The sequence below is a fragment of the Anomaloglossus baeobatrachus genome, chromosome 3 (assembly GCF_048569485.1).
Source record: "Anomaloglossus baeobatrachus isolate aAnoBae1 chromosome 3, aAnoBae1.hap1, whole genome shotgun sequence".
In the NCBI taxonomy this organism is placed as follows: domain Eukaryota; kingdom Metazoa; phylum Chordata; class Amphibia; order Anura; family Aromobatidae; genus Anomaloglossus; species Anomaloglossus baeobatrachus.
Window position 1 is genome coordinate 170793221 of NC_134355.1, and position 288358 is coordinate 171081578.

The 288358-nt window shown below is 45.2% G+C and overlaps 2 protein-coding genes across 3 annotated transcripts in view; both read right to left on the reverse strand.

Moving 5' to 3' along the window:
• Positions 1-45742: 45742 nt before the first annotated feature.
• Positions 45743-194477, reverse strand: SLC22A2 (solute carrier family 22 member 2). Of its 2 annotated transcripts, XM_075338170.1 has the most exons (11): positions 194028-194477; positions 170028-170131; positions 165101-165255; positions 163749-163917; positions 150543-150657; positions 133068-133174; positions 116911-117125; positions 101134-101242; positions 85359-85471; positions 75348-75447; positions 45743-45847 (listed from the first exon to the last, which is right to left on the reverse strand). In XM_075338170.1, exons 1-11 carry the CDS (start codon positions 194433-194435, stop codon positions 45790-45792), a joined length of 1653 nt encoding a protein of 550 aa, XP_075194285.1. In that variant the 5' UTR covers positions 194436-194477; the 3' UTR covers positions 45743-45789. The 2 variants fall into 2 exon arrangements, with proteins under 2 accessions (XP_075194285.1, XP_075194286.1); XM_075338171.1 differs by lacking the exons at positions 101134-101242; positions 116911-117125.
• An 8854-nt stretch (positions 194478-203331) lies between these two features.
• IGF2R (insulin like growth factor 2 receptor) overlaps positions 203332-288358 on the reverse strand; it is a 291000-nt gene continuing 205973 nt past the window's right edge. The window contains exons 31-48 of the mRNA XM_075339578.1: positions 287175-287371; positions 286940-287066; positions 286557-286679; positions 282473-282735; positions 281994-282203; positions 275549-275698; positions 275302-275463; positions 259042-259243; positions 253907-254053; positions 253458-253692; positions 253221-253354; positions 250582-250696; positions 236300-236443; positions 228514-228695; positions 226049-226235; positions 221102-221248; positions 207837-207906; positions 203332-204476 (exon numbers count right to left, since the gene is read on the reverse strand). Of these exons, the coding sequence (XP_075195693.1) occupies positions 204090-204476; positions 207837-207906; positions 221102-221248; positions 226049-226235; positions 228514-228695; positions 236300-236443; positions 250582-250696; positions 253221-253354; positions 253458-253692; positions 253907-254053; positions 259042-259243; positions 275302-275463; positions 275549-275698; positions 281994-282203; positions 282473-282735; positions 286557-286679; positions 286940-287066; positions 287175-287371 (3182 nt within the window). The 3' untranslated portion in view covers positions 203332-204089. The remainder of the gene's footprint in view (positions 204477-207836; positions 207907-221101; positions 221249-226048; positions 226236-228513; positions 228696-236299; positions 236444-250581; positions 250697-253220; positions 253355-253457; positions 253693-253906; positions 254054-259041; positions 259244-275301; positions 275464-275548; positions 275699-281993; positions 282204-282472; positions 282736-286556; positions 286680-286939; positions 287067-287174; positions 287372-288358) is intronic.

Here is a 288358-nt window from a genome sequence, read left to right on the forward strand (position 1 = left end):
ATAGCGGTGTGACTCACATTTCCCATACATTTCAAAGTAAAACTTTGACCGCCTGATGGCATTGAGCTCTGCTGCCAGCATAGTAAGGAGGTGTGTGGTAGTCCTTGTGCGCAGTTGCAAGGAAGGGTGGCCTGACCACACAGGGTTTGCGCCAAGGTAGAGGACCCACACGAGGTTGAAGAGGCAGAAGCAGTGTATTAACTTCTACATACAGAACAAGGATTGAAACAACTCGTGGGGACGGCAAGACTTGTACAGCAGACCCTTCTCCATCTCTCACCATAGTTTGCCAGTGCCCAGTCAGTGACATGTAATGACCCTGTCTATGCTTACTGGTCCAAGTATCTGTGTTGAAATGCACCCTGTCGCACACAGATTTTCTCAAGGAAGTGGTGATGTTGTGTGCGACATGCTGGTGTAGCGCGGGCATGCTTTTCTTGGAGAAGCAGTGGTGATTGGGCATCTGGTACTGGGGCACAGCGACAGACATAAGGTCTGTAAAATCCTGTGTGTCCACTACGCGTAAAGGCAGCATTTCGGTAGCCAACAGCTTACAGAGGGATAGAGTCAACCACTTAGCGTTGTCATGGGTCGCAGTAAGTGGCCTTTTATTTGACCACATCTGAGGGACAGAGATCTGGCTGCTGTCTGTAGACGGTGTTGAGTAGGGTGTCCCTGGAAAAATGCAGGTTTGTGAGAAAAGTGCAGGCGGAGACATGATGTTGCCTTCATCTTGCCTTCAGATCTGTTCATCTTGTATCATTTTTAAAAAACACAGCAAGCAAGGGTTACTCCAAGCGGAGTCTACCTTTTTTCCCCAAATTGGGCACACAGACACCCCATCAGTGGCAGGACTTGTGCCCTAGTTGCAAACAGGATGTTTTGATTTGCATCAAGCACATTCCAAATCCACAAGCATTTACTCTCCCCAGGATGACACAGGGGTAGTAAATTCCTTCTGGATCCATGACTTGTTCATTTTGATGAACGTCAGTCTGTCCACATTGTCACTGGACAGACGCGTGCGCTTATCTGTCAGCACACACCCAGCAGCACTGAAGACACGTTCAGAGACAACGCTGGCAGCTGGACACGACAAAATCTTCAAGGCGTAACTGGAGAGCTCTTGACATTTTTCTAGATTTGAAGCACAAAAGGAGCAAGGCTCCATTTGCAAAGTCATTGCATCGATGTTCATTTGGAGATACTCCTGTATCATCCTCTCCATCCGTTGACTATGTGACACACTTGATGTCTCTGGTGGCCTTGCAAAGGAGGGTCTAAAAAAATTATGAAAAGATTCCATAAAATTGCTGTTACCAGCACCAGATACGGTCCTACTGGTACGGGTAGACTGTTGAAGATGACGAGGCCGTCCCATGTTTGTCAAGTTACAACTGGGAGAATCACTCCCTTCACCTGCACGGTTGTTTGGTGGAAAAGCCGAGCTAAGATCGAGTAACAGCTTCTGCTGATACTCCTGCATACGTGCGTCCCTTTCTATGGGTGGAATTATGTCACAAAATTTGGACTTGTCCCGGGGATCTAATAGTGTGGCAAGCCAGTAGTCATCATCACTTCTAATTTTGACAATACGAGGGTCATGTTGGAGGTAGTGCAACAAGAAGGCACTCATGTGTCTTGCGCAGCCATGCGGACCAAGTCCACGCTGTGTTTGTGGCATAGAGGTGCTAACCGTTCTTTCTTCCTCTGTCATCTCCCCCCAACCTCTTTCAACTTAAATTTGACCAAGGTCCCCCTCATCTGCTGAGTCTTCCATGTCCATGGACAGTTCGTCCTCCATATCTTCATGTCCTCCTGCACCTTCCTCAACATCTCGCCTGCTACCATGCGCCCTTGTTGATCCCTGTCCCCCATGGTCCCATGCCTGCCGCGTTGGTGATGATGAACGTCTGGACCTTGGTGATGTTGTTGTGTCTTGCGCATATGAATCCTCCTGTAGTTCCTCCCCTTCCTGTTGTCCCACCCCCTGACTCCGAATAGTGTTTAGCGTGTGCTCCAGCATGTAAATGACTGTAATCGTCATGCTGATAATGGCATTGTCAGCGCTAAACATATTCGTCGCCATGTCGAAACTGTGCAGAAGGGTGCATAGGTCCTTGATCTGAGATCACTCCATCAGGGTGATCTGCCCCACCTCTGCATCTCGTTGGCCCAGGCTATACGTCATGACGTATTGCACCAGGGCTCTGCGGTGCTGCCACAGTCGCTGTAACATGTGGAGAGTTGAATTCCAGCGTGTCGCCACATCGCATTTCAGGCGATGAACCGGCAGGCCGAAAGACTTCTGGAGCGATGCAAGTCGCTCAGCTGCGGCGGTTGAACGGCGGAAGTGAGCACTGCAGACAGTTTCCGTGCCCTGGTCAGAAGGCCATCTAGGCCGGGATAGTGTGTTAAAAATTGCTGGACAACAAGGTTCAACACGTGAGCCATACAAGGCACGTGTGTCACCTTGCCCAGGCGAAGGGCCGCACCCAGGTTTGCAGCATTGTCGCACACGGCCTTACCAGGCTGCAGGTTGAGTGGAGACAACCATTTATTAAACTCGGACCGCAGAGCTGACCACAACTCCTCAGCTGTGTGACTCTTATTCCCAAGACATGTCAAGCTAAAGACCGCCTGATGCCGTTGCGCTCTGCTGCCAGCATAGTAATAAGGGGTGCGTCATTCCTTCTGCGCAGTGAGAACGCTGGTGGCCTGACCAGGCAGGCTTGGGGCGGAGGTGGAGGACCCAGATGAGGTGGAGGATGCAGAAGCAGTGGCGGAACTTGGACAGACAGAGGATTGACACACAAGTCGTGGGGACGGCAAGACTTGTGCAGCAGACCCTTCACCATCTATCACCATAGTTACCCAGTGCCCAGTCAGCGACATGTAACGTCCCTGTCCATGCTTACTGGTCCAAGTATCGGTGGTGAAATTCACCCGTTCACACACAGAGTTTCTCAAGGAAGCGGTGATATTGTGTGCGACATGCTGGTGTAGCGCGGGCACACCTTTCTTAGAGAAGTAGTGGCGACTAAGCATCTGGTACTGGGGCACAGCGACAGATATAAGGTCTCTAAAATCCTGTGTGTCCACTAGGCGGAAAGGCAGCATTTCTGTAGCCAACAGCTTACAGAGGGATAGAGTCAACCTCTTCGCTTTGTCATGGGTCGAAGGAAGTGGCCTTTTATTTGACCACATCTGAGGGACAGAGATCTGGCTGCTGTGTGTAGACGGTGTTGAGTAGGGTGTCCCTGGAAAAATGCAGCTTTGGGAGGAAAGTGCAGGCGGAGACATGATGTTGCCTTCATCCAAAGTTGGTGCTATCGATGTCTGAGAGAGCTGTACACACTCACTTGTTTCCCCTTCCAAACCAACTGACGACCTACCAAGCAAACTGCCTGTTGCGGTTACAGTGGTGGAAGTTGTGGGTGGAAATACAGGTGTGACAGCTGTCCCCACAGTCCTAGAAGATGACGAGCGCGCGGATGCCCTGGAAGGGGCAGGCGGTGGATGGTTGGCTCCACTAGGCCGCATTGCAGCACGGTGAGCTTCCCACCAGGCCATATGATATTTATTCATGTGACGATTCATGGAAGAAGTTGTCAAACTGCTGAGGTTTTGACCTCTACTAAGATAACCATGGCAAATGTTACAGATCACATAATTTGGCCGATCTTTTTTTATGTCAAAAAAGGACCAGGCTAGGCAAGGCTTAGAGGCCATGCGACCTGTTGATCCACCCCGAATAATGCTCAGAGGCAGAGTGGTGGCTGAGGATGCAGTTGTAGACGTGCTACCAGTGCTCCGACTGTGTCCAGGAAGGCGCCAGGTTACTTCGACGTCGGTTGCATCCTCCTCCACCGCCTCTATTGACCTCCTCGAGTGTCTGACTGTGGGTTGACAGTAGGTGGGATCTAGAACTTCATCATCAATTGTTGTGTTTGCACTCCCCTCCCCCTCAGACCGAGTTTCTTCTTGCCCTGACCGAATATTTAAGTTGTCATCCCAATCGGGTATCTGCGTCTCATCTTCATCAGTATGTTCCTCATTGCCTATAACCACAGTTGTTGGAAAGGCAGCATTTTGGTAGCCAACAGTTTGCATTTTATGAAAGTCAACCTCCAAGCCATGTCATGCCCTTCTAAAAGCATGTATAACACAGCGAGGGGACTCCAACCACAGTCTCCCTCGTTGCCACTCTCTGGGCCACACACACCCCACTTGACTGGCATCGGTTGAGCCCCCTTTTGAAAAAGAAAAAGATGCTTTGCATGAAGCACTCTCAAAAATACGCGTGCCTTTCCCGTCCCCTGGCTGACCCCGGGGAAGAAAAGTCCTCTGAGAGCCATGACTTGTTCATCTTGGTTCTTTTAGAAACACAGCGAGGGGACTCCAACCACAGTCTCCCTCGTTGCCACTCACTGGGCCACACACACCTCACTTGACTGGCATCGGTTGAGCCCCCTTTTGAAAAAGAAAAAGATGCTTTGCATGAAGCACTCTCAAAAATACGCGTGCCTTTCCCGTCCCCTGGCTGACCCCGGGGAAGAAAAGTCCTCTGAGAGCCATGACTTGTTCATCTTGGTTCTTTTAGAAACACAGCGAGGGGACTCCAACCACAGTCTCCCTCGTTGCCACTCACTGGGCCACACACACCCCACTTGACTGGCATCGGTTGAGCCCCCTTTTGAAAAAGAAAAAGATGCTTTGCATGAAGCACTCTCAAAAATACGCGTGCCTTTCCCGTCCCCTGGCTGACCCCGGGGAAGAAAAGTCCTCTGAGAGCCATGACTTGTTCATCTTGGTTCTTTTAGAAACACAGCGAGGGGACTCCAACCACAGTCTCCCTCGTTGCCACTCACTGGGCCACACACACCCCACTTGACTGGCATCGGTTGAGCCCCCTTTTGAAAAAGAAAAAGATGCTTTGCATGAAGCACTCTCAAAAATACGCGTGCCTTTCCCGTCCCCTGGCTGACCCCGGGGAAGAAAAGTCCTCTGAGAGCCATGACTTGTTCATCTTGGTTCTTTTAGAAACACAGCGAGGGGACTCCAACCACAGTCTCCCTCGTTGCCACTCACTGGGCCACACACACCCCACTTGATTGGCATCGGTTGAGCCCCCTTTTGAAAAAGAAAAAGATGCTTTGCATGAAGCACTCTCAAAAATACGCGTGCCTTTCCCGTCCCCTGGCTGACCCCGGGGAAGAAAAGTCCTCTGAGAGCCATGACTTGTTCATCTTGGTTCTTTTAGAAACACAGCGAGGGGACTCCAACCACAGTCTCCCTCATTGCCACTCACTGGGCCACACACACCCCACTTGACTGGCATCGGTTGAGCCCCCTTTTGAAAAAGAAAAAGATGCTTTGCATGAAGCACTCTCAAAAATACGCGTGCCTTTCCCGTCCCCTGGCTGACCCCGGGGAAGAAAAGTCCTCTGAGAGCCATGACTTGTTCATCTTGGTTCTTTTAGAAACACAGCGAGGGGACTCCAACCACAGTCTCCCTCGTTGCCACTCACTGGGCCACACACACCCCACTTGACTGGCATCGGTTGAGCCCCCTTTTGAAAAAGAAAAAGATGCTTTGCATGAAGCACTCTCAAAAATACGCGTGCCTTTCCCGTCCCCTGGCTGACCCCGGGGAAGAAAAGTCCTCTGAGAGCCATGACTTGTTCATCTTGGTTCTTTTAGAAACACAGCGAGGGGACTCCAACCACAGTCTCCCTCGTTGCCACTCACTGGGCCACACACACCCCACTTGACTGGCATCGGTTGAGCCCCCTTCTGAAAAAGAAAAAGATGCTTTGCATGAAGCACTCTCAAAAATACGCGTGCCTTTCCCGTCCCCTGGCTGACCCCGGGGAAGAAAAGTCCTCTGAGAGCCATGACTTGTTCATCTTGGTTCTTTTAGAAACACAGCGAGGGGACTCCAACCACAGTCTCCCTCGTTGCCACTCACTGGGCCACACACACCCCACTTGACTGGCATCGGTTGAGCCCCCTTTTGAAAAAGAAAAAGATGCTTTGCATGAAGCACTCTCAAAAATACGCGTGCCTTTCCCGTCCCCTGGCTGACCCCGGGGAAGAAAAGTCCTCTGAGAGCCATGACTTGTTCATCTTGGTTCTTTTAGAAACACAGCGAGGGGACTCCAACCACAGTCTCCCTCGTTGCCACTCACTGGGCCACACACACCCCACTTGACTGGCATCGGTTGAGCCCCCTTTTGAAAAAGAAAAAGATGCTTTGCATGAAGCACTCTCAAAAATACGCGTGCCTTTCCCGTCCCCTGGCTGACCCCGGGGAAGAAAAGTCCTCTGAGAGCCATGACTTGTTCATCTTGGTTCTTTTAGAAACACAGCGAGGGGACTCCAACCACAGTCTCCCTCGTTGCCACTCACTGGGCCACACACACCCCACTTGACTGGCATCGGTTGAGCCCCCTTTTGAAAAAGAAAAAGATGCTTTGCATGAAGCACTCTCAAAAATACGCGTGCCTTTCCCGTCCCCTGGCTGACCCCGGGGAAGAAAAGTCCTCTGAGAGCCATGACTTGTTCATCTTGGTTCTTTTAGAAACACAGCGAGGGGACTCCAACCACAGTCTCCCTCGTTGCCACTCACTGGGCCACACACACCCCACTTGACTGGCATCGGTTGAGCCCCCTTTTGAAAAAGAAAAAGATGCTTTGCATGAAGCACTCTCAAAAATACGCGTGCCTTTCCCGTCCCCTGGCTGACCCCGGGGAAGAAAAGTCCTCTGAGAGCCATGACTTGTTCATCTTGGTTCTTTTAGAAACACAGCGAGGGGACTCCAACCACAGTCTCCCTCGTTGCCACTCACTGGGCCACACACACCCCACTTGACTGGCATCGGTTGAGCCCCCTTTTGAAAAAGAAAAAGATGCTTTGCATGAAGCACTCTCAAAAATACGCGTGCCTTTCCCGTCCCCTGGCTGACCCCGGGGAAGAAAAGTCCTCTGAGAGCCATGACTTGTTCATCTTGGTTCTTTTAGAAACACAGCGAGGGGACTCCAACCACAGTCTCCCTCGTTGCCACTCACTGGGCCACACACACCCCACTTGACTGGCATCGGTTGAGCCCCCTTTTGAAAAAGAAAAAGATGCTTTGCATGAAGCACTCTCAAAAATACGCGTGCCTTTCCCGTCCCCTGGCTGACCCCGGGGAAGAAAAGTCCTCTGAGAGCCATGACTTGTTCATCTTGGTTCTTTTAGAAACACAGCGAGGGGACTCCAACCACAGTCTCCCTCGTTGCCACTCACTGGGCCACACACACCCCACTTGACTGGCATCGGTTGAGCCCCCTTTTGAAAAAGAAAAAGATGCTTTGCATGAAGCACTCTCAAAAATACGCGTGCCTTTCCCGTCCCCTGGCTGACCCCGGGGAAGAAAAGTCCTCTGAGAGCCATGACTTGTTCATCTTGGTTCTTTTAGAAACACAGCGAGGGGACTCCAACCACAGTCTCCCTCGTTGCCACTCACTGGGCCACACACACCCCACTTGACTGGCATCGGTTGAGCCCCCTTTTGAAAAAGAAAAAGATGCTTTGCATGAAGCACTCTCAAAAATACGCGTGCCTTTCCCGTCCCCTGGCTGACCCCGGGGAAGAAAAGTCCTCTGAGAGCCATGACTTGTTCATCTTGGTTCTTTTAGAAACACAGCGAGGGGACTCCAACCACAGTCTCCCTCGTTGCCACTCACTGGGCCACACACACCCCACTTGACTGGCATCGGTTGAGCCCCCTTTTGAAAAAGAAAAAGATGCTTTGCATGAAGCACTCTCAAAAATACGCGTGCCTTTCCCGTCCCCTGGCTGACCCAGGGGAAGAAAAGTCCTCTGAGAGCCATGACTTGTTCATCTTGGTTCTTTTAGAAACACAGCGAGGGGACTCCAACCACAGTCTCCCTCGTTGCCACTCACTGGGCCACACACACCCCACTTGCTTGGCATCGGTTGAGCCCCCTTTTGAAAAAGAAAAAGATGCTTTGCATGAAGCACTCTCAAAAATACGCGTGCCTTTCCCGTCCCCTGGCTGACCCCGGGGAAGAAAAGTCCTCTGAGAGCCATGACTTGTTCATCTTGGTTCTTTTAGAAACACAGCGAGGGGACTCCAACCACAGTCTCCCTCGTTGCCACTCACTGGGCCACACACACCCCACTTGACTGGCATCGGTTGAGCCCCCTTTTGAAAAAGAAAAAGATGCTTTGCATGAAGCACTCTCAAAAATACGCGTGCCTTTCCCGTCCCCTGGCTGACCCCGGGGAAGAAAAGTCCTCTGAGAGCCATGACTTGTTCATCTTGGTTCTTTTAGAAACACAGCGAGGGGACTCCAACCACAGTCTCCCTCGTTGCCACTCACTGGGCCACACACACCCCACTTGACTGGCATCGGTTGAGCCCCCTTTTGAAAAAGAAAAAGATGCTTTGCATGAAGCACTCTCAAAAATACGCGTGCCTTTCCCGTCCCCTGGCTGACCCCGGGGAAGAAAAGTCCTCTGAGAGCCATGACTTGTTCATCTTGGTTCTTTTAGAAACACAGCGAGGGGACTCCAACCACAGTCTCCCTCGTTGCCACTCACTGGGCCACACACACCCCACTTGACTGGCATCGGTTGAGCCCCCTTTTGAAAAAGAAAAAGATGCTTTGCATGAAGCACTCTCAAAAATACGCGTGCCTTTCCCGTCCCCTGGCTGACCCCAGGGAAGAAAAGTCCTCTGAGAGCCATGACTTGTTCATCTTGGTTCTTTTAGAAACACAGCGAGGGGACTCCAACCACAGTCTCCCTCGTTGCCACTCACTGGGCCACACACACCCCACTTGACTGGCATCGGTTGAGCCCCCTTTTGAAAAAGAAAAAGATGCTTTGCATGAAGCACTCTCAAAAATACGCGTGCCTTTCCCGTCCCCTGGCTGACCCCGGGGAAGAAAAGTCCTCTGAGAGCCATGACTTGTTCATCTTGGTTCTTTTAGAAACACAGCGAGGGGACTCCAACCACAGTCTCCCTCGTTGCCACTCACTGGGCCACACACACCCCACTTGACTGGCATCGGTTGAGCCCCCTTTTGAAAAAGAAAAAGATGCTTTGCATGAAGCACTCTCAAAAATACGCGTGCCTTTCCCGTCCCCTGGCTGACCCCGGGGAAGAAAAGTCCTCTGAGAGCCATGACTTGTTCATCTTGGTTCTTTTAGAAACACAGCGAGGGGACTCCAACCACAGTCTCCCTCGTTGCCACTCACTGGGCCACACACACCCCACTTGACTGGCATCGGTTGAGCCCCCTTTTGAAAAAGAAAAAGATGCTTTGCATGAAGCACTCTCAAAAATACGCGTGCCTTTCCCGTCCCCTGGCTGACCCCGGGGAAGAAAAGTCCTCTGAGAGCCATGACTTGTTCATCTTGGTTCTTTTAGAAACACAGCGAGGGGACTCCAACCACAGTCTCCCTCGTTGCCACTCACTGGGCCACACACACCCCACTTGACTGGCATCGGTTGAGCCCCCTTTTGAAAAAGAAAAAGATGCTTTGCATGAAGCACTCTCAAAAATACGCGTGCCTTTCCCGTCCCCTGGCTGACCCCGGGGAAGAAAAGTCCTCTGAGAGCCATGACTTGTTCATCTTGGTTCTTTTAGAAACACAGCGAGGGGACTCCAACCACAGTCTCCCTCGTTGCCACTCACTGGGCCACACACACCCCACTTGACTGGCATCGGTTGAGCCCCCTTTTGAAAAAGAAAAAGATGCTTTGCATGAAGCACTCTCAAAAATACGCGTGCCTTTCCCGTCCCCTGGCTGACCCCGGGGAAGAAAAGTCCTCTGAGAGCCATGACTTGTTCATCTTGGTTCTTTTAGAAACACAGCGAGGGGACTCCAACCACAGTCTCCCTCGTTGCCACTCACTGGGCCACACACACCCCACTTGACTGGCATCGGTTGAGCCCCCTTTTGAAAAAGAAAAAGATGCTTTGCATGAAGCACTCTCAAAAATACGCGTGCCTTTCCCGTCCCCTGGCTGACCCCGGGGAAGAAAAGTCCTCTGAGAGCCATGACTTGTTCATCTTGGTTCTTTTAGAAACACAGCGAGGGGACTCCAACCACAGTCTCCCTCGTTGCCACTCACTGGGCCACACACACCCCACTTGACTGGCATCGGTTGAGCCCCCTTTTGAAAAAGAAAAAGATGCTTTGCATGAAGCACTCTCAAAAATACGCGTGCCTTTCCCGTCCCCTGGCTGACCCCGGGGAAGAAAAGTCCTCTGAGAGCCATGACTTGTTCATCTTGGTTCTTTTAGAAACACAGCGAGGGGACTCCAACCACAGTCTCCCTCGTTGCCACTCACTGGGCCACACACACCCCACTTGACTGGCATCGGTTGAGCCCCCTTTTGAAAAAGAAAAAGATGCTTTGCATGAAGCACTCTCAAAAATACGCGTGCCTTTCCCGTCCCCTGGCTGACCCCGGGGAAGAAAAGTCCTCTGAGAGCCATGACTTGTTCATCTTGGTTCTTTTAGAAACACAGCGAGGGGACTCCAACCACAGTCTCCCTCGTTGCCACTCACTGGGCCACACACACCCCACTTGACTGGCATCGGTTGAGCCCCCTTTTGAAAAAGAAAAAGATGCTTTGCATGAAGCACTCTCAAAAATACGCGTGCCTTTCCCGTCCCCTGGCTGACCCCGGGGAAGAAAAGTCCTCTGAGAGCCATGACTTGTTCATCTTGGTTCTTTTAGAAACACAGCGAGGGGACTCCAACCACAGTCTCCCTCGTTGCCACTCACTGGGCCACACACACCCCACTTGACTGGCATCGGTTGAGCCCCCTTTTGAAAAAGAAAAAGATGCTTTGCATGAAGCACTCTCAAAAATACGCGTGCCTTTCCCGTCCCCTGGCTGACCCCGGGGAAGAAAAGTCCTCTGAGAGCCATGACTTGTTCATCTTGGTTCTTTTAGAAACACAGCGAGGGGACTCCAACCACAGTCTCCCTCGTTGCCACTCACTGGGCCACACACACCCCACTTGACTTGCATCGGTTGAGCCCCCTTTTGAAAAAGAAAAAGATGCTTTGCATGAAGCACTCTCAAAAATACGCGTGCCTTTCCCGTCCCCTGGCTGACCCCGGGGAAGAAAAGTCCTCTGAGAGCCATGACTTGTTCATCTTGGTTCTTTTAGAAACACAGCGAGGGGACTCCAACCACAGTCTCCCTCGTTGCCACTCACTGGGCCACACACACCCCACTTGACTGGCATCGGTTGAGCCCCCTTTTGAAAAAGAAAAAGATGCTTTGCATGAAGCACTCTCAAAAATACGCGTGCCTTTCCCGTCCCCTGGCTGACCCCGGGGAAGAAAAGTCCTCTGAGAGCCATGACTTGTTCATCTTGGTTCTTTTAGAAACACAGCGAGGGGACTCCAACCACAGTCTCCCTCGTTGCCACTCACTGGGCCACACACACCCCACTTGACTGGCATCGGTTGAGCCCCCTTTTGAAAAAGAAAAAGATGCTTTGCATGAAGCACTCTCAAAAATACGCGTGCCTTTCCCGTCCCCTGGCTGACCCAGGGGAAGAAAAGTCCTCTGAGAGCCATGTCCACATTGTCAGTGGACAGACACGTGTGCTTATCTGCCAGCAGACCCACAGCAGCACTGAAGACAGGTTCCGAGAGAACGCTGGCTGCAGGACACGACAAGATCCCCAAGACGTACGTGGCGAGCTCAGGCAATTTATCAAGATTGGAAGCCAAGAATGAGCAGGGCTCAAGTTGCACAATAATGGAATCGATGTTTCCTTGCATATACTCATATATCTGTGTGTCCTCCTCTTTTTCCTTGTCCAGCTCTTTTGTTTTCGCATGAGTATATGTCCTTGTCACTTTCCCATGTGTTGTGAGTTGTTTGTGACCTTTTGGACACCTTTGAGGGTGTTTTCTAGGTGTTTTTCTGTGTTTGTGATTGCCTGCCATTGTTTCCTATGCAGTTCGAGTTCGGTTCGTCGAACGTTCGACGAACCGAACTCGAACGGGAGGTCCGTTCGGCGAACCAACCTCGAGCCGAACCGCGACCGGTTCGCTCATCTCTAATATTCACTACTTGTGCGTTATATCAAAGTTTGTGGAAATTGCACACAAGTGCACCTGTACGCTGCCACCGACAGGCACACACGTGCGGTTTTAAAAACCAAGCATTTGCTTGGACCTGTCCCGCCCACAGCCATGACTCAGTCATGGTTACGGGACTGCAATAGACCAGGTGAGTGCTGCTGAGAGCAGTTCTGCTATTTATATGTGAGGCCGCATGGCACATTTTATAAAAATATTTTAGTGTAGGACTGCTTCAAATGAGATTTGCCGTGACGTGGCGAAGCAGCTCAAGAAATTGCAATTTTTTGCCAAAAATCTCAAAAAAAAAAATTTTTATAATGCAGTTTGGAATATTTGATGCCTTAGTGCACACTGGTGCTGGCTCTTTGTTGTTTCTTTGTTGAATTGGTCGGTGGTTGACCTCCACCTTGCTATGCACCCCAATTTGGGATGTATTCCATCTGTATAGATTTTGGCGTTTGGTGACTGTTCACATTGGGTCATCAGGCTTTGTCCACAGGCTATATATATACTTCATGCAGCATTTGCTTGGACCTGTCCCGCCCACAGCCATGACTCAGTCATGGGTACGGGACTGCAATAGACCAGGTGAGTGCTGCTGAGAGCAGTTCTGCTATTTATATGTGAGGCCGCATGGCACATTTTATAAAAATATTTTAGTGTAGGACTGCTTCAAATGAGATTTGCCGTGACGTGGCGAAGCAGCTCAAGAAATTGCAATTTTTTGCCAAAAATCTCAAAAAAAAAATTTTTATAATGCAGTTTGGAATATTTGATGCCTTAGTGCACACTGGTGCTGGCTCTTTGTTGTTTCTTTGTTGAATTGGTCGGTGGTTGACCTCCACCTTGCTATGCACCCCAATTTGGGATGTATTCCATCTGTATAGATTTTGGCGTTTGGTGACTGTTCACATTGGGTCATCAGGCTTTGTCCACAGGCTATATATATACTTCATGCAGCATTTGCTTGGACCTGTCCCGCCCACAGCCATGACTCAGTCATGGGTACGGGACTGCAATAGACCAGGTGAGTGCTGCTGAGAGCAGTTCTGCTATTTATATGTGAGGCCGCATGGCACATTTTATAAAAATATTTTAGTGTAGGACTGCTTCAAATGAGATTTGCCGTGACGTGGCGAAGCAGCTCAAGAAATTGCAATTTTTTGCCAAAAATCTCAAAAAAAAAAAAAAAAATTTTTATAATGCAGTTTGGAATATTTGATGCCTTAGTGCACACTGGTGCTGGCTCTTTGTTGTTTCTTTGTTGAATTGGTCGGTGGTTGACCTCCACCTTGCTATGCACCCCAATTTGGGATGTATTCCATCTGTATAGATTTTGGCGTTTGGTGACTGTTCACATTGGGTCATCAGGCTTTGTCCACAGGCTATATATATACTTCATGCAGCATTTGCTTGGACCTGTCCCGCCCACAGCCATGACTCAGTCATGGGTACGGGACTGCAATAGACCAGGTGAGTGCTGCTGAGAGCAGTTCTGCTATTTATATGTGAGGCCGCATGGCACATTTTATAAAAATATTTTAGTGTAGGACTGCTTCAAATGAGATTTGCCGTGACGTGGCGAAGCAGCTCAAGAAATTGCAATTTTTTGCCAAAAATCTCAAAAAAAAAAAAATTTTTATAATGCAGTTTGTAATATTTGATGCCTTAGTGCACACTGGTGCTGGCTCTTTGTTGTTTCTTTGTTGAATTGGTCGGTGGTTGACCTCCACCTTGCTATGCACCCCAATTTGGGATGTATTCCATCTGTATAGATTTTGGCGTTTGGTGACTGTTCACATTGGGTCATCAGGCTTTGTCCACAGGCTATATATATACTTCATGCAGCATTTGCTTGGACCTGTCCCGCCCACAGCCATGACTCAGTCATGGGTACGGGACTGCAATAGACCAGGTGAGTGCTGCTGAGAGCAGTTCTGCTATTTATATGTGAGGCCGCATGGCACATTTTATAAAAATATTTTAGTGTAGGACTGCTTCAAATGAGATTTGCCGTGACGTGGCGAAGCAGCTCAAGAAATTGCAATTTTTTGCCAAAAATCTCAAAAAAAAAAAAAAAAATTTTTATAATGCAGTTTGGAATATTTGATGCCTTAGTGCACACTGGTGCTGGCTCTTTGTTGTTTCTTTGTTGAATTGGTCGGTGGTTGACCTCCACCTTGCTATGCACCCCAATTTGGGATGTATTCCATCTGTATAGATTTTGGCGTTTGGTGACTGTTCACATTGGGTCATCAGGCTTTGTCCACAGGCTATATATATACTTCATGCAGCATTTGCTTGGACCTGTCCCGCCCACAGCCATGACTCAGTCATGGGTACGGGACTGCAATAGACCAGGTGAGTGCTGCTGAGAGCAGTTCTGCTATTTATATGTGAGGCCGCATGGCACATTTTATAAAAATATTTTAGTGTAGGACTGCTTCAAATGAGATTTGCCGTGACGTGGCGAAGCAGCTCAAGAAATTGCAATTTTTTGCCAAAAATCTCAAAAAAAAAAATTTTTATAATGCAGTTTGGAATATTTGATGCCTTAGTGCACACTGGTGCTGGCTCTTTGTTGTTTCTTTGTGAATTGGTCGGTGGTTGACCTCCACCTTGCTATGCACCCCAATTTGGGATGTATTCCATCTGTATAGATTTTGGCGTTTGGTGACTGTTCACATTGGGTCATCAGGCTTTGTCCACAGGCTATATATATACTTCATGCAGCATTTGCTTGGACCTGTCCCGCCCACAGCCATGACTCAGTCATGGGTACGGGACTGCAATAGACCAGGTGAGTGCTGCTGAGAGCAGTTCTGCTATTTATATGTGAGGCCGCATGGCACATTTTATAAAAATATTTTAGTGTAGGACTGCTTCAAATGAGATTTGCCGTGACGTGGCGAAGCAGCTCAAGAAATTGCAATTTTTTGCCAAAAATCTCAAAAAAAATTTTTTATAATGCAGTTTGGAATATTTGATGCCTTAGTGCACACTGGTGCTGGCTCTTTGTTGTTTCTTTGTTGAATTGGTCGGTGGTTGACCTCCACCTTGCTATGCACCCCAATTTGGGATGTATTCCATCTGTATAGATTTTGGCGTTTGGTGACTGTTCACATTGGGTCATCAGGCTTTGTCCACAGGCTATATATATATACTTCATGCAGCATTTGCTTGGACCTGTCCCGCCCACAGCCATGACTCAGTCATGGGTACGGGACTGCAATAGACCAGGTGAGTGCTGCTGAGAGCAGTTCTGCTATTTATATGTGAGGCCGCATGGCACATTTTATAAAAATATTTTAGTGTAGGACTGCTTCAAATGAGATTTGCCGTGACGTGGCGAAGCAGCTCAATAAATTGCAATTTTTTGCCAAAAATCTCAAAAAAAAAAAAATTTTTATAATGCAGTTTGGAATATTTGATGCCTTAGTGCACACTGGTGCTGGCTCTTTGTTGTTTCTTTGTTGAATTGGTCGGTGGTTGACCTCCACCTTGCTATGCACCCCAATTTGGGATGTATTCCATCTGTATAGATTTTGGCGTTTGGTGACTGTTCACATTGGGTCATCAGGCTTTGTCCACAGGCTATATATATACTTCATGCAGCATTTGCTTGGACCTGTCCCGCCCACAGCCATGACTCAGTCATGGGTACGGGACTGCAATAGACCAGGTGAGTGCTGCTGAGAGCAGTTCTGCTATTTATATGTGAGGCCGCATGGCACATTTTATAAAAATATTTTAGTGTAGGACTGCTTCAAATGAGATTTGCCGTGACGTGGCGAAGCAGCTCAAGAAATTGCAATTTTTTGCCAAAAATCTCAAAAAAAAAATTTTTATAATGCAGTTTGGAATATTTGATGCCTTAGTGCACACTGGTGCTGGCTCTTTGTTGTTTCTTTGTTGAATTGGTCGGTGGTTGACCTCCACCTTGCTATGCACCCCAATTTGGGATGTATTCCATCTGTATAGATTTTGGCGTTTGGTGACTGTTCACATTGGGTCATCAGGCTTTGTCCACAGGCTATATATATACTTCATGCAGCATTTGCTTGGACCTGTCCCGCCCACAGCCATGACTCAGTCATGGGTACGGGACTGCAATAGACCAGGTGAGTGCTGCTGAGAGCAGTTCTGCTATTTATATGTGAGGTCGCATGGCACATTTTATAAAAATATTTTAGTGTAGGACTGCTTCAAATGAGATTTGCCGTGACGTGGCGAAGCAGCTCAAGAAATTGCAATTTTTTGCCAAAAATCTCAAAAAAAAATTTTTATAATGCAGTTTGGAATATTTGATGCCTTAGTGCACACTGGTGCTGGCTCTTTGTTGTTTCTTTGTTGAATTGGTCGGTGGTTGACCTCCACCTTGCTATGCACCCCAATTTGGGATGTATTCCATCTGTATAGATTTTGGCGTTTGGTGACTGTTCACATTGGGTCATCAGGCTTTGTCCACAGGCTATATATATACTTCATGCAGCATTTGCTTGGACCTGTCCCGCCCACAGCCATGACTCAGTCATGGGTACGGGACTGCAATAGACCAGGTGAGTGCTGCTGAGAGCAGTTCTGCTATTTATATGTGAGGCCGCATGGCACATTTTATAAAAATATTTTAGTGTAGGACTGCTTCAAATGAGATTTGCCGTGACGTGGCGAAGCAGCTCAAGAAATTGCAATTTTTTGCCAAAAATCTCAAAAAAAAAAAAATTTTTATAATGCAGTTTGGAATATTTGATGCCTTAGTGCACACTGGTGCTGGCTCTTTGTTGTTTCTTTGCAATAAGAACCTAACAGGTTTTTTTGGGGAGCGACAATTACAGACAAGTCAGACACTATCTGGACTGTTTTACACTGTGTACACCAGCCCCAGATATGATGAAGGCTGGTATACGGTCACCACTACCCTGCCTGCCTGCCTGCCTGTATACTGGTACAATAGTCCTGACAAGGACTCTTCTGGTCACTAGCCTGTATTCAGACCTGGCTATACCCTGCCTGTATATAGCAACAATAGTCCTGAGAAAGACTCTGCTACTGTACTCCGACCTGGCTATACCCTGCCTGCCTGTATACAACTAGAATAGTCCTGAGAAGGACTTTTGGTCACACTGTTTGCAGCCCTGCAACTGAAAAAGCTATAAAGGGCCGCAAAGCTTTCCCTGAATCAGCGACACTCTCCCTGCACTGACTGTCTGGATAGCTGTGAGCAGAGCACAGCGCGCCGGCCGGTATAAAGGCTCGGTCACGCTGTGCAGGCCGGCCAATCACTGCAATTCCACAACTAACAGGGCTGTGGCATTGCAGTGGTCTGCCAGCCAATCCCTGCATGAGGGCTGGCTCTCAAAAGAGCGCCAACATGCAGAAATGAAGACCACGAGTACAGCACGAGTATCGCGAGATTACTCGGTCCCCGCCGAGAAGCCCGAGTACAGCGATACTCGTGCGAGTACCGAGTAGTTACAAGCATGCTCACTCATCACTAGCTGCTGCCATTAGCTTTTTATTACCCCGATTGCCACCGCACCAGGGCAATTCAGGATGAGCTGAGTAGAGTCCTGGGACTGTCGCATCTAATGGATGCGGCAATTCCGGGCGGCTGCTGGCTGATATTGTTAGGCTGGGGGCTCCCCATAACATGGAGCTCCCCATCCTGAGAATACCAGCCTTTAGCCATGTGGCTTTACACTGGCTGGTATCAAAATTGGGGGGGTCGGCACGTCATTTTTTTTTTATTATTTATTTATTTATTTTACAACACGATATAGACACGCCCACCGACGGCTGTGATTGGTTGCAGTGAGACAGCTGTCACTCAGCGTGGGGACATGTCTGACTGCAACCAATTATAGGCGCCGGTGGGTGGGGAAAGCAGGGAATACGAGTTTGAATAATGAGCAGCCGGCATTTTCAAAAGAGGAAAAGCCGCCGGAGCTTTGTGACAGCCGTGCAGCGCCGCGCTGGTGATCGGGGATCGGTGAGTATGAGAGAGGGGAGAGACCGACCGACGGACAGAGAGAGGGACAGACAGAGTGAAACCGACGGACAGAGAGAGAGACCGAGTGACCAACTGACAGAGAAAGAGACCAACCGACAGACAGAGGGAGATTGACCGACACCCATAGACAGAGATTGACCGATATCGACAGAGAGAGAGACTGAAAAGACTTGCGTTTTGCTTGTCAAAAAAGCATGTGGAACGCAACAAAAATGCAGTCCAAGTGCATTTTGGTTGTGTTTTGACCTACATCATTGATTTCAATGGGTGGAGAATGCAGCTACAACGCACAAAAGAAGTGACATGCTGCTTTTTTTCCGCAGTGATTTTTGGCATTCAAAACGCTGCATTTAAAAACGCAGCGTGCGCATTGAATTTTTGGACTTCTCATAGACTTTGCTGGGGAATCAGAACGCATGCAATATGGCACTGAAATGCTGCAGTTCAAAATGCAGCGTTAACGCTGGAAAAAACACAACGTGCGCACATAGCCTAAGGGTCTCGGACGGTAATCTGATTCAATTCCTGAAAATACAAACAAAGGTGGACCCTGAGAAAAACTTGCCACCAAGAGGTAGGTTTGATATGTCCCTGCTCCACACTCTTAGCAATGTAATCTTTCATAGTCTGTCTCTCTGGGCCGGAAAGATTATACAGTCTGGATTTGGGAAGATTTGCTCCAGAAAGCAGATTAATGGGACAGTCATATACACGATGGGGAGGCAAATCTTGACACACTCTCTCTGAAAACACATCCTCAAACCCAGACAAAAATGCAGGTAAAAACTCCGTGGAAACTGTAGAGAGACAATTGTTCAAACAATTATCAATACAGTAGTTTCCCCACTCCATAATTTCCCTGGATTGCCTATCCACTACTGGATTATGTGTCATCAACCAGGGTAGAACCAGTACAACGGGAGTGGAAAGGGCCTCCAGGACATAGCAAGAAATTACTTCAAAATACAGGAATCCTACCCTCAGTTTTATATCATGTACTGTTTGTATCAGGCATCCCTGAGCAAGGGGTGCTGAGTGAATGGCATAGATGGAAATGGGGTTAGTTAACATATTACAGGTGACCTCATGAGTCCTTACAAATAGAGCATCCGCCATGCTCACTCCTGCTCCACTATCCACAAACACAGAAACTCTTTTAGTCCTGTTCTCTAGCACAACCTCTGCTGTCAGGACAAAGCAAGAATTACATATGGAAGACAAACATACACCCTGATTGTCCATTCCCACACCACCAAGGGTAAGCAGAGTACCAATTTGTTTGTTTTTTTGCTTAGGAATAGAGGGACAGGCTCCAATAAAATGACCCTCCTTAGCAGAAAAAATCTCCTCCTTCTCTTTGTTGATTTTAGTGGGAACATGCGGAGTAGTAGCTGCCCCTAGCTGCATGGGCTCATTCAAACCCATGAGTGATGGTTCAACCCCAGATCGCCCCACCCTCGAAAAAGGGGTACCGCCCCGAGACAGGGTTTCCAGGGAGAATGGTCTAACCAGTCTATCTCAGAGGCATCTGTCCACAAGTATAGCCAAGGACATCACAGCCTCCAAGGACTCGAGGAGTTTCGTAAATTATTAAGGCATCTTTTGTTTTTTCTGAAAGGCCTTGACAGAATTGGCTTCTGAGAGCAGGGTAATTCATTTTAGTATTTGTTGCTCATCTACAAAATTCCGAAGAATAATGTAACACCTGCCTGGATCCACAGACTCAGAAAGGCTGTAATGGACAGGCTAAAGGGAACCCACTCACCAAGCAGGACTCCTAGAACTCTGAAACCCTTTAACCCCTATACAGGGATTTGGAATTACACAGGTGTTGTGAATGTTAGTTATGTTTTGGCTGCTGGGAGGCTCCCTCTGGTGGCCAGGAATGGTTTGGACTTGTACCAGGTGTGTTGTGCAGTGGGTGTTTCCTTTGCTATTTAAATCCTGGTCTGATTGCAGGCTGTTGCCGGATGTCAGTTGTTCTTTGTATCTCCAGCCTGCTTAATCCTGCTCTACACCACATCTTCCCCAGATAAGTGCTTGCTCTTTATTTATTGTCTGGTTCTTGTGTTTATCTGGGTTTGTCATTTGCTGTGGTTGGTTTCAGTTTATTTGCTTGCAGGGATTTTCCCCCTTAGTGGATTGTTGAGGAACTCCCTGCAGTTCTGTGTGGAGTATAGATCCTTTGGGTCCATGTGTTTGTGGCTTGTTGACTTTATGATTCTTGTTTTCTGTTCATTGGTATGACAAGGGCACCTGGTATAGGACGGAGTTCAGATCGTGCGATCTGAGGGCCTTTTTGTACTATCAGGAAGTTGGTATTTTGCAGGGTTTTTCTCTGGCCACCATCAGTCCCTTTCCTGTCCTTTCCTATTTTAGTCAGCGGGGGCCTCACCTTTTGCTAATCCTGTCATCTACCTGTGTATTGTATTTTTCCTATATCACCGCAGTCTTTGAATGTGGGGGGCTAGCTATTCTTGTCTATTTTCTGAGGCAGAGAGTTATTCATCTTTCCTACCTTTAGGATAGTTAGTTCTCCGGCTGGGTTCACGGTGCACAGGATGTTAGTTTACCCCTCGGCTACTTCTAGTTGTGATGGTTAGTAAGGGGATGGCGGCCAGATTAGCTGCCAATGCTCTTGTCACCTTTTGCCAATGATTTGTGGTGGTCTTCCATGGTTCCGGATCATAACACACAGGGCCTCGGTGATCACTACCTGTGGAAGGCTACAGTCCGATGAGAGTAGTAGTCAGGCAGGGTTGATCCGGGAAATGCAAAACAGGGACAGAATCACGCAGGCAAGGAAACAAAGCAGAGGTCAAATCCGGATTGGGCAGCGAGGTACATAAACAGCAGGCAGGAGGGTAGTCAGGAAACAAGCAGAAGTCATAACACCAGAATCATTAAACAGAACAGGGTGGGACAGGAACCAGGAATACAGAACTATCTCTGGCAGTGGTCAGCAGACAGGAGGGGATATAAAAAGGGTGTGGTGTCTTCCCATTGGTTGTAGCTGAATGATAGTAACTTCAGCTGGAAGACACACGCCACCTACAGTCAGCCAGTGGTATTGCAGATACCAAGGGAACCCAGCCTAGTGGATGAGTGGAGCTTGCGCCCACTAGTGCCACTAGGATCAACTCCTCTCCAAGCACTAGCACTATCCATGGCAGGAACACGGCGTCGCCTGGTGATCGAAGCAGAAGTCGCTGGAGCGGACTCCGGTGGGGACATAACAAATAAGTCTCCATTGACTGATCTCCCTGCTGGTGGTGACGCAGCCTGGACTCAGCCATGGAGACTCGGTAGGGATCATCATAGATGAGACCCAAGGCCTCAAAAAATTCATCCACCAACCGTAGAGAAATGGAGCCATTTGGCAACGAGAAAGCCCAGGATTGATTGCGGATCCCTTTGCAAAAGTGAGATCACAATCCCCCCCCCCCGCTGGTCCTCATCTTTAGAGGAGTAAGGCTAAAATACAGTTTACAAGTCTACTTAAAGACAAAAAAATTGTCTCTACTCCCTTAAACCTGTCTGGTTTCATTGGCAGGAACAGCAGCCACTACTGGCTCACACGCTGTGCTGTGTGAGAACGACGGCAGATAACTGCAATGACCTAATGAGGGCACCGGACGTCACAGCATGTGGATCACACAGTACCATGGGCAACGACTCGGGCAGTGATGAGTAGTGACATCATGAGTTCACTGCAGTTCACTACCTGCGGTGATTCTCACACAAAAAAGCACAAGAGCAGGCGGCTGTGATGAGTGGTGACGTCATGAGTTCACTGCAGTTCTTTACTCATGAATTCACCGCAGTTCATTGCTGACAGTTCTCTCGCTACTTTGTGTGAGAATTGTCATGGGAAGTGCACTGTGGTGAACTCATGTCATCACATCTTGTCACTGCCCGCAGTGGTTCACATGCAACTGTGTGACCCACATGCTGTGACCTACAGTGACCTCATGAGGTCTTCGCAGTTCACTGCTATGGTTCTCAAACAGCACAGCGTGTGAACTAGCAGTGGCTGCTGTTCCAGCCAATAAAGAATGTTCTTCATAGGCTGGAACATTGAGTCTGTGAACATTGTAGGACCTTCAAATGGATTACGGTGGACCAGATTTAGATTTTGCTGGGAAATAAATTAGTGAATGAGGGTGTCTCTTGTCTTTATTTCTCTACTAATGCTCTCTTTTTATGTCTTTTAGGTTCACTTTTGTAGAACATCGTAGGACCTCAATATGGATTACGGAGGACATTTTTTTTAAATTAAATTGTCGAATGAAGGCTCTAGTCAGGTGGTGGTTTTTCAAATATTTTTTTCTATTTGCAACTACTGGATTAGTAATGGAGGCGTCTGCTAGACCCATGACTAATTCCAGGGCATGATGACAGCTGTCAATTCACAGCTGGCATAAACCCCATTTTCCACCGTACCAAAACGAGCAACAAAAAAAGCTGAACACAGCACTAATAGATGCGCCACTTCAGCTGTGCCTGTGGGTGGCTAATTTTATGCTTGGAAGGGCCAAATATCCATGGCCCCTTCCCACCCCATTAATATAAGCCCTCAGTTGTCTGCTGTCCCTTGGTTGGTTTTGACAAAATGGGGGAGATCCCACGCCTTTTTTTTAATTATTTTTTAAAATGATTAAAAAAATCTGCTTGGGATACCCTCTATTTTAAATAACCAGCAAGGGTAGAGCTGACAACTGAGAGCTGGGTTGCAGCTCGCAGCTGCTGCTGTACCTGTACTGGTTATTAACATTAGGGGGTACCTAAGTCATTTTTTTTTAATTATTTATTAAGTCTGCTAAATAGCTGTACAAGCTATCTCTCTACCTATCTATCTCTCTCTATCACTCTATTATCTACTTATCTATCTCTTTAGTTATATCTCTCTTTATCTATGTAGCATATAAAAACATATTCATTTCAGTATCATGCATTTTTTTTCCATCACACGGATGTCACATGGACGTGTCACATGGACAGCCAACGATGACACACATAGACACACAGATGGCCATCCGGATGTCCCAAAACAGACCATGCAACACATACGTTTTTTACATGGATGTGTGAAGGAGGTCTAAAGCAGTATACTGACTGACAGCTGCAAACAGTCAACTTAAAGGGGCTTTACATGCTGCAATATCGTTAATGAATAATCATTGGGGTCATGGTGTTTGTGACGCACATCTGGCGTCATTAACGATATCGCAGTGTGTGACACTTATGATCGACCTTAAACGATCGCAAAAGCGGTCAAAATTGTTTGCCGCAGAGAGGTTGTCCTGAAACAAAAAATCGTTCTCTGATTATTAGCGATGTTGTTCCTCGTTCTTGTGGCACCACAGATCGCTGTGTGTGACACCGCAGGAGCGACGAACATCTCCTTACCTGCCTCCACTGGCAATGCGGAAGGAAGGAGGTGGGCGGGATGTTACGTCCCGCTCATCTCCGCCCCTCCGCTTCTATTGAACGCCTGCATTGTGACGTCGCCCTAAGAAAGGAGGCGGTTCGCCAGCCAGAGCGACATCGCAGGGCAGGTAAGTCCATGTGACGGGCGTAAGCGAGGTTGTGCGCCACGGCAGCAATTTGCCCGTGTCGCACAACAGACGGGGCGGGTACGATCGCTTGCGAACTCGCTAGCAAGATCGCAGCATGTAAATCCCGCTTTAGAAGTGTCTGACTGAGTTTTGATTAACCATCTTTAAAAGTTGCATCTAACAATTTGTGCCACATTCATCAACCCATATGGAACATTTTGTTTAATTTCGCACAAATTCTGACAACAAAAATAGCTAGTCTGAAAGGCAAAGTCTCTCTAAAACAAACCTAAAACTTAAAGTGAACCTGTCATGTGCAATATGCACCCAGACCCACGAGCAGTTCTGGGTGCATATTGCTAATCCCTGCCTAACTGTCCCTGTATACTGTTAGGGTGAAGTCTTAACCAGAGATCACTTGTTGCCTATGGCCTGGCCTAATTGGTGTGGATCAAGTGCATGCATAAGGAATCACGTCAGACACAGTCGGATTTGAAATCTCTTCTTGATCACAATAAAATTGGCAGCCAAGAGCCCAGGAAAGATCATGCGGCCTCTGATATAGGCTAGGGCGTACACAAGTTCGAATATGCCCATTTAGTGGGACAGTTCATGGGCTAGCCAATGGGCAGTTCCGTGTTGATGCTGATGGGCGGGTCTAACGTCAGTGGATGAATCCATGGTGTCAGCTGATCTGTGGGTTTGTCCCCTAGCTTGGCCAGTGGGTCTTTTCCTTATACGGTGGTCTTCTTACATCTGGACATTCCTTGCATTTCAGGCAAGGTGTGGAGAACAGGAGAAGGTGGTCATCTTCAAATCTGTGTTATGTATGTGATCTGAAACCTGAATTATGTAAGGCAAATCGACATATTTCTTACAATCCCTTGTCAAGAGGTTAATCAAGTATTTGATCTAATGGCTCTCCTCAATAGTCCCCCCTAAATACTTTATTAACCTTCTGACCCTACCGTGGTCCCCTTACACATCAGGTCTAATGCTTTAACTGCAACTTTTTTCATTTTTCTATCCGCTATACAAGCAATGCTAAGCCTTTTCCCCCATTGGTACAGACTGTTGATCAGAGAGTCTGATGTACTTGCCCTACTCTGACTGCCTAGTTGGGGACTGTGAAAGACCGAAGGGCACCTAGTTGTTCTATATCTACAGAATAACTAAACTCCTGAGCTAGGAAAGTGGGAACTGACGTTTCTACTCCTTTCTCGATCATTTTCCATCGACAGGGAAAGACACAACAAACAATAATAGCTGTTCAAACTTACACTACTTTCCTACCTGACTACACCTGATTGTATCACAACACTAATGGATCTCTTCTTGTCTCAGGTCCATAATCTACCACCAGGAGGCCTTAGCAAGATTTCCCTTACACATGGATCCGATTACCTTCAGTTATACAGAGTAGCACTTTTACGGCTTCAAATACCAACAAATAAGACAATACCCGTTACCTACAGGTGTGTGTTACCCTTAAAACGTCACTTCCACCCTTAAACTAATAAGCTGGTTCAGGTCAAATAATGTTTTTCCCACCAGTCCTTATTTGTGTAATGTTCTTGTACCCATTGTTCCCTTATCTTGGTTATTTCCCGTATATTCTCCCCAATCTAGAAATTCTCCATAAGGTTCTTTGTGAGATAATCCATATAATACAGCACTATGTGTGTTGTAACGCTCATTCTGCCAGTACGATGGACTCTTTACAGCGGTTGTTGTCTTCAGATGGGTTTTCTCCCAAGCTTCATGGAAGTTGCTGTGGTCAGGAGAAGCTGGATCAGCCCATCTGATTTTGACTCCTGGCTCTTTCTAACTTGTCTTTTAGGATCACCCAGTCTCCTGGCTTGAGACCACATGCTCCTGATACTGATTTAGGATCTGGAATTGGAGGATACACATGTTTAACACACTGTATAGGCAGTTGTATAAGGCTCGTACATCACTGGTCAGGATATCACACTGTATCTGAAGTATCTATGAGAAATATAATCACGTTCTAGGTGCTAAACCAAAAATATCTTATATAAAGCGTCCACCATTATCTTGTGGATCGTTACATTTTTATGTTATTATAATCATTAAAATTCCAAACAACATACACCCATGTGAGTAACTATAGACACAATTAAATATTCCAATAAAGGAGGGGACGGGGATTGGGGCAATAGTTCTAAGCATAGGAGTGCACGGGAGGGGGTGCGATGACGCGTCCAAAGTCCGCCCCCACACGTATACAGCACCGCCCAGAAGACACCGCCGAGCACACCGGGGAAGGCCGCAGGCCGCACATGCGCACACATTAGCTGCTGGAACTTAGAAGAAAAAGCCCCGTACATAGAGGTAAAAACATCAGAACAAGTAATCATATCACAATAGTAGCAATGGTTCATATTTATAATCTATGCAGAGAGTCCGATGAACAATAAGTCGGGGAAACCTTCATTAAGTTGCAGTCAGACTGTGAGATGTGTCCAGGCAATCAACATGATGAGGAAAGGGACCATGACAACAGGAGAAGTAGACTGTAAACAAAAAGTAGAAGCATAAAAATGCAGCAAACCAAAAAAGAAAAACAGTGACAAAGGAGAGTCACATAATATAAAAACATTGTTTAACCCCTTAACGACCGTGGGCCGTAAAATTATGTCCTAGTGGTCATAATGTTACTGCCCACGGTCTGCCGGCGGCAGCATGCCGCGATCGGCGCACATCTCAGCTGATTTTCAAAGCTGAGATGTGTGCCTGCTAGGCACGAGCAGAATCGTTATCTGCTCGTGCCGTTTAACCCATTATATGGCGCTGTCAATATGTGACAGCGCCATTATAAGAGCGATCGCGGTAAACTTTTACTTACCGCCCGATACCGGAAGTCACGTGACGCGATCACGTGACTTCCGATAGTTGTCATGGTAGCACAGGGTCATGTGATGACTCCTGTACTACACCTGACTTGCTTTCACTTTCGCTGTGCCAGCGGCACAGCAAAAGAGAAAGAGGGCATATCTGCTGTTTACAGCTGTATAGCTGTGATCAGCAGATACTGCAGAGCGATCGGATTGCTGATCGCAATAGCCCCCTAGGGGGACTAGTAAAATAAAAAAAAAAAGTTAAAAAAAAAGTTTTAAAAAATTAAAAAAAAAACCTAAAAGTTCAAATCACCCCCCATTCGCCCTATTGAAAATTAAAGAGTTAAAAAAATAAAAAATATACACACATTTGGTATCGCCGCGTTCAGAAACGACCGATCTATCAAAATATAAAATCAATTAATCTGATCAGTATACGGCGTAGCGGCAAAAAAATTCCAACCGCCAAAATGACTTTTTTTGTCGCCACAACTTATGCGCAAAATGCAATAAGAGGCGATCGAAGCGTAGCATCTGCGCAAAAATGGTACCGTTAAAAACGTCAGCTCAAGACGCAAAAAATAAGCCGTCACTGAGCCATAGATCCCGAAAAGTGAGAACGCTACGGGTCACGGAATATGGCGTAAAACGTGCGCCACTTTTTTTTTAACCCCTTATATAAAAGTAAACCTATACATGTTTGGTGTCTACGAACTCGCACTGACCTGAGGCATCACACCCACACATCAGTTTTACCATATAGTGAACACAGTGAATAAAATATCTCAAAAACCATAGTGCTATCGCACTTTTTTTGCAATTTTTCTGCATTTGGAATTTTTTGCCGCTTTCCAGTACACTAAATGAAAACTGATGGTTTCATTTAAAAGTACAGCTCATTCCTCAAAAAAGGAGCCCTCACATGACCATATTGACTGAAAAATAAAAAAGTTACGTCTCTCAGAAAAAGAATGGCGAAAAAAAAACGGAAAGCGAAAAATCGGCCGGTCGTGAAGGGGTTAAATAGTATTACGTAAACGTTAGGTAAAACCCACATCAAATAAGAAAAAGATGTGGGGAAAAAAGAAAAAGGGGGGGTATCTACAGGAAGGGGGTGAAGCTCAGGGACTCATTCAAACCAGGCGTTTCTTTTTACAGGAGTGCGGCACTGCGATGGGCGCGGCGTGCACGCATTCGTACGCAAACCTCTTTCTGGGGTATTGGGAGAGGGAGGTTTTCGGCGAGGGCGTGCCCTCCGTGTCCCAGGCGCAGTGCTGGCTCCGTTTCATTGATGATATTTTGATTTTTTGGAAGGGCACTTTTTCTGATTTCTCAACCTTTATTCATGATTTAAATTCTAATAATTTTAATATCAAACTTACCTTTAAGTGTGATAAGAGTTCGTTTGATTTTTTAGATATTCGTATCTTGGTGCATCCTGACTGCTCGATTCAAACAACAATTTTTCACAAGGAGACATCTGTCTGCTGCACGCCTCATCGGCGCACACTACCTCCACGATCTCGGCAATCCCGATTGGCCAATATGTGAGGGCTAGGAGAGTATGCTCCACTGAGACCCTCTTTGAACAACAGGCCAAGGACCTTCGGGAGAGATTCTTGGTGAGGGGATATAGTGGGAGAAGTGTGCGCCGTGGATATGGACGTGCTCAGAGTACGGTGCGAACCGACCTTCTGATACCTAAACAAAAAGAAAGGGAGGAATCTTTTCCGCCTGTTCGTTTCATTTCCACTTTTAATGATCAGTGGCAGGAGATGTGCACAATATTGAAACGTCATTGGGGTGTTCTGAAAACTGATCCATCCATTGGGGCATTAACCCCTTCACGACCATGGATGGAAAGATCCGTCATGGTGCCCTGGGCCTTAACGACCAAGGACGGATCTTTCCGTCATGGCGTAATCGCGGCACCGGAGCCTCCGGTGACTGCGATCGGTTAACATAAACCGCAGATTCGGGGAGGAGGGGACCTGTTCCTGACCTCAGGAGGGGTGGTGCCTCCTCCCCGGACCTACGGAGGCTGTGATTGGCTGACGAACGCCGCTCAACCAATCACAGCCACTGTAATGTTCCAGCCACTTAAAGTGACTGAAACATTGAAATCCAGCCCTGGCCAGTGCAGCTATAGCACTGGCCATTGGCTGGAGCTGGGTGACCTCACTGGATCACCCTCCCCAGCTCCAGTAGCTCTGATTGGAGAGATTGGCCTTGTGACCGCTGTCTCCAATCACAGTGGACCTGTTGCCGGTGACCACCCCCGTCATCGTCCCTGCAGCACGCCAGCACAGTGAGTGTACACAGTGCAATGGCAGGGCGACAAGCTCCGGTCCCATGCTGTTATGAGACCGGAGCATGGGACCCGGAAGTTGCCGCGCCGCCATTGCACTGTATGAAACCGGCCTCCCGATCCGCCGCCACCGCTGCCCTCCGCGATCTGCCACCCGCACCCCCACCCCTCGTATCTGCTGCCCGCACCCTCACCCCCACACCTCCCGATCCGCCGCTGCCTTCCGCGATCTTCCACCCGCACCCCCACCCCTCGTATCTGCTGCCCGCACCCCCACACCTCCCGATCCGCCTCTGCCCTCCGCGATCTGCCACCCGATCTGCTGCCCGCACCCCCACCCCTCGTATCTTCTGCCCGCACCCTCACCCCCACACCTCCCGATCCGCCGCCCTCCATCTGCCACAGTGCCACCGGTCCCCATCGATCTGCTGCCCGGTCCCTTTCCCTCGTGATCGGCTGCTCGTCCCCTCACCTCCGTGATGTGCTGCCAGCCCACTCCACTCGAGATCGGCTGCCCGCTTCCTCCTCCGTTATGTGCTGTCCGGCCCCGCCCCCTCTCCGTTATGTGCTGCCCGGCCCCACCCCCTCCCCCTCTCCTCCGTTATGTGCTGCGCGCCCTCTCTCCGTTATGTGCTGCCCGTCCCCTCCCCTCCACTCCGTTATATGCTGCGTGCCCCCTCTCCTTAGTTATGTGCTGCCCGCTCTCCCCCACCTCTCCCCCCCCGTGATCGGCTACTCGCCCCCTACTTGTCACCCCCATGATGTGCACTCCCTCCCCTGTCACCGCCGTGATGTGCGCTCCCTCCCCTGTCACCGCCATGATGTGCGCTCCCTCCCCTGTCACCGCCGTGATGTGCGCTCCCTCCCCTGTCACCGCCGTGATGTGCGCTCCCTCCCCTGTCACCGCCGTGATGTGCGCTCCCTCCCCTGTCACCACCGTGATGTGCGCTCCCTCCCCTGTCACCGCCGTGATGTGCGCTCCCTCCCCTGTCACCGCCGTGATGTGCGCTCCCTCCCCTGTCACCGCCGTGATGTTCGCTCCCTCCCCTGTCACCGCCGTGATGTGCGCTCCCTCACCTGGCACCGCCGTGATGTGCGCTCCCTCACCTGTCACCGCCGTGATGTGCGCTCCCTCCCCTGTCACCCCGTGATGTGCGCTCCCTCCCCTGTCACCCCGTGATGTGCGCTCCCTCCCCTGTCACCCCGTGATCTGTGCTCCCTCACCTGTCACCCCGTGATCTGTGCTCCCTCACCTGTCACCCCGTGATCTGTGCTCCCTCACCTGTCACCCCGTGATCTGTGCTCCCTCACCTGTCACCCCATGATCTGTGCTCCCTCACCTGTCACCCCGTGATCTGTGCTCCCTCACCTGTCACCCCGTGATCTGTGCTCCCTCACCTGTCACCCCCGTGATCTGCTGTCCGTTCTCCCTCACCTCTCACCCCCGTGATCTGTGCTCTGCTCACCTGTCTCCTCCGTGATCTGCGCTGCGCTCCCTCCCCCACCTCTCACCCTCCCCGATCTGCTGCCTCCTTCATCTCCTGTGATCCAGCTGCCTAGATCCATCCTGTAGGGTAACTATCCCCAATCTCACCTCCCACTCCCCTTCCCACCCATCCCCCCCACCCCCCCTCACCCCCATCCCCCCCTCACCCCATCCTCTGCCGCTCCTGCATCCACTGTACCCTCTCCCATCCGCCCCCACCCTATCCCAGCCGCCGTCTCACAATCACAGATGCTCCCTTTATATGCCGCTGCCCGCCCATCTGCCGCCGCCCCATCTGCCGCCCCCCCCCCCCATCTGCCGCTGTTTTTTTTTTCTATGCCATGGGGGTCTAGTTTCCAAAATGGGGTCACATGTGGGGGAGCTCCACTGTTTCGGCACCTCAGGGGGTCTCCAAACGCAACATGGAATACGCTATTTATCCCAGACAATTTTGCATTTGAAACGTCAAATGACGCTCCTTGCCTTCCGAGCCCTGCTGTGCGCACAAACATTTTATTTCCACCACATATGAGGTGTCTGTGTACTCAGGAGAAATTGCACAATATATTTTATGGTGCAATTTTTCCTGATACCCTTGTGAAAAAAAAGCTACCTGGTTGAAGTAACAATTTTGTGGTAAAAAAAAATTTTTTTATTTTCACAGCTCAACTCTATTAACTTTTGTGAAGCCCCCAGAGGTTCAAAGTGCTCAATAAACATCTAGATAAATTCCATGAGGGGTCTAGTTTCCAAAATGGGGTCACATGTGGGGGAGCTCCACTGTTTCGGCACCTCAGGGGCTCTCCAAACGCAACATGGTGCGGCTAACGATTCCAGCTAATTTTCTGTTCAAAAAAGTCAAATGGCGCTCCTTCCCTTCCGAGTCCTGCCGTGCGCCCAAACAGTGGTTTTTCGCCACATATGAGGTATCTGCGTGTTCAGTAGAAATTGCCCAACAAATTTTGGGGGTTCATTTAATCCTGCTACCCTTGTGAATATGCAATATTTGAGGCTAAATTAACATTTTTGTTGCAAAAAGTAAAATGTTCATTTTTTCCTTCCACATTGCTTTAGTTACTGTGAAGCACCTGAAGGGTTAATAACCTTCTTTAATGTGGTTTTGAGTAGCCTGAGGGGTGCTGTTTTTGGAATGGTGTCACTTTTGGGTGTTTTGTGTCATGTAGACCTTTCAAAATCGCTTCAAATGTGATGTGGTCCCTAAAAAAAGTGGCTTTGTAAATTTTGTTGTAAAAATGAGAAATTGCTCATAAACTTTGAACCGCTATAACTTCCTTAAATTTTTTTTTTTTTTCCCAAAATTGTTCTGATGTAAAGTAGACATGTGGGAAATGTTATTTATTAATTATTTTGTGTCATATGTCTCGTTGGTTTTAGAGCATAAAAATTCAAAGTTTGAAAATTACAAAATTTTCAAAATTTTTGCAAAATTTCCGTTTTTTTCACAAAGAAACGCAAAAAATATCGGCCTAAATTTACCACTAACATGAAGCCGAATATGTCATGAAAAAACAATCTCAGAATCACCGGGATCCGCTGAAGCGTTCCAGAGTTATAACCTCATAAAGTGACACTGGTCAGAATTGCAAAAAATGGCCTGGTATTTAGGGTCAAAATAGGCTTGGGGCTGAAGGGGTTAATACCCCCCGAGTCCCCTGATGACATCTCGACGTGCGTCCAATTTGCATGATAAATTGGTTCAAAGTCATTACGTGGCCAGAGTGCCCCGTATTTTTGGTGGGGGAGAGCCTGTCAAAGGATTTTTCCAGTGTGGGTCCTGCATTGCGTGTCGCAACATGGTTAGGGCAACGTCATTTGTGTCGGCAGATGGTAAATCCGAATTTCGGATTCATCATCATATTACCTGCCGCACAAATAACGTTATATATTATGCCACATGTGGTTGCGGCAAAATATATATTGGTCTCACTACACGTGAATTGAGGTTCCGTACACGGGAACATGTGAGGGGTATTCTGGCGGCGGTAAACATCGACCTCGATGATCCCCAAATGAAAACTCTACCCAGACATCACAAATTAGAGCATGGATGTGATCCTAAAACCTTTAAAGTAAGGGGCATAGATGTTGCTCATTTGGGGACGAGAGGTGGTGACTATGGCAAAATTCCTTCCCAACGTGAGTGCACATGGATTGTGCACCTTGGTGCTATGGCTCCCATCGGCCTAAATGAAAAAATGAGCTTCTCTTCATTTCTGTGATATCGGTATCTGCACCTCTGGGGAAGGGGTACTTTTTGTGCTCCCTCTGTTTTGTGTTTTTAATTGATTTTAATTTCTTTCCCTTCTTCCTTTTATTCTAAGATGTGACCTGTGTTTTGGATCCCCATTAATCTAACATCTTGGATATATATGTGGATGTTGACAAGTACCAACCTTGGAAGTATGCTATATACATCGATAAAATATCATCATGATGAAGTTGTCTGGACCATCTTAATGACACGATGTGTTTTGTAATGTAATGTAATATATATATATATATATATATATATATATATATATATATATAATTTTTGAATAAATTCTAGTATACATCTGAGCATACTATGCAATAGCTACATATGGTGGCGTGTATATGGACATCTCTATCTATTTATGAACAGTCCTGTTTTATCATCCTTTTTTATACGGGTAAAATGTATTTGCTCATGTCATGTCTCTATTGGGCTAGGGTGGATGTGGGTTTTTTTCCCTTGCGGCTTTCTATGGATGGGGTTTTTTGGAACATTTTCTCAGTATTTTTCCTCCTTGGAATTTGATTGAAGGAATCATGTACTTGTTTTCTGTAATTGTATTTATTATTTGGGTTGCCCTGTGACTTTACCTTTTTTTGATGTCAGGGTCTAAAATGTTTATATACTCCCTTATATCCATTTTTAGATCTATGTATATATATATATATATATATATATATATATATATATATATATATATATATGTGTATAATACCGCAATGGGAACCTATATATCCCGACACTGTTCCACCCATCAATTCACCACCTGCATCCTTATGTCCCCTGGAGATGCGATATATATAAATTTCTATTTTTGACTGAGGACTTGATGTATTGGACGCTTCTTCTATTTGCCTACAAACTTACCCACATCCAAGATGGCAGCGCGTGCTCTCGCATGCCCAGTGCTGTCCGCGATCTTGTGAGCACTGAGGAGCTCCGTTCCGACGTGAGGTGTAGTCCACCTTGTGGACGTCACTTCCGCCGGGGAGACACGGAAGTGACGCGCGGGCCGCGGACTTTGTCACTGCGCATGCGGCGCTTAAACGGCGGTAATTATGAAATAATTTCTGGGACTAAATATAGTGGGGATCACCACACAGTGCCACACGGCCCCCCGAGGAAGCATTTGCGAAACGCGTCGGGGCTTTCTTCTTTCTCCACAGGACTCTCAATCCAGCAACTGCACCTGCACTTTATTCATGGGTAAGCGTTGTCCCTTGTTATTTCACAGGGCTGGGATTTTTTCCTAAGTGCATGCCCTCTTGGGGCTTTTCATAATAGGCCTCCCTGTGTGTTTATTTGGTTATTGACTAATACAAGGGGCCACTATGCATACCGATACATTTATATGCTGCTGAGGTCCTAGGTAGGGAATTCTCTGATTCCTATATCTCCACTCACTTGTGTGTTTTTTTTTACCAACTTTATATATGTAATATGATAGTGATTCTTATTGTAATTTTGTAATTATCAATAAAATAATTTATATACAACACAGTTGCACCCTCTGTCCTTTTATTATGTGTGGCCATATAAAGCTCAGTTTCCTCTTCTCCTCATGTAACATCTATCCCTATGACTCGTAGTGATTTAGCATTACACCCATGATGACTCCTGAAATGTCGTGGGAGCGTTTTAAGAGTTGATATGTCAGTCACTGTCCTGGCTGCACTAATGTCTCTCACATGTTCGCACACTCTGATCCGCAGTTCCCTAGATGTCAAACCGATATAAATCTTAGCATGTGGCGTAATAGACAACATTAGAGGTAGCGCATGAGATATAAGATCTAATGTCAAACTTCCGACTACCGTCAGCAGTAAAGAAAACTTTGCTGCAAGAAACATTAGTGCAGGCAACACAGTGACCACATTGGAAACAACCGCGTATGGGATTGGTGGGGCCAAAAGGATGAGAAATCACGGGTGTGTAATGGCTGTGTAGCAGATAGTCTCTGAGATTTTTTTGACCGTCGTGCTGTCATAAGGGGGTGATTAGGGAGGAGATCCTTCAAGGTGGGATCAGATTTCAAAATGGGCCAATATTTGCCCAAAATGGACCGCGTATTGTGCCATGATCCCTTCTCCCCCCTTTTTCTTCCCGCATCCTTTTTGTATTTGATGTGGGTTTTAACTAACTTTTAAGTAATACTATTTAAACAATGTTTTTATATTATGTGACTCTCCTTTGTCACTGTTTTTTTTTTTAGTTTGCTGCATTTTTATGCTTCTACTTTTTGTTTACAGTCTTCTCCTGTTGTCATGGTTCCTTTCCTCATCATGTTGATTGCCTGGACACATCTTACAGTCTGACTGCTACTTAATGAAGATTTCTCCATCTTATTGTTCATCGGACTCTCTGCATGGATTATAACTATGAACCATTGCTACTATTGTGATATGATTACTTGTTCTGATGTTTTTACCTCTATGTACGGGGCTGTCTGCTGTGGATCCCGCCATCTTCCGTCAGCCTGAACCCATCACCGATCCCCGATTCCACCTGGTAACTTCAGCCTGCACGTCTCACTGGATCAGGACCCCGTCTGCTATTCCTACCCGGCACCTGAACCCAGTTCCAGTCATCCGTCCTGCCTACGGTTCCCTTTGGACTAATAGACATTTCCTGTGCAGACCTCTGAAGGACTCAGACTCCATACCCCTAGTGTTCTGGCTACCGTCCATCTAGGCTCTCTGGTGGGGTGATCGGACAGTCCCTGTATAGGGGTTTGCTCCAAGTTTCCTCTCTGGGGGAGTCCGGTGCACGGTCCCATGAATCCACCTCCAGGACGTAACAACTGTTCACCCCTCCCTGGTCTGATGAAGCATAAAGACAGATAACATGTGAAATGCGCGTTACCTTTCCCCCGGGGGGGACTTCTGTCCAGGCACTATTGGCACTTTATTTGTGGGTGATACCTTACATCCCTGTCTTTTTGTTATGTAGCACTGATTTTGAGTGGTGACAACCTCTTGTGCTGATTGTCACTCTTACCACTTTATCTGTGATTCTATATGGCTGCTACCAGTATATATTAATGTGCCAATACCCCCTTTGTCCTTTGTATGTTTATTTATTGTACATCTTGAATTTTGATGTAATAAAATTTTCACTATATTTGCATATTACCCACTTCTCTTTCTCCTGTTTTTTAATAAAAATAAACGCATATTTGTCAAACACTTAGCTTGAAAGAAGCCCAACGCATTTCTCTCCTCTTCACAGTGGCAGACAGGCATTCATCAGGGGCATCCCCAGGTGAGGACCATTAGTGTAGCCAGTTTCCTAGCCTGTTCAAAATGGCTGCTAATCCCCGGATACTGTAAGATCTCTATAATAACCTCTGCCAGAGAATATGTACTTTTCCTACTTTTAGAAACTCCATTTTTATATACCCCCAGCATCATGAGTTTTTTAGCAGTAACGTTTTCCATACTGGATATGTTTCAGAGCAGACCTGAAGAAATTCACACAACACGCACAATCTCATATAAACCCTGTGTAGGTTTATATGACTAATCTGCAATCACTGGAGCAGTAGAACGGATGAGGGGGTGTTGCTACGAGGTCTTTACAGTTTTTCTACCTTATATTAAGCATACGTCTTACAAGACTGGATGTGTCTGGCCACCTGGGTACTGAGCAGTGGTGCCGCCCATATCTTGTCCACCACCACACTTATAATGGTCTTTGTCACATGTGTTACGTGGGCCATTATTGAGTAGAGCGCTCATGGCAGAAAAAGCTTATCGCCCTTTATCCACAGATCTTCCTCAATCAGCTGGCTCCCTGCATCTCACACTCCGTTCCTTGCTGAATTGCTTGTTCCTGTAGGGATTTAAGAGTAAACAATTATCACGGACGTGACAGGTGCCACCGAGGTATGGTACTGGTCTGCATTGGTAAAGGACTCTCAACTCTAGGTGCATTCACTGCTTCTTTGTTGTCTGCACCTGTGCGAGCATCTCCTCTGGCTCCATCAGTCACTGGCTCCTTTGATAACAGGAGAGCCCCCACCTGGGCTCAACGCACCGTACGATCTTTATAGGTTTATCAAGTCACACTAGAAAATATCTTCTGCCTATAGCCACATTTGATTATCTTACCCTCCTCCGCTCTACGAGCCACAATGATTGCAAATCTTCATCTCGTTCTCCTATTCCAATAGGAGAGGAGCGAGAGGTTCGATTATTATTTCCTCATGTTGCGTAACATCAGCATATCCAGTGTAAAATCAACCAGCATCTTGGTATCTGGATCCCTCTACGGAAAAACTCAAAATCTGCATTAGCAATCGGCTCATCGGAGACATGTTCAAAACCCAATAATTCTTATTACATCACAGCAATCATGAGATATATGTATGTCTGCTGTATACTCCATTACAGATAAAAATATAAAGAAAAAACTCAATTAGTGAACACATTAAAACCTTAAAAATATCATCTTTCCCCCCCTTTTTGAATCTGTTATCCAAAACATAATTAGATTCAAAAAGTGTGTGGCACCGGAGCTCTACATTTAGGCATAAAACTCACGTTGTGTAGATTGTACATAACCAAGAACACCATAAATATTGTTTTTATCTGTAACTTAATAATGAAGAACTATTTCAATGGCTTTTTAACCTTTGCTTGAACCACAGAAATCTGCATAACAATCTTTCTTTCTATAAAAAGAAAACAGATGATTCAAGACATTAAATATCAAACACAGAATGCCATAAATCACCCACATACTTTAAACCAAATTATTATAATTATTAATAAATTATATTATTAATAAAGATTATTATTATAACTAACGTAACACAACCTCTGGATATAGAAACGTCCATATTTGCAAAACTGAGGACATTATCAGCGAATTGTCAGCATCTCTGTGATACTGTATAATATAACTTCTGTATGTCCATGAAGGGATAAAAGAATCTAGAACAAATAAATACTGGCCATCTGTGATCAAATTATGAAAATACAAATTAATTTTCAAAACAAATCACCATAAAATGCTGATTTGCCACAGAAAATGATCTGATTAAACAGACTCCTATGCTCCAGTATCTACAAATAAATCTAAAACATGTCCACAATTATTTATTCTTTCGGGATAAAATTAGTAAAGTAAAAAACTATTTTCAATTACTTTTTCCACTATAATTTATAATGAATTGCTATCCCCCCTGTAAAACTGGAAAAACCTCTATTCATGAAACCAAAACCAAACAAGCCTTCTCCTTTTTTTTTTTTCTTCTTTGGATCCAAGTTTGCAAGCCAAAATCTCTCTTCCCTTGGATATATATTTTTTATTGATTTATTTTTATTTTTTTAAACATGCAACTCTCTCTCAGGATCCATTTAACCCATCCATAACTGGAATATTTATTTTTCATCAGATCTGTTTTTAAGGTACGCTTATTTTAAGGTTTTTCTCTTATTCTTTTATTGCTTACTAATTAATAAGATATTCTTCCTTTTGACTGTCCTGACTCAATCCAACCTGCACACTGGATCTATCTTAAGTGTCTTCCACAGCCACCTCCAGCACAACTACTCAATGATTCAATATTCAATCTTTTAGTACTATAAACCTTTACTAACACTTCATATGTTATTCAGTGAGAGCAGTTTTGTCAACTTCACTGAGGGCTCCACACAGATTTACTAACAAAATGGCCACTGCCAGAATAGAACATGGCTTCTTTGTGTAAGGGTGGTTCAACCATGTGGGAGGGGGAAGGGAGAAACTGATTTTACTTCTGCTAAACTTACAAGTTTAAATAATTATCCTTCCTGCCTATATTCCATAATCTGTACCTTATACATACACACACACATTATATTATATTATATTTGATTCCTAATATGTCAATATGATTGACTCCTGGCTCAGCTGGAGCTTAGCCTTTTTTTTAGTTTCACTTCTGATGCAAGTCACGTTAGGGGTTAATCCTTTCTGCCTCATTCTGGAGGTCAGGCTGCTTTATTAGGGCACTGTTTCTCTTGGACTTCGCCAGTGATACTTCTGGCTCTGCTGTGTTCTGCTCTTGAGTGACCTGTTGTCTGCCCTGCCCCCTCCTGACCTCCGTGTTCACCTGACCTGTTAACCTCCTCTGTTGTCTGTTTCCATCAGTGTCTCTCCCACTGTCTCCCTGTTCGTTCCTTATCTGTTTACCTTTATTCTGTCTTGTCTTCCCACTCCCCCTCGCTTCTAGGCTCTGATTTCCCGGCTACTGACTATTTGCTTCCCTCTGACTACGTTTAGACTTTTCCCTTGTGTACTTACAAGACCTCATGTTGTGACACGGCTTTCTGACGATTCTACTGCCATCTGGTGGGCTTGACTAGTATTACCTCTGCTAGGGAATTCCCTACTCATACGTTTCCTCCACTTTTACGCCCCCTAGTGGTTTACCAGCTAACTACCTTCTCAGATAGTTTCAGGAATCCTCTCAGTCCCATATTACTGCGCTGTACTGCTATTGTACGTCTTAGAGTACAGCGTGACATATATATATATATATATATATATATATATATATATACACGTATATATATATATATATATATATATATATATATATATATATACACGTATATATATATATATAATCCCTGATCTTAATCTAATTATAGATAAAAACACTTATTTTTCTGTCTTAAGTATGTAGTAGTCCACCCAGTCTATTGTTCAAACATTTACACAGCACATGGTCTTCTTCACATCCCCCACTCACTTTTTTTTTTTCTTTGTTTAAACCATGCATGCCTCGGCCACCATGTGCTTCGTCCACCATTTTAAAATCTGACCTAAAATGGCTGCCATCAGGAATAGCACATGGTTTATCACAGTATTGCGGCCTAGAGTCCCGACTCCCCACATCCACAACAAAGTTCACTCTCATCAGGATTTTTCCGGTCACAACTAGACACAACTTCATCAATTTCTCCATCTTTCTCTCAAGATAAACAACACCAAACAATAATCTTTCTCTATGTAGACAAAGATAAAAACAACAGACAAACAAAAAGATGAGGGAGATGACTCACAACTGAAACACTAAAGAAAACTAAGGGTTTGCAGCATACACTTCCAAATCAGACCTTGTTCTGCCACGTGGTCCCTATCTAATTTCTGTGTTCTGTAATATACAAAAACACCTCTAGTATCACCCCTGGTGACAAGGTGTCTATACCAGCCAATTCATGTCTAAGATAACACTTTGTGAATAAAAAGAGAAAGCGCATATGAGAAGCACCCGTGGATTAGATGTTAGATTTATACAAAAAAAACTGCTCACCTGAAGAGGTTGTGTGCCCCCGCACAACCCCAGTGTTATGTGTAAGAGTCCTCCAGATGAGGGAACCTCCTCTACTTCTGTTACCGTTGATGTGGTTGCTGTGTCCGGGCGTGGTATCGCTCCTAGCTTCTTCAATTCACCGGCACCATGGATCTCAGAGTACCTTTGCGATCATCCGTCCTCCAGCTGAAATCTTTGATTGAACTTGGAAGGTCCTTTGCTTTTAGCGGCTACTACCGAATTTCCCTTTTGGGTGTGGGCATATATAAAGATGAGTGCTTCGGTCTATTAGAGCGCTAATAAAGCGGCTGCCAGAGGTTTATCTGAATAAACTTAATTGTTGGGCTCCTGTTAACACACTATGCGTTTCAGCAATCCACTGTTGCTTTCATCAGGTAAAAAGATAACACTTTTAAATGAGTCAGATTTACGTCCAGCGCCTCGTTCTGAACTCTGCAATACACTTCCTCTACCCGCGCTCACATTGCCTCAATCTAGCCATGTACTCGGCTTCTATGTAGCCCTATACCCGGCTTCTATATAGCACTGTACCCGGCCTCTATAACTCCCAGGCTCCTGTAATAAGCCCCATTTGGATGTCTTTTACCCAGCCTTTTTAACCAAGGCTCCTGTTAACAAGCCTCTCTTGGAGGTCTTGTAACTAGCCTCTCTAACACAGGCTCCCGTTAACAAGCTTCACTTGGAGGTCTTGTAACTAGCCTCTCTAATATAGTCTCCTGTTAACAAGCCTCACTTGGAGGTCTTGTAACTAGCCTCTCTAACACAGGCTCCCGTTAACAAGCTTCACTTGGAGGTCTTGTAACTAGCCTCTCTAATGTAGGCTCTCATTAACAAGCCTCACTTGGAGGTCTTGTAACTAGCCTCTCTAATACAGGCTCCCGTTAACAAGCCTCACTTGAAGGTTTTGCAACTAGCCTCTTTAACCAACTTTGAGAGCCCGTGGAAAACACATGCCTAAGCTGACCAATTAAAATTGCACAATATCTCTAGGCTTCGTGCTGACTCATTCACTCTAGGCCTGGAGCCAAGAACTCAATTTACTAGGCCCTGTATCGAGTCATTCACTCTATGTCTCGAACCAAGAATTCAATTTACTAGGCCCCGTGTCGAGTCATTCACTCTAGACCACGTGCCAACAACTCAATGTACTAGGCCGAGTCACTCACTCTAGGCCTTGTACCAAACCTTATTAGCTACTTAAGTTTCCACTAGAACCACAAACCGTATAACAGGCAACAACTACATACCATACCACATGGAGCGTCCTGCACATTCCAAACACCGCTCAAAAACTCACTTGCTATTCTAACTACCAGTCAATATCCCCTCAAGACAAACACACAACAGGCAGCAGGCAACTGAATGTATGACGGTTCTTCTGCAAATAATATGGCCAATAGCCGTGAAACCCGTCTGCCGTCACCAAATACCCCAAAAAAATGGGCATGGTCAGGTAATCAGTGCAACACACCCCCTGAGACTACGGGAAGACTACAGATTATGAAAAATTAGCAGACTTAACGTGCTCTCGTTAGGAGGTGATCAAATTCCTGGGGTGTCCAGCACGTCATGCCATTCCAGTTGCCGGTTCATCAGGATTTCGGGTGTCTCGTCTATTGGCCCCCGTTGGGTGCCATTAATGTTAGGGTGAACTCTTAACCAGAGATCACTTGTTGCCTACTGCCTGGCCTAATTGGTGTGGATCAAGTGCATGAGTAAGGAATCACATCAGACACAGTCGGATGTGAATTCTCTTATTGATCACAATAAAAATGGCAGCCAAGAGCCCTAGGAAAGATCATGCGGCCTCTGATATAGGCTAGGGGCGTACACAAGTTCGGATATGCCCATTTAGTGGGACAGTTCATGGGCTAGCCAATGGAGAGATCCGTGTTGATGCTCATGGGCGGGTCTGACGTCAGTGGAGGAATCCATGGTGTCATCTGATCTGTGGGTTGGTCCCCTAGTTTGGCCAGTGGGTCTTTTCCTTATATGGTGGTCTTCTTACATCTGGACATTCCTTGCATTCCAGGTAAGGTGTGGAGAACAGAAGAAGGTGGTCATCTTCAAATCTGTGTTATATGTATGATCTGAAACCTGAATTATGTAAGGCAAATCGACATATTTCCCACAATCCTTGTCAAGAGGTTAATCAAGTATTTGATCTAATGGCTCTCCTCAACATTACATTAGCAGAGATAAATGGATCTTAAGAAAAAGTATTTGTAAAGATCTTTTATCTTATGCTAATGAGTGTGGGGACTAGTCCCAAAGGCATTATATCCCCCGACTAGTCCACCCTCTTAGCACGCCCATATGCGAACCTGTGTTCATTTTGACCGTACTTCTGAATGCCGGGCACTTCCGGTCATGCGCAGTATGAAGCCAAGTGTATGCGAGTGTATGCATCCCAGCTTCAGAGAGGTCTACTGAGCATGAGTGGAAGTGCCGGACATTCAGAAGCGTGGTCACAGTGAACACAGCTATGCGCGGCACCGCTCATGACGCTGCATTGAATAGCATGTTAGTATGCTCCTGTGGGTGGGCTAACATGCAAAGAGGGCGGACTAGTCAGAGGATATAACACCCTTGGGACTAGTCACTGCACTCATTAGCATAAGATAAAAGATCTTTATAAATACTTTTTCTAAAGATCTTTTTATCTAAGCTAGTGTATACAGCAGGGGTTGGGAACCTTCTGCCCGCAGGCTGCCCGTGATGACTTTTTATGCAGCCCCTGGGCACATTTTCAGGGAGTGCAATACTCAGGCGGCAGCCTTGGTTGTTGGCTGCGGGCCCTTTAAATCACAATGTGTGGCCTGTGCCAGTGTGCTAAGGACGTACTTTGTGGGCCGGGTAAGCATGAGATGTGCTGCGTTCCCGTCTCACAGTAGAAGAGAAGCGTAAGGTTAACTGGCCTTCCAGCTGAACATGCTATCTGACTCCTGCCTCCCTGATGTGAGACTCCTGCTGTGCGTGCCTTCCATGCTTTGAGCCTCCTGCCTCCCTGCTGAGAGCCTCCTGCCTTCCTGCTATGCAAGCTGAACCTTACCTCCAGCTGCTGGGAGCCTCCTGCCTCTCTGCTGTCAGCCTCCCGCCTCCCTGCTGTGCATGCCTGCCTGTTGTGAGCCTCCTGCCTCTCTGCTGTACCTTCCTCCCACTGCTGTGAATGCCTCCCAGTGCTGTGTATGCCTCCCAGTGCTGTGTGCGACCCTCCCAGTGCTGTATTGTCTGTGCCACCGCCAGTGATGTCTGAGTCCCAGCCCCTCCTGTGATGTGTATATGCCCCCAGTCCCTCCTGTGAGATATATATATATATATATATATATATATATATATATATATATATATATATATATATATATCCTTAGCCCTTCCTGTGATGTATATACAGTGCCTACAAGTAGTATTCAACCCCCTGCAGATTTAGCAGGTTTGATAAGATGCAAATAAGTTAGAGCCTGCAAACTTCAAACAAGAGCAGGATTTATTAACAGATGCATAAATCTTACAAACCAACAAGTTATGTTGCTCAGTTAAATTTTAATACATTTTCAACATAAAAGTGTGGGTCAATTATTATTCAACCCCTAGGTTTAATATTTTATGGAATAACCCTTGTTTGCAATTACAGCTAATAATCGTCTTTTATAAGACCTGATCAGGCCGGCACAGGTCTCTGGAGTTATCTTGGCCCACTCCTCCATGCAGATCTTCTCCAAGTTATCTAGGTTCTTTGGGTGTCTCATGTGGACTTTAATCTTGAGCTCCTTCCACAAGTTTTCAATTGGGTTAATGTCAGGAGACTGACTAGGCCACTGCAACACCTTGATCTTTTCCCTCTTGAACCAGGCCTTGGTTTTCTTGGCTGTGTGCTTTGGGTCGTTGTCTTGTTGGAAGATGAAATGACGACCCATCTTAAGATCCTTGATGGAGGAGCGGAGGTTCTTGGCCAAAATCTCCAGGTAGGCCGTGCTATCCATCTTCCCATGGATGCGGACCAGATGACCAGGCCCCTTGGCTGAGAAACAGCCCCACAGCATGATGCTGCCACCACCATGCTTGACTGTAGGGATGGTATTCTTGGAGTCGTATGCAGTGCCATCCAGTCTCCAAACGTCACGTGTGTGGTTGGCCCCAAAGATCTCGATCTTGGTCTCATCAGACCAGAGAACCTTGAACCAGTCTCTCTCAGAGTCCTCCAAGTGATCATGAGCAAACTGTAGACGAGCCTTGACATGACGCTTTGAAAGTAAAGGTACCTTACGGGCTCGTCTGGAACGGAGACCATTGCGGTGGAGTACGTTACTTATGGTATTGACTGAAACCAATGTCCCCACTGCCATGAAATCTTCCCGGAGCTCCTTCGTTGTTGTCCTTGGGTTAGCCTTGACTCTTCGGACAAGCCTGGCCTCGGCACGGGAGGAAACTTTCAAAGGCTGTCCAGGCCGTGGAAGGCTAACAGTAGTTCCATAAGCCTTCCACTTCCGGATGATGCTCCCAACAGTGGAGACAGGTAGGCCCAACTCCTTGGAAAGGGCTTTGTACCCCTTGCCAGCCTTGTGACCCTCCACGATCTTGTCTCTGATGGCCTTGGAATGCTCCTTTGTCTTTCCCATGTTGACCAAGTATGAGTGCTGTTCACAAGTTTGGGGAGGGTGTTAATTAGTCAGAAAAGGCTGGAAAAAGAGATAATTAATCCAAACATGTGAAGCTCATTGTTCTTTGTGCCTGAAATACTTCTTAATACTTTAGGGGAACCAAACAGAATTCTGGTGGTTTGAGGGGTTGAATAATAAATGACCCTCTGAATAAACTTTTCACAATTTAAAAAAAAAAAAAAAAAAAGAAATAACATTCTTTTTTGCTGCAGTGCATTTCACACTTCCAGGCTGATCTACAGTCCAAATGTCACAATGCCAAGTTAATTCCGAATGTGTAAACCTGCTAAATCTGCAGGGGGTTGAATACTACTTGTAGGCACTGTATGTCCGCATCCCCTCCTGTGATGTATATATATATGTCCTCAGCACCTCTTGTGATATATATATATATATATATATATATATATATATGTATCCAGCCCCTCCTGTGATGTATATATATGTGCCTCCAGCGTTTCCTACGTGATGTACAGTATGTGCCTCCAGCATCCCCTATATGATGTCTATGATTTACTGATCTGTTGACTGTGCTCCAGACCGAGACAAACCTGGAAAAGCAGTTGTGAGAAGCCACATAATATCACTGAACATTGCAGTTGCACCAGAGAGAAGCAGCTCCAGCCACCACAGTAGGGGTGAATTAATTAATTGTTTGCCCAAATATATTACAGTAATTTTCAAGCTGATAATTTTTTGCAGCTCCCAAAGGTTGGCAGAAGTTTCCAAATGGCCCCCAGCAGAAAAAAGGTTCCCTACCCCTGGTATACTGGGACGGTTAGGCAGGGATTAGCAATATGCACCCAGAACTGCTCGTGCTTCTGGATGCATATTGCACCTGACAGGTTCACATTAATTGATGAATTAGTTTCATTTATATTGGGTTCAAGAGACACAAAAAAAAGGAAAATTATATTTCAATTTTATTATCAATTGTATTAACTTGGTGTGTCTCAGAGCCCCCAGTGGAGAAATTATGAGAAACCCTGCTTTAAATGACCACATTGCGAGCTCCCCATAGGGACAAGGAACGTACTGTTTGTGGTGCATTAAAGCATATTGAAACATTTTTCTTTTCCATTAAAAGAAAAGATCTTAAAAAAAAAGTGCTTCAAGACTTGGTATTTTATATATTTTTATTTTGATTTCATGAAAGAGTCCATTTTTCCTATGCATCAATCTTTAGACTTTACTTCCAGATATGTAATATTGAATTTGGTTGACTCTTCTTTTCTGAAATTAGAAGGGAAAAAAGATAAGCAATTAGAGCTTCATCATCATGAACACATACAGCAGGGTACGTTTCCACGGGCCAGGTCCACAGATGAAAATCCCCTGTGTATCACAGTTGCAGCACATGCTGCAAAGAAAATCCACAGAGCAACTTGACCAGCACTGGTGATTGGAAATGTGCAACATGTTTATTTATACTGCGTGTAGATATAACCATTTAATCCTATGCAGTGCAAAGGGAAAATGAGTGGAAATCCTGCTGCATTTCCACAGCGAAATCTGCTTTCTGGCCATGGGAACTTACTCGAACATGAGAAGAAAATTAAAATTAGTCATTAACCCCTTCACGACCATGGACGGATATATCCGTCATGGAGCGTGTCCCGTTAAGCCCCGCCCCCTGCCGCGGGCAGGCGGCGGTTGGCAAACATATTAGCTGTTTTCAACAGCTGACATGTGTGCCTGCATGTTGCGAGTGGAATCGCTTCCACTCGCAACATTTAACCCCTTAAATCTCGCTGCCAAAGTCTGGCAGCGAGATCTATATGCGCGCAGCCATGATTTTTACTTACCGCCGCCCCCACCGGAAGTCACATGTGTGATCACGTGACTTTCAGTGGTTGCCATCGTAGCACAGGGTCATGTGATGACGCCTGCAGCTATGAAGTTTCACTTTCGTTTTCCCTCAGCCGAGAGAAACAGGAAGTGACTGAATCTGCTGTTTATAGCTGTGATCAGCAGATAGATAAGAGCGATCGGATTGCTGATCGCTATAGTGCCCTAGGGGGACTAGTAAAATAAAAAAAAAGTAAAAAAAAAGTTTAAAAAAAAAAACAAACCCTAAAAGTTCAAATCACCCCCCTTTCCCCCATTGACAATTAAAGGGTTAAAAAATAAATAAATATACACATATTTGGTATCGCCGCGTTCAGAAATGCCCGATCTATCAAAATATAAAATCAGTTAATCTGATTGGTAAACGGCGTAGTGGCAAAAAAATTCCAAACGCCAAAATTACGTTTTTTGGTCGCCGCAAGTTTTACGCAAAATGCAATAACAGGCGATCAAAACGTAGTATCTGCGTAAAAATGGCACCATTAGAAATGACATCTCGAGACGCAAAAAATAAGCCATCACTGAGCCATAGATCCCAAAAAATGAAACCTCTACGGTTTTCGGAAAATGGCGCAAAACGTGCGCCACTTTTATTGGACAAGCTTGGGAATTATTTTTAACCCCTTAGATACAAGTAAACCTATACATGTTTGGTGTCTACAAACTCGCACCGACCTCAGGCATCATACCCACACATCAGTGTTACCATATAGTGGGATAAGGCTGCACATCAAACTTAGAAAATGGTATAATGCCTCAAGCATATGGAAAAATATTGGAAGATACAATGAAAAATGCTACTTGCTAACTTGAACATGTGAATAATGAATTGCATACCTGCCATGAATATTAGGAAAAAGGAGATATTTAGCAATCGCATTGATCAATGTAACTGAGCCCCAAAACCTCGTCAAGGTATATCTCTATATTGGGGTCCCTAGCTCTGTGACCCTAACTGTGTGTCATCTCATTGCAATTAAAAACTGCTGTGGGTGGAGAGGGGTAACCAAGGACTGTCTTATATAGGAGATGGAAAAAACATGGCCGAAAGGAGCGGAGCTGTGTTCACATTCAGAAAAAAAACTGCATATAACTGAATAGGATAACTGAAGTGAGCACTAATATATATATTCTGAGTGCAAGCCAAAAAAATTTTTTTTGGCTTGCACTCAGAATATATATATTAGTGCTCACTTCAGTTATCCTATTCAGTTACCATATAGTGAACACTGTGAATAAAACATCCCAAAAACTATTGTGCCATGACACTTTTTTTGCAGTTTTCCAGTACACCATATGGTAAAACTTATGGTTTCATTTAAAAGTACAACTTGTCCCGCAAAAAACAAGCCCTCATATGGCAAGATTGACGGAAAAATAAAAAAGTTACGGCTTTCGGAAGAAGGGGAGCAAAAAACAAAAACGCAAAAAACGGAAAGTGCTCAGGGGCTGAAGGGGTTAAAAAGGTGGTTCACACATATTTTTTATTTTCTAGATCGATATTATATTGAGAAACAAATACCTTATGTTGGCAATAGTGCCTGTGAGCGGCGCTATTGTAGACCGCTGTTCCCCATGCCCGACTCCTCTGGGATCCGGTGACGTCACATCAAGTTCCTGACACCGCAGCCGGCCGCAGTGTCCGTGAGTGATGGGCTGTGTGTGGTGTTTCACCGCTTGTCACAGCCTATTTGCTCCCTCCTCCCTCACAGCAGAGCGCTGCAAGCAGGAGACATACTGAGCTGTGATAAGCGGTGAAACATCACCCACAGCCCAGTGACTCAGGAAGACTGGGGCCGGCCGCAGTGTCCGTAAGTGATGGGCTGTGGGCTGTGTTTCACCGCTCGTCACAGCCCATCTGCTCCCTCCTCCCTCACAGCAGAGCACTGCAAGCAAGAGACACTCCGGGCTGTGATAAGCGGTGAAACACCACCCACAGCCCAGTGAGTCACTTGATACGGAACTTGACGTGACGTCACCGGATCCCCGAGGTAACGGAGCCCGGGGGTCAGGTGAGGGGAACAGCGGTCTGCAATAGCGCCTCTCACAGGCACTAATGCCAACAAAAGGTATTTGAGAGAAACTTTGCTTCTCAATATAATATCAATCTAGAAAATAAAAAATATGGGTGAACGACCCCTTTAAAGAGTATCTTTGTTTTTTAAATATCTTTTCTACTATGTCATGAGACCCCCAAAAAAACAGCTCTGAAGCATTTTGTTCAGTCAGAAGATGCTGAGTTCTAGCATAACACTGGGCTCAAAGTGGTGTACAAGCTCAATAGAAAGTATAATGACTCGTAAACTGTATTGTGCACACAGTGGTGTGGGAACTTTTTTCTCCACCTGCTAAGCAGCGTGCTTCAGAGTAGTATTTTGAGTATTAGGGGAGGGACTCAAGACTTGGATCCCCACTGGTCTGTTGGACATGTAAAAAAAAATAGTTTGAAGTTTAAATCACCACACTAGTGTTTTTGTTTATTTCACCGCTGGAGTGGTTCTGTAATGAAAATTTCCTTGCCCCCTGCCTTATACTCTCCAGCCGCCATCTTCATCTGTGTCCAGTGTTGCACTAGTCAGTGTGCGACGATTTGTGACCTGCCGCCGTGTTTCATGGAGCGTGCCGGAGGTCACACAACTCAATACAAGTGTATGACAGCTTTGTTATGGCCTCGTTCTAGATTTTATACAGTTGCATTGACCACTTTTGACGAAACTTCTGTCTAACAGTCAGGCAGAAGATGACCCCGAGTTATAGCAAAAAAGGATGAAAACACCGGAGGGTAAGTATAAGACTACGGGCAGGAGACTAAAGGCCGCTTTACACGCTGCGACATCGCTAGCATCGGCTAGCGATGTCGCATGCGATAGCACCCGCCCCCGTAGGTGGCGCGATATGTGGTGATCGCTGTGGTGATGCACATACCTGTGCAGTGACGTCGCTGTGACCGGCGAACCGCCTCCTTTCTGAGGGGGCTGTTCGTTCAGCGTCACAGCGATGTCACAGCAGCGTCACTGAACCGCCGCCCAATAGAAAAGGAGGAGGGAAGGAGATGAGCGGCCGGAACATGCCGCCCACCTCCTTCCTTCCTCCTTTTCCGGTGGACGCAGGTAAGGAGATGTTTGTCGTTCCAGCGGCATCACACATAGCGATGTGTGCTGCCGCAGGAACGACAAACAACATTGTTACTGCAGCAGCAACGATAATTGGAAAGAGGGGGGCATGTCACTGATAAGCGATTTTGAACGTTTTTGCAACGATTCAAAATCGCTCATAGGTGTCACACACAACGACATCGCTAAAGCGGCCAGATGTGCGTCACAAATTCCATGACCCCAACGAGATCGCTTTAGCGATCTCGTAGCATGTAAAGCCACCTTTAGATTGAAAGCACCATTCTAGCACTGAAAAAAACCACTGGAGTGGTGATTTAAACATTTATCTCAATTTCAGTTTAAAATTGCTTTGCTTCTATTGTATGTATATATCACAACAGGACTAAAGTTCTAATTCACTCATAGGAAACCAAACTGTTCTGTGCCTCAGCTGCATATCCAGCCAAAGATGCTAAAACTAAATAGCAGTTATTTTGTGAGGTAAAGTTTGGACAACTTGACAGAGACCTGATGAACTTCATTATAGTCAATGTGGTCCACTGAGTAACGCTGGCTGTCAGGTTATGTTGATCACACAATTGTCACGGACTTTCATCTGTTGCAGATCCTCGTGACATGTACTGGAACAGAGTCTCACTTTGTTGTGTGGGACTCTGCAGATTAAATGCATTCCCTTTCTTTGGGGAGGAGCAGGTTAATGCTAGCTTTCCTTCCAGCAACTCCTAGGGGGAGGGGGAGGGGACTCAGAAGTGCTTTGGCTGCTGCATTGGTGTCTGCAGCAGCAATCTCAGGTGTGTTTGTGGTGGTTTGTAAGTTCCCCAATTGACTGTTTATTTCCCTCTTTTTATGTTGTCTCCTCTCGTGCACTTTTTGTGGCTCCTTTGTGTGTGGTTGCTGTGTCTGTGGCGCCCTGGACAAGCCAGGGGACACAGAGAACAACACCAACACACCCCACACTCCCGGTCAGGCACATCAAAGTCAGACAAAACCCGTTGCCTTCCTCCAGGGGCTGATGTTCACACCAGGGGGTGGGCCAGGAGGTTGGCCCCACCCACCGAGGAGTTCACAGTCCTGGAGGCGGGAAAAGCAGTTAGTTCAGTTCAGTTAGGGAAGTGGAAGGAGGAAAGTAGCAATTGAGCAGACTGAAGTTGGTCCGGGTGTGTGGCCCGGATGGATCAGCAAGGTTGGCAGACGGTGGTGACCGTCTGCAGGAGTGGCCTATCAGAGTTTACCGTAAGGACCGTGGACGGGCGGTGGCCCGGCGGTACCGGACCGGTACGCGAAGAGAAGTCAGCACCATCTGGCAGGGGCTTACAGACCCCGGCAAGGCTAGGAGTCGCCGTGAATTTACCAAATCCGTTAGCGAAGGGAACCTCCTGGGTTTCCCAGCAGCCAAGTCCCGAAAGAAGGCAACCGTCCAACCGAGAGAGGGAAACACAGTCACCGCCAAGGCTAAAGTTCCCAGGGCCAGAGCCTGCGGGCAAAAGGGGGCTCCTCCAGCCCATATACAAGCTGGGGAGCGGGTTACCGGTGGGAACCCATCGGAACCGTTTTCACTACAAAGGTGCAGGGAAAGGCAGTCACCATCAACCTGCCGGGAGAATCAACACCGCAGCCGTCTGTGGGACCTGTCCATCCAGCCGTGTGTTTTACCGAGAACTGTGTCCTCATCATTGGCTGAGTGAGTACCACCGTGCCGTGCGGCACAGCGCTGCCCCCCGCGACCCAGCACCTCACCAGGCCCCGTAACCCGCCTGCCGTCCATCCCTACCCCATCACCGGGACAACCAACCCCCTACCCACGGAGGGGAAAACTAACATCCAGGCTGCTCCCTGTCATCGCTCCCGGGATCCCCGTCCAGAGCAGCGGTGGTGTCACCAATATCACCACAACCGTGGGTGGCGTCACAGACAATAACCAAATCCCCACAATCAAAAACCACCCTTTTCACTCACGGGCGAGGAGCGCCGCTCGAGTCCCCGGGATCCGGCCCACCACTCGAGCCACCACCGAGCAGCAGCAGCCGCAGCAGCAGCGGCCGGACCCGAGCAGTGGGAGAGCGCAGCGTCCCCTCCTCCGCCCGCGACAACTTGGCCTCACGAACAGAATCCTACCGCTCTGCCGTCGGGTAGAGGTGCGCCTTGTTATTGCTGGAGGTGTCCGGCTGAAAATTTGCCGAAGCCGCCATCTTGGGCGCGAAAAATTCCCGCTCAAGCGTCTCCTCGAGTAGTGGAGGCGCGAAGGCCAAAACCCCGCCCCTATAGAGGAGCCGGAAAGAGACTAAGGGGGACGGAAACAAGATGTCTGCGCGTGACGGAGCCGCTGGAGATGCAGTCGCGGGGGCACCCGTAGATGGGAATGGGCCTGCTCAAGTCCCGGCTGCGCTGGCGGGGGGCGCCGCGGCCCCAGCTCTCGCTCAGGTGATGCCGTTCTCCTTGCCCTATGTGCCCGGAGCTGCCTGGCTACCGCAGTACGATGGGAAACCTGATGCCTTGCAGGTTTTCCGGAAGAAGCTTAGTCCGCTACTGGAACTGTACCCCCTGACTGATAAGCAACGTGCAGCGCTAGTGCTGGGGCAGCTAACCGGCGCGGCTGAGCAGGAGGCAGAGACCTGGGCCGAGGGGGACCGGTCCTCTGTAGCCACCATCTTTGAGAAGCTGCAGACTACGTTTGAGACCCGTACCGAGGCGGAGTTGCGGATGCAGTTTTATCAATGCCGGCAACGGCCCGCAGATAGCATTCGGGACTATGCCCTGCGCCTGCAAACCGCACTCCGCACATTGAAGTGGGTGGACACCATCAACAGTGTGGACAGTAACAAAATGTTAAGCGAGCAGTTTGTGCAGGGGATGAGGTCCTCCGAGGACCGCAAACAGCTTCGGCTGTGGGCCCTAGAACATCCTGATGTGGACTTTGCCGTACTAAAGGAACGGGCCATCAAAGCTTTGCAACCCCCCGCATTTGAAGCTCCTGAGCCAGCCCCGTGGCCGGTTGAAACTGCTCCCGTCATGGTGGCCCCTACCCCATCAGCACCTCCAGTGCCTGCAACCCCAAGCGGAACGATGGAAGAGCTTGCTGCTCAAGTTCAAGTTCGCCACATGGATGGGGACCTCGCTAAGATCCTCGCCGCCCTCCAGCCTCCGACCAGATCCCAGGCCCCGGTGAAGATGCAGCTCGCCGAGAGCCCTGAGGACGTCCCCTGGATGCAGCGGAGAAGGGCTAATGATTCGCAGAATGGACCCCCGATCTGTTACAGGTGCAGCAAACCCGGCCATTACTTCCGACAGTGTCCGTTAAACGAGCAACCCCTGGGGCCACGGGCCAATCCTCAGGAGTAGAACCCCATGGCCCCCCAGACTGGCGGGACCGGTATATCGGGGCCCGGCCCATCATCCCCGTGGCTGTGGACGGCATACCGGTGATGGCTCTCCTGGACACTGGAACGCAGGTAACCACCATACCATACACACTGTATCAACGGTATTGGGGAAAAGACAAGCTGGCTCCCCCAGATGCCAGTCTGACACTGATTGCTGCTGATGGACTCCCATTGACCCAAGTGGGATACAAACAAGTGGCCATGACCGTGGGGCGAGCTGAACTGCAACACCAGGGTATGATTGTGATAATGAATGAACCCAGTGATCATAACCTGAAGGTAGTGCTAGGGACCAACGTGATGGAGCACTGTATGAGTGACATGCTGACCCTACTGCAGCAGCTGGCCGCCACGGCGGCGGGGAGCCGACAGAGAGCTGTGCAGCGGGAGATCCGAGCCTTAATGTACTGCCAACATGTGAACTCGACAGGAGGAGAGATTGGTGGGGTGAGAGTGATGGATGTTGCCCCTTTGATTGTGCCTCCCAGGAGCGAGATGATGATTTGGTGTAGGGCAGCGGTAGGGCCCCAGGGGTGTGACTACCCCGCCATGATAGAGCCTATGCCCTCTGAACACTGGCCCACAGTAATGGCCGCCCGAGGGGTGGTGGATGTAAAGAAGAGGAAAGTGCCCGTGAGGGTGCTGAATTGCGGGGAGGAAGAAGTCAGGCTTCCCCGGTACGCTACCCTTGCCAAGTTGTTCACCTTGGATCCCCACACCATCCACGAGGCCATTCCCCCGACCTCACCACCTGCTGCCAGCACTCACCCATCCCAAGGGGAGTTAGACGAGTGGTGTCGACAACTACACGTAGGCACGGACGATACCCCCACACATCACAAAGAAGGGGTATACCGGGTGGTAATGGAGTATGAGCGGGTTTTTAGCAACATCCCCTAGACTTCGGGCAGATTAAAGGGGTCCAACACCATATCCCCACCGGTGAGCATCCCCCTATCAAAGAGAGGTACAGGCCTATTTCCCCTGCACACTACAAATGTGCCAAGGACATGTTGAGGAACATGAAGGAGGCAGGGGTTATTAGGGACAGCTGTAGTCCCTGGGCAGCTCCGTTAGTACTGGTTAAGAAGAAGGATGGCACCATGCGGAAGTGTGTGGATTACCGGAAAATTAACCAGATAACACATAAGGACGCTTACCCTCTACCCCGCATTGAAGAATCTCTAGCTGCGCTGAGAACCGCTAATTATTTTTCCACCCTTGACCTCACCAGTGGATACTGGCAGGTAGCTGTGGCACCAGAAGACCGGGAGAAGACTGCATTTGCTACCCCTATGGGACTCTGTGAGTTTAAAAGCATGCCGTTTGGGCTGTGCAATGCCCCTGGAACCTTCCAACGGCTGATGGAGTGCTGTCTGGGGCATCTAAACTTTGAGACCGTCCTGCTGTACTTGGATGATGTGATTGTGTACTCCCAAACATATGAAGCCCACCTGGAGCACCTAGCCGAGGTGTTCGCTTCCCTTGCCAAATATGGGATGAAGTTGAAGCCCTCAAAGTGTCATCTGCTGAAACTCAAAGTGCAGTATCTAGGGCACGTGGTCGGTGCAGAGGGTGTCGCCCCTGACCGTGATAAAATCACCGCCATTCAGGACTGGCCGAGGCCGACCACGGTGAAGGAGGTGAGGCAGTTTCTGGGCCTGGTGGGGTATTACCGTCGCTTCATCAAGGGGTACACGAAGATGGCTGCCCCCATGCAAGACCTCCTCGTGGGACAGACCAAAGGTGGTAGACCCCTATGAGCCCCATTGGTGTGGGAAGAAAGGCATGAGGAGTCCTTTCGCCAGCTGAGAGCGGCCCTGACTGGAGAAGAAATCCTAGCATACCCTGATTACAACCACCCCTTCATCCTTTACACCGATGCCAGCAATGTAGGCTTAGGGGCAGTCCTGTCCCAGGTCCAGGACGGAAAAGAAAAAGTGATTGCTTATGCTAGCCGAAGGCTTCGACCGACTGAGAGGAACCCCGAGAACTACAGCTCTTTCAAGCTTGAACTCCTGGCACTGGTGTGGGCTATCACCGAGCGGTTCCGCCATTACCTGGCAGCGGCTAAGTTCACCGCTTTCACGGAAAATAAACCACTGACCCACCTGGACACTGCCAACCTGGGCGCGTTGGAACAGCGGTGGGTGGCTAGGCTAGCCAACTACGATTTCACCATCAAGTACAGGGCCGGCCGTGCCAACGTTAATGCCGATGCACTCTCACGAATGCCCCACTTGTCGGAAGAAGGGCCCGAGGATGACGACCTCGAAGAGATTGAGCTGCCCGCATTTCATCAACCACCAACTGAGAAGGTGCATGTCTATCAACAACGGGTAAATCTGGACCCGCTGCCCAGCCAGGAGTAGCAAGAAGCTCAGGACCAGGCACCCGCTGTTCGCTTAGTCAAGATCTTGGTGGAACAAGGTGCTGCTGGAATAGACCCTGCTGCCCCAGCTGAAGCCCAACGCCTGTGGCGAGAATGGACCCGGCTGTATCTACACGAGGGGAAGTTGTACCGTGAGCTGATTAACCCGAAGACTCATGAGAAAATCCGTCAGTTGGTGATTCCCCAAGCTAACGTGCCCACCGTCCTACAAGCGTACCATGATGGTGCTGGACACTTCGGATGGAAGAAATTGGAAATGCTGTTGAGAGAGCGGTTTTATTGGAGTGGAATGCGGGAATCTGTAGAGGCCTGGTGCCGAGAGTGTGGCCCTTGCACGTTGAGAAGGAAGGACGAGGCCAGCCAGAAGGCGCCCCTACACCCGATCGTTACACACCAACCGCTGGAGCTGGTCGCCCTGGACCATGTAAAGCTCACCCCCCAGCCGAAGTGGGTACATCTACGCTCTAACCATTGTAGACCACTATTCAAGATTCATGGTGGTTGTCCCAGTCAAAGACCTAACTGGCCGTACCGCCGCTAGAGCATTCCAGGCTTATTTCTGCTGACCACATGGATACCCTGAGAAGGTGCTTACTGACCAAGGCCCAGCCTTTGAAGCGGATGTGTTCCATGAATTCTGTCAGTTGTACGGCTGCAAGAAGATCCGGACCACGCCTTACCATGCCCAAACCAACGGCATGTGTGAAAAGATGAACCACTTGGTCCTGGGCCTCCTCAAGACGTTGCCGCTAGAAGAGCGGAACCTGTGGCCTGAGAAGCTACCTGACTTGGTCGATATGTACAACAATATCCCTTCCAGTTCGACGAATGCACCCCAGCATACCTGATGAGGGCTCGCCCCGGCCGGTTACCGGTGGATATGGACATGGGATTGGAAGCCCCAGAAGCACCCCCTTCGACAGCTGAATGGGACACTCGGCGGAGGATGCAGTACCGACAGATTCAGGAATATGTTGAGAAGAACTTGAGTCAGAGTCGGGAACAACAGGAGCAGCGCTTCAAACAGAAGGCGTCTGCTGGCCCTTTCCAGCCTGGAGATGTAGTGCTGAAGCGAAAGAGGAGGACCCACAAGCTGGATGATCAATGGGAGCAAACCCCATATGTCATACAGCCTACAGGATGGGAAGATGGGAAGGCCTACCACATCAGTTGTGACTAAGGGGGCACTTTGGCCACAGTTTCCCGGGACCACCTAAAGAGGTGCCCAACAGCATTGAGGGCAGCGGCTGAAGTTCCGGTTCCTAAACCGGCGGAGAAGGCAAAAGAGGTAATCCACACCGTGATGGGTGACTTCACAGCGGACTGGCCCACACAGAATGGCGCAGTGATTCTTCCAGTAATACTGTTCCCACAACCCGTGGATGAGGAAGTGATGGAAGTGGTCAACCATGAGCCAGTGCCAAGGGATGAACCTGTACCCAGCTCCCCTATGCCTCCGCCTGCCCCACATGATAGCAGGGAAGAGGAACTGATTGTTCCCTCTGTCCCACTGCCTGCCCCCACTAGTACCGGACCCCGGAGGTCCACTCGTCCCAACCTAGGTAGACCCCCACTTAGGTACAGGGAAACTGTTCTTTAAAGGGGGGAAAAACTGTGTGTGTGTGTGTGTGTGTGTGTGTGTGTGTGTGTGTGTTAAGAAAGTACCGTTTAAAGTTTTAAAAGTTGAATGATAAGTGAATAATTAACCAAGATGTCACCTGATTGAAACCTTGATTGAACCGGTCGTTGCCGGCACCGTTGTCCCCGTGGGGACTGTTTACAAGTTGCATAAGGAACTCCTTATGGACAAGCCTGGGAACTTGCAGGGCAACCACAAACTTAGTGGCATGTAAATAAAATTGTTCATGGCTTCCACCGTTACCGCCTCCGGAGAGGCAGATTGGAGGAAGGGCCCGCAGTGGAGCAGGCTGGGGCCCAGCCACCACCGGAACCGGTGGCAATCCTCTGTGGGTTTCAGGGGTTCCCCATGGACGTGGGTCCCCTGAAAAGGACAGAACCCGCTCGGGCAACTTGTGTTGGACTGGGGTCAAGGGGTGCTGCCTGTTTGCTTAGGGGCAGCATCAGGGCCAGGTTGCTTGGGTGGGAGAGAGCGGAAGCCGTAACCGTTATGCAACGTTTAAGTAAGAGTACCTCCCGATGTGGGAAGATGTTATTTTAATTGTAATGTGTTTACCGTTTTTCTTATTTTTCAGTTTGTGAAAATAAAACCGGTGATGGACGGGCAGCCCGCGGACGGTCTGCATTTAACTAAGGGGGAATGTGGCGCCCTGGACAAGCCAGGGGCCACAGAGAACAACACCAACACACCCCACACTCCCGGTCAGGCACATCAAAGTCAGACAAAACCCTTGTTGCCTTCCTCCAGGGGCTGATGTTCACACCAGGGGGTGGGCCAGGCGGTTGGCCCCGCCCACCGAGGAGTTCACAGTCCTGGAGGCGGGAAAAGCAGTTAGTTCAGTTAGGGAAGTGAAAGTGGAAGGAGGAAAGTAGCAGTTGAGCAGACTGAAGTTGGTCCGGGTGTGTGGCCCGGACGGATCAGCAAGGTTGGCAGACGGTGGTGATCGTCTGCAGGAGTGGCCTATCCGAGTTTACCGTAAGGACCGTGGACGGGCGGTGGCCCGGCGGTACCGGACCAGTATGCGAAGAGAAGTCAGCACCATCTGGCAGGTGCTTACGGACCCCGGCAAGGCTAGGAGTCGCCGTGAATTTGCCAAATCCGTTAGCGAAGGGAACCTCCTGGGTTTCCCAGCAGCCAAGTCCCGAAAGAAGGCAACCGTCCAACCGAGAGAGGGAAACACAGTCACCGCCAAGGCTAAAGTTCCCAGGGCCAGAGCCTGTGGGCAAAAGGGGGCTCCTCCAGCCCATATCCAAGCTGGGGAGCGGGTTACCAGTGGGAACCCATCGGAACCGTTTTCACTACAAAGGTGCAGGGAAAGGCAGTCACCATCAACCTCACCATCATCATGCAGCAGAAGGACAAACTAATCAAGGATACTAGATGCCGTAAAGAGGACCCAAGACAGGGTACTAAGAAGGAAGCTAAGAAAAGGGGAGCAAAACTTCTTTCCTGCATGCTGACCAATGTAAGAAGCCTGACCAATAAGATGGAAGAACTGGAGCTGGTAATGTATGAGGAAAAATACGACATAGTAGGAATAACTGAGACATGGTTAGATGACAGTTATGACTGGGCGGCTAACCTGCAAGGATATGAATTGTTTAGGTCATAAAAAAAGGAAGGGGGGTGGAGTCTGTCTATATATAAAGTCCAGTTTAAAGCCCAGACTAAGAGAAGATATTCAAGAGGGAAATGAAGAGGTGGAGTCTCTATGGGTGGAGATACAAGGAGGGAAAACTAATAAAATCCTCATAGGGGTTTGTTATAAGCCACCAAATATAACAGAAACCACTGAAAATGTATTATTGAAACAAATAGACAAAGCAGCAAATCACAATGAGGTGATTATTATGGGGGACTTCAACTACCCTGATATAGACTGGGAAACTGAGACCTGCGTATCTCAGAAAGGAAACCGGCTTCTGTCAGTAACTAAGGATAATTATCTGTCCCAACTTGTGCCGGGCCCAACTAGAGGGACAGCCCTTCTCGACTTAATTTTAAGCAACAGGCCAGATAGAATAACAGACGTACGAGTGGATGGGCACCTAGGGAATAGTGACCACAATATAATACAATTCCACTTGTCCTTCAGTAAGGTGCCTTGGAGGGGGGGGTTACAAAAATGCTGAATTTCAGGAAAGCAAACTTTGATCAGCTTAGAGAAGACCTTCGCCAAATTGATTGTGACAATGTCCTCAAAAATGGGAGCACAGAAAATAAGTGGGAAATTTTTAAATCGGTATTAAACACCCACTGCGAGCGAGCCATACCATACGGAAATAAAAGGGCTAGGAACAGGAGAAAACCAATGTGTCTAAATAAGGATGTAAAAGGGGCAATGAAAAATAAGAAAAAGGCATTTAAAAAGCTAAAACAAGAAGGCAGCGAAGAAGCATTAAAAATATATAGAGAAAAAAATAAAATGTGTAAAAAACAAATACATTTAGCAAAAGTAGAAACTGAGAGACTCATTGCTAATGAAAGCAAAACAAATCCCAAACTATTCTTTAATTATATAAACAGAAAAAAGATTAAAATTGATGGTGTTGGCCCTTTAAAGAATAATGAGGGTAAAATCATAGAAAGCGATGTGGGAAAAGCAAATGTTTTAAATACTTTTTTCTCAACTGTGTTCACACAGGAGAAGCATATGCCACGGGAAATGCAGAGTGATTATGTAAACGCTTCATTAAGTATGACCTGCCTAACCCAGGAAGAAGTGCAGAACCGACTTAGTAACATTAAAAGTGACAAATCACCAGGCCCTGATGGCATTCACCCTCGGGTATTAAGGGAGTTAAGTGATGTGATAGACAGGCCTCTATTCCTTATATTTAAAGAGTCTATAGAAACTGGGTTTGTTCCACTGGATTGGCGGCTAGCAAATGTGGTACCAATATTCAAAAAAGGGTGTAAAAGGGAACCTAGAAACTATAGGCCGGTAAGCTTAACATCTGTTGTGGGTAAAATGTTTGAAGGGTTTTTAAGGGATACTATAATGGAATGTCTCAATGTTAATAATTGTTTAACTCCATATCAACATGGATTTATGAGGGATCGCTCCTGTCAAACTAACATGATCAACTTCTATGAGGATGTAAGCTCTCACATGGACCGAGTAGAATCATTGGATGTCATTTATCTCGACTTCGGTAAAGCATTTGACACTGTCCCACATAAAAGACTGCTAAGTAAAATGAGAAAGCTTGGGCTCGAGGAAAATGTGTGTAGATGGGTAGGTAGCTGGCTTAGTGGTAGAAAACAAAGAGTGGTTATTAATGGCACATACAGGGGTCTGTATTGGGCCCCCTACTATTTAATATATTTATTAATGATCTGGTGGATGGTTTACAGAGTAAAATATCAGTATTTGCAGATGATACAAAACTATGTAAGGTAGTTAACACAAAGGAGGACAGTTTGCAACTACAGATGGATTTGAGTAAATTGGAGAATTGGGCTGAAAAATGGCAAATGAGGTTTAACACAGATAAGTGTAAGGTTATGAACATGGGAAGGAGAAACAGATGCTATGATTACTTACTAAATGGGAAACCGCTGGGGAAATCAGACATGGAAAAAGACTTAGGCATCTTAGTCAATAAGAATCTAAATTGGAGTGCCCAGTGTCAGGCAGCAGCCACCAAAGCAAATAGGGTGATGGGATGCATTAGAAGAGGTCTGGGGGCACGAGATGAAAACATCATTCTCCCTCTGTACAAATCACTCGTAAGACCACACTTGGAGTATTGTGTGCAATTTTGGGCACCGGTGCTCAAGAAAGACATTACTGAACTTGAAAGGGTTCAGAGGCGGGCTACTAAATTAATAAATGGAGTGGGTGCATTACAATACACGGAAAGGTTATCAAAATTAGGTCTATTTACTCTAGAAAAGAGAAGACTTAGGGGAGACCTAATAAATATGTACAAATATATCAGAGGGCCATATAGAGATCTCTCCCATGATCTGTTTGTACCAAGGACTATGACAAGAACAAAGGGGCATTCTCTTTGATTGGAGGAAAGAAAATTCCTACATCAGCATAGAAGAGGGTTCTTCACGGTAAGAGCAGTGAGGCTCTGGAACTCTCTTCCTGAGGAAGTGGTGATGGCCAACTCACTGAATGAATTTAAGAGAGGAATAGATGCTTTTCTTGATAGCAAAAGTATAGAAGGTTATAAATAGCATAATCTTACAGGTAGATAGAAGAGCGACCTAGATTATTAGAGGAATGGGTGGGCTGCAACACCAAGACAGGTTATTAAACTTGGGGTTATTTAGTTTGGAAAAACAAGGCTTAGGACGGCTTTGCACGTTGCGACATCGCACGTGCGATGTCGATTGGGTCAAATCGAAAGTGACGCACATCCGGCATCGCAGTCGATATCGCAACGTGTAAAACCTTTTTGATACGATGAACGAGCGCAAAAGCGTCGTTATCGTATCATCGCTGCAGCCTCCGACATTTCCATAATGCCGGTGCAGCGACAGGTGCGATGTTGTTCCTCGCTCCTGCGGCAGCACACATCGCTGTGTGTGAAGCCGCAGGAGCGAGGATCATCACCTACCTGCCTCCCGGCTGCAATGAGAAGGATGGAGGTGGGCGGGATGTTTACATCCTGCTCATCTCCGCCCCTCCGCTTCAATTGGCCGCCTGCCGTGTGACGTCGCTGTGACGCCACACGACCCGCCCCCTTAGGAAGGAGGCGGGTCGCCGGCCAGAGGGACGTCGCACGGCAGGTATGTGCGTGTGAAGCTGCCGTAGCCATAATAATCGCTACGGCAGCTTTCACTAGATATCGCACGTGCGACAGGGGCGGGACTATCGCTGCAGCATCGGTAACACATTGTTACCGATGTCGCAGCGTGCAAAGCCCGCCTTAGGGGGGATCTAATCACAATGTATAAACATATGAGGGGACAGTACAGAGACCTTTCCAAAGATCTCTTTACACCTAGGCCTGCGACTGGAACACGGGAGCATCCACTACGTCTCGAGGAAAGAAGGTTTAATCATAACCACAGACGAGGATTCTTTACTGTACGAGCAGTGAGACTATGGAACTCTCTACCGCATGGTGTTGTAATGAGTGATTCACTACTAACATTTAAGCAGAGCCTGGACGCCTTTCTTGAAAAAATACAATATTACCAGTTATGTATATTAGATTTTATGACAGGGTGTTGATCCAGGGAACTAGTCTGATTGCCGTATGTGGAGTCAGGAAGGAATTTTTTTCCCCATTGGAGCTTATTTGACACATTGGGGTTTTTTTGCCTTCCTCTGGATCAACATGTTAGGCTACGGGTTGAACTAGATGGACTTAGAGTCTCCCTTCAACCTTAAAAACTATGAAACTATGAAACCTGCCGGGAGAATCAACACCGCAGCCGTCTGTGGGACCCGTCCATCCAGCCGTGTGTTTTACCGAGAACTGTGTCCTCATCATTGGCTGAGTGAGTACCACCGTGCCGTGCGGCACAGCGCTGCCCCCGCGACCCTGCACCTCACCAGGCCCCGTAACCCGCCTGCCGTCCATCCCTACCCCATCACCGGGCCCCGGGACAACCAACCCCCTACCCACGGAGGGGAAAACTAACATCCAGGCTGCTCCCTGTCATCGCTCCCGGGATCCCCGTCCAGAGCAGCGGTGGTGTCACCAATATCACCACAACCGTGGGTGGTGTAACGGACAATAACCAAATCCCCACAATCAAAGCCCACCCTTTTCACTCACGGGCGAGGAGTGCCGCTCAAGTCCCCGGGATCCGGCCCACCGCTCGAGCCACCACCGAGCAGCAGCAGCCGCAGCGGCCGGACCCGAGCAGTGGGAGAGCGCAGCGTCCCCTCCTCCGCCCGCGACATATCCATGAGTAGGATTTTGTTACTGTTGTTACCCGTGTCTGTCCTTAGGTGTTGGTGGGGTATTGACTCCTGTTCTTGCACATTCCCCCCGGGTGGTGGGGGGGGGCTCTAACATGAGGGACAAGGGCATGAGAAAGGGCCTAGGCTGGTGACCTGGACCTCCCTACCATTAATAGTACCTCAGGGTTAGGGTGAGCACAGGGGCCCCCAGCTTTAGGGTCAGTATATGCTCCCCTGGGTTCACCTTCGGTCACACGCAATCAATTCAGTTCTATGTTACAGCTTCAGCTATAGAAAAAATGAGGCACATGTTAAAAAAAACACATATAATGCTCACTCACAAGAGGCCAACATTTCATTGATGCAGCCAAGAGGTAAGGGGTTCATTACAACCTCCAAGGGCCCAAGAGGAAAAGTGGTTCACTACCACCTCCAAAGCAGGGGAAATTGTATAATATGATCAGCTGTTGGACTGCGAAGGGCCCATATACTGTTCTTGCACAGGGGTCTTTTTCTGTCTGTGTCCGTCAGTGTTACTCACCATTAATATTCTAACAGTTTAATTTATTTATCCCACCTCATTTACATCTATAAATTCGCACACCTCTATTATAGGAAATTGATTCATGTGATCTCCAGTTTGACAACTAAAAGTGTATGTGTTTTAAAGGAGTTATCCACCACTTGGACAACCCTTTCTCATTCCCATGGTTTGACCCAATAAAAATAAAAAAGCTTTTACTGACCTCCCGTTCTGGAACCATTCTATACGTCTGAAGGCGGGGAAAGAGAAGCCGGCAGTCATTGGTTGTGGGGCTCGCATTGCCTAACAACCTCACGTTAGCCCCGATAACACAAGTGCCGACATTGGCAGTGTATATGTTCAATCTTAGGTTTTGTGTGTTAAAAGGTCACAGTGTGAACATGATTCTATGCAGGTCATGTATACCAACTTATACTCCAGCTCATGTTTTTTTTTTCCTTCTAGTTGTGTTATGCACAAACAGTGGTATGGTCAGCTATCCTTGAGATTAATATTTTATTTATGTAGCTTCCTATGGCATTGTGTCTGTAAAGTCAAGCCCTGGCCCTTCTCTGTCCCATCTACATTAATATCGTTTGACCCAAGATAGGGTTCTCATAATAGATCAGGGACTATCCCAATTGAGGTACATCTTGTTGCAGTGGGATGGTTTTAAGATTTTTTTTTTTTTAAATAAAAAACAACTATTAGTTTTTACAATTTTTTTAAAGCTGGGATGTGCTCATTTTGTTTCTATCTTAGGTTTTGTTTGCTAAATGGCCACAGTGCGAAAATACTTCTATGCACGGCATGTATACCAACTTATACTTCTTCTCATGTTTTTGATTTTACACTGGGACTATGTATACCTCAGGGAATTATAGCAGCTCATATATTTTTAACTATTTTTGCCTTTTTTTCAGTATAGTAAACTACACATGCAAGGCACATAGTTATCCATTCAATATATTAGTGCTTTGTGTCTTTAGTTTACTGTACTTGTTATGTTAGTAAATGAATTAAAAAAATGACATGAGGTCCTCCCTATTATTGATAGCCAGTCAAGGTAAAGCAAACAGCAGCGGTCTGATATTATCAGACTGGGAAGGTCCATGGTTATTGGGCCCTTCCCAGCCTATAAAAAGCAGCCCACAGCCGCCCCAGAAGTGGCGCATCACATTAGATGCACCAGTTCTGGTGCTTTGCCTTTGGTCTTCCCTATTGCCATGATGTGGTGAAAATCAAGGTAATATTAGTTGGGGTTGCTGTCAGCTATGTAGCTGGCATCAAGCCCTTGTGTTAACAATGAATGGAGAGGGGTCTATGAGACACCCCCATTACTAACCCAGTAAGTAAAAAGAAAAAAAAACACAACAAAAATATTGTATTTTAAAACCCACACTTTGACTATAGCCCTGGTTCACCAATGTATTAAAAAACAAGACATGCAGATCCAAAGTAGTCCACCAAATACAATGTAGTCCACAAATCCACAAATAGAAACCTGGACCACATACAAAGAGAGTGATAAAAACAGGAAACTGTCCCTCATTCACCATTTTATTATTAAAATAATAATCTCCACAGCTCCAATGTACCCTATGGCATTCCCACAACGTACACCGATTCAATAGTACAATCAATGGAATCTCATTCTGAGAACAAAAGTTCATAGGTTACTCCCAGCGAGGCTGCGCTCCGGTCTTGCCAGGTCACAAAGATGGCAGCGCGAGACCTGGAATGTATGACGAGATGTGGCGTTATTGAGTTACTGCCGTCACCGCTTGTGAGATATTCTGGGTCTTGCACTGTCCTCTGCGTGACCTGGTGAGAGTGGTGATGAGAGGTACCATTACTGACATCATCCCCGCTCGTCACAGTAGCCAGGTATCGCAGAACATTGCCTGACCAGGAGTAACCTATGAAGTATCGTTCTCAGAATGAGGCTCCATAAATTGTACTACAGAATTGGTGGGTGTCATGGGAATGCCATGGACTACATTGAAGCTGCAGGGATTATTTTTTTTTAATAAAAAAATTTGTGAACGAAGGAGAGTATCTTGTCTTTCTTTCTCTTTTTTATGTCTTTCAGGTTTTCATTTGTGGGCTACGTTGGATTCTGTGGACTACTTCGGATCTGCTGGCTATTTTTTCCTTTTAATAAATTGGTGAACCAGGGCTAGAATCTGGGTGTGTTTTTTAAAATACAATATTTGTGTGTGTGTGTTTTTCGTTTAACTTACTGGGTTAGTAATGGGGGTGTCTGATAGACACCTCTCCATTACTAACACTAGTGCCTGATGCCACCTGAAACTATACAGATGACATGAACCCCACCTACCATTACCCTGATTGCCGCCACACCAGGGCAATCAGGAAGAGCCATGCAAATCACCAGAATTCGCACATCTAATGTGATGCACCACTTCTGGGGCAGCGACAGGCTGCTATTTTTAGCCTGGGAAGGGCCAAATAACCTTGGACATTCCGAGCCTGATAATATTAGCCTGCAGCTGTCTGCTTAAACTTTACTGGTTTTCAAATATAGCAGGGAATTCTGCACAATTGTTTTCATTTATTTACTAACAAGTACAGTAAACTACACATGCAAGATATCCATCAGATATATAATTAGTGCCTTGCATGTGTAAATTACTATACTTGTTAATAAATAAAATGAAGTGGCGTCCCCCCTATTTTTAATAACCAGCCAAGGTAAAGCAGACAGATACATGGTTATTTGGCCCTTCCCAACCTAAAAAAAATGAGGATGGGGCCATGATGGTAACATACTGTATATATACCAGTATGTGGCCAAATAAACCAGGATATAGCCATGACGGGCTCATACACTAGGATGGGGGCAATGATAGGGACATATACCAGAATTGGGCCATGATGGGGGGCATATACCAGGATGGAGGTCATATTTATCTAGGATGGGAGACGTATTTACCAAGAAGTGGCTCAGGATGGGGGACATTAGTACAGGATGGAGGTCATTGCTACACAAGGGGGAGGGGGGGCAACTCATATGCTATTATAGGATTTAGACTGCTACAATGACCCATATATCTGACCAACCCCGGAGGAACCCAGGCTCAAACTTTGCACTACGGAACATCAAACTCTAGTTATGCCACTGCCCATTACACTGTTTACGATCAGATTATTTTACTTTAATAATTTGATAGATCAGACTTTTACAAATGCAGGGATACCAAATACAAGTGCATCTCAATAAATTAGAATATCATCAAAAAGTTAATTTATTTCAGTAATTTAATACAAAAAGGGAAACACATATTTATATAAAGTCATTACAGAGTGATCTATTTCAAGTATTTATTTCTGTTAATGTTGATGATTAAGGCTTACAGCCAATTAAAACCCAAAAGTCAATATCTCAGAAAATTAGAATAATTACCACAAAACACAAGCAAAGGCTTCCTAAGCATTTAAAATAGTCCCTTAGACTGGTTCAGTAGGCTAAACAATCATGGGGAAGACTGCTGACTTGACAGATGTCCAGAAGGCAGTCATTGACATAAGGAGAGTAAGCCACAAAAGGTCATTGCTAAAAAAGCTGACTGTTCAGAGAGTGCTGTATCCAAGCAAATTAATGGAAAGTTGAGTGGAAGGAAAAATTGTGGTAGAAAAGGTGCACAAGCAACCGGGATAACCGCAGCCTTGATAGGATTGTTAAGAAAAGGCCATTCAAAAATTTTGGGGAGATTCAAAAGTAGTGGACCGCTGCTGGAGTCAGTGCTTCCATAGCCACCACACACAGATGTATCCAGGACATGGGCTGCAACTGTCACATTCCTTGTGTCAGGCCACTCATGACCAAGCATCTTACCAGGGCCAAGGAGAAAAAGAACTGAACTTTTTCTCAGTGGTCTAAAGTGTTTTTTCAGATTAAAGTAAATGTTGTATTTCATTTGGAAATAAAGGTCCCAGAGTCTGGAGGAAGAGTAGAGAGGCCACAATCCAAGCTGCTTTAGGTCTAGTGTGAAGTTTCCACAGTCAGTGATGGTTTGGGGAGCCATGTCATCTGCTGGTGTAGGTCCACTGTGTTTTATCAAGACCAAAGTTAGCGTGGCCGTCTACCAGGAAATTTTAGAGCATTTCAGGCTTCCCTCTGACGACAAGCTTTTTAGAGATGGAAATTTCCTTTTCCAGCAGGACTTGGCACCTGTCCACACTGAAAATAGTACCAATACCTGGTTTAATAACCACAGTATCACTGTGCTTGATTGGCCAGCAAACTTGCCTGACCTAACCCCCAGAGAAAATCTATGGAGCGAGACACACCAGATCCAACAATTTAGATGAGCTGAAGGCTGCTATCAAAGCAACCTGGGCTTCCATAACACCTCAGCAGTGCCTCAGGCTGATCGACTCCAAGCCATGCCGCATTGATGCAGTAATTCATGCAAAAGGAACCCCGACCAAGTATTGAGGCATTTACTGTACAAACTTTTCAGTAGGTGTCAACATTTTTGAGTTTAAAATCATTTTTTCAGTTGGTCTTATATAATAGTCTAATTTTATGACCTTATGACTTTTGGGTTTTCATTGGCTGTAAGCCATAATCATCAACATTAATAAAAATAAACACTTGAAATAGATCACTCTGTTTGTAATGACTCTATATAATATATGCGTTTCCCTTTTTGTATTGAATTACTGAAATAAATTTACTTTTTGATGATATTATTCTTATTTATTGAGATGCACTTGAATGTGTATTTTTTATTAATTTTTAAGGTGGTAAAATGGGAGTAATTAACACTTTCTATTGTTTTTATATATTTTTTTTCATATTTCTTTTTAAGACATTTTATTTCTACTTTTTTACTGTAGTTAGTAGTCCTCTTAAGGCACTTGAACCTGCAATAGTCTGATCCCTTCTTCTATATAGGGCAATACAACAGCATTGCTGTATGTAGAATAAATCACAGTCTCCTATGAACACCGGCCAGGGGATGGCTTTCTTAGGAGTACTGAGATGCTGAGATGACACACAGAAAGGTCCTCAGCTGACCCCTGTCTTTTATGACAACACATCGTCCCAGGAACACCAATGAGAAGACAGAAAAGTGCACCACTCTACCAGTGCATTGTCAGAGATAGTCAGCTGCATTAAATAGGTTAATAACCAAGAGCAAAGTGCCGCTCCTCCCGATACTGTTACAGGGACATGACTGCTGATTAAAAATACGGGCTTGACGTGCAGGCCCACATGAAAGGCAGGGAGATTGACCCAAAATATACATAGCACATCATGGGTCGTTAAAGAAGTTGTCCAGTTACCAAAACTGATTTTTTTTCTCATATATCTTGCTAATTTGTGCCTCTCCACACATCTATTATGTTATTTCAGCAATATTACCTTTTATCGTGCTCTAGCAGCACATCCTCATTTCTGGCTCCAGCTCTGATGGGGTTAATCTCTCCTGACTTCCTGGGTTCAGTTTCTACATCTCCCATAATTCTTTGCAGCTGTAGGACTGTATCTAACATACCCACTCAGCTCTCCACTCCAAGACTCCTTCCTGCCTTCTTCACTGTGTGGAAGCACTGAGAGAAATCACAACAGAGACAGCAGAAGCTCCCAGCTCTGCAAAACCAGGGGAAGAAAGCGTCTATCTTCTGCTTGTTCTAATTTAGTTTATAGTGTGTGTACACTGTGTGCAGAATTATTAGGCAAATGAGTATTTTGATCACATGATACTTTTTATACATGTTGTCCTACTCCAAGCTGTATAGGCTTGGTAGCCAACTACCAATTAAGTAAATCAGGTGATGTGCATCTCTGTAATGAGGAGGGGTGGGGTGTAATGATATCAACATAAATATAAGGTGTGCTTAATTATTAGGCAACTTCCTTTCCTTTGGAAAAATGGGTCAGAAGAGAGATTTGACAGGCTATGAAAACTCCAAAATTGTGAGATGTCTTGCAGAGGGATGCAGCAGTCTTGAAATTTCCAAACTTTTGAAGCGTGATCCCCGAACAATCAAGCGTTTCATGGCAAATAGCCAACAGGGTCGCAAGAAGCGTGTTGGGTAAAAAAAAGCGCAAAATAACTACCCATGAATTGAAGAAAATCAAGCGTGAAGCTGCCAAGATGCCATTTGCCACCAGTTTGGCCATATTTGAGAGCTGCAACGTTACTGGAGTATCAAAATGCACAAGGTGTGCCATACTCAGGGACATGGCTAAGGTTAGGAAGGCTGAAAAATGACCACCTTTGAACATGAAACATAAGATAAAATGTCAAGCCTGGGCCAAGAAGTATCTTAAGACTGCTTTTTCAAAGGTTTTATGGACTGATGAAATGAGAGTGACTCTTGATGGCCCAGATGGATGGGCCAGAGAGCTCTACTCCAACTCAGACACCAGTAAGGTGAAGGTGGGGTACCAGTATGGGCTGATATCATCAAAGATGAACTTGTGGGACATTTTCGGGTTGAGGATGGAATGAAGCTCAACTCCCAGACCTACTGCCAGTTTCTGGAAGACAACGTCTTCAAGCAGTGGTACAGGAAGAAGTCAGTATTGTTCAAGAAAAACATGATTTTCATGCAGGACAATGCTCCATCACATGCATCCAACTACTCTACAGCGTGGCTGGCCAGTAAAGGTCTAAAAGATGAAAAAATAATGACATGGCCCCCTCGTTCACCTGATCTGAACCCCATTGAGAACTTGTGGTCCCTTATAAAATGTGAGATCTACAGGGAGGGAAAACGGTACACCTCTCGTAACAGTGTCTGGGAGGCTGTGGTGGCTGCTGCACGCAATGTTGATCGTAAACAGATCAAGCAACTGACAGAATCTATGGATGGTAGGCTGTTGAGTGTCATCATAAAGAAAGGTGGCTATATTGGTCACTAATTTTTTGGGGGTTTTGTTTTTGCATGTCAGAAATGTTTATTTCTAAATTTTACCTTGTAAAAATAAACAAGTGAGATGGGAATATATTTGGTTGTTATTAAGTTGCCTAATAATTATGCACAGTAATAGTTACCTGCACAAACAGATATCCTCCTAGGATAGCCAAATCTAAAAAAAACCCACTCCAACTTCCAAAAATATTAAGCTTTGATATGTATGAGTCACTTGGGTTGATTAAGAACATAGTTGTTGATCAATAATAAAAAAAATCCTCTAAAATACAACTTGCCTAATAATGCTGCATTTGTGTGTGTGTGTGTGTGTGTGTGTGTGTGTGTGTGTGTACAGAACTTATAATTAGGCAACTTTCACACAGTTTTTTGGCATCAGGCACAATCCGATGTAAGAACTGATGCAATGGATCAGGCGAAAAAACGGATCCGTTGCATTAGTTTTTTCCATCAGTTCCTTCAGTTTTTGGATGGATCCGTTGTGCTACTGAGCATGCGCTGTAGAAAAAAATGGAATCAGTCGCTGTAATGTGTTGTATGCCGCATCACGACGGATCCGGCGCCCATAGGTTTTCATTGTACATGACGCCGGTCAGCGTGGTCCTTTTTTTGCCGCTGCCAAAAAACATTGCATGCTGCGTCCTTTCCGGCAGCTGGACACATAAATTTCACCGGATCCGTGCACAACGGATGCAACGCAAGGGCATCGGGTACAATCCAGCGCTAACACAATTCAATGCGGGAAAAAAACGGATCCAGCTTTATCCGTTTTTTGCTGGATTTTGCCTGATGGCAAAAAACTGATGTATGAAAGCAGCCTTAGCTGGCGCAACATGTGAAAAAAATAAATAATTGGGGGGAAAAAATGATGGGGTCATGAGATTGCTTTTTCCCCTCTTGCTTAGTCTCTGTGTGTCGTCCGTATCATGTGTGTGGCATGCATTTTGTAGGCTACTTTCACATCAGCATTTTTTTGCCTGTAGGCAAAAAAACGCAAACCGCATATGACCGGATCCTGTGGATTAAATGTGCAAAGCATGCAACCACAATTGTTATTTTACCGGATCCTGGATGCAGCAGGACACAGAATTTATCGTCCGGCACTGGAGCCAGCTTATCGGGAGTCAGCTGACTCCTGACCTCACAACCTGCACACGCTGCGATGGATGCAGGTTAACAGCAGTCACTGCCTGCTGCCGATCACGTGTGACGGTGTGCGGGCTATGGGGTCAGGAGTTCAGCTGAGTTCAGATCAGCTGACTCCAGTGTCGGCCGATTACTTATTCTGTGTCCCGCTGCATCCATCGCAGCGTGTGCGGGCAGGAGTTCAGCTGAGTTCAGATCAGCTGACTCCAGTGTTGGACTGAACTCAGCTGACCTCACAGTCCACACACGCTGGAGTCATCTGATTACTTGTTCTGCTGGCTGTGTAATCAGGAGTAGGGATGAATTAGCAGCAAAATGCTCGGGTGCTCGATGGGCGAAGCCCATGTCCATTTCTTCTTTTAAAAATTCATTAAAAATAAAAAAAACCAAACACATAACCCTAAAGGCTGCTTTACGTGTGTCGATTTCTCGTGCCTTCGCATTTGCAATCGCACCCACCCCCATCGTTTGTGCGGCACGGGCAATTTCTTGCCCGTGTCGCACAATGTTGTAACCCCCCATCATACATACCTTCCAAACGACCTCACCGTCGGCGGCGAACATCCACTTCCTGAAGGGGGAGGGACGTTCGGCGTCACAGCGACGTCACATGGCAGTCGGCCAATAGAAGCGGAGGGGCGGAGATGAGCGGGACGTAACATCCCGCCCACCTCTTTCCTTCCGCATTGCCGGCTGGACGCAGGTAAGCTGCAGTTCATCGTCCCCGGGGTGTCACACGGAGCGATGTGTGCTGCCTCGGGAACAATGAACAACCGGACTTTCGATTTTTTGAAAATGAGCAACGTGTCAACGATGAACGAGAAGGTGAATATTTCTGCTCGTTCACCGTCGCACATAGCTGTCACACGCTACGATATCACTAACGATGCCGGATGTGCATCATTTACGACGTGAACCCGCCGACATCTCGTTAGATATATCGTAGCGTGTAAAGCCCGCTTAACCCTAGCGTTAAGGGTAAAAAAAAAATGTGTGGGCTCCCGCTGCATTTTCTATTGCTATGGGTAGCCCAAGCAGCTACTGGCTGCTAACCCCCACTGCTTGGTGTTACCTTCACTGGCAATGGAAAAACCAGGGAAGACCTTTTTAAGTTTTTTGCCTAAAAACGAAAAAAAAAAAAAAAATGACGTGGGCTTCGCCATATTTTTTGTATGCTAGCCAAGTACAGCAGACAGGTACAGGCTGCCCCCAGCTGCCTATTTGTACCCGGCTGGGAATAAAAAATATAGAGAAGCCTTTTTTTTTTAATTATTTCATGAAATAATTAAAAAAAAAAGGTGGGCTTCGCCCATAATTTGTGTCCAGCCAGGTACAACCAGGAAGCTGGGGATTGGAATCCGCAGCGCAGGGTGGCCAAACCTTTCTGCCCCCCCCACCCCCCCGCTGCGAATTGCAGTCCACAGCCGCCCCAGAAAATGGCGCTTTCATCGAAGCGCCATCTTCTGGCGCTGTATCCAACTTTTCCAATGGCCCTGGTGCCAGGTGGCATTCTGCGTAATAAGGGGTTAATACCAGCATTGTTTTACCAGCTGGTATAAAGCCCGAGATTCTTAATGTCAGGCCAAGTTTGACCCGGCCATTAAGAATCTCCAATAAAGGGTTAAAAAAAGACATCACACAGAGAAAAAATGCTTTATTAGAAATAAATACACAGACACATTAGGAACTCCATCTTTATTACTCCCTCTCACCCCTCCACGATAGAGAAATTTCTGTACTGACCATGCCAGGAGAGAGAGAGGGAAAAGAGAGAGAGAGTGAGAGGGAAGAGGGAGAGGGAAGAGAGAGAGAGGGAAGAGAGAGAGGGAGGGAAGAGAGAGAGAGGGAAGAGAGAGGGAGGGAAGAGAGAGAGGGAAGAGAGAGAGAGGGAAGAGAGGTGCTCTGTCACATGCTGTGCTGCATGTCACCAACTTGCTCTACTCTGTGACTTGTTGTGCAGGTGACAGAGTGGAGACAGTTAGTCCCATGCAGCACAAGTCACAGTGTGCAGTAACTTAGTCCCATGCAGCATGATAGGTGACAAAGCAGAGCAAGTTGGTGACATGCTCTGCTCTGACACATAGTGTGCTACATGTCACCAACTTGTCAGTCTCTTTCTGCGTCTGGTCACCTGTGCTGCTGGTGGGTACAAGATCACACTGTCTGACACCACACGCTCTCCTGCCAGCTGAGCAGAGCGGGTGGCTGGATAGTGAGATCAGATACTTACATGACAGGGGGGTTTCAGCTGAAGAAACCCCCCCTGTACTCCATACTAGCGCCCTGTACCTCACAAATCTGCCAGATGCTAAGCGCTCTTCACCGCTCCACACTGGCGCCCTCCGGATCTTCCCCTCGATGCTGGGCTGTGACGTGCGGTAGTCACCACCCACAGCCCAGTCAATCAGTGTGAGTGGCGCTGACAAAACCCTGATGTCACATCAAGTCTGAGAGCCCGGAACTTGACGTGATGTCAGAGGATACTAGCGGCCACAGCACCAGGGTGTCATATGACCGGCCATTGAGCGAGGAGAATACCACCACTCAGTGCCAGAACTTGAAACAGAGGCCAATTAAGAAGAGACCTAAAATTATAACTTAGACGCAAAGAAAAAATACAAAAAATGGGTGATCCACCCCTTTAAGGAGTTAAACAAATATGGCTGAAATCATGCAAAGAGTTTTTTAAACAGTGTCTTGAAAAAGTACTTTTCCACATTTTTTCATCTTACAACCAAAAATCCTATATGTATTTTATTAGGATTTATGAGCTATACCAACATGAAAGTAGAAAGTGTTTGTGAAGTGTAAAGTAATTAATACATTGCTTTCTAAATTGTTTGAAAATATAAATCGCAAAATTGTGACGTACATTTGTATCAGCCCCCCTGAGTCAATACTTTGTAGGACCACCTTTTGCTGCAATTAATGCTGCAAGTCTTTTCTAGAAGCTGATTTTTGTTTTTTACCTTTCTGCTTTACAAAATAATTCTAGCTCTGTGAGATTGAATGGAGATCATCGGTGAACAGCAATGTTCAAGTCTTACCACAGATTTTCAATGGGATTTAAGTCTAGACTTTGGCTTGACCATTCTGACACATGAATATGCTCTGATCTAAATCATTCTATTGTATGTCTGGCAGTATGTTTAAGGCCGTTGTCCTGCTGAAAGGTGAACCTACACCCCAGTCTTTTCCAGCTTATTACAGGTTAATTTGAATGATTACCATGTATTTAGATCCACACATCTTCCCATCAACTCTTGACCAGCTTCCCTATCCACGCTGAAGACATTTTTTCCCACAGCTGATGCTGTCACCACCATGTTTGACAGTGGGGATGGTGTTTTCAGGGTCATATGCAGAGATCGTTTTTTCTGCCAGACATAGCATTTTGCATTTATTTAGCCCAAAAAGTTCTACTTTGGTGTCATCTGTCCAGGACACCTTTTTCCACATGATGTTCATAATGCTGTTTGATACCTAATGTTCTCAAACAAAACTATGAGGCCTTCACAAAACAGCTTTAAATATACTGGAAAATTAAAGGCTAGTGGCAGACATGATCCTAACCAAAAAACTATCTTTGTGGTGCCTGTTTTCTCTCAATAGTTACATAGGTTTGTTTCATAAACTGTTTTAAGCTATGTTATTACAGAGTACTTTGAGGTATTCAAAAATGGATTTTCAAGCAAAAACAATTTTAGCTCTAACAAGTTTTCAAAAGACCTTGTGTGAGCACAGGCTACCTACTACAACTACAATGCAAGTTTTTATTTGTATTCCATAAGTGAAATTAAAATATAAGAATCACTTCCACTAAGTGAATGAATGAATGAATGAATGAATGAATTGATTAATTAATTGAATAAACAATACACATATTAGGTAACACTTAAACTTACCTATGTAAATTCTCTGCATCTTCAATGGTTTCTGGGAGAGCACGGCCTTTGGTTTCAGGCAGGAACAACACCAATATCCCAGAAATTATTCCTATAACAGCTGTGTATCAAAATGACAAAAAGCAGATAAATTAAAAGACTCAGATAGAAAGACTATTCATTTAGGAGACCACCTGTACATTGTAGAAAGCGAGGGTTACACGGACATTTTGGACGCAACACCTGTTGTGTGCCCAAAGTTCACGAGGTGGCACTGCTACATGAGAACACAAGACAAGTGAATGGAGTAAAGGCCCCGTTACACGCAGCGATATCGCTAGCGAGCGCACCCGCCCCCGTCGTTTGTGCGTCACAGGCAAATTGCTGCCCATGGTGCACAATATCTTTCGGAGCAGTCATACGGACTTACCTGCCTAGCGACGTCGCTGTGGCCGGCGAACCGCTTCCTTTCTAAGGGGGCTGTTCGTGCAGCGTCACTAAGCGGCCGCCCAATAGAAGCGGAGGGGCGGAGATGAGCGGCAGTAATATCCCACCCACCTCCTTCCTTCCTCATAGCCGGCGGCCACAGGTAAGCTGTAGTTCGTCGTTCCCGAGGTGTCACACATAGCAATGTGTGCTGCCACGGGAACGACTAACAACCTGCGTCCTCAACAATCAACGATTTTTTGAAAATGAACGACGTGTCATTGGTGTCACACGCAACGACGTCGCTAACGATGCCATATGTGTGTCAGGGAATCTGTGACCCTGGCGATATATCGTTAGATTTAGATTTAGATTTACCTTTAGATTGCGATGACAAGTTTCCTACCACTGCAATAAGCAAGTTTCAAAAAGTCCAACCACAGTGGATTTTTGTGTCTTTATTGAGGCAGTTGTAGAAACCATAGGGGTCACAATGTGGCCCCATTCACTTTAATTTGTGATGTAGCAGTGAGACCTAATGAACTTTAGTCACATGACAGTTATTAAGCAAAAGTTGCCATGTAATCCCAACCTAAAGGAAGTCTGTCACCTCGATTTTACTCTCTAAAGCTGCAGTACATTTTATTACATTATGTATAAACAACACACCAGGCCTGTTTTCTGTTTCTAAAATGTTTCCTGTATATCCCAATTTTCACTGTCATGAACAAATCTAATATATAAAGCTGAATGTGTGTGTGTGTGTGTGTGTGTGTGTGTGTGTGTGTGTGTATATGTATGTATGTCCGGGATTGGCATCTGCATCGTCGTAGCTACAGCCACAAAATTTTGCACACTCACACGTCTGGACCCCGAGAGCATCATAGGCTATGTTGTGAGGCGAAATTTTAACCCTGCGTGTTCCAATTTACCAATCAATTTTGCCCCTATCTACATAATGGGGAAAAAGTGAAATGAAAAGTGTATCCGCACCGTCGCATTTACAATCACAAAATTTTGCACACTCACACGTCTGGACCCCGAGAGCATCATAGACTATGTTGTGAGGCGAAATTTTAACCCAGCGTGTTCCAATTTACCAATCAATTTTGCCCCTATCTACATAATGGGGAAAAAGTGAAACGAAAAGTGTATCCGCACCGTCGCATTTACAATCACAAAATTTTGCACAGACACCTCATGTGACCCAGGGAACGTCATAGACTATGTTTTGACAGGAAAATTTAACCCCGCGCTTTACAGTTACTGTCCAAAAAAATATGCCTTTATTAAAGCAAATGGAGCCTGGAACTACAGGTTATTATTAGTAGGAGCTGTGAGTGGTTGCTATAGGAACAAAAGACATTCATAGTATAAGAAGCTTATATGTGAGGTAAAAAGATGTTGGTGGGGAGACGGATAGAGAGAGACAGACAGAGACAGACAGGGAAAGAGACAGAGAGATAGAGACAGACAGGGAAAGAGACAGACAGAGACAAATGGTGAAAGAGACAGACAGAGACAGACGGTGAAAAAAAGAGACAGACCTGGAAAGAGACAGACCTGGAAAGAGAAAGATGGGGAAAGAGACAGACAGACATGCAGACAGGGACAGAGACAGGCAGACAGGGAAGGAGGAGACAGCCAGAGAGACAGACAAAGATAGATGGGGAAGACACAGACCTTGATAAAAACAGACGGGGAAAGAGTCAGAGAAATAGAGACAGACAAAGACAGGCAGACAGGGAAAGAGACAGACAGGAAAAGACAGACAAAGAGACGGGGAGACAGACGGGGAAAGAGACAGACCTGGGAAAGAGACAGCCGTGGGAAGAGACAGATGGGGAAAGAAACAGAGATAGAGATAGACAAAGAAAGAGACAGAGACAGGCAGACCTGGAAAGAGACAGACGGGGAAAGAGACAGACAGAGACAGGCAGGGAAAGAGACAGATCTGGAAGGAGATAGACGGAGCACATTACTTGGCCAATTTAGTTAAATCTGTGTGGAATATCTGTGGTGTTGAAATATATGTTGTGAAATGCTTCTATTAGCTTTGTTTTTGCCTTTTAATAATTACATTTCTATCTAATTGTTTTGTGGTTTTTGTGTGCAGAATAAATTTTTGTTAATACATTCTATTTTGCTAACAGCAGTTATTAACCTGGACGAAGCCGGGTAGTACACCTAGTTATGCATATAAGCCATTGAATGCCATAATGTTGTTTGTAAACAATTGACAGGTTATCTAGCCCAACGCAGCCACCAAATCATGTGTTTACTTCTGTTAGCAGGTTTTTCCTTGTAATATGAAGATAGCAGGACATAGAGGCCCCCTGTGTGGCCCTGGTAATAGAAGGACACTGAGTGATCAGTTATGGGTGAGTGGAATTGGTCGCGTATTTAGACATGTACGTGATTTTCTACTGATGCATATGGGTTATAATCATTATAGAGTTGACTCATAGTTCCATTTTGTCTGGCACCATCATTAATAATGTTTTGTATATTCCCTTGCACTATTTTTTGTATATTTTCCTTGCACCCTTTTACTGCAATAAAATGTATCTGTCTCAATATACCAGGGACACGTGGGGTTCTTTCCCCTTCTTGCACTGTACCCCATCATTTGTTATGTATGTATGTAATTCTATGTATCCTGGAACACGGTTTAGAATAAAATAATAAATTGCATATATCCTGTTCATTGGGTATTATGTTTAATTTTGGCAAAATTCAAAGACTCCTTTCATTTTGGGTATTTAAAATAAATAAATCTAGTTTGGAACTAAACTTGAACCCGAACATCTGCCCAGACACTGAACCCCATGTAAGTCGTATACAGGGATCCAAACATTGTGCTGCAAATTGGTGGTAGAAAGGGCTAGGGCGATTAGAGCAGGACTGTCATACTTACTGAGTCTCAAGCACGGCTGTCACACTACTTCTGAGTCCACTCATTAACTCTCCTACATACTCACTGCTTCCCCCATCCAGTGTCAGTGATTGATTGCAGCCAGACCGCACCCCCACCCTGTGTGACAGCGTCTGTGATAGGTTGGAATCACACATTCTGTCTGCATCCTTATAGCGGTGTACAAATAAATAAAAATTGGTGTAGGGTCCCCCATATATTTTGATACTTAGCATAGATAAAGCATACAACTAGATGCTGCAGCCCCCAGTCGTGTGCTTATCTTGACTGTTTATCAAAATATGGGTGACCCTATGTGGCTTTTTTAAAAATTATTTAAATAAATAATTTTAAAAAATGGCGTGCGGTGTTGATACCCAGCCAAGATAAAGCCTACAGCTGGGGGCTGGTATTCTCAGGCTGGGGAGACCCATGGCTATTGGGCTCCCCAGTCTAAAAATAGCAGCCGCCCATTATATGCAGCATTCTTGACACTTTACCCGGCTCATCCCAATTGCCATGGTGCGGTGGAAATTGAGGTAATATAAGGGGTTAATGACAGCTCACAGCGGCCACTAAGACCTAGATTAGTAATGGAGAGGGTCTATCAGACCCCCATCACTATTCCTGTAGGTGAAAAGAATTAAACACAAACACTCAATGAATCCTTTTATTTGCAATAAAATACAAAAAAACCCACCCTCTTTCTCGACTTTATTAAATCACCAAAAACCAAAGTGCTACATAATCCACACGAGGTCCTACGACGATCCTGACTCTGCTACATACTGAAGTCACAGCGCACGGGCACATTACAGAACATAACCGCCCACTGTGGCTTCAGGCAGGCACTGACTGAGCCACAGTTGTGAATGGTGACGTCACTGAGTTTATGTGCGGTCACAGCTGGAGGTTCCCATGGTACCCCACATGTGACTGCAGGTAAACTCACCTCAGGTGAACTGATTGAACTCAGTGACCTCACTTCAGGTGAACTGAATTCAATCAGACTTGTGTCTTCTGGCAGAATACTGCATTTTTTTGGCAAGAGATGCAGATTTGGTGCTGAAATTTATTCACCAAATTCCAGCACCTAATCTTCATCTTCTGGCAAAAAAAGCATCAAAATGAGATGTGATTTTGATGCGGTATTGATGCGACTTTTTTGCCAGGAGATGAAGATTTGGTGCAGAAATATGGTGTATAAATTTCAGCACCAAATCTGTATCTCTTGGCAGAAAACTGTACAAAAACGGTTTTGATGCTATTTTGGTGCGGTTTTCTGCCAGGGGTTACAAATTTAATTAATTTCTTTTTGCACCACTATAAGGATGCAGACAGTGTGTGTGATTCCAACCAATCACAGATGCTGTCACACAGGGTAGGGGCGGTCTGACTTCAAACAATCACAGACGCTAGGTCTGATGGTGGGCAGGGGAAGCAGTAAATATGTATGAGAGGTAATGAGTGGATCTGAAAACAGTGTTACAGCCATGGGGAAGGTCAGTAAGTATAACAGTCCTACTTTATTCTTTCTTTTCTTTTCCTTTTTTTAAATTTCTATCATCATCCTGGAGGCTGAACCTGAACAGTTACATGGATTTCCTTGAGAAGTCCTTGTTTTCGGTCCGTGTGTGGCGCCCCTAAGGCTCTGGTCGCCACAGGGTACTGCACCTCAATTAAGGTGCAGTATCCATCTCAGGAAAGGGGGGTTTAATCACTGTTGTTCCACACTTTACATACAGCTTAGAAGCCTTCACACAGGTTGGGATGGCTCAGGGTAGGCAGGAGGGTTGCCATCACGATGCATGGGACTTCCCCGGTCACCGAAGCCAGCCACCTGGGAGGCGAGTTCCACTGGGGGTAGAAGGAGGCGCAACACACTCACACAACTCAGACAAATCGGGACCATCATTCTGAAAAGACACCTCTGGAGCTCTTGGACTTTTCTAGGCCCGGGGCTTGGAGTGGGAGCTCAGCCAGGGTACCTAACTGCTGAGGGGGACATCCTAGGAATAGAACACTCTCTCTATTTTTCTCTCTTCAAACACCGGTGGTGGCCCCTTACTTGCTTGGGATTGACCGGAGCCCACGATGGCAGAGAACAGCACCTGGGTGCAGCTCTAAATCAGTGAATAAAAGAACCTGTACCCGCAGTTGGCGACTCCGACTCTGTTTAGCTACACTGTGATTGCGCGCTTCTAAGGGACTACCATTTGCCCGTCATCTACCCGGGGCCCGCTCTGCCTGTGTGAAGCGACACCATCCTGGTTGCCATAACACCTTCCCTGGAGAGGAATTCTGCAGCAGCAGCTAATCCCTGGCCGCATACCACAGGTGGCGTCACGACAAACTTTCCCAACCATCCCACTTTCCCTTCATTTTCTGTACGCCTCGGGACAACGGAACCAGGCAAGGCCACCCGTGACATCGCCTGACCCGACCCGCAACGGCCCGGCAACGAGTAGGTTATTCACCTGCCCCGTGGGGCGCTACATGTGCATGGTATGGACCCCAAACTTAACAGCTCGAGTGTGCCCCTCGCTAGTGGTAATGTAGCAGTAGTGAACTAGACTTTGGGGACGGCCTTGAGGAGACGGTGCATTTGGCCAGACCAGTGGTGCATTTAGGAGGGTAGTAGCTCCCCTATATTAGTTTTATTAAACAATGGAGTAACCCCTATTGTCATGCTCTTCATCTGAAATGTTCACAAGTATTGTGCCACAATCCAGAACCAGTATGCATGGGCCTTTGTATTACACAGAAGAAAACTACTATGTGTAATACCTGCCACCCTTTGTACGTAAGTTTATTCCTCAGTAAAAAATGACTGTTTGTGTAAACTTGTCTGGCTTCCTCATCTTGGGGATAAAGGGATCTGACACCACACAGAGAATGGCATTGCTGAACTTGAAGGTGTCCACAGCACCAACAGACCACAAACACACATCCAGGACCCCCATTTTTTTTGTGGCATGCTGGAACATGGAAAGCAAGTACCTCGCCCTTGGCTACCGCCTCATGCCACAGTACATTGTTTACTTATAATGAATATTTTATTACCTGTAATTAACATTGCTGGAGTACATGAGTCCAACCATACCCACTGTTCCTCTGATCAGTACATCTCTGTCAATATAAATGTACATGCAGAGCCTGGTGTCGTCAGGTTAACTTTCTCAGCTGCATGGCTAAACCTAAAAGTTCTGATTGTGTGCCAACTGCTGCGCCCAGTAAACTAAGTAAACTAAGTAGTACATCATTGGATTCAGTGTCTCTTTGCATACATTATACTGTTGTCAGATGAAGTAGCAAAAACCTGCTAACAGATTCCTTTTAATCTCTTGAGTTTCAAGGCAGCTTCGTAATGACAAGCACGAAGGTCTTCAATAGACTTCGGCTGTCATAGCTATCCAACAACGATTCGCTATCATGTCATGGGCAAGCCGATGGGTGCATAGAATAATGTGCCCTTATGCTGGTATGCTGTTAACCCCTTTACGACCAAGAACGTACCGGTACGTCCTTGGTCATGGATTATCACCGCCGGTTCCTGCTGTGAGCTGGCGGTGATCTCTTCACATGTCTGCTGATTCAAATCAGCAGACATCTGTGGCTAACAGGTGCGGATGGTTCCGCGATCTACCTGCGCCTGCTTGACACTTAGATTGTGCTGTCAAAATGTTACACCACAATTTAAATTGAAGGCCCCGTAACGTGATCATGGGGAGTCGACGGTGCCATGGTAACAACAAGACATATGATGACGCCTGTCGCTATCATGATGTATTTCCTGTTAGAGCTGACAGAGCGCCGGCTCACACAGGAACAATGCATTTCTGTTGATCAAAGCTGTGCAGCTCTGATCAACAGAAATGAAGACGCGATCAGACTGATGATCCTTAAAGTCCCGTGGGAGACTAATGAAATAAGTAAAAAATGTAAAAAAAAGTTTTTATACAGTCATGGCCAAAAGTTTTGAGAATGCTACAAATATTAATTTTTACAAAGTCTACTACTTAAGTTTTTCTAATGGCAATTTGCATATACTCCAGAATGTCATAAAGAGGGATCAGCTTAACAGCAATTACTTGCAAAGTCAATATTGGCTAAGAAAATGAACTTTAACCCCCAAAACACATTTCAACATCATTGCATTCCTGCCTTAAAAGGAGCAGCTAACATTGTTTTAGTGATTATTCCATTAACACAGGTGTGGGTGTTGATGAGGACAGGGCTGGCGATCAATCAGTCATGATTAAGTAAGAATGACACCACTGGACACTTTAAAAGGAGGCTGGTGCTTGGTATCATTGTTTCTCTTCAGTTAACCATGGTTATCTCTAAAGAAACACGTGCAGCCATCATTGCTCTGCACAAAAATGGCCTAACAGGGAAGAGTATTGCAGCTACAAAGATTGCACCTCAGTCAACAATCTATCGCATCATCAAGAACTTCAAGGAGAGAGCTTCCATTGTTGCCAAAAAGGCTCCAGGGCACCCAAGAAGGACCAGCAAACGCCAGGACCATATCTTAAAACTGTTTTAGCTGCGGGATCGGACTACCAGCAGTGCCGAGCTAGCTCACCAATGGCAGCAGGCTGGTGTGAGTGCTTCTGCATGCACTGTGAGGCGGAGACTGCTTGAGCAAGGCCTGGTTTCAAGGAGGGCAGCAAAGAAGCCACTTCTCTTCAGAGAAAACATCAGGGACCGACTGATATTCTGCAAAAGGTACAGGGAGTGGACTGCTGAGGACTGGGGTAAAGTCATTTTCTCAGATGAATCCCCTTTTCGATTGTTTGGGACATCTGGAAAACAGCTTATTAGGAGAAGAAGAGGTGAGCGCTACCACCAGTCTTGTCTCATGCCAACTGTTAAGCATCCTGAAACGATTCATGTGTGGGGTTGCTTCTCAGCCAAGGGAATCGGCTCACTCACAGTCTTGCCTAAAAACACAGCCATGAATAAAGAATGGTACCAGAATGTCCTCCAATAGCAACTTCTCCCAACTGTCCAAGAGCAGTTTGGCGCCCAACAATGCCTTTTCCAGCATGATGGAGCACCTTGCCATAAAGTAAAGGTGATCACTAAATGGCTCATGGAACAAAACATAGAGATTTTGGGTCCATGGCCTGGAAACTCCCCAGATCTTAATCCCATTGAGAACTTGTGGGAATCATCAAGAGACGGGTGGACAAACAAAAACCAACAAATTCTGGCAAAATGCAAGCATTGCTTATGCAAGAATGGACAGCTATCAGTCAAGATTTGATCCAGAAGTTGATTGAGAGCATGCCAGGGAGAATTGCAGAGGTCCTGAAGAAGATGTGTCAACACTGCAAATATTGACTTGCTGCATTAACTCATTCTAACTGTCAATATACCCTTTTGGTACTCATAATATGATTGGAATTATATTTCTGTATGTGATGTAAACATCAGACAAACACAATTAAAAACCAGAGGGCAACAGATCATGTGAAAATATAATTTTGGTGTCATTCTCAAAACTTTTGGCCATGACTGTACATTTGAAAAAATAAAACCTAAAAGTTTAAATCACACCCCCCATTGAAAATAAAACAGTTAAAAAATATACACATATTTGGTATTGCTGCATTCAGAAATGCCCAATCAAAATATAAAATCAATTAGTTTGATTGGTACACGGCGTGGCAGAAAAAAAAATCCAAACACCAAAGTTATGCTTTTTGGTCACCGCAAAAAATATTAAAAATGCAATAACAAGCAATCAAAAAGTAGCATCTGCACAAAAATGGTATCCTTAGAAATGCCAGCTCAAGAATCAAAAATAAGCCATCACTGAGCCCCTGATCCCAAAAACTGGCGCAAAAAAACTCCATTTTTTTTTTTTTACAAATGTCTGAATTTTTTTTAACCCCTTAGATAAAAGTAAAAGTATACATGTTTGGTATCTCCGAACTTGTACCGACCTCAGGCATCACACTGACACATTAGGTGTACCATATAGGGAACACAGTTAATAACATTTCCCCAAAACAATTGCGCAATCGCACTTTTTTGCAATTTCACCTCACTTGGAATTTTTTTTTCCATTTTCCAATACACTACATGGTAAAACTAATGGCTTCATTCAAAAGTACAACTCCTGCAAAAAATAAGCTTTCATATGGCAAGATTGACGGAAAAATAAAAATGGCCCAGCTCTCGTAAGAAGGGGAGCCAAAAACGAAAACGAAAAACAGAAAGTCACCGGGGTAAAAGGGTTAATGCCGATATTAGAATTTGAAAGCGGCATTAAACATGTGCGAAGCCTCATTGCTACTCCAACTATTAGATGCTATAGCACAAAGCCATTACCTGCCAAGTATGGGGCGAGCTCACACCGTCATTCTACTAGATATGGTACACCTGCTTCAGTCTTGCGCCGTATGTGTACAGTGGATGTTAAAGGAGCTGTGGTATCACTTGAGGCAGCAGAAACACCAGACTTATCTCCAGAGTTGAATGCTCAGTGGACTTATCTATATTTATTAACCTACAATGCAGGAAATGTTTGCATACACATTGCTGAGGTACTGGAGCACTTCATTTAAAATATTAGGAACATAGGGGCATTATTTTAAAGTAACATTTGGTTTTATATTTAGAATGAATTTACAGATTCCATTTAACTGCTGAAATGCCCTTTTTAGTTGTGGGTTACTTACCAAATACTATTAGTGGTAATTCTTTCCAAATATTTGCCAGTCTGTAAACAAGGAATGGTGTGATGGTTCCACCAAGATCACAAAAGGATGAGCAGACCATTATGCCCAGGTTCCTGAAAATGTTACATAGATAAATAAGCTAGGTGACAATAGTTGTAGAGAAAAAATGGGAAAAAAAGTTATGTATGTTGCTTAAATTTACAAAGTTTGGACTATTTTGCAAATGAAGTGTACAGTTAAGTTCCCAAAGCAAGAATCTGTTACATCTTTAATATGATGCCCCTTTAATTGGGGCATCATATTGTTTATAGGAAGCTGTGGGCCCCATTATACTGTTTAAAGGGATCTGTGCAGGATATCATGGTGTGTTAGGAGATATGAGCCTATTATACTGTTTATAGGAAAACTGTTGAACCATCATACTGTGTATAGAAATCTGTGGGTCCATCATTCTGTATATAGGGAAGCTGTGGGCCCTTCATACTTTCAATAGAGGACCTGTGGAAGCACCTTACTGTGACTGGGAAAGCTATGGGACATCACACTTTGTATAGGGGAGCTGTGGGGCCATCATATTGTGCATAAGGGATCTCTACATAGGGGCACTCAAGGGAAATTATCACTGTACTTGGGGTTGACTCAAGGAACATTATTATGGTAAATGGAGGGACTCCAGGGACATTATTAAATGTTAACTGGGTACATAACAAATTGTTATAGAAGCATTCCAGGTATTGTGCCAAAGGTGCATACATGGCACATTATTACTTTGTAGGGGTGAAATGTGTGCACTTCTTTCTAGTGCACTTACGCGGGACCTTAATCCCATCCCCCTAGCCTGTTTTCACCTTCCTGGCCAGGCTGCATTTTTCAACTCTGACCAGTGTCGTTTTAACTCTTGAATGCTTCATCAGTCATCATATCACAGTGATTCTGAGATTGTTTTTACAAGACAGATTGTAGTCATATTAGTGGTAAACTTGAGTTAATATGACTTGCTCTTACTTATGAAAACATTGGAAGTCTGACAAAAAAAGTTTACATTTTCGCAATTTTCAAACTTTGAACTTTTATGCTCTTAAACCACATAGATATATAACACAAAATTGTCAATAACTAACATTTACCATATATCTACTTTACATCAGCATAGTTTTTGAAATTTTTTTATAGTTAGAAAGTTAAAAGGGTTACAAATTTATCAGCAATTTTTCATTTTTCCAACAAAATTTACAAAACCATTATTTTAGGTATCACATACAAAATTGAAATAATGTTGAGTGGTCTCTGAGACAGATAATACCTAAAGGTGACAATATTTTACAAAGTGCAAGCCTCAAAGTGCTCAAAACCATTCAAGAAGATTATTAACCCTTTAGGTACTCAACAGGAACTATATCAATGTTCAAAAAAATGAACATTTTCATTTTACCACAAAAATGTTGCTTTAGTCCTCGATATTTTTTTATTTTCACAAGGGTAACAGGAGAAAATGAACCATACAATTTGTTGTACAATTTCTCCTGAATACACTGATAGCTCATATGTGGTGGAAAACCACTGTTTGGGTACACAGCAGGGCATGAGCAAAATGTGACTTTTGGAGTCCAAAATTGACTGGAATAGATAGCGCACGCCATGTTGTGTTTGCAGAGCCCTGTATGTGCCTAAACAGTAGAAACCTAGAGGAATGAAGAACACAGTGAACCCACAGGAGCTTCAAAGAATTTTATAACATTGAGCCATTAAAATAAAAATTACATTTTTCCCACAAAAATGTTGCTTCAGCCTAAATTTTTGTTTTCACAAGGGTAAAAGGAGAAAATGGACCCCAAAATGTGAGGCCGCGCTTATCTAGAAGGCATGTGATCACATCTATGCAAATCGCATGCTTGTGGTTACATGACCACCTGCTCCTGGTGCTGGAGAATCCTCACAGAGGGCAGAACCCTTGGCTGCATTCATTACTACATTTCCCATCACTCTTTGTGTTAGGCCGGCTTCTCACTTGTGATTTTCTCGCAGTAGTGCAATGCGAGAAATTCTCGCATTGCACTCGGACACATGTTAATCAATGAGGCAGCTCCCATCTGCTATTTCTTTCTCAGTCCAAATCGGACTGAGAAAAAAATCGCAGCATGCTGCGTTTTGGAGAGTTTCTCGCGCGAGTCTCTCCAATGCAACTCTATGGGAGCGGATAAATAAAAGGATGTCACACGGACCGGCACTCACACCATCCTAGTGACATTCGTTTTTCTAAATACATTTATCGCATGTTTCACAAAGCACTGGAAATGAGTGAGTTCTGACAATGTCGGTCTATCTCTGTCAGTCGGTCTCTCCCTCTCTGTCTCTATTCTTTCTCTGTCGGTTGGTCTGTCGATCGGTCTCTCTGTCTCTATCTCTCTCTCTGTCCATGTCGGTCTATCCCTCTCCCCCCCTCTCTCATTCTCACCGATCCACGATCACCGGCGCGGTGCTGCACGGCGTTCACATTGCTCCAGTGGCTTCTCCTCTTTTGAAAAAGCCGGCCGCTCATTATTCCATCTGGTATTCACTGCTTTTCCTGCCCACCGGTGCCTATGATTGGTTGCAGTCAGACACGCCCCCACGATGAGTGACAGCTGTCTCACTGCAACCAATCACAGCTGCCGGTGGGCGGGTCTATATCATGCAGAAAATAAATAAATAAATGATTTAAAAAAAACGGTGTGCGGTCCCCCCCCAATTTTAATACCAGCCAGGGTAAAGCCACACGGCTGAAGGCTAGTATTGTCAGGATGGGGAGCCCTACGCTATGGGGAGCCAACTACCCTAACAATATCAGCCAGCAGCCGCCCGGAATAGCCGCATTCATTAGATGCGACAGTCCTGGGACTGTACCCGGCCATCCCGAATTGCCCTGGTGCGGTGGCAATCGCGGTAATAAGGAGTTAATGGCAGCAGCCCATAGCTGCCACTAAGTCCAAGGTTAATCATGGCAGATGTCTCCCCAAGATATCTTCCATGATTAACCTGTTAGTTAAAAAAATAAACACACACATCCAAAAAATCCTTTATTTGTAATAAATGACAAAAACAGCAACCTCTTTCACTATTTTAATAAAGTCCCCAAATACCCCTCCATGTCCGACGTAATCCACAGAGGTCCCACAACGCTTTCAGCTCTGCTACATCGGAAGCTGACAGAAAGCGGTCACAGACCACGACCGCTCTCTGTGAGCTCCCCGCAGCGACTGAAGTGAGTCGCGCTATCAGCGGTGCCGTCACTCAGGTTACCCGTGGCCACAGGTCTCAGTGGGAGGACTTATGCTGTGGCCGCGGGTAACCTCAGTGACGGCACTGCTGATAGCACGGCTCACTGCGGTCACTCAGGGGATTTGCGGTCACCGGTGAGACCTTCACCGGTGACCGAAAATCAGGCCATGGCACACAGACAAAGCTGCGGGATGACAATGAAGTCGGGTGAAGTTCATCCGACTTCATTCTGATCGTGAGGCTCTGTCTGTGTCTGCTGTCAGCGGCCATTCAGCTCTGCTACATGGCTCTGTCTGTGTCTGCTGTCAGCGGCCATGTAGCAGAGCTGAATGGCAGATGACATAGTAAAAACGGATCCCATACGCATCAAACACGCATTGCACACGGAATGCAATCATGAGAAAAATCTCAGGATCGCATTACAGTTGCATTGCACACTGATCATAACGTGAACTAAAATCGTCCGACTTTTTATCATGCAACTCGGACCGATTTTACACGCATAAGTGTGTTTCCAGCCTTAGGCTGCAAGCCAGCAGTGAGCACAGAGGTGTAACTCCACCTTAACCTCTCCTACTCTTACCCCAGAGTCACACACAGGCCGAGCACAATCTCCTGTATGGGATATTACAGAATAAAGATTATTCCCTACTCCCCTTCATTGACATGGATGATGAGATGGATAGGATGGGGACAGGGCCGTATTTGCCACTAGGCACCCGTGGTCCCGTGCCTAGGGCGGCACGTTGCGGGGGGGCGGCACTTTCTGGCAGCAAAAAAAAAAAAAAAAAAATATATAAATTTTTTTTTTTTTTTTTTTTTTTTTTACATCCCCGCCCCCCGCCCCTCCCTCCGTTGCACTTCGCTGTGTTCTCGGGGGGGGGGGGGTTGAGAGGGAGAGGAAAGGCGCACTTCTGCCTCTTTAAATACACGGAGGGCGCCAGGCATAGTGAGCTGATTAACCCCGGAAGTTCCAGCGCCTGCACTTCCGGGTCAGAGGCGCGCGGGCGCGCCAATCAGCTCACTGCCCCGTGCTGCAGCGTCCAATTCTGCAGCTGACACACGCCGCGGAGGAGGACGCGACTGGAGCTGGAGCCAGCCAGAAGAGGATAATAGCAGAGCAGGGCAGCAGGCACCGGAGCAGGTATACGTAAGGCAGAGCCTAGAATGTATGGGCACCTTACAGGTTAGTTAATGATCGTTGCGATGCCTCTTTTTGGCTGGGGGGAGGCTGGGAAAAGAGAGAGGCTGGGGGGAGGCTGGGAAAAGAGAGAGGCTGGGGGGAGGCTGGGAAAAGAGAGAGGCTGGGGGGAGGCTGGGAAAAGAGAGAGGCTGGGGGGAGGCTGGGAAAAGAGAGAGGCTGGGAAGAGAGAGGCTGAGGCTGGGGGGGAGGCTGGGATGAGAGAGAGGCTGGGGGGAGGCTGGGAAAAGAGAGGCTGGGAAAAGAGAGGCTGGGGGGAGGCTGGGAAAAGAGAGAGGCTGGGGGGAGGCTGGGAAAAGAGAGAGGCTGGGGGGAGGCTGGGAAAAGAGAGAGGCTGGGGGGAGGCTGGGAAAAGAGAGAGGCTGGGGGAGGCTGGGAAAAGAGAGAGGCTGGGGGGAGGCTGGGAAAAGAGAGAGGCTGGGGGGAGGCTGGGAAAAGAGAGAGGCTGGGGGGAGGCTGGGAAAAGAGAGAGGCTGGGGGGAGGATGGGAAAAGAGAGAGGCTGGGGGGAGGCTGGGAAAAGAGAGAGGCTGGGGGGAGGCTGGGAAAAGAGAGAGAGGCTGGGGGGAGGCTGGGAAAAGAGAGAGGCTGGGAAGAGAGAGGCTGAGGCTGGGGGGAGGCTGGGAAGAGAGAGGCTGAGGCTGGGGGGAGAGGCTGAGGCTGGGGGGGAGGCTGGGGGGGAGAGAGGCTGAGGCTGGGGGGGAGGCTGGAGGAGAGAGAGGCTGAGGCTGGGGGGGAGGCTGGGGGGAGAGAGAGGCTGAGGCTGGGGGGGAGGCTGGGGGGAGAGAGAGGCTGAGGCTGGGGGGGAGGCTGGGGGGAGAGAGAGGCTGAGGCTGGGGGGGAGGCTGGGGGGAGAGAGAGGCTGAGGCTGGGGGGGAGGCTGGGGGAGAGAGAGGCTGAGGCTGGGGGGAGAGAGAGGCTGAGGCTGGGGGGGAGGCTGGGGGGAGAGAGAGGCTGAGGCTGGGGGGGAGGCTGGGGGGAGAGAGAGGCTGAGGCTGGGGGGGAGGCTGGGGGGAGAGAAAGGCTGAGGCTGGGGGGGAGGCTGGGGGGGAGAGAGGCTGAGGCTGGGGGGGAGGCTGGGGGGGGGAGAGAGGCTGGGGGGGAGGCTGGGGGGGAGAGAGGCTGAGGCTGGGGGGGAGGCTGGGGGGGAGGCTGGGGGGGGAGAGAGGCTGAGGCTGGGGGGAGGCTGGGGGGGAGAGAGGCTGAGGCTGGGGGGGAGAGAGGCTGAGGCTGGGGGGGAGGCTGGGGGGGAGAGAGGCTGAGGCTGGGGGGGAGGCTGGGGGGGGAGAGAGGCTGAGGCTGGGGGGGAGGCTGGGGGGGAGAGAGGCTGAGGCTGGGGGGGAGGCTGGGGGGGGAGAGAGGCTGAGGCTGGGGGGGAGGCTGGGGTGGAGAGAGGCTGAGGCTGGGGGGGGAGGCTGGGGGGGGAGAGAGGCTGAGGCTGGGGGGGAGGCTGGGGGGGGAGAGAGGCTGAGGCTGGGGGGGAGAGAGGCTGAGGGGGAGGCTGGGGGGGAGAGAGGCTGGGGGGGAGGCTGGGGGGGAGAGAGGCTGGGGGGAGGCTGGGATGAGAGAGAGGCTGGGGGGAGGCTGGGAAAAGAGAGAGGCTGGGGGGAGGCTGGGAAAAGAGAGAGGCTGGGGGGAGGCTGGGAAAAGAGAGAGGCTGGGGGGAGGCTGGGAAAAGAGAGAGGCTGGGGGGAGGCTGGGATGAGAGAGAGGCTGGGGGGGAGGCTGGGATGAGAGAGAGGCTGGGGGGAGGCTGGGAAAAGAGAGAGGCTGGGGGGAGGCTGGGAAAAGAGAGAGGCTGGGGGGAGGCTGGGAAAAGAGAGAGGCTGAGGCTGGGGGAGGCTGGGAAGAGAGAGGCTGAGGCTGGGGGGAGGCTGGGAAGAGAGAGGCTGAGGCTGGGGGGAGAGGCTGAGGCTGGGGGGGAGGCTGGGGGGAGAGAGAGGCTGAGGCTGGGGGGGAGGCTGGGGGGGAGAGAGGCTGAGGCTGGGGGGGAAGCTGGGGGGAGAGAGGCTGAGGCTGGGGGGGAGGCTGGGGGGGAGAGAGGCTGGGGGGGGAGAGAGGCTGGGGGGAGGCTGGGAAAAGAGAGAGTCTGGGGGAGGCTGGGAAAAGAGAGAGGCTGGGGGGAGGCTGGGAAAAGAGAAAGGCTGGGGGGGAGGCTGAGATGAGAGAGAGGCTGGGGGGGAGGCTGGGATGAGAGAGAGGCTGGGGGGGAGGCTGGGATGAGAGAGAGGCTGGGGGGAGGCTGGGAAAAGAGAGAGGCTGGGGGGAGGCTGGGAAAAGAGAGAGGCTGGGGGGAGGCTGGGAAAAGAGAGAGGCTGAGGCTGGGGGGAGGCTGGGAAGAGAGAGGCTGAGGCTGGGGGGAGGCTGGGAAGAGAGGCTGAGGCTGGGGGGAGGCTGGGAAGAGAGAGGCTGAGGCTGGGGGGGAGGCTGGGAAGAGAGAGGCTGAGGCTGGGGGGGGAGGCTTGGAGGAGAGAGAGGCTGAGGCTGGGGGGAGAGGCTGAGGCTGGGGGGGAGGCTGGGGGGAGAGAGAGGCTGAGGCTGGGGGGGAGGCTGGGGGGAGAGAGAGGCTGGGGGGGAGGCTGGGATGAGAGAGAGGCTGGGGGGAGGCTGGGAAAAGAGAGAGGCTGGGGGGAGGCTGGGAAAAGAGAGAGGCTGGGGGGAGGCTGGGAAAAGAGAGAGGCTGAGGCTGGGGGGAGGCTGGGAAGAGAGAGGCTGAGGCTGGGGGGAGGCTGGGAAGAGAGAGGCTGAGGCTGGGGGGAGGCTGGGAAGAGAGAGGCTGAGGCTGGGGGGGAGGCTGGGAAGAGAGAGGCTGAGGCTGGGGGGGGAGGCTTGGAGGAGAGAGAGGCTGAGGCTGGGGGGAGAGGCTGAGGCTGGGGGGGAGGCTGGGGGGAGAGAGAGGCTGAGGCTGGGGGGGAGGCTGGGGGGAGAGAGAGGCTGCGGCTGGGGGGAGGCTGGGGGGAGAGAGAGGCTGAGGCTGGGGGGGAGGCTGGGGGGAGAGAGAGGCTGAGGCTGGGGGGGAGGCTGGGGGGAGAGAGAGGCTGAGGCTGGGGGGAGGCTGGGGGGAGAGAGAGGCTGAGGCTGGGGGGAAGGCTGGGGGGAGAGAGAGGCTGAGGCTGGGAAGGAGGCTGGGGGGAGAGAGAGGCTGAGGCTGGGGGGGAGGCTGGGGGGAGAGAGAGGCTGAGGCTGGGGGGAGAGAGAGGCTGGGGGGGAGGCTGGGGGGAGAGGCTGAGGCTGGGGGAGGCTGGGGACAGAGGCTGATGCTGAAGGCGGGGGAGAGAGGCTGCTGCTGGGGGAATGGGAGAGAGGGGCTAATGCTAGAGACAGAGGACAAGGGTTGAGGGATAGTGCAATGACAAAATCGATGGGGGGAGTGTAAGGACTCAGAATGAGAGGGGGGCAGCATTGGGAGCTCATTATGGAGAAGGGGCAGCATGTGTGGGATCAGTATGGAGTGGAGCAATGTAGGGGAGTCAATATCAAGAGTGGGGTAGTGTGTGTGTGGGGGGTGGGGTCTCAGCATAAGCGTTAGTGTGGTGGTCTTAGTATGATGAATGGGGCAGCATGGAGGTGTCATTATGGAAAAGAGTAAGGCAGCATTAGGAGCTCATGGAGAGGGGCAGCACGCATGGGACACTGAGGAGGGAGCAGCATGCATGGGACACTGTGAGGAGGGGGCAGCATGCATGGGACACTGTGAGGAGGGGGCAGCATGCATGGGACACTGTGAGGAGGGGGCAGCATGCATGGGACACTGTGAGGAGGGGGCAGCATGCATGGGACACTGAGGAGGGGGCAGCATGCATGGGACATTGTGAGGAGGGGGCAGCATGCATGGGACATTGTGAGGAGGGGGCAGCATGCATGGGACACTGAGGAGGGGGCAGCATGCATGGGACATTGTGAGGAGGGGGCAGCATGCATGGGACATTGTGAGGAGGGGGAAGCATGCATGGGACACTGTGAGGAGGTGGCAGCATGCATGGAACACTGTGAGGAGGGGGCAGCATGCATGGGACACTGTGAGGAGGGGGCAGCATGCATGGGACATTGTGAGGAGGGGGCAGCATGCATGGGACATTGTGAGGAGGGGGTAGCATGCATGGGACATTGTGAGGAGGGGGCAGCATGCATGGGACATTGTGAGGAGGGGGCAGCATGCATGGGACATTGTGAGGAGGGGGTAGCATGCATGGGACATTGTGAGGATGGAGCAGCATGCATGGGACACTGTGAGGAGGGGGCAGCATGCATGGGACACTGTGAGGAGGGGGCAGCATGCATGGGACACTGTGAGGAGGGGGCAGCATGCATGGGACATTGTGAGGAGGGGGCAGCATGCATGGGACATTGTGAGGAGGGGGTAGCATGCATGGGACACTGTGAGGATGGAGCAGCATGCATGGGACACTGTGAGGAGGGGGCAGCATGCATGGGACACTGTGAGGAGGGGGCAGCATGCATGGGACACTGTGAGGAGGGGGCAGCATGCATGGGACACTGAGGAGGGGGCAGCATGCATGGGACATTGTGAGGAGGGGGCAGCATGCATGGGACATTGTGAGGAGGGGGCAGCATGCATGGGACACTGAGGAGGGGGCAGCATGCATGGGACATTGTGAGGAGGGGGCAGCATGCATGGGACATTGTGAGGAGGGGGAAGCATGCATGGGACACTGAGGAGGGGGCAGCATGCATGGGACACTGTGAGGAGGGGGCAGCATGCATGGGACACTGTGAGGAGGGGGCAGCATGCATGGGACATTGTGAGGAGGGGGCAGCATGCATGGGACATTGTGAGGAGGGGGTAGCATGCATGGGACATTGTGAGGAGGGGGCAGCATGCATGGGACATTGTGAGGAGGGGGCAGCATGCATGGGACATTGTGAGGAGGGGGTAGCATGCATGGGACATTGTGAGGATGGAGCAGCATGCATGGGACACTGTGAGGAGGGGGCAGCATGCATGGGACACTGTGAGGAGGGGGCAGCATGCATGGGACATTGTGAGGAGGGGGCAGCATGCATGGGACATTGTGAGGAGGGGGTAGCATGCATGGGACACTGTGAGGATGGAGCAGCATGCATGGGACACTGTGAGGAGGGGGCAGCATGCATGGGACATTGTGAGGAGGGGGCAGCATGCATGGGACATTGTGAGGAGGGGGCAGCATGCATGGGACATTGTGAGGAGGGGGCAGCATGCATGGGACACTGTGAGGAGGGGGCAGCATGCATGGGACATTGTGAGGAGGGGGCAGCATGCATGGGACATTGTGAGGAGGGGGCAGCATGCATGGGACATTGTGAGGAGGGGGCAGCATGCATGGGACATTGTGAGGAGGGGGCAGCATGCATGGGACATTGTGAGGAGGGGGCAGCATGCATGGGACATTGTGAGGAGGGGGCAGCATGCATGGGACATTGTGAGGAGGGGGCAGCACGCATGGACATTGTGAGGAGGGAGCAGCATGCATGGGACATTGTGAGGAGGGGGCAGCATGCATGGGACATTGTGAGGAGGGGGCAGCATGCATGGGACATTGTGAGGAGGGGCAGCATGCATGGGACATTGTGAGGAGGGGGTAGCATGCATGGGACATTGTGAGGAGGGGGCAGCATGCATGGGACATTGTGAGGAGGGGGTAGCATGCATGGGACATTGTGAGGAGGGGGTAGCATGCATGGGACATTTTGAGGAGGGGGCAGCATGCATGGGGCATTGTGAGGAGGGGGTAGCATGCATGGGACATTGTGAGGATGGAGCAGCATGCATGGGACACTGTGAGGAGGGGGTAGCATGCATGGGACATTGTGAGGAGGGGGCAGCATGCATGGGACATTGTGAGGAGGGGGTAGCATGCATGGGACATTGTGAGGAGGGGGCAGCATGCATGGGGCATTGTGAGGAGGGGGTAGCATGCATGGGACATTGTGAGGATGGAGCAGCATGCATGGGACACTGTGAGGAGGGGGCAGCATGCATGGGACATTGTGAGGATGGAGCAGCATGCATGGGACATTGTGAGGAGGGGGCAGCATGCATGGGACACTGTGAGGAGGGGGCAGCATGCATGGGACATTGTGAGGAGGGGGCAGCATGCATGGGACACTGTGAGGAGGGGGCAGCATGCATGGGACATTGTGAGGAGGGAGCAGCATGCATGGGACACTGTGAGGAGGGGGCAGCATGCATGGGACACTGTGAGGAGGGGGCAGCATGCATGGGACATTGTGAGGAGGGGGCAGCATGCATGGGACATTGTGAGGAGGGGGCAGCATGCATGGGACATTGTGAGGAGGGGGCAGCATGATGTGAGGACAGTACAGATCATATTTCATTGAGGAAGGTGTGGTGGGTATAATTTATAAGGGAGGGCAGTGTGTAGTATATTAGGGGCAGTGTGACAGTCACAGTATATAAGTGGGGACGGTGGGAATATTTTATACTCATGCTATGTTTTGATGTGCCTGTGGTGATCCCCATTGGGGGGGGGGGGGGGGTAGTGCCCTTCGTTTCTCATTTATACTTTTTAAAGTGTTTTACAGAGTAGATCTGCCTTAAACAGATGTCGAGTGCGAAAACTCAGTTTTACGTTGTCACTAAGGGGCGCGACCACTTAAAGTGCCTAGGGCAGCACGAAGGCAAAATACAGCCCTGGATGGGGAGAGATCTGAATGTATTCATATGATAAAAGAAATGCAGCAGTGTGTATGCATATATCACACATGGGATACAGCAACATGGGTACATGTGTATATACACCCTGCTGTGAACAAACTAATAGGAGATATAGCTGGCAGCATTCTCAGAGACCGAGTGATCTGCAGCCCCGCTCACCCAGGCAGCAAACCCGCTCACTCATCAGTTTCCAGATTCCAGGGGAATCTGCAGTGACATCACAGGAATCAGGATATACTTTGCCGGAGATCATGTGATCAGGCGAGTAGCTGAGGTTAGAGCACGATTTGATGAAGAAAGTTAATTAGTGAAGTGCTCATCTATAACAATTAGTTCGTATGAAAGATCTATGTAAAATAGTGTCCAACCTCTTTAATGCCTATGTAGCATCTGTAGGATTAACATTTTTCCTAACAGCAGTTTAGAATAATTTAAGGGGTACTATTTTTAAAATAGTATCAATTCTGGAGAGTTTCCAATATATAGACACTTCAAAGCCCCCTCAAAACTGAATAGGTGCGTAAAAACTTGGAATTGGAAATTTCCTTGGAAAAAAAAATTGTTGATAAATTGTAATCCTTCTAACATGCTAACAAAAAAACTTGGATCTTGATATTGCTATACAAACTGTCTTCAGATTCACTGTATATTCAATATGACTAAGGGCAAACATGCCTGAAACAAGTAAACATACGTTTTATGGATTTAAATTATTTAATAAATATCATGTTTTAACACAAAATTCTCCTAGCCTGCATTTTTTTGTTACAGAAGCTGGATACGTCTTTAGTATTCAACTAACATAAAGTATTACTTACAGCAAGATGGGCTGCAGTGTGTACATCGCCCAGGCCAAAAACTAGTACTCTACCAGGATACAGCTAAACCCCCACTAAAGTGGAAGCATCGCAGGTGCAGGAGGAGCAAATCACACACACACCTCCATGGAATGGAGGGGCGCGATTGCTAAATGATAAAACTGCACACTAGTGGCTTGCATAGAGCGCTGTTCACACATGCAGATAACAAAGTACAATGTGTCACAAAAATAATTCTAAATCACTAGGATATGTTTAAGCGTTCCAGAATAAGGAGTGTAATAGAGACAACACATAAGTATACAGATACTGTAAATAGTAAAACATCTGGATACAAATATACACTGAAATGTCAAAGTCAACCACAAGATGGCACTGCATAACCACAAATGAAAAATTGCACGGCCATTTGTGCATACTAACAATATAGCAATTGGGGTAATAATGAAACGGCAAGGGATATTAGGCGATAATCAACTCTACAATTGTGTGAATGCCAAAATAAGTTTCCCAAAGTGCGTTGGGTGTGATGTCACCCTTCTGTTCTATTTTATTTTACTGTTTTTTACAGTAGTAACATTCTTCATATTCCTGCTTCAATGAGTCTGTGCTACATTTTTTTCATATACAAGTGCTTCTCAATAAATTATAATATAATCAAAAAGTAAATTTATTTCAGTAATTCAATACAAAAAGGGAAACGCATATATATTATAGAGTCATTACACACAGAGTGATCTATTTCAAGTGTTTATTTCTGTTAATGTTGATGATTATGGCTTACAGCCAATGAAAACCCAAAAGTCATTATCTCAGAAAATCAGAATATTATATAAGACCAACTGAAAAAATGATTTTAAACTCAGAAATGTTGGCGCCTCCTGAAAAGTCTGTACAGTAAATGCCTCAATACTTGGTCGGGGCTCCTTTTGCATGAATTACTGCATCAATGTGGCATGGCATTGAGGTGATCAGCCTGTGGCACTGCTGAGGTGTTATGGAAGCTCAGGTTTCTGTGATAGCAGCCTTCAGCTCGTCTGCATCGTTGGGTCTGGTGCCTCCCATCTTTGTCTTAACAATACCCCATAGATTCTCTAGGGGGTTTAGGTCTGCTGGGGTTTGCTGGCCAATCAAGCACAGTGATACTGTGGTTATTAAACCAGGTATTGGTACTTTTGGCAGTGTGAACAGGTGCCAAGTCCTGCTGGAAAATGAAATTTCCATCTCCAAAAAGCTTGTCGGCAGAGGGAAGCATGAAGTGCTCTAAAATTTCCTGGTAGACGGCTGCGCTGACTTTGGTCTTGATAAAATACAGTGGATCTACACCAGCAGATGACATGACTCCCCAAACCACCACTGATTGTGGAAACTTCACACTAGACCTCAAGCAGCTTGGATTGTGGCCTCTCCACTCTTCCTCCAGACTCTGGGACCGCGATTTCCAAATGAAATGCAGAATTTACTTTCATCTGAAAACAACACCTTGGACCACTGAGCAACAGTCCAGTTCTTTTTCTCCTTGGCCCAGGTAAGACGCTTCTGGCGTTGTCTATTGGTCATGAGTGGCTTGACACAAGGAATACGACAGTTGTAGCCCATGTCCTGGATACGTCAGTGTGTGATGGCTCTTGAAGCACTAACTCCAGCAGCAGTCCACTCCTTGAGAATCTCCCCCAAATTTTTGAATGGTCTTTTCTTAAGAATCCTATCAAGGCTGCAGTTATCCCGGTTGCTTGTGCACCTTTTTCTATCAAACTTTTTCCTTCCACTCAACTTTCCATTAATATGCATGGATGCAGCGCTCTGTGAACAGCCAGCTTATTTAGCAATGACCTTTTTGTGGCTTACCCTCTTTGTTGAGTGTGTCAATGACTGCTTTCTAGTCACCTGTCAAGTCAGCAGTCTTCCCCATGATTTTGATACCTACTAAACCAGATTAAGGGACCATTTTAAACGCTTAGGAAACTTTTGCAGGTGTTTTGTAGTAAATATTCTAATTTTCTGAGATAATGACTTTTGGGTTTTCATTGGCTGTAAGCCATAATCATCAACATTAACAAAAATAAACACTTGAAATAGATCACTGTGTGTAATGACTCTATATAATATACAGTATGTGTTTCCCTTTTTGTATTGAATTACTGAATTAAATTAACTTTTTGATGATATTCTAATTTATTGACATGCACTTGTATACATCCTTGGTTGTGAAGAGGTTTTAAAGAGACTTGCAAACTTTACATAATTTGTTTAAAAATAATGTTTTAGAAATTTTCTTGAAAATTTAAGAAATTGCTGCTAAACATACAAGTCAATTCCTGTCCATAATAAGAAAGGTTAAACGATGCTGCCAACATAAAGTAAACATAATTATTTTAAAATGTTAATTATTTTATGTAGTATCACGGTCGTGCAAGCAAAGATAACATTTTGAAAACTTCTAATTTTTTACATTTCATATAACGTTCATTTCTTTTATAACCTATATACAAAGCATTTGGACTAAAATTTACTACCAAAATGAGGAACAATATGGAAAAAAAATCTCAAAAATGGCTCCTGGAATGTGACAATGGAAAATCGAAAAATAACAAAATCATCTGGCATAGAAGCCAAAATTGTCTGTGACGCAACGGGGTTCAAAGCTATTTTCTTTTGAGCTTGTAAACACTACTTGGATGCTGTCTAGATGACTGAAGCACACTGCTACCTCCTATTCCTGTCCAGCTTCAGTGCAGTGTTTACAAGCTACACTGCATCCGTGGTCGGTCTCCTAGGCAACAAGCTGTATACAAAAGAAAAGTGTCTCTCAAAAACAACTGCAAATTTTAACAGGCAGTAAATTGCAAAAGTGCTTGTTTTTATAAAAACTATCTGAAAATATCCAACTGTAAAGATGGGAATAACTTTTAAGGGGTTAAAAAAATGCATAACATTTTTCATTTTGCTTGTTCTGGATGACTACTCAGCATAAGTCTACTATTATTTTCTACAGATTTCAAAACTAATACAATGTAGCATATTTGAACTTGGCATATACCTTTATTTAAATCTTAAGGCCCTGTGTGCGCACGCTGCATTTTTACCCGCGGTTTTTTTGTGTTTCTGCTGCAGAAATTTCTTGAGACAATGGTTGTAACCTTTCTGCAGACATTTCCCAGCAAAACCTATGGAAAAAAATAGCTGTGCGCACACTGCATTTTTTTCTGAAGAACATTTATTCTGCAGAATTTCTTGAGAAAAAGAATGAGCATGTCTCTTCTTTTCTGCAGGTACCTGCGTTTTTTTGCCATAGACAATGGTAAAAAAAACGCATGCACCAACCTGCGGAAAAAAACGCATCAAAAATGCACAAAAACGCGGTAAAAACGTATGCGTTTTCGGTGCGTTATTTGTGCGTTTTTTTAACGCAAGTGCGCTAACCTTTTAGACTCTCAAGAAAGTTTTTGAGAAAAATCCTTTTTCTACTGCGCACAGGGCCTAAAGCTATTAGCCTTCGTTCTGCCCTAAGGTGAGCTTTGTCAAGAAGCAAATGTCTCCACAAACATTTTATCAACAAATAGATGAATCACTTGTGCTAATATTATAAATATATATTCTTAGGGCATGGTGTGACCGACATGCGTCCCTGATGCAGCATTTTTTTCTGCAAATCAGTGTGGTTTTTAAATTAATTGTTAATCAGTGTAATTACCGTTTACAAATGCTGTTAAAATATATCAGAATGAAAAACATAAACTAACATTTATATCTCATTATACATTTTCCCTTCCATAAATGCTGTATAATAAGTTCTATCCATTCACACCTAACTCCACACCTGATAAACGTTGGATATAATTCAGCATTGACCAAACAAATCATCTCGTACGATAATGTAATGCCCATTCTGCTCACACATCCCAGTGCTATCTGTAGACCAGGATATCCTACAAAGAAAAAATAAATACTTTTCAACACTAAATATTCAACAAAATCATGAAAACTACTTCTAATCACTGCTTCCTCTTCTCTTGAGACACTTTTGAGTGTAAACATTGAGTAAAAGAAAATTTGGAACATGTTTAGTTTTTTTGAGGGTTTTTTTTAATACCGTGTTGTTCCAAAAATACGACACTATCTTGAACTTTTTTTGCTTCCCAAAAAGTGCTAGGACTTATTTTTGGAGTAGATCTTATTCTTGAAGAAATATGGTTGAGGGTAAGTTTACCCCCCCAAAAAAGCATACTTTACCAGACCCCAGACGTCTGTGTGGTTCCCAGGTCCTCCCTGTGATCTCCGGCGGGCCCTCTCAGAAGGTATGCTGCACGCCGTCCTACCCTGCTTCTGGCCGATACACTCAGATACATCATATCATGCACACACACATCAGATAGTACACACACTCACCAATCAGATCATACAGCCACACCCAGTAGTCACTAACCAAATCTGGCAGTACAGAATGCTTTTCAGCTGCAGGGAAAGATGGGAGGAAGTTACGCATTTCAGGTCCTGCAAGCATTCCATCTGCAGCCGCAGGTCCTTGCGTTCCACTGCACTGCATCTCAGGATTCTGCCGGCCAGAAGAAATATGTATCCCCGAATGTGGTGAGTGGGTGTCTGTGGGTGTGAGATTCACTGCAGGTCCTCCCCCTTGGCGTCTGGTAAGAATGATTGTAGTGTGTCTGCTGTCTATAATGAAGTGTCCTGCAGTATCTTTAACTTTTTTAGCTGCACAGACACTTCATTATTGAACCGTGACTAGAGCTCATTTAAGCATAAAATTGAAAATACGACTGAGTGCTCAGCATAGAGACCCAACACGTATCACTGCGCTCAGCAGCTTCGTCAGGGACCCAGATAAAGCTGCTGAGCGCAGCGATACGCGTTAGGTCTCTATGCTGAGCACGCAGTCGTATTTTCAACTTTATGCTTAATTGAGCTTCTAGCTTCCCTTGCCTCCTATAGTCATGTGCTCCAGTGCACATTTTTTGCATGCTAGTTATTCTTTCTAGTGTGGCCTCTTTTTAGGGTTTTAACCCTTTCAATCATACCATGCTGGATCTCCATTGTATTGGTGAGACCCTCGAATGAGGGAGCCTGCTATTTAGCTGCCTTGCATTTGGGTTTAACTTACTTTGCTTTTGTTGTATGGGCCCCTCTGCCTATTGTGGTGTGTATACATTATGTATACTGCTGACTAATGCATCTCTGCAGGTGCACTACAATACTTTGATCTGCCCTACTCAGGGCAGATCAAAGTGCGCTTGCGCAGGACCTCAATGTCGGCTAGTGTAGATGACGCAGATTGCGTCATCCACACTAGCTTCAGAAGAAGGACAAAAATGGTCAGAAGAGGAGGCGCGGAACCGGAGAACGGAGACGCCCATCCAACCAGTCTGCTCTGCACCGACCGTTAGGTGAGTATTATAAACATCCGGTGACAGGTTCCCTTTAATCTGATCGGTAAACGACGTAGCGGCAAAAAATTCCAAATGCCAAAATTACATTTTTTTGGTTGCCACATATTCTGCGCAAAATGCAATAACAGGTGATCAAAACGTTGTATTTCTGCAAAAATGGTAGTTAAAAACGTCAGCCCGACACACAAAAAATAAGCAGTCACTGAGACATAGATCACGAAAAATGAGAACGCTATGGGTCGTGGAAAATGGCGCAAAACGTACGCCACGTTGTCCGGTCAAACTTCTGATATTTTTTTTAACCCCTTAGATAAAAGTAAACCTATACATGTTTGGTGTCTACAAACTCATACCGACCTAAGGTAACAAACTAACACATCAGTTATACATATAGTGAACACAGTGAATAAAATATCTCAAAAACAATACTGCAATCGCACTTTTTTTGCAATTTTTCTGCATTTGGATTTTTTTACCATCTTCCAGTAAATTACAGTTAGGTCCAGAAATATTTGGACAGTGACACAAGTTTTGTTATTTTAGCTGTTTACAAAAACATGTTCAGAAATACAATTATATATATAATATGGGCTGAAAGTGCACACTCCCAGCTGCAATATGAGAGTTTTCACATCCAAATCGGAGAAAGGGTTTAGGAATCATAGCTCTGTAATGCATAGCCTCCTCTTTTTAAAGGGACCAAAAGTAATTGGACAAGGGACTCTAAGGGCTGCAATTAACTCTGAAGGCGTCTCCCTCGTTAACCTGTAATCAATGAAGTACTTAAAAGGTCTGGGGTTGATTACAGGTGTGTGGTTTTGCATTTGGAAGCTGTTGCTGTGACCAAACAACATGCGGTCTAAGGAACTCTCAATTGAGGTGAAGCAGAACATCCTGAGGCTGAAAAAAAAGAAAAAATCCATCAGAGAGATAGCAGACATGCTTGGAGTAGCAAAATCAACAGTCGGGTACATTCTGAGAAAAAAGGAATTGACTGGTGAGCTTTGGAACTCAAAAAGGCCTGGGCGTCCACGGATGACAACAGTGGTGGATGATCGCCGCATACTTTCTTTGGTGAAGAAGAACCCATTCACAACATCAACTGAAGTCCAGAACACTCTCAGTGAAGTAGGTGTATCTGTCTCTAAGTCAACAGTAAAGAGAAGACTCCATGAAAGTAAATACAAAGGGTTCACATCTAGATGCAAACCATTCATCAATTCCAAAAATAGACAGGCCAGAGTTAAATTTGCTGAAAAACACCTCATGAAGCCAGCTCAGTTCTGCAAAAGTATTCTATGGACAGATGAGACAAAGATCAACCTGTACCAGAATGATGGGAAGAAAAAAGTTTGGAGAAGAAAGGGAACGGCACATGATCCAAGGCACACCACATCCTCTGTAAAACATGGTGGAGGCAACGTGATGGCATGGGCATGCATGGCTTTCAATGGCACTGGGTCACTTGTGTTTATTGATGACATAACAGCAGACAAGAGTAGCCGGATGAATTCTGAAGTGTACCGGGATATACTTTCAGCCCAGATTCAGCCAAATGCCGCAAAGTTGATCGGACGGCGCTTCATAGTACAGATGGACAATGATCCCGAGCATACAGCCAAAGCTACCCAGGAGTTCATGAGTGCAAAAAAGTGGAACATTCTGCAATGGCCAAGTCAATCACCAGATCTTAACCCAATTGAGCATGCATTTCACTTGCTCAAATCCAGACTTAAGACGGAAAGACCCACAAACAAGCAAGACCTGAAGGCTGCGGCTGTAAAGGCCTGGCAAAGCATTAAGAAGGAGGAAACCCAGCGTTTGGTGATGTCCATGGGTTCCAGACTTAAGGCAGTGATTGCCTCCAAAGGATTCGCAGCAAAATATTGAACATAAAAATATTTTGTTTGGGTTTGGTTTATTTGTCCAATTACTTTTGACCTCCTAAAATGTGGAGTGTTTGTAAAGAAATGTGTACAATTCCTACAATTTCTATCAGATATTTTTGTTCAAACCTTCAAATTAAATGTTACAATCTGCACTTGAATTCTGTTGTAGAGGTTTCATTTCAAATCCAATGTGGGGGCATGCAGAGCCCAACTTGCGAAAATTGTGTCACTGTCCAAATATTTCTGGACCTAACTGTATATGGTAAAACTCATGGTTTCATTTCCAAGTACAGCTTGTTCCACAGAAATCGAGCCTTCACATAACCAGATTGACTGAAAAATAAAAAAGTTACGCCCCTCAAAAGAAGAATGGCGAAAAAAAAACCCAGAAAGAGCAAAATCTGCCGGTCATGAAGGGGTTAAAATATGGGCATCAAATAACTACAAATAGAAGAAAGAAGGAACTTCCAGCTCTTCAGGCGAGGAAAGCCATGGTCTTTATTTTAGCATGCAGACAACGGATGACATGACCAGCACAGCACTACGCGTTTCAGGTGAAACAATCACCCTTAATCATGATGCTGGGAAGGCGGCACTACAAGGTTTATATACAAATACTGATTGACAACACAAGTGTTTAAATTACTTGAGCACCAGACATACAGATTAAGAATGAATATTCTCAAATTAAATACCATTTTATATGCACATACGATTAATTAACCATATTTTTCCAAGAATATTTCTAAAAACAGATAAACCCAATTCATCCATTTTTATACAAATTCTCTATTATAGTGAATTTATATATATTCAAAAAAGGCCAATTTTCGTGATTTTAGACTGTGTCAACATAAGTAAAGTATAAGTTGCGATTTATACTAAGCAAAAGCTACTTTAGTTTTATTTCAGTTCATATATATCAGATCAGATCGCATGCTATATTGCAAGCACTGGGAATCAAGCCCATAAACGTTTTAGGAGCAAAATCACACCCTGCAGATAGTGACCTCCCTAGTTGGCACACAGGAGAAATTTATATGCTATGGATAAAACAACTAAATTCTCAAACATAGCCACACATGTGCACCGCATAAGAGTCGCACACATTGCAGGTAATGTGAATCAAGTTTGTAAATCCCACATTTAGAGGCAAATTCCCATGCTGCAGATAGTTGCTTACTAAGTCAGCACTTGGGAGTAAATTCAGATATTGCAGATGAAACAATTAAATTCTCAATATGAGTGTATATATACAGCAAATAACAACCGCACATGTGCAAGCAGTGTGAATTTACTCAAAGAAAAAAAAAATATTAAAATGTGTTGCTCACACCCTGAGTTAATTTTAGCAAAATTAGTGGTTGGCAGCTAATTTATGTATTGCGGAAGAATAAATAAACCGCAATATAACAGCATGAAAAGGCTTATTTATTGTGTGACGCTTCATTTGAGGGTGGTGATAGAAGCTGTAGGGCGGTACTGCTGTCACTTACTCTCCTTTTTTCACCACCCTCACACAAATCATCATCAGGAGGGGGGCTTGTGTCACTCACACCAGGATCAGAAAATCTCTAACATCCTGAATATTTATTACGCACCTGTCAGGGCCGACTACTTCCCATATGGCTATCACCCTTTTCCATACTCCAAGTTGGGTCTTAGAAGTGACCCGGTGTTCGTAAGTGACATCATCTCACTTAGGCCTTATAAGGTCCACTGAAACACTTCTCTGTGTTTGAGTATTGAGTCAGTGATGTGTTCAGTTGGATTTTGCTCCCATCCAGTTTCATTTGTTGCTATAGTATCCTCAGACTCTCGTGGTTCTACAACATGTTTCTACTTCACCACAGACGTGCTGATTATCCTACCATCTGCTGCCTTCTGATCAGGGCCACCACTAGGAATTTCAGAGCCACATACTGGCAAAATTTTGGCGCCCCCTTGAGACTCTGCCTAGGCTCCACCCCAGCTCCTCCTCCACCCTTCAAACCTTCCACAGCATCACCGCCACTCTTGGAAAAACGCGCGTGTGTGTATATATATATGTATATACACATACACACATTTAGGCTGGGGACACACGGGTTTTATTGCAAATCAATCACATAACACTTGACTCCCGCTCTGCTGGAATGTAAGCTGAGTGTTATATGAGTGTCATGATCCTGCAATCACAGCACAGTCGCGGAGGACAGGGCGGGCGCTACGGAGGAGAGGGAGGGAGTAATCCATGATTAAGACTGCAAGGTTGAAACGCGTAGGACAAGGACCATCTCCGCGTCTCTCACTGTGTGCCCCAATGCCCTCGTGTGTGATATTCTGCTTTTAATGTACTAAATAAACGTCTTAAGTTTTAATACATCCCTCCGTCTCTCCGATGCTGGAAATCTCTTTTTTCTATGCACGAATCTCCCTATCTCCTCCATTGTCAGCTGATGCGATTCTCGCACTGCACTCCCATTACACCGGTGTAATACGAGTGCAGTGCGATGCTTCTCTCGCACCCATAGACTTGAATGGGTGTGAGTGAAAATTAATCGGATTTCACCCGCAGCATACTGCTAATTTTTTCTCGGTTTGATTAAGGTTCAGAAAAAAATTGCTCATGGGAGCGGCTCCATAGAGTAACATTGGTCCGAGTGGAATGCGATTTTTTTTTATTGCATTCCACTCGCTCCATTTTACTTGCCGTGAGTGCTCCAACTTACACACAAACACACACACACAGTCAAAAGTATTAGCACCCTTGAAGTTGTTCCAGAGAATGAAGTATTTCCCTCAGAAAGTTAAAAATGCACCCCCTACTCCACCCCTCTCCATAATACACCCTCTACACCGCTCCTCTCCATAATAAAATAATACACTCCCTATACCACCCCTCTCCAAAATACAATAATACACCCCTACACTGCCTCTCTCCATGATATCTCTCCCACTCTGCCCCCTGTATAATATCCCCTCACACACTACCCATCTGTACAATATATTCCAACACAATGCCCCTGTGTATAATATCCCCCCACACTGCCCCTCTGTATAATATCTACCCAACACACTGCTCCTCTGTATAATATCCTCCCAGCCAGTGCCCCTCAGTATAATATCCCTCACACAAGCTGACCCTCTGTATACTATCCCCCACACAAGCTGACCCTCTTTATATATATCCTTCCACACACACTGCCCCTCTGTATAACGCCTTACACACTACCACTCTGTATACCATCCCCCCACACACACACACACACACACACTGTCCCTCTGTATAATATCCTCCTGGTATATATGTCACCCTTCTTTTATATATATATATATATATATATACTCCTCCTGGGCCCTTCCTGGAATGTATGTCCCCATCCTGGTTTATTTGTCCTTTTCCTAGCATATATGTCCTCCTCCTGGTATATATGTATATAATAATATACACAACTCAGACCCCCCCCAGCCCCTTATAAAAAAATATACACAGCTCAGACTCCCCCACCCCTTTATAATAAACACAGCTCAGATCACCCCAGCCCTTTATAATAATATACACAGTTCAGACCCCCCCCCAGCCACTTATAATAATATACACAGGTCAGGCCACCCAGCCCCATATAAAAAATATACACAGCTTAGGCGCCCCAGCCCCATATTATCATATACACAGCTCAGGCCCCCAGCCCCATATAATAATATAACAAGACCAAAAACAAAAACCCTCTAAAACCAATGATACTTTATTTGTATGCAGCCAAAATCCCCAGCAAACATACCACAAACAACAGGCAAGACAGTGGTGTGTAGAGTCTACACCAGGGTAAATCGTGGACCAAAAGTAATAGGGGTGACAGGGAGTGATAGCTTTAGCTAATCAGAGCATGGGGAGTTGATATATTTAAAAGAACAAGGACCTTGCTTTAAACTTAACTCCTGCCTGACAATGGAGGTATAGTCACCCTAAATTATATGGCGCCCCCATTCCTCGGCGGCTATCCCTATTACACCCTAAACTACCACTAGTTGACTACCCTCCATCAGGCCTCACAAAGTGCAGGTACAAGCACATTCATTTAGACACACTCAAAGCAAAGGTACATAAGAAAATAACAAAGCTGCCACTAAATTGTGTGTACATGCATAGTACTTATCCACCATATATGTTGATCGGGCAGAACCAGATCATAAATTGAGTAATAGAGGAAAATAATGGTGACTCCAATAAATCTGGACATAAACTGAACAATAACAGACAAGGCAGTATGCGTCAATAAATATTCATAGCTCAGCTTAATGAAATTGATTAGTCCATCCAGGACCAATTCTATAAAATCCATCAATCATATAAATAAGAAAAAGCTTGGTCCTTCAGGGGATACTAAACATGCCACTATTGCTTCATCAATCATATAAATAGAAATAAGCTTAGCCCTTAAAGGGATACTTAACATGCCGATGTTGCTTCAGAATATGTCTGCCAAGACCAGGGTCCCCCTATATTCAACACAGACCTGACGTGTTTGCCCCCATTACCGGGGTTCCTGAGGGGTCAAAGGACTAAAAAAGTCCCACAAGATAGGCCACCTAGGAAGAGATAAATAAAGATAAGAAATACCTGCTTACCCCTATCTGGAGCACCAGAAGGGGTAAGGAATTGAAACTACCTATTACCTGCATAAGATCCTCTTGTAATCCAAATAGAGTGCCCGAGATATCAATAAATCCAATCCTCGTGGGGCATACAGCAAGATACTGGCATCTCGCTGTGATTCAAATATGAATAATGGTGCTCTGGTGCAACACTGTTACAAAGCCTAGCGTGGACTTGCATATCCAGTCAGGTGACAGAAGCCACCTGACCATGGGAGGCATATCCAGATGCGAAAGCGTTCCAGCATGACGCTATTGAAAAGATCTGTATGTATTAACTAGCAAGTCCAGTGACAAATGTCACCTGAATGGAAGAAGCGTACCCGGTGGAACGCAAATGCGCTCCAATTACCAGAACGCCACTTTTTATTGTTCCACATACCAGAAGCCTGGGACTGCTCATGCGTCAGGTGGGACGCAAATGTGTTCCACCTGAAAAAAACTCAATGCGCATGCGTCTACTGCGTCCCTATCATGGACCAGTAGATAACACAACAACCAAAATAATGTCTAGTGACCAGACATAACCTGACAAGAAGAATATATCGCGTGACTGGAGATGACATGGCAAATTATATCATGTGGAACAACAACGTGCAACATTCCAAAAAAAGGGATGGAACTGCGCCTGCGTCAGGTAGAATGCAAAAGCGTTCCACCTGGAGAACACTAAATGCGCATGTGTCTACTGTGTCCCTGTTCTAGAGTGATAGAAAATAACAAAAAACAAATAACATCTAGTGCTCAAACAAAATCTGACAGGAAGGGTATATCATGTAGGCACCTATAAACTTACGTATGCATAAGGATGGAACGCAAATGCGTTCCACCTGAAAAATACTTAATGTACATGCACCTAGAATCAAAGCCCAAAATGCAAAAAAAAAACGGACAATCGGTGTGACGGGGTCCTTCTCCCATATCACACAATCAACAGAGCGAGAGAGGGCTGTACAATCCAAAGAGCAAGCAAATCAAATGGTCCATAACATAATCCACAAAACAGGGGGTAAAATTAGTCCAGTAACACAAATATAGTCCGATAAGCGATAAATGTCCAGGTCTCTCTGAGAAGCCACAGTTTCTCCCAGAGGATCAATCATTCTCTCTTCAAGTTCTCCAAACAGACTGCCTTATTCCCTCAGGTAAGCAAAGAGGTTAGGTGGATTCCAGGCCCACCTCCCCCCGCACCTAGGGACAGGAACACTACAGGGGGTAATTACCTACAGACAATACAATGTACACACAAGCAATACAAATAATGGACAGTGAACCAAGCTTAAGGCTATGTGCGCACGTGTGCGCTCTGCACCGCACCGAAAAGGTGCGCTTCAGAGCGCAGCTGAAAAGCTGCGTTCTGAAGCGCATGGTGCCGGCGAGAACGTGCGCTCTGCCTGCAGCTCCTGCCATAGACAGAGCAGGGGCTGCCGGCAAAGCGCACGGAAGAAGTGACATGTCACTTCTTAGAACGCAGCGATTCGGGCAGCAGCCGAAGCGCTGCGTTCTAATATGCCACGTGCGCACGGCTCCTGCACAATCTCCATAGACTGTGCAGGGGACGCAGGACGCATGCAGTTACGCTGCGCTACAAAGCGCAGCGTAACTGCATGAATTACGCACACGTGCGCACATAGCCTAAAATACGAACCTACACAACATAATACACAGTACACCATATCCCACCATTACAATCGGGATCACACGCTGTGTTGTACACATTAGGGGGTCAAAAATAGTCACCCCCCAACAAGAAACCTATATGCGTCTATGAGCATTCTCAGTGCTAAATAAAGGAACAAACTTAGCATACTGATCACCTAAAAACATGTTACACATTATGACCAAGTATAGGTCCACAATGAGAATTTATGCAAACATGCTCAAATCACCATGACCAATGGTGTACCCGATGGTATAGCAAGGATTCAAGGTATATACATAGCTGAAATTGAGGTAACCGTGGCAGCCATTTGGTTCCACTTAAAAAACAGATATATAAAGATGTGGCTAAAAAGCCGTAACATCAAGGCTAGAAGGAAACTTTCCTAAAGGACCACTACAACTGGCTGACGATGGAGCGCATTATACGCTAGATAAAGCATGTGAAATTAAGAGTTTCATTCAAACCGTGCGGAGTAACGGTATCTAACAGATAAATCCAGCGAGTTTCCCTCTGTATAATCCGTTTGTTCCAATCTCCCCATCTAATCGGTTTCGGAATCACCTCTATTACTTGAAAAGATATTTGCTTAAAATCACCCCTGTGCTTACTCAGGATGTGTCGCCCTGGGTAAGCCAGGGGACACAAGTCACACACCACCACACTCTACATCCCAGTTAGGAACACCAAAGCTAACCAAAAATCCTTGTTGCCTTCCTCCAGAGGCTGATGATTCACACCAGGGGGTGGGCCAGGCAGTTGGCTCCGCCCACCGAGGATAATACAGCTCTAGAGGCGGGAGAAACCAGGCAGTTGAGAGTGGAGTCCAGTGAGGGACATGAAGGAGTAAACAACAGAGTTTAGCCCAGGCAGGGCTTGAGTGAGGAGTAAACAAGTAGAAGTGAAGGAAGTAAAGTGGTAAAGGAGGACAGCAAGAGTGGTGACAGGAAAGAAAGAGAGTGGAAAGCCTGAAGTGAGTCCAGCTGTGTGCAGGACAGGTCAGCAAGGTCAGCAACGACGGTGACTGTCCAGAGGGGTGACTGTTCGGGAGTTCCTGGAAGGACCGCGGACGGGTGGTGACCCGGCGGTCTGGAGCAGCGTGCAAAGGACAGTCAGCACCAGGGCAGGGGCCTCTCGGACCCCGGCAAGGCTAGGAGTCGCTATAATTTGCCGAATCCGTCAGTGAAGGGGACGTAGATCCCCCAACAACCAAGTCCCGATTGAAGGCAACAGTCCAACCATTAAGGAGGAACACCGCCACCGCCAAGGCACCAGTTCCTCAGGGCCAGCGTCTGCGGGCAAAGTAGAGCTCCTCCGGTCCAGCTTGAAGCCGGGGAGCGGGTTACCGGTGGGGACCCATCGCTACCAACTTAGAAACATCAGGTGCAGGTCAGAGGGACATCACCGTCACCTACTGGGAGAGCAAGTGCAGCCGTCCGTGGGAACCGTCTTTCCAGCCGTGTGGTTTACCGTAAAACTGTGTCAACGTCTCAGGCTGAGTGAGTACCACAGTGCCGCAAGGCACAGCGCTGCCCCCGCGTCCCTGCGCCCACCAGGCCCTGCATCTCCCATCTCATCACCGGGCCCCGGGATCACCAACCCCTACCCACGGAGGGGCAACACAACACCTGGCTGCTCCGCATCACCATCCCCGGGACCCCCATATTGAGCAGCGGTGGTGAAATCACCACAACCATGGGTGGCGTCACGGACAATAAACTATTCCCACACCCAACAACCCCCTTTCACTCACGCGCGAGGAGTGCCGCTCAAGAACCCCCGGGATCCGGCTCACAGCTCGAGCCACCACTGAGCAGCAGCCGCCGGACCCGAGCAGAAGGGGTGAGCGTAGTGTGCTGACACCCTCCTCCCCGCCCGCGACAACTTGGCGTCACGAACAGGATCTTACCGCTCTGCCGTCTGGTAGAGGTGCGCCTTGTTACCGCCGGAGGTATCCGGCAGAAAAATTTCAGAAGCCGCCATCTTTGGCGCGAAAAGTTCCCGCTCGAGCGTCTTCTCGAGTAGTAGAGGCGCGAAGGCCAAGACCCCGCCCCGAGAGAGGAGGGGCCGAAAAGAGCTAAGGGGGACGCGATGGCGGCTGGACGCATGTAGCTGCAGCTATAAAAGCAGGGACGCCAGGACTCTGCAGACATACCGTTCCTGGAAGAAGAAGCCATCATGTGGATGCCGTACCGCGACACCGTAGCCCCCGCGCCTGGAACCGCGGCGTGGGTGGAAATCCGAACCGCGCAGCTCTACCAAAGGCTGCAGGTCAGGATGCAGCTCCTCATGGAGGAGTGGGAGACCGACATGGCGGACGTCATAGCCACCGTGCGGAGACGCGAGGAGGAAGCGGAGAAAGGGAGGGTGAGTGACCCACGTCCCGATGCCCTGGAAGGGCCGGTCATTGCGGCTGCGGGGCCCGGTCCAAGCCCTCTCCCCCCGTTGCCTCCCTCGCCACCCGTCTCGGAGGCCGTGACCCCGCCACTAGGCCTGCTACCACCGCAACCGGTAGCAATACCCGGGTCCCCGCCCAGGCGGACCGACCTGTAGCCGGAGCCCGCAGTAAACCGGAGGTGTTACCGTGGAAGATTCCGAAGGTTGAACCGGAGGCATCCCCTGAAAAATCCCCCGAGCCGGAGCCGATGACCCGCTCCGAGCCGAAGGCCCAGCAGCGGAAAGCCCCTATGCCCATCCTCCACACCTCGGCTGAGGTAGCGCCGGGTTGTTGCTGCAAGGCAGCGCCCAAGGCCAAGACACCGCGGGACATGCCGCCCAGATTCCTGACAGTGGGCAACGTCCAGGATGTCCCGCGGGGCCCGACCCGTGCGCCGGCGCTGGCAGCATCGCCGTATTGGGATAGGGAGCCGGTACCGCTGGGCCTGGAGATCGCCGAGAGGGAATGAAAGAAGGCCGAGTTGGTGGCCCGAGCTATCAAAGAAAAAGAGAATCTCCGACAGGCCACGTTCCGTGTCCGGGGTCCGTTGTACGAGGGGCAGGTGAGGCGGTTTGATGTCCGCCGGGGCTACGGGTTCATCTACGAGCCGGGCCTGGAGGCCGAAGTGTTTGTAGCCCGGCGGGATGTGAATGCCCACCTGCCTGAGGAGCATCCCGGCCGCAACCTAATGCCGGGAGACATCGTGCAATACACCCGGCACTGTGGGGAGCGGGGGTGGTTCGCGCTGGACGCTAAGTTAAGGGGCAGCCAAGAGTCCCGAGTGAGCGCCGCGCCCCCTCCCTTGGAAGGAGCGCCTGAGCCTGAAAGTCTGGAGTAGGGCAGCGGATGCCCGTTGCACCGTCCCCGTTGGGACCACCAGAGTGTTGTTTAAAAGTTTGAAAAGTTTACTGAGAATGATGAAAAATGATGATACCGAGTACTTCACCTGATTGTCAAAAAGTGATTTGCAACCGGCCGGAGCCGGCACCGTTGTCCCCGTGGGGACCGTTTAAAAGTTTTGCATGGAGGACTTTCCATGGACAAGCCCGTGAACTTGCAGGGCAACCACAAACGTTAAGTGGCTTGTAAATATGTTGTTTGCCGTTACCGTTTCCGCAATGCCGCCTCCGGAGAGGCAGGTTGGAGGGAGGGCCCTCAGCAGAGCAGGCTGGGGCCCAGCCACCAAAGGAACTGGTGGCTACCCTCTGGAGGGAAGGACAGATCCCGCTCGGGTACCGTGTGCTGGACTGTGGGTCAAGGGGTGCTGCCTGGGCTTTAGGGGCAGCATCAGGGCCAGGTTGCTTGGGTGGGAGAGAGCGGAAACCGTAACCGTAAACCGTTTGCAACGTTTAAGAAATGTGCCTCCCGTTATGGGAAGAGTTATTAAAAATGTACATATGTTATTTTGCCATGTTATCTTTTACAGAAAAATAAATCCGGTGTTGGACGGCAGCCCGTGGACGGTCTGCATTTTGCTAAGGGGGAATGTGTCGCCCTGGGCAAGCCAGGGGACACAAGTCACACACCACCACACCCTACATCCCAGTTAGGAACACCAAAGCTAACCAAAAATCCTTGTTGCCTTCCTCCAGAGGCTGATGATTCACACCAGGGGGTGGGCCAGGCGGTTGGCTCCGCCCACCGAGGAGAACACAGCTCTAGAGGCGGGAGAAACCAGGCAGTTGAGAGTGGAGTCCAGTGAGGGACATGAAGGAGTAAACAACAGAGTTTAGCCCAGGCAGGGCTTGAGTGAGGAGTAAACAAGTAGAAGTGAAGGAAGTAAAGTGGTAAAGGAGGACAGCAAGAGTGGTGACAGGAAAGAAAGAGAATGGAAAGCCTGAAGTGAGTCCAGCTGTGTGCAGGACAGGTCAGCAAGGTCAGCAACGACGGTGACTGTCCAGAGGGGTGACTGTTCGGGAGTTCCTGGAAGGACCGCGGACGGGTGGTGACCCGGCGGTCTGGAGCAGCGTGCAAAGGACAGTCAGCACCAGGGCAGGGGCCTCTCGGACCCCGGCAAGGCTAGGAGTCGCCATAATTTGCCGAATCCGTCAGTGAAGGGGACGTAGATCCCCCAACAAACAAGTCCCGATTGAAGGCAACAGTCCAACCATTAAGGAGGAACACCGCCACCGCCAAGGCACCAGTTCCTCAGGGCCAACGTCTGCGGGCAAAGTAGAGCTCCTCCGGTCCAGCTTGAAGTCGGGGAGCGGGTGACCGGTGGGGACCCATCGCTACCAACTTAGAAACATCAGGTGCAGGTCAGAGGGACATCACCGTCACCTACTGAGAGAGCAAGTGCAGCCGTCCGTGGGAACCGTCTTTCCAGCCGTGTGGTTTACCGTAAAACTGTGTCAACGTCTCAGGCTGAGTGAGTACCACAGTGCCGCAAGGCACAGCGCTGCCCCCGCGTCCCTGCGCCCACCAGGCCCTGCATCTCCCATCTCATCACCGGGCCCCGGGATCACCAACCCCTACCCACGGAGGGGCAACACAACACCTGGCTGCTCCGCATCACCATCCCCGGGACCCCCATATTGAGCAGCGGTGGTGAAATCACCACAACCGTGGGTGGCGTCACAGACAATAAACTATTCCCACACCCAACAACCCCCTTTCACTCACGCGCGAGGAGTGCCGCTCGAGAACCCCCGGGATCCGGCCCACAGCTCGAGCCACCACTGAGCAGCAGCCGCCGGACCCGAGCAGAAGGGGTGAGCGTAGTGTGCTGACACCCTCCTCCCCGCCCGCGACAAGGACATGGCAGGCTAATGGGGTGTCGCATTTATGTGTGATGTCCCAAAGATGTTCACTAATGCGAACTCTGAGTTGTCTTTTGGTTTTCCCAACATAACTGAAGGGGCAACCACAGGTACACACATATACCACTCCCTTTGTGTTACAGTTGGCAAATCCTAGGATGTTAAACATTCTGCCCGTTTGAAAAATGATGCACGATTTAGACTGGTTGATATATGATTCATATATATATATATATATATATATATATATATATATATATCATATGAACAAAAAGAACATGATCCACATCTAAATGTGACACGGGGTTTACGATCTAACCAAGTGTCCACAGATCTAGGGGGGACAGTGACTATGTACAATACTATCATGGATGGGTTTGCCCCTCCTATATGTGATGCTTGGATATGATTAAATAAAATCGCAGATGTCAGGGTCTGATCTTAGAATGTCCCAATACTGTCTAAAGATATTCAAGACTTGATGATTGTGATCATTGAATGTGCCAATCAAGCGGGTGATAATGTCTGTTTCCTATTTAGGATGTGACAGAAGGAGTTCAGCCCTATTCCTATCGCGTGCACATTTAAATGCTGGATCTATAACATTCTTGGGGTATCCTCTCCTCTTAAACCTACTCTTTAAGTCATGTGGCTGCTGGTGAATGTCAGAAATGAATTGAATTGTGATATTCTGTAATGTCTGAAATTGTCTGTACATGTCTCCTCTGAATTGAAAAGTGCTGCGGAATGTATTGGCTCTATAACAATACAAATTATTATTATCTTAAAGAGGTCAAGGTTTGATTTACCTTCAGGAATAAAAGCATTAACAAGACACGTCAATCCTGTTATTATACATGCCACTGCCCATGGGTACCTCCGTCCGATACGTTCCACTGTAAGAATAATTATTAGGGCTGCTGGAAATTCAACCATGGCAGAGATGAAAAAGTCAAAGTAAATGTTATCGCTAGTGCTTCCCATGTGCATGATCTGTCCCTGGTAAATGACAGCACATGCAAACCTAAAGGCAAAAAAAACCCAGAGTTTAACACTGTACAATCAATAAAATACTTGTCCAAAACCTTAACACTAATTGCCTATCTTTAGGAATTAGGACATCAAATTTTAACCGCTTCAGCCACGGGGCACTTTCCGTTTTTGCGTTTTTTTGTTTTTTGCTCCCCTTCTTCCGAGAGCCGTAACTTTTTCAGTTTTCCGTCAATCTTGCCATATGAGAGCTTGTTTTTTGCGGGACAAGTTGTACTTTTAAATGAAACCATAAGTTTTACCATATGGTGTACTGGAAAACAGCAAAAAAAATTCCAAGTGTGGAAAAACTGCAAAAAAAGTGTGATGGCACAATAGTTTTTGGGATGTTTTATTCACGGTGTTTACTATATGGTAAAACTGATGTGTGGGTATGATGCCTGAGGTCGGTGCGAGTTTATAGACACAAAACATGTATAGGTTTACTTGTATCTAAGGGGGTAACAAAAATTCACAAGCTTGTCCAATAAAAGTGGCGCACGTTTTGCGCCATTTTCCGAAAACCGTAGAGTTCTCATTTTTTGGCATCTATTGCTCAATGATGGCTTATTTTTTGCGTCTCGAGCTGTCGTTTCTAATGGTACCATTTTTGCGCAGATGCTACGTTTTGATCGCCTGTTATTGCATTTTGCGTAAAACTTGCGGTGACCAAAAAACTTAATTTTGGCATTTGGAATTTTTTTTGCCACTACGCCGTTTACCAATCAGATTAATTGATTTTATATTTTGATAGATCGGGCATTTCTGAATGCAGCGATACCAAATATGTGTATATTTATTTATTTATTAACCCTTTAATTTTCAATGGGGGGAAAGGGGGGTGATTTGAACTTTTAGGTTTTTTGTTTTTTTTTTATTTTTTAAAACTTTTTTTTTACTTTTTTTGTTATTTTACTAGTCCCCCTAGGGGGCTATAGCGATCAGCAATCCGATCGCTCTTATCTATCTGCTGATCAAAGCTATACAGCTGTAAACAGCAGATTCAGTCACTTCCGGTTTCTCTCTGCTCTCGGCCGAGGGAAAACGAAAGTGAAATTTCATAGCTGCAGGTGTCATCACATGACCCTGTGCTATGATGGAAACCACCGAAAGTCCCGTGATCACACACGTGACTTCCGGTGGGGGCGGCGGTAAGTAAAAATCATGGCCGCGTGCATATAGATCCCGCTGCCAGACTTTGGCAGCGAGATATAAGGGGTTATATGTTGCGAGTGGAAGCGATTCCACTCGCAACATGCAGGCACACATGTCAGCTGTTGAAAACAGCTGATATGTGTGCCGACCGCCGCCGCCTGCCCGCGGCAGGGGGCGGGGCTTAACGGGACACGCTCCGTGACGGATATATCCGTCCATGGTCGTGAAGGGGTTAAGTGTTGAGTGTCCAAACTACTTGCCCATTGCCAAGCAGTACATTATATGGGTCACAGTGCACATTCATCGTTGAGGTCAGGCTCCTAAAAATCACACAGTTATCTAAGGAGAGGCCATCAATCAGTTTTCTGAGATTAAACACTTGCAGACTTTGAAACTTTTTTAGCTTTTTTAAGTCAGCCCTTTTTTCTTTTTTTTTTTTTTTAAGTGGGTGTAGCCTGTCACGGCAGAACAAACCTACTATTATGAACGGCAAAAGGTAAACTGACCTGCTTTGTAGCTGAAATCTACAGTGCTGGCCAAAAGTATTGGCACCCCTGCAATTCTGTAAGAGAATACTCAGTTTCTTCTTGAAAATGATTGCAATCACAAATTCTTTGGTATTAGTATCTTCATTTAATTTGTCTTCAATGAAAAAAAAAATTGTCATAAAGCCAAATTGGATATAATTCCACACCAAACATAAAAAAGGGGGTGGACAAAAGTATTGGCACTGTTTGAAAAATCATGTTGTGATGCTTCACTAATTTGTGTAATTAACAGCACCTGTAACTTACCTGTCAACCTAACAGGTGTTGGCAATGGCAATAACTAAATCACACTTGCAGCCAGTTGACATGGATTAAAGTTGACTAAATCTCTGTCCTGTGTCCTTGTGTGTACCACATTGAGCATGGAGAAAAGAAAGAAGACCAAACAACTGTCTGAGGACTTGAGAATCCAAATTGTGAGGAAGCATGAGCAATCTCAAGGCTACAAGTCCATCTCCAAAGACCTGAAAGTTCCCGTGTCTATGGTGCGCAGTTTAAAGCCCATGGCACTGTGGCTAACCTCCCTAGATGTGGAAGGAATTGAAAAAATGATGAGAGATTTCAACGCAAGATTGTGCGGATGGTGAATAAAGAACCTCGACTAACATCCAAACAAGTTCAAGATGCCCTGCAGTCCGAGGGTACAACAGTGTCAACCCGTACTATCCGTCGGCGTCTGAATGAAAAGGAACTGTATGGTAGGATACCCAGGAAGACTACATCTTAGCCCGAGACATAAAAATGTCAGGCTGGAGTTTGCCAAAACTTACCCGAGAAAGCCTAAAACGTTTTAGAAGAATGTTCTCTGGTCAGATGAGACAAAAGTAGAGCTTTTTGGGAAAAGCCATCAACATAGAGTTTACAGGAAAAAAAACAGGCATTCAAAGAAAAGAACACGGTCCCTACAGTCAAACATGGCGGAGGTTCCCTGATGTTTTGGGGTTGCTTTGCTGCCTCTGGCACTGGACTGCTTGAAATTGTGCATGGCATTATGAAGTCTGAAGACTACCATCAAATTTTGCAGCATAATGTAGGGCCCAGTGTGAGAAAGCTGGGTCTCCCTCAGAGGTCATGGGTCTTCCATCAGGACAATGACCCAAAACACACATCAAAAAGCACTAGAAAATGGTTTGAGAGAAAGCACTGGAGACTACTAAAGTGGCCAGCAATGAGTCCAGACCTGAATCCCATAGAACACCTGTGGAGAGATCTCAAAATGGCAGTTTGGAGAAGGCACCCTTCAAATCTCAGGGACCTGGAGCAGTTTGCCAAAGAAGAATGGTCTAAAATTCCTGCAGAGTATTGTAAGAAACTCATTGATGGTTACCGGAAGCAGTTGTTCGCAGTTATTTTGGCCAAAGGTTGTGCAACCAAGTATTAGGCTAAGGGTGCCAATACTTTTGTCTAGCCCATTTTTGGAGTTTTGTGTGAAATGATCAATGATTTGATTTTTGTTTCATTGTCTTTTGTATTTTTTCATTGCAAGCAAAATAAATGAAGATAATAATACCAAAGAATTTGTGATTGCAATAATTTTCAAGAAGAAACTGAGTATTATCTGACAGAATTGCAGGGGTGCCAATACTTTTGGCCAGCACTGTATGACAGCTCAACTGGTGTAGGTTTTATTTTTTTGGGTGCATAAACAGCCTAAAGATGTTTCTGTATTTTGTTAAAAGTTATGTTTTTCAACTGTATGTGTTCCATTTTTGTTAAAGTAAAACCTATTTTTATTGTTTTTGTAAATTTGATTAATATTTTTAAAAAACTATTATAGGTGCTGCACAATGTTGCTGATCGGTTGGGGTACATTGCCTGTGATCACCACCGATCACTAAAAAGGGTGCTCTGAAGTTCGCAGCTCCTTCCTGAACTGAGCACACGGATCACGGTATGGACTCAGTAGTAAGGCTTGGTACACATATACAAGTGCATCTGAATAAATGACAATATTATCAAAAAGTTAAATTTATTTCAGTAATTCAATACAAAAAGGGAAAGGTATATATTATATAGAATGCGACAGTGGTAGCCCATATCCTGGATATGTCTGTGTGTGGTGGCTCTGGAAGCACTGACTCCAGCAGCAGTCCACTCCTTGTGAATCTCCCCCAAATTTTTGAATGACCTTTTCTTAACAATCCTATCAAGGCTGCGGTTATCTCGGTTGCTTGCGCACCTTTTTCTACCATACTTTTTCCTTCCACCAAACTTTCCATTAAAATGCTTGGATACAGCACTCTGTGAACAGCCGGCATTTTTAGCAATTACTTTTGTGGCTTACCCTCCTTGTGGAGTGTGTCAATGACTGCCTCCTGGACATCTGTCAAGTCAGCATCATTATTGTGTAGCCTACTGGCCTACTTAACCAGACTAAGGGACCAGTTTAAACACTTAGGAAGGCTTTGTGGGTGTTTTGTGGTAATTATTCTAATTTTCTGAGATAATGACTTTTGGGTTTTCACAGGCTGTAAGCTATAATTATCAACATTAACAGAAATAAACACTTGAAATAGATCACTCTGTTTGTAATGACTCTATATAATATATGTGTTTCCCTTTTTGTATTGCATTACTGAAATAAATTAACTTTTGGATGATATTCTATTTTGTTGAGATGCACCTGTACTGCTCTGTGTGAGTGTATAGACCCATAGACTAAAGGCACATTTACACACAGCGACACCGCTAGCGATGTCACTGCCGATCGTATCCGCCCCCGTCGTTTGTGCATCACGGGTAAATCACTGCCCATGGCGCACGATATCGTTAGTCCCCATCACACATACTTACCTGCCTAGCAACGTCGCTGTGGCCGGCGAACTGCCTCTTTTCTAAGGGGGCGGTTCGTGCGGCGTCACAGCGACGTCACACGGCAGGTGGTCAATAGAAGCGGAGGGGCGGAGAGCAGCCGAAGGAAAGACACGCCCACCTTGTTGCCAGAGGACGCAGGTACGATGTTGTTCGTCATTCACGCGTAGCGATGTGTGCTGACTCAGGAATGACGAACAACCTGCGTCCAGCACGAGCAACGATATTATGAAAATGAACGACGTGTCAACGATCAGCGATTAGGTGAGTAATTTTGATAGTTAGCGGTCGTTCGTACGTTTCACACGCAACGACGTCGCTAACGAGGCCGGATGTGCATCACGAATTCCGTGACCCCAACGACATCTCGTTAGCGATGTCGTTGCGTGTAAATGGGCCTTTACTATTGAGACCATACATTGCTCTGTACATACAGCTCATGTAGGAGCTGCTTGCTTCAAAATCATATACTGACCGATGGATGGGGTCTAAGGACTTGTTCCTTCACTTATCAGCAACATTATGCAGCACCCATCATACATAAAAGTTTTTTTCAAATGATAGTTTCCTTTAATTATGAACGTTAAAACACTCGATGAGTATACATGGTATTGATGCAAAAAATGGAAATTTTTTAAAAATATCCCAGTTGTTGGAACATGCTGCATATAAGCAAAATAAAAACACCAAGGACATTTAAAATTTAAATTTATTTAAACTACATAGAGTTGCACTTTAAAAAAATATTCAACCCCTAATGCAAATTAGGTTTATTAGCAAATTTTACACACTTTCTAATGTTTTCAATAAAATTAGCTCGACACAACTAATGTAACAAGTGAAAAAACCTATAAAGGCCACAAAATTATTTGGAATGGCTTTATTCAAAATAATGAATGCCTACAAAGAGAGCAGTATTAAGCCAATGATAAAGGCAAATGTATGTATAAAGCACAACTTTATTGAGAATAAAAAAAATAAAATAGATGTCATTCAAACAGACCCAAAGGGGAATTTGTCTACATGATAAATTACATATATGGAAAATGCAAGAAAGTGCAAAATTATTGCTCTGTGTAGATGAATGCAAGAATTCAAAAAAACATTGGTTGGATACACAAAGAGGAACAAAATAAAACAGTTCAGGTCTAAATATGTAGTAACAAAGAATATCTACTAGATGGTAGTCGTGTGCTGGTAAATGAACTGAATGAAATCCTAGTGACAAGCGTGGAATAATGAAGTCAAGGGCAATAACTAGAAACTTGACATAACCACTAGGGAAAATGCAGATATGGCAAAAAATGAGATGCAAAAACGGATGCAAAGAAGAAAACATATCAACCACAATAGAGTGTTGAAATACTGCACCAAAGGGAATCTAGAGATCACTAATACTGCATGGAACCACTAGACGTTCAAGTGAATTAGGTCCATAAAGGTGCAGATGTAATAAGACACAACTTTGAATGAGTGTCATGGCAAGCCAACGCCCATTCCACTCAGTGCTTCTTCCAGGGGGAAGGCGTTAGCATGTCATCAGACTCATTCAGGTGTTTGTTCCACCTCTGCTCTTGAGCCACCTTTTCACATTTTAGAGAACTAACTTTTGCTTTACATCCCATGCAAAAATAATCTTTTTGGATGCATTTACACACTGTGTCTTATTACATTTTCACCTTTATCTACCTAATTATCTTGAACTACTAGTGCTTCCATGCAGTATTACTGATCCCCAATAATAGGTTCATTTGGGTGCAATTTTTCCGACAGTATGTTCGGGATGATATATTTTCTTCCTTGCATCTTTTTGTTACATCTCATTTTTAGGGATTTTTGCATTTGCCCTAGGGGTTATGTCAAGTTTCTAGTTATTCCCCTTTACTTCATTATTCCAATATTTCCACCTAGGATTTTATTCAGGTCATTTACCAGCACATTAGTGCTATCTAGTGGATCTTATTTGGTACTACAAAGGTACTACTATTGCCCGTGCCCATGATCCGGCTTTAGGCTGCTGCGGACTTTAGGTCTATTCTGCCTGCTGAAAACACTGTCATCTCCACAGCATAAATTGACATGCTGAGGCTCAGGAAGCCACGCCGCAAGTCACTTTATGCTGCGGAGAAAAGAAGCAGAGTGAGAAGGAGATTTCTAAAAATCCTTCTACTTTATGACGCAGCATTTTGGACGCAGCGACAACACTCTGCGTCCAAAATGCTGCAAACCCTGATCGTGGGCATACAGCCTAAAAAGCTAGAATGGATGGATGGATGCATAGATAGATGTCAAACACATATACTGTATAATGTCCCACCCACTTACATATTCTAAGCTTGCACCCTTTTGTGATTTCATGTGGCACTAAAGGGTGTTTAGCCTTGTATTTAGCCCAAAAAAAAAATTAAAAAAACACGATGTGGGATCCCCCCCATTTTTGATAGCCAGCTAGGGTAAAGCAGATGGCTGCAGCCTGTAGACCACAGCTGCCAGCTGCACCTTTGCTGGTAATCTAAAACGCAGGACATCCCATGCTGTTTTTTTTAACTATTTATAAATACTTTTTTTTTTTTTTTTTTTAAAAAAGTGGGGTTTCCCCCATAAATTGGATTACCAGCCAAGGTAAAGCGGAATCCATTTTGGAGGTCCGACGATAACGCTGGACCTTGCAGAATATCGGGGGCATGCTCAGGGAACATATCCCCCATTTTCTGGAAATGCAGGCACTCCATGTGAGGAGAGTGGGTGCAGTGAGAATACTGCATCCACCCTCCCCAAGTCCAACCGAGGGCAGTGTGAACTGTACTAACCTCAGTCTCACTGCGCTCAGGGAGCTGGCTGAGAGCCGCTTTCTGCACATGCAGCGTCATCTTTTGAAAAGGATAAGGACAGATCACAGGGGATCGGCGTTGCAGGCGGTACCGGGGGTACCAGGGGAAACTGGGGGTGACAGGGGGTGACCTGACTGGACTTGGGGAGGACTTTTCTGTCTCATCTGACATGTCAGATGAGACACAAATCAGAAGAAGAGGATGAATGCAGCCGGCATGCCACTGGTGCGGCCACCATTTTAGATGATTGACAGGGGGAGGGGGAGGCACTTTAGCCTTTCTGGGGGACAAAGGCGACTGGGGGAGGACATTTATGTCCAATCTTACATGTTTGATCATGTCAGGCGACATATACCCTGTGTGCAGAATTATTAGGCAAATGAGTATTTTGATCACATGATACTTTTTATACATGTTGTCCTACTCCAAGATGTATAGGCTTGAGAGCCAACTACCAACTAAGTAAATCAGGTGATGTGCATCTCTGTAATGAGGGGTGTGGTGTAATGACATCAACACCCTATATAAGGTGTGCTTAATTATTAAATTATTAGACAACTTCCTTTCCTTTGGCAAAATGGGTCAGAAGAGAGATTTGATGGGCTCTGAAAGGTTCAAAATTGTGAGATGTCTTGCAGAGGGATGCAGCAGTCTTGAAATTGCCAAACTTTTGAAGCGTGATCACTAAACAATCAAGTGTTTCATGGCAAATAGCCAACAGGGTCGCAAGAAGCATGTTGGGCAAAAAAGGCGCAAAATAACTGCCCATTAATTGAGGAAAATCAAGCGTGAAGCTGCCAAGATGTCATTTGCCACCAGTTTGGCCATATTTCAGAGCTACAACGTTACTGGAGTATCAAAAAGAACAAGGTGTGCCATACTCAGGGACATGGTCAAGGTAAGGAAGGCATAAGATAAAATGTCAAGACTGGGCCAAGAAATATCTTAAGACTGATTTTTCAAAGGTTTTATGGACTGATGACATGAGAGTGACTCTTGATGGGCCAGATGGATGGGCCAGAGGCTGGATCAGTAAAGGGCACAGAGCTCCACTCCGACTCAGACGCCAGCAAAGTGGAGGTGGAGTACTGGTATGGGCTGGTATCATCAAAGATGAACTTGTGGGACCTTTTCGGGTTGAGGATGGAGTGAAGCTCAACTCCCAGACCTACTGCCAGTTTCTAGAAGTCAACTTCTTCAAGCAGTGGTACAGGAAGAAGTCGGTATCGTTCAAGAAAAACATGATTTTCATGCAGGACAATGCTCCATCACATGCATCTGACACGCCCACCCCAGGGCCGGGGGCACTCGGAACCGGGCCGGACTAGTCTGGGGATGTCAGCAGTGGCAGGGGTCCAGCTCCGTGACCCTGGCGGTGTCTTTTAATAATAAGGGGAGATGATGATGATGATGGGAGTTATAGTTAATATTAAGTAAAATTCGTGACGCCACCTGGGAATTGCAGCTTTGAAGCGGCGGCTGCTGGATGGGACCTCCGGGGATGGTGTTATGGCAGCTGAGGTGTTTCTTGCTCCCCACAGGTGGAGCGGGTAACCCCGAGGCAACTGTTTGGAAAGTCTATGATGGAAGTGGATGGGGCGCAGGAAGAAGCAGATGACACGAAGCTTTGCAGTCAAGATGTTTTACTCACAGTCTGTTCCACAACTGAAGCTGACCGGTTTCCCCGTGGTGTGCCAGGATTCACTGATGTGGGCCTCCGCTGATCCCGAACAGGTCAAGACTCAGTCACCCCTCTATGTTTCTCTCCTGGCCGTCTCTCTCTAGCGCTGACCTTCGCTGAACTGTCCTGCGCCTCCGCCACTGAGCCCTGACTAAAGGATGGCTGACTGTGGTCCTTTTGACACCTCCCTTGCAGAGGATGGGTGGCAGATTGTGGCCTCAGGTGCCTACAGCAATCACCCGGGCCGTTGGATTGCTAAAAGAAATGTCTTTCTTTCTTTTGCCTGGGGACCGCCCCGTTATTGCAGCCAGATTCCTCCACCCCGGTATTCTTGGTGGAACAAGCCCATGGAGGCCTCTCACACTTCTGTGGCACTCTGGAACCACTTCTCTTGGTGTCACCCGGGTCTAGCCAGACCCCAGGGTTTTCACCATGAACCACAGCCTCTTCTTACTCCTTCTGACTGGACTCCTTCTGACTGACTCCTGTCAACTGTCACTTAATTCTCAATAAAAAAACTCACACTAACCAGACCCGGCTGATTCTCACCGGTTCGCCAACTAGCTCACTGACTCCTCCCACACTCCCTCTGCCAGGCTCCACCCCTCCAGGACAGTGAATGGGACTTAAGGCTCCATAAGCAGGTATACTGGTCGCTGCTTCTCAGCATTAATGGAGTACCTGCCTTAAACCCTGACCCAGTGTGTGACTTAACAATTGGTGTGTGCAGGTTTTGTCTGTGAACCTGTAGATAACCCCTTTCTTACCCAGGATGGGATACCACACCTCTGGCTGAGGTGCAGTACCTCTGTGGTGACGGAAGCCTCAGGGGCGCCACACATTAAAATACTCCACAGCATGGCTGGCCAGTAAAGGTCTAAAAGATGAAAAAATAGTGACATGGCCTCTTGTTCACCTGATCTGAACCCCACAGAGAACCTGTGGTCCCTCATAAAATGTAAGATCTACAGGGAGGGAAACAGTACACCTCTCGGAACAGTGTCTGGGAGGCTGTGGTGGCTGCTGCTTGCAATGTTGATCGTACACAGATCAAGCAACTGACAGAATCTATGGATAGTAGGCTGATAAAGAAAGGTGGCTATATTGGTCACTAATTTTTGGGGGTTTGTTTTTGCATGTCACAAATGTTTATTTCTATATTTTGTGCAGTTATATTGGTTTACCTGGTGAAAATAAACAAGTGAGATGGGAATATATTTGGTTTTTATTAAGTTGTCTAATAATTCTGCACAGTAATGGTTACCTGCACAAACAGGTATCCTCCTAAGATAGCCAAATCTAAAAAAAAAACACTCCAACTTCCAAAAATATTAAGTTTTGGTATTTATGAGTCTTTTTGGTTGATTGAGAACATAGTTGTTGATCAATAATAAAAAAAATCCTCTAAAATACAACTTACCTAATAATTCTGCACACAGTGTACTGTAAATATTTTTTTACCGGCGCTGCCATTTACTGTAACGTCATCACGGTTATATGGTGTATAACGGTGGCCACATGATTGCTGCCTGGAAAAAATGGCCCGAATCATGATCTCCAGGGTCTCAGCTAATGCTGGTAGCTGAAACCCCAGAGATTTTCCGACGCTGGGGGGGCGCGATTCACTTTTTCCTTGCCGTCGGTTTAAAACAACAGATCAGAATAAGTGCCTTTCTTGCTGCTGTTGTAATCCGTAAGGCCGTCGAAAAGAAGTTAAATGTGTTTTTGAGCACTTTGAGGAGTTAGGCCCCTCAATGTCATTTCAAATGTGATGTGGTCCCGAAAAAATTGGTTTATAATTTTGTTGGAAAAATTTTAAATTGCTGATAAACTGTAAACTCTTATAACTTCATACCAAAAAACATGTGTAAATGTAATTTATTAATGATTGTGTGTGATATAACTATCATGTTTAGAAGCATAAAAATTCAAAGTTCAAAAAAAAATTCAAAGTTCAAAATTTGCGAAATTTTCAAATTTGTTTTGTAAAATGTTTGATATTTTCATAAATAAATCCAAATCATATCGACCAAAATTTACCACTAACGTGAAGTACAATGTGTCACAAAAACAAACTCAGAATCACTGGGAAATATTGATATGTTCCAGAGTTATTACTTTATAAAGTGACACTGGTCAGAATTGTAAAATTTGGCCTGGTCAGAAAGCTCAAAACAGGCTGAGGGAATGGATTAATTCACACCAGTAACATTCTGCTACAGTCAGGTGGCTAATTATCTATTCAGCTGTTCCTGAGTGCAATCTACTGTAGCATCAAGCTTCTACTATCAACTTTTCTTTGCAATTGGTGCTCAAGTTACTGTGTTATCTGCCAGCTTTCTTGTCTCTGCTGTTCTAATGAAAGAACATATCCACAGCTTTGCTGAATCAAGATAACAACCATTCTTTCTGATCTCTGCTATTGTAAAGTGCTGTATGCACTGTCAACTCTTTTGCAACTTTGTTGTTCCTTTGTGCTGTCTGCACATTTGGTTCTGCTACATCTGGTACTTCTAACTTTGCTGATCCATTTGCCATCCTGCATATCCAGCTGTTCTGGTCCTGTTTCATGTACCATCCATTTGACAGGTTCTGCTGTATCAGCACCTCTGGTCTTTTCTGACATATGGTTTAGCAAATCCACCTCCCAAAGAGAACCAAAATCAACACTATATTGCAATGCGCTAAACTTGTCAGTTTTACAGATAGTCCTAGAAGAAAATTGTTTGGTGACAAAGCTGAATTTTGGCTGTTAATGAACCTTCCAACAGAACACTGTATACCTCAAGGTCCAACAGGGCTGGATTCACAAAAAGTCCTGCAAGATGTTAGAGTTGCAGTAGGACCTGAATTGAACCCTGCAGAAAATCTTTACTGGGATGTAAAGAATGCAGTTGCAGTATACATGCCCGTGAATACTAGTAAATTGGAGAATATTGCTCATGCGCAATAGAATGATATTCCTAAAAAATGCTAACAGAAGCTGGTGTCTGACTATGCATCAGATCATAACACCTAAAGCATGGTGTACTATGGTAAGTACTGTAGCGGGGTGGGGGTGCCCCAGGACGACAAAGAGGCAGTGACCCAAAAAGTCCAATCAACATAAGTTTATATACCGCTGCTGCACAGGATATACGTCCTCCAGGATACAGCCAGGCTATATACAGTCCACACGGGTCTGAACTCCTCTCAGCTTCTTGCTCTGCAGCTTACAAAACAACTCTGCCCCACCCAGGCCTTTACAAGGAGCTTTTAAATGAGAACTGTGGCCATGAGCCACCTGCATAACCCGGACCGGAGGTTAGTGGACTGACCACTATGTAGGGCTCTAATATGTTTCTGTACGCATTCTGGGAGATACGTACCGTCCGTCACATATGAATGTCCCCACTATCTCACAGTACTAAAGACACATGAAGAGGTTAAATCATTCTGATACAGATGATATAAGGGAAAATAAATCCTAGCTCCAAGCAATTGCACCTGCCCCAACTGGTTCTTGTACAGACTAGTATCTGTAGCTGAACAGTCCCTAGTAGCTCCTCTGCAGGCTAGAATATCCCTAGCTGCCACACTAGGAAACCATAACTCGGACCTGGCCATAGAATTGTTCCTTGTACCACCTTAGCAACCAGTGGGACGATAGCTGTAAAATATAATCCAGGATAAGGAAAGTGTGCAGAGATAGTTAAAGGGAACCTGTAAGGTCCCATATGAGTTCTAACCTAGAAGCAGGGTGAAGTGTGGCCTAGTAACCCCTTCCTACCCATCCCTGTGTTGTAATAGTGTGTAATATGAATGTATAAAAATATGTTTTATTACTTACGTGTTCCATATGTAAATGAGCAAAAGCTCTAGTCACTAGGACGTCGCATCGCGCCATGGGCGTTTGCATGGTTTCCGTGGTATCACGCCCCTGTGGGCGTGATACCATGGATTTAAATGAGCGACGTCCCCGTTGCTTCTTGAGATCCCGCGTGTGCATGCTTACCATTCCCACAGCCTTGTTATCCGGGTGCTTGCTTCTCAGCTTCAGACGCGCTCTGCGCATGGTCGGTACCGCAGGAATCTTCTGTGCGCGTAAGAAGCCGCCAAGCAAGCACCTGGATAATACGGCTGCGGGAATGGTAAGCACACACGCATGGGATCTCAAGGAGCGACGGCGACGTCGCTCAGGTAAATCCATTTTATCACGCCCACAGCGGCGTAATACCACAGAAACCATGCAAACGCCCACAGAGCAATGCGACGCCTAAGGGACTAGAGCCTCTGATCATTTACATAGGGAACATGTAAGGCCCCACTCACACTTGCGCTATTTTGCCGCAAACGGAATCCGTCAGTAATGTAGTACAGTTCATTTATTTACAGTGGAAGTGCGACACCATGTGGACCCAAGCGGGTACTGCATGACACACACACGCGCCATAGTAACACGCTTCCAATGTAAATAAATGAACTGTACTACATTACTGACAGATTCCGTTTGCGTCAAAATAGCGCAAGTATGAAACTAGCCTAAGTAATAAAACATTTTTATACAGTCATAGTACACACTATTACAACACAGGGATGGGTAGGAAGGGGTTACTAGGCCACACATCACCCTGCTTGTAAGTCAGAACGTCAGAGGTCTGGTTCCCTTTAAGGACCCAAAGTGTGGAAATCTTAAACACATGCACAAGTGGAAAAGGTTAGTAGCAACTGCAAGATAAAAAATAGTCTCCTACAACCTAACAGGAGAAATGAGTAGGTAAGAAAGGAAGACAGATACCAGCCTGGTATTTGCTTTTTGCTGTCTGGCAGACAAGAACCCTTCCCAGTGGGGCTGTAACTCCTGAGCAGGATCCACAAGGGAATATAACCAGCAGAGAATTCCAGCATAAGAAGGGTAGAAATAGCCACATTCAAAATGTGATAAGGAAAAGTAAATGAAAACCCCTGTTGACCAAAAAGAATAGAAGCAAAGAGAAAAAAAAATCAGCACTTGGATAAAGATTGGCTGGGGCTCAGAACAAGATCATTGGATAGAATTCAGGACAATTATAGGGTACTAGAAGGTGGCCCGATTCTAATGCATCGAGTATTCTCTATATATATATGTTGTTGTGTATAGTTACCAAGTGTTTGTGTAGGGCGCTGTAAATGTTCTGGGTGTGGGGTGTGTGGGGGTGTGTGAGAGCGGTGTTGTATGTGTGTTGCGTTGTGTGTTGCATTGTTTGTGGAGCGCTGTGTGTCTGTAGCGTTGTATGTGTGTGGTGCTGTGTGTGTTGCGCGGTTTGTGTGGGTGTGTGTGGGGTGCGTGTGTGTGTTTTGGGGGGAGGTATGTTTTGTGCAATGTGTGTGTTGCGCGGTATGTGCATATATTTGTGTGTGCCGCGGTGTTTGTGTGTTCTGTGTGTGCAGCATTGTCTGTGTGTGTGTGGGTGTCTGTGTAGGGTGGTGTTTGTGGTTCCCAGTGTGTGTGTGGTGTGTTGTGCGGTGCGTTTGTGGTGGTGTGTGTGTGTTTTGGGGGGAGGTGTGCACCCCCCATCGTGCTACACCCCCCATGCTGCACCCCCCATCGTGCTCCTTCCCCCATGCTGCACTCCCCATCGTGCTCCATCCCCCATGCTGCACCCCCCATCGTGCTCCATCCCCCATGCTGCGCACCCCCCATCGTGTTTCATCCCCCCATTCTGGGCAACTTCCATCGTGGTCCACCCCCCATGCTGCACTCCCCATCGTGCTCCATCCCCCATGCTGCACTCCCCATCGTGCTCCATCCCCCATGCTGCACTCCCCATCGTGCTCCATCCCCCATGCTGCACCCCCCATCGTGCTCCATCACCCATGCTGCACTCCCTATCGTGCTCCATCCCCCATGCTGCGCACCCCCCATCGTGCTCCATCCCCCATGCTGCGCACCCCCCATCGTGCTCCGTCCCCCATGCTGCACCCCCCATCGTGCTCCATCCCTCATGCTGCGCACCCCCCATTGTGTTTCATCCCCCCATTCTGGGCACCCACCATCATGGTCCACCCCCATGCTGCACCCCCCATCGTGCTCCATCCCCCATGCTGCACTCCCCATCGTGCTCCATCCCCCATGCTGCACTCCCCATCGTGCTCCATCCCCCATGCTGCGAACCCCTCAGAGAGGACTATAATAGGAGGATTATAATAGGAGGCGTATAATGGGAGGAGTAGTCCTGGGGGGGAGGTGTACAGGTGCCCGTGTGCGGGGGGCATGGCCGAGCGGGCATAGTGTGAGGGGGGCGTGGCCAAGCGGGCATAGTAAGAGGGGGAGTGGCCTAGCGGGCATAGTGTGAGGGGGCGTGGCTTAGCGGGCATAGTGTGAGGGGCCATGGCCTAGCCGGCATAGTGTGAGGGGGCGTGGCCTAGCGGGCATCATGTGAGGGGGCGTGGCCTAGCGGGCATCGCGTGCGGGGGGTGTGGCCTAGCGGGCATTGCGTGTGGGGGATGTGGCCTAGCGGGCATCGCGTGCGGGGGCGTGGCCTAGCGGGCATCGCGTGCGGGGGGCGTGGCCTAGCGGACATCGCGTGCGGGGGTGTGGCCTAGCGGACATCGTGTGCAGGGGGCGTGGCCTAGCGGGAATCGTGTGCGGAGGGTGAGCCTGGCCAAACAATCCATGCGGGGGGCGGGGCCAGGCCGAGCCGAGCGGACAATCCGTGTGGAGGGGCGGGGCCAGGCCGAGCCCAGCGGCCAATCCGACGGTTGTCACTGTAACAACACAATTTTGGAGCAAGACAGACAGAATAAGGCAATTATAGGGTATTTTGCTTGTTTCATTGTTTTATTGCAAACAGCAGAAATTTTGAACACTTTTCTACTACTCCTAAATTTAAAATGGTGGTTGAATACTTTACTTAAGATATATATAGTAAATAGAATAAAATGATCCTTACCAGATGTACATAAGAATAAATGTGTATTTCCTAATCTGAGGTGTTCTTACAAGGTCTGCAAAAGATGGAACTCTCTTTTCACCCATTTCTTCTTTTTCCATCAGACTCTGTACATAACATTATAAAGATAAAAATAAGTCTTTATTAAACTAAAATAGTTGCTAATCAGGAATGATGCTATACACTTACATCGGAGCCTGAGCCCCATGTGTACTGTCCCAGATCTCTAGTTAGCTTTTTTTATTTTATAATTCTTTTTTTATTTTACTTAAACTTTATCACTGCTATACGTTTATTTTGCTGACTACAAGATAGGTGATGTTTATGAATTTTAATGTGCTAAATCCAAAAATCACATTCATTTCCTCAAGTCACATCCATTTTTTCCGCAAAATTCTGTTTACTAGGGAACTCTTACAGTAATAAAGTAACATTATATATAATTTTCAGTATATTATTCAGATATTCTGAATATGCAATCGTTATAATTAATAGGAGGACAATTTAATAAGCAGTTAAAACTGCTAGCATTGGAATTTTAGGGGTATATAAGCAGTGTGAAAACCGACAGCACCATTCATTTATTCAAGATGCGAGTTAAGAAGTAGCAGTAACTTTAACTTTGTTAAAAAAGGGTTTTATTGAATATGTTGTCCACATGAACAGTTCATGACAGTGCAGAAATGGACCTGAAATATTCTGTTACATTTGTAGTTGTTTTATATCAACCAAACAATAGACAAATATGCAGTGGTATGCAAATGTTTGGGCACCCCTGGTCAAAATTACTGTTATTGTGAACAGTTAAACAAGTTGGAGATTAATTTTCTCTAAAAGGCATTAAGTTAAAGATGAAACATTTCCTTTGTATTTTAGGCAAAAAAAATATTTTCATCTTTTACATTTAGAAATAAAAAAAGACAATGTGCTAATGCAAAAGTTTTGATATCCTGCATGGTTAGTACCTAGTAGCACTCACTTTGACAAGTATCACCGCTTGTAAATGATTTTTGTAGCCAACCAAGAGTCTTTTAATTCTTGTTTGACACATTTTCATCCATTCTTCCATGGAAAAGTCTTCAAGTTCTATGAGATTCCTGGGTCGTCTTCCATGCACTGCTCTTTTGAGATCTAGCCACTGATTTTTAATGATGTTCAGAGCAGGGGACTGTGAGAGCTTAAGCATTTTGTGCACTGTGAATTTTGACATGTGTTGAGGATCATCCTCTTTTCAACGTTTTTGACAGATGCTGTTATGTTTGCATCAAGAATTTGTTGATATTTCATTGAATCCATTTTTTCCTTTATCGGTGAAATGTTCCCCATGCCATTGAATGCAGCGCAACCCCAAAGCAATATTGATAACACCTCTATGCTTAATGATTGACGAGATGTTCTTTTCCTGAAATTCTGTGCCTTTTTTCTCCACACATAGTATATGTAAACTTCTGGTTCTGGTTTTTTATCTAAAAAGACACACATGCATGTTTTTGTCACTATCTGACATGAAATTAGAATAAACCTTTCCCGTGTTAGGTCACTTAGAAACCAACATTATTTATATGTGCCAAATGCCAGAATAATGAGAGAGAGAGAATGTTTAAGGCATTTTTATTAGTTTCTGCAAAGTCAAAAGTTTACATACACTAAAGGCCGCTTTACACACAACAATATCGCTAGCAATCTCGTTAGCGATGTGACACGCCCAGATCATTGCTAAGATTTGCCGAGATCGCTCATAGGTCATTTTGTAGCGGTCACACGTACCCATCTCACAAACGAAGCTACATCGTTCAGCAATATATTGTTTGACCAAGGCGGTCATATGGACACCGTCACACAGCATTCCTCCCAACGATTCCGGCAACGACATAGGCATATAATTGTCCATAGCATACACCCTGGCGTGACACCAATCAGAGTGGAGGAGATGTGGTGCATTGCTCGTAACGACCAGTCCGCGTCGCTGATGACGGACGCACTAACGATGTTGTTCATCGTTGGCAGGGTGTCAAATGTAGCAATATGTCTGCTGCATTGGAAACGACAAACAATATTTTGAAAATTAACAACGTGTCAAGGATCAACGATTTTTGCTAGTTTTATGATCGTTCGGAGTCGCTCATAGGTGTCACACGCAACAACGTCGCTAACGGCGACGGAAGTGCGTCACGAAAACCGTGACCCCAACAACATATTGTCAAATAAATCGTAGCGTGTAAAGTGGCCTTAAGAGTACTATACCTATAAACAATGTGGGACAGCCACGTGTTGATGTCATGTCTTTGAAAGCTTCTGATAGGTTTATTGGCAACTTCTGAGTTATAGTCATATGAAAATGTTTGGGCACCCCTATTAATGTTAACCTTTTTTCTTTATAATAATTTGGGTTTTTGCGACAGCTATTTCAGTTTCATATATCTAATAACTGATGGACTGAGTAATATTTCTGGATTGAAATGAGGTTTATTGTACTAACAGAAAATGTGCAATCCGCATTTAAACAAAATTTGACCGGTGCAAAAGTATGGGCACCCTTATCAATTTCTTGTTTTGAACACTCCTAACTACTTTTTACTGACTTATTAAAGCACTAAATTAGTTTTGTAACCTCATTGAGCTTTGAACTTCATAGGCAGGTGTATCCAATCATGAGAAAAGGTATTTAAGGTGGCCACTTGCAAGTTGTTCTCCTACTTGAATCTCCTATGAAGAGTGGCATCATGGGCTCCTCAAAACAACTCTCAAATGATCTGAAAACAAAGATTATTCAACATAGTTGTTCAGGGGAAGGATACAAAAAGTTGTCTCAGAGATTTAAACTGTCAGTTTCCATGTGAGGAACATTGTAAGGAAATGGAAGAACACAGGTACAGTTCTTGTTAAGTCCAGAAGTGACAGGCCAAGAAAAATATCAGAAAAGCAGAGAAGAAGGATGGTGAGAACATTCAAGGACAATCCACAGACCACTTCCAAAGACCTGCAGCTTCATATTGCTGCAGATGGTGTCAATGTACATTGGTCAACAATACAGCGCACGTTGCACAAGGAGAAGCTGTATGGGAGAGTGATGCGAAAGAAGCCGTTTCTGCAAGCACGCCACAAACTGAGTCACCTGAGGTATGCAAAAGCACATCTGGACAAGCCAGTTACATTTTGGAAGAAGGTCCTGTGGACTGATGAAACAAAGATTGAGTTGTTTGGTCATACAAAAAGATGTTATGCATGGAGGCAAAAAAACACAGCATTCCAAGAAAAGCACTTGCTACCCACAGTAAAATTTGGTGGCGGTTCCATCATGCTTTGGGGCTGTGTGGCCAATGCCGGCACCGGGAATCTTGTTAAAGTTGAGGGTCGCATGGATTCAACTCAGTATCAGCAGATTCTTGACAATAATGTGTAAGAATCAGTGACGAAGTTGAAGTTACGCAGGGGATGGATATTTCAGCAAGACAATGATCCAAAACACCGCTCCAAATCTACTCAGGCATTCATGCAGAGGAACAATTACAATGTTCTGGAATGGCCATCCCAGTCTCCAGACCTGAATATCATTGAAAATCTGTGGGATGATTTTAAGCATGCTGTCCATGCTCGGCGACCATCAAACTTAACTGAACTGGAATTGTTTTGTAAACAGGAATGGTCAAATATACCTTCATCCAGGATCCAGGAACTCATTAAAAGCTACAGGAAGCGACTAGAGGCTGTTATTTTTGCAAAAGGAATGTCTACAAAATATTAATGTCACTTTTATGTTGGGGTGCCCATACTTTTGCACTGGTCAAATTTTGTTTAAATGAGGATTGTACATTTTCTGTTAGTACAATAAACCTCATTTCAATCCAGAAATATTACTCAGTCCATCAGTTATTAGATATATGAAACGGAAATAGCTGTTGCAAAAACCCAAATTGTTATAAAGAAAAAAGGTTAACATTAATAGGGGTGCCCAAACTTTTTCATATGACTGTAATTAGAGACACACCTGTGTATATATTTTAATGCCCACTTGAAACACACTGTTTCTTTGTATAGCATCATGGGAAAGTGAAATGAAATCAGCAAAGATCTCAGGAAGAGAATTCTAGACTTGAACAAGTCTGGTTCATCCTTGGGTGCAATTTTCAGATACTTGAAGGTGCCTTGTTCATCTGTACAAACAATTATATGCAAGTACAAACAAAATGGGAATCTCCAGTCATCATACCACAAAGGAAGGAAACGGGTTCTGTGTACCAGAGATGAACATGCTTTGGTCAGACATGTGGATATCAACCCAATAACAAAAGCAAAAGACCTTATGAAGATGCTGGCGAAAGCTGGTAAGATTGTTTTATTATCCACATTGAAATCAGTTCTGTATCAAAATGGGCTGAAAGGACACTCTGCCAGGAAGAAGCCATTGCTTCAAAAGAAACATAAAAAAAGGCAGATTAATGTTTTCAAATGCACACAGGAACAAAGACCTTAATATTTGGAGACATGTCCTGTAGTCTTACAAAACTAAAATTGAACTGTTTGACCATGATCATCGTATTGTTCGGAGGAAAAAGGGAGAAGCTTTGAAGCCTAAAAACACCATCCCAACTGTGAAACACGGGGGTAGCAGCATCATGTTGTGGGGTTGTTTTGCTGCAGGAGTGACTGGTGTACTTCACAAAATAGATGGCATCATGAGGAAAGAAGAATATGTGGAAATACTGAAGCAACATCTCGAGACATCAGCCAGAAACTTAAAGCTTGGGCGGAAATGGGTCTTCCAAATGACCTAAAGCATACTGCCAAACTGATTACAAAGTTGCTTAAGGATAACAAAGTCTATGTTTTGGAGTGGCTATCACAAAACTCTGATTACAATCCTATTGAAAGTTTACAGGCAACGCTGAAAAGGCAGGTGCAAGCAAGGTGACCTACAACCGTGGCTCAGTTACACCGGTTTTGTTAGGAGGAATGGGCCCAAATTCCTGATACAGTGGACCAGGGGTCAGACGAAAAATTCTCAGCTTTAGAATTCCAATGGTGTGGCGAGAGCCTCAAAACCACGGTGATAACTGCTACTTCTGCATAGTTAAAAGGTATGAACACAAAGACAAAATCTTCAATCCAGTATCCAAATCTTCCCTCAGCTCTAAGTTTGGTTGCTCACTGCAATGTAGTTCCTGTACCTATCTACACTACTTTGGAAATTTACAACTACTGTACTAAATTCTGAATTCTGTCAGTATAGTTTTTAAAATAAAAAAATCTATGATGAATATTTCGTGCCTTCAGAAGTTGATGCCATAATATGCAGCCATTTACTCAAGCTAGGTTGATTGACTTGGTATGATATCTTGCTCTGCTGAAGTCATCAGCAGAGTTACTTGGTTCAAGGGTAAAGGAAAAGAACTTTCTAGTTTCCGGTACCACATATATGTATTGTAATAGAGAAAAAGATTTTCTGAAATATTTCCATATAGACGAGGAGCTTGTATACTGACTGCACTGATGTCTACGGACTTCTTTAGTGAATGCAATGTGAGTTAGCTGAAGAATGGAGGGTTTTTATTGACAACTCAAAGAGAAGTCTAAAGTATACATTGCTTCACATTGGCAATAAACTCAAGTACAAAGAGTAGCAGACCTAAACGGCCTGTCTATGTAGATGTTTGGGGGTAAGTTAGACAATGAACACAAAGTCTACAGGAGGGAATTCTATATATCCAGACAGACCAAAACTCATATATGCAAAATAATTTGAGCTTTATTAACATAATAATACTATTAAAAACATATTAAAAACCAAGGAAAAAACATACAGTAACAGAAGAGTGGTCTACGACTGGAAAAATGATTTACATAATACTATATTGAACAAAATATTATTTGTGGGTCAAAAATAATATTTTTATGCATTTACAGCTAAAGGTCCATATGAATAAATTCAGTGTCTTCCAATAAGTCAGTGCATATGAATAAATTGACCAGCAATACTTCAATGTGTTAAGCTGCGAACCCTGAACCCAGATTACTGGCTATGATCCTTTACAAGGGTCACTCCTAGAGCTGCTTCCCTCTTCCTGTGTTATCAGTTGGCAGATCTTTTTACCTTCCTAAGTTCCCCCTTGACTGGCCAACACTGGACTCGCTCCCATTAAGGTCTCTTTTTAGCAGCTATCCCCTACATGCCTGTATGGTAGATTTCTGTCGCAGGACATATCATTGGGGCAACCTGTGAGGCCGCACAGAGGCCCAAGAGATAAGGAGGCTGTAACGCCCGTAATGCCCTTACCAGTGGCTGACCCATCCCCAGACACTGCCGCAGCCTCCCAGGGCCTGCGCACACTACACATGCCTCCTGGGAGTGCTCTTAGGGTACATGCAACTTGTCATAAGGCCCAGTATGCCCTTACCCGGAAGTGCCTCTGAGCTTATTGCTGAAAGGCATCAGGTACTTAAGGCACCTTCCCCTTAAGTGAGGTGCCTGGGCAATGTGGTGTATACATTGCCAGTTGACAGGTCCCAGTTGTGTAGTTAATGTCCTGTTGTATTTCTGATACTTATCTGTATTCCAGTGCATTATATATCCGCTGCTGCTGCTGCACGTGTCCATCCTGGCTGCATCTACGATGCCAGCCGCTGATGCTGCATCTCCTATCAGAGACTGTTTGTGCCCATTCCACTGGCACCAGCTGTTGAGGTACTAAGATACCCTGGTTCTACCCTTGGTGGCTATCTACCAGCACTATCCTATTTCTACCACCTGTGGCTTTAGTGAAGATTTGGTAGCCATACAAAAACACTTCTCCAGGTCAGAGATCGGTGTCTAATTCCCCTTCAATTGACTCATCAGGCGTTACAGGGGCCCATTTTTATTTCCAAACCAGGCAGAATTGTGCATTATGATGAGCTCTTGGATTGCAAAGGGCCCATTTATTGTTCTTGCACAAATGCTCTTTCCTGTCTGTGCCCGCTAGTGCTCTGTCACCACTAAAGTTTTCCTGCTGGACATGTTCACTTGTCCTTACACACACACATCCACCCAAAACTTGTCTTCTCTCTGAAGGTGACTTACATATCTGACTTGAACCAGGAACCTTCTCACATTGGTTTCTATCACTCCTCCCTCTCCCTGGATGACTAGGCATTAACCTTCTCCTTTCCAAACAACAGTCTATATAAGAGTAAAAAGGAAGAAAGTGACCTCTTATGGCCTGTGGTTAGTATGGTGGTCCACAAGGAAATTAACTCTTGATGCCATAGGAAAACATTAAAGAAATAAAAACGTTACAGAAATACAATTAGTGTCTACAGAGGGAATGCGACAACCTGTCCATCTCCTTACATTCACACACATATTTACACAGATTTCATTAATAAAACCATTTATAGCCTATAAAACCCATGGTGCTATTTACTGTACATGTCTGTGATTTTTGCATATGGGTCTGTAAAAAAAAACACTGGCAGAACTTGTATGCCATTCCCCTGCCATATGTATTTTGTCAGTTTTTAACATTTAAGGGCGGCTTCTCACTTGCGAGTTTCTCGCAGTAGTGCAATGCGAGAAATTCTCGCATTGCACTCGGACACATGTTATTCAATGATTCAGCTCTCATCTGCGATTTTTTTCTCAGTCCAAATTGGACTGAGAAAAAAATCGCAGCAAGCTGCTTTTTGGCGAGTTTCTCGCAGAGTCTCTCCAATGCAACTCTATGGGAGCATGAAAAAAATGCATGTCACACGGACCGGCACTCACACCATCCTAGTGACATTCGTTTTTCTAAATACATTAATCATGTTTCTCAAAACACTGGAAATGAGGGAAGTCTCACAATGTCGGTCAATTATAGAGATTGACCGACATTGTGAGACCTCACTCATTTCCAGTGTTTTGAGAAACATGCGATTAATGTCGGTCGGTCTCTCCCTCTCAGTCTCTATTCTCTCTCTGTCGGTCGGTCTGTCGGTCGGTCTCTCTCTCTGTCGGTCGGTCTGTCGGTCTCTCTCTCTGTTGGTCTCTCTCTCTCTGTCCATGTCGGTCTATTGTAACGGCGGCAGGGGGCGCCTCGGGGGTTGTAGTCGCGGTCTCCCGCCTAGGGGGCGGCAGGCTGACCCCCGGCACGGCCGTCACTGTTAAAACAGAGGTGTTGTTTGTGGGGCAGAGTGTAGGTGGCAGGGACGCTTCCATGTGGGCAATTTGCTTCTCGGTAACACCTTTTTCTCTCGGCTCACAGGCCTCTTCACCACTCCCAGTAAAGAGCCACAGACAGGCAGTTGATGAACCAAGAAACATTTTATTGATCACAACTTCCACTCTTCTCTACACCTTTCAGCATCAAGTCACTTTGGTTTACAGGTTAAACTTCTTGCTGACGGTTTCCTCTTTCCCCGGTAACTTTCCCTTGCCTGCAGGGGACATGCGTTAACCCCCTAGTAGCTGCACACTGAACCCTGTTTCACTGTAGGGCAGATCTAGCACAGACTACCGGCTCCGGATAAGTTCTCACCTCTCCACTTCCTTGCCGGGGAACAGCTTCACTTGTTTTCTACGGGCGTCCCCATTTACCTTCACTTCTTTGTCAGGGCACTACCCTTCGCCTGCAGGGGCCTCTTGTTATCCCCCTGATAGCTGCACTGCACTGTAGTACACACTACCGGCTTTGGGACTAGTCTTGACTCTTCCACTTCTTCTGCCACTGCACCACTTCCACACTCTGCCCCGTCACCTCAGACTCCTTTCTCCAGTCACATCTCACTGCACACTGGACTCTGCATTCAGAACCCTTCCTTCCCCTCCTAGGCTGCCCTCCCCTCCTTCCCTGCCACTGTTACCAGGGGAACCACTGCTCTACACTGGCAGCTAGTGGAGAAACCGTTTATATCAAGTAACATTTTACCATCAACATTTACAATTTGCCACCACACTACTGTGGCATCTTCAGGGGGGGAAAAACTGTTCCTTCACTGCCAGGGGTCCGACTACCCCTTACATTCCTCCCCTCTTTAACCTCAGCCTCCTGGCGAGGTTCGTACCTGTAAAACAACACATGTAGGAAAACACAATACTTAAAACACACAGATTGGCACACAAGTTTGGTGCCCAGAGTCCCTCCAGGGAAGCTCCCGGTCTTAGTCGCACATCTGCCCGGAGGCCCTCCTCAGGCGCTCCTGGTCTTAGCTGACCTTCTGCCCGGAGGCTATTTCCAAGCGCTCCCGGTCTTTGGGTGGGCAGAAAACAACAGGACAACAAGATTCCTTCTTAACAGTCACGGAAGGAGTCCACGCACAGTTCTGCATTAAGCTCCTCCCGGGCTCAGTACTTTTAACGTTACTGTAACTGGAAACATTCACCGGCTTTCAACAGTACTGGTTTTCAACGGCAAACAAATCACTCTCTTCCGGACGATTACCTCTGGTTCTGGGATATCTTGCCAGTACGGGGCCTTAACTCCTGAGGGGGGCAGAGGGCCTACCTTAACAGACGCGGGCGCCTCCGGAATCTGTACGGATGCTCCTGGTGGCCCGCTCCCCAGAGTCAGCCGGGACTTGTAGGTGGCCCGGACTTCCGTCGTCGTTTCCCCGGTAACGGCATCCCATGAGGTAAAAAACGTGACCTTTGCTGGTTTCTCCGAGACTCCAGTCACGGCCGGTATCATGCTTGCCAGCAACGTGATGGTGGGTAACTCTCCCACCGAGCTCTCCATCGGACGTTCTCTTCTGCGTCCTACGGACACCAATTGCGCCCGCTACGGCTTGCTTGTCTGTCCTGGCCTCCATTTTGTGTAGCACAGGTAACTGGAACTGTTGATTCTGCTGCTGTGATTGCAATGGCACCGGGGAAGGTGGAGGCGGTTCTTCTTTTCCCGCTTTAGCACACACTCCACCCCCGGCTTCACCCACCAGGTCTGCATAGCATTGGCGACGCCTTTTCTTTCTTGCGGCGCCGCCCACGTCTCTAGACCTCTGCAGCTTCTTGGGGCAAGTACCTCCCCTCTTTGGGCGGCGCACTCCGGGCTTCTTCCTCCCAGGCCAGCCCAGCATTTTTCGTTTGGCGCCAACTTTTCGCGCCTCTGCTGAGTCCATGAGGACGGCCGCCATCTTGCCGCCATCTTGTGGCCTGTTCAGCACGTCAGGCACCACTTGATCTTCCTCACAGTTTCTGGTTGGGGTTTCTTGCATGCAGGCTTGATCCTGCCGACTACGCCAGTTTGTAACGGGGGCAGGGGGCTCCTCGGGGGTTGTAGTCGCGGTCTCCCGCCTAGGGGGCGGCAGGCTGACCCCCGGCCGTCACTGTTAAAACAGAGGTGTTGTTTGTGGGGCAGAGTGTAGGTGGCAAGGACGCTTCCATGTGGGCAATTTGCTTCTCGGTAACACCTTTTTCTCTCGGCTCACAGGCCTCTTCACCACTCCCAGTAAAGAGCCACAGACAGGCAGTTGATGAACCAAGAAACATTTTATTGATCACAACTTCCACTCTTCTCTACACCTTTCAGCATCAAGTCACTTTGGTTTACAGGTTAAACTTCTTGCTGACGGTTTCCTCTTTCCCCGATAACTTTCCCTTGCCTGCAGGGGACATGCGTTAACCCCCTAGTAGCTGCACACTGAACCCTGTTTCACTGTAGGGCAGATCTAGCACAGACTGCCGGCTCCGGATAAGTTCTCACCTCTCCACTTCCTTGCCGGGGAACAGCTTCACTTGTTTTCTACGGGCATCCCCATTTACCTTCACTTTTTTGTCAGGGCACTACCCTTCGCCTGCAGGGGCCTCTTGTTATCCCCCTGATAGCTGCACTGCACTGTAGTACACACTACCGGCTTTGGGACTAGTCTTGACTCTTCCACTTCTTCTGCCACTGCACCACTTCCACACTCTGCCCCGTCACCTCAGACTCCTTTCTCCAGTCACATCTCACTGCACACTGGACTCTGCATTCAGAACTCTTCCTTCCCCTCCTAGGCTGCCCTCCCCTCCTTCCCTGCCACTGTTACCAGGGGAACCACTGCTCTACACTGGCAGCTAGTGGAGAAACCGTTTATATCAAGTAACATTTTACCATCAACATTTACAATTTGCCACCACACTACTGTGGCATCTTCAGGGGGGGGAAAAACTGTTCCTTCACTACCAGGGGTCCGACTACCCCTTACACTATTCCTTTCCCCCCCTCTCTCATACTCACCGATCCCCGATCACCAGCGCGGCGCTGCACGGCGTTCATACTGCTCCAGCGGCTTCTCCTCTTTTGAAAACGCCGGCCGCTCATTATTCAATCTCGTATTCCCTGCTTTTCCCGCCCACCGGCGCCTATGATTGGTTGCAGTCAGACACCTCCCCACGATGAGTGACAGCTGTCTCACTGCAACCAATCACAGCTGCCGGTGGGCGGGTCTATATCATGCAGTTAAAAAAAAAAAAAAATTAAAAAAAACAGAGTGTGGTCCCCCCAATTTTAATACCAGCCAGGGTAAAGCCACATGGCTGCAGGCTGGTATTCTCAGGATGGAGAGCCCCACGTTATGGGGAGCCTCCCACCCTAACAATATCAGCCAGCAGCCGGCCGGAATAGCCGCATCCATGAGATGCGACAGTCCCGGGACTGTCCCCGGCCATCCCGAATTGCCCTGGTGTGTTGGCAATCAAGTTAATAAGAAGTTAATGGCAGCAGCCCATAGCTGCCACTAAGTCCTAGATTAATCATGGCAGGCGTCTCCCCAAGATACCTTCCATGATTAACCTGTAAGATAAAGTAAATGAAGACATACACCAAAAAATTCTTTATTTGAAATAAATAACAAAAAAAAACAAACTCTTTCACCACTTTATTCAAGTCCCCAAATACCCTTCCATGTCCGACGTAATCCACAGAGGTCCCTCGACGCTGTCAGCTCTGCTACATCGGAAGCTGACAGAGAGCGGTCACAGACCACGACCGCTCTCTGTGAGCTCCCCGCAGCGACTGAAGTGAGTTGCGCTATCAGCGATGACGTCACTCAGGTTACCCGCGGCCACTGCTCTCAGCGGGAGGACTTCTGTTGTGGCCGCGGGTAACCTCAGTGACGGCACCGCTGATAGCGCGGCTCACTGCGGTCACTCATGGGATTTGCGGTCACCGGTGAGATCTTCACCGGTGACCGAAAATCAGGCCATGCCACACAGACAGAGCCGCAGGATGACAATGAAGTCAGGTAACGTTCATCAGACTTCATTCTGATCGTGCGGCTCTGTCTGTGTCTGCTGTCAGCGGCTATTCAGCTCTGCTACATGGCTCTGTCTGTGGCTGCTGTCAGCGGTCATGGAGCAGAGCTGAATGGCAGATGACAGTTGCTGAGAGAAAAAGGATCACACACGGATCACACACGCTCTGCTACCCTGGAAACAATTAAAAAAAAGCATCGCACTTGCATTGCACACTGACCTAACGTGAACTAAAATCGGCCGAGTTTTTTTCAGGCAACTCGGACCGATTTTACACGCATAGGTGTGTTTCCAGCCTAACAGTTTAACTTCTTTTTGCATACTAGATAATATCTGATGGTATAAACAAACACACTAATTACTGTTGAAAATCTGATCTGATCGAGTGCACTGATGATGAGGAGGTCGAACTTCTGAAATGCTGCTTTGAAGTGAGCCAGTGACATTTAAAGAGGACTTTTCACCAGTTTAAGCAGGTGAAACTGGCCACGTCATGGAATAGTAGCTGAAGAGCTAAGTAAATTGTAGTTTTAGTTTTTTAATTTTTCCTCCAAGTTGCAGATATATTAGCTTGTAAAGTTTAAGTTAGAATTATGTATACTGTCTTTATTTATAACAGGGAAAAGGGAAAGGGGAAACATAAAATGAGGTGTAGCAAGCATTGAAATTACTTATTTTACAATTTTTGTCATTTTTTAACAAACAATAGGCTTTAGATATAATTTGAAAGGCAACATTAAAAAAATAAATAAATAAATAAAAATATACAACTCCAGGATTCCTAGCAACTATTACTATGCAAAAGAAACATACTGCAAATATAAGGCAAATTTTGCAAACAGTAAGAAAATTCACACAACTAATATATGTAGAAAAAAAACCACAAGAGAATAACATCAAAGGTCATATATCTTAAGGGTTGGGTTAAATTTAAGAGACCACAAATACCACCTCTCAGCATATCTAGAAAAGTTACCTTCCTTCAGGGCTATGTTGTACTCATATATGTTGTGTAAGGAAACCCTATCTATAACTTCTTGTATTGAGGGGACATCTATTTCCTTCCATTTGGACGCTAGTAAAGATTTAATGACCAAAAGAATATGGCAAGTAATTTGTTTACACCGCTTTTTCAACTCCTCCAAACCAATAGATAGGAGAACTAGCTCAGAGGTCAAATGAATTCTAACTGAGGTCACCGTATATATAAGATGTTCTGTGTCTTTCCATAGGGTACCCAACAAAGGACAACTCCAAAACAATATGGAAAAAAGAGCCAGTACAGCCACCACCCCTCCAACAAAGACTTGAATTAGAGGATGAGATGACATTCAATCTTTGAGGCGTATAATACCATCTACTAAGTCATTTATAGTGTGTTTCCTGCAAATTAGCACAAGCACAATTCGTATATGTGTGTTTCAAGGACGTTTGCCATCGTTTAAATGAGAATGAGCAATCCAGATCTCTTTCCCAAGATTTCATATACTGTAATTTAGTCAATTGGAGATCATCATTGAATATTCTGTAAATGTTACTAGTTTTCCAGAAGATCTCATTAGTCGGATTGTGCAAAAGAACATTCAGTAATCTTGGAATCTTGAAGGCAGAAGTTGTTGTATCAAGAATTCACTTATCCTAACCCAATTAATCTTTTCTGTATCAGGCAGATGGTATACCTCAGCAAGAGCCTCAAATCCTAAAAGAGAATTATTTCTTAATAAATTACACATGTTTAAAATTCCCTTCTTTTTCCAACCATCTAGTTTAATACGTGGGATTAATAATTCTAATAGATCTAACGAGACCTCTCTAATCTCGCTGAGGGGTTCGCCCTGGCGTAATAAAATATCTTGCAGTAATCTCCACGTTCTTATTTCTGCCTTGGTAGTTGGATTATCCACTAAACGTTTGTTTCTTTTTATTAAATATGACAAGATCACATCCTGTTTATGATGATTATGGCACAGGCCTTTCTCAATGTACATCCAACTATTGTTGAAATGATCCAGTAATGTGTTTTGGGTTTGCTTGACCAAATTCATCAAATAATAGGCTTGGATATTAGGCAATCCAATACCTCAATTTTTCTTATGCTTAAATAAGGTATAGGTTAGAATTATAACACACTATGAAGAAAAAGACATGGATCGCACATCCCAAAAATACATTGATCTAAAAGCCGCTAGGCAAAATATTAAATAGAACATGAGGTTCTTTTGTTACCATTCTGATCAGATTGTATTAAGCCCACTGCCACGTCACGGCAAACCTCTTGAGTGGGTCCCTAACCTGACCTTTTTGTGTGGCACCGTGCACCGACCACCGCCGTAGCGACAAAGCGCCAGCAGGGCGGGCGACCTGGCGCCTCACAGCACCCATGCTGCAAGGCAAAGCCCCCAAGGCTCCAGGCCGCGCCGCCCCACCGACACCACACCACCACAACAGCAGCCACCACACAGCACCAGCACACAGTGAGAGGAGCTGTGCACTCACCTCCCACATGTGAACTGGGAGCAAAAAGAAGGCTGACCCCTCTTGCAGTTTCCTGCTGATTAAAATCACCTGTGCCAAATGGGGAGAGTGCAGATCCAAGCAAAAAAAAGAGGGGGATAGAATGTTGTATAACACACTATGAAGAAAAAGACATGGATCGCACATCCCAAAAATACATTGATCTAAAAGCCGCTAGGCAAAATATTAAATAGAACATGAGGTTCTTTTGTTACCATTCTGATCAGATTGTATTAAGCCCACTGCCACGTCACGGCAAACCTCTTGAGTGGGTCCCTAACCTGACCTTTTTGTGTGGCACCGTGCTGGCGCTTTGTCGCTACGGCGGTGGTCGGTGCACGGTGCCACACAAAAAGGTCAGGTTAGGGACCCACTCAAGAGGTTTGCCGTGACGTGGCAGTGGGCTTAATACAATCTGATCAGAATGGTAACAAAAGAACCTCATGTTCTATTTAATATTTTGCCTAGCGGCTTTTAGATCAATGTATTTTTGGGATGTGCGATCCATGTCTTTTTCTTCATAGTGTGTTATACAACATTCTATCCCCCTCTTTTTTTTGCTTGGATCTGCACTCTCCCCATTTGGCACAGGTGATTTTAATCAGCAGGAAACTGCAAGAGGGGTCAGCCTTCTTTTTGCTCCCAGTTCACATATGGGAGCCAGTGGGAGGTGAGTGCACAGCTCCTCTCACTGTGTGCTGGTGCTGTGTGGTGGCTGCTGTTGTGGTGGTGTGGTGTCGGTGGGGCGGCGCGGCCTGGAGCCTTGGGGGCTTTGCCTTGCAGCATGGGTGCTGTGAGGCGCCAGGTCGCCCGCCCTGCTGGCGCTTTGTCGCTACGGCGGTGGTCGGTGCACGGTGCCACACAAAAAGGTCAGGTTAGGGACCCACTCAAGAGGTTTGCCGTGACGTGGCAGTGGGCTTAATACAATCTGATCAGAATGGTAACAAAAGAACCTCATGTTCTATTTAATATTTTGCCTAGCGGCTTTTAGATCAATGTATTTTTGGGATGTGCGATCCATGTCTTTTTCTTCATAGTGTGTTATACAACATTCTATCCCCCTCTTTTTTTTGCTTGGATCTGCACTCTCCCCATTTGGCACAGGTGATTTTAATCAGCAGGAAACTGCAAGAGGGGTCAGCCTTCTTTTTGCTCCCAGTTCACATATGGGAGCCAGTGGGAGGTGAGTGCACAGCTCCTCTCACTGTGTGCTGGTGCTGTGTGGTGGCTGCTGTTGTGGTGGTGTGGTGTCGGTGGGGCGGCGCGGCCTGGAGCCTTGGGGGCTTTGCCTTGCAGCATGGGTGCTGTGAGGCGCCAGGTCGCCCGCCCTGCTGGCGCTTTGTCGCTACGGCGGTGGTCGGTGCACGGTGCCACACAAAAAGGTCAGGTTAGGGACCCACTCAAGAGGTTTGCCGTGACGTGGCAGTGGGCTTAATACAATCTGATCAGAATGGTAACAAAAGAACCTCATGTTCTATTTAATATTTTGCCTAGCGGCTTTTAGATCAATGTATTTTTGGGATGTGCGATCCATGTCTTTTTCTTCATAGTGTGTTATACAACATTCTATCCCCCTCTTTTTTTTGCTTGGATCTGCACTCTCCCCATTTGGCACAGGTGATTTTAATCAGCAGGAAACTGCAAGAGGGGTCAGCCTTCTTTTTGCTCCCAGTTCACATATGGGAGCCAGTGGGAGGTGAGTGCACAGCTCCTCTCACTGTGTGCTGGTGCTGTGTGGTGGCTGCTGTTGTGGTGGTGTGGTGTCGGTGGGGCGGCGCGGCCTGGAGCCTTGGGGGCTTTGCCTTGCAGCATGGGTGCTGTGAGGCGCCAGGTCGCCCGCCCTGCTGGCGCTTTGTCGCTACGGCGGTGGTCGGTGCACGGTGCCACACAAAAAGGTCAGGTTAGGGACCCACTCAAGAGGTTTGCCGTGACGTGGCAGTGGGCTTAATACAATCTGATCAGAATGGTAACAAAAGAACCTCATGTTCTATTTAATATTTTGCCTAGCGGCTTTTAGATCAATGTATTTTTGGGATGTGCGATCCATGTCTTTTTCTTCATAGTGTGTTATACAACATTCTATCCCCCTCTTTTTTTTGCTTGGATCTGCACTCTCCCCATTTGGCACAGGTGATTTTAATCAGCAGGAAACTGCAAGAGGGGTCAGCCTTCTTTTTGCTCCCAGTTCACATATGGGAGCCAGTGGGAGGTGAGTGCACAGCTCCTCTCACTGTGTGCTGGTGCTGTGTGGTGGCTGCTGTTGTGGTGGTGTGGTGTCGGTGGGGCGGCGCGGCCTGGAGCCTTGGGGGCTTTGCCTTGCAGCATGGGTGCTGTGAGGCGCCAGGTCGCCCGCCCTGCTGGCGCTTTGTCGCTACGGCGGTGGTCGGTGCACGGTGCCACACAAAAAGGTCAGGTTAGGGACCCACTCAAGAGGTTTGCCGTGACGTGGCAGTGGGCTTAATACAATCTGATCAGAATGGTAACAAAAGAACCTCATGTTCTATTTAATATTTTGCCTAGCGGCTTTTAGATCAATGTATTTTTGGGATGTGCGATCCATGTCTTTTTCTTCATAGTGTGTTATAGGTTAGAATTATGTAGGATCAACAGGGTGTTATCAGAGTTTTGTTTCTGTGGATGTGTATTTCTTCCTCTAAATGAGGTTGGCCAATGAAAATACAAACAGCGTCATGCAGGGGTAAAATGATAGTGACAATTATTATGGTAACATAAAATACATTGTTTTTTCAATAAACAGAATAGATTGTGATATTTACTTGTATCGTATAGGGAACCACTTTCTTATTTCTCTTCGCAATTTTATTAATAATTGCATTAGCTTCAGTTTTACGATTTTGAGAGATAAGCCATCGAGGTGATTCTGGCACCCACCTATAAAACAAAATATGCATCTGTCAAGGAATAAAGTTCAATAAACGGATATAATCTATAACACATAACATTATCAACCTTGTGCTATTAAAATGGTTTTCAGATCTAAGAGAAAATGTCTGCAGTAGAGCTTGTCGAACTCACAGAAAACCAGGACCGGCGGTTCCCTGCTGAATTTCTTGAAAAACCCAGATCCGCTACAGCATCTGGTAGCCATATAAGTCTAGGGGACTTGGGCATCTTAGGCATTACATTACTGCTTTGGAAATATTGACAAAAAGAGATTCTTAGCTGATGTATTGGCCAATCTACGTGAGCCCGAGCACCAGCGGTAAGGTGAGGTCACTATATTGGGAACCTAACTGTAAATGCCACTATCTGCGATTAAAAATCTACATGTCTGGGCAGATACACACACCCTGGCTATGGGGCAAAGTGCTTGGCCAGAACAAATACACTACAACTATATCAGAAAACTGACCAGTAGCTTCCACAAATGTGAACAGGTACCAACCGTAAAACAACATAACTACAAAAGCATTTCCTGTGGCACTCAATTGCTGAGCACATATATAACATTAGTATTAAAAACAAAAGCTATTCAGGTGTCTCCAGGCATTTTTTTGGAGCAACAAGCAGGCGATATTACAAGCCTTCTAGTTTTTGGAAATCAGCCAAGAGGAGGGGAAGCTGGCAAAAGAAACTGTTCATGAGAGAGGCTTTCTGGATTATATAAGTTGATACTTAGTCACCAAAGGGGTTTGAATAGCAGAAAAGATACAATGTTTGTATACTAGCCAAGGTGGTGTTTTTTTCACTTCATTGTTGGGTGTGTTTTTTGGTATCCACATGGTTCATTAAGCAATTGATTAACGTATGTGCATAGTCAGCATTTTTTTTGTATAAAGCTATGTCTATGTTTTGTATGGTTTAAACTATGACTAAGAGCGCATTGTGCACCAGAAACGCGAAATATGCTGTCTCCACCAGGGCTGTGGAGTTGGAGTCGTGGAGTCTGAATCGGAGCTCATTTTGGTGGAGTCATAGTCGGTCTAAAATGTACCGACTCCGACTCCTAAAATATATAATAAATTGGGGACAGTAGTGCAATGCAGAATGTGCTGAATATTTTTTCATAGGAATTTGGGAAAGTTATGAAATGTCCTATAAATGGCTGCTCTATTCCTGATCTAAGGCTACATTCACACAGCGTTTTTGCTGCGTTTTTTGAGGATACATTTTTCAGCTGCAAAAGACGATCAGCTTTTGAAAAAACAGCATCACCTGAAAGGTTGTTGAGCTCATAAATAATGCTTTCAATAGCAAAAGCAGATTAGAAAACCGCCACAAACTGACATGCTCATTCTTTGTGAGGATCTGCTTTTGAGCACAAAAACGGATACTCACAAAACAATGTGTCTGAATGTCCTATCTTTTCACCCATTGCCTTTGCTGGGATGCCCAGAGTCACTGCATTTCACTGAATTATTTTGCAATCAATGTTCGATATGTTTGTGACAAGAAAGAAATTGTTACCAAGACGCTGGCAGTAAAAGATACTAAAGCTCATCACACTAGGCAGTTTCACCAGGCCTTAGTGGAAAAAGTTCTGCAAGATTACAAACTCCAAAAAGAACAGGTTCTTGCTATTGTAGCGGACAATGCTTCAAACATGATAAGTACAATTAAACTGATGAATGAGAGTAATGAACAACAGCTAGAAGAATATTTAGGATTTAGTATGTGTGAGATGGAAGGCCACAGTGTTGTTCATGTAACTAAGGAACAAACCGCTATTACAACAGAAGAACAGCAAAATTATACTTTAGGATTAGATGATCTTGTTGAAGCTGCTTCAAAACACTTTCATATTCATCACATGCGCTGTGTTGTGCACACACTGCAGCTGGCAATAAGAGATAGTCTGGAAGAGGGACCCCGATTTCACACATCCGGCTTTTCGCCGGTTTGGCAGATGCGGCGCACTCCAGTACAGTGTATACAGTATAGTGGCAGCGCAACAAACGCCGGTCACATGCTGTCATGTGACCCGGAAGTTGTGGCGCTGCCACTGTACTGTATCATACTGTACTGGCGTGTGCCACATCCGCCAAACTGGCGAAAAGCCAAATGTGTGATACTGGGCGGACATGCTGGAAATCTGATTGGAAAAGTGAGGAAATTGGTTATTGCCACCAGAACCCCTAAAATTGATTCCATCTTGAAGAGACATGCGGGGAAAGGGGCAATTGTTGATCAAGCCACTCGGTGAGGCAGCACTTATTTAATGAAGGTCTATGGACACAGGTGGCTGAATTGAAGGAATTGCTTAATCACCCATTTACCGTGACTAAAAAATTACAAGCTGAGGATTTAACTCCTGGCATTTTCATTATGGAGTGAAAGAACTTGCTATGTTGCCTGTCCCAAAGAGGAGATTTAATCCCAGATGGCATTTCTGCTTCAATGAAATGGAGAGAGACACAGCTATTGGAAAATAAAATTCTTCTGGCAGCTGTTTATGTGGACCCAAGTCATCGTATACTGCTTGATGATCAACAGCTTACTAAAGGAAAAGAAGCTTTGAGTGAGGTAGCAGTTAGGATGAGCGGCTACAGGGCTGCCAGGCGGAAGAGGACTGCTGCCATATCTTCATCCTCATCAGATGAGGAGTTTAACTTTAACAAGCATGTGGATGACATGGAGCAGGCAAAGCGTTGCCGCAAGGAAAAAGAATTCACTCCGTCTCCTATAGCAAGCAGATTTACCAGATTTCAGTAAAATATTTCACTTGCTCTCAAAGAAATAGAAAAATTCAACCATTCATCAAAACTGACTGTGCATGAGGCAATTCCTCTATACCTGGAAATTGTTAGAAATGTTGCCCATGTGGTTACGGCTTTGCCTCCAACCCAAGTTACTGTAGAGAGGTTGTTCTCTAGCCTTAAAATTATTAGGTCAGATTTGAGGTGATCTGCGAAGGAGGATCTGATGGAAGCAATTCTATTTCTTAGAACAAATTCATAGACTGCACAAATGTTATTTAGTATGTTTTTGTTGAAAACTGTTTTTTGCCACTTACATAATGTATTACATAGTGTTATGTATAACACTATGTAATACACTATGTAAGTGGCAAAGAAACAGTTTTCAACAAAAACATACTAAATAATAACATTTAGTATATTGCTTATATTTAAGTGAAAAATTTATTGTAGTACAATGTAAACATCAGACATTTAATGATTTTTATGATACAATAATCAAGATATTTAGATAGAACATAAAATATATTTATTGGAATACAACTTTAGAACACAAAAAGCTGTAATACATTGTAAATATGTAATACAATATGTAATGTATATATATATATATATATATATATATACACAAGATATATATGTAATCTACTGTATATCACATAGTGTATTACATACCGTATTTACAATTTATTACAGTTTTTTGTGTTCTAGAGTTGTATTCCAATAAATATATTTTATGTTCTATATAAATATCTTGATTATGGTATCATAGAAATTATTAAATGTCTGATGTTCACATTGTACTACAATAAATTTTGCACTTAACTATAAGCAATATATGTGGGAGTCGGAGTCTGAGTCGGTGCAAGGGAAATTGAGGAGTCGGAGTCGAAGGTTTGCCTTACCGACTCCACAGCCCTAGTTTCCACTTTCATGGTTTTACATTTTTTGGACTGTAATAAAGATTGAAGATAAGTATTTTTTATACAACGTTGATTGTTGCCAACTTCCTTTTTCTTTTGTTTCCGATTATTACTTTGGGTCAGCAGGTGGACAGACACTTCAGGATACATGGACAGAATTTCATCACTTCAATTCGGTAAGCAAACATTGTTTTGTTTTTCTGACCCTTACGTGTTCTGAAAGCAGTTTTCCACTAATCACCTTGCCGAATACATATGAGGTTATACACCCCCATTAGATCAAGTTTAGAAAAGCATTTAGCTCTAGCTAGTGGATTACACAGGTCAGGAATAAGGGGTAAAGGATAAGGATTACGGACCGTGACCTTATTAATCTTTCTACAATCCAAGCATGGACACAAACCTCCATCCTTTTTGTTGACAAAGAAAAAAACCACTGCTATTGGAGAGGCGGATGGCTGTATATACACTGTGTGCATGCAGAATTATTAGGCAAATGAGTATTTTGATCACATGATAATTTGTATACATGTTGTCCTACTCCAAGCTGTATAGGCTTGAGAGCCAACTACCAATCAAGTAAATCAGGTGATGTGCATCTCTGTAATGAGGGGTGTGGTGTAATGACATCAACACCCTAGGATATAAGGTGTGCTTAATTTTTATTATTATTATTATTATTATTTTTCCTTTGGCAAAATGGGTCAGAAGAGAGATTTGACGGCCTCAAAAAGTGCAAAATTGTGAGATATCTTGCAGAGGGATGTAGCAGTCTTGAAATTGCCAAACCTTTGAAGCGTGATCACCGAACAATCAAGCGTTTCATGTCAAAAAGCCAACAAGGTCGCAAGAAGTGTGTTGGGCAAAAAGGCGCAAAATAACTGCCCATAAATTGAGGAAAATTAAGCGTGAAGCTGCCAAGATGCCATTTGCCACCAATTTTGCCAGAGTTCAGAGCTGCAACATTACTAGAGTATCAAAAAGAACAAGGTGTGCCATACTCAGCGACATGGCCAAGTTAAAGAAGGCTGAAAAACGACCACCTTTGAACAAGAAGCATAAGATAAAATGTCAAGACCGGGCTAAGAAATATCTTAAGACTGATTTTTCATAGGTTTTATGGACTGATGAAATGAGAGTGACTCTTGATGGGCCAAATGAATGGGCCAGAGGCTGGATCAGTAAAGGGAAGAGAGCTCCACTCCGACTCAGACACCAGAAAGGTGGAGGTGGGATACTGGTATGGGCTGGTATCATCAAATATGAACTTGTGGGACCTTTTCGGGTTGAGGATGGAGTGAAGCTCAACTCCCAGACCTACTGCCAGTTTCTGGAAGACAACTTCTTCAAGTAATGGTACAGGAAGAAGTCGGTATTGTTCAAGAAAAATATGGTTTTCATGCAGGACAATGCTCCATCACACCACACCCCTTTACAGAGATGCACATCACCTGATTTACTTAATTGGTAGTTGGCTCTCAAGCCTTTACAGCTTGGAGTAGGACAACATGTATAAAAAGTATCATGCGATCAAAATGCAAATTTTCCTAATAATTCTGCACACAGTGTACACTTGTAGGAAACACCCAGATGTATGTGTGACGACATGGACACCCAATGCCTAGCATGGGTTAAAGTTTCTTAAAATTCAGCCAGACATATTTTTCTTCTGTGTGTTAACTCATGTTTGCTAAACTATTGTTTGGGACCAGACCCTCTGAGCATTCATTGTAATGTAGTTGTGTATTGTTAATCTAATGTAAATTACCTTAGTAGCCATTGTCTAGTCTGTGACTTGCAGATATCCTCAGTCTTTCTATCCACATGATTTAAATGAACATTATCCATGCAGCTTGAAATTCATCCAATAAGAGAAGCAACCTTGTACAACCAATCTGATAAGGGCACAGTATATACTAAGGGAAGGCTATGGCTATAAAAGGTGACTTCTTGGAGTCACCAGGTTGTTGATGGATTTTGCATGATCCAGTCTAAGCTCTTAGGAGCTGGCTAGAGGATCAGGATACCTTGTGGACTCGGTCTAGGGACTTGGGCTCCGACTAGAGGATCACTTGGCTACATGACCTCAAACCAGAGACTACTTAAGAAGGCAACCTAGGTTGGGACAATTCAGTCACCTGGTACAGACTTTGCAGACCTCAGCCAGCTTCCTAAATCTGGCGTTATTCCAGTCTCGGTGGGTGCCCGCCAAAAGCGGGGTGCTGCTGGATTGGAGTAAATAGCCCTGGAACCTCTGAGGCATGGACATTCTAAATCCCTGGTGCTCCAGCGGAAGGGTGAGACTCTGTTGCCTGTTACATTTGTGTGTTTTACTGGATATGTGTTATGTGCCGTTAATATTTTGGGGATCCAATAAAGTCTTAATATTGTGATTCCCTCACCCTGTGTTGTCTGAGTAGTGTTCCGCCCACGGTTAAGGAGGTTGTGCATTCAGTTGGGATGAGCCCTGAGCCCCGCTGTCTTTCTAAAGGCGGCTGGGCCAGCGGACAAGAGCACCCACTGAGCCCCGTGTCTCCACAGTATGTATGAGTGATCATTTGAGACTTTTCAGACCTTAAAGTCACTTTCGTTTTTCTGTTTGGTGAAAGCGATAAGACAGCTTTATTCTTCAATATAAAATTTATATCATTTTTTTTGCCTCTTTCACACAATAATAACAGTTTTATAGTAAAAATTGCTTTTGCATTGCACTATTCTAGGAGCTATAGCTTTTGTTAGTTCTCCACTCACAGAACTGTATCACAGCTTGTTTTGGGGGGACAAGATAACGTTTTCAGTGATACCATTCCTATTTACATGTGACTTTTTGATCACATTTTATTCCACTTTTTTAGGGCAGTATGATGAAAAAAATTTTTGAACTTTTTTTATTTTTTTACAGTGCTCACTGAAGGGGTTAATTATGTAACAAATTTATAAATTAGGATGTCCAGGACACGGCGATGCCAAACTTTTTTTAGTTATGGTTTTTCATAAATATACATATTTATTGGTATATTTTTTTAAATTGTTTTTGTTCATTATATTGTGATTATTTTAAAATATTTTTACTTTTAGTATTTATTTTTTCACTTTTTTTTACTTAATGCTCTATGGGACATTTATTACACTGATCACTGGTATAATACATTGCAATTCACTTGCATTGCAATGCATTACACCTGTCAGTGTTATACTGACAAAATGCCTTTTAGACTATGCTCCTGGCATGGTCTGACAGGCAACCGGAGCTGGCAGACCCAGAGTTCAGCTATCACTTGAGTCAAGCTCCAGGTAGCAATCATGCCAGGATAGCTCCTGTGCCAACACGATCGCCATGACTTACCAGTACAACCATTTGCTGAAAATATCCACAAGGTACCAGTACGTCATATGTCAGGAAGGGGTTAAAAGAGGCACAGGAGGATTTTTACTGTACAAAGCAGAGCGAGCATTATTACTGTTTAGTGTACTGGTTATAGCACTTTATTATTTGTGTGGATGTGGAAGGATGTGAAGAGGTTACTCGAAAATAAGTAAGCTAAATATGTCTCTTTTGCAGGGATAAGTGATGGGTGGAATAATTGGCCAATGAGAAAGGTAAAATGAATGGCTATAATCAGTTAAAAAGTCACCAGTGAGTATCAGTACAGTATACAAATATATGGTCTGCAGAGCACTGGTGTAGAACTGATATTATCATTATACAGTCATGGTATGGTGTTAATATCAGCCCTAGAGGTTTTGATTAATCAGTATGGTTATTACTACTATACATGCTGGTAATATTATTTCTCTAAGGGTATGTGCGCACGATGTGTTCTGTGAAGTGCAGAAAAAAATTCACCCTCTGGCAGCCTGGACAACTGTAAACACTGCATTTGACAAAAAAAATGCATCCAAAAACGCATGCATTTTGGATGTATTTTTGACAGTGCAGTCCCACTCGGCTCTGCTACAACCCCATAGAGCATGGCTGGCTGTGAGACAGAGCCGCGCAATCAGAATGAACTCTGATGAACTTCACCCAGCTTCATTGTCATCACGGGCTCTGTCTGATTGCCGCGGCCTGATTTGTGGTCACTGGTGAAGGAATCCCCTGAGTGACTGAAGGGAGCTGCGCAATCAACGGTGCTGTTACTTAGGTTACCCGCGGCCAGCTAAAGTCTTCCACCCGAGACCGCAAATCACCTGAGTGAGGGCACCGCTGATCGCGCACTTCAGTCACTCAGGCGACTTGCTGTTGCAGTTGAAGGATCCAGCGGTGGCCGCGGGTAACCTGAGTGACGTCATCGCTGATAGCGTGACTCACTTCAGTTGCTGCGTGGAGCTGACAGAGAGCGGTCGTGGTCTGTGGCCGCTCCTGTTAGCTTCCGATGTAGCAGAGCTGGACGCATCGTGGGACCTCATGTGGATTACGACGGACCTGGAGAGCTGTTTGGGGATTAATAAAGTTGTGAAGGAGGGTGCTTTTTTTGTCTTTTATTCCAAATAAGGAAAATAAACACATACATCCCAAAAATCCTTTAACTTACAGGTTAATCATGGGGGGTGTCTCATAGACGCCTGCCATGATTAACCTAGGACTTCGTAGCAGCTATGGGCTGCCATTAACTTCTTGTTAGCCCGATTGCCACTGCACCAGGGCAATTCGGGATGAGAGGGTAGAGTCCCAGGACTGTCGCATCTAATGGATGCGGCAATTCCGGGCAGCTGCTGGCTGATACTTTTAGGCTGGGGGGCTCCCCATAATGTGAGGCTCCCCATCCTGAGAATACCAGCCTTGAGCAGTGTGGCTTTACCTGGGCTGGTATTTGGGTGGACCTCACATCATTTTTTTTTAAATTATTTATTTATTTATTTTACTGAACAATATAGACCCATCCACCAGCGGCTGTGATTGGTTGTAGTGAGACAACTGTCACTCAGCGTGGGGGCTCGTCTGAATGCAACCAATTATAGGCACCGGTGGGCGGGGGAAGCAGTGAATATGAGATGGAATAATGAGTGGCCGGCATTTTCAAAACCTGGAGAAGCTGCCGGAGCTTTGTGACAGTTGTGCAGCGCTGCGCTGGTGATCGGGGAGTATGAAAGAGAGAGGGAGAGACTAACCGACATAGAGAGAGAGACCGACTGACAGAGAGAGAGAAACCAACATCGACAGAGATAGACCGAAAGACCTGGGTTTTGTTTGTCAAAAAAGCATGCAGAATGCAACAAAAATGCAGTGCAAGCGCACAGCTAAACATTTTGGTTGCGTTTTAACACACCTCATTGATTTCAATGGGAGGAAAATGAAACCAAGACGCACAAAAGAAGTGAAATGCTGCTTTTTTAAACGCATCGATTTTGTCAAATATTTGGCATCCAAAACGCTGCATTTAAAAAAGCAACGTGCGCATGGAATTTGCGGTTTTCTCATAGACTTTGCTGGGGAAGCACAACGCATGCATTTTGACAATAACACGCTGCAGTTTTAAACGCAGCCAAAACGCAGAAAAAAAACACAATTTGCGCACATAGTCTAATATATTGATGCTAATATTGATCTTGGCACAGTCACGTTTGTTAAAAGGGATATACTCCCACACAGTAATTTTATGGTACACACTGTTATGATTTGGATTTGCAGGCCAGTCGTCACGTGTTTCCAAGTATGCAACATGAATTGAGCAAAGCGTCTGAGCCTCTAGTCTGCACACTTGCATACAGTGATGTAATGATTGCTGGTACCAGAAAGCAGTGCTGATTGTAATACTATGTTAGGATTCATCACATTGCGCTTCTTCTTACTGGGAACCTACTCCGGGATGTACAACACCTTTAATGATCTGAATGATCCTATTATTCTGTGATGATATTATGTGACGGTATTATGGGTATCATGTAGTCATGGTGTTGGGGTATTATTAAATTTATTTTATTTTAGACCTTGCCAGCCTGATATCAGGCCCCAGCTGTCTGCTTTACATTGGCTGGTTATCAAAAAGAGGGGGGACCTCATGTCATTTTTAAATTTATTTATTTGTTTATTAGTTTAAACAAGGCTAAAAACACCCTTTAGTGCCACATGAAAGGCAGTAAATGGTGCAAGTATACGAAATGTAGGGGGCGGCACATTACTTTGCTTTGATCAACTTCCTGTTTCTTCTGGTTATTGTCTTTCAACCAACTTTATTGAGACAAAAATGCCTGCATCAAAAACGTGGAAAAACCCATGCAGCTAATATGCATAAAAAAGTGAGTGGAGTTGCGGGATTTACGCAGAAATTCAGCTGCATGAAACAAACAAATTATGTGCTTATACCTTTAAGGGGTGGACTAGGCAATATTTTTTCTCTTTTTAATTTTTCCTTACATACAAGTCATTATACGGAAAAGAATGTGTCCTAACATTTTCTCCTGTAAAATCCATTTTATCTTCAGTTTTGCATGTTTTAGGGTATGTACACATGATCAATGTTTGTTCAGGCTTTCCTGCAGCTGAATTTATTCATGAATCCTACACCTCCACTCACTTGTGGGGTTTTTATGCTTTCTTGCATACTTTTTACTCCATAGATTTTTCAGTCAATATATTGGTTGAAAGGCAAAGACAGCAAGTTGAACTAAGCAAACTCCAGCCCCCTACATATGGTACACTTGCACCCTTTAGTGTCATTCATGTGGCACCAAATGGAGTTTTTAGCCTTGTTTACCGTAATAATAAATAAATAATTTAAAAAAACAATGTGGGGTCCCCCCATTTTTGATAGCCAGCCAAAGTAAATCAGACGACTACCGGCTGATATTATCATGCTGAGAAGGTTATTGGGATCTTCCTAGCCTAAAAATACCAGCCCACAGCAGCTAAAGAGTGGTGCATCACATAAGATGCTCTAATTCTAGCTCTTCACCTCAATCTCTTGCGACTGGTATGATGCTTTGACAATCGAGGTAATGGTTGGTAATGAGTTGATGTCAGCTGTGTAGTGTCAGATGACATCAAGCCTTGCTGTTAGTAATGGAGAATTGTCTATCAGACACCCCCATTATTAAGCCAATACGTTAAAAGTAAAATAGACACACACAAATATCTTATTTTAACAAATACCCCCAGACTCTTGCCTTGGATCATCAATTTATTTAGCCATGATGATCCAAAGCAGTCCATTGAATCCAACGTAGTCCACATATAGAAGCCTGAAAGACTTAAAAAGAGAGAGTTAAAGTCTGTCCCTCGCACACCAATTTATTATTTTTAAAAAATCCCCGCATCTCCAACATAGTGCTTGGAGATCCCACGATGTCCACCAATTCTGTAGCACAACCTATGGAGCCTCATTCTGAGAATGACACTTCATAGGTCACTCCTGGTCAGACTGCGCTCTGCAATAACCAGCGACTGTGAAAAGTGGTGATGATATCAGTAACATTAACGCTCTGCACCGCTCTTGCTCAGTCACATACAGGGCAGGGCGAGACCCGAAATTTCTCACTTTTGATTATGTCAGTACTTCAGTGACATCACTATGCATCAGATATTCAGGGACCCATGCTGCCCTATGTGTGAAACAGTGACAGCAGTGATGAGCATTAACGTTAATGACATCATCACCGCTCATCACTGATTTGGGGGACATCGTGGGAATGCCATGGACTACATCGGTGCTGCGGGGATTTTTTTTAAATAAATTGGTGATTGAGAGACAGTCTCTTGTTTTTATTTCTTTATCTCTCTCCTTTTATGTCTTTCAAATTCCTATTTGTGGACTTCATTGGATTTGGTGTACTATTTCGGAGCTGCATAGCTTTTTTTTCTTTAATAAATTGGTGAACCAAGGCAAGAGTTTGGGAGTGTATTTTAAAATAAAATATTTTTGTGTGTTTTTTTTTACTTACTGGGTTAGTAATGGGTATGTCTGATAGATGTCTCTAAATTACTAACACCAGGGCGTGATGCCAGCTGACACTACACAGCTGACATCAACCCATAAACCATTATCCCGATTGCCACCACACCAGGGCAATTGAGAAAATCCAAGGAGAAGTGCTAGAATTAGCGCATCTAATTTGATGCGCCACATCTGGGGGAGCTGCTGGCTGGTATATTTAGTCTGGGAAGAGCCCAATAACCATAGATTACTATCATAGCCTGATAATACCAGCCAGCAGGAGTCTTATTTATCTTTGACGGTTATCAAAAAATAGGGGGACCCCATGTTGTTTTTTTAATTATTTATTTATTAGGTTAAACAAGGTTAAAAACACCCTTTAGTGCCACATGAATGGTACTAAGGGTGCAAGTGTACAAAACCTGATCTAATCCAAACTCTGCATCCTAGATCAACATTCCCTGAACTGCTTCTAGAGGAGAGTGTACCTAGCATCACATCACCAAATCTCATATAAGACTCGATGACACGATGCGGCCAGCCAATCACAGTAATCAACAAGGCTACGGCATTAACATGTATGACAGGCAATACCCGCATGTTGATTCGCTGTCTAACAGCCACAGAACATATGGGGTGGGGACTTGAGTATGGCACACGAGCACCCGCAATACGTGATAGAGTAACGAGCAGACCCGAGCATCACGATGCTCGATTGAGTATTAAGTAGTGGCAAGCATGCTCATTCATCACTAGTGTTTTAGCTTGATTAACTTAATAATAAATTAAAAACAACTGTGTGGCGTCACCCCTAATTTTGATAACTAGGAAAGGTAAAGCAGACAGCTGCAGACTGATATTATCAGGCAGAGAAGGTCCATAGTTATTGGTCTCTTCCCAGCCTAAAAATACCAGCCCTCAGCCACCACAGAAGTGGCGTATTACATTAGATGCGTGAATTCTGGCACTTATATATCTGGGAAGTTTTGTACCTGTATCATATCTATCATATATTCTATCTAGTTTTCTATATAGCTAGTTATTATCCATCTATTATATATCTAATGTCTTTCTATCATTTATCTTTTATATATGATTGCTTTATTATTTTTTAAGTTTACATACAGTAAGTATGTAAAAGATTATGTTAAAAACATATTTCAAACAGATTGCATATGCATGTCATACACATATTATATGGATGGTTGGAGAGAAAAAAAATTGTACAATCGCATAGCACTCCCATGACGTACTTACTGAATAACATACGCATGATACTCACCAACTTTTCTGGCTGAGAATCGCAGCAATTTTATATTCGCAAATCTGAATGGACCCTAAAATGTATTAAATCACTTAACTGCTCAATGCTGAGAACTTATTGATATTTTCATGTATTAACTCTGTTGGTCAAAATATAACCTACTAATGTGAAGGAATTAAAACAAATAATTATAAAAATGTATATGAACATAAATGACCACCAATGCTAATGACATTAGTTTTTTAAGTACTGTGCAAGAACTTACCAATAATATGTTAAAAACAGAAAGTTTGGCAAAGTGACAGCCAGTTGTAACCATCTCCAGTTAGTAATGACGTAAGCCATTCCAGCAAGTGCAAGAAGTCCAACAGTGAATGCTACTTGGTACACAATTCCTACCGTTCTTCTGTGGTCTAGGCCAACAAATTCTGCAACTAAAATAGTTGCAAAACATTGTTAAATTTGTAGAATTATGCATGGGACAGATTATTCACTGGAATTATGTCAATTGTTCTTCTTGAATATAAAGCATTTAAACTTTCTAATGTGTCCTCCTATAGAGAGTTTATAGAACAAAAAGAGAAAAATATGTGCTGGGGAAAAAAATTACGAAATCAGTCAATTCAGAATAAATAATGTAAATCTTAATTAATTGTATTTATATTAAAAAGGGGAAGAATGGGAAAGCAAAAATCCGACATAGCAGTGATGCATACACAGATGACCTTCGATGACCTCACTGCTTCACCACCGTGCGGAGCTGCCGCCCGACCACCATGCGGAGCTGCCGCCCGACCCCCCCCACCCCACCTACTGTCTCCTCCCCAAAATCCTTTAGAATGTAAGCCTGCAAGGGCAGGGCCCTCTTCCCTCTGTACTAGTCTGTCTATTGTAACTTGGATATGTATTCTATATGTAACCCCTTGTCATGTACAGCAGCATGGAATCAATGGTGCTCTATAAATAAATAATATTAATAATAATAATAATAATAAAAATGGTGGGTGAGCAACAAATATAATCCAAAAATATTAGAGACTACTTGTAAGATAAAACACAAAGAAAAATTCTTTATACATGACAAATGAGAAGATAAAAAGTGATAGTGAATAACAATGATCAAGGAAGATTGGTATATAAGAAAAGGCATATTACATAGTTACACAGATACTCCAAAATTAAATGTAGAGGGGTATAAATAGGGTTTAAGGTGCCAACAATGATTGTACATCCTAAAAAGTACAAGAACATGTAAAGTGCATAGAGCAGATAACATTCAGGACATGTACTAAGAATAATGCCTGGAGGCTCACCCGTCGCATCCGACGCAACTGTCCAGAGTTATAAGTAATTATAAAGTTGTCGGTTTCACAGATAATATTTGAGTCTTTACTACGGTAATTACTAAATTACAGCCTATACCAAAATTTCATTTTCACTTGAACTTAAATATTTACTGTTTGCCCACTGTACACATACATGTGTGGAATTCCACACCTACTGTATACATATATAGATGTCAAAATAAATTGCAGCAACAGAAGGGAAAGTGCTGTGATTAGGGTTGTGTAGTAAAATAACCAGTGTCATTCATTCGACTTTCAAGCTTCAACTTACCTAGAACATATGCAGACAGCCAAGTGCCTTTACTAACTAAACCTTGAATGAAGCGAAATGTAACCAGCCATGGATATGTAGGAGCAAATGCCACTAGGACCCCAAATATCGCAGAGATGAATAGTGATATAAATAGACATGGTTTACGACCAAATCTAAAAAATAAAAAATAAAATGAAATATAATTTTAATTATTAATTTTATGGTTTATATCTTCCTAAAAATACTTAGTTCTACCAGAATTTCATTCTGTATTTATATTCAAAGAACAAAATAATGTAAACTCTATGGCCCCAAATCATGAAGTTGTTGCAAAAAAATGTGTTTTCATGCCAATTTCAGCAAGCTTTGCAAAACTGGGCAGAGCTTGGGAGGAGCTGGGGCAGGATACGGCTTTTTAAACACCCACCCCACAAATTCATTAAAAGTTACAACATATCTTATGTCAGAAATATTACTCCAATCTTTCATTTCATTTTTAGCGAGGTATATACCTGTGATAATGTGCCAAATTCATTAAAGGGAATCTGTCACCGTTTTTGCCATGTGAGCAGTATAATGTAGAGCTAGAGACCCTGAATTTAGTGGTATCACTTACTAGGCTGCTTTCTGTAGTTTTGATAAAATTATTGATTTATCGGTAGGAGATTATCATTAGAAGACTAGAAACCTGCTATCTGGTAGTCAAACATATTTACAAGTTCTGTTTAACCCCGCCCATACCACTGATTGACAACTTTCACTGTGTACACTGTACATGGGCAGAAAGTTGCCAAACAGTGGTGTGGGTGGGGTTATGCAGAGCTCTACAGTCAGATAGCTGCTAGATCTGCAGCAGATAAAATAGCAGCTAGGTAAGTGACACATCACTGGAATCAGGGTCTCTGTCTCTATGCTGCATGAAGTAGCAAAAACTGGTGGCAGATTCCCTTTAAGTGGCATTCACCTCTTACTGAATTAGGTAAATCTTATTCCTGCACACCCATCATAAAGAATTGCAATCAAAATACACGCAACATGAATTTGGACCTATGAGTTTTCGCTGTTTTTATACAAAGATAATGAAATAATACACATTGGGGCTTATTTATCAACACAAACTAATTCTTAGATAATGCAAAGATAGACTAGACCAGTTGTGGCTAACCTTTGACATGCATGTCAGTGGTGACACGCCGAGCCATTTTTGCTGATACGTGCAGCAGGGGCAGGCGGCCGCATCCCGATCTATAAGACAAGCCACGGCTGCCGTTGATTTAACTAGAACTGCATGTGCAGCTAAACTGTTCTGAAATGACCGGCCTGGGAGGCCGCACATGCAGTTCTAGTTAAATCTCCGGCGGCCGTGGTTGTCTTACAGATCTGGATGCGGCTGCCAGAAAATTGTGTTCTGTACCTTTGATCAATTATCAATATGAGAAGGGCACCACCCGTTGGGATCTCCTGGTATACAAATTGGAAACGTTTGTAAAGAAAAAGAGGTATACCATACAGGGCTCACCAAACAATTTTGAAAAAGTTACAAGCTTTATTGAAATAACAATGTGGACAAGTCCTGGCTCAAGGAGCAGCAGGAGCACACAAACAGACAACTTTAAAACCAATTAAAAAGCCAGAGAGGCATAAATCCCCAACCCACCAGCCTCCACTAGGGTATTACAACAATATAGAGTACCTCACACTTATAAGTACAAGTACAAAATTGTCCTTCCCTTGGACTAATGTAAACAATTATAGGTATGACCAGTTGATATACAATATCAGGTTACATAAGGAGATAAACCAAATCAGATAAATGAGGGTATCAACAGTTAATATACAATATCGAGCATGTAATATTATATAGGAATGTGCTCAGATACACACGTGTCTCATTTCCATAAAGCTAATATGTTACTCATACAGATATGAGGAATAGATTAGGCTTGAATGACACTCCTAGAAGCATAAGATAAGTGTTACGTCACCACCGGAGTCCGCTCCATCGACTTCTACTTCGATCGCCAGGCGACGCCGTGGATAGTGCTGGTGATGGGAGAGGAGTCGATGCCAGCGGCGCCGGTGGACGCAGGCTCTGCTCATCCACTGGTCTGGGTTTCCTGGGATCTGCAGTGCCACTGGCTGACTGTAGGTGGCGGGTGTCTCCCAGCTGACGTACCATCATTCAGCTACAGCCTATGGGAGGACACCACACCCTTTTTAATGCCCCTCCTGTCTACTGACCTCTGCCAGAGATAGTTCTGATTTCCTGGCTCCTGGTCCGCCCTGTTCTGTTTAGTGATTCCTGTGTGCTGACTTCTGCTTGTTTCCTGACTACCCTCCTGCCTGCTGTTTTGTACCTCGCTGCCCGATCCGGATTTGACCTCTGTTTTGTGTTCTGTTTACGTCCTTGCCTGCCGATTCTGTCCCTGTTTTTCAATTCCTGGTTTGACCCTGCCTGACGACTACTCTCTTGGACTGTAGCCTTCCACAGGTAGTGATCTCCGGGGCCCTGGGTAATTCCAAATTCCTGTATAGGGGTTAAAGGGTTTCAGGGTTCTAGGGGTCCTGCTTGGTGAGTGGCTTCCCTCTAGCCTGTCCATTACATCCCATCTGAGTCTGTGGATCCAGGCAGGCGTTACAATAAGGTACCAACTATTTAGTGCAAAGATGTTGTTATCTAATATTCCCACAGGGTTAATCAAACAAATATATTTAGGAGCAGGGTCACACCATCTATATCGGAATGTTCAGTCAATATGCTGGTAATGAACCAACTAGTTAATACAAAGATGTTAATACCGGACATTCCCACAAAATTAATCAAACATATATGTTTAGGAGCAGGGTCACATCATCCATGTCAGAATATTCAATCAACATGCTGTATGACAAAAATAGGTATAAATTCTGTGCCCCCCCAGCCCTAAATGGTTAATGCAAATGACTAAATTTGTCCGGGCAATTCGGGGTACAGAAACAGGGACAGTGGCAGCCTAAGTAGTGGGAGAGGAGTCAGGCCCATACTCACACCAGGTGTGATGGCAGGTATACCAAGGGGAGGGAGGGGAGAGAGGGGTACGAGGAGGAGGCAAACAGTGTGAAAGACCCCACGCGTATCGCCACTACATGTGTGGCTTCCTCAGGGGAAAGATGAATTTGATCAGGTTCGTGAGTGAGGCATGCTTATGTACCATGCAGTATGTAACATGCCTCTCTCTAACCCAAGGCTCTCAAACACGCGTCTTGCCTTACGGGTCGCATGTGGCCCCTGAGCTTCTTCTGGCCCGCAGGCTCCCTGATGATCGTGGCCTTATGCCGGGGGCTGCAGCCATCTGTATGACATCACCTGCTGGCCTCTGATCGGCCAGCGGCTGCCATTGGTGAAGCTCTGCAGAGAGTTCCTGTGTGCGGCGGTGGCGGAAATAAATATGTGAAGTAAAGCGCAGATGGCTGTGGCCCCTGGCATATGGCCGCTATCGTCAGGGGGCATGCGTGCCGCAAGAAGCAGGACGGAGGACACCGATGTAACAAGATGGGCACATTACTACAGAGGACAAGGATGGGCACATTACTACAGGATGTGGACATGGATGGGGCACATTACTAAAGGATAGGGACAAGGATGGGTACATTACTACAGGATAAGGACAAGATGGACACATTACTACAGAGGACAAGGATGGGCACATTACTAAAGGAGACAAGAGGGCACATTACTACAGAGGACATGACTGCTGGGGGGAGGAGGAGAGGAGATAATCATCATCTTGTCTCCCCCCCCAGTAGTCAGTATCATCTCTCCCCAGGGGCTGGCTGGCACATTTTAGCCTGGGGGGGGCAATCATAAGACAGTGGCCCTCAAGTTGCGGCTGCCAACCTTTGGTCTGTTTAGCAGCAGTGGTAACAGGTTTGATGAACAGACCGGTACATATATATTGGAGCAAAACAAGGCTTACTGCTTACATAGGTACTGCAACAGAACCAAGATGACTACATAGATATGGGAACTGCAAGGAGCTTACTACAGAGATATGGGAACACAACCGAGCTTACTGCAGATATAAGGGTGCAGAACTGAGCTTACTACAGAGATAAGGGTGCAGAACCGAGCTTACTACATAGATATGGAAGCAGAACTGATCTTACTACAGAGATAATGGAGCAGAACCGAGCTTACTACAGAGATATGGGACAAAAACATATAGTAACCCTTAAAATAATCAACTTTATTCTATCATTCTTAAAAAAATCCAAAAAACACACAATAAATATGCAATAAACAATAAAGATCAAGATCTGAAACAGACATTACATTAGAGTTTGTGAAGACCGGACTCATAGATGAATATCAAAGAAGGAAGGAGCAAACAAATGATTGAAAAAGATGGTGTAAATGCTCTTAAAGCTACAGAATCAAAGAGACCCTATAATAAAGAGACAAGAGAATGTTTCAGATGTAAGAAAAAGGGACATTTAAAGAAAGACTACTATATGGAAAGTAGAACAACAGAAATTACACCATACAGAGAATACACAGAAGGTGAAAAACACAATCTCTTATTCATGTGTAAATAATTGGAATGGCACATTTAAATCAAATTTTTGAAAGTGGATCATCTTGTTTGAATAATCTGTCAAATTTGAATACTGTTTAGTCTGTTTATGCGACGTAATTCTTGGCTCACTTGTGGCAGGGAGTTACACATTTTTTGGACCGTAGTTTCCCACTTTCAATGGGGCCATGCCGCATTGTCAGATAAGGTACAGAAAGTGTCTTCAATGCATAATAAACATGACAGAAGTCATTAAGGACAGTTTTTAAAGCAAATTGCACTAGAATAATGGCCCATTTAGCTTGATAAATAGGCTTGTGTTATAAAAACAGAAAATACTGTATAATAAATAAATTAATTGCACAATTAAACATATAATACTAGTACACTACCTGTCTGCAATGTATCCAATAAATATAGATCCAAGAAAGAATCCAAGGTTCACAAATGATTGAAACAGATCCAGCTTCCAAGCATCATCACATACAAGATTAAACTGAAAGAAATGATTATTGTCGTTATTTGAAATCTCTGTAATTATGGTATATACAGTTGTACTAATTTTCCCAAATGCGTGAAGGGGTTGTTCTATTTGATTTCTTAAAAGGTCAAAATGATATTAGAAGATTAACTTTACCATTCCCATACAGTTTCCCACCGACACTCTGATCTCTACCTTCTGCTGCAATGACATCTTTAACCCCTTCACCCCCGGGCCATTTTCTGTTTTTCGTTTTTTCCTCCCCTACTTCCAAGAACCATAACCTTTTCTTATTTTTCTGTCAATACAGCCATATAAGGACTTGTTTTTTCCGGGACAAGTTTCACTTCTGAATGACACCATTCATTCTGCCCCATACTGTACTGGAAGACGGGGAAAAAATTCCAAGTGCAGTGAAATTGCAAAAAAGTGCAATTACACGATTGTTTTGGGGAGTTTTTTCTACCATGTTCACTATATGGTAAATCTGACCCTGAAATATGATTCCCCAGGTCATTACGAGTTAGAAGATACTAAACATAAATAGTTTACATTTTAACTCTGTGGTGGCAAAAAGTTCAGACATTTGACCAAAAAAATTGCACTTTTGTCGCCATTTTCCGAGACCCATAGCGTTGTAATTTTTCGGGATGTGGGGCTCAGTGATGGATTATTTTTTGCCGTTTGACCTGACATTTTTAATGATACAATTTTTGTGCAGTTATGGTGTGTTAATCGCCTACTATTGCATTTTATTGCAGTGTTGTGGCGACCAAAAAAATCCGTAATTCTGGTGTTTTTATTTTTTCTTGCTACATCGTTTATAAATTTATATTATTTATTGATAAATCAGGCATTTCTGAACACGGCGATATCAAATATACGTGTTTGTTTTTTAATCTTTTTATTTTGAATAGGGCAAAAGGGAAGTGATTGAACTTTTAGTTTTTTTTCTTTTTTCATATTTGTAAAAACTTTTTTTTTTTACTTTTTATAGATTTTACTAGTCCCCTTAGGGAACTTGAAGCCTACACTGTCTGATTGCTTCTGCTTTTCAGAGGGATGCTGCAGCATCCCTCTGAACATCAGAAATGCTGATATGTGAATACCGACGCTCTGCTGGCATTCACAGTAACTTCATTGTGACAGGGGTAATCAACTGTCATGACAACCCATCAGTGTCTTGTCATTGTGTCACGGTTTACCGAACGGCGTGCTCCCCACCGGAGTGTGTTCAATCCCGCTATCAGAGATTGACACTGACCACGGAGGTTCAATACTTCTTGTAATTGACTAAAAACTTATTTCTCGTTTGTCGAGTGTGTCCAGGGGATTACTAAGGTGAGTGTAACTTCTTTTTTCATTCCATTCTTATGATTAAGAAAGTACCTGAAGTGGTCAAACTGATAGTGATGATGATGATGATGATGATAATAATAATAATAATAATAATAATAATAATAATAATGTCAACACTTTATTGAGCATATTGACTATAGAAATAAATTTGACTTTTTAGACTCTAATGCGGGCGTCACACGAGACGATCTATCGTGCAATGCATCGTCGGGGTCACGGTTTTCGTAACACACATCCGGCATCGCTTGCAACGTCATTTCGTGTGACACCTCCGAACGACGCAGAATCGCTCAAAAATCGTGAGTCGTGTACTCGTCGCTTATTTTTAAAAAATTGTTTATTTTTAATGGCGCTGGTTGTTCATCGTACCCGGGGGGGCAGCACACATCGCTCTGTGTGACACCCCGGGAACGATGAACACAGCTTACCTGCGTTCCATGTCTCCCGCCGGCAATGCGGAAGGAGGTGGGCGGGATGTTTATGTCCCGCTCATCTCCGCCCCTCCACTTATATTGGCCGGCTGCTGTGTGACGTCGCTGTGACACCGAACGTCCCTCCCCCTTCAGGAAGTGGATGTTCGCCGCCCACAGCGAGGTCGCTCAGCAGGTAAGTACGTGTGATGGGGGTTTAACGACTTTGTGCGCCACGGACAACTAATTGCCCGTGACACACAAACGACGGGGGCCAGTACGATCGCTTGTGCAATCGCACGATAGATCGTACCGTGTGAAGCCCGCATAAGACTTTACAAGAAAAATGGGTATATCTGTGTTTTTATTGTGACAGTAAGGTCAGCAGACAATGATGGGATCTTCTAAATTCCTATCCTAATTGGATTAGGGCTGGGTGTTTCTTCCATTTTAGCCTATAGTTTTAGCCTGTAGTTTACTTCTTTCTCTTCTTTTGTCTCTTAACCCCTTCAGCCCCAGGGTGTTTTCCGTTTTTGCGTTGTTTCTTTTTGCTCACCTTCTTCCAAGAGCCGTAACTTTTTTATTTTTCTGTCAATCTTGCCATGTGAGGGCTTGTTTTTGGCGGGACGAGTTGTAATTTTAAATAAAATCATAAGTTTTACCATATAGTGTACTGGAAAACAGCAAAAAAAATTCCAAGTGTGGAAAAACTGCAAAAAAAAGTGTCATAAGAAAATGCTTAGCCTCCCTATAATATTTTGAGCTGTTTTACAAAACAGTGGTGTAGTTATTTGATGTCCATATTTTAACACCTTCACGACCGGCAGATTTTGCGCTTTCCGTTTTTTTGTTTTCGCCCTTCTTCTTTCGAGAGACATAACTTTTTTATTTTTCAGTCAATCTGCTCATGTGAAAGCTCGTTTTCTGTGGAACAAGCTGTACTTTGAAATGAAACCATGAGTTTTACCATACAGTTTACTGGAAAATGGCAAAAAAATCCAAATGCAGAAAAATTGCAAAAAAAAAGTGCTATTGCACAATAGTTTTTGGGATATTTTATTCACCGTGTTCACTATATGGTAAAACTGATATGTCATTGTGATGCCTGAGGTCAGTGCGCGTTTGTAGACACCAAACATGTATAGGTTTACTTGTATCTAAGGGGTTAAAAAAATCACAAGTTTTTCTAATAAACGTGGTGCACGTTTTGCGCCATTTTCCAAAACCCATAGCGTTCTCATTTTCCGGGATCTATGGCTCAGTGATGGCTTATTTTTTGCGTCTCGAGGTGACGTTTCTGATGGTACAACGTTTATGCAGATGCTACGTTTTGATCGCCTGTTATTGTGTGGCGCCCTGGACAAGCCAGGGGCCACAGGTAACAACACACACACACACCCCCACCCCCAGCAGTTCACACAGACATCCCCAGTGAGACCTGATTTCTTCCTCGGGTTCAGACAGAGACACCAGGTGGGCGGAGTCAGGCAGATGGAGACGCCCGCCCAGGAGTCTGGCTGGTCTGAGGCAGGAAACAGGTCCAGACAAGTCCAGGCAGAGGAAGAGAGAGGAGGTCTGCAGAGAGCCAGACGCAGACTGGGGCCTAGGTTGGAGCCTAGGGCCCTCGTGTAGCAGTGAGGCAGACGGTAGTGGCCGTCTGCGAGAGCCGGGAAGACAGTCTGGTGGAACCGTAGGTGGCCCACCGGTACCGAACCGGGGAGCCAGCTGGAAACCGGAGCACAGGAGGAGTGTACGGAAGGTGCAGGAAAGGACTTACATTACCAACCTGGGGTCAGGGGAAAACACCGCAGCCGTCTGTGGGACCCGTCCATCCAGCCGTTTGTTTCATCAGAGACTCTGTGTGTGTTACTGGCTGAGTGAGTACCACCGTGCCGTGCGGCACAGCGCTGCCCCTGCGACCCTGCACCTCGCCAGGCCCCGTAACCCGCCTGTCATCCATCCTTACCCCTCACCGGGCCCTGGTACAACCAACCCCCTACCCACGGAGGGGAGAAAACAACATCCAAGCTGCTCCCTGTCACCACTCCCGGGATCCCCGTCCAGAGCAGCGGTGGTGTCACAACTTCACCACAACAGTGGGTGGCGTCACGGACAATAAATCCCCAAAACCATCCCCCTTTCACTCACAGGCGAGGAGCGCCGCTCGAGTCCCCGGGATCCGGCCCACCGCTCGAGCCACCACCGAGCAGCAGCAGCCGGACCCGAGCAGTGGGAGAGCGCAGCGTCCCCTCCTCCGCCCGGGACAATTGCATTTTGCGCAAAACTTGCAGCGACCAAAAAATGTAATTTTGGCGTTTGGAATTTTTTTGCCGCTACACCGTTTACTGATCAGATTAATTGATTTTACAGTTTGATAGATCAGGCGTTTCTGAACACAGCAATACCAAATAGGTATATATTTTTTATTTTTTTAACCCTTAAATTTTCAATGGGGCGAAAGGGGGGTGATTTGAACTTTTAGGTTTTTTTTATTTTACTAGTCCTCCTAGGGGGCTATGGCGATCAGCAATCCGATCGCTCTGCCCTATCTGTAGATCTCAACCACAGAGCTGAGAACTGCAGATACGTTGCTTTACTCTCTGTGTTGGCACTATGGCGGCACTGAGAGGAAGTGACTCATGTTAGCTACAGGCGTCATTACATGACTCTGTGCTACCATGGCAACCACGGAAAGTCACGTGATCATGCACGTGACTTCCGGTGGGGGCGGCGGTAAGTGAAAATAATGGCCACTCGCATATATATCTCCAGACTTTGGCAGCGAGATGTAAGGAGTTAAATGTTGCAGGTGGAATGCAATTCCACTCATAACATGCAGGCACACATGTCAGCTGTTGAAAACAGCTGATATGTGCGCGGATCGCCGCTACCTACCCACGGCAGGGGGCGGGGATTAACCTCACACGATCCATGATGGATATATCTGTCATTGGTCGTGAAGGGGTTAAACCACTTTGGCACAGGAAGTATTAAGAGCCATAGGTGCACCCAAGGAAGGGAGGTATCTATTGTTCAGGTGATACTGGGTCTGGGATACATGGGTAAATGTAAGTGCAAACAAATGGTGGGTACTCACCTGACTACAATTATTGCAGTACTATACTTGATTATGTATTCCTATACCAGTGATAGTTGAGGTGCTGTACTAATGATGGTTCTGATGCTATATTTATTTACTAATGTAGGTTTTGGTAATGGAGTAATGTAATGATAATGGCTCTAGTATTGTGTTCAAGTATTGATCATGGTTCTGTAATGATATACTAATGTTAGTTTATTCACATACTTATGTTGGTTCTGGAGATGTTTCAAGCACTGATGTTTTTTGTGCTATATTTATGTACTGATTATGGATGTGGTGCTGTATTCATGCAGTGATGATTGTTTTGGTACTTTATTCATGTACTGATTTTGGTTCTAATGTTGTATTCTTGTACTGATGGTGCTTTTGGTGGTGTGTTCATATACTGATAATCGTTCTGATGCTGTTTTCATGCATTGGTTGTTCTGGTGATTTATTTTTATACAGATGATTGTTCTGGTGATGTATTCATGTATTGATGATGGTTCTACACCGTGTGCAGAATTATTAGGCAAGTTGTATTTTAGAGGATTTTTTTTATTATTGATCAACAACTGTGTTCTCAATCAAACCAAAAGACTCATAAATATCAAAGCTTAATATTTTTGTAAGTTAGAGTGTTTTTTTTTTAAATTTGGCTATCTTAGGAGAATATCTGTTTGTGCAGGTAACTATTACTGTGCAGAATTATTAGGCAACTTAATAAAAAACCAAATATATTCCCATCTCACTTGTTTATTTTCACCAGGTAAACCAATATAACTGCACAAAATTTAGAAATAAACATTTCTGACATGGAAAAACAAAACCCCCAAAAATTAGTGACCAATATAGCCACCTTTCTTTCTGATGACACTCAACAGCTTACCATCCATAGATTCTTTCAGTTGTTTGATCTGTTTATCATCAGCATTCCATGCAGCAGCCAGCACAGCCTCCCAGACTCTGTTCCGAGAGGTGTACTGTTTTTCCTCCCTATAAATCTAATATTTTATGAGGGACCACAGGTTCTCTATGGGGTTCAGATCAGGTGAACAAGGGGGCCATGTCATTATTTTTTCATCTTTTAGACCTTTAACAGCCAGCCACGCTGTAGAGTAGTTGGATGCATGTGATGGAGCATTGTCCTGTATGAGAATCATGGTTTTCTTGAACAATGCCGACTTCTTCCTGTACCACTGCTTGAAGAAGTTGTCTTCCAGAAACTGGCAGTAGGTCTGGGAGTTGAGCTTCACTCCATCCTCAACCCGAAAAGGTCCCACAAGTTCATCTTTGATGATACCAACCCATACCAGTACCCCACCTCCACCATGCTGGCGTCTGAGTCGGAGTGGATCTCTGTGCCCTTTACTGATCCAGCCTCTGGCCCATCCATCTGGCCCATCAAGAGTCACTCTTATTTCATCTCATTAAAACCTTTGACAAAGCAGCCTTAAGATATTTCTTGGCCCAATCTTGACGTTTTATCATATGTTTCTTGTTCAAACGTGGTTGTTTTTCAGCTTTCCTTACCTTAGCCATGTCCTTGAGAATGGCACACCTTGTGCTTTTTGATACTCCAGTAATGTTGCAGCTCTGAAATATGGCCAAATTGGTGGCAAATGGCATCTTGGCAGCTTCACGTTTGATTTTCCTCAATTCATGGGCAGTTATTTTGTGCCGTTTGTGCCCAACACGCTTCTTGGGACCCTGTTGGCTATCTGCCATGAAACGCTTGATTGTTCAGTGATCACGCTTCAAACGTTTGGTAATTTCAAGACTGCTGCATCTCTCTGCAAGACATCTCAGAATTTTGGACTTTTCAGAGCCTGTCAAATCTCTCTTCTGACCCATTTTGCCAAAGAAAAGGAAGTTACCTAATAATTAAGCACACCTTATATAGGCTGTTGATGTCATTACACCACACCCTTCCTCATTACAGAGATGCACATCACCTGATTTAGTTAATTGGTAGTTGGCTCTCAAGCCTATACAGCTTGGAGTAGGACATGTATAAAAAAGCATCATGTGATCAAAATACTCATTTGCCTAATAATTCTGCACATGGTGTAGTGCTCTAGTTATGTAGACTGTATTCATGTACTGATGTTAGTTCTGGTAATATACCATGTACTAATGATCGTTCTGGAGCTGCCAAAAGTCAATGTGCTGGGGACGTTCTGCCAGTAAATAATGTACCATTCACAGGGCATTAGCATGTCAATGTTGCTTCCCGGGCTTATGCTCATTCTGAAAGTTAACGTCTTGCACGGCAAAGAACCACTCTCTCACCTGGGCATTGTTTCCCTTTTTTTCCACATACAGTGGGGAAAAAACATATTTAGTCAGCCACCAATTGTGCAAGTTCTCTCACTTCAAAAGATGAGAGAGGCCTGTAATTGACATAACAGGTAGACCACAACTATGAGAGACAAAATGAGAAAACAAATCCAGAAAATTACCTTGTCTGATTTGGCAAGATTTTTTAAAAAATTTATGGTGAAAAATAAGTATTTGGTCAATAGCAAAAGTTCATCTCAATATTTTGTTATATATCCTTTTTGGCAATAACAAAGGTCAAACATTTTCCGTAAGTCTTCACAAGGTTGGCACACACTGTTGGTGGTATGTTGGCCTATAGGGCAACATGGACGTTCAACTCCCTGCAAAGGTTTTCAATTGGGTGAAGCCCGGGAAGCAACATTGAAATTGCTAATGCCCTGTGAAGAGTTCATTGTTAGCTGGGAGAAAGTTCCCAGCACCTTGGCTTCTGGCAGAGGAGGCGAGAAAAGGGAGTTATGTAAGAGGTCAACAGTGTATGTGCCATCGTGGTGGGTAGCTTCAGTGATATTAAACCCGGAGAACAAGCTACAGAACAATCATTAGTACATGGTACATTACCAGAACTAACATCAGTACATGAATACAGTCTTCATAAATAGAGCACAAGAACCATCATCAGTACATGAATATATCACCAGAACAATCATCTGTATAAGAATAAATCACCAGAACAACCAATACATGAACACAGCATCAGAACAATTTTCAGTATATGAACACACCACTAAAAGCACCATCAATACAAGAATACAACATCTGAGCCAAAATCAGTACATAAATAAAGTACCAAAACAATCACTGCATGAATACAGCACCATATCCATAATCAAAAAATAAATATAGCACCAAAACCAACATCAGCGCTTGAAACATCTTCAGATCCAACATAAGTATGTGAATAAACTACCAGAGCCAACATTAGTATATCATTACAGAACCATCATTAATACTTGAATACAATACTTGAGCCGTCATCATTACATGACTCCATTACCAAAACCTACATTAGTAAATGAATATAGCATCAGAACCATCATTAGTACATTAATACAGCACCTCAACTATCATTAGCATAGGAATATAGAACTTGCACAATTGGTGGCTGACTAAATACTTTTTTTCCCTACTGTATCCATCTCAGTAGGGCATGGTCTGAGACTAGCTTAAAAGGAAGTTTAACACTTGAAAACAGATTCACAAAAGGTAGTATTTTATTTACTTACACCCAGGATGCTACCTCAATTAGTATACATAAAACCGTTTTTATTTCGATTTATTAAAATTACTGAAAATTCCACCTGTGAAAATTGACACACACAAAAATCCCAAGACCATGGGACAGCCCCAATAGTTCCTCCTTAGGGGAACAGAAACTATTGATTACTCCAAATCACACATTGGTGACACTGCCAAGGGAATAATCTCTAGATGACCCTTATTCTCTCTTTCCTCTACCTGCCAATGGAGATATGACTTACATCACACGCACCCCAAAGGTGAAAAGGTGCCCCCATTCCTTGGCAGCTTTCCTCCTATATCATCCCTGATCTCCCTTCTGGTTAGGTAGAATCTATAGGATTATATTATTAAATAGTAGAGGGAAATAGAGAACAACACTTATCTGAGGTTTGTTCGGGTCATAGGTCCCTTAGCAGTCTTATTTTATGAAGAGGTCCGGGCTTTCCATGGTCCTTAACCCAATAAAATCAATTGACAAAGCCTCGACGCGTTTCTCCCCATTTAATTATTTGGGGTTCATCAGGAGACGATATTAATGGATGGCACAATCGCCAAGAACTTTCAGGGGGCTACTCCTTCAGCAGCACACACCTCTCCACATGGATGTATATCATGGAACTATTGGGGCTGTCCCATGGTCTTGGGATTTTTGTGTGTGTCAATTTTCACAGGTGGAATTTTCAGTAATTTTAATAAATCAAAATAAAAACTGTTTTATGTATACTAATTGAGGTAGCATCCTGGGTGTAACTAGCTTAAAAGGAAACACTATTTCCAGGTAGAGTGTGGTACACATGGTGTCTCTGGGTCTTATATAGATGCTATGCGGCCAGCCAATCACAGTAATACTAGTAGCCAAGATGATATGATTGGCAGAAAATGTCTGCATGTTTACTGGCTGATAAAAAGCGGGGAAACATGCTGGGAGTGGTTTTGAGCATGGAGCCCGAGCATTATCGATCAAGTGTCTCGAGCACAGAAATGCTCTATCGAATGCCATGCACTTTGGCCCATCACAAGTCAGGGCAATTCCATGGTCAGCCAGGGCCTAGGTATGTGATCGTCTCTGGGGGAAGAACCTGTCTATGGACCTTAAGGAGCTCAGGAATCAACAACAGGTGAATTAGGTAGTGACCTCTCTCCCTAGTGTCAGGGCCTACTTTACATCTTCCCTGGCTTACCCCTCCTTTTGCACCCAGGGCTGGTTTTAAAAAAGTGACGACCTGAGCAAAAGTTTAAAGGTGGGGCCATAAATGCGCACCATGACACTCAAATATTTAGGCTATGTCCGCACGTTGCTTTTTACCTGCTTTTTCAACTGCAGCGTTTAATGCCAAAATGGTTGTGTTCTGCTTTTCAAGCATAGTCTATGGGAATTTGGGTTTCTTGTCCGCACTATGCAGTTCAAACTGCAGCCATTTTGTTGCAGAACTTTGGTCAAAAACTCAGCTTTGCAGTGCAAAACCCAAATGGCAAAAACAATTGACATGTCAAGAAACCCAAATGCCCATAGACTTTGCTTGAAAAGCAGAACACAACCATTTTGGCATTAAACGCTGCAGTTGAAAAAGCAGCAAAAAAGCAGGTAAAAAGCAACGTGCGGACATAGCCTTAGGCTGTATTTACATATACTGTGTTCAAACTGGTAAATGAGAGCGATTGACAATATTATGTCCTTTAATGCTTATTTTCGGTCTCTTTACACAGAATGAGGAAGACTGGTGGGCACAGAAAAATCTCTAGTCAATCTGTCCCCATATAGTATCAAGTTATCGACAGCACTTCTGCAGTTTGCATCTGGTGATGTGCTGCTGAGAACAATGATTTTTATTCCACCAAAAATAATCTAATCACCCAATGAATGAGCAGCATTTTGCTCATTCATTGGGTGATTGCCGACATGTTTACACCTATGAACTCTGGTCTGCGGTGCCCCCATTCCTCGGCAGATGGCCCTGCAAATGCCCTAGTTCCCTTGTTGATAATCAGCCGCTGAGGAATGGGGGCACCGGAAAAATGAAAAATAAGGGTGTACTCCATTGCCAGGTAGGAGAAAGAGTATTGAGAGATAGAAAAAGGGAAAAAAAAAATACTATTTTTGAATACTATTGTAATTTTGCATTTTTCACATGTAATTGGGTGCTGGAAACGTAGGTGTTCTTTATCACTAAAGAGGCCCTTGATTATAGTCTGAGAGGGAGAGATAGGGGAAGAAAAAGGGAGAGCCGCTGAGGAATGGGGGCATTGGTCAAGTAAGGATGCACTCCTAGTAGGCAGGAAAAGACCTGGATAGGGGAAGATTAAGGAAATGGCCATTTTCCTACCTGTTCCCCTTTAGTATTGACATATATTGTTTTGGGATATTGTTGTGACCAATAAGGTCACCCACCCTCTACCTCTCAAGTGCCTCAAGCAAAGTGAGTAAGACACTTCTTTAACTTTCACTGAAAAGTAATTGTTGTTTGTTTGTTTTGGTTTTGAAAAATGTTTTAATGCATATAAATGAAAAGTAAATTTTAATATAGATCAATATTTGGAAAAGGGTATATTCTAACATAACGTTAAGATCGTATACCAGTTAAAAAGATTTTTTCTGAGAGATCCTTTTTTTTCCCAGCAAAAATATCCTGTTGTTCAGTTTGTTACTAAAGACTAAGGCTGGACTCACACGAGCGTATGGCATCCGATGCGATATGCTAATGTCCCCCAGCTCAGGCTCTGCTGCGAGCGTGAGCCGGGTGTCATGCGACTGTAACCCGATCTTGCGATCAGGTCACAGCTGTGAAGCTGAGGGCGGGCGCTGCGGAGGAGAGGGAGGGGTTAATCCTCCCATCTCCTCCACTGTCAGCCTGTGCGTAGATCGCACTGCACTGGGATAACATCCGAGTGCAGTTCGATGTATCTCTCGCATCCATTCACTTGAATGGGTGCGAGTGATACGGCGGTAGCAGCAAAACGCAGCATGCTGCCGCTTTTCTCGCATCCAGAATCTGGATGCGAGAAAAGCTGACCAACAGCTCAACCTCATTGACTAACATTGGTCAGAGTGCAATGCGAGAATTTCTCGCATTGCACTCGTCCGATTTTCACGCTCGTGTGAGCGTACCCTAATAGTCAAGAATGACATTTATGGCTCTTTGTGTTTTTCCCAGTAAAGATATCCTGTTATTCATTTAGGATTTCATCTTTCATTAGTTTTTTGACTGTTTGTTACTAAAGACTTTTCCAATCTGGGCATTATATCAGACTTTAACCTAAGCAGTTCTTGTCATTCTTTATAATACCTAGACATTTTATGTAATGCCTAGGAAAAGTATAGAACACGCAGATATTTCATACCTTGCCTGAAAATGACAGGGATTGTATACATTGCCTAAGTATTCTATAGAATGCCGGGTTTTCATACATTGCCTGTAACATATACACCAAACACACACACATATCTATCTATATATATAATTGCCTTATTCTGTCTGTCTGTCTGTCTTGCTCCAAAATTGTGTCCTTACGGTGACACAAAGCTGATTGGCCGCTGGGCTCGCCATGGCCCCGCCCCCCACACGGATTGGCCGCTCGCCTCGCCTCGGCTCCTCCCCCGCATGTATTGGCCGCTCGCCTCGCCTCGGATCTGCCCCCCCCCGCACGGATTGGCTGCCACTCAGACTCACACTCACACGCACACAGACTCAGACTCACACTCAGACTCACACTCAGACTCACACTCAGACTCACACTCAGACTCACACGCACACAGACTCAGACTCACACTCAGACTCACACTCAGACTCACACTCAGACTCACACTCAGACTCACACTCAGACTCACACTCAGACTCACACGCACACAGACTCAGACTCACACTCAGACTCACACTCAGACTCACACTCAGACTCACGCACACTCAGACTCAGCCAGACTCAGACTCAGACTCACACTCAGACTCAGACTCACACTCAGACTCACGCACACTCAGACTCAGACTCAGACTCACACTCACACTCACACTCACACTCACACTCACACTCACACTCAGACTCACACTCAGACTCACTCACACGCACACTCACACGCACACTCACACGCACACTCACACGCACACTCACACGCACACTCACACTCACTCACTCAGACTCACACGCACACTCAGACAAACGCACACGCACACTCACACTCACACTCACATGCACACTCAGACTCAGACTCACACTCAGACTCAGACTCACACTCACTCACACGCACACTCAGACTCACACTCACTCACCCTCAGATTCACACTCAGACTCACACGCACACGCACACTCAGACGCACACTCAGACTCACACGCACACTCAGACTCACACGCACACTCAACGCCACAGACACACAACACCCAACACACAAACACCGCGGCACACACAAATATACGCACATACCGCACAACACACACATTGCACAAAACATACCTCCCCCCAAAACACACACACACACCCACACAAACCACGCAACACACATACACAACGATACAGACACACAGCGCTCCACAAAAAATGACACACAACGCAACACACAAACAACACCGCTCTCACCCCCCGCTACACCCAGAACATGTACAGCCCCTACACAAACACTTGGTAACTACACACAACAACATCTATATATATATATATATATATATATATATATATAAAACAAAAATCATACATTAACTACACAATACGTAAATTCTAGAATACCCGATGCGTAGAATCGGGCCACCTTCTAGTATATATATAATTGCCTTATTCTGTCTGTCTGTCTTGCTCCAAAATTGTGTCACGGTGACAGTGTCACCGTGACAGTGTCGTTAGCGTGACAACTGTCGTATTGGCCGTTGGGCTCGGCCTGGCCCCGCGCCCCCACGGATTGGCCGCTCGCCTCGGCCTGGCCCCGCCCCCGCATGGATTAGCCGCTCGCCCCGGCCCTCCGCACGCATCGCCCGCTCCAGCGTACACCGGCTCCCGGTACACCTGTGCAGGGAGCCAGCATACGCTGACGCCTCGCCCGCTCGCCCCCGCCACACGTTGGCACACTCGGCCCCGCCCCCGGCGGACATAACCTTGCGATGCTGGGATCGTTACGGAGCCGGTGTACGCTGGTAACCATCCTTAGTTACCCGATGTGTATCATAGTTACCAGCAAACACCGGCTCCCGGTACACATGTGCAGGGAGCCGGCATACGCTGCGGTCAATAATGAAGTGTCATGCAGCGGTGAAAGAGTTAAAGACACTGCAAGACACTTCATTATAGGCAGCGGGCACCCCCAGAAGAGAGAAGACAGAAGAAAGAAGACCCCGCAGTCATACTCACCAGACGCCGACCGGGAGCAGGTGAGCGCATCAAGGTCCTGCAGCGGCGGAACACACACATACACACACACATAAGAACAGACACACATCAGATCACACTCACTCTCACACACACACCTCACACACACATCAGATCGCATCCACACACTCACAACATCCAGTGATATCGCTTACTTCTCGGCGGCGATACTGTGCGTGCAGTGACCTTCCAGGACCTGCCGGAGGATCATATGGCCGGAAGCATGTGGTATCTCCGGATGTTGTGAGTGTGTGAGCGCGTATGTGCGATATCGTCAGTGTGTGTGTGCGTGTATGCGATCGGATGTGTGCGTGTATGCGATCGGATGTGTGCGTGTATGCGATCGGATGTGTGAGTGTCGGTAGAAGGCAGAGGAGCATGGCGTGCAGCACAGCTGCTGGGACCGCCCACCGGAGGGCACAGGGAGAAGTGGGGTGTGAGTGTATGCGATCAGATGTGTGTGTGTATACTGTCCGATGTGTGACTGTGGAGCACGATGGGGAGTGCGCAGCATGTGGGATGGAGCACGATGGGGAGTGCGCAGCATGGGGGATGGAGAACGATGGGGGGTGCGCAGCATGGGGGATGGAGCACGATGGGGGGTGCGCAGCATGGGCGGTGCACAGCATGGGGGATGGAGCACGATGGGGGGTGCGCAGCATGGGGGATGGAGCACGATGGGGGTGCGCAGCATGGGGGATGGAGCACGATGGGGGGTGCGCAACATGGGGGATGGAGCACGATGGGGAGTGCGCAGCATGGGGGATGGAGCACGATGGGGAGTGCGCAGCATGGGGGATGGAGCACAATGGGGAGTGCGGAGCATGGGGGATGAAGCACGATGGGGGGTGCGCAGCATGGGGGATGGAGCACGATGGGGGGTGCACAGCATGGGGGATGGAGCACGATGGGGGGTGCGCAGCATGGGGGATGGAGCACGATGGGGGGTGCGCAGCATGGGGGATGGAGCACGATGGGGGGTGCGCAGCATGGGGGATGGAGCACAATGGGGGGTGCGCAGCATGGGGGATGGAGCACGATGGGGGGTGCGCAGCATGGGGGATGGAGCACGATGGGGAGTGCGCAGCATGGAGGATGGAGCACGATGGGGGTGCGCAGCATGGAGGATGGAGCACGATGGGGGTGCGCAGCATGGGGGATGGAGCACGATGGGGGGTGCGCAGCATTGGGGATGGAGCACGATGGGGGTGCGCAGCATGGGGGATGGAGCACGATGGGGAGTGCGCAGCATGGAGGATGGAGCACGATGGGGGTGCGCAGCATGGGGGATGGAGCACGATGGGGGGTGCGCAGCATGGGGGATGGAGCACGATGGGGGGTGCGCAGCATGGGGGATGGAGCACGATGGGGAGTGCGCAGCATGGAGGATGGAGCATGATGGGGGTGCGCAGCATGGGGGATGGAGCACGATGGGGGGTGCGCAGCATGGGGGATGGAGCACGATGGGGGGTGCGCAGCATGGGGGATGGAGCATGATGGGGGGGCGCAGCATGGGGGATGGAGCACGATGGGGGTGCACACCTCCCCCCAAAACACACACACACCGCGCCACACGCGCACCGCACAACACACCACACACACACTGGGAACCACAAACACCGCCCTACACAGACACCCACACACACAGACAACGCCGCACACACACAACACCCAACACACAAACACTGCGGCATACACAAATATACGCACATACCGCGCAACACACACTGCACAAAACATACCTCCCCCCAAAACACACACACGCACTCCACACCCACACAAACCGCGCAACACACACAGCACCACACACACAGAACGCTGTAGACACACAGCGCTCCCCCAAACAACGCAACACACACAACGCAACACACATACAACACCGCTCTCACACACCCCCACACCCAGACAACACCCAGAACATTTACAGCGCCCTACACAAATACTGGCAACTACACACAACAACATCGATATATATAACAAAAAACATACATTAACTACACAATAAATTCTAGAATACCCGATGCGTTAGGATCGGGCCACCTTCTAGTATATATATAAACACATAGCACATACATATGTATACAGAGCACATACAAGCTCTGTAGATACACATATACAGTGTTGGAAAAAAAAAGTATTTAGTCACTCACCAATTGTGCGAGTTCTCCCACTTAAAAAGAAGAGAGAGGCCTATAATTGACATCATAGGTAGACCACAACTATGTGAGACAAAATGAGAAAACAAATCTAGAAAATCACCTTGTCTGATCTGGCAAGAGTTTTTTTTGAAAATTATGGTGGAAAATAAGTATTTGGTCAATAACAAAAGTTCATCTCAATATTTTGTTTCCAAAAATAGGGCTAGGGCCTATTTATGGGGGAGGGCTTATTTTTTTCCATGAACAACAATCACACATTTATGCTTCAATTTACCTTGAGGGTGTATGGCCAGCTTTAGAGTTAATAACTTTAACCCTAACTTACATTCACAATTGCTGGTTCAGTATCATTGTCTCTTATGGTAACATCTATTAGTACTCTCAAAACACTTTGTGTGGCAGTGTCACTCTTCTTCTCTATGCGGCCGGGTGGGGTCAGAAGGCGGGAGTCTGTAGTGGGACTCGGGAAGGGTGGTTGTGACGTCACACGTGGCTGCTTCTGCAGGAGCAAGCAGGGTTGGCCAGGAGGCGGGATCTAAGAGGCAACACTCGGGAGGCAGGAGGTGGGACCCTGGAGCAACAGCCAAGCCCACACTATAGCGCAGTTGTGGCCAGGAGGTGGGACCCAGGTGGCAACACTCAGGAGGTGGGACTTGGGAGAGGGTGAGCAGGATTTACCCTGCCATGGTGGGAGGAAGCAGCAGGACAATTTAGCAGCTACATTGCCTATTCCAGTGCCTCCAGCTGTAGGTTATGCCTCCATGATGTTAGTGACATAATCTAACATCACATGACAATCTAGCACTGGAGCGCTAACTGGGGCTTATTTTTGGAGTAGGGCTTATATTCAAAGCCTACTCCAAAAATCCCTAAAAATCATGCTAGGGCTTATTTTTTGGGGAGTGCTTAATTTTGGTAAAATGGGGTATATATCCTTTGTTGGCAACCTCAGAGGTCAAACGTTTTCTGTAAGTCTTTATAAGGTTGGCACACACTGCTGGTGGTACGTTGGCCCATTCCTCCATGCAGATCTCCTCTAGAGCAGTGATGTTTTGGGCCTGTCGCTGGGCAACACAGACTTGAACTCCCTCCGAAGGTTTTCTATGGGGTTGAGATCTGGATACTGGCTAGGCCACTTCAAGACCTTCATATGCTTCTTACGAAACCACTTCTTTGCTGCCCTGGTGGTGTGCTTAGGCTCATTATCATGCTGAAAGACCCAGCCATGTTTCATCGTCAATGCCCTTGCTGATTAAAGGAAGTTTGCACTCAAAATCATGGCCCCATTTATTCTTTCATGTACACGGATCAGTCGTCCTGGTCCCTTTGCAGAGAAACAGCCCCAAAGCATGATGTTGCCACCCCCATGCTTCATAGTAGGTATGGTGTTCATTGGATGCAACTCAGCATTCTGTCACCTCCAAACACAACGTGTTGTGTTTCAACCAAACAGTTCTACTTTGGATTCATTAGAACATATGACATTTTCCCAATGCTCTTCTGGATAATTCAAATGCTCTCTAGCAAACTTCAGATGGGCCCAGACAGGTACTGGCTTAAGCAGGGGAACACGTGTATATCTTCCATTTTTTATTATTGCTCCCACAGTTTATTTCATCACACCAAGCTGCTTGCCTATTGCAAATTCAGACTTCTCAGCCTGGTGCAGGGCTAGTTCTGGTGTCCTTCACAGCTCTATGGTCTTCACCATAGTGAAGTTTGGACTGTGACTGTTTGAGGCTGTGGACAGGTGTCTTTTATACTGGAATGTCCAGCCATCATACCACTCAGGAAGGTGAGGAGTTCTGTGTACCAGGGATGAATGTGCTTTGATCAGACGTGTATATCAACCCAAGAAAAAAAGCAAAAGACCCTGTGAAGATGCTCGTGGAAGCTGGTAAAAGTGTGTCATTATCCACAGAGAAACGAGTTCTATATCAACATGAGCTGAAAGGCAGCTCTGCCAGGAAGCCATTACTCCAAAAGTAACATAAAAAAAGTCAAATTAATGTTTGCAAATGCACACAGGAACAAAACCTTAATTTCTGGAAACATGTCCTGTGGGTCTGACGAAACAAAAATTTAACTGTTTTACCATAATGACAATCATTACGTTTGGGGGGGGAAAGGAAGAAGCTTTGAAACCTAAGAACACTATCCCAAATGTGAAACACATGGGTGGCAGCATCACGTTGTTGGGTTGTTTTGCTGCAGGAGGGACTGGTACACTGATGGCAACATGAGAAAAGAAGATTGTGGCAATACTGAAGAAACATCTCAAGACACCAGTCAGGAACTTAAAGTTTCAGTGGAAATGGGTATTCCAAACGGACAATGACCCAAAGCATACTGCCAAACTAGTTACAAAATGGCTTAAGGATAACAAAGTTAATGTTTTGGCGTGGCCATCCCAAAGCCCTGATCTCAATCCTATTGAAAATTTATGGGCAAAGCTAAAAAAAGAAGGTGCGAGTAAGGCTGCTGCCGCCCGACCACCGTGCGGAGCTGCCGCCTGACCTACACCCCACCTATTGTCTCCTCCCCATAATCCTATAGAATGTAAGCCCGCAAGTGTAGGGCCCTCTTCCCTCTGTACTAGTCTGTCTATTGTAACTTGTATATGTATTTTGTATGTAACCCCCTTCTCATGTACAGCACCATGGAATTAATGGTGCTCTATAAATAAATAATAATAATAATAAGGCAACTTACAAACACAGCTCAATTACAGTACTCCAGTTCTGTCAGGAGGAATGGGCCAAACTTCCTACCAACTATTTTGAGAAGCTTGTTTAAGACATAAATGTTTCTCCCAAGTCATACAGTTTAAGGGCAATGGTACCAAATACTAATGAAATGTATGTAAACTTTTGATTTTGCAGAAAGTAATTAAAATGTCTTAAAACATTCTCTCTCTCATTTTTCTGGCATTCGGCAAATATAAATAACTTTGGTAATCCTAATTGACGTAAAATGGGAGAGGATTATTCTGATTTCATGTCAGATAGTGAGAAAAATCTTAATTACTCACCGGTAATGGGATTTTCAATAGCCCATGACAGCACCACATGAGAGATAGGTTCCGCCCACATCAGGACAGGAAACCCACTGATAAAAAGGCGGTACCTCTCCTCCACATCAGTAGGTTTTCAGAGCCAGAGAGGACCAACAAAACACAAGAAACAGATTAATCACACCACCACCCACGGAAAAACACCCAGAACTAACAATCCCCGAAGGGTGCCCACAACCAGTGAATAGGGGGGGAACTAAGGGTGCTGTCATGGGCTATTGAAAATCCCATTACCGGTGAGTAATTAAGATTTTTCCCTGCCGCCCATGACAGCACCACATGAGAGATTGATATAGACCATCCACCTTAGGGAGGGACCACCGCTTGTAAGACCCGTCTCCCAAAGGAAAGGTCAGTTGTGGAGGACAAGTCCAGCCTATAGTGCCGAAAGAAAGTCCCAGGAGACGACCAAGTAGCCGCCCGACAGATCTGGTCAAGAGAGGCATCCGCCCTCTCCGCCCAAGAGGTAGAGACAGCTCTAGTGGAGTGCGCCCTAATGCCTGGAGGAGGAGTGGCGTCCTTAGCTGAGTACGCTAAACCGATGGCATCCCTGACCCATCTAGCCAAGGTAGCCTTAGAAGCCCCAAGCCCCCTGGACCGCCCCTGAAAGGTGACAAACAGGACCTGAGACTTCCTCCAGTCCCTAGTCCTATCTAGGTACGTGACTAAGGCCCTCCGGACATCCAACGTGTGTAACCTAGCCTCCTTCTCGTTCCGAGGGGGGTCACAGAGGGAAGGGAGCACGATCTCTTGGGACCTATGAAAAGGGGTAGAAACCTTGGGCAAGTAGAAGGGATCAGTCCGCAACACTACCCTATCATCCAGAATCTGGGTATAAGGGTGAACCACAGACAAGGCTTGGAGATCCCCCACCCGCCTGGCCGAGGTGAGCGCGACGAGGAGAAAAACCTTGAGGGACAGCAGTTTGAGAGGGACTTCCCCTAAGGGCTCAAACGGAGGCCCCGTGAGGGCATCCAACACTAAATTAAGGTCCCAAGGGGGAACCCTGGGAGCCGGAACAGGTACAGACCGGGACTTAGATTTAATGAACCTGCAAACCCATTCATTCTGCGCCAGACTACAATGAAACAGAGCCCCTAAGGCTGATACCTGCTCCTTGAGCGTACTGGTGGAGAGCCCCAATTCCAACCCCTTCTGGAGGAATTCTAGAATAGCCGGGATAGGAGGGGGGCCCTCCGCCCGAGCCCCCGACTGAAGGAGAAAGCGCTTCCAGACCCTACCGTAAATGGCTGTGGTGACCGCTTTCCTACTGCGAAGAAGAGTATCGATTAAGCAAGAGGAAAACCCACGTCGAGCTAGCAGCCGCCGCTCAAACGCCAAGCCGTCAAATGGAGAGCCGGGTCGGGGGGGTGACGGACTGGGCCCTGGGACAGGAGATGAGGGGCTTCCGGGAGAACCCAAGGATCCCCCAGAGATAGTGTCCGCAGCCAGTAATATCACGCCCGTTTTGGCCAGAAGGGGGCGATGAGAATAACCTCCGCCCCGTCGGTCCGGATTTTCCGGAGAACCGAAGGCAACAGGATCAGGGGAGGAAATGCGTACAGGAGGCCCTGAGACCAAGACATCTGGAAGGCATCGAGGGCAACAGGATCGTCTCGGGGGTTGAGAGAGCAGAACCTGTCCACTTTCCGATTCGCCTTGGTAGCGAACAGGTCTAGAACAGGGACACCCCGTCACCCTGTTGTCCGAAAGGATCCGAACATGGCGACCTCTCAAGAAGGGGAGGAACCCCTCTAGCGCCTTGAGAACCGCCATGAGCTCCCTGAAGTTGGAGGACTGTCTGACCAACTGAGCGTCCCAGGGACCCTGAAGCACCAGTTGGCGCAGATGGGCACCCCACCCCCAATGGCTGGTCAATGGGTTGTCCATACCAGGACAGGAAACCAAACTGATGTGGAGGAGAGGTACCGCCTTTTTATCAGTGGGTTTCCTGTCCTGATGTGGGCGGAACCTATCTCTCATGTGGTGCTGTCATGGGCGGCAGGGAAAAACATGCATTTGTGTCTTTTTCGATAGTATATATAAATTCTGGTTTCAACCGTGCATATACATCGTATTTTTCTGATTATGAAACGCACTTTTCCTCCCAAAAATTTGGGCGGAAAATGAAGGGTGTGTCTTATAATGGAGAATGTGGCTTACCAGGAGGTGGAGAATGGGCGCTGTGCTTAATGCGGGGGGCTGTGCTGGCTGCGGTGGGTGCTGTGTGGAGCAGGGCGGTGCAGCGGGTGAGATGCTCTGTCGGTGGTGCAGGGTTGTGATGGCTGTGGTGGGGGCTGTGTGGAACAGGGCGGTGCGGTGGGTGATATGCCCTGTCAGGAGCGCAGGCTTCAAATAGTGGCGCCCAGAGTCGGCGCATGTGCAGATGGAATCGCACTCGGAGATAGTGCGTGCACAGATGAGATCTTGGCTCTCCATGTATAGCAACTAGTAAACATCCGTAAAAACCTTGCACATCTAGGCATTCACATACTTGCTGTCTCTTTTTTTATCACTGTCCTCAATATCAACTCCACGACACAGACAGCGCCACTGTTTTCTACAAGACCACTTTTGCATCAGCTATTGACTCGGTTGCTCCTCTCGTGCATGGCAGAGCATGATGAATCAATAGACAACCATGGAACCTCACTAAAAAGCTTCAGCAAGTGTATAGGGTTGCTGAGCGATGCTGGAAGAAAACACTCGCAAGACCACTTCACCACATATAAAAAAAAAAAGTCACATTCCGATTGGCCTTCACCTCTACTAAACAGGATTGCTTCAAAACCTTCTTATTGTTTTTATCCAACCATTCCACCAGTTATCGAATATGTTTTACTCCCTCCTCCGCCCACCACATAAGATCACTCAAACAAGGCAAGTCTTTTCTGCTCAATCATCACGTATAACAGACCATTGCCCTTCCCCCATAACCTTCCTCCCCACCATCACTGAAAGAGAGCTAACTCATTTCCTCTCCAAATCACACTTCACTACTTGTGCACTTGACCTGATCCCATCCCACCTCCTCCTATACCTCACAACCACACTTATTCCAGCATTAATGCATCTTTTCAACCTATCATTAACCTCTGGGACCATCTCTTCTGCTTTCAAACATGCCCCAATCACGCCTATCCTAAAAAAAAAAAAAAAAAACATCCTTCAACTAAGCCTGTACTACCCATATCGCTGCTACCGTTCCCTTTCAAACTCCTCAAACAGCCCGCCCATGCTGAACTTTCCTCCCACCTCTCAGCCAACATTCTTCGACAACCTACAATCTGGCTTCAGTCCCCACCATTCCAACAAAACTGCCTTGACCAGAATTTCTAATGACTTACTGCCAAAGCTAACAGAAAATTCTCAATACTCCTCTTTCTACAACTGTCATCTGCCTTTGACACTATAAACCACTCCTTCCTGCTACAGATCCTCTCTTCCTTTGGTATCAGAGACCATGCCCTCTCCTGGATCTTTTTTTCATACCTTTCCAACTGCACTTTAGCGTCTGCCACTCCCACACTCCCTCCTTATTCCACCCTTGCTATATTGGTGTCGTGCAAAGCTCTGTCCTGGGACCCTTACTCATTCTGAATCTATACCTTTGGCTTGGGAAAACTCATAAGGTATCATTGCTTCTAGTACCATCTATATGTTAATGACACCTCTCTGGCCCAGACATCACCTCCCTACTGTCCAAAATCCTGGCATGTCTACCATATCCTTTTTCTCATCGTGCTTCCTAAAGCTCAAGGGGGACAAAACTGAATTTGTAATCTTTCCTTGATCTCACTTATCTCCACTACTTGATATCTTACAATAAATGACATGTTCTCCGCAGTACCCAGAGTCTGCTGCTTCGAAGTAACCTTCAACTTGTCTTGCCTTCAAACTGCACATTCAAGCTCTCACCACCTCCTGCCACTTACAACTCAAAATATTTACAGAATCCATCCTTTTTTTTAACTCTCAATTTATGAAAATACTAGTCCATGCCTTGATTATCTCCTGCCTTGATTACTGCAACATTCTCCTCTGTTGCCTCACTGATAATACTCCCGCACATATCCAGTCCATCCTTAACTCTGCTGCCCGACTAATCCACCTCTCCCTTCGGTAGTCTTCTGCTGATTCGCTCTGCAAATCCCTTCACTGGCTCCAAATTTACTAACATATTAAATTCAAACTACTAACACTGACCTACAAAGCCATTCATAATCGGTCTCCTCCGAATGTCTCTGAATTAATTTCCCAATATAGTCAAACACGTAATTTCCGGTCTACCCAAGACTTTCTTCTCTCATCCATACTGATCCATTCATCATCCAACTGCCTCCAAGACTCCCAAGTATCTCCCATCTTCCAGAATTCTGTGTCACAACATGTCAGATTACCAGTTACATTCAGAAATTTTAAATGGAACTTGAAAACCCATCTCTTCAAGAAAGCTTACAGTCTGCAATGACCCCACTGCCACCTCACCAACACTTGCACTGCCGCAAACCCCGACAACCTACTTTCTCCTCCCCAGTATCCTGTAGAGTGTAGAAGGGTCCTCTCCCATCTGTACCAGTCTGTCATTGTTAGTTTGTTTACTGTAACTTATATCTGTATTTTGTATGAAACCCTTTCTCATATACAGCACCATGGAATCAATGGTGATCTATAAATACATATTATTATTATTATTATTAATAATCATACATACACTCCAGTCAGAGCAGATTTGTGACACCTGAGAGTCCTGAAAAATGCACTAGTCTTCATGAACTGCCCCCTTACATGTACGAGACAGTAAAGGAGGTGACATTGTGCAAGAGATCAGTGTAGCAGAGTATGATGTTACAAATATATAAGAATGTAAAACTAATGTAATAGATGGTTGTTACTTACCTCAGTCACAATGGATGACCCAGTAGTATCATAAACCCAACCATTAGTACAGCTGGTAAGAGAAATGTTCCTATCACCAGATTTTGTAAGGTTCCTTAGAGGATCAGCACAAATCAGAGACGTCTTGTTCCAATCAATATCATACTGATGACACTGGCTGTTCTGTGTTGACTCATTTAACCATAGAACAGTAAAGTTTAACTCCTCCTCAAAGCTCCAGCCACATTTGTTCTTCAACTCCTCAACCACAGGATTACTGCATCTGAATTGAGGCACAAAGCCTAGAAACACAATGCCCACATATATTGGAGTGAACACTGCAGAAACAAAGCACATGGAAAAGAACAACTGTTTTTGGAACAAGCCAAACTGTCCTATGTCTTCTAAAATATCGTCAAAAGTCGTCATTGTTTCAGAGTATTACAAGATGTCTTTGGGTGGTAGAGAGCCCAATCTTATCAAATGGAGAAGAAACTTCTGAAAAATATCTTGTATATGTAGATCAGTCATTAATGTATAATTTTTAGAATGACAAGTTATCTAATGTTTTGCCTTTTGTTATTACATGACAAACCAGCTTAACCAGTTAGGAGATGCTTGGCAAAGTTAAAATATTTTAGTATGTATAATTTACTAAAATGGGGAATTTAGCCAAGTGACAGGATACATAAATCTCTTCTTCAGAATCAAGTTCCAGTAAGCTGTCATGTTTTGTATTTTTAGTTTTTCTGAAGTGAAAATACAGTGCCTTGCAAAAGTGTTCACCCCCTTGACATTTTTCGTGTTTTGCTACCTCACAACTTGCAATTTCACTGGGTTTTTTGAGGGTTTGCATTAGTTCAGGTAAAGCAATTGCCTACACTTAACATTTGCTTCAGTTTTTATTGTGAAGCAACAAAAAAATAGGACAAAATAAATACAAACTTCAGTGTGCATAACTATTCACCCCCTAAAGTCAATACTTTGTAGGGCCTACTTTTGCGACAATTACAGCTCCAAGTCGCTTTAGATAAGTCTCTATGAGTTTTCCACATCTTGCCATTGGGATTTTTGCCCATTCCTCAAGGCAAAACTGCTCCAGCTCCTTAAAGTTAAATGGTTTCCTCTAGTAAACTGCGCTCTTTAAATCTGACCACAGATTCTCAATTTGATTTAGGTCTGGGCTTTGACTAGGCCACTCCAATACATTTACACTTTTCCCCTTAAAACAGTGTTGCTTTAGCTGTATGCTTTGGGTCATTGCCTTGTTGGAAGTTGAACCTCTGCCCCAGTCTCAAATCACAGATAGACCAAAACAGGTTTTGAATATCCCTGTTTATCGCACCACCCATCTTCCCCTCAATTCATACCATTTTGCTCGTCCTTCCTGCTGAAAAACAGTCATCACCATGTTTTACTGTGGGGATGCGGTGTTGGTTTGGCGCCAGGCATAGTCTTTAACTTGATGGCCAAAAAGTTCAATTTTGGTCTCATCTGACCACAGCACCCTACTCCATACATTTGGGGACTCTCCCAGGTCTTTTGGCAAGCTCAAAACATGCCTTCCAATATTTGTCTGTAAGTAAAGGTTTTTTTCATTGCCATTCTTCCATAAAGGCCAGCTCTATGGAGTGTACAGTTATTGTGATCATATGGGCAGGTACTCCAGGCTCTGTATGACAACTCTGCAGCTCCTTCAGAGTTACCTTTGGTCTCTGTGCTGCCTTTTTTGCTAATGCCCTCCTTGTCCAGGCTGATAGATTTTGGTGGATGATCCTCTCGACGGGTTTGTTGTGATACCATGGTTCTTTCCATTTGATAATGGATTTGATGGTGCTCTCAGGAATCATCAGAGATTGGGATTTTTTTTTAAGAACCCAACCCCGACTTGTACTTCTCAACAACTTGCTCTCTGACTTGTTTGAAGATCTCTTTGGTCTTCGTGGTGTTGTTTGTTTAGTGGCGTCTCTTAATGGTGTTGCAGCTTCTGTGGCCTTTCAGAAAAGGTGTGTATATATTGACTGACCATGGGACACTTAGGCTATGTGCGCACTAGACCGTTTTACCCGCGGATTTGCCGCGGAAATTTCTTGAGAAAGATTAGAAATCTTTCTGCAGACATTTCCCAGCAAAACCTATGTGTAAAAAAAATAGCTGTGCGCATGCTGCGGATTTTTCTCGAGAAACTTTCTTGAGAAAATGAGCATGTCCATTATTACCTGCGGAATACCCCCGGAATTTCTATACTTGCATGTGTCAGGAACAACCTGCGGAAAATCCGCGGTGAATCGCGGTAAAATCACAGCTAATCCGCGGTAAAAATGCATGCGTTTTTACAGCGGATTTGGTGCGTTTTTTTCCCGCAGGTGCGGGAATCTTCAACTCCCAGAATGTCTCTCAAGAAAGTTTCTTGAGAAAAAGTACATTTCTAGTGCGCACATAGCCTTATATTGCTCACAGGTGGACTTCCTTTCACTAAGCATATGACTTATGAAGGTAATTGCTTGCAGCAGATATTTTTAGGTGTTTCATAGCAAAGAGAGTGAATAAATATGCACATAGCAATCTTTATTTATTTTAAACCACATATGTAATTTTTGTCTATTTTTTTTTCACTTCACTTCCCCAACATAGACTATATAGTTCTGAGGCATCACACACAAATCAATTACGAAAATATTTAAACACAGGTTGCAATGTAAAATAGGTAAAAAACCAAGGGTAGTGAATACTTTCACAAGGCGCTGTAGTTTTTTCCAATATTATTTTGCATTTGCACAGCTTTTCTGAGCCCAACTTTGACCTGTTCAAGATTCTCTGCAGACTCAGTATTGCAGCCATGATATCCAAGTAGTCGCAGGAAAAAGCCCCAAAATGCTCTGAATTAACATTTTTCATGTTAAAGCCAGGCCGATTCTAAAAAAAACAGCCATTCATTGCAAAGACCATGAACAAATAGACCATATCCTAAGTTCTTGGACCATTGTGACGGTGGATTTTTTTTTACTATGATGTTACCAGTCACCTCACTAAGCAACACACTTCAGTCTAAAAGACTGGACACTTTTGATCATTACACAATATAAACAAGAGTACTTTTAATTTTATGTAGCATGTCTGTAAGTGAATGGGTGAAGGCGGGGGTCACATGAAAAATGACAGCAAACATTCAGATCTTCTAAAATTAGTTTTTGGGTGGCAGAGTCTGATAGGTTGATACATTCATGTGAACAGATGTCCACCATAAGGACTCATCTGAACTGGCCATCTTGCATCATAAATTTAGAAAGTCTTTAGGAAGGTTTGAACAACGTTCAGTTATTCTTGTGTAACTTAAGGTGATGACATTTATTGTTACTATTTCTTGATGTAGGAAGAACTGTAAAAGTTGTTGAATATACAAGAAACAAACCAAGCAAATAATCCTTGAATTAAATTTTTATTTAGTCAATGCTGGTCAAAGTTAATGTTTGCGCGAGGGTAACATTAGATATTCTATGTCTCTAATAGCAAGAATTGCAACAGAGTAAATCTTTCAACTTATATATACTGAATATACTGTATACACAAGGACGGACACGGTTTGAGAAAAAAACAACAGATTAAGGCTATGTGCGCACGTTGCGTAATTACATGCAGTTAGGCTGCGCTTTGTAGCGCAGCGTAACTGCATGCGTCCTGCGTCCCCTGCATAATCTATGAAGATTATGCAGGGGCCGTGCACACGTGGCGTCTTAGAACGCAGCGCTTCGGCTGCTGCCTGAAGCGCATGTTCTAAGAAGTGACATGTCACTTCTTCCGTGCTCTTTGCCTGCAGCCCCTGCACTGTCTATGGCAGGAGCTGCAGGCAGAGCGCATGGAATCGGCTTTTTTTTTCACTACGGACATTTTCTGCAGCGATTTGAAGCGCACGTGTGCTCTTCAGATTGCTGCAGAGATTTCTGCTGTGACTGTACGCAACGTGCGCACATAGCCTTAGGGATTTTTGAGAATTCCTCCCAAAAAATTTGGGATGCAAGATATTTTGTAATATTCTAGAAAAATGTGCAACTTTTGCTATATGTTTATGAGCACGTGTTTTTTTCCTGTATTTTCCAGTGTGTATGAACGTGCATGTGTATGTTTCGGTCTGTATTTTCCTGTCTTTGAGCTTGTGTGTGTATTTTCCTGTGTGAGTGTCTTTGTTTTTTTTCCTGTGTGTTCATTTTTCTATGTGTATGAACATTTTGGATGCATTTTAGTGTGTGTATTTTTCTGTGTGTATGTACAGTAAATCACAAAAGTGAGAACACTCCTCATTTTTGTAAATTTTTATTTTCGTGAGACAAATGGGAGATATGACACTTTGATACAATGTACAGTACTTAGTGACCAGTTTGTATAACCGTGTAAATTTGGTGTGTCCTCTAAATAACTCAACAACACACAGCTGTTAATGTCTAAACTGCTGACAACAGAAGTGAGAACACTCTAAAGATACGCCTTGTTGCTGGCTGCTGGACTCATAAATTGGCCACTTTATCCGCTATATATCTATTTTTTTTCTATTTTCAAAAGCAGTAAAAATAGGTCCATAATTCATTTACAGAGGTTATCCACTACTTTTACATTGATGCCCTATAAATTAATGTCTGATCGGCCGAGGTCCAACACCCAACATCCCTGGCAAATCAGCTGGTGCTGCCAGTGGCGGCAAACAGACGGAAATGCTCAGTTCCAGAGTTGCACCATCAACGAATTGTGGCCGCTGCTGGGTACTGCTCATACGCCTCCCATATCAATAGGATGCGGATGTTCAGTAACCGGCTGTGGCCGCTAGTAGAAGACAGATCAGCTCCGGAACAGAGCATTTCTGGCTGCCTGCTGCTGCTATCTGCACTAAAAACAGTGCAGGGTGTCGGACCCCAGCCGATCAGACATTGATGACCTACCTAAATGTGGTAGTCCCTATTCACAGCAGCATCTGAGTAGTTAAACGGCCATTTTCACAAGAAAAAAAGCCATGGAATAAATTGCACTAGAATAATAATAGTCGGGGCCAACACCAATCGCGACTGATGTAGCAGGATGTCAGCTATAGTGTACTGCTGCTGCATTTTCACCTGTCAGGGGAAGCTATTCACTTATATCTCAGGTCAGTAAGATGGCGTATTTGTGGTCACTGAAGGGATATTATGCCGGTCTTCAGACAACAGTTATCTTTCTTGTAACTTATATCCTTTTGTGGTAATGTACTGAAAATATCTCAGTTCTGGGAAAACATTACAAACCTCCATGTATTTTGATATGGGTCAGACAAGCTTTGCACAGACAGACTCCTGTGTATGTTCTGGTCTCTGATGCATCATTCCTAATTTGACCATCATTGGCAGACATGGAGGCGCCTCGTGTCCCCCAAATTAGCTCGACCAGGAAAGATGTTTCCATGACAAAGGCAATGTCAGTAAAAACAATTACTGAACGTCCACAACTAACTGATGGTCACGGATTTTCTATATATCAATTAAAAATTATAGCATAATCTAAGAACTAGAGTACATTTTATTATGATTATAGTTTCCCCATATATAGTATTATTAACTAATCTAAAGTTGTAGAATTTTTTATTTTTTTTTAATAGCCTTTAACACAATTTTAACTCAATCAGTGATGTGCAATACTGATCAGAGCACTGCGGCTGAAAGTTGGACTCCTGGAGATAGGGAGGATTCAATGTAAAAAATATACTGTATATGCACAGTGCACAGTGTGCACAGAAAGCTGTCAATCAGTGGTGTGGGTGGGGTTGTAGAGCTCAGCCTTCAGAGACCTGGTAGATCTGCAGCAGATAACATTTTTATGAAATCTACACATGTAAGCAACACATAGCTGGAAGCTGTGTCTCTACCACCGGATCATGCTACTGTCAGATAGGATAGTGAAAACCTGGTGACGTATTTCCTTTAATGGAGTTCCTATGAAGTACACAAGGAACTTAAAATGCATATTAAAATAAGTACAGCAGTTCTGCAGCTCTGGGTGAAACGTTATGTGAAGGGCGATACTAGTTTGCTTTGGGGTAAAATAGTTTTCTCATGAGACTGTGATTGAAGTTATCTGCACTGTAATCAGCTCGACGTACAACAAGATAGTATGGAAACTACACACCCCAAAAAAAATAAAATAAATCACAAATCCTTTATTTTTGGTTTAAATGTTTTAATTAATTTCCTCAATACTTTTATATTACATGTTGATCAAAAATGGAAAAAAGTCCATTATACCAATCACCCCAAAGAAATAAGAAGATACAAAACTGGGCAGCAGATTAGACAAATGTGATGTACCTGTAGTTAATGTTACACAATGGTCAATGCGAAGTATTGGCTTCTATATACTCCACACTGTAATGTCCATGGTAATTATTATTGAGCATTGTCAATCATGTGTACCTCACATTACCTTTGCATCAAAGGAAGCTTTGAATTTCAATTAGCATGTTACCTAAATTGTACAGTGTTATAACAAAGCATAGTACCATTTCTTTACATGAAATAAACACTGTATTATGTGCATCATTAAATAATTATTTTCTGGTTGTCTATAAATTAACATGATTAACTTAAAAAGCTGCAGAGACATGGACTGTAGCATCCTCATTATTACAGTGCGCACAGCACACAGTCGGGATTCTTTGGCGTTACTGGTGAGCATGTGCGAACACATGACTGCAAGTATGCGATTTGCCTACATGCAGTCACATGCAGACTAGACGTGCTGCAGCCTTGTTCACTAAAAGAAAACAAAGCACGTCTAGTCAGAATGCAATTTGCATAATTCCAGACACATACTTGTGATCATGTGACCACAGCTCTCGTCAGCAACACCAGTGCGCACACTGTAAGGATTCAAAAACATCACAAAACCAGAGAACCTCTTTAATATAAAAGCCTATGGAATAACTTTTTAATATACTATGTGTTTTTCAGCATGTCTGCTTGTTGTCAATGAGTGAAAATATTCTTGATTACAATTAGGCCTCATTTAGATATTTGTTCTTTTTCCTCAGGTGTGGAAATAAACAGCCATTTTCAAGTGTTGGATCATATTTTCATTAATTTTTGGGAAAATATGTATTTTTCTGGGGTTTATTTTTACCATCAGTTGTGTTTTTTGTATGCAAAAAAAAAAAAAAATAAAAATTGCAAGGTCAAAATGGTCTTAACAGATTCAAGTGTAATGACAGCTTAGCCACTATGCACATGACAGGAGCAGTGTGTATTCATGTACTGTCCACGAATTTCATCCATGGCTCAAATTAATAACGGACATGCTCTTTTTTGGGTACATGTTGCATCCGTGAATAACATGGGTAGCACACCTAAGGAAAAAATATATGTCTGAATGAGGCTTTGGACCTATCCTGATCATTTCCCTTTAATGACAAGCTTGTTATTAGAAAATTACCTATTGTTAAACGCAGATTTTTGACATCTGTTTTTTTTTTTTTAAAAAAAAAAAAAAAAATAAAAAAAAATTCCTTCATATCTCTTATATAATCTTAATTAAAAAAAAACTAAATTAGAATCTTCCAATTTTAACACTGGCCACTGGGGCTTTTTTTAGACCCGTACGTACTTCCTATCTTTTCAGGAAGAAATTTACAGCAGTTTGCTTATCAACAGAGGAGGGATTACAATGACAGGTAACATTTCTATAAAACACTGATAACAGAGCATTCACAAAAAGTCACAGCTGATTCTGCTCCCCCTCTCATCATAATCACCTTTGCACATGTTCATTATAAACGTCAATACAAAAGATTTGATCGGAGTCTGTTTATTGTAGCTATGTACATTTGTTGTTTCTTTAAACAACGGGAAGCTGGAGTCTAAAAGAAGCCCCAGTGACCAGATTATGATATAGAAAAAAAACCTGTTAAAATTAAAAATAAAAAAAATTAGAAAAAAAATCTGATTTAAACAATAAGTCGTTTTTCGTTTTCATGAAGGAAATCTGATGTGCTGGATCCTTCTCTCTGATAACATAATTGTCAGCAGCCAATCACTTAATTATCTGGGAAATAAGCCCCTGTCAGAGGAGTTTGTCAACAGCTCATGTTTAAAATAGTCGCATTACATTATGGAATTCTCCATTAAATTCTGGATTTGAGCCTGAAAATATCATATTATTGCCCATGTTCAATGAGAGATGGTAGGAATAACTGATGCATACAGTATGGTATTTCAATACAAGACTACACTTAGCCTTACACACAAAAAAAAAACCAAAAACACAAACACAAGGTGCCTCTTTATATATTAGACTTGACTAAAGAGGGTGGGCAAAAGAACAGATAAAACAAAAAAAACAATCTGTATAGAAATCTGTAGGCAATACCTGAAAAGAAAGTGCAAAATGAGAAAAAACCCGAAACTTTAAAATGTTTTTGCAATGGGGAAAAGGAATGTTCTTTACATAGGTATTTAGCTAATAAGTATAATGAGACAGCCATGCATAAGATGTGTTGTCATTTTCTCTATTTAAGAATGTCTATAAAGGGGGAGATCCCTCATCTAAGAGAGTAACTACAAGTTTCTCCCTCTGGAGGACCCACATTTATTTCAGTGTGTAATAGGTTATTGGTACTACAGGGGTATTGAATAATTGCTCTGATCACCAGGGTCACAACTGCAGAACATTGTGTGATAACCTTATCATCCGGAGAAACATCTCAACCATAAAACATGCCTAATGTGGATATTTTCTTTAACGGTAACGTGTGCAAAATAAGGCTAATATTGGGCATTATAATTATGAACGTTCTTCTATTGGGCATTATAGCTATGAATGTTCTTCTATCGGGTATTATAGCTATGAATGTTCTTCTATTGGGCATTATAGCTATGAATGTTCTTCTATCGGGTATTATAGCTATGAATGTTCTTCTATTGGGCATTATAGCTATGAATGTTCTTCTATCGGGTATTATAGCTATGAATGTTCTTCTATTGGACATTATAGCTATGAATGTTCTTCTATTGGGCATTATAGCTATGAATGTTCTGTTGGGCATTATAGATATGAATGCTCTTCTATTGGGCATTTATGCCTATGAATGTTTTTTTATTGGTCATTATAGTTATGAACGTTCATCTATTGGCTATTATAGCTATGAATGTTCTTCTACTGGGCATTATAGTTCTGAATGCTCTTCTGTTGGGCATTAGTTTATAGTTCTGAATGGATTCATTGATTGTCATGAAAAAAAAAAAAATATATATATATATATTGTAAGTTAAAACCACAAATACAACTGTTCTTATGCCACAAACAGGCCTTATAATTCTGCTTCAAGTTTAATGATTGTTTCCGACACATTGTAATAACTTAGTTTTTCTATTGGACACCGTGCACAGGACAGCAGCAGATATGTACATATATTTATATAAGAAATACTTCTTCAGGATGGATCACTAAAACAAAAAGTGGATATTCCTAACACAATAAATCATAGTCTGAATTTAATGCAATGGTACCTGTAAATATTACCAGATAGGAGTGCATTACTTGTTCTGTCCCTTCATTATTTTAACACCCTGCCGGCAGGACTAGTATAATTGCTTCATACAGCCAACCTGAGTTGTAATTCAAGTGAATAAATAAGTCACACTTGATTTGTGTTGCCAGAGACAGAGGATCCAATAAGAAAGGAATTAGCACGTATCTTCTGACTTTCATTGATTGCGAAGAGCAATTTACGTAATACAAGAAGGTACCAGCTCCCGTAGTAAGAAAGGAAGTTACAATGATTATATCTACCATTTAGTGCAGGGATTCTTAAAACAAAATACTGCACATAAAGCTTCCTTTAAGTCTCCAGTGCAGAAATTCCATACAATTCCATCACCGCTGTAAGCCGAGAATGGAAAAAATTCCCTGTCTTCCCATGTACCAATTTTATTTCAACCTATAAAAGGTTATTAAAAAAAAAACGAAACAAAGAAAAACTTGCGCATATTTGGTTGCGGTAGCATTGTCCATTTAAACAAAAAAAAATTTTTAGGCACAATTAGGAGGAGGGGTTAATAATGCAGCATTGCACTAGACATTAAGCATGTCCTCATCACTGTCATCATGAAAGGAAGCTACAGGAAGCTTGTCCTCCTTTTTACGCTCAACAGATCTGGATTTTCCAGTCTGTTCTCGTCCTCCGTTAGCTATTCCGATCAAGTTCTCATCACTGCCAGAAGCGTACTGGCCTACAGACCGGTTAGCATTTCTCTGTTTGTTTCTCGCAGATTGTATTCGGACTTCAGGGACCGTTAAAACCTCGTCTTCACTGTCAAGATCATCAACATGCAGTGACGTAAAGGCTCCAGGTTTAACGCTCCTAACATGGCCATTTGCTTGATGTGGTTTTCCGTGGCTGACAGACACTTCCTCCATGAGCCATTCAGTTTCGTTATCCACTTCTTCTTCTGTGTTGATCTGAACAATGAAAACCAGAGAGTTACGCTAAATCACAGAAAATCACAAAAAAGTTTAGACACGGAAATTGTGGATTATAGAAATCAGAAAAAGTGTAAGTCAAGGGAGATACATAAGGCTGATCATTGTTAAACATGCAGTCAAAATACTTGAAAAATAACTTAACCCTTTTTCCCTTCACTATGGTGTCCATCATGGACAGTTATGCAAATTTGTCATTCTCTTCAATAGGGAATTTGGCTTCCCACCTGTTAAAAAATATAAGTGACCTCCAAATACTTTGCGTTCTCCAGGCTTTTAGTATCTTTGTGTAGTATGTGTATTTCCTGCCTATGTAATTAGAGCTTGGATTCTGTGTGCACTGGGGGCAACATCTCCGGATTGAGACCGGCCCAGGTGCTAATGAGCCCGAGTAGCCCTTTCATGCTTTATTAAGCAGGCTTAAACTGCACCTCCCACAAGTTAGCCTACACCAAAAGAGTTTGTCCAAACATAGAACATTTTGCACAAAGGGAAATTAACTTTGAAGGGGTATTCAGATCCCCAAGATCCTATCCCAATATGTAGTAGGTGTAATAATATGAATATTAGCAAATACATCCAAATAGAAATGTGGTATAATGACCCGCCCCAGGGCCGTGGGGTACTCGGTTCCGGGTGTTGGTTAATGGGATGTCACGGGGGCCTGTGCCCGGTTCCGTGGCCCTGGTGGTCGCTGAAAGTCAATAAATAATAAAAATTAAAAAAAAAAAATAAAAAAGAACAAAAATAAATAAATAAAAGTATTTTGTGACGCCGCCTACGGTTCCAGTATGGTTACTGGGGCTGCAGGTCAGACCTCTGGGGTGATGGTTAGGCAGCCAGTTGTTTACGCTTCCCGTAGGTGAAGCGGGGTCCCCAGGGCAGTTTTAGTAGTACACAGATATGGTGGTTTTTCTTCACAGCCTTTTCAACTGTCACTTTAGTGCAGCAGCCTATGGCTTCTCAGATGAAAGAAATAAAGTGCGTCACACCAATTCATTAACTCTGACCAGGTGTTACTTGCAGGCGTTATTAAAAATGAGTTCAGTTTCTGATGTTACAGTTTTTGGGTAATCTGGGAACAGTTCAGGATCTCTGCACGAGGTTAGTTGTGTGGCCTCCCTGCTGCGCTATGTTTCTCCTTGGTACTAGGCTGCCTGTAGCTATACCTTGTCCCTCTCTCACTGTCTTCACCTGTATGTCAGGCGGCGGGAGCTTCTCTGAGGGGCACTGCTGTACTCACTGCGGTCCCTAAGCTCTATGTAGCGGCTTTGCCTTCAGGTGCTGCTGCGGCTAGGAGATCTGCAGTCTCCCTGGCCCCCGGTCTTTATTGCTGGGCAGATTAGATCCCTCAAAATCTCGGACGCCGGTGTCCGATAATCAGTGCTGTTCCTTGGGGATGAACTGGTCAGGCTCCACCTCCCCGGTCTCTCCTCTTTTGCCTCACTCTTGATCCCTCAGGCAGTCACACAGTTACTTGTGCGGGCTAAGCACTGCCTTCTCCATTTTGATGTCTTACCTCACTCTCTGCTCGCACAGTCTCCCTTTCTCCAACAGTCAAATGTCTGTCTGACTCCGCCTCCAAACCTGGCCTTAAAGGGGACCCCACCTGAACTCGACTTGTAAAGCTCCCCCTCCAGGCTTGGAGTGGAGATGTTGTATGTGGGATTACCTGATTCGGAGATCCTTCCCTGCCCAGGTACAGGTATATTTGTGGCAACTGAACCCTGGGGTGCCACATATAATTCTTCTGATTAGCCATCTTGCTTACCTCATGTTCAGGGCATTGCAGTACCTTCGGTATCCCATGGTTATGATTATGACCAAAAGCAACTAACTACCTGACTATATGAGTATGCGTAACCATGGATACCGAAGGTCCTGCAATGCTCTGAAGATGAGGTAAGAGACATGGCTATATCATGAGAACTATACTACATTTCTAATTGGAACTATTTCAATATTCTATTATACCTTAGGATAGGATCTTGGAGATGAAAACACCCCTTTAAGTACCTTCTAAAAGACCTGACTCTCCAGCAGGAGTCTGGTCTGAAACTCTGGGTTGTGCAAACCCATCATGATGTATGGTATCCCACAGCTGTCCATGGCAGCCTTTCGTGTTAAAACATGAGATATTTCATGTTGCTTTGGAATTAAGGAGTGAAGCCTTCATAATAAAAAACAAACAACAGGTACAGAACTGTACCTGCTGGTATAATGATGTAGGCTTCACTATTTTAGTCAAACACACAAGTCTTATGTTTAGATGTTTAAAGCTGCTGCAGAACATCATACCAGGTTCCTAAAGTTCAGAAAACTCTTGCCGGAATGTTGGCTCTTTCAGCTGAAAAGGTGCTTACAGTCAATTTACCCAATTTTTTTTTTTATTAATTACCGGTATATCAAAAACAAACATTTAGGGTATGTCTAACCCTTGTTTGTTTAAAGGGAACTCCTCATCAGATTCATGCTGCCTGAAATATAGGGAGATCACTGGCTGTGCAACTGCAGTTAGGAACCTGCTACTCTGAAATTCTGCGGCAATTCAAAGAAATCATATGTTGGAAAGCCGTCCTGGGACTGTGTCTCCGAATATTCCCTGGATGGCTTCATTTAGTCTACACTATATTACAGTTGGCTGCAATTGCACAAACAGTGCCCGATTCATGCTGCCTGTGGTTCCTCTCACCATTAGACGGATGAGAGGTTACCTTTAATAAAAAAAAAAAAAAAATAATAATAATAATAATAGTAATAGGAGAACTTTGACTAAATTGCACACTACAATACAAAGGTAACTGTATTCCTACAGTGACCGTTAGATCACAGCTTTACATTTATTTCAAAACCCACTAGAGAACTTAAAACACTAATAAATAATTTTGCATCACTGTAATGGTATTGATCTGAAGAAAAAGATAAGCAGGTCAGTTTTACAAACTAGTAAAGGCCATCAAAAATGATACTGGGGGAATTGCTGAACTCCCTCCCCCCCCCATAAAGATCCAACTTATCCCACCAAAAATAAATCCTCATGTGATTATATTGAAAAATAAAATACAGCAGCTATGGCAAAAAATTAGGGATAAAAAAAAAACAACTTTTCATTGGATTTGGGAGTGAAGTGAAGAATGATGTGATTGTGGTGTACCTTTCCTTTCTCTCATAATTAGTAATTTCCAAAATAAGAGTTTTATATACTATAACCTGACAGACTTTTTTAGGCTAAATGTTAACAAATAACATGGGAGTCCTTGTGTCTTGAAGAGCAAGTACTGACATGACTCTGGCGTACATGACGTTTGTGTGAAGACTATTAGATGGCCACCATTTTACCTTGGTGTACTTGTAGGACACCGTGGAACTTCTCCGGCAGCAGTTGGTTAGCTTGTACATTACTGTTTCCCTTAAAATAAATATAAAAGTGGAACACGTCATTTATCAAATTAGGTATTAGACAAAAAAAAAACAAAACAAAAAACAACAAGCAAACCTTAGAAGAGTAAGCAACAAATCAGCAGTGAGATTAACAATTACTGGAAAACTGGTTATGTGTTGTCACAGATGAATGTTAAAGGGCACCTGTCATCATATTTCCAAGTGACTTGCTCTCCTGCTTTCTTCTAACTCCCTATTAAGCCACGTTCAGTATTTCATCAGTTTCTTTACACCAGCATTTGTAAGCCAACATCAGAAGTGGTGCCCTTGTTTTTATTGTACTTTTCCTCTGATTGTATACAGTAACTACTGGTTTTGGCTTTCAAATATGGAGGTTAAAAAAAAAAACCTGATCGATCAAATATTCAGTGTGCACGTGGCCTTACACAACACAGCCAGGTACACATTAATTAACCGTCAGAGATACCTTTTGGTTGCCTGGTCAGACAGTGGATCCTTGCCCCATGATAATCTCTGTAAAGCTCTGTGGAATAGGATCGTGCTATATAAGCCATTCATGATAAAGTTATCCGCACTTCCTAGCAGTCAGTCATACAGAAAGAACCTGCCTGCCACTTTCATCTTCTGCTATACAGACAAATGTTTGATTCAATCATTACCTAGAACTATTTGCCAAATAAACCATAGCATGTACCATAATATGCAGCGTCTTAGTCATCAAATGTGGGAAAACAACAAAGTTCAATAGCGACATTTAAGAAAGAGATAATTAAATTTCTTACAATATTAGGTATAATTTGCATCATTTGTCCTAATACAGTAGCCCCTGTATCCAGGGATCACACCAATTATCTATATAACCACGAAGAACCATTTGGGACGGTGCATTACCTTTAGAAATTCAACTTTGTAAATGATAATTTTATATTAAATTTAATAACCATGTGTGTCAATTATGGAGTCATCAAAAATATCACACTGGACATATCATTGTGCCAGAGACATAATAGTAGAAAACAACTGCTTTACCTTATGTGAAATACATAACCCAATAAAAATTATCCAAGGTGGTTAGTCTAATTAACTTGTGCTCATTCGGGTGTATATCGTGTATCTACTACAATTCCATATTCTCTGCAACCAATATATTATAGGATATTCAGCTTGGTGTATTTTACCCACGTGGTAAAATACACCAAGCTGAATAACATATAATATATAGGATTAGTGTAGTGTGCAACAAAGAAATAAAGTTTGAAAAAGTCACCCACCCTCCACCGGACGTGATCTGCCTATGGCTGGCTGTATGTGGACAGAGGCTAAAACTGCCAATTAGTGATTCTGAACAACCTCAGGCCAAGGTCGGAGCACTGGAGGTTCGGTTTGTTTGATGCCAGCGAACCATACCTCCAAAGATTGACCACTTCTAGTGAGTATAAGACAAGGGGATAACATTTAAAGCACCACTCCAGCGGTGAAATAAAAAAAAACAAAGCTGGAGTGGTGCTTTAGTAAGTAAGCTGCATGAACAGGTTTCTTCTTTTAACCACTTTAAGGTTTCCAAACCCTGAAGTAGTTACAAAAAAAAAAAAAAAGTAGCAAAAGATGGAACATGTGCAAAATAATGTCAATTTTTTTAGCACTTTTTCTGGCAGATTCCACTAGAAAAAGATGCCATATGCACATTCACTTATGTGGAATTTATATTGAGGAGCGTTGGGACCACCCTAGGGGCAATTGTAAGACCATGTCAGGGTGTGGATTCTACTAGATGCTAAAATTGTTCTGGAGAAATGTTAGCTTTTCACAGTTGCAGCAAATTAGGTGGAGTTACTGACTTGCCCGATACCAGAGATACTCTATGGCCCAGATTCATTAAAGCAATTTTTTCAGAATTCTGGCATTAACTGCTTAAAAGGTTGCAAAAATGTAGCGACCTTTGGTGTTGTCATACCAGATTCTATCAACTACACCAAAAAAAAGGCAGTGCTGGGGCAGGGTAGAGAAGTGACAACACAGCTTGTCTAATTTATGATGAGCTGGGGCATTCCATACACCAAAATCTTATTCCAATCAGAGACTGGAGTAATATTTCTAGTGAGGCGTATTATTCAGACACTCCTGATTTCTGAAGAGGTGTAAATAGTTTCATGACTCAGAATCGTCTGAATCCAGAATGCCTCCTCATCAAGATTGGAGACAAAAATAGCCAGTCTCGATGAATAGCGGCTTATATGTTATAATTCTGTGGACCGTGATAGGCATATGCAGCCCTTGTGTCACTGTGATACTGAAGGCATTCTGCCATAGAACAAAAAGCTACCAAGAAATTGCGGGGAAAAAAAAAAAAAAAAAAAAAAAAAAAAAAAAGCATTCCCCACACCAATACCCCACATTCGCCAACTTGAAGTGTCCAGACTTGACAGGAAAGATCCTTTGATTCATGCTGCTTTCACCTTTGGCAGAATTCAGACGCCTATGTATCATGGTCTGAGTGTGCACCACTATGCATGAACTACCCATGGGTCATGTGAAGCATGGCCAGTCCATAGGACACAGATGTCTGAATTCACATCAATTATGACACTTCCATCAGCATGGTGCTACAGAAATCTGGAGTCACGTGAGCAGTACTGTTCTACTATTCAGTTATCCAATTTGCACACTGCACTGGGTCTATTTTTAGGATTCCTATATATTAGGAGGATAGAGGTCTTGTTCTCTCGTGTTCACAATCCAGAAAGGAAGACATAATGGATTCAGCTCTTTTCCTTGTAGTAAATATGAGACGCTGAAATAGCCGTATTTAAATTTTTCCATAAACCAGATGCACTCAGGAATGGCCAATTCTTCACCTATCTTACTACATTCCGTGCTACATGACTCCTACATTATGCCAAATTAGAAAGATCCCAGAGGAGGTCACACATGATGCCAATAGTACCTGTCCTACACACCATATCTTCACTTCCTTACATGGGAAATACAGATGACAAGCTACCTAGCAGGTGTGACGGGGTATGCAACAGAGCAGTGAGGGACGCCAGACCAAGGAACAATCCAAAGGGCTTTATTGGAACCACAAAGAATAAGCAGCAAACATAAATATAAATCCTTCAAATCTGCAAGGAGTCCACAACAGAAAAACAAAAGATCCAGGGGCACCGCCTGGTATTCCGATGCCAGGGGAATTAGGGCAATGGTCCTTATATGAGTTCCTTGAGTCCAACAGGTGAACAACAAAATGCAATCCCACGTGGCCGCGGATCTCCAGTCTGTAACAGTCCACACACACAGACCCCAGGATCCAGCCTCAGCTATGGATCCTAGTCCTTCTCCAGCCGAGCTCCAACTAACTGAACTAACATGTTCTTCTCTCCTGGGATCAGCCCCTTAGTTGGGCATACCTCCCCCTGGCCATTTGATGCATGAATGGACTTTAGACTGCTGGCTCTGTTCTGTTTACCAAGTTGTAGATTGGAGAAGTCCCATGCTGAGAAGAACAATAGATATGCAACCCCCACCAAATCAATGACAATAGCTATTGCTGAAGCCTGAGTGCAATATGATACAGGCTGGGGGAAGGTATAGTCACTTACATCCCAAGACATAGTATTACAGCAAATACAGTGAGAAGGTAAAATACATCACATGGCATCTTATAGAAAAATATGGAATGGAGAAAACTACATACATCATGACAATTCCTTCCCCTCCCAACTTGTGTACGTACTAGGGACCTCTACAGGTCACTGGTTAAGTACACACAGGCAGAGCGTTACTTACATGTGGCTTCATGCAGCCACGAATTGGCATCGTAGCTCTCCCACATCATTGCCCAGGAGAACAGCTGCAGGCAGACCACCCATCACCCCAACCACACATCGCCTGACCCCAAAACCAAAGTTCAGATCCACAGTGGCTGTGGGAATAGTCCTCCATTGTCCACCCGCCAGTTCAATGACAATCCCAGGTCCTCTATGGATTGCCTCAGGCCGAACCACTCGGGGATCAGCCAGTGTGAGGAAAGCACCCGAGTCACAAAATCCAACAAGTCTCTGTCCATCCAGCACAACCTCCTGCAAGTGCTTACCTCGATGAGCAGAAGTCGTCATAACTGCGGGTCGCATCCCGTAAACTCCTGGTGGTGCAACATGGGGGGCTGAGTCACTAGGCCAGTCCTCACATAGCGGTGCCACATCTTCCTCCATGGCGCTGGGCTGTAAATAATTAACAATCCGATTGGGCGCAGGATCAGTCCTCATTTGAACAGCTGGGCAGGAGACTTGCCGATGCCCTGGCTGTCCACATTGATAGCATCTGAGCTGGGTCTCCCTCCATCCAAGGCGTCCTCTTGGGTAAGGGGTAGGGGAACTTGGAGGCCGGCTCCCACCTGAAGGTGCTGTAGGGGTTTGAGGATGATTCCTCCATGGGCTGGCTGGGCATGAGGCCTGCAAATGCCCGGGATGCCTACAAACATAACACCTGCGCTCTGTTACTTCCTCTCCCCGGCGTATTCCAGAAAGTGCAGTAGAAGCAACTGGAGGCACATTAACACGGGTATCAACATGTGGTGGCTTAGAGGAACGGGGAACAATCGGGACAGAATAACTGGGGGCATCCGGTGTTGTGGAGCTGTTAGGCGTCTCTCCATCCTCCAACAGAACCCTCCACTGAGGCTTGATGGTGAGAGCCTCATCAGCGAGAGCAGCAGCTTCCTCCACTGTCGCTGGTTTTCTCTCACGCACCCATTCCCGGATCTCAGCGGGGCACTGGGCAAAGAATTGTTCTTTTAGGATGACCTGCAGGAAGGTCTCCCAAGATAAGGCCTCCTCTGCCTCCAGCCAGCGATTACATATTTGTTTGAGTCTATGAGCATATATCTTAAAAGACACTTCCCCATCACAGGCTAAAGCACGGAACTGAGTCCTGTAAGTGTCTGGGGGTCACAGCATAATGTTCTAGAATAGTCTGTTTAATATCCGCATACTCACAGTTCCACCGAGGGTCCATAGCTCTATAGGCTTCAGCAGCTCCCCCCTCTAGGAGCCCAACCAGATGCCGGACACGCTCCCTGTCCGGGACTTCCATTAATCGACACTGATGCTCAAAGTCCTGGAAGAAGCCCTCAATGTCGCCTGCAGCCTCATTAAACGGCTTAAAGTCTTTGCGGGACACTTTGGGAAGTTCCCTCATGATGGGTGCTGGGGTTACAGTCTGTCTGGAACCTCTCGCGGCTTCCACAGCGAGCTGCTTATCCAGCAATGCCATCTCCTCCATCCTGCGCTCCTTCTCTTCAGCTCCACGCATGGCCTCCCTCTTATCTTCTATGGTGGCCTCATCTCCAAGCAGTGCCATCTTTTCCTCATACCACACAACCCATTGACTTTTTTGGGTATTTACCTCCAGCTCCCGTCTTTCTTCCGTTTGCTGTGAGGATCCTTCCTCCACGTCATTTTGAGAGCAGACTCCTTCTAGCGCCTCAATCAGCTGCTCCTTGGAGAGTCCTTTGAAACGAACTCCTACTTCACGGGCCTTTGATTGCAGGCTCCCCAAAGTCCAGGTCTTGTACTCTGCAGTGCTGGTTAATGATGTTGAGCCATTGTCCTCCATTCCTTCTGCTCTGATCCCACCGCTGCCAACCAGTTTGTGACGGGGTATGCAACAGAGCAGTGAGGGACGCCAGACCAAGGAACAATCCAAAGGGCTTTATTGGAACCACAAAGAATAAGCAGCAAACATAAATATAAATCCTTCAAATCTGCAAGGAGTCCACAACAGAAAAACAAAAGATCCAGGGGCACCGCCTGGTATTCCGATGCCAGGGGAATTAGGGCAATGGTCCTTATATGAGTTCCTTGAGTCCAACAGGTGAACAACAAAATGCAATCCCACGTGGCCGCGGATCTCCAGTCTGTAACAGTCCACACACACAGACCCCAGGATCCAGCCTCAGCTATGGATCCTAGTCCTTCTCCAGCCGAGCTCCAACTAACTGAACTAACATGTTCTTCTCTCCTGGGATCAGCCCCTTAGTTGGGCATACCTCCCCCTGGCCATTTGATGCATGAATGGACTTTAGACTGCTGGCTCTGTTCTGTTTACCAAGTTGTAGATTGGAGAAGTCCCATGCTGAGAAGAACAATAGATATGCAACCCCCACCAAATCAATGACAATAGCTATTGCTGAAGCCTGAGTGCAATATGATACAGGCTGGGGGAAGGTATAGTCACTTACATCCCAAGACATAGTATTACAGCAAATACAGTGAGAAGGTAAAATACATCACATGGCATCTTATACAAAAATATGGAATGGAGAAAACTACATACATCATGACAGCAGGTCTATCAAGAAAGTCTATTACTACATGGTTGGGGCCTGCACAGAATATTACGGACCACACACTACACTCCTGGTCTAAAGGGTATGTGTTCGATTTGTGAAAAACAAAAGATAGAACACGTGTGTGAATGAGGCATTGTCAATGGCACTCAAATTAGTCTTCTACTGTTATAGTCTGTGTGTTTACATGAACAACAAGCTGTGCATTAAGACATGTTAGTTGGAGCATCATTGTTGTATTAGACTGTAGTACTGTGCAATGCTTATTAGCCAGTCTATTAGTCTTTAAGTAGAGGCTCGACTAGTCTGGGATTGATAGCTCCGACTATAGCTCATTCAAAAGTCACCCAGGTCACTAAATGTTTTTCCGATTTTAGGCTCTGTGCGCACATTGCGTTTTTTTCCGCAGATTTGCCGGGGTTTTTGCTGCAGAAAAGGTGCGGTATTTGTTCCTAATTTTGCTGCAGTCCTTCCCCAGCAAAATCTATGGGAAATCCAAAATGCTGTTCGCACACTGCGTTTTTTCTCCCCTATAGGTTTCGCTGCAGATTTTCTGCAGCAAAAAAGAGAATTTTGTTTGCTTACCGTAAATTCTTTTTCTTATAGTTCCGTATTGGGAGACCCAGACCATGGGTGTTTAGCTTCTGCCTCCGGAGGACACACAAAGTACTACACTAAAAAGTGTAGCTCCTCCCTCTGAGCTTATACACCCCCTGGAGAACCAGATCTAGCCAGTTTAGTGCAAAAGCTGAAGGAGAATAGCCACCCACAAGTAAAACAGAGTAAGAACCGGAACAACCCACGACAACAGCCGGTGATAACACCGGTGATAACACACGGAACAAGAAATTGCCAACAGGCAACAGGGAGGGAGCTGGGTCTCCCAATACGGAACTATAAGAAAAAGAATTTACGGTAAGCAAACAAAATTCTCTTTTTCTTTATCGTTCCTATGGGAGACCCAGACCATGGGACGTCTCAAAGCAGTCCATGGGTGGGAAATAAACAGAAAAACTAAGAAGTAGGCGGAGCCTAACTTCACAAATGGGCGACAGCCGCCTGAAGGATGCGTCTGCCCAAGCTCGCATCTGCCGAAGCATGAGCATGCACTTGGTAGTGCTTCGAAAAGGTATGCAGGCTAGTCCAAGTGGCAGCCTGACAGACTTGCTGAGCCGTAGCCTGGTGCCTGAAAGCCCAAGAGGCACAGACAGCTCTGGTCGAATGTGCCTTGATCCCCGGCGGGGGAGGCACCTGAGTGCACTGGTAGGCGTCCGAAATGGTCGACCTAATCCAACGGGCTAAGGTCGGCTTAGAAGCAGAGAGGACCTTGCGCCGGCCTGTGGTTAGCACAAAAAGAGAAGTGCACCGCCTAAGAGCAGCGGTGCGAGACACATAGATCCGGAGAGCACGCACCAGATCCAGAGTATGCAACGCTTTTTCAAAGTGATGAACAGGAGCCGGACAAAAGGAAGGTAGGGTAATGTCCTGGTTAAGGTGGAAAGGAGAGACCACCTTAGGAAGAAAGTCCGGAGTCGGACGGAGAACCACCTTGTCTTGATGAAAAACCAAAAAAGGTGACTCCGAGGAGAGCGCAGCCAAATCAGAGACTCTCCTGAGGGAAGTTATGGCCACCAGAAAGGCCACTTTCTGTGAAAGACGAAACAAAGAAACCTCCCCAAGGGGCTCAAAGGGGGGTTTCTGCAAAACCGTGAGAACCAAATTAAGGTCCCAGGGATCTAAGGGCCGCCGGTAAGGCGGAATGATGTGAGACGCGCCTTGCATGAAGGTGCGGACCTGAGCCAGCCGAGCGAGACGCCGCTGGAACAGCACTGATAGAGCTGAGACTTGTCCCTTAAGAGAATTGAGGGACAGTCCTAGCTGCAGACCGGACTGTAGAAAGGACAGAAGGGTCAGCAAGGAGAATGGCCAAGGAGGATGGCCGGAAGAACGACACCAGGACAGGAAAATTTTCCAAGTCCTGTGATAGATCTTGGCGGAGGAAGACTTACGGGCCCGAGTCATAGTGGAGATTACTTCAGGAGGAATACCAGAAGCCGTCAAGATCCAGGACTCAAGAGCCACGCCATCAATTTGAGAGCCGCAGAATTCAGGCGGAAAAATGGACCTTGTGAGAGAAGGTCTGAACGGTCCGGGAGATGCCACGGCACCTCTACAGACAGATGGAGCAGGTCAGGGTACCAAGCTCGCATGGGCCAGTCCGGTGCAATGAGAATGACTCGACGACCCTCCATTCTGATCTTGCGCAGGACTCTGGGCAAGAGAGCTAGAGGGGGAAACACGTAGGACAGACGAAACTGGGACCAGTCTTGAACCAGAGCGTCCGCGGCGAAGGCCTGAGGATCGTGGGAGCGAGCCACGTAAACCGGAACTTTGTTGTTGTGACGGCAAGCCATTAGATCCACGTCCGGAGTGCCCCACTTGCGGCAGATTGACTGAAACACTGCCGGGATCAGGGACCACTCGCCACCGTCCACGGATTGACGGCTGAGATAATCTGCCTCCCAGTTTTCTACGCCAGGGATGTGGACTGCGGATATGGTGGACTTGGAGTCCTCCGCCCATTGAAGAATGCGTTGGACCTCCAACATTGCCAGGCGGCTGCGTGTCCCGCCTTGGTGATTGATGTAGGCAACCGCTGTCGCGTTGTCTGACTGGACTCGAATGTGCCTGCCCGCCAACAGGTGGTGAAAGGCTAGGAGAGCTAGAAGCACAGCTCTGGTTTCCAGCACATTGATTGAAAGGGCTGACTCGGACGGAGTCCAAGTGCCCTGTGCTCTGTGGTGGAGATATACTGCTCCCCAGCCGGAAAGGCTGGCATCCGTGGTGAGAATCACCCAGGACGGGGCCAGGAAGGAGCGCCCCTGGGACAGAGAGAGGGGCCGAAGCCACCACTGAAGAGAGCTCCTGGTCTGTGGTGACAGAGCCACCAACCTGTGCAAGGAGGAAGGCCGCTTGTCCCAACAGCGGAGAATTTCCAGCTGCAGGGGACGCAGATGGAACTGGGCAAAGGGAACAGCCTCCATTGACGCCACCATTTGACCCAGCACCTGCATCAAGCGCCTGAGGGAATAACGGCGGGGTCTCAGCAGAGAGCGCACCGCCAGTTGGAGGGACTGCTGTTTGACTAATGGCAACTTCACAAGTGACGGCAAAGTCTCGAACTGCATCCCTAGGTACGTGAGACTATGGGTCGGAGTCAGAGTGGATTTGGGAAGATTGACAAGCCACCCGAACTGGGCTAGAGTGGCGAGAGTGAGCGAGACACTCCGCTGACAGTCCACGCTGGATGACGCCTTGACTAGAAGGTCGTCCAGGTAAGGAATCACTGCCAACCCCTGTAGGTGCAGGACCGCAATTACTGCTGCCATGACCTTGGTGAATACCCGAGGAGCTGTGGCCAACCCGAAAGGAAGAGCCACAAATTGGAAATGATCTTCTCCGATTGCAAAACGTAGCCAACGCTGGTGAGAAACTGCAATTGGCACATGCAGATGGGCATCTCTGATGTCGATGGACGCCAGGAAATCTCCTTGGGTCATTGAGGCAATGATTGATCGCAGAGACTCCATGTGAAAGTGCCTCACCTGAACATGCTTGTTGAGAAGCTTGAGATCCAGGATGGGCCGAAAGGAACTGTCCTTTTTGGGAACTAGGAAGAGATTTGAGTAGAAACCTCTGAACCGTTCCCGAGTGGGAACTGGTACAATCACTCCGCTTGCCTGCAGGGATGCCACGGCCTGTGAGAAGGCGGCAGCCTTGGAGCAGGGGGGAGTTGAGAGAAAAAATCTGTTTGGCGGGCTGGAAGAGAATTCTATCCTGTAGCAGTGGGAGATGATATCCCTTACCCACTGATCGGAGACGTGTTGAAACCACGCGTCGCCAAAGTGGGAGAGCCTGCCACCGACTAAGGACGCTGCTGGCGCGGACAGATAGTCAAGAGGAGGCTGCCTTAGCGGTAGCACCTCCTCCGGTCTTCTGTGGACGCGCTTTTGGGTGCCAGTTGGATTTCTGGTCCTTGGCTGAGCTAGTGGACGAGGCCGAGGGCTTAGAGGACGACCAGTTGGAGGAACGAAAGGAACGAAACCTCGACTGATTCCTACCCTGGACAGGTTTCCTGGTTTTAGTTTGTGGCATGGAAGTACTCTTCCCGCCAGTAGCTTCCTTAATAATTTCATCCAGCTGTTCTCCGAACAGCGGGGACCCAGCAAAAGGGAGCCCCGCAAGGTACTTCTTTGAAGAAGCATCTGCCTTCCACTCTCGAAGCCACAAGATCCTGCGGATAGCGAGGGAATTAGCCGAAGCCACCGCAGTGCGGTGAGAAGCCTCCAGCATGGCAGACATGGCATAGGATGAAAAAGCTGAAGCTTGGGAAGTTAAGGGAACCAATTCGGGCATAGATTCCCTGGCGAGGGAATGCATCTCCTCTAGGGAAGCAGAGATGGCTTTGAGAGCCCACACTGCTGCAAAAGTCGGGGAAAACGAGGCCCCCGCCGCTTCATATACTGAGTTGGCCAGAAGGTCAATCTGGCGGTCAGTGGAATCCTTAAGGGAGGTGCCATCAGCCACCGACACAACGGTCCGGGCTGAGAGCCTAGACACCGGGGTATCTACCTTTGGGGAATGAGCCCACTCTTTGACCACCTCAGGTGGAAAGGGGAAGCGGTCATCAGAACCACGCTTTGGGAAGCGTTTGTCAGGGCAGGCCCTGGGCTTCATCACAGCGGCCTGAAAACTGGAGTGGTTAAAGAACACACTCTTTGCTCTCTTAGGCGAGGTAAACTGGTGCTTTTCTGCCAGAGAGGGTTGCTCCTCTGATACTGGCGGATTGAGATCCAGTACAGAATTAATGGAGGCAATCAAGTCACTAACATCTGAGTCACTTTTGGACAGATCAATGGGGTACATGTAGGTAGCCTCCGAGCCCCCTGTAAAAGGCATCCTCCTCATCCTGCGAGTCAGCTACTGAATCAGAGCCGCGGGACGAGGAAGGAGAGGGAACCCTGCGTCTCTTCTTAGGAGGACGGGGTCTGGGACCAGAAGAATCCTCTGTGAGCTCCGGTCCTGAGAGACCCCTAGCAGCAGAGGCACCCTGTGAAGGGGGCTGATGCATGTTCAGCAAAGTCCTGGACAGAAGTCCCATGGAGTCAGCAAAAGACTGGGAGATAGACCTAGAAAAGGATTCTACCCAAGCCGGGGGTTCAGCCACAGGAGCAGGAGCAGCCTGAGAGACCACTGGGGGTGAGACTCCAGGCTGAGGCACCGCCAGGTTAGAGCAGGCATCACAATGTGGGAATATGCTCGGTTCAGGCAGCAGGAGCTTACATGCAGTGCATACTGAATACAGCTTTGGAGCCTTGCTCCTCGTGTGAGACATGCTGCTGGAGTGGGGGCTCTGCCAGAGAATGAACCCCAGAGAGTATAAACAGAGGTCCACAACCGGAGACCGGTTGTGGCTTACCGGACCGCTGGAGCGGTGTTGTGTGCCCTCCAGATCCCGAAGCCCGGACCCCCAAGCACAGCACCTCAGCAGAGATGCTGCAGACCAGCGCTGCAATGTGACTGATCGCAAAGAGAACGCTGATAAAATGGCCGCCGGAGCGAAGGGAGGGGGCGGGACTTGCTTCAGGAGCGGGATCTGGAGGGCCATAGAGACCTACAGGGGAGGGGACACACACTGCAGTGGGGAGTGTCCCTCCCCTGTGCCGAACGGCCGCCGGGCGGAGCCGAGCCTGTCCCTCTGCATGAGTGACATGCAAGGGCAGTGAAACCGAAACTAGGCCTCCAGCCGAGCCGGGGCCTAAATTTGAGCGGCGCGGCCGGCGCGCAGGCACCATCGGCGCGGTTCTCAGACGACAGCTAGAGAACCTGCCGGAAATGTCAAAAAACACAATAAGCACACTCTCCCACAACAATAATGTACAGGGACCCAGAAAAGTAAACGTCTCAGGTACTTAGCTTGCTGAGACGCAGGGCCAAGTCCCTGGGGATGAGTGCTCCAGTCCAGCAGCGTCCTGAAGGGCTGCGGATGGAGACCGGTCTCCTGCCAAGCATGGAGACCGTGCTGGCTCCCACTTCAAGCCAGAGCCCAGGAGGGATGGTGAAGGAGCACGGCATGTAAGGCTCCAGCCTAGGAATCAACCTTACATCACCGCCGACACAGTGGGGTGAGAAGGGACATGCCGGGAGTCCAGACATGGACCCGCTTTTCTTCAAACTCTTTCCAAAAATCAAAGAAATCAGATGAGAATGCATGTGTGGATGTATGCCTCCTGAACACAAAAGCGATAAACTGGCTAGATCTGGTTCTCCAGGGGATGTATAAGCTCAGAGGGAGGAGCTACACTCATAAGTGTAGTACTTTGTGTGTCCTCCGGAGGCAGAAGCTAAACATCCATGGTCTGGGTCTCCCATAGGAACGATAAAGAAAAGTAGAATGTCACTTCTTTTCCGCAGGTACCTGCATTTATGCCATAGAAAATGGTAAAAAAAAAAAACGCAGGGAACAACCCTTGGAAAAACTGCACCAAAATCACACCAAAATCGCAACAAACTGCGGCAAAACCACATGCAGATTTGGGTGCGTTTTTTGGTGCGGTTTTTGCCGCGGGTGCGGAATTCTGCCAGAGGGTGCAGAATTTTCTTAAGAAAAATGCATTTCCCAGTGCGCACAGACCCAAATATGGAATTACGCTGAAATTGGAACTACAGAAAAGGGAATATCAAAATATAGCTGAGGATATGCCCTTACCATGTTTAGTTCACATGCTAAATGTAAATACAGCATAAACATAATAAGTTAAAAAAATACAACAACAAATAAATAATGGTATCTCACCTTCGGTCTTTTTTGTACAACAATAGTACAACTAAACATGCAACAAGAATCACCAGAAGAATGCTGAGAATGGCACCTACAGCTTGGCTCCTACCAGACAGGCCTTGAAATGAATTCTCATCGGATTTGTCACTGGTCCCCTCTGAACTGTAACATACAAGAACAATAGACAAATCATATAAAAAAGGCGCAATGTCATTTAGTATCAACATTTTCGTTGAAATATGGAGAAGAGAGCAGCAAATAGGATGTTAGAGCATTACCATGACATACACGTCAAAGAAAGGTACCCTACAAAATGCCCATTAATCCCTTCCAAATCTGGCATTTTTCCTTTTTTGTCACTTTCGTTTTTTTCCTTCACTTTTTGTTCAAGAGCCATAACTTTGTTTTCCCTTTAAAATACCCATATATGAGACATGTTTGTTTTTGGTTTTTTTGTGACTAGCAGTAATTTTGAATGAGACCATTAATTCTACCATACAATGGACTGGAAAATGTGATAAAGCGTGAAAATGCTAATGACCCAGTTCCACTAGATGACATAAAGCCGCTAAGTATAATTGCTGTCTCCACCATTCTTCACTGTGGATATGGTGATTTTTGCTGATATGCATTCCTGGCTACCTATCCGAATTAGGACCAATAATTTCAACCTTGATCTCATCAGAACATTACACATTTTCCTACATGCTTTTGACGATGCAGGTTTTGGCAAAACATAGCCGGACTTAGTTTTTTTTTTTTTTTTTTTTTGCAAGGAAAGGCTTTTACATGACAGACAAATGAAGAATACAGGAGATTATTGCCATATGCAATACACAACTAATGCTTGCTAGAAATTCCTGCATCTCCTTTAATGTTCATGTAGGCCTCTTGGAAGCCTCCCAGACCAAATTTTCTTTTTTTTTTTCCCATCAACTTTTGAGGCATGTCCAGTTTACGATAGTGTCACTGTTATGCCGCATTTAAGGATTTTCTTGATGTTAGTCTTCACAGTGTTCCATGGCATATCTAACACCTTGGAAACAAAAATTTGTACTATTCTTCTACCTGATAAATTTCAACAAATAATATCCCTTTGCTACAAAAATCCAAAACAACAGCTGTGATTGTCCAGAAAAAGATATGTCCTGATCCTGATAAAACTTCACCTTGATTGGTTATGCATTAAAACGTCCATACAGTAAAGTGCCAAATAGCAGACCTATGCGTTTCAGCAGATAGCTTTAATCAGGGTATAAATCCTCATGGTGAATGCCTCTATTTAACCTCTTCATGTCACATGACGTACTGGGTATGTCATGGATCGTGTCAGGTTAACCTCTGCCTGCTGCCGCAAGCAGTTGGCAGTGATCGCTGCACATGTCAGATGATTTGATAGTATTAAGTCTACGAATCCACATAATTTCCTTCTTTTTGAGGCTTATAATACGGTTCCCACCCCTTCTAAGATGCGGAACATGATAAATGACCTGGAACCTCAGTTGACTAAAATGATTCATTTCAAGAAAATGTTATGGAATAGATAAGTCAATCTTTTTGTTATTTTTGCTACATATATTCAATTTGTGCTAACCAATCCTACTTTTAATTAACTAGGTTGTTTCCTCCACATAGTGTAGACAAGGGCAAGTGATCAAATATATTGTGAAATCCGTATTACAGGTAACCTTTGTGACATTATATCCCCTTCAGACACATACTTTCTCAAAAATATTTCAGGTAGTCACAATTGGCTGTCAGTGCAGGGTTCTTACAAATGTGGTAAAAAATCCTGCGGGCTGTGTAAATATGTGTGTGATACTAAAGAGATTTCTTCTACTGCTAATAACACCATCTTTAAATCCAAACAATTTCTTAATTGTGGAAGCACTTATGTAGTGTATGTCATCTCCTGTGTGCAGTGTAAACTTCACTACATAGGTTGTACCAGTAGGACGTTACGTACTAGAATAGCTGAACATGTATATGACACTGTTCACACTAATACCACTCGCTGTTTAACTGGAGCTGCGTTTCACTTCAGACATAGTCATAATGCAGATTTAAGTATGTTTAGAGTTCATGCAATTGAACAAGTTCCAGTAAGCAAGAGGTGGTTATCGCACCCGCAAATTACAGCTATTAGAAGCGAAGTATATTTTTGAAATTAATACAAGACATCCCATGCGACTTAACAAAATACAGATATTTCCCTTTTTATTAGTGTGAATGTTCACTTAGTGCTTCTGTCCCTTGGCATTTATCTAGTTAATGCAATTCTGAGGTTGAAGTTACCATGTGCTATCGATTGATGTGATTAGGTTTCTTCCTCCTACCCGGTTTCTTTTCCCTTTTTTGGTAATTTAAGCTCTTTATGTTTTAGTTTAGTGTGTGTTATGGTTACGACTAAGGAAGACTCCCTTCCGAAACGCGTTAACCGCGTTCTCATACCTGTACTATTTATGGATTTGAATTAGTTCAAATAAAATGGGATTTTTACTGAATTTATCTTTCCTGAATAAAGACGTTTGTTGCTGGATCCCCACTTTTTGCAAGCACTTCTAGCCTCCCTTGTTCCATGCACTGTCTGACCTCTTCTGCAGCATGATGTACTATTAAAAACTCAAGAGCAGAAGAAAAGCTCACACATAGTCACATATCAAAAAATATATCATTACAAAATTAACAATTTTTATTAGGTCCATAGAACAGACACACAATCATAAAACCATTTATATATAAATATGGTATATAGGATACATGTATTAATCAATTACTGGATTGCTATACTGGTTTGTCCAACTATATATAACATTTTGTGAGGATAAAGTATTGATACAACCATTATCATTAGAAATTTTTGTACCAACAATTGTATTGATTGTACACCTTTGGAGTTATTGATTACAATCATAGAGGTCGTTGTCTTTTTGTCTTTTAAATGGTTTTAGAATTGTGATTTTTTTCTTCTGCTCTTGAATTGTGTAATTTTCCACACATAAGGCCGCACTCATAACTCCTATCAGAGGCTGTGCACCCCAAATCTTTATATACACTACTATTAAGAACATGCACGTCTAAATGGTGAGCTGTATTTTATTCTTTTGAAGTAAAGTAACCCTGTATAGAAAACTTTTTCCCTGTCTGTGAGTGTCGAAAAAAATTACTTTTAACCACATTGTTACAATTACAACATGACAAACATGGGAAAGTACCCTTCTTTGGTTCAAATAATAAACGTTGTGTAGGGCCCTTAACACCCATATCAGCCCTCACCAATTTGCCCCAAAGGGACTTGACTCGCCCAAAGGCCATAAGTGGGGGCTAACTAAACTCATCCTTTCCCTGATGGGAATCTTTAATAATATGCCAGTATTTTCACAATATTCTGCCAATCATCGAACTATGTCGTCTAAATGTAGACACAAAAGGTATACGTTTAGTGGACCTTTTTTCCCGCACCAGGCCCAGTGGTCAGATTACTTGAGGCCTGTTTCAATGCCTCAATGGGATACCCCCTTTCCCAAAACTTACGGGACATCTCATCCAGTCTCTGTTGTTTTACCACTGGATTTGACACAATCCTATCTATTCATTTAATCTGGCTGATTGGGAGGGATTTTTTTCATGGAAGCAGGATGAAAACTGTCAAATATAAGTAATGAATTCCTATCTATTGCCTTTGTAAAAAGATCCACTGACAGCTGACCATCCACTGCCGACACCATTGTATCAAGAAAACTCAACTGGACAACAGAATAGACCATGGAAAACTTTAACGCGCTATGTCTAGAGTTGAGTTCCTGTAGAAAACCATGTAACACAAATTCATTACCAGTCCATATAGTGAAAATGTCATCTATGTATCGCAGCCAAAAACCCCCACAATGTTGGAAGTTCTTGCTGCGATAAACAAATTTGCGTATGTGAGGGACCCAACATTGTGGGGGTGTCTGGCTGCGATACATAGATGACATTTTTACTATATGGATTGGTAATGAATCTATGATACATGGTTTTCTACAGGAACTCAACTCTAGACATAGCATGTTGCAATTTACCATGGTACGGATATTAGAGAGTGCAACTGTCTTTTCTGTTATGAGGTTTCGTGCTTAGAATGCACCTGTTCACATTAGAAAGTGTCATCAGTCATTTTCTTAGATTAGAGGGTCATGCCTTCTGCTTGAGAACTCCTACTCTTCAGCCTCAGGCGAGTTTAATTATCCATTTGCAGGTTCCTGTTCACCCATAAATTGGAGGGGTGTTTAACCCAAAGAGAGGCATTAGTTTGATAGGGACCCAACAATAAGAGGTCGACTTGGAGTTGGCTGTTTGACTCACATAAAACTGGCCATTTTTGTGTGCTAAGTATCTAATTTTTCATGTTTTGCATAGCAATAATGCATGTCTATATTCCTATATCCATTGTTAAAAAACTGTCTCTTATTTGTTACTATTTTTCATGCTCAGTATGCACTTGTTCACATTAGAAAGTAAGGAAGTGCCATTTGTCTTTTTCTTCGGTATTAGAGATGAGTGGATCTGTGGAAGTTCGGGTTCTGTGGGTTCAGCCGGACTTAAGATAAAGTTCTGTTCTGGACCCAAACCTTATTGGAAGTCACTGATTGGGCAGTTCAGGTCTCCGCCTCCATACAGCCAGCCAAATATAGAATACTTCTGGGTGGGGGAGAGAGGGAAGGAGGCCAGATTATTTTTTGTATTTTTGTGCACACATCATCAAATAACGCTGATCTTTCCCCCAGTGCGAGCCATTTAACACTGCAAGCGGCTCGTACTGGGCCAAGCACCGAGCATACCCGAGCACTGCGATGCTCACTTAAGTGGTCAGTTTGAACCCCGAACTTTAAGGTTCAGGTCTACTAATCTCTAACTGGTATGTCTAATGTCAAGAAGGGGTTAAAGGAAACAGATCTGCTCAGCTGTACACGTTAAACTTACATCAGTGGGCAAACAACAGAAGTGTGCCAAGTGAACATATACTGACAGTCTGCAGTTTCATGTAGGAATACTGGTCCTCCTTCCCCATATGATGGGTTGCAACGCAAGAATATGGAGGAAGTTGCATTTTTGGTTTTGTCTTTACCACATTGTGAGTCTGAGGTGAAAACTACATCCAAATCATCATCTGTAAAGAAAAAAAATAAAAATAAGAAATCTTGTTTTATCAAGACAGATGTATATTTAAATGGGCTTCTAGATATTAAAATGGTTATCGGGAATATAAAGAAATGAAGGGAGACTTGTCAGCATGTTAATGCAGTCCAATCAGCAGACATCATGTTACAGAGCAGGAGGAGAAGATCTGATTGTTCCATAGTTTTGTGAGAAGAGAGTCCGTATAAGCTTTTTTTCATAATTAATCCTCTGCACCTTCAGAAATTTTCAGTCCCGTGGGCGCGCCAATCAGTGATTGACAGCTATATCTGTATGCAGGCTTATACAAAGAAAGCTGTCAATCACTGAGAGGACCGCCCACTGGACCATAATCCCAGACAGATAGGAGAATTTAATGATTAAAACACAGGATGTACTGATTCTACTCCTCTCTTATCCTCTCTTCCCACAATCACATACAAGATTCCTCCCGTGCCTGCCCCATATTCTGGAATGCTCTACCCCAGCATTCAGACTCTCGCCTACTGTGGAAAGCTTCAAAAAAATCAAAAAACAAAAACAAAAAATGAATTCCCTTTTTTAAAATTGTATATCTCTATTCAGCCATCTCTTTTAAAAAACTGTCAATACAGTGCACAAAAAATAGCCCCTAAAAGGTGGATAAATAGTGAGGTAGGAACATGTGCACCACTCGAGGATTTTTTTTAGAGGATTTTAGTTAGGCAGGGGCGGGCTAGTACTCTCCGTTAAACTTCCCCCTACCTACCAGCAGAGTGTAAACACCCTAATACTTGGTGCCCCCGCTCCTCAGCGGCCGTCCCTCACTGGCCTCCAATCCACAATAAACTACCACCATCACCACAACCGTGTTAGTGCAGTGTGCAGGTCACTTAAATGTCCGTTCTTAGGTCAATAATTATCAAAACATACTGATTTTTGTATATGTATATAAAGATGTATATTATAACTACCGGAAACCATACTCATCACATACACAATAAGAGGAATGATGTTCCAATACCAGTAGATCAAACATCCCACTATTCATACCTCATAATAAATAGACCTCAAGTTATGTCCGACGGCACATCTATAATAGCACACTGCAGATATTAAATGCAATACTCATCACTCGTCCCATCCCAACGCGTTTCTCCCTCAGGGTGTCTGGGAGTTCATCAGGAGATGTTCTATATTCTCCGGCCACACAATGGATGTCCGGGTATAATGACTCCGCTGGTAGGTAGGGGGATGTTTAACAGGGAGAGTACTAGCCCGCCCCTGCCTAACTAAAATCCTCTCAAAACATACTCGAGTGGTGCACATGTTCCTACCTCACTATTTATCCACCTTTTGGGGGGCTATTTTTTGTGCACTGTATTGACAGTTTTTTTTAAAAGAGATGACTGAATAAAGATATACAATTTTAAAATAGGGAATTCCTTTTTGTTTTTTTGATGGGTTGATCCCTAGGGATTATTTTTCTTGTTTTTTTCTAAGCTTCAAAAGGAACCTGAAGACCCACCTCTTCCGACAAGCTTACAACCTACAATAACCCTCAGTCCAGTACACCACTGCGCAACCAGCTCTGTCCTTACCTATTGTACTATCACCCATTCCCTGTAGACTGCAAGCCCTCGCGGGCGGGGTCCTCTCAGCTCCTGTACCAGTCTGTTTTTGTAATGTTCATGATTGTTGTACTTGTTTTTTATGTATGCCCTTTTCACTTGTAAAGCGCCATGGAATAAATGGCCCTATAATAAATAATAATTCTTTTTTTCACAAAACTATCCGAGTCTACTCCAATTCTCTCGCTCTATAACATGGTGCCTGCTGGCAAGGTACCACTTTCATGGTGACAAACTTCTCAAGCTAACAGAAGAAAGTACGATTAATAACTAAACAAAAAAAACCCCAAATCATTACTCTGCTGATAAATTCCCCTTTGTATTAGCGCTTTTACTAAAATGGTGACATGTTGTACATCCATGTTAAATGTACAACCAAACACTGGATGTCGGCATATCATGTCTGCAGGAAAGTCTGCAAAGAGCGGACCGGACCAATGAAGCATCGGAGGATTTATCAGCTGTAATAGTTCTGGAATCGCATTTACACTGATAATTTTACTTCTTTTTTTCAAAATCTGGAAAACCCTTTAATACATTTTCATATTAGAAGAAAATTTCTCTAATAAAAGAAATTACTACTGTAAGGCTTTCACTGTTTTAGAAAGGGTTCATGATCCTAATTTTGCTCTTGTAAGATAGATGGAAACATTTCCTCACCATTAAGATAATACTTTGTATTTCTAGCAGAGCCAACAGCTCGGGTAAAATCCCCATTAACCTTTACTTGGCAAATGCTGGCCTTTTTACATTTCTGATAGGTTGAATTCTCCTTTCCAGAAAGCTGGACTTCATATACATACTGATCCTTGCCCCTCAGATCACCAAAAGCTGTGTATGACCTGTGGGAAAAATATTATATATGAGAAACTATTTGAATTGGAGGGTTTCATTTTTATTATATACCTACTACTTTAGTTACTTGCTATGCAATATAGTTTAAATACAGAGACGTCCATGTTATAGGAAGAATGAAGAGATATCTATATACAGTGGGTACAGAAAGTACTCAGGCCCCTTTAAATTTTTCACTATCTTGTTTCATTGCAGCCATTTGGTAGATTCAAAAAAGTTATTTTTTTCTCATTAATCTACACTGCACCCAATCTTGACAGAAATAAATCATAAATGTAGAAATGTTTGCAAATTTAACAAGAAAAACTGAAATATCTCTTAAGTGTTCAGACCCTTTGCTCAGATACTCATTTACCGTATTTTTCATTTTATAAGATGCACTGAATTATAAGAAGCACCCCAAATTTAGAGATAAAAAAAAAGGGAATAAAAATAAAAAAATGGGGTCAGTCTTATACTCCAGTGTTGTCTTACCGGAGGGGGGCGGCAGCGGTAGTACAGTGTGGTCACAGGAGGCAGAGGCGGTTCAGTGCTGGCAGCGGCGGGTCAGTGCTGGCAGCAGAAGCTGTGGTGGTTGTGTGGTGGTGCAGGCCGGTGCGGTGAGTGTCCCAGATGCTCTGTCGGCAGTCTGCGCTTCAAAGAAATGGCGCACGGAGCAGCGCATGCGCAGATGGCGCTCTCGTCCAAGAGCTCCATCTGCGCACGCGCCGACTCTGGGCGCCATAATTTGAAGCCCGGACCATGTACAGACCATCTGGGACACCCGCTGCACAGCCACCTCAGCCCGCCAGCCACCCGCAGAGTGGCAGGCAGCAGGTCGTCCGCCCACCCGCACAGAGAGGCAGTCGGCCGCCGGCACAGAGAGGCAGCCGGCCACAGGCACTTGGCCGCCCGCACAGATAGGCACCCGGCCATCCACACAGACAGCCCCCACCAATTCTCCACCTCCCAGTAAGCTATATTCGGATTTTAAAGACGCACCCCTCATTTTCCTCCCACGTTTTTGGGAGGAAAAGTGTGTCTTACAATCCGAAAAAGACGATAAGTCACATGCTGTCCATTTATGTTATGTCTATACAAGACCTCAGCTCACAGTGCATATCAGACCAAATGAGAATCATGAGGAAATGCCCAAGGACGCTCAAACAGAATTAATGCAAAGCACAGATCTGGCCAAGGTTACAAAAGAATTTCTGTAGTACAGAGAACACAAGCTCACAGTGTCCTCCATAATCCTTAATTGAAAGAAGTTTGGGACCATCAGAACTCTTCCTAGACCTGGCCGATCAGCCAAACTGAGCAATCGTGGGAGAAGAGCCTTGGTGAGAGAGGTAAAAAAGTACTCCAAGATCACTGTGGCTGAGCTCCAGAGATGCAGTAGGGAGATGGGAGAAAGTTCCACAAAGTCAACTATCACGGCATCCCTCCACCAGTCAGGCTTTTATGGCAGAGTGGCCTCTCCTCAGTGCAAGACATATGAAAACCCGCATAGTGTTTGCAAAAAAAAGCCAAAACAAAAAAAAAACCAAAACACAACACATGAAGGACTCCCAGACTATGAGGAATAAGATTCTCTGGTCTGATGAGACGAAGATAAAACTTTTTGGTGATAATTCTAAGTGCTATGTGTGGAGAAAACCAGGCACTGCTCATCACCTACACAATACAATCCCAACAGTGAAACATGGTGGTGGCAGCATCATGCTATGGGGGTGTTTCTCAGCTACAGGGACAGGACGACTGGTTGCAATTGAAGGAAAGATGAATGCAGCAAAGTACAGAGATATCCTGGAAGAAAACCTCTTCCAGAGTGCTCTGGACCTCTGACTTGGCCGAAGGTTAACCTTACAACAAGACAATGACCCTAAGCACACAGCTAAAATAACAAAAAAAAGAGTGGCTTCAGAGCAAATCTGTAAACATTCTTGACTGGCCCAGCCACAGCCCTGACCTAAACCCAATTGAGCATCTCTGGAGAGACCTGAAAATGGCTGCCACTAACGTTCACCATCCAACCTGACGTAACGGTAGAGGATCTGCAAGGAAGAATGGCAGATGATCCCCAAATCGAGGTGTGAAAAACTTGTTGAATCATTCCCAAGAAAACTCATGGCTGTACTAGCTCAAAAGGGTGCTTCTACTGAATATTGAGCAAAGGGTCTGAATACTTATGACCATGTGATATTTCAGTTTTTCTTGCTTAATAAATTTGCAAACATTTCTACATTTGTTTTTTTTCTGTTAAGATGGGGTGCAGAGGTGTATGTTAAATGAGAAAAAAATGAATTTTTTTTATTTACCAAATGGCTGCAATGAAACAGTGAAAAATTTAAAGGGGTCTGAATACTTTCCGTACCTACTGTATATTCCAAGGATATGATATACAGGATCTCATCATTCTGCCTATAACAAAGATGTCCATCTTTGAGCTTTTGCTTCAGATATTTTTTTTCTTCAGATATTTTGTCATACCATGCCTGATGAAGGGACCTGAGATGTCTCGAAAGCTTGCTTTGCAACATCACTTTATTTTATTTTAGTTAGCCATTAAAAGGTATCACAAGATTATAATTTTGTTCTTCTCACTGAGAACATTCAATAATGAGCTTTTGCACACACAGTCATGGTCGAAGGGGTTAGCACTCTTGAAATTGTTCCAGAAAATGGTAAGCCAAATTCCTTCCGGAAAAGTGTCTGGTGGACAGATGAGACGAAAATAGAGCTTTTTGGTATGATTCATTTTGTTGCCCAACTGCTTCCCGGATGTTTCTACTTTGTGCCCGTCATTATACTGGTTGCCCATCCGCTACAGGAAAAATACAAACTTGTCTCACCCACAAAAGGTCTTCACAGTTCTTCAACACCTTATATCTCATCCCTCATTTCTGTTGATCACCCTACCAGTGCTCTCTGTTCTGTAACAGATATCAGACTGAAATCCTCAATAATTCGAACATCGCACCTATGACTTCTCTCGTGCTACTCCAGTGTTCTGGAATCCACTGCACCAAACAATCCGACTAATATCTAGCCCCCCCATGCCTTCAAGTGTGCTCTGAAAACACATCTCTTTAGACAAGACAAGTGACACACCCAGGGGGTACTCGTTACCGGGCAGGACTAGTCCGGTGATGCGACGGCGGTATGGCCAGGTTCCGTGACCCTGGCGGTGTCTTTCAATAATAAAGGGATGATTATTATGATGATGGGAGTTCTAGTTAAAAGTAAAAAGTTTGTGACGCCACCTGTGGTACTGTGGCTATGTGGGCCGCCGATGCACTCTGTATTGCCCACGGCAGATGATGATGGTGCAGCTGAGGTGATATTGCTCCCCACAGGTGGGGCAGTACCCCGGGGTAATCATTGGAGAAACTATTTTTGGGCAACTGGTGGGCTTCAGGGTGCAGGACCAGGAAAGTAGACAATAACGGACAAGGACTGCAGTTTCGTTACCTTTTACTTTACTTGGTAACTGGTGAGGAGGTCCTGGGAGACTGGTACAGGTGGTGATGATGGTGGTGGTCCGAATAGCCGGGAAGCTGTAGCACCCCTGAATGCATCACCGGTGCTACAGGGAACTGCATCCTTTTCCCTTGGGGTGCAGGACCTACCAACCAATGGTTCCAAGTTCCCAGAAAGCGGTGTCACCTCCATCAGCACCACAAATCCCAATCAACACCTCATATCATGACCTGTCAGACACATTAGTGGGTTGGTCTAGCTGGAAAAGAGCCACCCCCCTAGGGGTCAGGCAGACTGGTAGGAGGGGAGTCTAGTGAGAGCCCTCAAAGTGAGAGGAGCTAGGGAGTGTTAGCTCCCGGATAGCTAGAAGGACCGAGGTTGGGTCGCAGGCAGTGGTCCGGAACCAGAGGAGTCGGGGACCGGTAGCAGTGACATTGGAAAAGGGTGTGACAGACATAGTCTCAGAGGACTGTCAGTACCAGGAAGCCGAAAAGAACTAACTGGTACTGAGCAAGACGGGGTACAGGACCCTAGGTCAGGAGCCGATTCAACGTCCTGACACTTGACCTGCAGAGGAAGGGGACCTTGAGGGACCTTTCCAAAGAGCTCCGAGACTAATGGAATCAGCGCACTGCGGGGACAGGGTTTTCCATAGAAAGCAACCCACTAAAGTCCCAAGTACCAGCTTTTGGGAGCAGGTCTTCACTTAAAAACTGAAGAACGGGACCCTACAGCTTCAGGCTATAGGGACCCATACGGACACAAAACTGTGCACGGAGGTAGGCTCCGGATTACTATGTGACACCGGTGGGACCGGGTAATTGGACTGGCTCCCCGCAGTGGCACACAGAGAATTTGGTTTACCTACAGCGTGTGTGTTTCCTTTATAAACCTCATCCAGCACCATGACTACCCACAGTGAGTACCCTGGTCCCCTGCTATCCCAAACATCTACCAAGACCCCTGAGCCCCGAGCCTTCCCTTCCTGTGAAGGGACTAACATCAGGCTGCTTAACTCAATCTGCCCCGGTACTCCTTACAGCAGCATCGGTACTCCCATTACCGCAACCCACAGGTGGCGTCACAAACTTCTCCCCTGTAAATATCCCCTTTTACGCATTAAAGTGTCCACCAAGCCGGGTCCAGACCCCTCGAGCCACAACAAACCCAGATCCGAGCAGCCAAACTATCACCAAGGCGGCACAAAGCAGTCGGGGAAGCCTCCCTGGCCAGGTGGGTGTGAGGCCTACCCGCTGCGCTCTTTCCTGGTTTTCAGGGCCCCTGCTGCGTTAGCTAGGCTGAGGCCCTCTCCTCTGTAACTTGTGGTAATTCTCTCACCCGCATGGCAGGCTGCGCGGGCCGTCGCAGGTACCGCTTTACTGACAGCGGGTCCTGGTCCCTGATCTGCGGCTTTGCCTTGGTGGTCTGTGGGGGCCAGGAGACTTGTAATCCTCCTGCTCTCCGGATTTATCTACTGGGGCTCGAGTACCAGAGCAGCCACGGACTCCGGTGTCCGGTTTCTAGCGTGCCCTTCTGGAGTGAGCTGGCTTAGCTCCACTCCCCAGAGTCTTCCTCCTTTTTGCCTCTTTGTCAGACTCAGTTCCCCTAGGCAGAGCTTCTCTCTGCTTCCCGACCTCAGGAAAAAATGGTCTGCTCTCCTCAAACTCCTGGGTCGAACTGCTCTCTCTCTCCAACGGTCAACTCCCAACTGTCACTCTTCTAACTCCTCCCTCAGGTCAGAGCTTCTGGGACACCAGAACACCAGGTTTAGAGCTCCCTCTGCTGGCCCGGAGTAGGAACTGGGTAGAATGTAGGTACTTACTGACCAAGGGACCTCCCTTGCTTCCAGGCTTAGTATTAACCCCTCTGTGGGGGCAACACTACTGTGACAATCAGTCCACTGGGGTGCCACACTATCGCCTCACCTTAACTCACCATCCTAACTCTACACCGTTTTCTTCTTCTAAATGTTAATCATAATCTGCATCCTCCTACTAATCTTTCTCCACATCCTCCATGCACACAATAACTGTACTTGACAGATCCTTGCTGATAACTGGATCATGCAGCTTTAGATGAAAAGCCCTATAAATCATAATGATGGCTGGACCTTACACAACAAGCACGTTCTACCTATTGTGTTCCCCCTTTTTCCTAATAGATTGTAAGACTGCAAGCAGGGCGCTAACTCCTCCTGTACCAGTTCAACTATTTGTTACTTTATTTTGGTTTTTATTGTTTATACATGTTTATACATTGTCCCTGTTTAATTGTGAAGTGCTGTGGAATAGGATGGCGCTATACAAATAAAAATTGTTATATGATCTGTTTACCGAAAAAGGAATGAGGCCTACAAGGAAAACCACACAGTACCTACAGTCCCATATGGTGTAGGTTCAAAGATGTCTTGGGTTGTTTTGCTGCCTTTGCCACTGAGTGCCCTGACTGTGTGAAAGCAATTATAAAATCTGAAAATTACAAAAGCATTTTGGGTTGTGGTGTAGTGCGCAGTGTCAGAAAGCTGGGTTTGCGTCCTAAGTCTTGGGTTCCAGAAGGACAATGACTTCAAGAAGCCCCCAGAAATGCATGAAAACAGATTTGCTGGAAAGTTATGAAGTGGCAGCAATGAGTCTGGATCTGAATCCCATTGAACACCTGTGGAGAGATCTAAAAAGTGCTGTTGGGAGAAGACATCCCTTAAATATCAGACACCTGGGGCAGTTTACAAAAGAGGAGTGGTCCAAAAGGCCATTTGAGTGGTGTAAGAAGCTTGTTGATGGTTATAGGAAGCGACTGATTGCAGTTATTTATTCCAAAGGCTGTGCAAGCAAATATTGAGCTGAGGGTGGCAACAATTTTGACTGGACTGTTTCTGGTGTTTTGTGTGAAATCATGTCCAATTTGCCTTTTTTTTTTTTGTTTCCAATACACATATAGAAAATAAACATGTGTATAACAAAACGTGTGTATTTGCAATAATGTTCTGGGAGAAATACATAATTTTGTGTAACAATATCAAGAGTGCCAACGCTTTCAGCCATGACTGTATACTACTCACAAAAAGTTAGGGATATTTGGCTTTCAGATGAAAATTGTGTAGAACGTAGAAAGTTCATGCTAAAGTGATATTTTTTCATGAAAGCAGGACATTTTAGTAGAAGCATGCAATGGTGATTTCCACCATCTCAAAGCAAACAACTGTCTCAACAAAGTCTCAATAACTTGTCATGTGGCCTTGAGCATGAATTACAGCTTGACAACGACATCTAATGCATTTCACACGTAGGATCCCATTTTTTTTTTTTTTGAAGAGTGGCCCTTAGGTCACTGAGATTCTGGGGTACAGAGTTTCGAGCCTCTACACAACAACTCAACTAATCTCATACGTTTTCTAAGGGATTCAGGTCTGGCGAAAGTTCAGACCACTCCATTTGAGGTACCCCAGTCTCCAGTAGCTGTTCCCTTATGATGTGACCTCGATGAGCTGGAACAGTGATGTCCATGAAGATGAAATTATGCCTATGTTGCTTATGCCGAGGCACAATGATGGGGTTAATGAGGTTATTCACGTACCAGGGGCTTGTCATCGGACCATTCACAAAATTTAGAGCAGTTCTGTATTGACTAGACACAACTGCCCACACTATACCACCACCACCAGAAGCTCGTCTGGTGACAACAGTGGCTGATGCTTAGTGCTCTCCTTGATGTCTCCAACATTGTTAGCGACCACCATGTCTGCTCAGTGTGAATGGACTTAGAAGTGAACACTGACGGCAGACTTGTGAATCCTCACATTGCGTATACTGCACACTGTGGGAATTCTCTGGGGGCCAGCACTGGAGCAGACATCGTGTGACCGAGAGTATGTGATTTGCAAACATGCAGTAACATGCCAACTAGATGGCTATGGCCTCGCTCAATGCACTTATATTGAGAAAAGTCGGACACAGTCTAGTTGGAATGTGACCAAAAAGTATGCAAATGACACACTGCAGTCACATGAACATCCACACCCAGCGAATTCTCGCAGCACTCAATGCACGTGATGTGAGTCACTATAAACTTGCAGCCTAAGGCTGGACAACCCCTTTAGGATAAAACAAGCACAATCCCATGCCACACTTACTTATCGTAGATGCTGGTTAAATTAATCTTTACATAATTTTCTAAATTTATGATTCCATTTGTCAAATTAACTTCCTTAGGAATAATAGCACATGCTGCTCGTGTCTCCCACTTTATGTAATAGCGACAAGACTTTGAATCAAACCTAGGGAAAGGGTAGACAATATAATGGTAACAGCCATTTACTATGAATATACATATCCATCCTGTCTCTGATGGTATTGTCTATGCACACTACATGTCAGAGGGTCACAACAATCCTCTAAATGCAATATATTCCAGTCCCCAATTCAGGTGCTGGATGAAAATAGGATATGCAATGTAGGTTATAAAATCTTAACAAAAAAGGGAAAAAGTATGCATTTCTACATTCAGAAAAGATCTTTGGCAAAAAACAGTGAAACTCAAATACATATCATTTCTTCCACCAAATTCCATCTCATTGGTCGTTGTGTAAAATATGATATTATATATCATTGATACCATAACCATGCAGTCATCTCATGTATGAGTGAGGGATAAATACACACCTAACTCATGATGGCATGAATTTACCTTTTCTGGTAAACAGCTATTTAGCCTTATACTCACTTTGATGCATTATTGTTTAAATCAATGCTTAAAGAATTTTTTTAAAAATATTTTTGTTATTTTTTTTTAAAAATATTCTATGTACCAATCTAATAAAAATAAAAAAGAAAACTATGTACTATTCACACAGGCCACAGGGGCTTTTTCTTAATACTTTAACTTCCTATTGTTTAAGGAAATAACATATGTACATAGAGTCACTGCCTGCCTATTGGATATCTTTGTATGAGCCTGTGCAAAAGTCATTCATTTTAAAAGAGAAGGTTGTTTGTGAAATCATATATAGTCATTGGATGATCCTGTTTTATCAGCTGTTTATAGAGGGGTCATCAAATACAGGTGTTGCATGTGATGATGTGGAGCCAAGCTGTACATTCTTCTTGAAAAAAAGAAGTACGAGTCTAAACAAGGCTTACTGGACAGTGTAAAAATTGCACGTTTGTTAGTTTTTTTTTTAAAAAGAAAGATCCTAATTAGGGATGATCGAATACTTCAATTATTCGTCTTTGCGAATATTTTCCGAATACCTCGCTGCTATTCGACTATTCGCGAATATTCGATGCGCAATATAAGTCTATGGGAGACCCGAATAACAACTATTCGGAACTAGTCGGTCTTCCCATAGACTTACATTGCGCATCGAACAGTCGAATAGCGGCGAGGTATTCGTAAAATATTTGCGAAGCCAAATAATCAAAGTATTCGATCATCCCTAATCCTAATATTAAAAAAAAAATCCAATTTGTTTTTTTAATTTAAGTACCTCAAAGAAGGGAATTTTGTTTACTTACCGTAAATTCCTTTTCTTCTAGCTCTAATTGGGAGACCCAGACAATTGGGTGTATAGGCTATGCCTCCGGAGGCCGCACAAAGTACTACACTTAAAAGTGTTAGGCCCCTCCCCTTCTGCCTATACACCCCCCGTGCTCCCACGGGCTGCTCAGTTTTGGTGCAAAAGCAAGAAGGAGGAAAAATAATTATAAACTGGTTTAAAGTAACTTCAATCCGAAGGAAACTCGGAGAACTGAAACCATTCAACATGAACAACATGTGTACACAAAAAAACAGGGGCGGGTGCTGGGTCTCCCAATTAGAGCTAGAAGAAAAGGAATTTACGGTAAGTAAACAAAATTCCCTTCTTCTTTTTCGCTCTATTGGGAGACCCAGACAATTGGGACGTCCAAAAGCAGTCCCTGGGTGGGTAAAATAATACCTCGTAAGAGAGCCGTAAAACGGCCCTTTCCTACAGGTGGGCAACCGCCGCCTGACGGACTCGTCTACCTAGGCTGGCATCCGCCGCAGCATAGGTATGCACCTGATAGTGCTTCGTGAAAGTGTGCAGGCTCGACCAGGTAGCCGCCTGACACACCTGTTGAGCCGCAGCCTGGTGCCTCAAAGCCCAGGACGCTCCCACGGCTCTGGTAGAATGGGCCTTCAGCCCTGAGGGAACCGGAAGCCCAGCCGAACGGTAAGCTTCGATAATTGGCTCCTTGATCCACCGAGCCAGGGTTGATTTGGAAGCCTGTGACCCTTTACGCTGGCCAGCGACAAGGACAAAGAGTGCATCCGAGCGGCGCAGGGGCGCCGTACGAGAAATGTAGAGTCTGAGTGCTCTCACCAGATCTAACAAGTGCAAATCCTTTTCACATTGGTGAACTGGATGAGGATAAAAAGAGGGTAAGGAAATATCCTGATTGAGATGAAAGGGGGATACCACCTTAGGGAGAAATTCCGGAACCGGACGTAGAACCACCTTGTCCTGGTGAAAAACCAGAAAAGGGGCTTTGCACGACAACGCTGCTAGCTCAGACACTCTCCGAAGAGAAGTGACTGCTACTAGAAAAACCACTTTCTGCGAAAGTCGTGAGAGGGAGATATCTCTCATTGGCTCGAATGGTGGTTTCTGAAGAACCATCAGCACCCTGTTTAGATCCCAGGGTTCTAACGGCCGCTTGTAAGGTGGAACGATGTGACAAACTCCCTGCAGGAACGTGCGTACCTGTGGAAGTCTAGCTAGGCGCTTCTGGAAAAACACAGAGAGCGCTGAAACTTGTCCCTTAAGGGAACCGAGCGACAAACCCTTTTCCAGTCCAGATTGAAGGAAGGACAGAAAAGTAGGTAATGCAAATGGCCAGGGAGAAAAACCCTGAGCAGAGCACCACGACAGGAAAATTTTCCACGTCCTGTGATAAATCTTGGCGGACGTTGGTTTCCTAGCCTGTCTCATAGTGGCAATGACTTCTTGAGATAACCCTGAAGACGCTAGGATCCAGGACTCAATGGCCACACAGTCAGGTTGAGGGCCGCAGAATTCAGATGGAAAAGCGGCCCTTGAGACAGCAAGTCTGGTCGGTATGGTAGTGCCCACGGTTGGCCGACCGTGAGATGCCACAGATCCGGGTACCACGACCTCCTCGGCCAGTCTGGAGCGACGAGGATGGCGCGGCGGCAGTCGGCCCTGATCTTGCGTAACACTCTGGGCAACAGTGCCAGCGGAGGAAACACATAAGGGAGCTGAAACTGCGACCGATCCTGAACTAAGGCGTCTGCCGCCAGAGCTCTGGGATCTTGAGACCGTGCCATGAACGTTGGTACCTTGTTGTTGTGCCGGGACGCCATGAGGTCGACGTCCGGCACCCCCCAGCGGCAACAGATCTCCTGAAACACGTCCGGGTGAAGGGACCATTCCCCTGCGTCCATGCCCTGGCGACTGAGATAATCTGCTTCCCAGTTTTCCACGCCTGGGATGTGAACTGCGGATATGGTGGAGGCCGTGGCTTCCACCCACATCAAAATCCGCCGGACTTCCTGGAAGGCTTGTCGACTGCGTGTTCCGCCTTGGTGGTTGATGTATGCCACCGCTGTGGAATTGTCCGACTGAATTCGGATCTGCTTGCCTTCCAGCCACTGCTGGAACGCTTTCAGGGCAAGATACACTGCCCGAATTTCCAGAACATTGATCTGAAGCGAGGACTCTTGCCGGGACCACGTACCCTGAGTCCTGTGGTGGAGAAAAACCGCTCCCCACCCTGACAGACTTGCGTCCGTCGTGACTACTTCCCAGGATGGGGGTAGGAAGGATTTCCCCTTCGATAATGAAGTGGGAAGAAGCCACCACCGAAGGGAAGCTTTGGTCGCCTGAGAGAGGGAGACGGTCCTGTCGAGGGACGTCGGTTTCCTGTCCCATTTGCGTAGGATGTCCCATTGAAGAGGACGCAGGTGAAACTGCGCGAAAGGGACTGCTTCCATTGCTGCCACCATCTTCCCCAGGAAGTGCATGAGGCGCCTCAAGGGGTGTGACTGGCCTTGAAGGAGAGATTGTACCCGTCTGTAGTGACCGCTGCTTGATCAGCGGAAGCTTCACTATCGCTGAGAGGGTATGAAACTCCATGCCAAGGTATGTGAGCGATTGGGCCAGTGTCAGATTTGACTTTGGAAAATTGATGATCCACCCGAAACTCTGGAGAGTCTCCAGGGTAGCGTCGAGGCTGTGTTGGCATGCCTCTTGAGAGGGTGCCTTGATCAACAGATCGTCCAAGTACGGGATCACCGAGTGACCCTGAGAATGGAGGACCGCTACTACAGTAGCCATAACCTTGGTGAAAACCCGTGGGGCTGTTGCCAGGCCGAATGGCAGTGCCACGAACTGCAGGTGTTCGTTTCCTATGGCGAAGCGCAAGAAGCGCTGGTGCTCTGGGGCAATCGTAACGTGGAGATAAGCATCTTTGATATCGATCGATGCAAGGAAATCTCCTTGGGACATTGAGGCGATGACGGAGCGAAGGGATTCCATCCGGAACCGTCTGGTCTTTACGTGTTTGTTGAGAAGTTTCAGGTCTAGGACAGGACGGAAAGACCCGTCCTTCTTTGGGACCACAAACAAGTTGGAGTAAAAACCGTGGCCCTGTTGATGAAGAGGAACAGGGACCACCACTCCTTCTGCCTTCAGAGTGCCCAGCGCCTGCAGAAGAGCCTCGGCTCTCTCGGGAGGCGGAGAAGACCTGAAGAATCGAGTCGGGGGACGAGAGATGAACTCTATCTTGTAACCGTGAGACAGAATGTCTCTCACCCAGCGGTCTTTTATTTGTGGCAGCCAGGCGTCGCAAAAGCGGGAGAGCCTGCCACCGACCGAGGATGCTACTAGAGGAGGTCGAAAGTCATGAGGAAGCCGCCTTGTTAGCGGTGCCTCCAATGTTCTTTTTAGGACGTGACTCAGACCGCCATGCATCAGAGTTCCTTTGTTTTTTCTGAGACCTTTTGGACGAGGAGAATTGGGACCTGCCCGCGCCCCGAAAGGACCGAAACCTCGCCTGCCCTCTCCTCTGTTGGGGAATGTTCTGTTTGGGCTGGAGTAAGGATGTATCCTTTCCCTTGGATTGTTTGATGATTTCATCCAGACGCTCGCCAAACAGCCTGTCGCCAGAAATTGGCAAACTGGTTAAGCGCTTTTTTGGAAGCAGAATCTGCCTTCCATTCCCGTAGCCACAAGGCCCTGCGGAGTACCACCGAATTGGCGGTCGCCACCGCCGTACGGCTCACAGAGTCCAGGACAGCATTAATAGCGTAAGACGCAATTGCCGAGGTCTGGGTGGTAATGGATGCCACTTGTGGCGCGGCCGTGCAAGTGGCTGCTTCAATTTGCGCTTGACCTGCTGAGATAGCTTGCAGCGCCCATACGGCTGCGAATGCTGGGGCAAAAGAAGCTCCGATAGCTTCATAGATGGATTTCAACCAGAGCTCCATCTGCCTGTCAGTGGCATCTTTGAGCGAGGCCCCATCTTCCACTGCAAGTATGGATCTAGCCGCAAGTCTGGAGATTGGAGGATCCACTTTGGGACATTGAGTCCAACCTTTAACCACGTCCGGGGGGAAAGGATAACGTGTATCCTTAAGGCGCTGAGAAAAACGCTTATCTGGACAAGCATGGCGATTCTGGATTGCCTCTCTGAAATCAGAGTGGTCTAGAAACATACTCTGTGTCCGCTTGGGAAACCTGAAACGAAATTTCTCCTGCTGAGAAGCTGACTCCTCCGCCGGAGGGGCTGAGGGAGAAATATCCAGCAACTGATGGATGGACGCAATAAGATCGTTTACTATGGCGTCCCCGTCTGGAGTATTAAGATTGAGAGCGCTCTCAGGATCAGAATCCTGATCAGCTGTCTCCGCATCCTCAACCAAAGATTCCCCCCGCTGAGACCCTAAACAATATGATGTCGAGGGAAATTCTAAGCGAGCCCGCTTAGTCAATCTGGGGCTGGGGTCTAAGTCAGAACCCTCAGACTGGGATGTAGGAAATACCCCGGGAGGACATTGTTGGTCCAACTGAGGGGGGCCCGGGAACAACGATTCAACAGGGTCCCGTTGCTGAGATACCGGCCTGGACTGCAAGGCTTCTAGTATCTTAGCCATAGTCTCAGAGAGTTTAGCAAACTCAGTCCCCGTCACCTGGACAGTGTTAGCAGGTGTCTCCCCCTGGGCCCCTCTTAGCATAGGCTCCGGCTGAAGAAGTGGCACAGGGGTCGAACACTGCACACAATGAGGGTCAGTGGAACCTGCCGGTAGTGGGGTCTTACAAGCGGCGCAGGCAGCATAATAAGCCTGTGTTTTGGCACCCCTGCCTTTTGTGGGCGCCATGCTATAGTTTTCCTTGAGTTACACAAAAGGGTATATAGCCAGAATGCACTGTGCTCATACAGTGTAAAGTATATATGATACACAAATAATGTACCAATACACTACAGCACCATGGGGCTAGCACCAACAGGTGCTGCTTACCAGCCGCCTAAAGCGGTTGTGAGGCCACCAGAGACCGTGTCTGGGTCTCCCAGGACTTGTCCCTCTTCTGCAGCGTCGGTGGAGCTGACAGGAATGGCTGCGGCGTCCTGACGAGATGAGGGAGCTGTGGGCGTGGCCGAGAAAGAGCGCGAACTGGTGCTCACACCGTGCACAGTGAGGGGGGTGGAGTATGTAAATCATACTCCAGCCCTCAGAGCTGCTCGCTCCGTGCAGCGTCCCGCCCTTCCCCCTGCCTGTCAGGGCTGAGGGTGGGAGAAAAGTAAACTAGGCCGCAAGGAAGCCGGGGACTCTAGTAATAAACGCGGCCGCCGTAAAAGCGCGGCCGGCGTGAAAGTCCCCGGCGAACTACAAGTCCCAGCCGCGCCGCAGTGTCCCATGGCAGCGGCGGTTAGTGCGGTAGCCCTTACATATAAACACACTCAGCGACGCTGAGTGTGTAATGGCACATATAGACCCGGTCAGCGCCGCGGTCCCCGGTGCACTAGCACACCCAGCAAAGCTGAGGTGATGCCGTGCGCGGTCCCCACAGGGATACAGAGTACCTCCAAGATGCAGGGCCATGTCCCTGAACGATACTCGGCTCCTATCCATCAGGCTCCACAGGAGTTGTGGATGGAGCACGGTCTCAGTGCCTGGAGACCGGTAAGATCCCACTTCACCCAGAGCCCAGAGGGGGATGGGGAAGGAAAGCAGCATGTGGGCTCCAGCCTCCGTACCCGCAATGGATACCTCAACCTTAACAACACCGCCGACAAGAGTGGGGTGAGAAGGGAGCATGCTGGGGGCCCTATATGGGCCCACTTTTCTTCCATCCGACATAGTCAGCAGCTGCTGCTGACCAATCTGTGGAGCTGTGCTGTGCGTGTCTGACCTCCTTCGCACAAAGCAAAAACTGAGCAGCCCGTGGGAGCACGGGGGGTGTATAGGCAGAAGGGGAGGGGCCTAACACTTTTAAGTGTAGTACTTTGTGCGGCCTCCGGAGGCATAGCCTATACACCCAATTGTCTGGGTCTCCCAATAGAGCGAAAAAGAAAACATGATTTAAACTATAGGTCACTTTCCGAAGATATACTCCCTTTAAAAGGATTTGTACAAAGTTTGAAAGCTATCCCCTATCCACAGTACACATGATAATTTGTTGATCGTTGGTGGGTCCCATTAGTACAGATTTTGGTAGCACCATAGACTAACATCCATCCGTTCTACAGGGGTTCCTCAAGAGGTGGGATCCCTCATCGTTAGGTGACAACCTTCATACCCTTTAGGGTATGTGCGTACGCTGCATCTTTTTCTGACCACAAAGATGCAGCGTTTTTGGCCGCAAAAAACACACAAACGCACCCGCTGCAAAAACGCACCTGTAAAAACGCATACATTTTTACCTAGTTTTGGACTGCATTTTTCTACGTTTTTCCAACGCATTGCATGGGTGAAAAAAAAAAGTAGAAAATAATTGACATGTTGCTTTTTTTTCTCACCTCAAAAACGCAAATTAAAAAAAAAAAAAAAAAAAAAAAAAAAGCACTGTGCGGACAACAAAAATGAAAACTCAGACTTTGCTGGGGAAGAATGCACCCAAAAAATGCGCAAAAACACTGTGAAAAGAAGGGAATTTTGTTACTTACCGTAAATTCCTTTTCTTCTAGCTCTTATTGGGAGACCCAGACGATTGGGGTATAGCTACTGCCCTCCGGAGGCCACACAAAGCACTACACTAAAAAGTGCAAGGCCCCTCCCCTTCTGGCTATACCCCCCCGTGGTATCACGGGTTCTCCAGTTTTAGTGCCAAAGCAAGAAGGAGGAAGCCAATAACTGGTTTAAACAAATTAACTCCGAATAACGTCGGAGAACTGAAAAACCGTTCAACATGAACAACATGTGTACCCGCAAACAACAAAAAAATCCCGAAGGACAACAGGGCGGGTGCTGGGTCTCCCAATAAGAGCTAGAAGAAAAGGAATTTACGGTAAGTAACAAAATTCCCTTCTTCTTCAGCGCTCTATTGGGAGACCCAGACGATTGGGACGTCCAAAAGCTGTCCCTGGGTGGGTAAAGAGATACCTCATGTTAGAGCTGCAAAACAGCCCTCCCCTACGGGGATGTCACTGCCGCCTGCAGGACTCTTCTACCTAAGCTGGCATCCGCCGAAGCATAGGTATGCACCTGATAATGTTTGGTGAAAGTGTGCAGACTCGACCAGGTAGCTGCCTGGCACACCTGTTGAGCCGAAGCCTGGTGTCGCAAAGCCCAGGACGCACCCACAGCTCTGGTTGAGTGGGCTTTCAGCCCTGAAGGAACCGGAAGCCCAGCAGAACGGTAGGCTTCCAGAATTGGTTCTTTGATCCATCGAGCCAGGGTGGCTTTAGAAGCCTGCGACCCCTTGCGCTGGCCAGCGACAAGGACAAAAAGTGCATCTGAACGGCGGATAGGCGCCGTGCGAGAAATATAGATTCTGAGTGCTCTCACCAGATCTAGCAAACGTAAGTCTTTCTCATACCGGTGATCTAGCAAACGTAAGTCTTTCTCATACCGGTGAACCGGCTGAGGACAAAAGGAAGGCAAGGATATATCCTGATTAAGATGAAACGAGGAGACGACCTTAGGGAGAAACTCCGGAACGGGGCGCAGCACTACCTTGTCCTGGTGGAACACCAGGAAGGGAGCCTTGGATGACAGAGCTGCCAGCTCAGACACTCGCCTAAGCGATGTGATCGCAACAAGAAACGCCACTTTCTGTGACAGGCGAGAAAAGGAAACGTCCTTTAGAGGCTCGAAGGGCGGCTTTTGCAGAGCAACTAGTACTCTGTTCAGATCCCATGGATCTAACGGCCGCTTGTACGGGGGCACAATATGACAGACCCCCTGTAGGAACGTGCGCACCTTAGGAAGACGTGCTAGACGCTTCTGAAAAAACACAGATAGTGCCGAGACTTGCCCTTTAAGGGAGCTGAGCGACAAGCCCTTTTCCAACCCCGATTGCAGGAAGGAAAGAAAGGTGGGCAATGCAAATGGCCAAGGGGATACTCTCTGTGCAGAGCACCAGGATAAGAAAATCTTCCACGTTCTGTGGTAGATCTTAGCAGACGTTGACTTCCTAGCTTGTCTCATTGTGGCTACGACTCCTTGAGATAATCCTGCGGACGCTAGGATCCAGGACTCAATGGCCACACAGTCAGGTTCAGGGCCGCAGAATTCTGATGGAAAAACGGCCCTTAGGACAGCAAGTCTGGTCGGTCTGGCAGTGACCACGGTCGACCGACCGTGAGATGCCACAGATCCGGATACCACGATCTCCTCGGCCAGTCTGGGGCGACGAGTATGACGCGGCTGCAATCGGATCTGATCTTGCGTAACACTCTGGGCAAGAGTGCCAGAGGTGGGAAGACGTATGGGAGCCGGAACTGCGACCAATCTTGAACTAATGCGTCTGCCGCCAGAGCTCTTTGATCGCGCGACCTCGCCATGAATGCCGGGACCTTGTTGTTGTGCCGGGACGCCATTAGGTCGACGTCCGGCACTCCCCATCGGCGACAGATTTCCTGAAACACGTCCGGGTGAAGGGACCACTCCCCTGCGTCCATGCCCTGGCGACTGAGGAAGTCTGCTTCCCAATTTTCTACGCCTGGGATGTGAACCGCGGATATGGTGGATGCTGTGTCCTCCACCCACATTAGAATGCGCCGGACTTCTTGGAATGCTTGCCGACTGCGCGTCCCTCCTTGGTGGTTGATGTATGCCACCGCTGTGGAGTTGTCCGACTGGATTCGGATCTGCTTTCCTTCCAGCCACTGTTGGAAGGCCAGTAGGGCAAGATACACTGCCCTGATTTCCAGAACATTGATCTGAAGGGTGGACTCCTGCGGAGTCCACGTCCCCTGGGCCCTGTGGTGGAGAAACACTGCTCCCCACCCTGACAGACTCGCATCTGTCGTGACCACTGCCCAGGATGGGGGCAGGAAGGATCTTCCCTGAGACAATGAGGTGGGAAGGAGCCACCATTGTAGAGAGTCCTTGGCCGTCTGGGAAAGAGAGACTTTCCTGTCCAGGGACGTTGACTTCCCGTCCCATTGGCGGAGAATGTCCCATTGAAGTGGGCGCAGATGAAACTGCGCAAAGGGAACTGCTTCCATGGCTGCCACCATCTTCCCGAGGAAGTGCATGAGGCGCCGTAAGGGGTGCGACTGGCCTTGAAGGAGGGATTGCACCCCTGTCTGTAGGGACCGCTGCTTGTTCAGCGGAAGCTTCACTCTCGCTGCTCGAGTATGAAACTCCATGCCAAGATACGTTAGCGACTGTGACGGTGACAGATTCGACTTTGGAAAGTTGATGATCCATCCGAACGTCTGTAGAGTCTCCAGCGTAGCATGTAGACTGAGTTGGCATGCCTCTTGAGAGGGTGCCTTGACAAGTAGATCGTCTAGGTAAGGGATCACCGAGTGTCCCTGAGAGTGCAAGACTGCTACCACCGCCGCCATGACCTTGGTGAAGACCCAGGGGGCTGTCGCCAGACCGAATGGCAGAGCTACGAACTGAAGATGGTCGTTTCCTATCACAAAACGTAGAAAACGTTGATGTTCTGTAGCAATTGGCACGTGGAGATAAGCATCTTTGATGTCTATTGAGGCAAGGAAGTCTCCTTGAGACATTGAGGCAACGACAGAGCGGAGGGTTTCCATCCGGAACCGTCTGGCGTGCACATGTTTGTTGAGCAGCTTTAGATCCAGAACAGGACGGAACGAGCCGTCCTTTTTTGGAACCACAAAGAGATTGGAGTAAAACCCTCGCCCTTGTTCCTGAGGCGGTACAGGAACCACTACTCCTTCCGCTCTTAGGGAGTCCACCGCCTGCAGCAGGGCATCTGCTCGGTCTGGATGTGGGGAGGTTCTGAAGAACCGAGCTGGAGGACGAGAACTGAACTCGATTCTGTACCCGCGAGACAAAATGTTTGTCACCCACCGGTCTTTGACCTGTGACATCCAAATGTCGGAAAAGCGGGAGAGCCTGCCCCCGACCGGAGATGCGGAGGGGGGGGGCTGGAAGTCATGAGATAGCCGCTTTGGAAGCGGTTCCTCCATTTGCTTTCTTGGGGCGTGCGTGAGCCCGCCAGGAATCTGAGACTCTTTGCGTCCTCTGAGTCCCTTTGGACGAGGAGAATTGTGTCTTGCCCGAACCTCGAAAGGACTGAAACCTCTGCTGCCATTTTTTCTGCTGAGGTTTGCTTGATCTGGGCTGGGGTAAGGAAGAGTCTTTACCCTTGGACTGTTTAATGATGTCAGCCAATGGCTCGCCAAACAGTCTATCTCTAGATAAAGGCAAGCTGGTTAAACATTTTTTGGAACCAGCATCTGCTTTCCAGTCCTTTAACCACAAGGCTCTGCGCAAAACTACCGAATTGGCGGACGCCATTGAGGTGCGGCTGGTAGATTCTAGGACCGCATTGATAGCGTAAGACGCAAACGCAGACATCTGCGAGGTAAGGGACGCCACTTGCGGCACCGCTGGATGTATGACAGCATCCACTCTTGCTAAACCAGCTGAAATAGCTTGGAGTGCCCATACGGCTGCGAATGCTGGAGCAAACGACGCGCCGATAGCTTCATAGACAGATTTTAACCAAAGGTCCATCTGTCTGTCATTGGCATCCTTAAGTGAAGCGCCATCCTCCACTGCAACTATGGATCTAGCTGCAAGTTTGGAAATCGGGGGGTCTACTTTTGGACACTGGGTCCAGCGCTTGACCACATCAGGGGGGAAAGGAAAACGTGTATCCTTAGAACGTTTAGAGAAACGCCTTTCTGGATGAGCGTCGTGTTTCTGGATTGACTCTCTTAAGTCAGAGTGATCCAAGAAAGCACTCAATTTACGCTTGGGATAGAGGAAACGAAACTTCTCCTGCTCTGCAGCTGCCTCCTCTGCAGAAGGAGCTGGGGGAGAAATATCCAACAGTCTATTGATGGCTGAGATAAGCTCGTTTACCATGGCGTCCCCATCCGGGGTATCCAGATTGAGAGGGGTTCCAGGATAAGACTCCTGATCACTCTCTTCAGACGCATCACAGGGCGACTGATTGCGCTGAGACCCTGAGCAGTGTGATGACGTTGAGGGTCTTTCCCAGCGAGCTCGCTTAGGGTGGCTGGGGCTATCATCTGAGTCATAATACTCAGCCTGGGAAGCCGGGGACCCCCTTGCAGTCTGGATTAATTCCAACTGAGGGGGATTAGCGGACAGAGACCTCGCCGTGTCCATAGACTGAGCCCCAGTCATGGATTGCAAAGTTTCAAGGATTTTTGCCATAGTCACAGACATTCCATCAGCAAAAACTGCAAAGTCTGTCCCTGACACCGGGGCAGGACTTACAAGCGTCTCAGCCTGGGTCACTACCCCTCCGGACTCCGGCTGGCGAAGCAGCACCGGATCTGAGCATTGCACACAATGGGGGTCTTTGGAACCTGCTGGTAGAGCAGCCCCACATGCAGCACACGCAGTGTACACAGCCCTAGCCTTGGCAGCCTTGCGTTTTGTGGATGACATGTTGCTGCCTCCTCAGAGCGAACTGGGGTATCCAGCCAGGAAGCGACCTCACAGTGCAAGAAATAAATAAATATATATATATCTGGTGACACAGTACACCAATACACACTGAGGCACTAGAGGGGCCAGCTGAAATGCCGCTTACCGCCCGCTTAAGAGCGGGTGTGTGGTCGCCAAAAGCCCCCTAGTCCAGGTCTCCCAGAGCCTTGCGTCCTTCCTCTAGCCAGACTGCATGTAATGGCTGCCGGCGTCCTGGGAGAGGAGGGGGGGCGGGCCCTGGGCGTTCCTGGCTAAGAGCGGGAAGCCTGCTTCCCTCTGTGCCTAGTGAGAGGGCTGGAGCATGTAAATCAGGCTCCAGCCCTCGTCGCTGCTGCGAAACAGCGTCTCTCCCCTACCCTGATTGACAGGGTGGGGGCGGGAACGAAGCGGAGCTAGGCCGCAAAAGCCGGGGACTGGATTTATAAACGCCGCCGCCGTAAAAGCGCGGTCGGCGTGTCCCCGGCGCACTACAAGTCACAGCAGCGCCGCCGGTCCAGTGGGGGTCGGCGCTGCGTTCCCACAACACAAAAGTCCCCCAGTAAACTGCAGGAACACCAACTCAATCGTTACGGTCCCCGGCGCACTACAACACCCAGCCAGCCCGGAGTGTGTCTGTGCCTGCCGGGGACACAGAGTACCTGTATGATGCAGGGCCATGTCCCTGATTGTACTCCTGCTCCATATCCATCAGGTTCAACTGGGTCTGTGGATGGAGCCCGGCGTCAGAGCTTAGAGGCCGGCAGGATCCCACTTCCACAGAGCCCTACAAGGGGATGTGGAAGGAAAACAGCATGTGGGGCTCCAGCCCCTGTACCAGCAATAGGTACCTCAACCTTACAACACCATCCACGGGTGAGAAGGGAGCATGCTGGGGGCCCTATATGGGCCCTCTTTTCTTCCATCCGAAATAGTCAGCAGCTGCTGCTGACTAAAATCTGTGGAGCTATGCGTGGATGTCTGACCTCCTTCGCACAAAGCTTGAAAACTGGAGAACCCGTGATACCACGGGGGGGTATAGCCAGAAGGGGAGGGGCCTTGCACTTTTTAGTGTAGTGCTTTGTGTGGCCTCCGGAGGGCAGTAGCTATACCCCAATCGTCTTGGTCTCCCAATAGAGCGCTGAAGAAATGCACCGTGTGCACATAGCCTTACACCTCTACTGTATTTTTTCTTATCGGAGAGCCCAGCTCTTATGTAGAAGTCAGACAGAATTGATTAAAGTTTTGTGGCCTAACAATGAGCAGGATAGAAGAGGTGGTTTTGTGGACAAAGTACTGAGATCTAAGAACAATTTGTTATATAGAGACAATATGCAATGTACCACTTACTTGTCAAACACAGGCTTGGCGGTTATATTGTTACATATCAGATTTATAGTAGTCGAGAATCTTTGCTCCTTTTCACATATCTCGCCATTTGAATACGTCACAGAAATTATTTTATCTGGTGGATGCACAGAATGGTTATATGAGACATTACTGATGAGCATAACACTCAATGACTCGAATAAAACTAACTCATTTCATAGCTAACTCACAAGCTTCGGTAATTTACATTATTGTCATGTTTAAGCCATTAAAGGGAATCGGTCACCAGGTTTTTGCTACATGATTTGAGAGCAGCATGATGTAGGAAGAGAGACCCGGATTCCAACGATGTATCACTTAGATTACAGAGTGCAGCAGTTTTTATGCAATCATAGTTGTTAGATGCAGCAGGGCTCAAAAAGCTAACCCTGCCGACGCTACAGCTTTCTATGTACATTGTATACCAACAGTAATTTGCTAATCACTGCTGCGGGTGTGGCTGGCACAAGCGACCAAGACTGAGCAATGATAATCTCCTTTTGATGAAAACACTCATTGCATAGAAACAAGAGCACAAAGCCTAATAAGTGAAACATCCCTGAAATCAGTGTCCCAGCCTCTACATCATGCGGTCTGCTGAGTACAAAGAAGAAAAAAAATCTGCTGTCAGATTCCCTTTAAGATGTACCTGTGCTCTGTTCACAATGGTACCAATTAAAGTTTTGTTTTAATTTATAGGATCCATGATGGATCCAGATAATAAAGCACCATAAAAGATGAGAAAGTAATGGCTGTAGGAAGAAGCAATGTTTTCTTTCCTGAGTAAATCAATGCAGCAGGACCTTTATTCATTGCACAAACACATATTTCACCCTTGCAATAGTGATCTCCAAAATGAACTCCTGATGGCCAAACTTAATAATAATAATAATATTTATTAATTTATATAGCACTATTAATTCCACAGCGCTTTACATATAAGGTATAATCAAACAACAAATTCAGTAAGTTTTCTGATAAGTACTTGTGTAAATAAATGTATTCTATAAAAGGGAAAAAACATCTCCGGCATTACAGAAAATTAATCAAATGTAGTTGAGTGGCTAAAAATCTGGTTATTGCAACTAGCACAATTAGCATGGGCACACTGTAGATGAAAGCGATATAATGACTGAATGCAGCCATCACACCCTGTACTGGCATCATGGCTCCCGTAGCTGAACTGGGAGCTATTGATGGAGAAAGCCAGATATTGGCTCCGGCCACCATGTTCTGAGATGTTGTTGCCTCCAATACAAGGAATTTAAACACTGCAAGCAGCTCGCACTTGAGGACCGAGCCTACCAGAGCACAGCGCAGTGATGGTCGCGTGAGTGGAGTTCATATGTGAAGCACCAAAAGTCTGTTTTTTGTGTAAAGTCTACGTTTGATATAAACACAGACCTCTGGTTTGCTCATCTCTTGTATTGAGTCATTGTAAATGATGGCCAGGAGGCTAGCCAGGGCATCATCCTGGATTGCTGGGTCAAAGAAGAGGTGAATATAGTTTGCCTTTTCATACCATGTTTCCCCAAAAATAAGACATGGTCTTATATTATTTGGGCCCCGAAAAATTTGCTAGGGCTTATTCTCGGGGAAACAGAGGTTGGGGGTAAGTCACCCCCACCACAAAAAAAAAAAAAAAAAAAAAAAAAAAGCGCAGACCCCACCTTTCCAGGGGAATCATACTTACCAAACCCCGGATGTCTGCATCACTCCTAGGTATTCCTGAGATCTTCGGTGGGTGATCCCATCAGGTATGCTCCACAGCAGTCCTCCTCTGCTTCCGGCTGGCACATACACACACATCAGATCACACACATACATCAGATCGCGCACACACACTCACCACATCCAATAATACCTATTTTTCCGGCCAGCAGGAGAACCTGGGATGCAGTGCAGTGGAGCGTGAGGACCTGCGGTGGAACACATTGAGGACCTGCGGTAGAACGCATAGTGCTAGTCTGCCCTTTTAACATGTTAGAACAGCACAGGGGCATGCTAACATGTTAAGAGGGCAGACTAGTCAGGGAAAAGAACGCCCTTGTGACTAGTCACTGCGCTCATTTGTATCCCATAAAGGATCTTTACAAATACTTTTTCTAAAGATCTCTTTATCTATGCTACGAGATACTGGGACAGTTAGGCAGAGATTAGAAATATGCACCCAGAACAGCTTGTGGTTCTCGGTGCATAGGTGACCTGACAGGTTCCCTTTAGACAAACGGTATGCAGGTGCATAACAACCAGATAGAGGTTGAAAGAACACGTTTGGTGAATGATGTCCTTTGGTGAAGCCTCAGCAGTTGGAGGTGGGTGTCAGCTGTATAATACAGCCACCATCAGCAATTTATGGAATAAACTCAACACCTCAGCCTCGCATGCTGACCCAACATCTATAGTACATATAAAATGAATACCAGTGAACAGTTAAAAAATGCACTGTTAATTGTATTATGCATTAAAACACTAATTGCATGAAGTTCTCTCTCCCTTAGTGGAATAGAATATAGACTGCTCCTAATAGAAGGAGATAGTACACAGGGGCTGACACAAAGCAGTGCAGTTTTCTCTTTATGCAGAGTTCTCTAAACATCGCCGCACAAACTCTAGCTTACCTTGCAATGTCACATTCTGTGTATAAACCTGCCCTAGAACCAGGACACGTCCTTTACTTTCCAGGCAAGCACTTGCAGTTTCTGGACAGCCACTAGGCCCTTGGATTACCTTTTGACAAAGGTTAAGATAAAACCTGTATACAGCAATAAAAATAGATCGTTATAGTAAGACAATACCATGCAAACCTTTGTACTACAGATACAGATTCTGTGTATATGTATAACATTCCAACCTACCTATCATCATTATGAATAAAGTCCCAATGTCCCGTCATCGAGGAGAGCATTCTAAGGTCATAGGTCTGGTGGTTAAAAATAAACCTGCAGTCTAATTTTTGAGGAAGACAAGCTAGCTTCGTTTTCCATTCAAATGTGGCTGAACATCCATTAGTCTCGCTCAATACGATAGGAGAACCCTTTCCAGAACTTTCATCGCATTTAAAGAGGATAGTTGAGTGTCTTTTCTCGGTTGCTTAAAGCAAGCAATGGGGAAAAAAATAATGAAGTGAATAAAGTTATTTAATGTTTTCAATGTCTTCATTGTTCTAGATTTTAATTAATCTAATAATTACACAAAGTAGAATAAAATAAATGCACCCTTCAGGGCTTGGCACTAAAACAGCTTTATCTGAAGTTCTTTTAAACAACTGTGAAGTTACAGAGAACAAATAACTCATTAAACCTACTTGGATAACAGTTGCCCCAGCTTCCAGCTTTCTCAGGATTGGCGACTGTTCCGCACCACAAACTCTGTCTGTCATCTGTAGTGCATGTGTTATAGGTTTTACCTTTATAGGTGAATGGTAAAACGCAGACATCCCCATTTTCAGTCACTATTTAAATAAATAAATAAAAAAAATAAATGATACAAAAGCTTATAAAAGGAGATAAAAAAGACTGATAGTCTACACATTGAAAGATTACAACAGGTTACGAGTGGAAATGGGCAAATAGTAACTATTCGTGTAGGGATTATTCGTAACAAATCTTAAAGTACTATACTAGTATTTATCACGAACAACAAACCTAATGCAAGTTAATGGAGAACCCGAGTACTTTTCTTGCTGTGTCAAATACTGGCAAAGAACTCTGTTTTCGGTAACCATTATCCGAACACTAATAGCTACTACCGTATTCACTTATCACTAGTTACCAAATCATCTACTTTACTGGAAAAAATGATTTGCGTTAGCAAGTAAAGTAGCCTTCCAAGGATGTAACCCAAAATTGCCATTACCTTTAGGAAATTACCGCTGGAATTTTTGACTGAAAGGGAACCAGTCATAAAATGTGTATGTGTTCCAAAAGGAAGGCAGCACGACCCAGCGACAGGCTCCCTTCTTACAAATAGTTACTTTTTACTGACACACTGTGGCATTTCAGTTATTTATGGTGTTCCTCTTTGGCTTGGCATAATTGACAAATCCCTTCTGATATTTTAAACCAAGCTGTGAAAAAGAACCACCCAGAATTTCCTTATCGTTCCAGGCGTTTTTCTTTGAAAACACTGCAGTTTTAATAGTAAGCTATAACTTTCTGTACCAGGGAGCGCCTCTCTTTTCATACTGCCTATAGTTGCCTATGACAGGTTTTCATTCTCAATTCCATCATCAAGGACATTTCTATATTAATGCTCAAAATTCTAGGAACTGATTATTTCTAGACCCTCACAAATGTTGTAGCAGTGGACAATTAAAGGATATCATTTAATTTAGGATTATTTTGCAGACATTCTGATGGGTCAGAAGGGTCCACACCAATGACCACTGTATACCAAACATTAAATTGTATAGCTGAAGAATCTGTGAAAGTGTGACGGGGTCCTTCTCCCATATCACACAATCAACAGAGCAAGAGGTGGCTGTACAATCCAATAAGCATTTATTCCAAGCAAATCAAATGGACCATAACATAATTCACCATACAGATGGTAAAATTAGTCCAGAAATATGAATATAATCCAATAAGCGATAAATGTCAAGGTCTCTGTGGGTAGCCACAGCTTTTCCCTCAGAGGTTCAATCTTCTTCTGGCTCGCACCCCATAAACCTCTAGTGGTCGAATACAAGTGTCTAAGTCATTAAGCAAGTCAACTTGAAGGGGTGAGAACTCTTCCCCCATTGTATTTGGCTGCAGAAAACGAACAGGTCGATTTGGGTTTGATGGTGGGATATGGGGGGAGGTGTATCATGTGCAGATTCCTATTTTAAGCTTGGTTCACTGTCCATTTTTTGTACTGCTTGCGTGTACATTGTATTGTCTGTAGGTAATCATACCCTGTAATGCAAGGTTATAGCCTCTTCTATCCCTAGGTGTGGGGGAGCTGGGCATGGAATCCACCTACTGTAAACTCTATGCTTACCTGGGGGTAGAGGCAGTCTGTTTGAGAACTTGAAGAGAGAAGGAAGAAGATTGAGCCTCTGAGGGAAAAGCTGCGGCTACCCACAGAGACCTGGACATTTATCGCTTATTGGATTATATTCATATTTTTGGACTAATTTTACCCTCTGTATGGTGGATTATGTTATGGACTATTTGATTTGCTTGGAATAAATGCTTATTGGATTGTACAGCCACCTCTCGCTCTGTTGATTGTGTGATATTGGAGAAGGACCCAGTCACACCTGGTGGCAGCGGTGGGATCAGTGCAGAAGCAATGGAGGACAACGGCCCATCAACATCTGGGACCAAAACCTCAGGATACAGGAACTGGACTGTGTCGAGCCTCAAATCAAAAGGCCCGTGAATTAGGAGTCGGCTACAAAGGACTCTGCAAGGAGCAACTAATTGAGGATTTGGAAGACGCTGCAAGATGGCACCGAGGAAGGATTTCCACAGCAAGGGGCTGATCCCAGGAGAGGAGAATAATGAGACATATGTAGTCAGTTAGTTTGATCTCGGCTGGAGAAGCACTAGGATCTATAGCTGAGGCTAGATCCTAGTGCCTGTGTATGGACTATTAATGATTGGAGATCAGTGGCCACATGGGATTGTGTTTTGTTGTTCAACCTGTTGGACTCAAGGAATTCATATAAGGACCATTGCCATATTTTCCCTGGCGTCGGAATACCGGGAGGCACCCCCGGATCTGTTGTTTTGTTGTGGACTCCTTGCAGACTTTAAGGATTTATATTCATGTTTGGTGCTTTATCTTTGTGGTTCCAATAAAGCCCTTTGGATTGTTCATCGGCCTGGCGTCCCTTACTGCTCTGTCGCATACCCATCACAGAAAGTAACTAACATGGTGACTCTTTCCACTAAAAGGCTGCAGTATTAGCAGAACTATAAAGCTCAGCACAAGTCCTGTTGTTACACATTCATCCATCAGTGGTTTGTTTCGAGTCTGCAGCTTGTCAGGAGTAGTAGGGGGGGTGAACTAATAACTGCTGTATAGAAATTAATGAGCAGGAGAGCGCGGAATGGGTTATTAAGTGTTAACTTCTTTCTGGGAAAGTAATTGCTGCAAACTTATGCAAGTTCTGTGCAGGCACTAGTTGTCAAGCTCCACGGAAACCAAATGTATAATATAAAGAATAAAACTGTCTCATTGCAAGAGAGTGACAGCAAATAGAAAAAGCAAGTCAATTGCAAACTTGCTTATTTGCATTCGAATTAATCAAAGCAATTTAAATAACTTGAGAATGTTTCTTTAAATGTAGGCAACAGTCTTGATGACGTAAAAGGTTAAACACTTACTTGACCATAAGACACAACAGGTGAAGCACTGTATATTGTTTTGATAAGCAGCAGTTTTCTAATTCAGAATGATATTTAGGTTCCAATCAGTTCTATGATGGAATCAATTATTGTGTTAACTATGTTATGGTAAAAATGTTATACCTTGTGTTGTTTTATTATTCAAGCAACTTATATATCTAAATATATAAATAATGTAGATATTTTTTGTATTAGCTTTATAAGTGTTATTCATAAAAGCAGTAACACTGGGTGTAGTCTCTTTAAAGAGGTCTTTGTCTAAAATTTCTTTGTTACTAAAGGTCCAGAAAACTGGACAGGTCACGTTTTAACCCTAGAACGCATACCTTGGGCCTCGCAGGCCTGAAAGGTTCCTTGTTTTCTATTTTCTGCAAGATTACTTTAGTTAGAATTTGAAACTCTAAGTATTTCTCAGGTATATAGTTGTTAGTAATTTCCAGTTGTTCCTATATTTTTATGTTATAGGCATTTCGGTAAGTTTTGGGACTACTCCATATTCACATACCTGGGGCCTTTTAGGCCTGTACTTGGTTTATATGTGAACCTTAGTCTTTTTGTCTGTACTGTTGCTGGGGAAGACTTTGTCTTTATTACTCAGTCTTTAGGACTCTGCTGTTGCTGGGAAGAGTGTGGATTCTGCCTGACTACATGGTCATGTGATCTTGGGAGGGAGGCTCCCTCACAAAGTCATGCATCTCTGACATCATCGCAGGTCATGAACACACAGGAACAGGAGGACAGACAACATCCTGTTCATTGTGTGCTACTTACTGAAGAGACTTTGGAGGAAGGAGTCAGCTTTCTTGTTTCTGGAAAAAAAAAACTTTCTGAGCTTCACAAATCCAGAGGCTTCTACTGCACCAAAAAGAAAGTGGTGACCTGCTTAAGGTAAGAGGAGGGGGCTGCACTTTACCTTTAGCAGACACACTAACAAAGAGTGCACAACCCTGATTGTAATAATTTTTTTTTCATTTTAGTTTACTGACATCTAAGGTTACAATGGCACAGTCTACATCCAGGGGTTTGACTGACCAAGAAATTGAGGCAATCATTTTTGATAGTGATGAAGACCGTGAACTTTCCTTGTCCGATGAAGAGTACATGCCACCAGCTAATGTCTCTACTTCATCGCCCAGTGATTCTTCAGATGATGAAGAAATAGTGGATGCGGCAGAACGTACAAAAACGTACAAATAGAACATCCAGAACTAAATGTTTTTTGGAACAGTACTGCTGGGGTTCTTGGACGCACCCCATCACATAATATTATGAGAGTTGCTGAAGTTGCTTTATATAGAAAACTTTTTAGACAAAAAAAATCGTTTAATAATATATATATATATATATATATATATATATATATATATATATATATATATATATATATATATATATATATATAAATATATATATATATATATATATATATATAAATATATATATATATATATATATATATATATATAAATATATATATATATATATATATAAATAAAAGAATTATATAGAATGCATATATTGGAATTTTTAAGCCGGTGTAATCACTTTTTTTTGTTTTATACACATAATTATAATGTTTTGAAATATTCATATCTCAAATAAACTTTGAAAAGTATTTCTATTTCAGTTACTCCATGTTATTTACACACGGGCCTAAAAGGCCCCAGGTATGTGAGAGTGTAGATTTCTATAGTTGCGCGTTCCAGGGTTAAGGAATTCAGCAGGATCCATAATTTACGATTTTGTTATTTTCAGGTTTCATTCCATTTTTGGTCATGTACTAAGCCATCACCTTTTCTTTTGTGGTTTTAATATACTGTTGTTTTGGCATCGGAGATTCAGACAAAGCCTGGTACACTGGCATTGGCTGTGTGTTCTTGTGTTCGTCTCCGATGCATCGCTATTAATTGGACCAACATTGGCAGATCTGGAGACCCCTTTGCATCTCACCCTAAAATTAGCTCTCCCAGAAAAGGGGTTTCCACGACAGCCACAGGTATGAGAAATTCTTACCATCCACTGGGTATAATAAAAAAAATCAGAACTGGGAAATACTAGAAATGAAATAAAATTATCATAAGAAATGTTCAGAATGTTTTCTTACCTGGTGGGCAAGGGTCTCCCCCGACATACTGAAGCACTACCATATTCCCTTGATGATCATACTCCATTTTAACTGCATTTGCATTTCCAAAAGATACAGCAGAGTTTCCAGACGGAAGGCACACAGCACCACTACATTTCCCAGTTGCCACATTTTGTGCTGGAGAGCACACGCCAATGTAATAAGGGTTTGGACCACTGGTCTGAAATAAAAATTCTTGATTCATATCATGCTGCACATTTGTAGAGAATTATTAATAAGCATTTTGTTTTTGCCATCTCTATAAAAGACCTTCATGCAGACTACACTGGGACACAACTTCTTTATTCATAATGCCATAATAAACAACCACTAAAGAATCAGAGGAACCTTTTATAGAGTACAGTCAGAAGTGTAGATAAAAAGAAAGCAATTGGACTGTTGCTGTCCCTCCCCCCCACCCCTACACCCACCCCACAAAGGACTATACCGAAAAAAGGCTTTATCTGGCATGCAACAAAGCCAATTTTCTCATCTGCACCATTGGGTATACAGAACCTCGGGATGTTATTTAGCATTCCCTATGAATATGGCAACAAATGGGGAAGGTAGGAAAGTATAGAGTACCAGCATCTGCAGGACTTTGCAACCTAGATCAGTGGATGAAACACTAAAATTTGGCAAAAGCGAGAAACAACAACCATATTGCAATTCTGAAATGCTGGCAGGGCAGAGGCTTTGTGATGAAAAGCAACTACTGCCAGGTAGGAATGGGCCATAACTCAGAAGGGTGACAATGGTTGACCAGTTCGAATGCTCTATTGTCGATGCTGCCAGACCTCATTTATGGATGACTCCTGGAAGAATGAAAAATATCTGACAGCTAGATAGATATGCAAAGTGTGAATGATATGGTAATACATGAAGAGACTTTCCCTGGAATGGTAAGAACAACAAAAGGAGGGCAACAAAATATCCTCACTATGGTGGGATGTTGATACTATTGGGGGCAAAACGTAGGGTAGAGAACTACATTTTCATTGTGAAAGATTGTGAAAAGGAATTTACAACAAATTTTCCAATTCTGGAACTTGCCTGATAGAGGTAATAGAAAGTTGATTTTTTTTTGGGGTGGCCAAGTGAGCAGATGTATGAAGATAGTACAAAGGGGTTTGAAAACAGGTGACTGAAGTACCTAACAGACCACACTGAGACCCATGATGCTGCGTGTTGTATAATAAAAAAAACAAAAACAAACAAAAAACAGATATACAGTATGTCCCTCAATGGAGATCAAATGTATGAGAGTCTAAGCCATTCTAGAGATAGGTAAGTGGTTGTCACAGGAAAATACGAATAGGTTAGAAATGTGAGTTCTCGCACTAACAAAAATGGCCTTCTAAATTCTATGGTAAGTGCTGGAATAGAATGGTTTTCTTGGTTTAGGGCTCCTCTGGATGACCAGTTCCAAAACAAACTGTTCAAGTGTCTTAGAGCAGCAAATATAAATATTTGTGGTACAGCTAGACTCCACAAAGGAGAGAGAAAGGATTTGGAGTGGTTGATTATCCAACTAAAGTGGATCAACATCTGCAGAGCGTCAAGGCTGATCCGGTTTTTCACTCTGGACGATTCTTTAACCAGGAGATCATCCCTGTATGGCATAGCTGCAATGCTCCCCTGAAGTAAGGAGGTAAGAAGCTTTCTGATAATCTGTGTGACAAGACTGAATGATAGTGCCACAAATTAGTAGTAACATGACACGATAGCAAAGAGGAGGAAACCCAAACAAGCCTAGCAGATGGGGATGTATAGGCTCATTGTTGCTGCCCATGGAATATTTCCCTTATTTCCACTACTACAATTACATCCCTAAAAGGCATTTCATCTGGAAATTTAAAAAGGGGCTTAAAGGGGTTCTCAGAGAATGAGATAAAATGGGGTCCCTGATAGAATTCAAGGTTGAGCCCTTCATAATCACATGTCAGGACGGGCTGCAGACTGAAGAAACACAGCTCCGAGACCTTCAACTGACAAGGGCTGTCACACACAGCAAACTTTCTGCCAATGCAGGGCCTTTCTCAAGCTATGGACTCCTTTTTATGGCTTTAGAAAGGCCCTGAATTGGTCGAAATGTCGACGTTTTATTCCCTTCAAGTATGCTGGGGCTACATTTTTTTCTTGACTAAAGGAGCGCCTTGGAAATTAAGATTTCTAACTGGGCAATCAGTCTCTGTTCACTGCTATAAAATTATCAGACTGACAGAAGAGAAGGAGGATAAAGCTAGAGATGTCCACAACGAGTACAGCGTGGCTTAAAACTTATTTCTTCACATATCACAGCCATGCTGCCAGCCACAGAAGGGGTATGTATGATATAGCTCATCAGTTGAGGCATATTTCAAGAGCTGAATGTGTTCAGTCTGCAGTCTCTCGTGCCGTGACTAAGACGGCTGCACTTTTTACAGGGACTCTATTTTATTTCATTCCTGGAGAAACCCCTTCAAGGTAGTGGCTGAGCTATTGGAGTCCATACAGTGCTATGCAGAAGTTTGAGCACCACTGGTCAAAATTACTGTTATTGTGAACAGTTAATCAAGTTGAAAATGAAATCTCTAAAAAGGCATAAAGTTAAAGATGACAAATTTCCTTTATATTTTAGGTAAGAACAAAAAAAATTATTTTCATCTTTAACATTTTAAAAACTACAAAAATGAAAATGGGCCAATGCAAAAGTTCGAACATCCTTGGAGATTTGTGTGCTCAGATAACTTTGACTATCATTTCAGACCTTAATTAGCCGGTTAGGTTTGTGGCTTGTTCATTATCATAGTTAGGAAAGGACAGGTGTTGCAAATTTCAAAGCTTTATAAAAACCCAGCTTCCTCTAACCTTGTGCAAATAAAACAACAGCCATGGGTTTTTCAAAGCAGCTGCCTAGCACTCTAAAAATCAAAATGGTGAAGGCCCACAAAGCAGAACAAAGCTAGAAGAAAATAGCAAAGCATTTTCAAGTTGCCCTTTCCTCAGTTCGAAAAGTAATTCAGAAATGGCACTTACAGAAACAGTGTAGGTCAGGATAAGGTCTGGAAAACCAAGCAAAATTTCTGTGAGAGCTGCTCGTAGGATTCCTAGAGTGGCAAATCAGAACCTTCACTTCACTGCAAAAGTCCTTCAGGAAGATTTAGCCGACTCTGGAGTTGTGGTACATTGTTCCACTGTTCAGAGACACCTACAGAAAAATGGTCTTCATGGAAGAGTCATCTGAAGAAAACCTCTCCTGTGTCCCAACCATACAATTTAGCATCAGAAGTATGCAAAATAACATCTAAACAAGACTGATGTATTTTGGAAACAAGTCATATTAACTGGTGAGGTTAAAATAGAACTCCTTGGCCACAATGATCAAACCAAATGTTTGGGAACAAAAAGGAGACAGAATGTCATGACAAGAACATCTCGACAACCATTAAGCATGGGGGTGGATTAAAGATGCTTTGGGTTGTGTTCTATCCAATGGCACTGGGAACATTTCACGGGTAGAGGGAAGAATGGATTCAATTAAAGTTTAAGAAATGCTTCAAGTAAACATAACACCATCTGTAAAAAAGCTGAAGTTGAAAAGAGGATGACTTCTACAAATGGATAAGGATCCTAAACACAAATTCAAAATACACATTAGCCTATGTCAAAAGGTACAAGCTGAAGGTTTTACAATGGCCCTCACAGTCCCCTGATCTGAACATCATTGAAAATCTGTGGCTAGACCGCAAAAGAGCAGTGCATGCAAGAGGACCCAGGAATCTTACAGAACAAGAAGACTTTTCCAAGGAAGAAAGCATGAAAATCCCTCAAACAAGAATTGAAAGACTCTTGGCTGGCTACAAAAAAAATTTACAAGCTTTGATACTTGCCAAAGGGGGGTGCTGCAGGCTACTAACAATGCAGGGTACGCAATATTTTGCATTGGCCAACTTTATTTTTTGTTGTGAATTTAAATAGATAGAGATAGAGATATATATATATATATATATAGAGAGATATATATATATATATATATCTCTATCTATATCTATATCTATATCTATATCTCTATCTATCTATCTATCTATCTATCTATCTATCTATCTATATATATGAGACAATTTCTCAAGGACTGAGCCATAAGGTAAATACTCCGCCAGTACACTTGCGCTGGCGGGGTATATGCACCACTCGTGATAGCATACAAGAAGGAGAACAGTCGAGTGTATATGCAAATAGAAATTTATTTATTATCAAAAGAGACAAACGCAAGACAGCAATATAAAGGGAGTTAAAAACTACCACTGAATCAAGGGGGGCAAACACTGATGAAAATGTACAGTATAGTTGTTATCAATAGCCGTGGGAGAGGTGAACATATATGGCTATTCTGTTAAACCATCAAAAATAGATGTGATATAATGATAATATCTATTGTTCACACTTTCTACTAGTCGTGGGAGAGGCATGCGGTTTAAAACAATGGAGGAAACAATTAGCTGTGGGAGGAGAGGTGCTGAATGTTTTACAATCCTCTAGTCCAGGGGTCGGGAACCTATGGCTCGCGAGCCAGATATGGCTCTTTTGATGGCCGTATCTGGCTCGCAGACAGGGCTCCTACCTGTCTATGGAAAGGATGCATGCACCGCGCATATATAGTTCTTATAGTTCTGCTGCCCCCGGCCGAGTTCCGGGGACCGCAGTCCTCGGCAGCAATCTGCGGCGCCGTCACTTTAAGGCGCGCAGACATCCTGTTTTGAATTTCATCTGTGGGCGGAGCTACCGCCTTCTCAGTCCCACAGATGAAGGAGGCGAGCTTCTGTCCGGCGCTGTGTGGGCCCCCTCTCCACCGTGACCTAATCGGGTAAATGCCCTCCCAGCCTCCCCATTATGGGCCCCGGTGAGCTGCTTCTAACCCCCCAGATGTATGCCCTGCCAATCCCCCCCCCCGCCGATGCCGCGGGTGCTGGCCCCGCCGATGCCGCGGGTGCTGGCCCCGCCGATGCCGCGGGTGCTGGCCCCGCCGATGCCGCGGGTGCTGGCCCCGCCGATGCCGCGTGCTGGCCCCGCCGATGCCGCGGGTGCAGGCCCCACAGAGCAGCAGAGTTGTGTGTATTTGTCTGTATGTAGCAGAGTTGTATGTGTTTGTCTGTATGTAGCAGAGTTGTGTGTGTTTGTCTGTATGTAGCAGAGTTGTGTGTATTTGTCTGTATGTAGCAGAGTTGTATGTGTTTGTCTGTATGTAGCAGAGTTGTATGTGTTTGTCTGTATGTAGTGTGTATTTGTCTGTATGTAGCAGAGTTGTATGTGTTTGTCTGTATGTAGCAGAGTTGTATGTGTTTGTCTGTATGTAGCAGAGTTGTATGTGTTTGTCTGTATGTAGCAGAGTTGTATGTGTTTGTCTGTATGTAGCAGAGTTGTGTGTGTTTGTCTGTATGTAGCAGAGTTGTGTGTGTTTGTCTGTATGTAGCAGAGATGTGTGTGTTTGTCTGTATGTAGCAGAGTTGTGTGTGTTTGTATGTAGCAGAGTTGTGTGTGTTTGTCTGTATGTAGCAGAGTTGTATGTGTTTGTCTGTATGTAGCAGAGTTGTGTGTGTTTGTCTGTATGTAGCAGAGTTGTGTGTATTTGTCTGTATGTAGCAGAGTTGTATGTGTTTGTCTGTATGTAGCAGAGTTGTATGTGTTTGTATGTAGTGTGTATTTGTCTGTATGTAGCAGAGTTGTATGTGTTTGTCTGTATGTAGCAGAGTTGTATGTGTTTGTCTGTATGTAGCAGAGTTGTATGTGTTTGTCTGTATGTAGCAGAGTTGTATGTGTTTGTCTGTATGTAGCAGAGTTGTATGTGTTTGTCTGTATGTAGCAGAGTTGTATGTGTTTGTCTGTATGTAGCAGAGTTGTGTGTGTTTGTCTGTATGTAGCAGAGATGTGTGTGTTTGTCTGTATGTAGCAGAGTTGTGTGTGTTTGTATGTAGCAGAGTTGTGTGTGTTTGTCTGTATGTAGCAGAGTTGTGTGTGTTTGTCTGTATGCAGCAGAGTTGTGTGTGTTTGTATGTAGCAGAGTTGTGTGTGTGTCTGTTTGTAGCAGAGTTGTGTGTGTTTGTCTGTTTGTTGCAGAGTTGTGTGTGTTTGTCTGTTTGTAGCAGAGTTGTGTGTGTCTGTTTGTAGCAGAGTGTAGTACCATTGTTTCAGTCCAGTTGTGGCTTTATACAGCAGGGAGGAGCATTCCTTGCTGTACTAAGTGAACATTGGAGCGATTGATCCGTCAATGGCCCTTTAAACATATTGTACGGCTCTCGCGGAATTATATTTCAAAATATGTGGCGTTTACGGCTCTCTTAGCCAAAAAGGTTCCTGACCCCTGCTCTAGTCGTAGAATGAGGGAAGGTAAAGGTATACTGAAAGATAGTCAAACACACTGGGGTAGGTGGAATATATCAATACTCTATTCAACTGACAATTGCAGTATATATACTGGTAAAGCCCAACCCCACCCAGGTATGTAAAAAACCATATCGGCAGTTTCCAACCAAAGGCCAATAGTTACCAATAGTTCTCTGGCAGACAAATTATCACAAAGTCTAAAGTGCAAGTGCATATCAATAGAAAATGTCCAATGTCAAAGAAAAAAAAAAAAGGTCACAGTAAAAAACCACATGCCAACAAGAAACCAGCCATGGAAGTCAAAGGTATAGGAATCACATGATGCACATACCCAAGATTATATATATATTTATCTGAAATGCAGAGCATATCTGTTATCCTTAACTTTATGGCTTTTAGATAATTTCATCTTCAACTTGCTTAATTGTTCAGAATATCAGTAAACTTGACCAGGGGTGCCCAAACTTTTGCATGCCACTGTAAATGAATGTACTGATCTGTGAAACAGGCAAGAAAGATCGGTGGTATCTAGGGCATATATACCTACATAGAAGATCTACTGAGTGATGTCAGCTAACTCCTCAAGAGGAGAACAACACAGAAGGCTATTTCTGTGTGCTTCCCGAAAATGGAAACTGGAGAGGCTATTGCAGGCAAGGAAGACCATTTTTGTAATCTGTCTTTTGGAAGAGACTATATAACATGTAAATGTTTTAGCTTTGAAAAAAATCTGTCAAGGAAGAAGTTCCATTCCTTGAAGAGCTGTTCCTTAAATTTTAAATGTGAAGCACTTGAGTTTCAGCAAAAGACTGCATCATGGAAGGAAGAATGATCTGTCAGTGATGTAGAAAGTGTCCTTGAATAGCCTAATAAAGCTGTCAACCAACTATAGAAGCCAATATAACATCCAAATAAAAAGATGCTTGGGGCCTTAGTTTCACCCAAGAGAGATAATCTTCTCCAAGAGAGTCATAGGAGCATTTTGGACCAAGTGAGTTGAGGAATAGAGGTGATGATTGTTGTAAAAAAAAGGGATAACCTTTCTATATAAAGTAAAAATTATTATTATTATTTAACCTTATCCATTTAAGGGATCTGCCATGGAACCCTTCTGCAGTAGTGGCTTCCTTCACATCTGAGGCACCTGGTGGAACTTGACAGGTTAAACGACCTAGTATATCCACAATGGATCTTCCGAACGCACAACCTAATACTGCAAATGATAGGGAGTGGGCCAACTCCAGTTCATGACCTAGTGAAGACTGAGAGGTGGTGACTGCAGGGCAGTGTTTGGTAAAAAGCACTGTGAAGGTATATTGTAGAATTGTTTTAGTTAGGCAATTCAAAAACGTGATGTTTTGGTCAGATTATATGACCTCTCTGAAACATCAAATTGCAGCAGCTGATCAAAATGTAGGCGAGAAGCACATTGAGTGGCAATATGACTGCTCTGCTTATACAACTTTTGATTTTTTTTTTACAAAAATGTATGTGTTGATGAAAAAATTGCAAGAAAACATGACTAAAAGCTTGAGCAGCATTTTCGCAATGAAGTAGATCCCTGATGTTATTGTGGGAAGGGGGGGACGGACGGGGGTAGTGGGATTAGGTTTTTTGTTTGTTTTTTTTACATTAAAAGGCTTGACATGTCCAAATCGCAAATGTCTGTTACGGTCGGTGAGCTCAGTGACCCTGAGCAGCGAGGTTGAGCTCAGACCATAGTAGATACCGGGAGGAGCAGAAGAAACTCTGCACATAAAAAAATATAAATATATTATACTAGCTGTAGTACTCGGGCATTGCCCATGATAGTAACTGTCTCTCTATCTCTCTCCCAGTCTGTCTGTCTGTTTGTCTCTGTGTGTGTGTGTGTGTGTGTGTGTGTGTGTGTGTGTGTGTGTGTGTGTGTGTGTGTGTGTGTGTGTGTGTGTGTCAGTCTCTATCCATGTCTGTCTGTCTGTGTCTATCTCGGTCTGTCTGTGTATCAGTCTCTCTGTCTGTCTCTTTATCTCGGTGTTTTTCTGTCTCATTCCAGGTTTGTCTCTTTTCCCCCTCTGTCTCTCTTTCCCTTTCTGCCTTCCTCTGTCTGTCTCTGACTGTCTCTCTCTCTCTCTGTCTCTTTCCCTGTCAGTCTCTGTCTGTGCTTATGCCTGTCTTTTTCTGTCTCTCTCTATCGGTCTCCCCATTGACATCTTATTACCTCACACATAAGCTTCTTATAGTAACAATTTATTTTGTTCCTATAGCAACCGCTCACAGCTGCTATTAATAAGCTGTAGCCCCTATCTCCAATGATTTTAATGGAGACAGGTGTTTTGGAGAGTAACTGTAAAGCGCATGGCTAAATTTTCCTGTCAAAACAGTCTATGACGTTCCGAGTCGCATGGGGTGTCTGTGCAAAAACCGTGATTGTAAATGCGACGGTGCGAATTCCTTTAGCTAACGGACATACATACACACACAGCATGTATGTATGTATGTATGTATGTATGTATGTATGTATGTATGTATGTATGTATGTATGTATGTATGTATGTATATATATATATATGTGTATATATATATATATATATATATATATATATATATAAATATGTGTATATATATATATATATATATATATATAAATATGTGTATATATGTGTATATATGTGTATATATGTGTATATATATATATATATATATATATATATATATATATATATATATATATATATATATTATATATATATATATATATATAAAAATGAAGGGAATTTTGTTTACTTACCGTAAATTCCTTTTCTTCTAGCTCCAATTGGGAGACCCAGACACTTGGGACGTCCAAAAGCAGTCCCTGGGTGGGTAAATAATACCTCATAATAGAGCCGTAAACGGCTCCGTCCTACAGGTGGGCAACCGCCGCCTGAAGGACTCGCCTACCTAGGCTGGCATCTGCCGAAGCATAGGTATGCACCTGATAGTGTTTCGTGAAAGTGTGCAGGCTCGACCAGGTAGCCGCCTGACACCCCTGCTGAGCCGTAGCCTGGTGCCGCAAGGCCCAGGACGCCCCCACGGCCCTGGTAGAATGGGCCTTCAGCCCTAAGGGAACCGGAAGCCCCGAGGAACGATAAGCTTCGAGAATTGGTTCCTTGATCCACCGAGCCAGGGTTGATTTGGAAGCTTGTGACCCTTTACGCTGGCCAGCGACAAGGACAAAGAGTGCATACGAGCGGCGCAGGGGCGCCGTACGAGAAATGTAGAATCTGAGTGCTCTCACCAGATCTAACAAGTGCAAATCCTTTTCACATTGGTGAACTGGATGAGGACAAAAAGATGGTAAGGAGATATCCTGATTGAGATGAAAGGGGGATACCACCTTAGGTAGAAATTCCGGAACCGGACGCAGAACCACCTTGTCCTGGTGAAACACCAGGAAAGGGGCTTTGCACGACAACGCTGCTAGCTCAGACACTCTCCGAAGTGAAGTGACTGCTACTAGGAAGACCACTTTCTGCGAAAGGTGTGAGAGAGAAATATCCCTCCTTGGCCCGAACGGTGGTTTCTGAAGAGCCATCAGCACCCTGTTCAGATCCCAGGGTTCTAACGGACGCTTGTAAGGAGGGACGATGTGACAAACCCCCTGCAGGAACATGCGTACCTGTGGAAGTCTGGCTAGGCGCTTCTGAAAAAACACAGAGAGCGCAGAGACTTGTCCCTTAAGGGAGCCGAGCGACAAACCCTTTTCCAATCCGGATTGAAGGAAGGACAGAAAAGTGGGCAAGGTAAATGGCCAGGGAGAAAAACCCTGAGCAGAGCACCACGACAGGAAAATCTTCCACGTCCTGTGGTAGATCTTGGCGGACGTTGGTTTCCTAGCCTTGCTCATAGTGGCAATGACCTCTTGGGATAACCCTGAAGACGCTAGGATCCAGGACTCAATGGCCACACAGTCAGGTTGAGGGCCGCAGAATTCAGATGGAAAAACGGCCCTTGAGACAGCAAGTCTGGTCGGTCTGGTAGTGCCCACGGTTGGCCGACCGTGAGATGCCACAGATCCGGGTACCACGACCTCCTCGGCCAGTCTGGAGCGACGAGGATGGCGCGGCGGCAGTCGGCCCTGATCTTGCGTAACACTCTGGGCAACAGTGCCAGAGGAGGAAACACATAAGGGAGTTGAAACTGCGACCAATCCTGAACTAAGGCGTCTGCCGCCAGAGCTCTGTGATCTTGAGACCGTGCCATGAATGTCGGGACCTTGTTGTTGTGCCGGGACGCCATTAGGTCGACGTCCGGCATGCCCCAGCGGCAACAGATCTCCTGAAACACGTCCGGGTGAAGGGACCATTCCCCTGCGTCCATGCCCTGGCGACTGAGAAAGTCTGCTTCCCAGTTTTCTACGCCCGGGATGTGAACTGCGGATATGGTGGAGGCTGTGGCTTCCACCCACAGCAGAATCCGCCGGACTTCCTGGAAGGCTTGCCGACTGCGTGTTCCGCCTTGGTGGTTGATGTATGCCACCGCTGTGGAGTTGTCCGACTGAATTCGGATCTGTTTGCCTTCCAGCCACGGCTGGAACGCCTTCAGGGCAAGATACACTGCCCTTATCTCCAGAACATTGATCTGAAGGGAGGACTCTGTCTGAGTCCAAGAGCCCTGAGCCCTGTGGTGGAGAAAGACCGCTCCCCACCCTGACAGGCTCGCGTCCGTCGTGACCACCGCCCAGGATGGGGGCAGGAAGGATTTCCCCTTCGACAGAGAAGTGGGGAGAAGCCACCACTGAAGGGAAGCCTTGGCTGCCCGCGAAAGGGAGACGTTCCTGTCGAGGGACGTCGACTTCCTGTCCCATTTGCGGAGAATGTCCCATTGAAGTGGGCGCAGATGAAACTGCGCAAAAGGAACTGCCTCCATTGCTGCCACCATCTTCCCTAGGAAGTGCATGAGGCGCCTCAGGGGGTGTGACTGGCCTTGAAGGAGAGATTGCACCCCTGTCTGTAGTGAACGCTGTTTGTTCAGCGGAAGCTTCACTATCGCTGAGAGAGTATGAAACTCCATGCCAAGATATGTCAGTGATTGGACCGGTGTCAGATTTGACTTTGGAAAATTGATGATCCACCCGAAACTCTGGAAAGTCTCCAGAGCGATGTTCAGGCTGTGTTGGCATGCCCCTTGAGAGGGTGCCTTGACAAGTAGATCGTCTAAGTAAGGGATCACCGAGTGTCCCTGAGAGTGTAGGATTGCCACCACTGTTGCCATAACCTTGGTGAAGACCCGTGGGGCTGTCGCCAGGCCAAAAGGCAGTGCCACGAACTGAAGGTGTTCGTCCCCTATGGCGAAACGCAGGAAGCGCTGATGCTCTGGTGCAATCAGTACGTGGAGATAAGCATCTTTGATGTCGATTGATGCTAGGAAGTCTCCTTGGGACATTGAGGCGATGACGGAGCGGAGCGATTCCATCCGGAACCGCCTGGTTTTCACATGCTTGTTGAGGAGTTTTAGGTCCAGAACAGGACGGAAGGATCCGTCCTCTTTTGGCACCACGAACAAGTTGGAGTAAAAACCGTGACCCCGTTGCTGAGGAGGAACAGGGATCACCACTCCTTCCGCCTTCAGAGTGCACACCGCCTGCAGAAGAGCATCGGCTCTTTCGGGGGGCGGAGATGTTCTGAAAAATCGAGTCGGAGGACGAGAGCTGAACTCTATCCTGTAACCTTGAGATAGAATGTCTCTCACCCATCGGTCTTTTACCTGTGGCAGCCAGGCGTCGCAAAAGCGGAAGAGCCTGCCACCGACCGAGGATGCGGTTTGAGGAGGCCGAAAGTCATGAGGAGGCCGCTTTGGGAGCGGCTCCTCCGGCGGTCTTTTTAGGACGTGACTTAGACCACCATGCATCGGAGTTCCTCTGATCTTTCTGAGGCCTTTTGGACGAGGAGAATTGAGACCTGCCCGCGGTCCGAAAGGACCGAAACCTCGATTGTACCTTCCGTGGTTGAGGTCTGTTTGGTCTGGACTGGGGTAAGGATGAGTCCTTTCCCTTGGATTGTTTAATGATTTCATCCAATCGCTCACCAAACAAACGGTCGCCAGACAATGGCAAACCGGTTAAGAACTTTTTGGAAGCAGAGTCTGCCTTCCATTCACGTAGCCACATGGCCCTGCGGACTACCACCGAATTGGCGGATGCTACCGCCGTACAGCTCGCAGAGTCCAGGATAGCATTAATGGCGTAGGACGCAAACGCCGACGCCTGAGAGGTTAAGGACACCACTTGCGGGGCAGATGTACGTGTGACTGTATTAATCTGCGCCTGACAAGCTGAGATAGCTTGGAGTGCCCATACGGCTGCGAATGCTGGAGCAAAAGACGCGCCGATAGCTTCATAGATGTTTTTCAACCATAGTTCCATCTGTCTGTCAGTGGCATCTTTGAGCGAAGCCCCATCTTCCACTGCAACTATGGATCTAGCCGCCAGTCTGGAGATTGGAGGATCCACCTTAGGACACTGAGTCCAGCCCTTGACAACATCAGGGGGGGAAGGGATAACGTGTATCCTTAAGGCGCTTGGAAAAACGCTTGTCTGGACAGTCTCGGTTTTTCTGGACTGCCTCTCTGAAGTCAGAGTGATCCAGAAACGTACTCAATGTACGCTTGGGAAACGGAATTTCTCCTGAGAAGCTGACTCCTCAGTTGTAGGAGCTGGGGGAGAAATATCCAACACCTGATTGATGGTCGCTATAAGGTCATTCACTACAGCGTCACCTTCAGGTGTATCAAGGTTGAGAGCGGCTTCAGGATCAGAATCCTGATCTGTTACCTCCGCTTCATCCTCCAGAGAATCCTGCTGAGACCCTGAACAGTGTGATGAAGTGGAGGGAATTTCCCAGCGAGCCCGCTTGAGCGGCCTGGGACTGCGGTCCGTGTCAGAGACCTCACCCTGGGACCTATGGGTCACCCCAGGGGCACTTTGCTGTTCCAATTGAGGGGGACCAGGGGTCAAAGATTGAACCGTGCCCGGGGCCTGAATCACCAGTCTGGACTGTAAGGCTTCTAGTATTTTAGCAGACCATTTATCCATACTCTCAGACAGTTTGTCAGCAAAAGCTGCAAACTCCGTCCCTGTCACCTGGACAGTGGTAGCAGGTGGTTCCACCTGGGCCACCATTAGCAGAGGCTCCGGCTGAGTAAGTGCCACAGGGGCCGAGCATTGCACACAATGAGGGTCAGTGGAACCTGCCGGTAGTCTAGCTGCACATGAGGTACAGGTTGCAAAGTACGCCTGTGCTTTGGCACCCTTGCTTTTTGCGGACGACATGCTGTTGTCTCCTCTGAGAACAATCCAGGAGGGTATATAGCCAAAAATCAACAGAGCGACCGTACAGTGCAAATGTATAGCCTATAAGCCTATATATATATATATATATATATATATATATACACACTTCGGCACTCAGTGGGGCCAGCACCACAGGTGCTGCTTACCGACCGCTCAGAGCGGTTGTGTGATCACCAGATTCCCTGCCTGGGTCTCCCTGTGTTGTCTCTCCTCTCCAGCGTCTGAATCGCTGACAGGAATGGCTGCCGGCGTTCTGTGGGGAGGAGGGGACCGTGGGCGTGCCCAAGAAAGTGCGGGAATCTAGTGCCCCAGTGTACTGAGTGAGGGGGGAGGAGGATACTATGTATGCTCCAGCCCTCAGCGCTGACGATGTGTGCAGCGTTCCGCCCTTCCCCTGACTGGCAGGCCTGTGGGCGGGAATATGCGGTACTAGGCCGCAGAAGCCGGAGACTAAAGTTATAAGCGCGGCCGGCAATAAGCGCGGCCGCGCGGTAGTCCCCGGCGCACTAACACACCCAGCAGTGCTGCAATGTGTATGGCACAAGCGCTCCATGCGCGGTCCCCACGGGGACACAGAGTACCTCATAGTAGCAGGGCCTTGTCCCTGACGATACCCAGCTCCTATCCAGCAGATTCCCAGGGGCTGCGGAGGGAGCACGGTCCCAGTGCCTGGAGACCGATCCGGATCCCACTTCACCCAGAGCCCATTAAGGGATGGGGAAGGAAAACAGCATGTGGCTCCTGCCTGTGTACCCGCAATGGGTACCTCAACCTTAACAACACCGCCGACAAAGTGGGGTGAGAAGGGAGCATGCTGGGGGCCCTGTTATGGGCCCTCTTTTCTTCCATCCGACCTAGTCAGCAGCTGCTGCTGACTAAGCTGTGGAGCTTATGCGTGGATGTCAGCCTCCTTCGCACAAAGCATAAAAACTGAGGAGCCCGTGATGCACGGGGGGTGTATAGGCAGAAGGGGAGGGGCGTTACACTTTTAGTGTAATACTTTGTGTGGCCTCCGGAGGCATAGCTATACACCCAAGTGTCTGGGTCTCCCAATGGAGCGACAAAGAAATGTATATATTATATATATATATATATATATATATATATATATATATATATATATATATATATATATATATATATATATATATACATCTACAATCTATAAAATATACACACACACACACAATAAAAAACACAAAAACACCACCTTCAACCAGGAGACAGAGTTTGAAGGGCTGGTCACAAAGCCACAAAAAACTATCATAAGTTTTAGAGCACTGAGAGCTGGTTACACGGATCTTGTTGTGGTAATCATTGATTTTCTTTCTCTCAATTTAAAATGCTCTTGACAGAGTGACTCAAGGGCTTCCATTAAGCCATTATTCTACCTTTACGAGAGTGTCAACCTCAGCCTGTCTCCATGGACACTAGTATAAAAAGGCCTACAGTAGGATTCATTGTCCTACATCTGGTAGGGGGCTTTGTGTCTTTGTTAATCTCTTCAGGGGGCTTCACTAATACATAACTTTTCAGAATGGGTTTCTGGAATATTCATACTTTAAGCTTGATGTAGAAAATATCTAAGGGGGTGCGTGTGATGAGTACTTCTGCTCATCCAGGGGGCTGATTCCAGGAGCGGTACAACAATAAGCCACTTGTTTGGTTAGGGAACAGTTGGTGCTATTACATGAAGGGGTGGGGAGAGGATCTGTGGTTGCAGCCAGGTCATGTTGCCCATTGATAGACTCTAGCATTTGGAGCTAGATACACGTGCTATGGTCATGATATCAGTCATCTGGATGAGCATAAAGACTATTGTTGCCAACTGGAGTTGGATACACACTGTATGATAGCGATATCCGTCATCTGGAGGAGCATAAGGACAACTGTTGTTGACTGGAGCTGGCTACACTATGCTATGGTTGTGGTATCTGTTGTATGGAAGAGCATAAGGTCTACGTTTGCTTTAAGACTGTGTATGGAAGAAATAAAAATGATTGCCTCGATAACCTGCCTAGGTGAATAATAGAACCCATGACCTCAGATCTTCACAAAAAGGTTAAAAGAAACTGGAAAAATCCCATTAAAATAAATCAGAATTTGATCAGCATAAACAAACCAATTGTTACTAAGAATGCTTACATCTATGGCCAGCTTTAATGCTCAAATGTTCACATTAGTCATACAGCTATGTGGCAGTTCTCAGAATCTTTTGTATTACAGCCCCTTCGACACTCCATGTGGTGGTATGTGGTGCCCCCATAATATATTCTCTATCATTTTTCCTGTAGATTTATTTGTAATCCATATAGAAAAAAAGTTGTAATTTAAAGACAGACAGAAGTACCGTATAGGCCCATTGCTGATGCATGCCATGAGCATAAACCCTTCCTGAAAGCCTCCTGCCTCTACATTATTTCTCACAAGTTGCTCTCAGCCGTCCAACAAACACAAAGGAGCTTCTTCATTTTTAACAGTTACTGCTTAAACTCCCATTAGTTACTGGCTTGTGATAGTAAAGAATTACTTGCCATAAGCAATTCATGGGTATACAAACGTACTTTGGACGTCTCTTTAGAGAGGCTGGAGAAATTAAAGGTGTACTGTAGTTGCTGATCTTTCAGTGAACATCCCGAGATGCTTTCTTCGTCAGGGCACACTAATGGAGTGCCCCATTCAAAAAAATAGTTGCATTCAGAAATCTCTACAAACTTTGGGGTACCCTGTGAATCGGATAATAAAAATTAATTTGATGCAGTGATGCTGAAAAGAAACATCACATAAAAACGGAAGCTATACACAACTTACCAGATCCGTGCCAGCATTGCAATGGAAGATAATAGTGGTTGAGTAGTTTTTCTGAGAGACATGATCACATAATGTCCAGCTGTCCATTGTGAGTGAAACAGTTTGAGTACTTATATTAAACTGTGGAGGGCCTAATGGCTGGCCAATGTCCTTTTATTGGAAAGAAAAAAAAAAAGAAAAGAAAAAATACGTATCCTTTAAGATCTATTTGATGTAAATAAATTAATACATTAATACATTTTCTACCTTCTGATTCTATTCTAAATGTCTATTAAAGAGTTAGTCCAGGCAATATTTTCTGAAATGCCTCCAAGTACCATTTAATTTATTTTACTCACTTATATAGCGCTATCAATTGCACAGTGTATTGCAGATATCATTACTGTCCCCATTGGGGCTCAAAATCTACATTCCCTATCAGTATGTCTTTGGAGTGTTGGAGGAAACTGGAGAACCTGGAGGAAACCCACGCAAACACTGAGAACATACAAACTCCTTGCAGATGTTGACCTTGGTGGGATTTGAACCCAGGAACGCAGCGCTGCAAGACTGCAGTGCTAACAACTGAGCCATTATAGTATCAATACTCAACAATCTGTTATCACGGCACTCAGTCAGTACTGGTTTTTGCTATTTTATACCTAGTCAGGTCCTTTACATACCCAAAATGGCCACATAGCCAATTACTGGCCGCAATAGGGACATGACACATCCAATGATTGGCTAAGAGAACAGTTCTGGTCATTTCAGGTGTGTCCAAAGATGGGACCACACCAGCAGAGAACAAGTGAGAGCTGGAGCATGACCTGGGAGTGTTTAGTAAGGGTGCAGACTTTAGTAGGAAGTCTGAGACATTAAAGCAATTATGACTATTCCCCTAGGCAACGCCTTACACCACAGACTTGCAGTCTATGAAATAATGATCACTACATGATTCTAAACTAGGCACAATAAATACCATTTATTAAGTAATATGAATACTTTTTACGAAGTGATGATGAGGCAATTTAAAAAAAAAAAAAAAGGAAAAAAAATCATCCTTGCTTTTTAAGAGCTACAACTTTTTTTTTGCTATCATTTATTCAGTAATAGGTTCACACAGTGCATTTTTGCTAAGGTTTTTTTCTGCAGTAAAGCCTCAGGTTTTGCCAGGTAATGACCTGCGGTTTTGCACACTCATTGATTTGTCTGGGTAAAAAAACATGGCAAAACCCTAGTAAAATCGTTGAAAGAACGGACATGCTCATTCTTTCAAAAACGCAGCAAAAACCAAAAAGGTGGTTGACAAAACCGTCAGGACAACACTGGAGGTATTTTTTGCGTGTGTGCACGAGATTTCAGGAATCTCAGACTTTTCTGGGGCTGTGAAGGCAGTGTTTTATTAGTATGGATTTGCATAAAACCACGGCAAAAACCATAAAAGCAGCAAAATCGCCCTGCATGAACATAGCCTAATTGTATGAAAGCTTTTTTTTTTGTCTGGGGAGGAGTTTTTTTGTTTTTAAATACACTATTTTTGGATACTTCGTGTATTGAGCAACATTTTTTTTTTTTTACTAGTGATGACCTAATTGTGTTTATTTTGGCTGGGCGAGCTGTAATTTTTAATTTTATTGATACGTTTGGTGGGGAGAGGGGTGGAGGTGGTGGGATAGAATTGTAATTCAATTGGTCAACTAAAACAGCAATTTTGGCTTGCTTTTATTTTTGATTGTACTTACTGTGTGAAATAAATAAAATGTTATAGTTCAGGACGTTTCAGCCATTTCCAATATTAATTAAATAAAAACCTTAAAATTAAGTGGTATTTTTGCATATTTTCTTTAATTAATAGGCTGCTGAACATGGGCTGCCCGGGGGCCATAATTAAGGCGCTGTCCACTACTCGGACACCCCCTACTCATTACCCTTGTTTGCCCCCATAAAATACATAAACATATACTCCCCTCCGATGCGGCCACAGTTCCAGCAATGACATTGTTATGACATTATTATGACATGCAGGCCCTGCAATCAATCAGTGGCGGCTTCCTTCTCCACACCTTCAGACGATTGAGCAGGAAGTCAGTGCAACGGTCACATCCTGCTCAAATGTCCAAAGGCGGGGAGACAGAAGCCAGGCGCTGATTGGTTGCGGGCCCCGAGTGTCATAATGTGACGTGGGCCCTGTGAACCAGACTGCAGACATCGCTGGAACCACACTCGCATCAGAGGCGTGTATAGGCTAATTTATTTTTACGGGGACAAACAAGGGTAATGAGTAGGGGATATACAAGTAGTTGACAACCCTTTTAAGCATCCCCAACATGGTGATTCATTGGGTGTGGTGGTGGATTTCTTTAGCTGATAGAGTGAACCCTACGCTCAGTCTAACAACTTAGGCTATGTGTCCACGCTGCGGATTTTGCGCGGATTTTGCCGCGGATTTTCCGAAAATCTGCAGCAGCGGCACTTCCAAGCCATTTCAATGGCATTTTGGAAATGCTGTGTCCATGCTGCGGATTTTTCCGCGGCGGATTTGCCGCGGATTTTGATCCGGAAAAATCTGCAGCATGTCAATTATTGTTGCGGATTTTGGTGCGGATTTTGGGTATAGAATGGGGAAAAAAAAAAAAAAAATCCGCATCAAAATCCGCGGCAAATTCGCGGTAATCCGCGGTAAATCCGCGGCAAAAATAAGGTGCGGATTTGCCACGAAAGTCGCAGATTTTCATGCAGAAAAATCCGCAGGTACATTCTACCGTGGACACATAGCCTTAGATGCCAAAATCGATAGTGGGGGCCCCTGACGAAGGTTTACACCGAAATGCGCATCGGGCACATTTACACTGCAACTATCATATATCCAGGTAATGTTATCTTTGTAATCTGGTGGACATACCTCTTATATTTGGTTTGAGCATGTTTCTGCTCTACCGCAGGCTTGCGGTACACACCTATATGTAATTCACTTTTGCACCTCTGGGCATCATGATATATATATATATATATATATATATATATATATATATATATATATATATATATATATATATATATATACACACACACACATATACATGCACACATATACACGATTTACTAATGGAGATTTGACATGTTGTGCCCTGTTGCAATTGGAGTACACTTTTTTATGAGCAGATGTATGTAGATTCTAACATACTCCTTTCCTATATCCTGTTAAGGTCTTTTCCCTGCATGGTTTAGATTATTAATGTTATATGATACATGATATCTTTGTGACCCATTGTTGGACTCCATGCATAGAGTATACCTTATATTAAGGGTTTTATTGTTCATCTCTATGAGTATGTTATGACTATAGCCATACTTTTGACATTTTCTCAATTTCCATGTATTGTTATGTCATGCCAAATTTTGACTGTGATGTATGCAGTCCATTAATAATACCCTTTTCTACCATCACTATACCTAGTGGTTGCAGTGATGTAATCCGTACTTCCCTCCCTGTCACCTTTTCTATTGATAAAATATTTCATATTTTGACCATATAATCGTTTCTTGTTCCATGTTTGTTTATTGTGTTTTGCGATTTGGTCCACATTATAGTACCGATTGTCTGCGAATTACATACATATAGCAATTTATGTATACGTATATCGCAATATGCAGTTTTTCGTAATACCTATACTTAATATTCTTTTCTAATATACATGGTCAAGCATAAATTTTGTACTCCTCCCACATAAGCTCTGACTGCCTTTCCATTTAATACACTACAGAACAGTGTAACACAACGGCCATGTACTTGGGAGACTGCATGTCACCAAGAATCCAGTGATACACCGGAGGAAAGAACAAACAGCCACTCCTTATGGTTCTTTAATAAATATGCTGACCAAGACAATTATTGGAATGCAGTTACAGGTCAATTTTCTATCTATTTCATGTCACTGAAAATATACTCGTAATAAAATATAGCCTTTATTAATTTATATGTAAAACGGTTATAAGTACTGATGCACCTATGTAAGAAATGTGTAAAATAGCAAAAAGTGCAAAAATACAAATAGCTGTCTAAAAACAGGGTTACTCATAAAAGGATGTTAATATCCATATACAAGGACAGCAATAATGGGAGACTCTAGTAAAAGGCTACTCTCACCCAGTTTGTCCCTACCTTAGGTTGACACCCTAATTAGAGCACGTGGCACCTCATCTCCACTACAGTAGACCCCAATGAGCCCTAAATGTCCCCAACGTACGAGTAATGGGCAAATAGGATATACCAAGATACTGACACATAGAAATAGACTATAGATAATACACCAAAGGCATAACTAGAAAGCCCATCAACCAAAAATCCATATCACCTCTAAAGATCTGTGTACAGTACATCCCAAAAATATAATGAGACTTATAGAACACCACAAGGAATAAAAACTCAATGCATAGGGATAAGGATTTGTGGTTATATCCTATAAAAATAGATAACACTTAGTCCGCTATATCAATGCTGGACAGAGAAAGTAGCTTTATACAGGTGCTCAATTACTCAGAAAGTATGCTCACCATATTGATATATGTTGAAGATACATATTACATATGGTTGCATAGCAGTGTCTCAGTGATTCTAGCCCTAAGATTATGATCTTCCATGGTAGTATTCGCAAAGGAAATGTATTACACCTAACACACTGTACACTTACTGATGAGCTTAAAATTAAATGTATCACAATCCAATGTACATTCACTGGTGATAACCACATGACATGTACCTCACTCATCCAATTTATATTCACTGGTGATACACACGACATGTACCTCACTCATCCAATGTATATTCTTGGGGGAAACCCCATGACATGTACCTCACTCATCCAATGTATATGCACTGGTGATACCTGGTGAGGTACATGTCATGGGGGTATCACCAGTGAATGTACATTGGATAAGTGAGGTACACGTCATGTGGTTATCACCAGTGAATGTACATTGGGCTGTGGTACAGTTACCGTAATTTGAAGATCATCAGTAAGTGTACAGTGTGTTAGGTGGAATACATTCCCTTTGGGAATACTACCATGGAATGTATAGCACATGGAAATAAGCACTTGTACCCTGTCCCCCCCATCACCTCATTATAGATGTGAGCTCTCACGAGGAGGGTTGTCTTTTTGCTCTAATTATGGTATTTTCTATAACTGTTACTTGTTTGTATATAAACCTACTGAATTGTAAAGCGCTGCAGAATATGTTGGTGCTATATAAAGATTTTTTATTATTATTATTAGTATTCTTAGAGATTTTTATAGAATATAACCACAAGTGCTTATGAATATGCATTGATTTTTTACGTCCTGTGTTCTATAAGTCTCATTATACTTTTGGTGTACTGTAAACAGAGCTCTATAGAGGTTAACGACATCCCTTATGAGTAACCCTGTCTTTAGACAGCTTTTTATATTTTTGATAGTTTGAATATTTCTTACATAGTTGCATCAGTTCTTTTAACATAGTTTTACATATAAATTAATAAAGGTCATGTTTTATTAAAAGCATATTTTCAGTGAAACATTTACTTCCTTTTTACACGCTCCATATATTTCATGGAGGTCACAAATAATGGAGTCCCTTCATTAATTCGGAATACCTAAATAGTGTATTTGAAATAAGACTTTTAAATCAGAAGTTTCCTTGAAGAATAGTATATTTAAAACGGTCTACAAATATCTGAAAGGTGGTCACAGCGCAGAGGGAGCTACCCTATTGTCATTAGCACAAGGAAGATCAAGAAGCAATGGGATGAAACTAAAAGTAAAAAGAGTCAGATTAGACATTAGGAAAAACTTTGTGAGGGCAATGGACAAATGACCTGAAGCATACTGCCAAACTGGTTACAAAGTGGCTTAAGGATAATAAGGTCAATGTTTTGGAGTAGCTATCATAAAGCCCTGATCTCAATCCTATTGAAAATTTATGGGCAAAGCTCAAAATGCAGGTGTGAGCAAGGTGACCTACAAACATGGCTCAGTTACATCAGTTCTGTCAGGAGGAATGGGCCCAAATTCCTACAAACTATTGTGAATAGCTTGTGGAAGGATATTCAAAATGTTAGACCCAAATCAAATAGTTTAAGGGCAATGGTGCCAAATACTAATGAAATGTATGTAAACTTTTGACTTTGCAGAAAGTAATAAAAATGTCTTAAGAACATTCTCTCTCTCTCTCATTCTGGTATTTGGCAAATATAAATAATTTTGGTTTCTAATTGACCTAAAACAGGAAAGGCTTATTCTGATTTAATGTCAGATAGTGAGAAAAACATGCAGATGTGACTTTTTAGATAGTGTATGTAAGCTTCTGGTTTCAACTGTAGCTGTGATAATTTAGGAAAACCTGCACTCACAGGGAGTTGGACCCGATGACTCTTGAGGTCCCTTCCAACACTACCATTCTATGATTGTATGTGCAGTTCACTTACAGTAGGTTCTATGCCAGGCTTCATTCTGCATACTGATGACTGAGGTGGACATTTTACACCAATAACATGACCTAATGGCTGGCAAATATTGATGTAGAAATCTGAATAGTCACTTTTCTCAGAGCTTATTAGGACTTCGTAATATCCAACGTGCTTGATCAGAGGACTTAGATCAATGAGAGATGTGCCATTTCTGACAGAACATTTAATCTGAAATACAAAAATAAATTGCAAACAATAATTATAGCGATCCAAAAGAAGGATTTCTATGATCACAAGAATAGGACATATTTTTATTAAATGGAATTAAACAATGGTTTGTCTTAGACAGCAAGTGGAGATCTAGAAAATCACAAAGAATATAAATAGTATAATGCAAAATTGAGTAACTTTATATTATGCAACCAGTACCCCTTAATGTAAATAGAGCATCCCTTTTCTAGGATATGTCAACCTTTCTTAACCGCTAACATACATACCTCTTTTTCACAGACTAGGGGTGTGCGCCAAGTGAAGTGCCATGTACAAGTGTCACGGCTAAAGGATATTAGGCTAGGGAGACTGCTGGCAGCCGTATCTAGTCCACATACAAAAGAAAAGACACTACGGTGTTTGTTCACGTTGCTCTCCCCACATTTGTCGCCTCCTTCGTAAGTTAGTTGCAGCACCTGGTCCACATAAGTGATTGTTTTTTGGGACATGCCTGCATTTATGGATTTTCCATCTTCAGATATACAAACTCCTGTACAGCAGACAAACAATTAGTTGTGTTCACACTTCAATTGTTAACAATCAAGATATGCATGAAAGCCCTCAAGACAGATGTGACTAGTGCCTCAATGATCTGGCATACACCAAAAAATATAACTTCATATATGCTGGGCAGGTATGTGTCAGGTACTCTCTTCTTCCCTCTATGGAATAACAGACTTCTCTATTCCACAAAATAGAATAAAATTCCATACAATGCAGTAAAATTAGTTTTAGTGCGCAGTATACTTTTTTTTATTTTTTACAATGAAATCCTTGTAAGCATTGTACGCCACAATAAAGGTAAATAAGAAAGATCCCTTTAAGTTAAGGCATCTAAAAGATAACTGCATCTGCTGACTTGTAAAAGACTATGGCTATGTGCGCACTAGGCGTTTTTTTCACGACTGCGTTTTTATGTGCGTTTTTGTCTAAAAAACGCACCCGCGGCTAAAAAAACGCGGCAAAAACGCATGCGTTTTTGCCGCGATTTGGTGCGTTTTTTGCTGCGTTTTTGCTCACTGCGTTTTTAATCAGTGCACAATGCCATTAAAGATTGTTGATGAAAAAAAAAAAAAAAAAGGTCTGATGTCATTTCCTTCTTCAAAATGTTCATTGTATGCAGGAGAGCAGACAGCAGCTGCAGAACTACAAGTCTCAGCATCCTCCATTCACTAGTGTATGGAGGAGAGCAGACAGCGGCTGCAGAACTACAAGTCTCAGCATCCTCCATTCACTAGTGTATGCAGGAGAGCAGACAGCAGCTGCAGAACTACAAGTCTCAGCATCCTCCATTCACTAGTGTATGCAGGAGAGCAGACAGCAGCTGCAGAACTACAAGTCTCAGCATCCTCCATTCACTAGTGCATGCAGGAGAGCAGACAGCAGCTGCAGAACTACAAGTCTCAGCATCCTCCATTCACTAGTGCATGCAGGAGAGCAGACAGCAGCTGCAGAACTACAAGTCTCAGCATCCTCCATTCACTAGTGTATGCAGGAGAGCAGACAGCAGCTGCAGAACTACAAGTCTCAGCATCCTCCATTCACTAGTGTATGCAGGAGAGCAGACAGCAGCTGCAGAACTACAAGTCTCAGCATCCTCCATTCACTAGTGTATGCAGGAGAGCAGACAGCAGCTGCAGAACTACAAGTCTCAGCATCCTCCATTCACTAGTGTATGCAGGAGAGCAGACAGCAGCTGCAGAACTACAAGTCTCAGCATCCTCCATTCACTAGTGTATGCAGGAGAGCAGACAGCAGCTGCAGAACTACAAGTCTCAGCATCCTCCATTCACTAGTGTATGCAGGAGAGCAGACAGCAGCTGCAGAACTACAAGTCTCAGCATCCTCCATCCAGGACTGTATGCAGTTTTTTGCCCAAAAAGAAAAAAAAAAATGACGTGGGCTTCGCCATATTTTTGTATGCTAGCCGGGTACAGCAGGCAGGTACGGGCTGCCCCCAACCCCCAGCTGCCTATTTGTACCCGGCTGGGAACCAAAAATATAGAGAAGCCCTTTTTTTTTAATTATTTCATGAAATAATTAAAAAAAAAAAATGACGTGGGCTTCGCCTAATTTTTGAGTCCAGCCGGGTACAACTAGGCAGCTGGGGATTGGAATCCACAGTGCAGGGTGCCCATGCTTTCTGGGCACCCCCACTGCGAATTGCAGTCCGCAGCCACCCCAGAAAATGGCGCTTTCATAGAAGCGCCATCTTCTGGCGCTGTATCCAACTCTTCCAGCTGCCCTGAAGCCGGGTGGCTAGCTAGGTAATAATGGGGTTAGGGCTAGCTGTATAGCTGGCCCTAAGCCCGAAATTCATGGTGTCACGCCAATATTAGACATGGCCACCATGAATTTCTAGTAATGATAAAAAAAAAACACAACACAGAGAAAAATATTTTTATTAGAAATAAAACACAACACAATTAGTGACTCCATCTTTATTGAAATAAACCCCCCCTCCGCAGTAATCCTGGGTCAGGGTCCCGCGCCGTCCAATCCGGATCCAATATCATCTGATCGGTTTGCTGGAAGGCAAAGCGATCAGATGATGTGTCAGGATCAAGTGCCTGAATCACATAACACATCAGCTGATTGTATAAAAGCCGATTATACAATCAGCAGATGCATCAGTAGAAAAAAAAAAAAAAATAATACTCACTTATGTGCTGTGGTGATTACCGGCAGCTCCTGGAGCGATCGATTGGACAGGAGTATGATCCTATACGATCGCTGCCGGAGCTGCCGGTAATCAGCTGATGAAGTCCCCTGACGGCAGGATCAGCTGATAGCCGGCCGGGCGCCCGCGTCACCGCGATCAGCTGATGCGTCAGGTGACTGCATCAGGTGATCAGCGCCAGGTCCTGCAAGCAAGGTCCTGCCCCGGGGAGACTGCACACAGCCAGAGCGGCGGGACCGGGAGGAGCTGGGAGCGGGCATGGCACCGGGACCCTGCGGACAGGTGAGTATATGACATTTTTTTTTTTCTACTGTTCACTTTGGTTTTCGCCGCTGCCTCCACCTCCCGCCCAGACATGGCGCCGCACGGAGCTGACATGCACAGGACGGGAGGTGGAGGCAGCGGTGACTGTACCGGGAGGATTCATGCTTCTGTGTTTACCAACAGAAGGAATCCTCTTCCTGTACACGTCACTGTAGTACCCACCCCTTGCGTTTATAGCTGCGTTTTTAGTCATAGAAACGCGGCTATATGCGTTATTCATTGCGTTTTTAACATCTCATTGAATTCAATGAGTGAAAAACGCAGTGGAAAACGCAGAAATAATTGACATGCTGCGTTTTTGTGGTCACCACAAAAACGCAGCTAAAAAAAAAAGCTGTGTGAGGACAGCACTTCTGAAAACCCATTGACATTGCTGGGGAAGCAATGTCACTGCGTTTTCAGCACAAAAACGCGGTAAAAAACGCCGCTAAAAACGCGGCAAAAACGCCTAGTGCGCACATAGCCTATCAAAGATAAAAGGCAGCCTTATTTACCAACACCAGGTCATAATACGAACGCACTAACCGGATACAGCAGACCCCCACAATAAAGACGTGTAAAATACTGGTGAAAAGTAGATTTTGGTACTCACAGTAAAATCTGTTTCTCGTTAGTCCTCATTGGGGGACACAGAACCCTGGGATAGACGGCCGACATCTGGAGGCAAGGTATAGTCAGCTGGGGAGGGGCTAATAGGTCTATGTAATATGTGTGTCAGCCTCTAGGTGGCAGCAGACTATCCCAGGTTTCTATGTCCCCCAATGAAGCGACCAAGAAACCGCCACTCACACATGAGGCATTCATAGAAGGGAGGCCTACCTAGTATTATAAATGCACATGGATAAATCTTGTATAGGGCACCAGTCACACAAGAACATGTGATTCATTGTGTCTGGTTTACAACCACATTTGTGACGCCCATGCTATTTGATTAAGTATACTGCATAGCACAATCTAAGTACACCCCAAAGGGACAGACATCCTAGTTTACAAGGCCAACACCAAAGAGCATCCTGCATAAAAATAGAAAAATTGTGCAATAAAAGATGTATAAAATACATAAGGTGTTGGTCAATATTCGGTCCAAAATATACAGGTTCACAACCCATAGTAAGGGTCCACATTGTCTTGCAAGCCGCTACCTGGTGAGTTCCGGTCTGAACAGATAACGTCTACAGAAATGTTTCTTGACTTGAGTGGTCAAAACTAGCCCACATCTTGCCTAATTGTGGTGTAGTAGGGCTCATGTGTATAACTGAGGAAGCCTACACAATATAATTAGATCTTTGATAGGATTGTTTACTCACCGACTCCTGATACACATGGACTGTTGGTAACACTACTGCATATATTTAACCAAATTGATCTTTTCATATCTTTAATATGATAACCATCTTTGCTTGACAATGAAGACAGATCAAACTCAAAACCTGGAAGAGAACAGTCATGATATGAACTGTATAGCTCAGGTGTAAATCATCATTTAGCTTTGTCAACACTTTGCTTCAAGAACAATTTTTTTTTCTTTACCAGTTATATCTAGAACAAGCTCCAGAGAATCCATGGATTATTAATACCAAGGAATACAGAATCACCTTTATGTACACAGTACGGATCATGAATAAGATTGATATGTGTTAACTGCACATAACATTTTAATCAGAATCTGTAGCCACAGACTCATCACTACCTGTCACTGGGTTCTTGACTCGACACTCATCATGCTTCCCTTCGGTCAATGGACATGCATACGCCGTGTCCCACAAGAAATTAAAGTCACAGCCCTGTACGTCAGAGATTGACAGAGGTCCTGATTCCTAAACAAAAAAGGGAAAATTAATCACCGACAAATATTTATTCAAGATGAAGCCATGTGTGGAGATGGGGGTGGGGGGTGAGAAACACATCATTTGCAAATAACTTACCACCTTGTTCAAGTCACATCTAAATCTTATTGTCGTTGTTCTATTTCTCTTAGTATCATTGCAATAGTCTCCATTTATATACTGAAGTACAGACACTCCGTTGTCCCATCTTGGACTGGATGCAAGTTCTCCCAAATTTATAGCCTTCGTGCCTTGCAATAAACAGGCAGCAGAGCCATGGGGGCATGAAGCTGGTCCTTTAAACCAAATGATCAAGCTCAGTATCTTTTACACATTCACAAACAAAATTACAGATAAGTCTATAAAGTGTATACATATGAAAAGGAAATGGTCAACAGTTAAAAAGGGGTCATCTCATCTGGAAACAGTTTTCTCGGAAAACTGCACCCATATTAAAAAGGAAGAAACATTCATGCCTGGGCCAGGTCAGTGCTCCACAACTGCACTTTCCTCTTTCATGCTCTGTTTTTTTTCTCTTTTGGTTTAGATCTTAAAGTAAGTGGTTCAGGACTATATATCACACAACCCAGACTACAAAGAGATAAACTACATTACCCATTATCCTCACCAGTCTTCTTTTTCTGCGTTATGCCACGTGCACACGTTGAGTATTTGGTGAGTTTTTTTCCTCAGTATTTGTAGCTATAACCAGGAGTGGACCAATTAGAGGAAAAGTATAATAGAAGCATGAGCACCACTTCTGCATTTATTTACCCACTCCCATTTTTGGCTTACAAATACTGAGGTAAAAAACTCACCTAACACTCAACGTGTGTGTGTATGTGGCCTAATAGTCCTTTACAATGCGGAGACCAGCAGTACAGAGATCCTGGCTGTTTGCCACAGAAGACGTCTACATAGAGCTGCCCTACAATAGGAAAGGGGCCAGTGAAGGCCGTCATTATTGACCAGCGGTCAGATCCTATGTGCATAAGTAGTTGGCAGCAATAATCATAGCATCATCTAAAAGTCATGGCATTCACATGGGATTTTTCTGCAAAATTCTTGGAAAATAATGAGTTTATGGCTCAAAAATAGCAGGAAAACAGCCAATTTTGCAGTGCTTTTTGAAATCTGCAATCTCATGTTACAAGTAGAGATGAGCGAACCGGTCCCGGTTCGGCTCGAGGCCGGTTCGCCGAACGGAGGTCCCGTTCGAGTTCGGCTCGTCGAACGTTCGACGAACCGAACTCGAACTGCATAGGAAACAATGGCAGGCAATC

Bases quoted from the DNA above. Each gene is read 5' to 3' on its own strand.
- SLC22A2 (XM_075338170.1), bottom strand. From the start codon at position 194,435: ATGACGACTTTTGACGATATTTTAGAAGACATAGGACAGTTTGGCTTG. The intron at 101,243-116,910 runs GTAAATCAAACC...TTTTCTTTGTAG, and splicing joins TAATGCTTTTATTCCTGAAG to GATATCCTGGTCTACAGATA. The intron at 45,848-75,347 runs GTAAGTTTAAGT...TTCTAATTTCAG, and splicing joins GATGCAGAGAATTTACATAG to AAAAGAAGAGTCAACCAAAT.